General features: G+C 38.2%; 1 protein-coding gene across 6 annotated transcripts; it reads right to left on the reverse strand.

Moving 5' to 3' along the window:
• Positions 1 to 56,780: 56,780 nt before the first annotated feature.
• Positions 56,781 to 208,717, reverse strand: ENAH (ENAH actin regulator). 6 transcript variants are annotated; one of them, XM_036754704.1, is made up of 16 exons: positions 208,057 to 208,589; positions 137,380 to 137,545; positions 131,280 to 131,457; positions 103,291 to 103,375; positions 82,864 to 83,129; positions 81,254 to 81,469; positions 80,660 to 80,770; positions 77,608 to 77,915; positions 77,210 to 77,355; positions 76,987 to 77,044; positions 76,234 to 76,282; positions 70,181 to 70,247; positions 66,325 to 66,387; positions 62,329 to 62,407; positions 60,989 to 61,046; positions 56,781 to 60,382 (listed from the first exon to the last, which is right to left on the reverse strand). In XM_036754704.1, exons 1-16 carry the CDS (start codon positions 208,059 to 208,061, stop codon positions 60,345 to 60,347), a joined length of 1,893 nt encoding a protein of 630 aa, XP_036610599.1. In that variant the 5' UTR covers positions 208,062 to 208,589; the 3' UTR covers positions 56,781 to 60,344. The 6 variants fall into 6 exon arrangements, with proteins under 6 accessions (XP_036610599.1, XP_036610595.1, XP_036610600.1 ...); XM_036754700.1 differs by having other exon boundaries at positions 80,660 to 81,469; positions 208,057 to 208,684; XM_036754705.1 differs by lacking the exon at positions 81,254 to 81,469 and having other exon boundaries at positions 208,057 to 208,600.
• Between the last annotated feature and the right edge of the window lie 79,641 nt (positions 208,718 to 288,358).

The raw sequence follows: 288,358 nt of genomic DNA on the forward strand, positions 1-288,358 counted from the left end.
AAAGCAGCTGAGTCATGATGTCAAAAGCACTAGAATACTATAAAAGTGGAAGACAAGATGGAGCCATTTCCTTGTTTTCCCATGAAAATGGGCAAGAACTACCTTGGAAGCCCACTGACTTTGGTTCAGTGGGAGGGATAAGAAAGGCTGGCAGCTCTGAAATAGAGAGGAAGTGAGGACTTGGCCCAGAAATCAAGGATGTTGTCCACTTGGCCCAGCATCTAGCTAGATGAGAACAGGGCTACTTAGCCCAGCAAGCTGTGCCAGCCATAAGGTGACCAAGTTATGTTAACATGGCACCTCTCTACCATTTATTTTCATTTTTACTTTTTCCCCATTGTTACTAGTCCTTTTTGAAAACCTCAACCTTTGTGAACTAAAGTAAATGTTTTAAAAAATGCCCATAATTGAGGCTGACATGAACCTCAATAATAATCAGACTCCTAGGGTCAGGGCCGCTGAAAAGAAATAGAAGCGTCCAGCACCCCACGAGATACTGGGGAAGGGAAGGGAATAAACATTTATTTAGCATCTGCGATGTGCCAGGTACTGTGCTAAGTGCTTTTTACAAATATTATCTCGCTTGATTCCCCCAACAATCCTTCATACTAGGTTCTATTTATTATCTCCTTTCTACAGGTTGAAGACACTGAGGGAAATAGAGGTTGACTTGACCAAGGTCACGCTGCTACGAAGTATCTGAAGCCTGATTTGAACTCGTTATCCTCCTGACTCCAAGCCCAGCCCTCTGAGGCTTGAGGTTTTTTGTTTATTTTTTTTAAGTGGGAAAAAAAAGAAAAGAAAACATGTCAGGTAGGCCTGTCTTTGCGGCATGACCCTAAAAGCTTCCTCCCCGGGTTCATTGCCCTTCCAGCTCTGACTTCTGTTTGACTCAGCATAGAAACCAAGTATGTTGAGAAAGAAAGTGTATTGCAACAGACTTCCGGCCTCCTTGCCTGGTTGAGGCCAACCTGACACAAAGCCTTGGAACTGAGGCAAGTTGCCGGCTGGCAAGCTCCTCATTATGGTGGGGTCTTCCAGTTTACTAACAACCTTCATGGTGAAAAGCCTAAAACCCAATGTAGCTTCTTGGAGCTGAAAAAAGGAAATGCAGCAGACCTCCCTTCTTCCCTCTCTTCCCTGTGAGACCCCCACAGGGGGTGTTTTCAGCTGAAAAGGCATACCTCTCTAGAACCACCCCCTCCTTCTCTCAGTCAGTGGGTTCTATTGACATTGGAAAGTACCCCTTCCTAATTGAAGCCCCTCCTTTTTTTTTGCTCCCTTCTTATGTATAGCTGGCAGTAGGACTGTTGAATTTTCTCCAGTTGGGCAGAATTCCTTTGCTGGAGTTGCCAGACACTTCCACTTTCTGAGGAGTGTCAGTCTTTGTCTGTTGGAGCTGTGTCCGGCAGATTGCTTCTGCAACTAGGAACTTCTCCGACCCTTGCCTGCCTCTCAGGACCCATTTAGATCAATTTGGACAGATCTGCTGCTTCTGGTCTGGAAATGAACAAGAATTAAAGTAATTTTGGTTCTGCATTTGACATGGCTATAGGAGTTCCATGGCTGATATGTGTCAAGGGACCCAAGGGCCCTTTCCCTGACATTATCACAAAACTGAATTGATCTTAAGAAGTTAATTTGAGGGTACTTCTCATTTTATGTTGCCGGCCTCGACATGGTATTGGCTAGTTATGGCTCTGCCATTGACATTGCATAGTCATGCCCTTGGCTCCCAACGACTGGGTTTCCACTCAGGTTAGCTCTACTGGGACATTGTTCTTGTTCAGTCATTCAGTTGTGTCCAACTCTTTGTGACCCCCTGGATCACATTGTCCATGGGGTTTCTTGGCAAAGATACTGGAGTGGTTTGCCGTTTACTTCTCCAGCTCATTTTACAGATGAGGAAACTGAGGCAAACAGGATTAAAATGACTTGCCCAGGGCCCCACAGCTAGTAAATGTCTGAGGCTGGATTTGAACTCAGATCTTCCTGATTTCAGACCCAGCGTGCAATGCCTCCCAACTCTATCCATTGAGCCACTTAGCTTGCCCTCATTGGGATATAGAATCATACATTTAAAACTGGAAGGGATTCTTGAGGTCACCTAGTTCAACCTCCTCATTTTATAAAGACAAAGATCCTCAGAACAGCCTTATGAAGTAGGTGCCATTATTATCTCCAGTTTACAGTTATAGGAGACTGAGGCAAACAGACGTTAAGTGACTTGCCTAGGGTTACAGAGATAGTGTCTGAGGCAGGATTTGAACTCAGATCTGACTCCAGACCCAGCACTCTATCCACTACACCATCAGCTTGTCATAGTTATATAGCTCATGCAAAGTAAGGGCTTCATTCACATTTAGCAGGAATCAAGGAAGCTCTTGCCCTTTGCCAGTTATCGTACAGATGAGTAAATGCTGATAGCAAGAGGAGACAGGACAGGAGAATTTGGGTGATTGAGTTTAAAACATCTCCACTAGTTATGAACTGGTCCTAGCATTCTGGAGATCAATTTGGAACTGTGCCCAAAGGGCTAGAAAACCATGCATAGCCTTGGACCCAGCAATGCCACTTCTGGGGCTGGATCCCAAAGAGATCACAGGAAAAGGAAAAGGACCTGTTTATACAAAAATCTTTATAGCAGCTCTTTTTGTGATGACAAAGAATTGGAAGTTGAGGGGGATATACATTAATCAGGGAATGGCTAAACAAGTTGTGGTAGTGTTCATCCTTCATTTTTTGAAGAGGACCAATGGCATCATAGGGTGATGTCTTGACTTACATGTGAATTAGATTTAAGTGAGGCAGAGCCGTGCAAAGTTGTGGGCTTCACGCTCTTTTCCAGAGTCATCAAAGTTCAAGACAAAAAAGCAAGACAAAAGTCAGAGTGAGCAGCGGTGGCTGGGGATGCAATGGATAACTTTGGCATCTTTGATGTCTGACCAAGCTCTATGTGCTCCACGGTGCCTATTTCAGCTACTGTTGTGGCCATTGGAACAAATTGTTCTGCCAAGGCAGTTTACTGGGTGTGGCCACTGCATATGCTGCAGTTTCTTGAAGCCACAGGTGAGAGTTGGGTGAGAGGTGGACGCCAAAGGTGGATGAGCGGCCCTGAAAAGGGCTCGCCAAACCTTCACACCAAAAGTGCTTGTCCTTCCTGAACACCCCATACACTATGATTACAATGGAACACTATTGTGCTATCATAAATGACAAGCAGCATGATCTCAGAAAAACCTGGGAAGATTTACGTGAACTGATACAGAGTGAAGTGAGCAGAACCAGATCATTGTACACAGTAACAGCAAAATTATAATGACGATCAACTGTGAAAGACTTAGCTACTCTGATCAAGACAATGATCCAAGATAGTTCTGAAAAATTCATAATGAAAAATACTGTCCACCTCCAGAGAGATAACTGATGAGCTCTCAGTGCAAATTGAAGATAATTTTTTCGCTTTGTTTATTTTTCTTGCTTTTTTTTTTTTTTTACAAAATGGCTAACATGGAAATTTTTTTGCATGATTTCATGGGTTTGTTGTTGTTGAGTCGTTTTTCAGTTGTGTCCAACTCTCTGTGACCCCATTTGGGCTTTTCTTGGCAAAGATATCACAAGAGTTTGCCATTTCCTTCTCCAGCTCATTTTACAGATGAGGAAACTGAGGCAAACAGGGTTAAGTGACTTGCCAAGGGTCACACAGCTAGTGTCTGAGGTCGTATTTGAGCTTTCCTGACTCCAGGCCCTGGCACTGAGCCACCTATCAAATGAGATATTGAATATAAAAAGTACTGTACTATGTGACTGCAAAATAATATGTGAATTTAAGACAATATAATGAATGTGACGCTATAGCCAAATGACTAGCAGAAATAGATGAAGATTTTGACCACTTCACACACGATGTCTTTGAACCTGGAAGGGATAGCCTGAGAGGTCACAGAGTCAATCCTTTTCTATCCAGGCAGAACCCTCTCCGGATGGTTTTGATTTGTTAGATAATTTATCTAGATTTCATCAAAGCATTGAAACCTTTTATGCTGTTCTCTCAGATAAGCTAAAAAGATGTGGAACTAGAATGCAGAGCAGTGACAGTGGGTTTGGATCTGGCTGAGTGGCCACATCCAAAAAGGAGTCCTTAAGGCATCCATCCGAGGTTGGAAGGCAGTCTCTAGTGGAGTGCCCCAGGTAGGTGTCTGGGCTTGGCCCTATGCAGCTTAACATTTTTATCTCCAATTTGGATGAAGATACAGACAGCATTGCTTATCAAACTTGACAACACACAAAGCTAGGAGATATATTTAAAATGTTGGATAGCAAAGTCAGGTTCCAAAAAGACCTCAACAGACTAGAATGGAAGAAAGGGTTGAATGTCGGGATTTGGGATGGTATGAGTTAGAAGGACTTGGGTTCAAAGCCCACCACAGATTGACTAGCTATGTGACCATGGACAAGTCTTATAACTTCTCTGGGATGTAGTTTCCCCATCTATAAAATGAGAGGTTCAACTCATTGACCTACAACATTTCCTTCCAGCTCAAAATCTATGGTCTTATGATTTGTCCCCAACTAGGAAACCTGATAGGTCTAAAGGGAACCCAGAGATGAATGTAGCAGAGGGCCCACCCAAATGGACCCCCATGTGTCAGGACAGGGGACAAAGTTTGGCAGTTGCATTCATTCATTCGAATAGATTTCTGGAGGGCCTATCTATGGAACAGTAACAGCTCACATATATATTTGCAAAGCCCTTTATATAAATTATCTAATTTGGTCCTCACAACAACCCTATTAGGTTGGTGCTACTATTATCCCCGTTTTGCAGATGAGGAAACTGAGCAGAGCCTTTAAATGACTTTTCCAAGGTCACACAGCAAATTAAGTGTCTACATCAGGTTTTGAATCCAAGCCTCTCTGACCCCAAGTCTACACATAAGCTCATCCCTTTTACACCATTCCTTGTTCCTCAGCCAGCCAAGATGCGGAGACTGAGGGACAGGGCAGAGCAGGGCGGAGGAGGGGAAGGAAGGGAAGGTCGGTTCAAGGGCAAGTTTTCACTGCTTCAGTGGCTCGGAAACAAGAAACAAGATCTGCAGAGCCTGCCAGGACCCGCCCAGGTTTGTGGCTTGGACATCTGAGATCATTTCCTCTGTTGGCTCCCTCCCTTCAGTGATGCTGCGGGTAGGAGGAGCAAAGGGACTTGTGTGCAAGTTTCCAGCTCAGCTACAGAGGCATCTCGGGGAGGTGGATACCTTGGAGAGCAGCAGGGAAGATGAGAAGGGAACGGGTAGGGTTGATAGGACCAAGGTTTTCTTGGAAACACTCCGTAAATTCTTCAGAGAACCCCAGGGATGAATCCTCCCGTTGCACGTCCAGAATGTGGAGATTCTGGGTGGGTGATATCAGAGCCTGCCAACTTTGAGGTTTGGAGGGACTTGTGTCTATCTTCTATCAATGGTGCATTTCCCTTTTGCCTCAGGTCACTGATGTCCCTGGTGGTTCTGAAAGATAAAAAGAGGGTTCTGCCTCCTACCCTGGGGGAGGGGGACAGGGGGGGGAGAAGGGAGGGGAAGAAAAAGAGGAAGTATGAGACTGAGGAAGAAGGGGGAGAGCAAGAAGATAGTAAATCATAGTTGATCAGGCGACAAGCATTTATTAGATGCCTCCAGTGTGCAGGATATTCTTCTAAGAGCTGGCAAAGAAAGGCAAATCTAGAGCTGGACAACAGCCCAGAGGTCATCCAATCCAACGCTCCCATTTTGCAGATTAGGAAATTGAGGTTTGCAAAAGTGAAATGGATCATGGGATTTGGAACTACCCTAGCTAATGTTTTTCACTGCTGCTAGGTGGTACAGTGGATAACGCACTGAGCCTGGAGACAGGAAGATTCCTCTCCATGATTTCAAATCTGACCTCAGACACTTACTAGCTGTATGACCCTGGATAAGTCACCACCCTATTTGCCTCAGTTTCCTCATCTGTAAAATGAGATGTAGAAGGAAATGGTAAGCCACTCCAGAGTCTTTGCCAGAAAACCCAAACGGCATCACAAAGAGCTGTCTCCATATAAACTCTACTATAGGAAAAAAAATATTGATATAGGGTTGGAAGGGGATGTTAGTTTTGGAGGAAAAGATCAGAGCAGGGTCAGAGCCAGAATTACCTCGGCAGCAAATGGGGAACATGGGTCAGATCAGCCTGGGCAGAGAGTCTTAACAAAGTTACTGTGAGCTCTCATCATACTATGTATAATACACATTTGTAGTGGGCACAAGCCTAGGACTTCATTTCCCACAATGCTTAGGGCCAAGAAAGCATCAGTCACTAGGAGAAATTCTCTAGACAACACTTCCCAGGTAACTGTGCACCCAGTTTGTCCTTTACTCTCCATGCAGATACTGCCTTGCCTTCAGGAACGCTGCTAGGGCACCCGTTGGAAGATGGGAAGTTCAGAGTCCTCCAGACCCCTCAAAACTCGAACGGTCACTCTCCAACCAAGAGACAGGGGAGGGGACCTAACCCAAGGCCAAAGCATTTTCCTCAACACTCCCCTAAGAGATTCCTTCTCAGGGGTGGCTATCTCTCCTTTCTGACACCAGACACTTGAACTTCTTGGGTTGTAGACCAGTGCCCTAGTTTTATAGCAGTTCCAATGGGCATTACCAAATCTCTCAACCAGTCAGAACAGACTAGTTAAAATATCTTTGATTAAAAAAGGTGTCCAAGCCTAGTTCTGATTGATTAATTCAATTAAGAAGTAAGTATTCCCAACTAACAAAGTGAATTACTTTTAAGTGCAGTGGGTAATGAAAACATGAAAACACATGTAAATGGTAACTATATACCAAGCATTGTGCTAAATGCTGAGGAAATAAATATAAAAAGAGATAGTTCTTATCCTCAGGATGATCACATACTAGGGGAGAGGTGGCCAGGGAAGGCTGAAATCACAGGGTTGGTGAGCATAGGCATCAGGCAATCATATGATGTACCTTTCCCAGGAGCAATGGTATCATTGATTTGATTGTTCCCAGACCAAGAGGGGGAAAGGGGGGCAGGTGGAAGGGTGGGATGAGACTAGGGGTATGTAGGATATATTATGGTAGGAAGATGGAGTGGCTGGGTGGTTGGTCCAGTTAGATGTAGGAAATTCTTACCAATCAGCAATGCCCAAGGGTGGAGAAAGAGACCCATTTGGGAGGATACATGACAGGAATGGAGGCAGCAGCAGCAGGAATGCATGGCTGGCGGCAAAGTATGTAAAACTTGGAAGTAGTGAGGGGCACACTCTATGTCAGATGACCTTGTTAGGGCAATGTTATGTGGATTATGAGTTATTCAGAGGACTGTTGCTCTCACTTCATTCCATGCCAACAAACAGGAGACGGCAAAGGTGCTTTCTCTTTTCAGAAACTTAAACAATAAATCAAATAGACCCACGTCTCCTCTTAATTCATGGGAGTCTGGAGTATGCTCAGAGTGCCTCAGATGACTTCTCCATGTAGATGATGCTAAGAAGCTATTTCTGGAAGAAGAGTGCTGTTTATTGGTTCTAGTTGTCCAACCACAGAGGCTCTCTGGTTTTGGAGGCATTCAAAGATACCTGTCCTTTTGGCTTCTTCCTCTTTGACATTCCTTGCCTCTTTGTCTTCAGCTGTACTCTGGTGATGTGATGGGCATCTAGTGGTCCAATGAGACACTACAGGATGGACTTCTTGCCCACAACCATTGGCTGAGGCTATATGTGCCCCTGAAAAAAAAAACATGGTCTACTTGGTCTTTTCCTCTTTTCTTTTCCATTTTAGGTGAAGAAAGTCTAGTCTCCAAACCTGGCTTGTTGTAAGAGACATGGGAATCTGGGAGTCAGAATCCAGGGTTTGGAAGCCTGCTGAGCTTTGATGCCCTAGAAAGCAAGAAGCAAGGTGGAATCTTCGATCTCCTCTGGAGCAACTAGTCCTTTTTTTAAAAAAAAATCAAGTAGGGGGGCAGCTAGGTGGCACAGTGACTAGAGCACTGGCCCTGGAATCAGGAGGACTTGAGTTCAAATCCGGCCTCAGACACTTGACACATGTACTAGCTGTGTGACCTTGGGCAAGTCACTTAACCCCAATTGCCCTACCAAAAAACAAACAAACAAAAAAATCAAGTAGGGAGTTCTTTCCAAGTACTTCATAATTTCTGGTTCATCAAACCATGTGTTATTGAGTGGCATTGTTTCTAATTCTCTCTTGTCTATTCCATCACTGAGCCCTCTTCTGTTCTGTCTCTACACTCTCTTTCTCAAAGATCTCATCATTTTCAATCATCATCTCTTTACAAATGACTTCCAGATCTCTGTTTTTTAACCCTTATCTTTCCTGAAATCTAGTCCAGCATTTCTAGCTGCCTTCTGTTGAACATCTTCACTTGGATCTCCTTCTGGAATCTCAAACTCAATATGGCAGAGATTTAATTCATCATATTCTCCCCAATCCCAACCCACGCCCAAACTTTCACTTCTGCTGAGGACACTGAAAGCCTAAAGGGGGAAAAAAATAGCATAGTAAAGTAAGTTGCATGAAAGATTCTCTCTCATACGTATGAGAGTACACTCTCCCAGAGGAGGGGGAGGGGACACAGGCAGAGGAAAAAAATGTGGCCAGGACAAATTGTACCTTCTATGCTTCAGAATTGTTGATGTCCTTCCAATCAGGCACTGCATTCTGCCTGGCATCTCTACTAAGGTGATTTCTGCTGCCATCTGCTGGTCTTTAATTCTAATGCAGCTTCTTTGACAACAGCTGTGGTCCCCGTTCTATAAAGCTCATAACCTTGGGCTATTTGGCTTCTTCCAGACATATGCCTCAGCCAACCAAGCTGAGCTGCCTTTTCCTTTATGAACTTGGAAGTCTGTCAAGTGAAAAACTTGTTTTCAACTCCCTTCCAGCCCTATGATGCCAACTGTGGTCCATAAAAAGCCCAAAGTCAAATTGGAGAAGGTTGAAAGGGGCTAGTGTCAAAGAAAAATATTAGTATTGTATTCTGCATTTAGATACGAATCTGCCAAAATCAATTTAACTAATCATTAATCAATATCCAAGCCATTTCTCTCTGTTGTTGAGTCATGGCTGACTCTTCGAGAGCCTGTATGGGGTTTTCTTGGGAAAGATACTGGAGTGGTTTGTCACTTCCTTCTCCAGTACATGAAGGCAAACAGAGGTTAAGTGACTTGCCCAGGATCACAAAGTTAGTAAGTATCTGAGCCTAAATTTGAACTCAGGATTTCCTGACTCCAGGCCCAGCGCTTTATCCACTGAGCCACCTAAGCTACCAGCTGCCTCCGTAAATACCCCATTTGTATCTGAAACTGCTTCCAGCTAAACTCTCCAAGTGAAAATCAGTTCCTCAGCTCAGGAATTCTTTCCATATGGGGAAAGTGCAAAATAAGTAGCTCACATCTTTATGGTGCTTTAAGGACAGCCTGGCATAATAGATATAGTGCTGGCCTTGAAGCCAGGAAACCTTGATTTGAATCTTGTCCCAGATACTTTCTAGCTATGTGACCCTGGGCAAATCCCTCAACCAATATGAACCTCAGCTTCTCCATCTATCAAAGGTGGTTTACAGCACAGCTCATTGGGAGGAAAGTTTTTTGTAAACCTTAAAGGGTCGTAGAAATGTTGCACCTCTAGCTCTAAAAATTCTGTGATCCTGACTTGCCCATGGTCCCATGTAATCAGATTCAAGACTCAGATACCAGTCTCCCGATTCTAAGTCCAGTCACCCCTGAATTTACTACAGAGCAGTTAATATCAGGTGAATTAGAATCCCAGAGGCAGGGCAGCACAGCTTCAAGTCTTTCTTTTCTCCCTCCAAAGCTGCAAATGCAACTCCGCCCCAGGTTCCCGCCTCTCCACCCCCACCCCCCACCCTCACATACACACCCTTCCTGTAGCTTGTTCTGGAGATGTTTTGCAATGACCAAAAAGGGAAGAGGGGCCCTTTGTGAAACTCATAGGAGCCCAAACTTCCTGCTTCTCCAGGCATAAAACACTCCACAATTTGATTCCTATCTTTCCAGTCCTATTTCACAGCCTGATTTTCCAGCCTGATTCCCCTCCAGGCACTCTATTTTTTTTTTGCACTATATATTTTTTTTAAGCCAAACTGGACCACTCACTGTGTCCTGAACCCCACAAGCCATTTCCCAGCACTATGCATTAATACAGATTCTCCCCCATGCTTGGAAGGTCCCTCCTCTTCCCCTCCTCCATGCTACTTTTCAGAATTCTTATCCTCCTTCAGGGGCCACCTTCTCTGTGATACCTTCTCAGCTCTCCATGCTCTTGTTTCTTGCTGGCATGGACATTTCCATGTTTGTCTTTGCATTCCCCAGAGCCTTGGGCAGTGCCCTCCATGAAGCAGGTGCTTGAAAAATGTTTGTGAAATTTAGTATCCTTCCTTATTCCTGTAAGAGCTGTTTACTAGTTATGTGGTGTACCAATGTTACTAGCAGCTGCTGTGGAGGTGTAAGACCAACAACATCAGCACACAGGAGGGCTGCTAGCACAGGTTCTTTGATCTGCTTTTCTGAAGGAAAGAAACAAAGGGGCTTACAACCTCACTTTAATTAAACATACATATATCATTCACTTATTTCAGGGGAAAAAGTCAGTACCCTGAATGTCAGAGAAAATACAAACAGAAATTACAAGCAGAAATTATATAAAGAGAGCAAATAACAGAAATCATCAGATAGGGCTTTTGTCTGTCCATAGCAATACATACATAGTTACCAGAGAGAGAAGCACCAACATCTGGTTTTCAAAGCTAGGGCACTCTTTAACAGCTACCCAGAGTCTCATCTGGCCAAATCACAGGAACACTCTACCCCAAAGCAAAATGCTAACCTCAGAGTATACATACACTTCTTCAGGGTCAGCCCACAGAGGGTGTCACAACCATGTGATTCAAACTCATATGACTTAGGCTTTCTTGTGATTTAAGCAGGTCATCAAAGACTCTTGATTCAATCAAAAACCCTTGATTCAAACAAAGGCAAGACTCAATCAAAGGTACTTGATTGCCTTAGTGCTGAGAAGCATTCCAAAAGAAAAAAAAAACAGCAAAAAGTCCCACTTTCCTTGCCATTACATATGGCAGCAGAAGTCAACAGCAGTCTATTGCCTCACCAGAGGAGATAGTTAAGCTCTTGAGAAGTCAGGAAGCCAGGGAGAGATTTTCCTATATTCCATCCCCTGCACAATTATCAGAAATGCCAACAGTAGGAAAGTGAGCAGTGAACTCTCCTTGATTGACTCAGCATGATGTATTGAGTGTCCGGAGTACAAGGTCCTATAACAGGCAAAAGATTGGGGAGAAGGGTAGCCCAGACATGCCCTTCAAGGGGATGGGCCCACAGAAAGAAAACAGGATTGAGTTGTGGATTGCTCTACACCTGTCCCCAGGTGCTAGATATCCCCAAGTGTAATTCTGAAAGTTTTGCATTGTACAAAACTATTTACTCACAGTGATCCTATGAAATAGATACATCTCTAGAACTTATTTGACTCCATCTTTAATTGCTCATGAGCTCCCATTTTCTTTGTGAATATTGACCAGCCAGAATCTCATCACAATATAGTGATACAAAACAATATTTACTTAAAACAGAAATGCAAAGTAAGCAAAAAGAAAATTACAATAATCGGCAATTACTCTTACCACCCATTTTCACAAGGAAATTTTTTCTCCTCAACATTTAGGGATAAAAGATTACAAATCCAGTACATTCTCATTCTGAACCACTAAATCATTGCTCAGTTTAGGGGAGCAATAAAAGGCCTGTTAGCACCTTGCCCGTGAGATGAACACTGAAAGCACTGCGTCTCTTTGCCTAGAACTGGGTCCCATGCATTGGTCAATGAATCCTCAGGATTCTGTGGCTTGTTTCCCAGCATGGAAGGGAAAGCGCTTCATTTAACACATTGCCAAAGTGTTAATGTGCTAAAGTCTGAAAATGTAGGGTTGGCATGAATGGGGGTGGGAAGTGGGAGGAAGGCGATGGCTACAACATTTCGATGGGCTGCCAAAGTGTTGTAGCATCAGTGTCTCAGGTCTGGCACTAACATGAAGGAACACCTCAGTGTCTTCCAGGCAGAAATCAAGGCTGGAGGAGGTGCCAGCCAGGGACAGCCCCTTGCTCGGTGGCCATTGATTTTTCTTCTCTCCACCTCCTGCAGTTTGCACCTACTCAGGTCTCTCCAGAATCTTTGCATCTTGTATGCTAAGCTCCCTCCTGACTTCCTGGTTAACATCACCTACTGAACTCTGGTATGGAATTCTAGACGAAGGTTGTACCAAAGAGACCAGCCCCTACCTCCCCGAACATATTTTATTATCCTTATTTGATACATGAAGAAACAAAAGAGAAGTCAAATGATATGAACATAGTCACCTAGCTATTAAATGTTAGATTCAGAACTCAAATTCAATTTTTCTTAATAAAAGACATGATCCTCTTTACTATTTTGTTGTTGTTTGGTCATTTCAGTCATATCCCACTCTATGTGACCCCATTTGGGGTTTTTTGGGCAAAGATACTGGAGTGGTTTGACATTTCCTTCTCCAGTTCATTCTGCAGATGAAGAAACTGAGGCAAACGAGATTAAGTGACTTGCCCAGGGTCACACAGCTAGTAAGTACCTGAGGCTAGATTTGAACTCGGGTCTTCCTGACTCTAGGCCTGGCACTGTATCTACTCCACCACCTACCTGCCCCTCTCTCTACTATGCCTAATTAGCTATACTCCAACTAGCTGTGGCAGGTTACAAGGTAAGCTTCTCACTGGGGACTCACCCCATTATCGAGTTGACATTAAGCCCTGAAAAGACGTTTTTCTCATATGGCTCAGGGGATCTCGGCTGTTCTTCCACAGGTTTGGCACGTTTATCTTTATCTCCGCAAGTGATTTGGATCTTGAAATCCACTCTGGGCAAACTAGGTCATTTGTTTGTCTTGTGCCCAACCTAACTGTGAGTCAGGAAGGGAGGTAACCGGGTAGATAGGGCACTGGACTTGGAGTCAAGAAGACCCATGTTCAAACCCTACCTCCTGCCCCTCGCGAGCTGTGAGAACACAGGCAAGTTGTTTCACTCCCCGACGATAGCCACAGCCTTCACACCACGGAGCTGTCCTGAGTCTCAAACAAGATAATGTACAGAAAGTGCTTGGCAAACCTGAAGGGGTCTTATCGATGTCAGTTATTTCTAGGACCATGGGGACAGGTATAGAGAGCACACCAAACGGATCCCTCCTATATAACAAACATACAACGTATTCGAAAAGTCTCAGTGAAATATTAAATTATTAAAGCTAAAAACTGGACACCCTGCGTAGTACTCATACCATATTACACATATATACATATATATATATATATATGCACATACACATTTACATACATATGTACACATATAACATAGTGTGTTTACTATGCTATACGGGGAAAGGAGAAAGGATTGAGCATTTATGTAGTGCCTACTGTATGCCAGGAACTGCACTAAGAGCTTTTTTTTTTTTAACAAATTTTAACTCATTCAACCCTCATAACAACTCTATGAGGTGCTGCTATTATCATTCCCATTTTACAGTTAAGGAAACTGAGGCAGTCAGTGGTTAAGTGACTATATATTATATAATTATATAATATAATAATGAATATGTATATATGCATATGTAAGGGAATAAGGGGCTTGGCATCCCACATATCACATGAATAATGGGAAAGATCAATACATTAGGCTCCCCCTTTCTCCCTCGGATACGCTCTGCCCAGACTGCTCTTGGGAAATAGCTTCTCCTTGTAATATAAAATACCAGTGATGGGCGGAGGTGTTGAGCGAGGGGACGGAGGAAAATCTCTCACTCTGAAGATATCTTTATCCATCATAGGAGGTAAAGCCAAGTGTGCATGGTTAAATGATGTCCAAAATAATTCTTCTCTCCCGCTTTGTCCTAGGTGGGCTTCCAAAAATTCATTGAGATTTTTTATTTAATTCAGGCTAAAAGTCTCTCTGTTTACTGGAGCAGCTCGGTGGCACAGTGGATAGAGTGCCAGGCCTGGAATCATAAAGACTCGAGTTCAAATCCAGCCCCGGACACTTACTGTGTGACCCTGGGCAAGTAACTTCACTTCTGTTTGCCTCAGTTTCCTCATCTGAAAGATGGGGATAATCATAGCACCTACCTCCCAAGATTATTGCAAAGATCAGCTGAGATAATGATTGTAAAATGCTCAGCCTAGTGCCTGGCACACAGTAAATCCTATATAAATGTTAGCTATTATTATCATTTCTGCTGATCACCTCCAGCTGGCTAAGAAATACTACAATAGAGTAACTTAAAAGGGGATAGGAATAGCAGAGGCTTGACAGTAAGAGGAACTCAATGAAAATATCTAAAATGTCTAAAACAAGGTGGGTTTTTTAACCTGGGAATCTGTGGAAAGATTTCAGGTCGTAAGTGAAATTAGATTGGGGGGAAATTATGTTTTCATTTTCACTGACTTCTAACTGAAATTTGTCATTTCCTTCAGTTATTTAAAAACATTATTCTGAGAAGGGTCTATAGGTTTAACCAGGCTGCCAAAGGGGTCCATGAAACAAAAAAGGTCGAGAACCCCTGTCTCAATGAATGAACCAGTCAGGGAGAACTCAAGGAGCAGGGCTTACCAGCATTCTGAGTTTTAACGTTCTCATACCCTAGAATAGCCCCAGATTTCTCACGCAGAGACACAGTTTCCAAACTGACCTCATTCTCAGATAACCCTCCTTGAAGACTGAAACCAAAGGAACAGAGTAAACATTAGTACAAGTTATCAAACAATCTGGGCTGACCTTCAAAGTCCCTTGTAGAGGGGAACCAGCTGGCTTAGAGATGAGACTGAAAGGTCACTAGAGAATGCCAAAATTTTCCAATCATGAGTGATAGAATCCAAGAAGATGCTCCAGGGCAGGCAAACCCCAGCATCAATGCCTGCTACCTGAAATTTTTCAGTGGTTTAAAAAAGATTAGGAGAGAGAATGCCCCAATTCATGGAGCCTTGGATAGAGGGCAAGCCTAGGACACAGGATGACCTGGGTTCCTGACCTCCTTCTGACGTATACTAGTTGTGTATACAGAGGCAGCTGGTGGCACAGTGGATAGAACACTGGGCCTAGAGTCAGGAAGATGTGACCTTGGACAGGTTACTTAACATCTGTTTGCCTCAAATGTAAAAGGAGATATTAATGGCACCTATCTTGCAGGGTTGTTATGAGGATCACATGAGATAATACAGTGCCTAGCACACAGTAGAGGTTATATAAACACTTGTTCCCTCCCACCGCCCCCAAGCAAGCCACCTAACTTCTCAGGTCCCCAGACAACCCTGAGACAGATGAGTTACTGGGATGCATCCATCAGTGGAAAAAGTTTCCAGCCAGGAATTTCCCTACACTGAAGAAAATCACAGGTAAAGTGGGGGAAAAAAACCCAACCCAAGAGTGAGAGAGTGTCCCTGCACCTAAAATATACACACAGGGCTGAGTTCAAACCAGCTTCAAATATCCAATGGTTCAAGTTTTTTTTTTTGGCAGGGGGGATGGCGGGGCAATCTGGGGTTAAGCGACTTGCCCAAGGTCACACAGCTAGTAAGTGCATCAAATGTCTGAGTCCAGATTTGAACTCAGGCCCTCCTGACTCCAGGGCCGGTGCTCTACTCACTGTGCCACCCAGCTGCCCGCAATGGTTCAGTTTTCAGCGTGAGGATTTACACTTCAGAAACTGGAAAATGCTACAAATCAGGGCTTGATTATTGTGGTGTTGATAGTTTAGGCTTAAGAAAGTGGTTGAGAAAATGTTAAAAATTCAGATTACATTTAAAAGTCTGCTGTGGATATGTGACTTACATTGGCCAGCACAACCCTGCGTATGTAACCCTCAAGTCCAACGGGGGCAGGAGGAAAAGAAAATACTAACATTGGGATTGGTCTTAGATTAATCCTGACGTGGATTTTAAATTCCTCGAGGACAAGGACCGTCTTTTGTCTCTTTTTGTGTCCTCGGCGCTTAGCTCAGTGCCTGGCACATAGCAAGCAATTACAAATTTAAAAGTGTTTATTGATGAATTGAGCCTGATCAACGCCAAGGCAGACAGGCCGTGCAGAAGCCTTATGACAACACCGTTCTTTGCAGCAGAACTGGACGCTTCTGGGTCTATACCCAGAATCTCCAGGGCCCCAGGCTCTTTCCTTCCTCACAGAAAAAGGCCTTGTCCTTCCACCCCAGCCTGGACTAAACGGTGCTCCAGACCTCAAAAGTTCATAGAATTCAGAGCTAAAGGGACCTTAGAGGCCTTCTGGTCCAACCTGCTCCTCTTAGAGAAGGGGAAAATGAGGTGCAGAGAAGTGGTGATTTAATAATAACAGCATAACTTTTATATAGAGCTTACTATGTACCAAGCTCTGTTCCTATTGCATTACAAATATTTTCTCATTTGGTCCTTACAATCCTGCAACGTAGGTACTACTATTATCCCCATTTTACACCTGAAGAAACTGAGGTGACTCGCCCAGGGTCACTCAACTGGCAAGTGTCTGAAGGCAGATTTGAACTCAGGTCTTCTTGATTCCAGGCAAAGCACTCTAACCACTGTGCCATCTGGCTGCCTCAAAGGAAGAACTGAGCTCCAGTGCTGCCTCAGAAAACATGCCAACTACGTGACCCTGGACAAGTCACTTAACTTCTCTCAGCCTAGGTTCTTTCATTTTTAAAATAGGAATAATAGCACCCACCTCAAAGAGTTGTTATGATCATCAAATGAAATAATATTTATAAAGCGTAACATATTTAAAAGATAACCTATAAAGGTTCTTTGCAAACCTTAAAGCGCTATTATTATTAAATTAGCCATTTATTGTTTTTTATTTCATCTGCACTAGTTCATTCCATTCTTCTCATGCTTCTTTGAATTTATTGCTTGTCATTTCTTACAGTGCAATGCAATTCCATTACAGCCATGCATTTGTTCAGCCTTCTCCCTGGTGAATGGGCACCCACTTTGTTCCCAGTTTTTGGCTAGCCCCAGAGGGCCACCATGAATGGTTTGGTGTTTATTCTGTCTTTGACCACAAGATGAACCATTTTTTCAAGAGGGTTAATGGGATTCACAACCCATGGGCAGCAGAAGTAACAAGCACGTTAAAGAGAAAAATAGACTGAATGGAACAGTCAGGCTCATCATGGACTCAGCCTGTTTCACCCAGACCAGGGGTAAGGAGCCTGCAGCTTCAAGGCCTCAAAGGGCCACACTTGAGGACCTAGAGGGCCACATGTGGCCTCGAGGCTGCAGGTTTCTCACCCCTGAGTCCCAGACCGTCGATTTCCAACAAGATTGAGGATAAGATAGAAGCACAGACAGTTGTGAAGCAAAGGATGTGTCTGGCTCTTGGTCTGAGCCTCCTCACTGACTGGTAGCCTGAGGTCAATCTCATTCCTTGGTCTCCATGCCAGAAAAATAGGGATATTTGGGTCCAAGGGACTAGAATTGGAAGAGATCCTGGTATTGTAGACGGAAAGCTGGGGGGACCTTAGCCATCATCTAGCCCAACGCCCTCCATTTACGGATGAGGAAACATTCTGAGGGGTCATGATTTACTGGAGATCACACAGCAAGGAAATGGCAAAGCCAGGATCCACACTCACTTCCTCCACCTCTAAAGCCATAACTCTCTTCTCTATCTCTTGATTCCTTTTTTCTTCCGGGTCTTCTAGCCCAACCCCTTGATTCTGTGGAGAAGGAAACCAAGGCCTAGAGTGGCTAAATGACTTGTCCACAATCATGCAGGTGATAGGTCTGAGAGGCCAGATTTGAGACCAAGTTAAATCTGGTGCCCTTGTCCTTATTCCATGACCGCCTCCCCACATCCAAGGGGGTGATGCCTTTTAAGTCCTTAATAATTGAAATGAGGTTGAAGATGAGGAGGATGTAGAGGAAGGCTTCTCCCAGCATTTTCTTCCCATTCCCTTCAGCATTTGGGCTAAATAAAAAGAAGTGGAGGGAGCTTTCCAGTTTGGTGTCAACCAAGAATACCATGGGAGGTGGGGGTCAGGGTGGATGGGGGCTTAGAGACTTCTGGGAAGAAGGAGAAGGCTGAGTCACTGTTAAGAAAAATAGAAACTAATATTGCCTTTCTCATCCCTAAACCAAACAAGGCACCCTTCTAAGAAAGCCTAAAAAGGAACCAATGTGACCTAGTAAAAATACTTTACAAGTGACTCACAACGTCCTTACAATACACGAAAGAATGCTATTTTCCTGGCCTGTTTGGCCTTTTCTCACGACTGATATGGGTGCTATGGAATGGGGCTGGGAGACACACTTAGTGAACTGTGTTGTGCCATTCTCTACTTCTGACACCATCCACTCTTCAGGGCAAGACTGGTTGGATCCAACTTATTAAATGAACTTCTATAAATTTTTTATTTTTGATTTATGGCATAAAACAAATATGAACTTATTTAAATGAATCAAAGCCTTGTGGTCTCAAGCCCCACATTCAGGCAAGGTTACTCTCCCAAGAAAAAGCAACTAGCCTCACCAGCCCACCCCAACCTAGGTTATTCTTCCTTGCTGGTCTATAGTGGTCTCAGTATGTATTAGTTAGTTAATAAGTATATGTGTTACCCAGGCTTCTTTGGGCAGGCCTATTCTAACATGGAGACACCATTGAGGGGCCTTTTGGGCCTACTCAGTTTGCCTAACATGGAGTCCACTGTGTCTACTACCACATAGATGAGGGAAGCCTCCTCTGGTAGGCAGCCTGCATCTTTAAAACAGGTGAGATCAAGCTGGTCCTTCTCTTTTCTACATTTTCTGCTGTGCTCTTTTCAGCATCTCTTATCTTCTGAGTCCAGAGGTTGAAGGAAGACCCCAGTTCACACTCAGCGAAGATGCCATGAATTAAACCAGTGAAAGGGAAAGGTCTTGCCTTCCACTATTCCCTTTTTTTAACTCCCTTGGAGGAATGAGCCAAGGGGTATTTGTTTCTTTTCTGTGTTGTTTTTCCTCCTCGGTTTTAGCTGCTTGAAGTTTTATCCCCATGGACCAGGAATTCAAGCCGTGGTGACCTTGGATCCCGGAGCGCAGGCCAGTGGTGATGCAGCCAGCTGGGCAGGAAAGCCCTGAGAAACTCAGATGCCTGGACCTCAGCTCAAGGGTTGTTTGGGACCTGGAATGGAGAATGTGCTCTATAAGAACCACTCAAAGATATAAACCTAATCCCTTTCTCCTCCCTAGAGACTGTGACAATGCAAAGGGAAGAGGGGAATGATGCCTCCCACGTGTAGGAAGAGTATGTTTGTTTATTTATGATTATGCCTTCTGAAGCAAATATTTCTGTATAAAAGCTGATCTGACTGTTACTAGCTAAATGGAACTGGGGCACAGGGGGACACTCCCTATAATTGAGGGAACATCAGTGGGGGTTTTCTCCCTTTGCAGAGAGCCTAGTCACCCCCTCCCCTAAAGCCTTGTAAAAGTACCAGAGAAATCTGGGGAGAAATCGTGAACTCTAACCCACCTGGCCTTCAAGCAGTGGGAGTCACGCTGGTCTGTGTTACGTAGATGACAGGCAGCACGATTTAGTGCGCATGGGGCCAGACTTGGAGTCAGCTTCTGATGCACGCTTGCTGGGGGAATCTGGGCAAGTTATTTGTCTTCCCAATGCCCCAAGCACCTACCTGAGACCACAAGATATGCCCATATGCATTGGTGGAAAGTTCCCTGGTGCGAATAAAATAAAAGGACTAGACCCCAAAAAATGTGAACAGGAAAATCAATAAAATCGAATGAATTTTCCTTTTTCGTAGATATTATTTACTTGTGATACCCACATTGCTACCTCTCATCATACTATGTTCAGATTCTCAGAGGTTGAGGTGAGGAGGGAAAGCATTCCAGGCATGGGGGTCAGCCTATGCAAAGGCCCAGAGATGGGAGATGGAATGTCATCTATGAAGTGCTGCAAGGAAGCCAGTTTGGTTGGACCAGAAACAGAGCAATACGGAACAAGTATAGAAAGTAGTCTGGAGGCAGATTGTGAACGGCTTTAAATGCCAAACATAGGAGAATACAAGCATCTTGAAGGCAAGAACTATTTTTTTTACATTTATGTACCCCAATTAGGGGAAGCTAGGAAGTGCAGTGGATAGAGCACCAGGCCTGGAATCAGGAAGACCTGAGTTCAAATGTAGCCTCAGATACTTACTAGCTGTGTGACCCTGGGCAAGTCATTTAACCCTGTTTGCCTCAGTTTCCTTATCTGTAAAATAAGCTGGAGAAGGACATAGCAAACCACTAGTATCTTTGCCAAGAAAACCCCAAATGGAGTCTTGAAGAGTTAGACACGACTGAAACCACAACAATCCCAATTAGATCAAACATTCTACAACATACAGAATCTCACTTCACTTCCCTACTTCATTACTTCAAAGGCTCTACTGTAAGCATCTTTGTATACACATGCAGCCTCTCCTGCTTCCTTTAACCTCCTTAGGTACCTATTAGCACCTATTAGTGCTTTTGATGGCTCAGAGGGCACATGCAGCCTAGTAATTCCTTTAGAATAACTCTAAGTTATTTTCTAGAACACTGGGACTGATTCACAGCTCCACCAACAGGTTTAGCATACCTATGTTTCCATGGTTCAGCCAGCATTCACTTTTTTTTCATCTTTGCTGACCTGATGAGTATGAGGCTAGGACCCTGAACTTCAAATAAATGTTTAGAATGCCCATGAGGACCAAACAGAGGGAAGCAATGATCTTTGAAAATACTCAGAACCCTCCTCTCCTATCTTGACTCTGTACTCGGTTAAGTTCAACACAACCTTGCTTCACGTATTTTGAATTTCTTTTCCAAGGTTGGAGATCAGCTGGATTTTAATGTGCTCTTGACTTAGGTGTAGGTGCACCTTATACTGCCATTCATCTGTAGTCTGTCTTTGAGAGAGGCGCCTCTCCAGAATGAATTCAGCTAGTCCCTCCATGACAGACACACAGTCTATCCAATGGGTACATTCTTACTCAAAGCCTTTCCAGCCTTGTAAAGTTGACAGGAGCTTCCACTCTTTGCTGTTATAGACTTCAAGAAGCCAAGGTCACCCTCACTTGACTCTGAGGTACTAAAGGAGGACTTAGTGGAGCTCTTAACATTTAGAGAATAGTCCTGTTTTCACCAGTTTACTATTTCCTCCCTTTACTTAAAGACCAAACCATGGACTCCTCCATTAGTGCATTTAAGCAGCGCCCAAAGAGGTCACTTGAAAGTCTGAGACAGGAAAAAATAAAAAGGAAAAGTAGGAGGGAAACCGAACTGCATCAAAGCTACATGAGTGGCTTTCAATGGGCAGGTTTTGCATTTCACCACCCTTTCTGAGGTATCTGCTCATGGCAGCTGGGTTGTGACCAAGCTGAAATCCTTCCAGGTTTTAGCAAGCAGGATTTGGGCCTCCACTGGGACCATCCTGAAATGGATAAAAAATGATCAAAGGGATTTGAAATAGATACTACAAAGGAAGGTCAAAAGAATTGGGTTTCATGCTTCTGGAGAAGAAACGGCTGATTGACTTGCCTTTTTTTTTATTTTGTCATTCAATATGGAGAGGGTTTTACGAAGAGGGCCCTGATCAGCTGTTCTCTGTATCAAAGTAAGTTAGGCTAGAAGAAATGAACAACTGCAAGGGAGAGAATTCCTTGGTCCTCAGAGTGATAAGGCATAAAGAGGCTATATTCTCTTTAGGCATACGAAACAAGAGGGTGACAAAAGAAATAAACTAGAATTAACTAAATTCAAATACACTATAACACTGCCCCACCCCACCCCACAAAAAGTCAGTACTCTGGCTCTGGTCTTGCTCCATTTCCCAGGTTCAATGTGGCTGTTTTGAATAATCAGTTTTGCAAATCAAGGCCTAAACCTCCTCTCCCAACACTGAGCCATAAAGCCACAAATTAAATTTTGAAGAAAAAAAAATCTTGGTGGAGTCAAGATGGCAGAGGAGAGGTCATCATCCTGCTTAACTCTCCCAATATTCCCCTCCAAACAACTTTAAAATAATGCCTCAAAATGAATTTTGGAGGACCCAAACCAACAAAAGATCAAGGTGAGACACTTTTCCAGCCTGAGACAACTTAGGAGGTCAGAAGGAGAGGTCTGTGATTCCCAGGTGAGGACCAGCCCTGAGCATACAAGCTGCAACACCAGCAGCAGAAGCTTCACAAGCTCTCAGCTCCAGAGATGGTAAGGGAGTCAGACACCTGGTCAGAAGGAGATTACAGGGGCAGCTAGGTGGCACAGTGAGTAGAGCACTGGCCCTGGAGTCAGGAGGACCTGAGTTCAAATCCAGCCTCAGACAATTGACATTTACTAGCAATGTGATCTTGGGCAAGTCATTTAATCTCAATTGCCCTGCCTTCCCCACTCAAAAACAAAAACAAAATAGAAGGAGATTACAGAGGACTCTTTGCTAGCACTGTGTGCAGCTGCCAGATTGGCACCTCTCTTGCTATATGCAGTTCTGGGTCACAGTTCCAGAGCCAAGAGAAGTGCTAGGACTTGCAGTGCAGGGGAGCAGGAGCCCTTTCTGAATAGAGACTACAGTGCAGGGCAGGAGAACATTGACTATAGCTCTCTACAGATCATACCACCTTAGAAGTACCAAAAACTTGCAGACCCCCAGAACTAGCTCTGAAAACAGCAGCACACAAAAGCCTGAAGCTTGAGGCAGTACCTCCCCACTGCCAGGTGAGCAGAGATCAACTTGAACATAAAGTTCAAAGATATAAGCTGGAAAAATGAACAAACAACAACAACAAAAGAGAACATGACCATAAAAAGCTACTATGGTGGCAGAGAAGACCAAGACGACAAGAATTCCAGGAAGAGTTAAAGAAAGAGATAAGAGTGGTAGAGGAAAAAACTGGGGGGAAATGAAAGTGGTGCAAGAAAGTTATGAAAAGAGAATTAATAGCTTGGTAAAAGAAAAGCACAAAAATACTGAAGAAAATAAGACCTTAGAAAACAGAATTGACTTAGTAAAAGAGGCACAAAAGTTCGCTGAAGAAAAGAACTCTCTAAAAAGCAAAATTGGTCAAATGGAAAAAGAGGTACAAAAATTTGCTGAAAATTAGAATTAAACAACTGGAATCTAATGACTCCATGAGACATCAAGAAATAATAAAACAAAGTCAAAAGAATGAAAAAATGGAAGAAAATATGAAATATCTCATTCAAAAAACATTTGACCTGAAAAATAGATCAAGGAGAGATAATTTAAGAATGATTAGACTACCTGAAAGCTATAATATTTTAAAAAGAGCCTAAACATACTTCTAGAAATTATAAAGGAAAACTGCCCCAAAATCTTAGATCTGGAGGGTAAAGTAGAAATTGAAAGAACAATCTATGAACCACTTTCTGAAAGACATCCCAAAATGAAAACTCCCAATTGATAAATTATCAAAAGATATGCTCAGTTTTCAGATGAAGTAATCAAAGCTATCTATAGCTATATGAAAAAATATTCTAACTCACTATTGATTAAAGAAATGCAAATTAAAGCAATTCTGAGGTCCTACCTCATACTTATTAGATTGGCTAATAGGACAGAAAAGGCAAATGACAAATGCTGGAGGGCATTGGGAAAAAATGAGACTTCAACGAACTGTTGGTGGAATTGTTTGGAACTATGCCCAAAGAGCTATAAAACCATGCATACTCTTTGAGCTAGCAATACCACTACTAGGTCTATATTCCAAAAGAGATTAAAAAACAAAAAGGAAAAGGATTTATATGTACAAAAATATTTATAGCAGCTCTTTTCTGGGGGCAAAGAATTGGAAGTTGAGGGGATGCCCATCATTTGGGGAATGGCTGAACAAGTTATGGTATGTGATTATGATGGAATACTATTGTACTATAAGAAATGATGAGCAGGATGCTCTCAGAAAGGCCTAGAGGAACTTAGATGGGCTGATGCAAAGTGAAATGTACTCTGTACAAAGTAACAGCAATATTGTAAGATGATCAGCTGTGAATGCCTTACCTATTCTCAGCAATGCAATGATCCAAGACAGCTCTGAAGGACTTATGATGAAAAATGTTATCCATCTCCAGACAAAGAATTGATGGTGTCTGGATACAGTTTGAAGCATATTTTTTAAAAAATCTCTTTATTTTTCTTGAGGTGCTTTTTGTCTGTTTTCTTTCACAACATGACTTTTATGAAAGTGTTTCACATGACTACATATGTATAACCTATACCGAATTGCTTGCCTTCTCACAGGAGGCAGTGAGGTGGTGGTGGAGAAGGGAAGGGAGAGAATTTGGAACGCAAAGTTTTAAAAATGAATGTTAAAAATTGATTTTACATGTGACTGGGGAAAAATAAATACTAAATAAATGTAAAAATTTTTTTAAAATTCCCAAGAATATTATAGCCAAATTATAGAGCTCCAGGTCAAAGAGAAAATATCGCAAACAGCCAAAAAGAAACAAGTCAAATATCATGTTGCCACAGTCAGGATCACACAAGATTTGACATCTTCCACATTAAAGCAGAAGGTGTACAATATGATAGTGAGAAGGTAAAGGTGCTAGGATTACAATCAAGAATAACTTACTCATTAAAACTGAGTATAATCCTTCAAGAGGAAAAAATGGATATATAATGAAATAGAAGACTTTCAAGCATTCCCAATGAAAAGACCAGAGCTGAATAGAAAATGTGACATTCAAATATAAGACTCAAGAGAAGTTTAAAAGGTAAACATGACAGAGAAATCATAAGAGATTCAATAAAGTCAAACTGTTTTACATTATTATATGTGAAGATAACAAATGTAACTCCTAAGAACTTTGTCATTATTAGGATAGTTAGAAGCATTCTACATAGAGGGCAAAAGCATAAGTCGATTATGTTGGGATGATCTCAAAAAAATGTAGGGATGAAAAAGAAGGATTCATTGGGTGAAGGGGGAAGGGAGAGGTAAAATGGGAAAAATTTTCTCATATAAAAGAGCTGTACAAGGAAGAGCCTTTATAGTGGAGGAGAAAATGGAGGGTGGGGTGGCAGGCAATGCTTGAACCTCACTCTCATTGGAATTGGTTACCCAATAGGGAAATAGGAAGGGAAGGGTATAAGAGAAAGGAGAGATGATAAAAAGGAGATTAAGGGAGGCAATGGTCAGAAGCAAAACAGACTTTTGAGGAGGGACAGGATAAAAAGAGAGAGAAAAGGATAAACAGAAGAAAATGGGATGGAGGGAAATACACAGTTAGTAATCATAACTGTGAATATGAATGGGATGAGCTCACCCATAAAATGGAAGTGGATGGAAGAATAAATTAGAAACCTGAATCCAACAACATGTTATTTATAAGAGACATACTTGAAACAGGAAGATAGACACAGAGTTAAAATTAAGAGATGAAGCAGAGTATATTATGCTTCAGCTGAAGTAAAAAGGGCAGGGGTAGAAATAATGATCTCAGACAAAGCAAAAGCAGAAATAGACCGAATTAAAAAAGATAATCAGGGAAACGACATTCTGCTAAAAGGCACCACAGTTAATGAAATAGTATCAAAAAATTTCACAGCAAGTTTTTCCGACAAATGCCTCTTTTCTCAAATATATAGGGAGCTAAGTCAAATTTATAAAAATAAGAGCCATTCCCCGACTGATCAATTGTCAAGGGATACGAACAGGCAGTTTTCAGAAGAAATTGAAGCTATCTACGGTCATATGAAAAATGCTCTAAATCACTGATGATTGGAGAAATACATATTAAAACAACACTTCATACCTATCAGAAATGACAAATGCTAACTGGAAGGAATGAGGGAAAATAGATACATTAATGAATTTTTGGTGGAATTGCGAACTAGTCTAACCATTCTAGAGAACATTTTGGAACTATGCTTAAAGGGCTATAAGATTGTGCATACCCTTTGACCCAGTAATACTGCTACTAGGTCTGTAGCCCAATGAGGTCAAAGGAAAAGGAAAATACATATATGTACAAAAATATTTATAGCAACTCTTTTTATGGTGACAAAGAATTAGAAACTGAGAGGATGCCCATTGATTGAGGAATGACTGAAAAAAATTGTGGCATATGATTATGATGGAATCCTATCGTGCTATAAGAAATGACACGATAAGGGACATACTTTCAAAAAAACTGAGAAACCTATATCAACTGATGCAGAGTACAGTGAGCAGAACCAGGAGATCATCGTACACAGTAATAGCAATATCATAACGATGATCAACTGTGAAAGACTCAGCTACTTTGATCAATACAATGATCCAAGAAAATTCCAAAAGACTCACAACGAAAAGTGTTAGCCACCTCCAGAGAAAGAACAGATGAACTCTTAGTGCAAATTGAAATATAGTTTTCTCACTTTATTTTTCTTGCTTTTTTTGCATGATATAGCTAATATGGAAATACATTTTATATGATTTCACATGTATAATTAACATTATATTGCTTACCTTTTCAGTAGGTGGGTAAGGGACTGGAGGGAGGAAGAGAATTTGGAACTCAAAATTTTATAAAAGATTTAAAATAAATAATAAATATTAAAAAGCAAAAGCAAAAATCATTAAATTTTGACATTAAAGTACCTAAATTTTAGTTTTTTAAGGTTTGTAAAGCACTGCACACACATCTTCTTTGATTTGCAACAACCTCACAATAATTCTGTAAGTTAGGTAGCATTATTACTCCCCATTTTTCAGATGAACAAACTGAGGTTGAAAGGTTAAATGACTTGTCTAAGATCACATGTCTTGTAAATGTCTGAAGGAAGATTAGGACTCTGGGTCTTTCTGGTCCCAGCTCCAGCATCCTGTCTACCCCACCCCACCTACCTTTCACAGACGTGAAAACAATTAGAATATGATGAAACCTCAAGTAGTGAAATTCTTCTCTGCCCCATTAAAAAATGAGTGCCATATGTCACACTTCCAAGGGTAAGAGATGGAGAAGAGAGCTCTCCAGGAAGGGTGGGGGCAAGAATATTCTGATTAATGTTTAACAACCTGCTCTCCCATCAGAAAACAAAATGTACTACAACACACTTTTAAGTTTGACCTGCATTAATAACATTTTCTCCATTACTCTCTTGTCTGGATAATTAATAAAACAATAAATCAAGCCCAGATTTGTAGTGTTTGCCAATTACAAGGTGTAAATGTTCACAATGAAAATTTCACGGAGTCCCTCCCTGGCTTGTCAGAGCTGGCTCCAGTATGCCCCTAGGTGGGGGGAATTATTCTTCTGGGTGTAGGCAGATGAGGTGAAGAAACAGTTGTTTCCTTATCTTTTCTAAGCACGCTGTCCCTGGCCTGCTTGGGAATCCAGCCTGGGGGCAGGATTCTTCTGGCCTCTGTGCTGCCAGCCTCCCCTTCTCTGGTCCTTGTTTTGGATGCCCAAGTCTTCAGTCTCTTAAAAACCCCTGATTTGATCCTTCCACCCCCACTAACTTCCACCCTGTATCTCTTTTGCCCTTTGTAGCTAAACTCCTTGAGAAGACGTCTATAATACGTGACTCCAGTTTCTTTCCTCTCACTCTCTTCTTAATCCTTTACAATGTGGTTTCCAACCACATCATTCCACTGACACTGCTCTCTCCAAAATTACCAATGATCTATCTCTTAATTGCCTAACCCAATGACTTCGTCTCAGTTCTCATTCTCCTTGACCTTTCTGCAGTCTCTGACACTTTTGATCCTTCTCTCCTCCTTGATACTCTCTTCTCTCTAGGTTTTCAGGTTACCAATCTCTCCTGGTTTTCCTCTTACCTGTTGGACAGTTCCTTCTCCGTCTCCTTTACTGGGTCCTCATTGAGACCACACCCTCTAACCATAGGTGTCCCTCAGGATTCTGTTCTGGGCTCTCTTTTCTTCTCCCTCTATGCTACTTCAGTACTTTATCAGCTCCTGTGAATTTAATGAGCATTTCTATGCTCATGATTCTCTAATCTACCTATCCTGCCCAAACCTCTCTGCTGCTGTTAGTAAACGAGCAAGCACTTCTTACATGTCTACTAAGAAAGGCAAAAAATAGTCCCTGCTCTCAAAGACCTTACATTCTAATGGGAGAGACAACACCTTCATGGTACTTACAAAGCAGATGAAGGTAATCTGAAAGGGAAGCCATTAGCTAGTGGAGGCACTGGGAAAGGTCTCTTGGAGAAGGTGAGATTTGAATGATCTTTTTTTTGGAGGGGGGAAGTCAAGACAATTGAGGTTAAGTGACTTGCCCACGGTCACACAGCTAGTAAGTGTCAAATGTCTGAGGCCAACTTTGAGTTCAAGTCCTGCTGACTCCAGGGCTAGTGCCTTATTCACTGCACCACCTAGCTGCCTCAATCTTAACTTGGATGTCCAATAGACATCCTAAACTCAATATGTTTAAAACAGAACTCTTCCCTAAATGCTTCCCTGCCTTTTACCTTCCCTACCACTGTAGAGGGCAACACCCTCCTTCCAATCCCTCGGGCTCACAACCTAGGAGTCATCCTACACTCCACACTGTGCCTCATCTTCCACATCCAAGCTGATGCCAAATCTCTCCATTTCACCTGTGCACCGTCTCTCAGGTAAGCCCCCTTTTCTCAAACACCACCACTACCCAGGTGCAGGCCCTTTTGGACTCACAGCTGAACTATTGCATCTCCTGGGGGATCTGCCTGCTCAAGCCTCTCCCAACTCCAATCTATCCTCCATTCAGCCACTAAAGTGTCACTTCTTCCCTTCCCCCCATCACACACACACACACACACACACACACACTTTATAAACTCTAGTGGCTTCCTCTTACTTCCGGGATCATATACAAAATCCTCTGTTTGGCTTTCAGAGCCCTTTATAACCTAACCTTTTCAGTGTTCTTACACCTTACATCAAACTCCTCCACCCACCACGTACTCTTCCCAGTGACACTGGCCTCCTTTGGTCTTCCCTAATCAAAACACCCTGGAGATTTTTCCTGGCTGTTCCCCATGCCTGGAATGCTCTCCCTTCTCATTGCCACCCACTTCTCTAGCTTCCTTTAATTACTAGCTGAAATCCCATCTTGTACAGGAAGCCTTTCCTAACCCCTCTTAATACTAATGCCTTCTCTCTTAAAATTGGTTTCCTCTGTATCCTGTATATAACTTGTTTGAAGGTAATTGTTTGCTTACCGTCTTCCTCATTAGAGTGTGAATTCCTCAAGGAAAAGTACTGTCTTTTGCCTCTTTTTGAATCCAAGTGCTTATACATAGATGCTTCATAAATGTTAATTGACTATTGACTGACTGACTTATTAAGAGGTGCAGCTAGGTAGCACGGTGGATGGAGTGCCAACCCTGGAGACCTCAGACATTTACTAGCTGTGCAACCCCAGGTGAGTCACTTAACCCTGTCTGCCTCAGTCCCTCACCTGTAAAAATGAACTGGAGAAGGGAATGGCAAACCATTCCAGGATATTTGCCAAGAAAACCCCAAATGGGGTCACAGAGAGTAGGATGGGACTGAAACAATTCCACAACAAAACAACTCATTAGGTGGTTGTGATACCTCACATGGCCACAAGATGGAACCCTAATTCCATAATAAAAAAAAATCTACCATAACAGGCATACGGTTGGAAATAAGTTAGTAAACTAACAAGCGCTTCTTAAATGTCTACTCTAGGGATATGAAGAAAGGCAAAAAAAAAAAAATAGTCCCTGCTCTCAAAGACCTTACATTAATGGGAGAGACAACACCTCCATGGTACCTGCAAAGCCGATGAAGGTCATCTGAAAGGGGAAGCCATTAGCTACTGGAGGCACTAGGAAAGGTCTCCCGGAGAAGGTGAGATTTGAATGAATTTTTTTTTTTGGACGGGGAAGGCAATTGAGGCTAAGTGACTTGTCCAAGGTCACACAGCTAGTAAGTGTGTCAGGTGTCTGAGGTCAAATTTGACCTCAGGTCCTCCTGGCTCCAGGGCTGGTGCTTTCTTCACTGTGCCACCTAGCTGCCCAAATTTGAGTGATCTTGAAGGAAGCCAAGAAAACTCAGAAGGAGCTTGGGAGGGAGAGCTTTCCAGGTACGGGGAAACAGCCAGGGCAAAAGTAAGGCAATGGGAGATGAAGTATCCCGTTTAGAGAATCACAAATAGGGCAAGGTAGCTGGACCTGAGAGTGCATAGAGGGGGAGTAAAGTTAGCCAGTCAAGAAACATCTATTAAGCACCTGCTCTGTGCCGGGCACTGAGTGAAGTGTAAGAAGGCTGGAAATCCAGGAAAGGGCCAGGTTAGAGAGTTGGAAATGCTAAAAGGGAGTTTTCATTTGATCCTGGAGATGACAGAGGGACACCAGAGGAGACAAAGAGAGGACTGGACTGAAGAGCAAGCAGGTCAGCGTGGCTGAAGCATGGAGGGTCTGGATGGGACGATGTGGAGAAAGACTGGAAAGGTTGTTAGAAGCCAGAAGAGCTTTAGACATCAAACAGAGAAATGTATATATTTGATCCTCGAACTAATAGGAATTTATTGGAATTTATTGAGTTGGTAGGGCAACGTGATTGGGCACTTTAGGAAAATCATTTTGTTGGCTACGGGGATGGGCTTGAGGCAGGGAGACCAAATAAGAAGCGGTTACAATAGCCCAGTGAGAGATGATGAGGGCCTGAATGAGTCTGGGAGCTGTGGAGGAGAATATATGCAGAGATACTTCAGAGATAAAAATGATAGGATTTGGCAGCTGATTTCACTGGGGTTGGTGAGAGTTAAGGAGTTAAGGATGACACTGGGTTGGGCACCTGGGTGACTGGAGGATAGTGGTGCCCTTCATGAGGCAGTTAAAACTGGGTACGTGTAGGCAGCTAAGTGGTGCAGTGGAGAGAATGCTAGGTCTAGAGTCAGGAAGATCCAAATTCAAATCCAGCCTCAGATACTTATTCAGCTGTGCCACTTTGGACAAGTCAATTAATCTCTATTTGCCTCAGTTTCCTCAACTGTAAAAATGGGGATAATAATAGCACCTAGCTTGCAGGGTTGTTGTGAAGATCAAACGAAATAACAATAAAGTAGGACAGTGCCTGACACATAATAGGTGTTATAGAAAAGCTTACTCCCTTCCCCATCAACATCAGCAGAGAAATTTGAAGAAGGGAGGAAAAAGTTCTGGTTTTAGACATATTGAGTCTAAGATGTCTCCAAGCAAGGATCCAATAAATACTTTGTGACGCAGAACTGAAGCTCAGTAGAGAGACTAGGGATGGACATATAGATCTAAGAGTCCTATGCATAGTTATCATTAAATTCATGGGAACTGATGAGGCAAACTAGTGAGAGTATAAAGAAAAAGAGAAGAGGATCCAAGACAGAGCCTTGGGATACACTCACAGTTAGTGGGCATGACAGTAGTCAGACATGTAGGAGGAGAACCAAGAGAGAGAAGTGACACAAAAATCCAGAGAGGAGAGAGTTGGAGGAGAAAGATGTCAACAGTGTGGAAGCCTGAAGACAGGTCAAGACAGGTAAGGACTGAGAAAATTAGGTTTGGCAATTAAGAGATCATTGCTGATGTTGGAGGATATTCATTCCACATACCAGTTTGTTCATCCATTCTTCAATTAATGGGCACCCACTCACCTTTTAGGTCTTTTCTACTCCAAAAAAATACTCCTATAATTAGGAAAATAACTTTTCTAACTTTAGAAAATAACTTTTCTAAAACAAAAAATGTTTAGTAAGAAGAGAGGAATTGTTTTACATATTTGTTGGTAATATGTAATCTTATTTATGTCTGGCTTAATAGAAGCCAGCTGGATTCTCATATCCTGTTCTGCATTCATTCTGTTTTGTGACTGTGGTTTTGGTTAAGGTATATGAAGAAAATCCATCCTCACACAGATTATAGTTGGAAAGGAAAGGGGTATTTTAATAAGCAAGTAACATCTTAGTACGATTATGAAAATAGTTTGAACCTTGCAAACACCCTGAAAAGGTCTTAGGCAGAGGTCCTCTGCCCACCTTTTGAGAACCGCTGGTCTACCTTGTTTTCCTGACTCTGCTTCCATCACTCTGTAGTTCAGGTAGGACTCTTGATTTATCTTTTTTAGCATATTCTTCATTTTAAAGCAGAGTAATGATCCTTTACATTCACATACCAAGATTTGTTTTGCTATTCCCCAATCAATGAGCAGCTACTTGGTTTGCTATTCTTTGCTACCACAAAAAGTATTACTATAGAGAGCTTGGTGTATATGTTCTTATCCATGGCTTCCTTGGGAGTACATACCTACTAGTGGAATACATGCGAAGGGCATGTGATCACTTCATTTGCATAATTCCAAATTGCTTTCCAGAATGGTTCTACTGATTTACGGGTCACTTTCAAAACTGATGATTCCCATTTTTTACATCTTTGCCCATTTCCTAAGTTTGAGGTGAAACCTCAGGGTTGTTTTGATTTGGGTTTCTCTTATTAGTGATTTTGGAGCATTTTAAAATATTTTTATTAATCATAATTCTTTTGAGAATTGTTTATAACTTTTGATGCTTATCTCTTGGGGAATGACTTTTGGCTTTTTCTATCTGCTATTTGTCTATATATCCTGGATATTAAACTTTTATCTGAAAATTTTGATAAAGATTTTTGTTTCCCATTTGACTGTTACTCATCTTAGCCTAGCTGCATTAGTCTTGTTTTTCAATTTCATGTAGTTAAAAAGATCTATTTTATGTTTTGTAATTACCTCTTTCACTTGTTTGGTTAAGAACATATGTCCTAATTCAAAAAAAAATTTTAAATGAATGTTAAAAAAATTTTTTACACATAATTGGAGAAAAAATGAAATATTAAATTTTTAAAAAGAATATATGCCTTACTCATAGCTGTGAAAGGTGATCCTCTTCTCTTTTAATTGTCTTAACAGTATGATCTTTAATGTGAAAGTTATATATTCATTTTAAATTTATTATGAAATACAAAGTGAGATATTTGTCTAAGCCTAACTTCTGATGAGGGCAGGTAGGTGGTGCATTGGATAGAGTACCATGTCTGGAGTCAGGAAGATCTGAGTCCAAATAGGCCTCAGATACTTACTAGCTGTGTGACCCTGGGCAAGTCATTTAACCCCTGTTTGCCTCAGCTCCCTATCTTTAAAATGCAGACACACTGGGGAAAGAAACAGCAAACCTCTCTCCAGTATCTTTGCCAATTAAAACTCCACAGACAAGTCCATGGAGTCACAAAGAGTGAAATACAACTGACTGATAAACTTGTTTCTAGTTTTGATAAACTTCTTTCTAGTTTTCCCAGAAGTTTCTTTTCTTTTTTTTTTTAATCAAATGGGGAGTTCTTTCCTAAGTAATTCATGTTTTCTGGTTTATTTTTTTCTTGGAGGGGGGAAGGCAGAGTGATTGGGATTAAGTGACTTGCCCAAGGTCACACAGCTAGTAAATGTGTTAAGTGTCTGAGGCCCGATTTGAACTCAGGTCCTCCTGACTCCAGGGCCGGTGCTCTACTCACTGCGCCACCTAGCTGCCCCTGTTTTCTGGGTTTATTGAACACTGGATCATTAAGTTCCATTGTTTCTGATTCTCCTTTGTCTAGTCTGTTCTACTGTTCTACTTCTCTAGCTTTTAACTAATAAAAAAAAAATTGGTTTTGATGACTGCTATTTTATAATATAGTCTGAGGTATGGAAGTGCTATTTTCCCTTCATTCCTATGTTTTTTCACTATTTTCCCAATGTTGAATCATTCTTGCCCCCCTGGAATAAATCTGACTTGCTCATAAGAAATCACTTCCTAGATCAATTGCTTGACAAGATACTATTTTAAAATTTTGAAACAACAATCATTACCTATTTTATTTATTTGTTTATTTATTGCTTAGTTCTCTATGCCTTATCCTTCCTTGATTTAGGTATTAGGATGATATTTGGCTCATAAAAGAAATCTTATGTAGTGCATTCTTTCTCAGTTTTTGAGAAAATTTTGTGAAGTTGTAGTATTCATTGTTCTTTAAAAGTCTGATAGACTCTGAGCTACCACTCCACGCCGATCAAATTGGCTAATATCACAGAAAAGGAAAATGACGAATGTTGGAGGAGATGTGGGAAAATTAAGGTACTAACGCACTGTTGGTAAAGTTGTATACTGGTTCAACCATTCTGTAGAGCAATTTATGTGCCCAAAGGGCTATAAAACCATTCTTACCCTTTGGCTGAGGTCTATAATCCTAGACTACTAGGTTTATATCCCAAAGATAAAAAAGAAAAGGACCTATATGTATGAAAATATTTACAGCAGCTCTTTTAGTGGTGGCAAAGAATTGGAAATTGAGGGGATGTCCATCAACTGGGGAATGGCTGAACAACTCATACATTATTATGATGGAATACTATTGTGCTCTAAGAAATGATGAGCGAGGTGTTCTCAGAAAAACCTGGAAAGATTTACATGAACTGATGCAAAGTGAAATGAGCAGAACCAGGAGAACATCATATACAGTAACAGCAATATTGTACAACAATCAGTTGTGAATAACTTAGCTATTCTCAGCAACACAAGACAATTCTAAAGGACTTAGGATGAAAACTGCTACCCATCTCCAGAGAAAGAACTGATGGAGTCTGAATGCAGATCAAAGCATACTTTTTCATCACTTTATTTTTCTTGAGGGCTTTTTTGTTTATATTTTATTTCACAACATGACTAACACGGAAATGTATTTTTCATGGCTGCACATGTATAACCTATATCAAATTGCTTGCCTTCTCAATAAGAGGGAAAGGGAGGAAGGAAGAGAAAGAATTTGGAACTCAAAATTTTTAAAAGAATGTTAAAAATTGTTCTTACATGTAATTGGAGGGAAAATAAAAAATTAAATCACAAAAAAGTTTGATAGATCTCTACCATGAATCTATTAGGATCAGGAGTTTTGTTTTGTTTCGTTTTGTATTTCCTTTATGGCAAGTTCTATTTCCTTTACTGAGATAAGATTATTTAAGACCTCCATTTTGGTGTTCTGTCAGTTTGAGTGTTTTATATTTTGAAGGTATTCCTTTATTTCTTTTCAGTTCTTAGTTTTCTTAGTGTATAACTTTGGCATAAAAGATCTGATAATTCTTTTGATTTCTTCCAGTTTTGTTGTGATTTCACATAGTTCATTTACTATTTTTTTTTGCTTATGGTTCTGATGCTCTTTCCTCTTCTTTTTAATTAAATTTGCTAAAGATTTATAAATCTTATAATCTTTTTGAAGAACCAGCTTTTAGCTTTATCATCAATACAATGTTTTTGGTTTGCAATTTATCCATTTCTCTGTTAGTTTTCTTTTTTTAAATTAATTTATTTATATTTAGTTTTCAGCATTCACTTTGAGTTCTAAATTTTCCGCCCTCCCTCCCCACTCCTCCCCCCCCCCAAGATGGCATGCAATCTGATATAGGCTATACAGGTACAATTGTATTAAACATATTTCCATATTAGTCATGTTGCGAAAGAAGAATCCAAACCAAAGGGGAAAACCATGAGAAAGAAAAAACAAAAAACAAAATCTGTCTGTCCCCACTCTAATCAATTCTTTGCTCAGCTGCCAAAATGATTTTTTAAAAAGGGCAGGTCTGACCATGACACTCCACCCAATAATATCCAAACATTCCCTTTACCTCCAGGATCAAATATGCTTTCTCTCTTTATCTCTAACTTCTGGTTTCTTTCAAGACTAGACTGAAATCACACCTTCTGAAAGAGATTTGTCCTACTACTATCCCCTCAGCCTCCATCCCTCAATGCCTGCTTTTTAAGATCACATCCTATTTACTCTGTATTATCTTGTCTGTATATATAGTTGCCCCATTGGATTGCGAACTCCTTGAGGGTTGTTGTTTCTGCTGTTCACTTGTGTGAACGTGGGGTTTTCTTGGCAAAGATGCTGGAGTGATTTGCCATTTCCTTCTTGAGCGTGTTCCCATTTACAATAGAGGAACTGAGGCAATTATGGGTTAAATGACTTGCTCAGGGTCACACAGCTAATAAGTGTCTGAGGCTGGATTTGAACTCCTGACTCCAATCCCAGGACTCTTATCCACTACACCCCCTCACTGCCCTCCTTGAGGGTAGGAGCTGTTTTTGCCTTTCTTTCTGTCCCCACTGCTTAGCACAGTGTCTGGCACATGTTGTTGTTGTAATCATTTCAGTCATGTCCAACCCCATTTGGGGTTTTCTTGACAAAGATACTGGAGTAGTTTACCATTTCCTCCTCCAGCTCGTTTTACAAATAAGGAAACTGAGGCAAAAGGGGTAATCGACTTGCTCGGAGTCACACAGCTAGTCAGTGTCTGAGGCCAGATTGGAACTCAGGTTTTCCAGACTTCACTTCCAGACTATCCACTGTGCCACCTAGCTGCCTGTCCTGGCACATAGTAAGTACTTATTAATCACTTGTTAACTGTTTATAATTTTTTTAAAAATGCATACTTAGTTCATTAATACTTTTTCTACTTTGTTAATATATGTTTTTAGGGATAAAATTTTCCCCTGAGGTTTGCTTTAGCTGCATCCCAGAAATTTTATGTTGTTTAATCATTGTAATTTTCTTTCACATAATTATTAATTGTTTCTATGTTCATTCTTTGACACTCATTATTTATAATTTCTTTGTTAAATCTCAGTTTAGGTCTGTGTCTTTTGTTTGTGCTCACTGAACTAATTATTGATTTTATCACATTATAATCTATAAAGGATGTGTTTATTAATTCTGCCTTTTTCACTTAGTTCTAATATCTCTGTGAACTAATATGAGGTCAGTTTCTGCAAAAGTTCTATATGGTACTGAGAAATACTTATCTTCTTTAGCAGTTCCATTTAGAAGATGCCATAAATCTCTTAGCTCTAGTTTCTCCAGAAATTTGTACAATTCTAGACTTTCTCTTTTGTTTATCTTTCTGTTACATTTATCCAGAACTGAGAGAAGAACATTAAAGTCTCCTACCATTACTAAGTCACTGTCTATTTTCACATAATTTGGTTAATTTTTCCTTTAAAATTGAGACGCTAAAGGGAATATAAATTTATATATTTGGAGAATACAGATTTAAAATTGGTATTTGTTCATTGTCTATATAAATGCTTTCAATATAATATAATTTCCTTGTTTATATTGTGAATGTTTTTGTTCTGATAGCACGATAGCTTTTGCTTGTTTTGAGTCACGTGCTGCAAAGTAAATTTTATTTTAGCCTCTTATTTATATTCTCTGTATGTCTTTGCTTTTTATTTGTGTTCCTTGTAAGCAAAAGATTGAGGGGTTTTATTTTCTTATTCAATCTGTCATTCTGTTTCTTTGAACTGTTTAATCCATTCACATTTAAAATTACGAGAGTTGTTTGTACTTCCATTTGTCTCTAATATTACTTTTTCTGAATTAGGATTTTTATTTTGTTCCTTCTATTCTTTAAAGGCAGTGCTTTTCCCTTTGGTTATTTTTGCTTAATCTACTTTAAGGCAACCCAGTCTCTCCTCCCATGATCCTTAAGCTACCACTTGTCACCACTTTGTCTAACTTTGGAGTTTTACTTAGTATTTTTTCTTTCTTCTTTTTATCTAGTTATCTAATTCTTCTTCTTTCAGTTAATTAAAATCCACTTCCTCTCTTCCCCTTCAATTTCACTTGTTTTTAGTTTTTTTTAGTTTCTATAAAAGATCTCTTTACCTCCTTCTCTGTACTATTCTCTCAGAGGTAACGCTCTTTCTGAGTGTTAACACCTTGCACATTGCATTCATCGTAATGTCCCCATTTCCCATTACAGAATATATGTCTCCCACATGAAAGTGCCCTCAGAGGGACCTCCACTCACCACTGATTTGAGATTTAACTTCTTTTGTTCCTATTTCTTTGTCTTTTGCCAGCTTACCTATTCTCCTGTAACCCTTCTTCTTCTTAGAGAATATGGGAGTTTTTTTCTCTTCATTGTTTACCGTTGATTTGATTAGGGTACATCACAGACACCCCTCTTTTTCCTACCTCCCTTTTGGTTGTTGTTGTTCATTCTCTTCTTTTTAAGTTTCTTTTTCACCCTTGTCTCCTTATGTACTTTTAGAAAGAAATCTCTTAAGTTTCCTGTTGTTATTTTCTTGATATTACTGTTTTTTAAACCCAATAGGTGTCTTTCTCTTTCTTTTAATAGTCGCTAGAGATGGAGTAATTTATTTTGCTATTTGTGCTTTCCTTAGTAGTTGTGCTTATCTTTGTTGTGTTTCTGTTGTTTGAGGTGTCTATAAAATGAATAAATTGAATTTGTTCACTTCTGTTGTTTTGGTAGGAATCCCTCAAATGTCTCTATTTTATTGAATTCCTGATTGATGATTAGGCATGGGTTGGTATGTTATTTTGGGTTGTGTCTTGATTTCTTTTCCTTTTTGAAGTATGTAATTCTATTTCTTTCTGTATTTTCTGATGGTACAGAATAGCCTTGTAATTACTCAAATTTCCTTTCCTTTATATTTCAAGTTCTTTCTCCTGGTCACTTAGAATTTGTTGTCATTTGAATTGTTAAATTTAACCATAATATGTCTTGGGGTTTGCACCATAGTGTTTTTGTTTAGAGATGATATGCAGAGTCTTTCTGTTGGTACTTTTTTTATTTAAGCATTCTAGGCAGTTTTATTATGTCTTGCATTATGGAGTTTAATTTTTTTGACTTGGCATGTTTTTCTGGGGAGACACATGAAAATGACATTGTCTCTGTACCTCCTGTCTTAGAGATCAATGTTTTCTTTGCATAGAGATCATGTATTCTTCTAATGTTATTCCTTTTTGCTCTTCTTCCAGATTGTTCTTCCACTTAAGTAATTTTGTAACCCCAATCAGTTTTCCTTTTGCTTTGCTGGAGAGACACTACCATGGGTTCAAGTTTCTTCTATTCTGCCAATTATTTCTGCTTTGCAGGCCACAAATTCTGCTTTCACAATCATTATTTTTCTCTCAAACTATTCAGGAACATCCTGTTGTGGTCCCATGTTCTCTTGAGAATCCACAGGGTCCTGTGCTTCTTCAGGTGTTGGTTCAATTTCTTTTGTCTTTCTGTACTTATTTAGAGATGTATAGACTTATTTAGATGCCCTGCTGGCCATCACCCTTCTGTTTTAATGTCTTCCCTATCAGTTTATCAAGCTTTTTAGTTGTTTTCTTCTTCCTGAGATCTTCGGTAATTTCAGCCTTTTTTTCTTTAATCGATCAATTAATTAACATTTATTAAGTGACTACTATGTACCAGGCACTGTGCTAAGCACTTTATATTCCCTATCACTGATTTTCTGATTCTTCTTTTGATGGTGGATCTCCCAAGGGCTAGACTTCAAAGTTGTCTCAGCCTCCTCCCATGACAGAAATTCACTTTTCACTGGCCTCAGTTCCCACCCCCAGTAACTTCTGGGGACTGGGGGACAAGAACTGACCAAATCTGAATGCTAGTCTCCTTTGGTTCAGTCCTAGTGTAGCCTAAGCTTAATTGGCTAATTGAATGTTACCACACACACACACACACACACACACACACACACACACACACACACTGATGCCTTACCTCCCTAATTGCAATTCTTTAGTCATTGAGTTCTGCTGTAGCTTACTGTTTCCCCAGGCTTTCCTATTATACCCCCAGCTCTTCTTAGGGCTGGTGGAGGAGGTAGAGTTGTGATCTTTTGCTTCTTGGCACAAAATGTGGAATGAAGGCAGGAGGCAGGGTGCTGGCAGATGCTGCAGGGGCAGCAAGGAAATTGTTGACTGGATCCCAGCGTATAATCTTGCGCCATTCTGCCAAAGTGGGGGGCTGATAGGAGAGGGGGTTTTGAGAGAGCCCATTAGGGACTAGGGTTTAGCCTTTTCTGCTGTTAATTAATTCATCAGGTTATTACCTCATAGACTTTTTGGTGTCTTGACTTGTGGAGATAGCTACAATTACTTTATCTCTTGTACATAATTCTTATTTGGGAGAGTTTTGAGAGTTTTCAAGAACTGGAGAAAATGTCTCATCCTCCTTCTTGTTGGTCACATGGCCTATATCTTCCCCCATTTAATAAACCATTAGCCAACTTTTGGAGAGAGTCAGGTAGACTTCTCGGTCTAAACCATTGAAATCTACGCCAGATCAAGAGGTGGTGGGACTGCAGATTAAAAACCCTTGGTCTAAAGAATGTCATCAAACATATTCCCCATCTTGGGATATCAAACCCTAATTCTATTTGGGCTGGGATTCCTTATCTAGATGTAAGATCAAAGAATCCTAGATATAGAAAAACTTTGTTGTCGTTGCTGTTCGGTTCTTCTTTCAGTCCTGTCCCACTCCTTGTGGCCCCATTGTGAATTTTCTTGGCAAAGATACTGGAATGGCTTGCCATTTCCTTCTCCAGTTCATTTTACAGATAAGGAAACTGAGGCAAACAGGGTTACCATATTTCATCACATAATTGTTGCACCCTCTTTTTTGTTTTTTCAGTCCGAAAATTGGTTTATAACCTTTCATTGCATAACTGTCACATGGTGTAATTCTGTCCATCACACTGCTTAAAGGGTAAATAGAGTAGCAATGTATTCACCAGTGGCACATGGATAGGCTTTTATCTCTCGCTCATTGTGAGCTGTGAGCCTAGAATTCTCAGCACACGCACATTGTCAGTTTTCAATATTAACGTATATTCACAAGTATTCCCTGCATCCTAATCTCGTGCCAAAGACAGTTCAGTAATAAATAATTTTTAAGTAATACCAGAACAGTTTTTTTTAACGCTTCAAATAATGGTTGCCCCCCCCACCCTTTTCTGCAAAAAAAATTTGACATAAAATCTGCAGTGAAATACAGTAATTGACTTGCCAAGGGTCACACAGCTAGTAAGCGTCTGAGGCTAGATTTGAGCTCATGAAGATGAATCTTCCTCATTCCTCACCCAGTGCTCTCTCCACTGTGCTACTTAGTTGCCAGAAAGAGCTTAGAGTGGATCTAGTCCAGCTCTTTCAGTGCAGTCCGCTAAGACTTGCAGAAGCTTTTCACATGAACTTCAGTGAACCACAAACCCAACTGAGTCACTAGTCTGACACAGCAGCTGTTAGAAATACGCTTGACACTGAAATTCAGGTATCAAGGGCAATTTATTATTATTGAGGAATTCAAAGGAATTGGTAAACATTCCTGGCCAGGAGCGGGCTCCGACCTTCTTTAGGAAGAGGAGTGGAGAGTACAGGAGTGAGACCAACTTTATTCTGTTAGACTGACACAGATTGATGCACCATCAGCTCAGTACCTCCCTTCAGAGAACGGTTGGTCCGCTCCCTTCTAGGTCACAATCTTCCCTATACATCCCCAACATGAAACTCCTTGGCATGTTCCCCCTTCCTCTACATACATCCTATATTCAAAAATGGTGGAAAACTCCTTCTTGCGTGTATGTATGTGTGTGTGTGTGTGTGTGTGTGTGTGTGTGTGTGTGTGAGGTAATATTCAATTAGCCAATTAAGCACGTGTGGTAGCCATTTGACCCAGTTTTCTCTTCAACCCTGACCATTATCTGGCCAGTTTAGACCAGTTTTCCTAACATCCTGAAACTGCAGTTTCTACAAAACCACAAACTCCATTCCCATTGGCTGGGGACCCTCATCCTGGTTCATTTTTACTCCTTCTTTGTTCAAACTGACAATTAATTGTTCTGTGGAACTCAATTAACTCTTCTGTGGAAACCTAACCTTCCCTAACTTTTACCCATCTCTCAGAGCAGCCAAAAAAAAAAAAGCTGTCATCCTGTGTATCTCCTGCCATTCACCGCCAAACTCCTGGAAAGAGCTATCTCCAATCTACATATCCCCACCTCTGCTTCCATACACCCACTTACTTCTCAATACCCTGTGGTCTAGCCTGTGCCCTGATCATCTAACTGAAACCAAAGCTAAGGTCACCTCAGATCTCTTAATTGCTGATCTAATGACCTTTCCTCAATCTTCATGCCTCTTAAATTCTCTGAAGTCTCTAGTACTGTTGGCTACTCCCTTCCTCCTGGATGCACTCTCCACCCTTGGGCTTTTTTGCCACTGCTGTATTCTGTTCTATTTTCTGCTATGCTCTAGTATCTGTTTACTTCCTAACAACCTGACCTCTTCTTCAGTCTCCTTACCCATTTAACATCTCTCTCTTCTGGGGCTTTATCCCTTAACTCCACAACCACCCTTGAAAATCTCACCAGTTTCCACAGGTCCACATATCTTCTCTTTGGATAAAACTCTTTAGTTTATATACTCATTTCTATTTTCTCTCCTGTTTTCTAGTCATTCACAGCAGTCATCTGCCTGCTGGACTTCTCCTGAATGCTTCATAGACGTGTCAAACTCAACACGCCCTGAACAGAACTCATTATCTCTGTCCCTTCCTCACAAAACAAAAATTTCCCCTCCTTCAAGCTTCTCTCCACTCAGCTTTCAAAATGATCTTCCTAACCTGCATTTCTCCCTGACTATACTCCAACCAATAAACTCCCACGGGTTCTAATCACTTTCAGGATAAAATATGAAATTCTCTGTTTGGCACTCAAGGACCTTTATAACAGGCTACCCCACCCCCCTTCAAGCTTCTCACACCAACCCTCCCCCTCCCCCCAATGACCCTGGCCTTCTTGTTATTCTTCCCACTCGAGACTCCATCTCCTGACTCGAGAGTTTTGCACGGTCTGTCCCCCATATAGGGAATACTTTCCGTCCTCATTGCTACCTCCTGACTTTATGTCCCAGCTAAAATCCCAATCCTTCTAAATCCCCTCTGTTGATTATTTCTAATTTATCTTGTGCATAGCTTATTTGTACATAACTGTTTGCATTTTTTCCCTTCATTAGAGCTCCTCAAGGCTAAGAGAGCATCTTTTATCTTTTTTGGTATCCTCAGTGCTTAGCATAGTGTCTAGCACATAGTAGGCACTTGATAAATGTTTATTGACTGTTTCCACTGAAGGTGCTGTCATCCAGTCACCTAGATTCATAACTCTGAAGTCATCCTCCATTCTTCCTTCTCCTTCATTCCCAGTACACTCAGTTATCAAGTCTTATCTATTCTGCCTCTAGCTCCAGCATCTTCCCCCCTTTCTCCATTTACACAATCATTGCCCAAGTACCCTCCTAATTATGTTCCGTCCAGTTTCTCCCCCCTAAAATCAATCCTCCATGCAGCTGCCAAAATAATCTTCCTAAGGCATAGGTCTGAGCGTAGAAGATATAATGGAGGGTCCAGGTAGAGGGGTTGACCTTGGCAGGATGAAGGGTCACTTCTGCCTTAGAAGACGGGCTCAAATCCCAAATCTTCCACTTACTATTTCTGCAACTCTGGAGAAATCGCTTAAACTGTCTGAGCCTCAATTTCCTCATCTGTAAGATGAGGGGGTTGGACTCTATGACCCCTAAGGTCCCTTCCAGCTTGAAATCTATGATCCCGTGATTCCAGCTGAAACTGCTTATACCCATCTCTTCAAGGAATAAGAGAAGTTTAAAAGAAAAAAAAAGAGGTCTGCTCTTGTCCCAGCTTCTCCCTGTGTCTGCCCAGTAAGAGATATTCTAATGTAATTTGTTTGCTTCTTTGACCTAAATGTTTCCTGTATATTGATTTTTATTCAGACCTAAAGGTGTGGGTGGGTAGCATCCTCCCCATGACTGGAATTCTTTCCCTCACCTAGGTCTCCTGCCCTCCCTGACTTCCTTCAAGTCCCAGTGCCTTCCCCCAGATAATTATGTCCAATTTGTGCTGTGTATATTTTGTTTTTATATTGTATCTCCCTTTAGAATGAGCTTATTGAGAACAGGGACTATTTTCTTCTTGCTTTTCTATCCCTAGAATTTAGCGCATGGTGACTGGCAGAGTAGGTGATCTCTGACTAAAATAAAATTGTTAATTAGGGCAGAGAACTACGTGGAGCCGAGGGTCCTTACATATTGCCTCTCAGCTAAAAAATGAGCTATTTGTTATGTCGGGGTGGGAAGGATTAAATCTCCAGAGAAAAAAAGGAGGCGTGGGAAGTAGAGGAGAGTGACCAGTATAGGTCATACCCTACTACTCAAGAGGGAGGAACAGGAAGGATGAGCAACTTTACCTTCCATAGCAAATGCCCATGGTGTTGCAAAAGTAGGTCCATCTACTGCTTTAAAAGAAAAAAAAAACTGCTGAATACATACAGCTTTTTAATAGCAACATAAATAACAACTTGCAATGGTTATGATGTGTTTTGAGGAATGTAAAAGCCCTCTTTTTTTCACAGAACAAGGCAAATTTAGTCGGGAGGTTTCATAAGTGTAAGCAAAGTGGATTTTTGTTAGTATTTTTTTTGAGTTTCGTTTTCCAGGATCCAGGGCCATAACAATCTCTCATTCCCAGGTGTTAGGTATGAGTTCTATGGTTCAAAACATCTCCATTGCGACCCACGTAGGTTGTAAGGGCCAGTTGTCACCTGTTTAGATTGTAAAGATCGGGACCCTGGAGGGGTGGAGTGTAAGTATAAAGCAGGTGGGCACTGGTGAGTGGGGAACCTTTAGGGTTGAAAAGCACAAGTTAGGGTGCTGGATGTACCTTGATTGGCCCCCATCAAGGCTTGGGGGGAATCTGTGTTTGCCTCAGCTAGCCCCCATTGAGGCTTGAGGGGATTTAGAGGAATGCACAAGTTGTGCCTGTCTTGATTGGCCCCATCTAGACATAGGGTCCCCCCTTCTTACTGGCCCCTGCGAGAAGGGTGATTAGGGAATGCTGTTGGAGTTGGTGCTCAGCCATCCTTGTGAGAAGGTTAGATAGAATAAAGTCTGCTTTGTTTAAATGTTAACCCTCTTGAAGCTGTCTTTCCTTTTTATAAAAGCAAATCAAAGAACCCGTACTAGCAGGCCAGCCTGGGTGTGCTAGTGTGCTTGCTGAGACAGGTTTCTAACTTGGTGAACTAACTTCATGTCTAAAAACAGTGAGTCCTTGGACTGAGAATGTGAAACTCCCTAAAGCAGGGCACCACCCACCCCGGAAAATCTCCATGCAAAAAACTCACCCATTTCCAGGGAAGATGGGCTATTGCTTCTCCCTCTTCCCCTCTCCTGCACCTATCTGAAAAAAGTTATGCAAAATGCTTTAAGAGGCTTCTTCTCAACTCCAATTTCTTGCCAAAGTGCACACTTTAAGAGTTTAGAAGGGTAAGCTAACATAACTTGGAAAAAGGCTTAAAACAAAGATAAGTGTCAAGATGTGTATTTAAATTTTTTTGTTGTTGTTCAGCCAGGTCCAACTCTTTATGACCCGGTGGACCATAGAGTGCATGAGGTTTTCTTGGCAAAGATATTTAATGGTTTGCTATTTCATCTTCCAGTGGATTAAGGCAAACTTAGGTTAAGTGACTTGCCTAGGGTCATACAGCTAGTAAGTGTCCAAGGTCAAATTTGAACTTGGGAATTCCTGACTCCAGGCCCAGCATTCTATCCACTGAGTCACCTAGTTGTCTTCTTTAAAAAAAAAAATAAAAATAAAAACACAGTTCTGATTAGCCATAGCTACATATATAGAAATCAAGAGTACTAAAATGTAGGATCACAAGGTTTAGTGCTCAAACAGACCTTAGAAATAACCTAATCCACCCCTCCTGGACAGAGGAACCCAATGCAAGCATTAAAAAACTGAGTTACAAAAGTGATCAATATCTGAACCAAGATTTGAACCTGTGGCTTTCGAGTTCAAAGAGACAGTTCTTTCCACAGATCTTCAGTGTGTGGGAACAAGAAGAAAGAGGGAGTTTTATTTCAAAATTCTAGTCTATCTCTGATAAGATAAATGGTCTTCTGGGAGTTGAGCCTCTGTTGAAAACCCCATCCTGGCTGAGCAGAGCCTTCAGACCAGTAACAGTGCACAGGGACAGTCAGGACACCATGTGCGTGACTGGAGTTCTCGGTTTCCCTTACTGTAGTTACAAATGGGCCAAGAAAGTGAACTGGAGAATCCCAGCCGAAAAGACACTTGTGCTCAGGCTCTGACAGTGAGACCAGCTGGGACCACAGACATGTGAATGGCTCAGGCTTCTGCTCCAGGAGGCTTCCTTCATCCCTGAAAATATTTTTTCCTTGAGTCAGCGCCAGGAATCCATGCTGTGAAGGTTTAATAACTGTAAATGAGAACGGCAAGCAGGGAAGGGCAGTCACTCCATTCCAACCTTGGTATTGGCAATCACTCGCCTCTTAAAACAGAAAAACTCCCAAGCCTCCCAGGCATTTGCACATACATACGGTGCCCTAACTGGTCAACCTGGTCACAGAGGCCTTGGCACTAAAAGCTACCGTTCTGGATATTTTTATAGTCCTTAGATCTAGCTTGTTCTTCTTTGTGTAAGGAGGTAGTTTGGGAGAGAGAGTAGCGGGGAAAAACAACTGGACGAGGAGTTTGGAGACCTGAGTTTGCATCCTGGTGTAATGGACTTTTCTGATCATATCTCATCTGTAAAAATGGGAGAATACTTAGCCCTGCCTTACATCCCAAGGCTGTTATAAGGATCAAGTCAAAATGTCTATAAAGCTCCCTATAAAAACTTAAGTTGTTAATACCAGTGACAAATCCCTAAGACCACTTTCTTCAGAGAAATTTCATTGTGGAAATTCCTCCTCAGTTCTTTCTTCCTTGACCCCTCCTTCTTTCCTCCCCACCAAATTTCATTTTTCCAGAGTAAGGGGGAAAAGACGGAATGTTCTGGATTTGTTGGGAGCAGGGACTATTATTCACTCATTCATCCATTTGTGCTTCTGATAGAAGTAAAAAGGCCTTGCTTTGAAACCAGGAAGACCTGGGTCCAAGTTCTATCTCTTGGGCACATTCTGGTAGTGTGACTCTGGACATATCACGAAACTGAGGTACTCTAGGCCAGTGGTGTCAAAGAGAAATGGAAGCAACTGAGCTGTGCCTAAGGATCCCTGTAGGAAGCCACATGTTAATACTATCTGTGTTTTATTATTGAGGGATATGGCAAACCACTCCAGTGTTTTCAACAAGAAAACTCCAAATGGGGTCAGAGAGAGATGGATATGACTGAAATGACTGAACAATGTTTTTATCACATTTGTATTTTGAATTTTATTTCTCAATTATATTTTAATCCGATTCAGCCTGCCCTCAGGAATGCTGTGGGCCTCAAGCTGCTGGTGTTTGACCCTTCTCTGCTCTAAGGAACTCAGTCATGGTCAAGGGAGTTCCCTCACATGATCCTAATAAAATCACAGGGGTAGTTCCTAACCCTAAAAGAGAGGCAGTATGGTGTCGTGGGTAGAGGGCCAACCTTAGAGTCAAGATCTGGGTTCAAATTGGCCCCTGACAAGCAGTAGCTTTGTGACTATGGGCTAATTTCTCCATTAGAAGCTTTCCACATAAATGACAACACTCTGGACTGCAACTTCTCCCCCCAAGCCAACCTATCAGTGACTTAATTTCATGTTTAGTGGTGGATTAATTCATCGTCCCTTCCCAAGGGCAGTTATTGCTATGTATGTTTATGTGCCTGAGAAGAAACACAACTGACTGGTAGTTCCTTTCATGGTGTCTGAGGCTTTGGAGGGTCCCTCTCCGTCCGTTCCACCATGTTTCCCCTTTGCTTACCCCAGACCAGGGGGCTGAGCCTCCCTAGCCATTCAAAACCATCTATAGCGCATCATTCAGAAATTTAAAATCACAGGCTGTTCTAATGGAAGAGACCATGCAGAAAATATTATTCCAGTCCCTTCATCTTACAGGAGAGCACAGTTGAAGTCCAGAGAAGATAACATCTTGTCCTTATGGAGTGTCTGTCAGAACCCAGGCCTCCTGACACCATGAGAGCCATTTCTCATCATTAGACGCTTCTGTTTTCTGCTTGGGCTTGTGTTCTTTTGTCTATCTTGTCAGGTCCTGCCCCCACTCCAGAAGGTACTTGTTATATCAACCATGTAGAAAATTAAGAGTATTTGCCTAGTACTTTAGAACTTACGAAGTGTTTTCACTTCATTCAATTTTCATAAAACTCTGTAAAGTAGGTACAACAGCTATATTATCTTTAAAGTGAAAGAAAAAAGGATAAGAAAGGTTGTGACTTAACCAAAGTCATATAGCTAGCAAACGTAGATCCAGTATTTGAACCAAGGTCTTCTAATTACTAATTCAATAGTCTTTCTGTCACATTGCTCTAAAGCGATCAAATCCCATGGAGAGAGCTTATTTCATACTGGTGGCATTAAACATCATTTAAAAATTTGGGTCACCAAGTAGGCCTTATAGATTACTTATTATTATTATTACTTATAGATTTCAACTTTTTGATGAGAGGCAGCTTGGCTTAGTGTATGGAGTACTAGGCTTGGAGTCTGAAGACCTGAGTTTGAATCCTGCCTCAGACACTTATTGCTGTGCAACCCTGAGCAAACCTAATCTCTATCGGCCTGTTTCCTCATCTATAAGACGGGGATCTTAAATAGTCTCTCTCTTAAAAGATACTCAAAGCATTTCACAACAACGTCAAAAAAACAGGAACAAATTTATTTATAAATGCTACCAGCATTAAAGAGGAGGGTACAGTCAGCTCGAATTCAGTGTAACTATGACAAAGTTATGATCAAGCACTACCCTTTTCTCATCACATTGGACAGTGTCATAATTTCTCCCAATACTGACTTAACATCGCACACAAAAGATAGTAAAAAAAAAAAATTTATCCTAAGGTTCCTATTTATTGCATCACTCTGCAGATTCCTGCCCTCCGTGATATTCCAAAGCGAAAAGGGGAATTTGAAATAGAGAAAGGCTGAGAGTAATATTCCTTCCTTCAGGCCTGTAACTGCAAGTGTTTCATGGCATGTCCACAAAGTGGGATTGCACCAGTGCAACCTCTGTACGTCAAGAACCAATAACAACATGTAACCAGTACTTAACATGTATGTGCATGTATCACTTTGAGGTTTGCAAAGCACTTCACAAATATCTTTTTATCCTCATAACAAACAGTAACAAGACAGGTGCTATTATTCTCATCTTACAGACGATGAAATGGAAAAAGACAAAGGCTGACTTGCCCAGCCCAGGGTCACACAAGTAGTAACTGTCCGAGACTGGATTTAAACTTTTTACTCTAGGCCCAGTACTCTATCTGCCGTTCCACCTATCTTCCTCAACTAAATATATCCGATATTCAAGAACACCTGTGTGATCTGTTGTTTTCAAAAGAAAAGGTTTCTGAAAAGGCAATTTACTATGCAGTTGAAATTCTCTGCAAATCTGAATATATTCTTCCCTGCAGACACTAATATGGTTGAATCTGCAAGTCCAGGACCACCCTTAAGATTAGCTAACCCTCCTGTTTTGTGCTAATAGCATTAAATGAGAGCAGAAGATTACTACAAGTCTTTTGGTAAAGATATTCTCCTCAATGTTTGGGTTTGAAATTGCCTTCTGGAGTAACTAAGGATGTTACAAAGTTACAAAGTAGCAAATATTTTTTCACAAGTCTCATTCTTTTAGTTAGAAGAGCTTAATTGGTGAAATAAATACAAATCTCATTAGTCTTAAGTATTTCATCTTTTATTTGAAAAGATACCAAGAAGCAGAAGAATGAAGCAATTAAAACCAGCAAAGCTGCAAAGTGGGAAAAGGAGAAGGTGAGAACAGAAAGCATTAGTTCAGTTATGATGTTGTTTAATGCAAACGTAGAGGGTTCTGACGCTGCAAACCTTAAGTCACATTAGTTCAAATGACTTCAGTGGGTTTGCTGATGCATCAAAATGGAAGGGCTGAGCACTACACATTCTAATGTCATGCGCATACAAGTTACACTGTTTACATGAAATTGCATGCAATTTACACACAGAATCATTTTGAAGGCACTGTTTTGTGCAGCAAGAGCTGCCACTTTCTGGCAAGTCATGTCATAGGTTGCTTGCAAGTGGTCCTCATTTTCATTTAATTCATTCTTATTTGAAACTTTGGTGAAAAAACAGGTACCAACTAATCCCATTCTTGCAACTGATTTGGTTTTACTCCCTCTTCATCCCAATCACTTTTAGATGCTAAGCTTAGATGATAGTACAGTTAAGAGAATGTGTCTGGACAAGAAAGTCCCACTTTATTTACATTTTCAAACTATTTAAAATAGGCAGCAATTTACAATCTGTAGTTTTAATTTAAAATAAGTAGTTCCAAAGGGTCAACTCAACTACTGTTGAATTTAATAAAGATTTAATGGTAATTTATCAAACTTACCATAGAAAAAAATGAAGTTTCATGCTAAAACTAAATTCCTAATAATTAAAATATAACCTTGTAGTAGTATCAGTTTAATTTATTTCACTTTAAAACTGTGATCCCATTAAAGGTCCTCAAAGGTTAACCTATAAGATTTTTAAAGGCTGTAATTGACTGTACTGCATGTGTTTTGTGGATTTTTAGCACAGAAATCATCGGTCACACATGCATGGTTACAGTAATATAGGAAGCAAAAAGGCAAGATCACATGAGATTCCAATTCTGAGCAATGGCAGTAGACCATGAGAAGACACAAGCCACTGCTGACTATTCGGTGGGCCACAGGATCATCCTTAAGTTACAATATTAGTCTACCCCTTTAGACAGCATTATCCTTTAGCAAACCTAAAAGAAAAAAACCTTGGCCTTCTAAAATCTGATAGGGTTGTGAGTACAAAAGAATTACTTTGGCCCACAAGGCTTAATTATTGAGTTCTCCTAAAGCTCTGAGTGGCTTATTTAGATAGGATATAGGACAGATACAATCAAACTAGCTAGTTGAAACTAAGGAACAGAGACAATGAGAGTTCTTAAGAGATAGTAGATATGAGAAGAGTTTAAACCAATGCATATGGAAGAGAAACACCTAAAATCTTGCTTTGCTTTCTATACAATTCTGACCCCTACTATGGGCATTTTCTTTCACACAGCATACCAATAAGGTAGAGATTGGAGGCTTACCACACATTCCTATAATTATAGATTACAAAAAGCTTTCTCAGTGTTGAAAATTGTAGAAACTTTTGGATTAAAGACATCTCAAAAGATGAGACATTTGTATTTGCTATGGACAAAAACCTCTCATAAAACATAATGTTTGAGGTAAAAGACATAAATCCATTACTTGTGAGGCACCAATAAAATGGTTTTAACAAACAAATCTTGCATATAGCAGTTGCCTAACATTTGCTGAACTGTACAGAATTAGACAAAACAGGATCTAATCTTCCTAAGACCAAAATCTATCATGCCATACTCTAATTTCTTCTGTTATCTCCATCTTAAAAAAAAAAAAAAACAAACTTGGGGATTAAGACATTTGAGTGGCATACTAACTAAAAAATATGGAACAGCAGAAATCTTGCAACACATTCCAGAAGATAAAAGAAAGGTAAGGGTCTTCTGAGGTAGAAAGCAACACCCCACCCCACCTTCTTTTCCTTTGTCGGAAAGAAAGAACATTAGAATTGGAGTCTATGGGTAAAGTCTGGCTTCAAATCCTGTTTCTGCTACTTAGGACCCATATGACCTTAGGTTAAGTCAATTTCTTTGCGCCTCACAATCTGTAAAATAAGATTAGATCATCTCTAGGGTTTCTTCCAGTTCTAAATGCTATGATCATGCACTCCTACATGGTCTCATAAGGATGTATGGCATGACAAATGGCCCAGAGAAAAGAATAGAAAAGTTAATTCTTCATTAACAAAAGATATGTGTAAGAGGAAAACGTGGCAACTTGGATACATAGAATTCTAAGGTTTTTAAGAGCCTCCAAGATGAATGGAAGCAACTCTAATTGATATGGTGAGAGACTCAACAAAGTCAACTATTTTCAACCCTCTGCTAGGCCTGAAATGCAGCATTATATAGCTAAAGGGAATGTTAATGAGTATACTTACATCCAAATTATTTAAGGTATCTATCCAATATAGAGAACCTATAGCCATTCTTGGTAACAGACTAGTGGTTTCATAACCTTTATTCAATAGAATCTCATTATAATATTGCCTGTTCTAGATTCAAATATAACCACGGGGCAAATCACACCCATTAAAAATCACAATAACATATACACACGCAGGTTAGTTCCTCTTAACACCCAACACAATTTTATTGAAGGCAGCTTTTTCTGGGCAGGCTACACACTTACTATGATACAACATACCAACTTGCACCATGGATAAACATCCTATCTCGTCTAAGCTTATTCTCTTTAACTCTGGAGCTAAGCAGGAAAACTGAAAAACGTCTGAATGTCGGATAAACGGAATATAATTTACAATGAAGGCTGGCATTGGGATGGAGAAGAGTTTTACTATGGATTATAAAGAGGAACAAACGGAGCTCCTTGTCTGGGATATACAACTTTATGCCCTCCTCTCCCCTCTTCTGCACCACTGCTCCAATAGCTCCTTTGCCAGGTATGGTAGCAAAATGAACTCCAGTCAGTGAAAAGGCCAAAAGTGTAACACGAGTCTTTCTAGTTTTTTTTATTAAACACTCTCAATACGGCCTTAAAATTAAAAGTGAGCGAATAAGTGAATGTGAGGGAAAAAGTGAGTAAGGTTCTGAGTAACAAAGGCTAGTTTTAGGTAAATGGGTGGTAGACAGGTAGAGTTGTCAAGGGGCTATTTTGAAATCTACCCTACATGGAAAGTTCTACGCCAAAGTTTTGTCATCATTTGAAAATAATCAGGTTTTCAAAGAAGCATGCACCAAGAGCACACAAGCAGGGTCTGGTAAATCTTGACAGGTTGGAAAGGCAACTTTGGTCTGTCAACCAAAGACCAGACCAAATATGCAGAGGCTACCACGTAACTGGTATTTTTGGTCATCATAATATATGAAACAGAGGGCTAGCAATGTATGACGATGGAGTTCACACACCAATGGATGCATATTTCAAAATATGTATGTGAATGTATATATATATATACAACTAAAAATTAAGGGAAAAAATCTGTGACAAATTGCATGAAAACATGTTTTCTGTGATGTATTTATATTACTACAGATTTTTTTTCTCTTATCACTGGACTAACATTCAAATTTTTTTCTTACCGACCACGCCCTTCTGTGAATGTTTAAATTTTTAAAACCTCAAAGATGTGGAACACATAAAATTAACAACAAAACATGGAGCTCAAATTTACCAGATTAACACACAGCAAATTCTGTTGTATGAAAAAAATTCTTAGAAAATTAGAATTGAAAGGGCCCCAAGAAGTCATCTGGTCCAATCCTCTTATTTTTTAAACTGGGAAAATTGTGGCTTGAGGAAAAACAGACTTGTCCAAAATCATACCAATTATGGGGTAACTAGTAATAGAAGTTAGCTCTCAAGACTCACAGCTCTTTTCAGTAGGGGATAGAGGGTAAAAAGGAGCTAGACTTGGGATTTCATTGGAAGAGGGAACTCCCAGGAATGGAAATTGTTACCAATACAGGTTAACATCTTTAAAGATTTGCCTAGAGCTCGGGGAAGTTGAGTTGTCTCAGGTCACACAGTCAGGATGTTATCGGAGGCAGATTCTGAACCCAGTCGAAAGGGAAGTTTTTCATCCATTTGCTGCCTTTTTCCCCACTAACCCACAATAAAATTAGAGAAAATAACAAGATTAGGGAGTAGATATCATAAAGACAGCAGAACTGATGACAACCCCCTCAAAAAAAATCTAATTAAAGTTGCCAGAACTAAAAAAAAGCCTCTTTAATTAGCATAAGCACTATGGTCTCTTTTTAGGGGGAGAACTGTGAACATAAGAATATACTTTCCTTAGCATTATGTTATCTTAATCCAACCTCTAACGTTGGTCTTAGGAAGTCCTAGATGGCCACCTTGCTTCGGAATAAACATGGAATAATTGCTTATGCAAAAACAGAAAAAGGGAAAAACTTTTTCAACATTTAATCCCAGTGTTAAGCGTGACAGGACTCACATTTACTATTCTTAAAACATTCTGTGTTAACCCTCTTTTTTCCAGTTAAATGTTGTTAAATGTTTGTTATTTCCACTACCCACTAAAGTATCAAAATTCCTTACCTTTTACGGGGGAAAAACCACCTACAGTAAGGCAACACTGTAACACCACTCAACTGGGGCAGTTATTTAGATATAGTTTCCTCCTTTACTCCCTGATAATATTAGATTTAAAAAAAAAATGAAAAGAAATTTTTAATTCCCAAAATTCATTTTACACATATTCTTTGCTTTATGGAATGAATATTGTTCAACGAAGTTGGCTGTAAAAAGAAATACTCATTTTCAGTGAGTTCCATTATAAAATTAAAAATCTGTTTCCAGGATTAAGGGCATGGAAGGAGAACCACTCAAGAGTTGAAGGCACTTATATAGTTGTCAACTCCGTGTTATCTTAAGCATCACAGTACACAAACAATATTTAAATGTTGGGAATAGGTTATCCTGTGATTTCTTTCCTTTGCTAACATTTTCTTCAATCTGGAATTACTTGTTCACAATTGGCCAAAACAGTGATGTCCCTGGACTTTTCCCTTAACTTCATTTATTCTTTTAAATGTTTATTCCCTACTATTTGCAGAGCCCTAGGAGTGCTGGGAGGAAACACAAAATTTAGATGAGACAATGTCCCTGCCCTCAGGCTTAGACTAGCAAAAACATTCATTTATCTTAACTTTGCTTCTCCCTTTTTCTGTCTTAACAGGCTTAGATTGCAAATGCACATTTTACCAATGAATGTGACATATCCCTCAAAACCTCTAATATTGAAAGGTTTATATGTAATTAATTTCCAAGCTATTATATTCTGTAGTTTGGCATTTATTGAGCACTTGTTATTTGGTACACTGTAGAGAGAAAAGGCTATACAGTCAAGAGGAACTGAGCTCAAATCCCACTTCTGATACTTCCATGTAACCTTGGGCAAATTATTCAACATCCCTGGGTTTCCAAGGTCCTCCCTGCTCAGCTTTTGTGATAGGTACTTAAAAATTCAGTTTATAGAATTTACTTAAAATAAGTGACCACTATAAACTTTAAGGAAAGAAGTTGATATTTTCATTTTTCCATCTTCATCTATTTTCCATTCTCTTTTTCAAAAAGGGGGTTAAAAAAATACTTAGCAGTGGGTAGAATTGGGTTCAAGTCTCACTTGGTAGCGTTATTTGGCTGTGTTCCTATAGGCAAATCACTAAGCCTCTCAGTAACCCAACTAATTCTCAAGGATCACAAAGTACTTAACAACTAGCTGGTGATAATCTACACTGGTTACCTATGCCTACACAGCCTACACAGCTACCTATGCCAATGAAGACATAAAAGCCCCTTCTCCCCTCCAAAAAAATATTTCAAAAGAAATGGGCAATTTTCTCAAGGTCTTTATTACTTTAACATGGAAAATGCTTGGAAAAAATAGAAATAACTTTTAAGCAACTTATATTTTTATTCATGTTAGAATTACCACCAGTTTCACCTACTTTACCTATTATGAAACCAAATTTTCTTCTTGCCTGGCTTGACCCTTAACATTTATATTTATAAAGGATTTAATCTCTTTTAGCTCAAACAATTTGACTAAATTTGATGCTTAATTGTGCCTTTTCTATTAATTCTAAATTTGATTTATATTCCTGGTTTTGTTTCTTCTTATCACATATGAGATTATGACAATTTTACTCTTATTCATTAATATAGTCAAAAAATTTCCCAGATGACCAAAAATGACAGAATCAATATGGACAGAGAGAGAAGTCACTCCACAGGTTAATAAACCCACAAGAGTAATTTTAACTCTCCTAATTAACCCACGATACTACAGATTTCCTACCTTGGAAGTTATACTGCATAACTCCAGCATTACATATGGCTCATGTGAATAAACAATCTTTCCTGAGAAGTTATTAAAATAGCAGCTTTTCTATTATAGTCCAATTTATTCAGACTCATATGACAAAGAATATCCTTAAAACACTAACTTAAGAGCATTCATTTCTAAATTCTTTGGGTAGCCAATAGTGGAGAAAGTAACTGTGTTCACTGGATTTTTAATCCACAACCTTGGTTAATGAAAAGTCTATCTTGCAAGTATCAGTCCACCTTTTTTTTTTTTTTAAGTCAATCTCTGAGATCATGTCAGGAGTCAACCATCAATAAAATTATTCAACTTTTAATTTCCTTCCATATTCTGTGAGACGGGCAGATACTACAAGTCCATACATTAAAAACAAAAACTGGATCTCTTTCAGAAACAACCGTGTGAATACTGCTGAGTAAGTATCTTTAAGAAAGTGGAGTCATAAGGGCTATTTAAGGGATTCTGTGATACTTATAATGCCTTTGCACATTGTGCTTTCAAAACCAAATTTTACAAATTTACAAATACTGTAATTTCAGGGGTTACACTTCTTGTACAAAGTGTTTTTTGAGGAAGCTTTAAAGCTTGATGGTAAATTTACCTAAGCTCACATTTGGAAAGCAAAAGGTATTTTGTTTATGGATTCAATTTATCTATAGAGGCAGACATTTAAGACAAGACTGATTCGTCAGTAAGTCTTATTCTTTAGGATGGTAGCAGACTCATTTATTACTAATGTTACTGAGCTTCAAACAGTCAGAATGGAATTGTACAGACTTGCCCTCCTGTAAAAAATGGATGTGAACAAAATTAAAGAAGCAAAAAATATGGGTCTGACAAAAGGAAATGTACACATAATATATAATTATATTTCTAACAGAATTCATTAGGTACAAATGGAAGAAATTAAAAAATAACAATGAAACCCCACAGTGACACTCTCCAAAGGCCTGAGAAAAGTGAAAGCAAAAATATTAAATGTTAGATTTTTAAAGAATAAGCATATTGAATGGGAAAACTTTATATATACAGGTTTCACTAGAATATTACTTAAATGTTCCTTCTATGAAACTTATTTTTCCCTTTGAACTTGAAAATGTAAATTTGTTTGTGGCCATAATTGAGTTTTAGAAGTTTATAAATATACATAAGTAAAAAAAAAATCTAGCATAAAATGAGGATAAATTAAAATTAATAGTATATATGCACAAATCTTTAGGCTGTTTGAGTAAAAAACTGTGAAAGGAAAGGCCAGACAAGTATAGACATTCACATCTGATTCAAAAGCAGTTGTTAGTTTTCATGTTAAATATTCCCTTCATTTAGAGTCCTGGTATTTACTATAACTTTACCTTCAAAGAGTAAGGACAACAATATGTAAACCATCAACTAGTGAAATCATGGGACTTCAAAGGTATTTCACATTCTCTAGAGCTTATTTTAAAATTAATGGATTAATCCAGGTCATCTAAGGGTCACAAACAAGTGATTGCAACATGTATATATTGCAATTTTATTTTAATCGCACAAATGAAAAGTTAGCATGTAGGAAATTTAAATGACACAGTATGGTAAAAATAGCAGAGAACAAACTGAAAAATAAAATCTAAAAAGGAGGTACACCTAAAGCATGAAAATTCAACATTCATTAGTGTTTCATCTTCAGTTTTGATTGACACTTGATGTGGAAAAAAAATTTTTTTTAAAACAACAAACTTTTAAATCATGATGACTCTTCTGAAGAGATTTCAGCACCAGCACTAAGATTTGTACATTCAGTTTGTTTGCGATTGACTTGTTAGCCATTTACAGAGTGTATAGTACAGATTTGTCACAGATCAGATCACAGTGTTGAGAAAGCAGTACCTTCCTGGAATTAGAAAGGATCCCCTAAACTGTACTCAGCTTAAGACATCCAATTTACAAAAGCACAAAAACTGTAATATTCTGTTTTTAAGGACATTAGTTTATAACAACAAGGAAAATAACCTTAGCTTCTATTTCTCATTTTAATTACTGAAATCTCTGGCAATGACATAACTGTCAGTATGACAGGAAATGTTTACAGTAAACCTTAATTCAATCAAATTTCCTTTAAAGAACAAATTCAGCAATCTGGGATAACATAAAATATAGATGAAAAGTAGCATGAATAAACATTGGTTTTTTTTTTCTTTTATACAGAAATCATGTTAATTTTTGACCAAGGCACAAAACGTTTAGTGCATAAACCAGTTTCTTTCAGGATTCAGTATTTTAGTCTCTTGGACCACTTGTACCCAATATACGATTCCACCAGGCTATTGAACTTTTCTAACAAAATCAAACATGATTTCTGACCAGATTGGTGGGGGTGTAAACAATCTCAATGATAAAATGTGTGCTTAAAAAAAATTATGTGAACAAAGATGAAATGCCTCCTATTACTTTTTATAGAGAACAGTACTTTAAAAGCTTGCTTTTTATCTTTAATGCCTTCGCTATCACATGCAGAACAATGAACAGTCACTGGAAAGAAGAATTGGATACTATTATGATTAAATTCCATCACAGTCTAGTCTTTAAAAATGGAATCACTACAGAAGCAAGAAACTTTTTAAAGGGGTTAGGGAAGGGGGGGAAGGGGCGAACATCCCTTATCAACCTTCCTTGAAGTGTAAGTGCTGTGAATTTGCTTTGGTTAATCATAGGGGAATATGCTATTTAAAAGCCTTCTGTCCTATAAATTGAGACCCAAAGAATCTAAAAGGCAAATTAAAATGTGAGTATTTTTCCAAATCCTAGTAAAATTTCTCATCCCTACAAACCTGAAAACAAATATGGCACTAAAATTACTTAGCATAAATCAAGATATAGAGGGTGGGTGGTGAGCATAGTGGAATTTGACTTACTAAAACTTCCCAAGAACTATTTATATTGGTAGCAATTCACAGGAATCTTTTCCCACTTAATCTTACCAGCTTCAAATTAAAAAGGCAAGAGAAAGAAGGCAGATTTTTACACACACACACAGAGTAATCATTTCTTCTTTCCACCAGCAAAATCTCACTTCATTCCCGAAAGAAAATGATGTAGAATTCTTCCTTGTTTTCCCTATTCCCAGTATTTTTGTGAACCTTGTATTCCCATAATTCTTTTCCTTGTTAATTTATCAAAGCAAATTTCAAAAGTAGCCTCAAAGAGAGAGCCAGGAATATGTACCTGGGCATTTGTACTCTGTATTACTGCAGGGACATGGATGCAATGACTCCCAAATTCAGTGATCGAACTTTTTGAGTTCCACAGGGATAGGTAGGTGATGTGAAACTCAGACCCATGAAGTTACCTAAAATACAAGTAACTATAAAGAAAGATTAAGTACCTGGTTCTATTAACATGGTTACTGATTAAAGTCACAAAATATTCCTCATTATTATTCATGCACAAAACGTCTGAGAAAAAAATATATCGCAGAAAAAATTAATTTTAAATGAAAAATAATTCCCCCCCTTTCCTCCCACAAATACATTTTTTTTTCCTGGGGTTAGGCCTGGAAAGGCTACTTAATGCTTGTGATGTGCATTGATTTGTGTAACAAAAAGAAAACAAATTTTGTGGTGGTTGTTACATGTCCACATGCATAAATCTAAAAAAAAAAAAGCCTGGAAACCTACAGTAAATCTATAACATACTATTTTTAACATTTGACCACTGATTGTATCATATAGATTTGGTAAAGCATTTTAACAATTTAGGAAGGCATCTACATTTTTAAATTTTGGACTGTACTTTTTGTTTTTAATCTACAAAACTGCATGAAGGCTAACTAGAGAGGCTTCCTATCATTCTAGAATTCTCCAAACTGGACAAGTCATGTTTAGGTCACTTTCTTACAAATAACCCCTTTTCATAAACACATACATTTCCATTTGTTCCATGTTTAATGATCTGAACCTATACATGTAATAATTCATGGAATATCCAATGTGATAGGAAGACAAAACCTGAGAAACATTTGCAGTACAACAAAATAACTTGCTAAATCCTTCATTAACACTGAAAACCTCTCTGAAAAGCCTTCTTGAACTTTTCTCCTTTGTTTTAACAATGAATTCTGAAAAATGTGCAATTTTATCTTGACATGAGAATATTTCAATGCACTGTGATCTTGCCTGACAGGTATAGTATTTTCTGCATAATCATTACAGTAATTCTTAGACTCTTTTCCATCCTGTTGTAAAGGGCAGAAAAAAGCAGCAAACTGAGAGGGAAATAATAGCAGGTCATCGTAGATGTGTGACAGCTTTTATAATATGTTGATTTTCCCTCATTCCCGAGTGTCTGTTTCCATTTTCTTCTAACAGCCCACAAAATGCAGTTACTTTATGTTTTCTGGTCAAAGTCTTATCGCCTTAGTTTGTTGTTTTTTTTTTTCTATGCAGTATTTGATTTGCTGAGTTCCTGTCTGATTGCTGATTAGAAAAAGAAAAAAAAAAAGTAAATCCATTAGTGATCATCCCAAATCAAATGATGCCTTTTACAACTATAGACAATGATTAATTTATCTCAACCCATCTTATTAAAAGAAAAGACAATAAAAAGACGATCGTGGTTTTTTTTTATGAACACTAGGTTTCCAGGTAGAGAATTTCATTTCAAACTAAAAACATTACTATTAATTTAATTTTTGTGTGAACATGTAGATGAAAAAATCCATGTGAAGGCTTAACTTGAAAGGAATAAGAATGAAGAATGGCATCATCTTTGAGAAGCTCTTACTCATTTGATTTTCTCCTTACTCTACTATGTATATTACTAATTACACACACACACACACACACACATATATATATATATATATATATATATATATATATAAATAAATAAAATAAAAAGTTCCTCTCTTTGGTACATAAGCCTCTGCCTCCAAGCTTAGCCTGGGTCTACAGATGAAGGAGGGTCCAACTTTGAATTGAAGTACTCAAGTAGTATTTAAATAGTTCTACACTTACTCATTCATTTAAAAAAATTGTTTTCTTTTAACTTCTTAAGTGTAGCATACATATTTAGAAACTTACCATCAATGAGTTCTTCTTTCAGTTTTGTTAATTCTTTTCTCATTTCATCTAAAATATCCTAAGCAGAGAAAAAAGAAGAAAAGGAAAATAAATCACCACCAAAGGTACTTTAATAAATAAATAAACAGAATCTTTGCTATTAGAATGTAGCATGAAGTGGAAGACGTGATATTTTAAACTAAAACAATTACTTTCTTGCCCCAAGGAAGGTATGAATCAACAGATTTCTGGAAAGAGTCTAACTCTTCTGCTAGTTCACTGAATTAATTAAAAAAGCAATGGGAAGGAGGAAATGCCCAAGTAAAGAAGCAAGGTAGGACAGCTAAACAGTTGGATCTTAAGAATATTTAGCTGGAAATATTCACAGCATTAAATCTCCAAGGTTCTTCAAGGTCAAGTAGAAATGTCTGAATAACTGACTCCACTCCATCATTACCATTAATTAAGAGATTACTATATCAGGTGTCCCAAAAGTCTTAGTACAGTTTTAAGACTTTGGGGAAACTCTGTATTTTGAAATGAAGAGGATCCAAGGTATGAGACTTGGAAACTTAGGGAGTGATTATTATCATCACAAAATAATCCTCTTTACAAAATGATTCACTACCAGGTTGTCTCAAATAATAACTTCCCTAAGACATTTGAATAACTAAATTTATTACAGGATATAGAAATGGGGAAGTGAAGAAGTGCATAGCTAAATTTTCTTTGAAATTCTAGTCTCAAAATAAGTGAGCAAATGATAAAAATCATCTCAGAAATAAAGTAAATCAGGTTAAGTGGGAAAATGGAATTCAATTAGAAAAAATCCACAATTTACAAAACTTTCAGCATCAAATGTACTGTGAAAAATTGAATAACCTCATTCTCAATATTATCTATACTTTCAACCCTTTAAAAAAACTACATTATGGCTGCATTTTTAGAAACCTGGTTTCTCTGTTTAACTTAATATAGATGTTGATTTTTTTTCCCTGAACATACGTTAAATGAATGAATGAATGAAACTTTACTGTAGGCTTCATATAAATATAAAACTTTTTGATAATCAAAAAAGAAAAAACACTTCACTTGCTCAAAATGGGTAATTCATTTATTTTAACATCTATGCTGTACCATTAAACAACAGTAAAAGAGAAATGGCAAAAACCTCTTTTTTGTTCATCATATGAAAATGAATTTGCAAAGACTTATTTCATTGTTTAGTCAAACACAACTTTTAACTTTGCTTATTTTCACATACACATTTACCCCAGAAGCTATTCTAGTATAAAGTACAATTGATATCAGAAGTAGAAACAGATGCAAATTATGAATAACTGCCAGTAAATACATTATACCTGCTTCAACCTGTCATAGTCTAGCCCTTCTGACTGCACTCCATTGGCACTGGGTTGCACAGATGGCGTAGATTTTGGTCTACAGAAAGGAAATTTTGGGAAAAAAATGAAGGTGAATTTTGATTAGACTTTAAATGTTCAACAACAACTGAATTATTTAAAACCAAACACTGAATTTAAATTACAGTTTTAAAAAAAGAAAATAGATCTGGTTAAAAAAATAGCCACCAAAAATAAGAAAACTGATTTTTTTAAAAAAAGTTCTTCCCTTTTTTCTGCCTCAGGATTACCTGTTATTTGCTAACGGACTAGAAAATAACAACAAATGGGGAGGAAAAAGAAGAGTAGAAAGTAGTTCTTCCAGAATACAACAAGGAAAAGAAAGTACAGCATGCCAACAAGACAAACATCCCTAATAGGGCCATTTAAATCAATAGAGCGGCCCATATGGCAGCTTCATTACAACAGGTTCTTGTTTTCATCTCTAACAGGTGTGTGGAAAAGTAACAGAACATACAGCATGACTTTGAGTGAGAACCTAACATTTTTCTTCCAACATGAGTAATTCACAAAATCCATGTCCCACAAAAATGGAACATAAAAAGATAGCTTTCAAAATAAATGCTTACTGATTGATTCAAAAAGTACTGACAATACTAGACGCTGAATTCTGAGAAGCAAAGACAGGCACTTAGGTTCAGGTATATTTGTGGGTAATTATCAAACTTCTTCCACACAAAATTTTTTCAGAAAACTCACCTGATAAAAGAGTTTAATACTTCACAAAATCTATGATTTCAATGATGTGGGTGTTTACATTTGTGGACAGGATCCAATGTGACCCAACGCTCACCACCTGGTGGGGGCTGTTTCAAGTGACAAGGTTTTTTGTACTTAATTAGTCTCATCTCTGGATAACGGCCTGTCACCTGACAATGGCACATACCTGAAGCCTCTCCAGTTTGGCAGACTCTACAGAGCTTGTGATTCACTAGCATAACCTGAAAACCTAGGTTCAGTGCCATGCCACAGTGAAACACCAGATTAGAATTCCAGTGGAGAACTGACAAAATAAGCTTATGAAACTGCATTTCTCTTATAATAAACCACGCTTGTAAATTAAAATATCATTTCTTAACAAAGAATATTGGTAAATTAATAACCTTTGTGCATGGTGCAGATATTACTTGAATTGCACTTTAACTCTGGGACATAGAAACAAGCTTAGAAAACATGTCCTCTAGCTTTGTTTAGGCTAACTTTTGTTAGGCTAGCCACTCTACAAGTATTCACTTTTTTAAAAAAATTCACTTTAAAATATTTTGGTTTAAAAAAAAAAAGATATGGCACGCATTTCTTACTGTTAACACCTTACTTTGTTTAAAATACAGAATCTATTGATAAATATATGGACATATCCTCTGGCGATTAGGTACATCTTAAGCCAATCTACTCTAAAACAAATTACTTTGCCTCTTTCCAAATCTGGCAAGAAGATAAAATCCTCACTACAAAATTCAATTGTATTAGGTAACATCTATTTTAAAAGTTAAATAGTAATTAACTTAGGAGTTCCACATATAAAAAACAAATGAAATAAAAAGATAAGTCATACACTTTTAATTTAACAAGGCATTAAAATGATGTTAGAAACTCTGTCAACCATAAGGTCTATTCAGTAAAAATAACTTTTCATAGAGTTTTATTAAGCTTTGAATCTTTTGGTATAATTAGATGATACTTATTTCAGTTTAAAGTTTTATGACATCAAATCAGCCAAAGTTTGCTCCCTTACATACCTGCCAATGCAGGCTGGAATGAAATTCAAGAAAAGAAAGAAGTATGATTCTTTTGGATAAGAAAATACATTTTTGTTCTTTCTGATGAGAGGTTTTGTCCCTCTATTCCCAGTGTTTGTGCCATAGACAAACAGGCTCATAGCCTGAGATTTGGAAAGACATCTAATCCAAACCCCTCATTTCACAGCTGAAGAAATGGAGGAAGGCCCAGCATGGTTACATGACTTACCATGGTCAGAGAGGTAGGAAGTGGTAAAGCTGGGATTTGAACCCAGGTGCACCAACTCCAAATTCAACCCTCTGTTTACTATACCATTATATATTTACTGGGCTGCCTTTGGTATGCAGAACACTGTAATGTGCATATATGGGAATTCATTCACCTCTGCTATTTCTGGTGTCTACAATTAATACAAAATAATTAGCAACGACTGTATTTTTAAAAGTTATCTTATTTGTGTTTGTAGCATGTCTCCATCTACCAGGGTTAGGTCATCATTTTTTCTCACCTAACTTCCAAAATTAATACCTGAATTAATTTTACCAAACAGACAACATCCTGGTGTAATAAGGAGTATAAAACAGACCACAGATTTATCTATTGAACAACAGATCAATTTTATTGTTATACAGTAAACTATGGTTGAAACATGCAGTTTTAAAAGACTTAACTCATGCTAACATGCAATCCACCACCAGCACCACCAGGATAATTAGCTAAAGGGGGGAACTTTTCATACTGAAGGAAAGAAGTAATCACCACTTTTTGGAAAAAAAGTTTCAACCAAAGCATCAAACAATTTTTTCAGGGAAATGAGCTAGTGAAGAATGTAGTGAATGTTTATTTACCTAACAATGACTAAATGCCACATGTCACTTTACTATGCATATTTAAAATTCCATTTGAAGCTAGCAAATTAGACTTAATCAGGACTAAGTTCAGAAATTACAAATTAAAGCATATTGCTCAACAAGAAAAAACTACCACTGGTCTTTGTTATCAAAAATTATTAGAAAATCATTTTAACAGCATCACAAAATGTGTGAATTTGATTACAGAACACCTTAAACGCCACCTAATGCCTAAAGGTTTAAAATATCTGTTCTCAATAGCTTTGGTAAATATTTTAAACAAAAAAAAATATGTCTAATGACGTGCCTAGATTAGCAGTTCTCAGCTGCTGGATTCTTACCTTCACTTGCATAAGGGCAAAGGAAAAATAATTGTTAGGTTTCGGGGATTACTCCCATCTCATGGGAAGGGAAGAGGTGTGCCAGGGTAGTTTCCCATAAGCTACTTACACTATTACTCCTAGGAGAAGTGCAGTCTATTATTAGAATCGGTTAAAAGAGATAAAGTTATCTTTCAAAGCTCAATGATCTCTGTGAGCCATTATAAGCAATATAATTCATCATCAAAAGGCAACACTTGAGATAAATCAATTCAGAATTCAGTGTGTAATGCTAGCTGCTAAATTAAGACATGGTATTTACCACTGAGCAACTCAGAAACTGAGATTCTCATCAAAAAGTAAATGTATCCAATATTGGTCTGCATTCAACTTCTGAAGTTATTTTTTAAATGTAGTAATCCATTTCGATTAATACAACAAAGTAAATAAACTTGATAGCCCTCCTTTTAAGATTTCTGGCTTTACTTCTCATGTAAATGATGTCCATTATAAAAAGAACAGCTTCAGATAAGTATTGCTTGGGACAAAACTTTATGGAAGGCTGTCGTAAGAAACGCCTCATTGCTTGAAAGAAGGGCTAGGAGCACTGAGTTATCTGATTCATAAGGCTTTGGTTCTACTGACTGAGTTCCTATGGAGCTACTCTCAAACTAGGGTATTGGCTACTAGAAAGATAGTGGGCCAAAATATACATTTCTAAATAATTCTTCCAGAATTATAAGCAGTATGAGGTATGAATACAGATGACCATTGAAATCACAACACAATGGACATCAGCTTATTCACCAGCTAGGTAACTACAGGGGAAGAAATACAATTAAAAGTTTTTAATGAAGCTTCTGAGCTCTACCACTCTTAAAAATGAATTTTTTAAAAAGTTATGAAGTCAAACTTTATAAAATTTTTTTTGTGGTGATTACCAATCCACGTAAAAAAAGCTCAGCCCTATCCTGAATACATGTTATTAATGGATCTCAAATCACAAAGTCACAGCAGGATGATACCTGTGTAATGAATCATAGGACCTGTTGTCAAAAACAATCTGATTTTTCCTTGGAGAATCCCGTCTATGAAGGGGGAAAAACCATTTAAAAGGGTGTACAAGAGTATGTTCTGAAAGCTTTTGTTACGGTACTGTTTTACAGGCCTTACTCTTTGCAAGTTATACCAAATAAGGTTAAGGAGTAACAGAAGGCAATAATTTTAATACTGCCTTTCAACAAAAAATGAGAACTTAAAAATTTTTTATAAACATTGAAGAAACTCTACTTACTTTTCAATTTTAGTAGTAATTTCAATTTAGTAAGGCAAAAAACCCTGATGTAGAGATTATCTTTTTGGCAAATTGCCTTAAGAAAGCAACCTAACACCACCATAGATTAACCAAAATAAAAGCTTTTATGGATAGACTTTTCCAAATAATTAAGTATAAAGCTCTACACTTTAAAATACCAGTCAAGAATCTTTTAAACATGCATTCGATCAGGCAAAATTAGCTTTAACAAAAAGTACAGGTCCCATTTTCATCACATTTTGAACATACCACTCAGCAAAACACTTGATAAAAATCAAGTGAATGACTATGCATCAAAGAACCTTAAAGTTGTTTTAGGGACCTTAAACTCAAGTCAACAAAGTAAAAGTTGTTTTATCCTAAAGCATTTTTTTTCCCCTTCAATTTTTACTGTTGTTGGTTGACATTAAGTAGGGACTTGGGTAACATGTTAAATCACCACACACACACACACAAAAGGTCACTATATCCCTGTACTTCAAAAAGATGAGATACAATTTTACGTGTGTGTGTGTGTGTGTGTGTGTGTGTGTGTGTGTAATATCTGACATTCACACAGTTCTTTCAGGTTTACACAGCACTTTACCTACATTTTTTTATTTGATCCTCAGATATTAAGTATAATGAAACAGCATCATGAGTGCATGAACTCCTTTGTGAAGGGGTGGGAAGGGAAGGGGGAATGGAGTGGGGGAAGAGAGGGAAAGAAAGGAAGGTGGGAGAGAGAGAAGGTAGGGAGAGTCATGGGTGGGAGAGAGAATAGCAACAATAGACCAGGGAATCAGTCTATTCAATAAGCGTGTGCTCCAAAGTGAATGTGAAATGAATGTTTGCTTAACCCTCAGTCAGTGTCAGTTGTCCTGTTTCGCTCCTACTGTTCTTTGCTGTATGGGGTACAACTCTAGACCCCTCTCTTCATCACTGCCATGAAAAGTCTTTTCAGACTAGTTGTGCTAATGAGAGGAGAAACCAAAGCTGGCCTTCCTAATGACTCTGGCCAGCTAAAAAGCCCTTGCTATGTTCCTGAAGAAGAATTATGAGGCAGTTAACATCCTTGGCTAGAATCAAATTTATGCATAAATCCATTCCTCAAGTCTTTTAACTACTTTTGGTTTTGTTTATAAGTAGAAGTCCTGGTTCTAGATTGTTGCCAGATGGACTTTATGGGTAAGTCAAAGTCATTTCAAAGGTAACTCTGACTAGCCTTATATGCTTACTTTTTAGAACTTGATTCCCCTCCCCCCCTTTACACTACTGTGTTATAGGGGTGTGTGTGTGTGTGTGTGTGTGTGTGTGTGTGTGTGTGTGTGTGTAGCTATATATATATATGATTAGGAGGAAATATAGGTTAGCAGACTGGTCTGAAAGTGATGGGCCTATAGCCAGAGACAGAACCTGAACTTGGTCTTCTCCTGACTCCCAGATGTAGCACATTTTTCTACTATGGCAGGTAAAAAAAATCCTGATTTTCCAAAGGAAAATTTAAGAAAAATATGTAGGTCCCAAATCTATTAACAGTCTAAAACATTCTTTTAATTAAATCTTTTACCTATCAGGACACCTCTTAGGTCAGTAGTACAATTTTAAAACAACAAACCAAACAAAACAAAATATAACCCTAGTTCTATGATTCTGGTGGCAGGGGACTTTTCTCAGCCTCAGTTTCCTAGTCCATAAAATGAGGCATATATGTACTACCCACCTCACGGGGGTTCTGCGAAAAAACATAAGCTGTCATTGTATTAGTGGACAGGAAGGATTTTTTACTACTACATACATGTAAATGTACACACAACTGCATATGTGTGTGTATATACACACACACATACATTAAACGAAAAGGAAAAAGGAAAAATCTAATTCAATACAAAACATATTTGCAAAGTGCCTACTTTTTGCATGGTACACAGCTAAAATTCACTTCTGGATCATGTCTCACATGTTAACACATCTAATGAAAAAACTATAATAACACTTCTCTAAATGGTGAATTTTTAAAGCCCCTATCAAGAAACAGTCTAAATACTCTTAGAAATGCATGAAAATACATTTTTCTTTCGCTTAATGAAGCTAGTTACGCCACTCAATGAAACCAGAGGGGCATCTTTCAATGCCCCTCCTAAATTCCACAAGACTCAAATGATGCTCAATTTCAAGCAAAATAGCTATCCTAATAATGTCCTTCAACCATATTTGTCAATCCTAGCACTTTACAGAGAAGAATTATGTAAAAATAACTAGGCTTCCTGGGGGGAAAGACTCAGCTATGCACACAAGGCCCTGCGCTACCTATGAAAATCAGGAAGACAGGCTGCCTGGAAACCTTCAGTCCCACACATGGGGAGAGAGGACCTCACCCACATGAGATGAATCCTCAGAAGGTAATCCTCTACTGACTAAGGGCAGCCCATTCTCTAGCATGCAATCTAGCAACACGGATCTCATACTTTCAGACCAACAATCGACACTGTGTGACTAGTGATAGCCTTTCGGCATTATCTTTTAAAAGACCACTTCATTTTCTTGAAATCAAGAAAATCTCATTGGCCTCATACATTGTTACAAAAAGCATATAAACCATCTAGAAGGCACTTTAATAAGACACCTGGAAAACAGGTAGAACAGTCTTTAGCACTGGGTAGGAATATTGTAACACCTGATCTTTTAGTTACTATACTTAAATATACTTAAATGCAGGCACCTTATAATATCTCAGAAAATACAAATGTACTAAAAGATTGTGTAACAGATTTGCTACATGATACAGAACCAGATCTTGATATTCTTGATAAAATAAGGATACCATCTGACGGTCATACAAATACAATAAATATGCTGATTAATTACATTTTGGAGACTTAAAACAGAAAAAAAAAATTTGGTCAAAAGCATTTTACTCACAATTGAAAGGGTTCTGGGAACTTCAACAATTGTGTCAGACAATAGTATCAACCTGCCTCTTGCAAAAGAAACCACTCACAAAGAAAAGCCTAAAAAATCTGGGTCCAGGCTTAACATGTACCTGATTCATGAAGATTTCAAGATATATGTCTTATGCTTTCCTCTAGCCTAGATTTCTAAAATCAGAAGTTGTGTGTCTCACCTGGAGTAAAATTAGGCAAAAAGCTCAAGAGTTTCCCTTCAGAAAGGCCACAACAAAGTATTTTGTGAAAGAATAATATCTTTCAAGGAATTCTGTTTTCTGACAGAGGTAAAAGAACGAGAATTCTATCACAGCCAAGGGAATTTCATTCTTTCAGGATGAAAGCTACAATATGCTACTAAATAGAATTCCACAGAAAAAGAATGCTATTTTTTAGGAGGGGGGGAAGGAGGAGGAAATGATGAAAACAAACACTTGTGTGGTATACATGAAGTAGCACACCAACTTCTGCTAATAAGTATCAATTGATTGCTTTCTCTCCCTCATTATCCACATCACTAAATCTATTTAATCTAAAAGACTTTCCTATTTTAAACAGAAGTTTTTTACAAAACTACTTTTAAAGTTTCTCAGGCAGTATGACACACCATTTTAAAACTGTTACTTATACAAACAATAGTACCTGGAGATAACAGGTGACTTGCTGCCGTTCATTGTATTAGTTCTTTCCCAAGGTTTTCTTGTTGGTTCTTTAAAAAGGAGACACACACACAACCAAAACATAAAACACAAGTTTTCAGAAACATTTTAAAATTTAAAATACAAATTACTTACCATATTTATACAAAAATGAAAACAACCATGTTTTAATTTGACATAAGTCAAAGGCAAGATTTCCATTCTGATTAAGACTTATAATAAAATTTTCATATCTGTAAAATCAAGAGCTGGAGATCCTTTCATAAAGTTCCTCTAGCTCTAAATCCTATGATCCTATTGATTACTTTGCTGTTCCCACTTAAGACTAGAACTTGGAATAAACTAAGTATAACAATGGATACAGGATAAACTAGATATAAAATACATGTTAAAATTTTAAAAGTTATTTTTACTGGTTTTACCATAGGCAGCTAGAATTCTCTTTAATCTTTTCCATTATGCAGATGGTCCTAATTATTTTTTATCAGAACAGTATTTAAACAAAATACAATAAGAGGGGCTGTCATCCCACTAAAGGAGAATATTGATGCCTGCTATAATGTTGTGCTCCTGCTGATGCAGACATCAAATTAATTAAGCTCTAATTAAGTTACTCAATTCAAAAACTGATACTTATCTCAATTTTAAAATATTTTATGCCATCAATGACTTAGGCTAACTGACCCAAAATGTACATTGCCAAAGAGTAACACTAAAAAAATTAATCCAAGTTAAAATTAATGATGTAGAACAAAAATCAGATTTAGAGTAGGAGTTCTTAATTTTGGGGTCATAGATCCCCTCTCAGAATAAAATGTTTTAAAATTATGTGTGTGCGTGCGTGTGTGCGTGTGTGTGTGTGTGTGTGTGTACACATAATTACAAAGGAAACCAATTATACTGAAATACAGTTATTAAAATGTATTGTCCTATCGGTATAGCAGTTTGATGTCATTCCTGAAGATGAACAAAAAAGGTTTCCTCAAGACTAAGAATTACAAATATCCTGTGAAAATACCCTGCTTCTGACTCTTAAACATGCAATTAAGAAACTATTAGCAGGACAATGTCTATCTTAAATTGATTCTAAGCTCTTCACTAGAAAAATGCAGTTTCTGAGAAGGATAAGGATATATCATTTCCATTATTGTACAAGGAAGAAACTTCTAAAATAAGGAAAAGGGCAAGAGAAAATGACTTGTGTATGGAAACCAGGTACCGTAGAGAGCATCAAGTACAACAAAGAAATTGGAAGAGAAAAGAGGACTGACAACATAAGGACAGTAACGACCCAATAATGAAATCTATAGCATCATCTAGCAATACACAAATACACAAAGTATGGGCAAAAAATAAAGTGAATTAGAAAACCTATTACAAGAAGGCAAGGGTGATCTGACAGCTATCACTGAGACTTGTTAGCCTGAGACACGACTGGAATATAGCTCTGGAAGAATACGTGGATGGCAGCTGGGTGTCCTTAAAAGATATAGGCAAAGGAGGGAACCTTGACATCCAAGCAGAGCTTGGAGTAAGGAGGAACAGCAACAATACTATTATAGCGTTATATACTACAGACTATCTAGACAAAAAGAGGAATTCGGGGAGGTGTTTGGGAAACCCATCACAAACCATATGTTGGGGAGGACTTCCATTATCTGAAAATCTTATTAGAGACCTTCCTCTGCCAAAGGCAGAGCAGCTAACAATTTTTTAAATTCGCTTTACCAATAATTTCAACCTTCAAAAGGCGGAGGAAGTGACTAAGGACACTATGGTATGCTGAGCTGGACCTGACTCTGGACAATACAGATCGATCACTCACATTCATTAAATGCTTGGTCGGTTAGTTCCGAGTACTGTGTTAGAAGCTGAAGAAACAAAGAAAGGCAAAAACAGTCACCGGCCCCTAGAAGCTCATGTACTGATGGGAAAGACAACATGCAAATAAATAAATAGGTGCATTCAAGACAACGTAGATGAAAGATAAGGCTCAAGGGGATGGAGGCATAGGGAAAAATCTGCAGCTTTGTGGTATCTGAACTGAGTCTTGAAAGAGAACAATCTAGGCCTGAGAGTATGGTCAAGGGAAACGTGCAAAGACAGGGAAAAACGTTTGAGGAAGAGCAAGTAGGACAGTGTCATTATTCAAGAGTGGAGGGAAGTAAAGTGTGAGAACACCAGAAAAGAAGGAAAAGCCAGGTTGTGAAGATCCTTAAATGTCAACAGAGAACTTTCTAATGGTCCCAGAGGTAGTAGGGAGTCATTAGAATTTACTGAGCTGAGGTGGGGTGGGGGTAGAGGGAACACGGTCAGACCAACACTTTGGCAGCCCTGTGGAGGATAGATAAAATGATGAGGCAAGGAGATCAATCTATTGGAGTAGTCCAGGCCACAGGTTATGAGGACAGAAATTGGAGTAATGGGAATGTAAATGGAGAGAAGGAGGTGTGAGCAACGCTGTAGAGAAAGAGAACCAGGACCAAACAGACTTAGGCATCATATGAATAGAGATTAGAAGTGAATCCACGGGAGTTAGATTCACCAAGAGAGATAATATGAAGAGGAAAAAACAAAACAAAACAAAACAAGGAGCTAGAACCAAGCCTTGGGAGATATCCTCATGTGGGAATTATGACAAGGATGAAGATCCAGAAAAGGAGACTAAGAAGGTGCAAGGAGATGATCCAGAAGGTGAAGGTAATCAACAGTATCAACTGCTATAAAGAACTGGTAAAGGGTGAAGATTAAGAAAAGTCTCAGACTGAGCAATTCAGATCATTAGTTATGTTGGAGAGAGCAATTCAAGTTGAAAGTTAAATTTGAAAGCTATATTGCAAAAGGTTTAGAAGAAAGTGGAGAACAAGTAAAGATGAGTTTTTCAAATAAGTTAGCAGAAAAGTCAAGGAGAGGCAGAATAGGGGGAGAAAACAAATAAGCCACATGCAAGATTAATAGAAAATAGTCAAAAGAGGAAGGACAGAAGTGGAAAAGGATGGCCTCAAATTTCCACACCCTCTCACCCCACCAACCTTGGTGAAGTATGAAGTAAGGTCCTAAGTGAGAGGGTAGGAGTAAGGAGTATCATGGGAGGCCCAAGAGATGAGAATGTGTGGAACAGCCACTGTGGAAGGTGAGATGAATCAATTAGGGGGAAGTGAAGGATTGTCTTGCTGTAATGAGGGTCCAGCTAAGATTAAAGAACAAAATTTATAGTGGACCTAATTAGCACAATTTTATGACTTCCTCATCTCCATTTAGTAGCATGTATATTGAAGTAAAGGAAGTAGATGCTGAAAGTAATTCAGAGTTGACGTTTAAGAAATTATGATTGGTGACTAGATATGGGGGGGGGGAGGTGATTTAAGAGCAGGGAATGGTACAGAGTTGAACAGATTCACCATTGGGTTAAAATTGGGACCAGAGAAGAGAACAGCCCATTATAATGAGGGGTTTGCCAGGTATAGGGAAAGACAGAATGATAAAAGATTATGATGAGAACAGAATTTCAGAATTCATGAACATAGAAGTGGAAGGAGATGACAAAATCAAGGTTATGATCATTTCTTTGTGCAGCTGAGGTGGAAAAGAACAACTAATGGAAATTCAGTAGATTAGGAACTAGGAAATAAGATAATTTGAGGGAAAATATATATATATGTAAGTTGAAGAACCCTAATATGAAAGCAGGAGTCAGAGTAGAGAGAAAGGCAGGTAGCTAGCAACTGAATTCAGTGAGAAAGAAGTGAGAATGACTTGGGACATGATAGATAATGGGTAGCACGGTCTAGACATTTAGACATTCTTAGAAGAGGAGAAGCTGCTAAAAGTTATTAGGAGACTCTGAAAGTATCAATTGTGAGCAAGGAATACTGCAACTCCCCCAATATGGCCAGTGAAGTTGGGGGTGGAAAGGTGAGGATGAGAGAAAATGAAGCTTGTGCTGGAAAGGTAAACAACGTTGCCAGGTGGAGGGCAGATCTCAGTGAGTCCCAGAAGTTGGGAGAAATGTGAAAAGTAAGTGTTTAAGATGAAAGAAAGGAAAGTTTTTGTTAACTATGGAACAGGCATTCCACAGGGCACAGTGGAAGGAATGGACAGATGTGGAGGATACTGGAAAAGTAGGGTTGAGGGGCTTAGAAATTAGGGAACTGAACTCAAGTAATATGTTTAGAAAAGTCAGGAACGCTAGGGTAAGTAATCATTGTATTGAAGAATGTGATAGAAGAAAGGAGAACCAGATATAATCTTATATGTCTTAGATTTCTAAGAGAAGATTTCATGGAGGAGTCTGTTAAAAAGGAAGCAAAAAAGCTATGTGGCACAGTGAGTAGAGCATCAGCCCTGGAGTCAGGAGGACCTGAGTTCAAATCTGGTCTCAGACACTTGACACACTTACTAGCTGTGTGACCCTGAGCGAGTCACTTAACCCCAATTGCCCTCCCTTGCTCCCTCCAAAAAAAAAAAAAAGAATAAAATTCTGAACAAACAAGGAGAAATTATTTTAATGAAAAAGGTGTCACTGCTAATATGGATATACAGAAAATTCATCAGGCATTCAGATTTTTTTTTAAATGGTATTAGATGGAAGGACATTTAATGAGGATGAAGACAAAAAGATAAGAGATTGTGGGAAGAAGTATGCCAGAAGTACTAAGAGCTAGAATGAAGTGAGACTGGCAATAAATGCCAGAAAAAAAACCACCAAAAATAATTTTAAAAATTGCTTTTATACGTATATGGGAGTTGGCAAGAGAAGAATCAAAGAAAGGACAGAAATAATGCTGAATAGGGGGGCACAGTAACGAACAAGAATGGTGGCATTGCTCAACAATTACTCTGTTTCTGTTTTCTAAGGAAAATGATCCATGGACTAGGAAGGACAGATCACAAAATGGGTTAGCAGGGAATGGAAACTCAAGATGAGTGAAGAGACAGTATCTCATTGCCCTCAATAAGCTCAACTCATTAGACCCAGAAAAACTACATTTAAGATACTGAAAGAACTGGTAGATGTGATTAGAGTCACTGTTGACAATCTTCAAATGACCTTGGAGAATGAGACAGGTGATGACACAGAGCTAGAGAAGAGGAAATGTCCCAATTTTCAAAAGGGAAAAAGGTGGAGTTTGAAAAGTATAAGCCAGTTTACTTGATTTGTATTCCTGGCAAAATTTTACGACACAGTATTAAAGGGATGCTTTGTGAGCAATTAGAAAGGGAGGTAATGATCACTAAAAGCCAGCATGACTTCATTACATACAAGTAATACCAGACTTCATTTCACAGCATCATATATTTAGAGAGAAAAAGAAAATAAGATTATTTTAACATAAACTCTCAAGCATAATTCTCAGCTTTCTTCATTTTATGGGGGTGGGAGACAGAAGTCATTTGACCATACTCACAAAGGTAGCAAGTAGCAGAGGAAGAATTTGAATCCAGGTTCTCTGACTCTAAACTCAATGTTCTCATCATCACAAAAAAATTTCCTTTTTTTGGTAGGGTGAGATGAGTGGGATATTAGAGACATATTATACTATGGCCAAGCGTAAAGAAAATTGGAAAAACGGGGCAGGGGTGGGGGGAAGATGGAGAATGCTTCAAAGGAGGTAAAACTTCAATGGGGTCTTGAAGTATAGGTAGAATCTGAATAAGTGGTAAAGACAGAGTGCTGGATTGGAAGGGAGAAATGATAAAGGCCAATCTTCAATCCAAACCTAAATATTCAGACTAATGTTTACCTGCATAGTCAATTCTTTATTAACCACTTTACTGATAACTAGATAGATGAAAAGGAATTGAAAACCCCTGTTAAGGTAAATTTTTAGTCTCAAGTTCAAAAGATTATTTCTATAGTTTCTATTTGTAGTGAAGTGAACAGATATAAATCACAACTGTCTTTTTCTTTTGAGGAGGTTTTAATTTGGAAATCTTTGTCACCTTGTCCCATCCCCAACCAGTCAACATGTCAGCTGCATATGGCTTCGAAGATTTAAAAGAAGATATAGTGATATCAGTTTGACTGGCACTTACCAGGTGTGCTTGTTGAAGAGGTCTTAGAACCTGAAGGTTCTGTATCTTCCTGAATAAAATGGAAAGCGTGTATCACTCATCAAATCTACTGAAAACGTAGCCTTTAAAAGTCCTCTGATTACACTTAACTCTCTTCTCACTTGTCTCTTTTCATCTCATCTTTCCTGTCTTATTTTTGTTGAGCCTTACTATCTCTTAGTCCCATTTCTACATTCTTTCTCTTCTCTTCCCATGTGTTCTCATGGCTTTGATTTGGATCTAATTTCTGAGTTCAATGGTGGCAAAGTCAAATACAACAGGCAAGGCTAAGGTAGTTTTAGCATTAATGCCCCCAGTCACAAAATGCTAGCATAGTCACAAAATATTAGGGCTGAAAGTAATCTTCAATGTCATCTAAGTTCATCTCATCTCATTTTATAGATAAAGAGACTGAAACAGAGGAAGGTTAAATTACTTGCCCACCATTGCTAAACAATAGCAGAACTCAAGTTTTGAGGCTCAATCTTCTGTTTTTATATCATACTGACAATTAACAGCAGACAGCCGACAATTCACTTCATAACAAATTTAACAAGAACTGAGAAATAATATCCAACATTTTAAACAATATTGACATACTGCACGGACAAATAGAATCTGATAAAATCCATTCCTAACTGACTCACATTTAAATGATCTTTATATGACTCCTTTAATAACCATATTTTCTGACTTCAGGTATTAAAACAAAGTGTATCATGTTGACCAACTTACAGTTTTATCCTCCTTCGGTTCTGTTTCTATTGTTGATCCCTTTTCAGCAATTCTTCTTCTAGAATGAACCAAAACCAAACAAAATCATCTATCTCTTAATATAAAGAACATTCTCAAATAAAGGAGGTTCTAGCTAGTAAAAAAAAATAGTAATTGTAACAAATCTCATTTTCAAATGGTCTCTTCTAGACACTGGTATTAAATAATCAAGTTCTCAACTTACCTCCTGGCCAGCAGGGCACTCATTTCTTCCATTAAGCCACTACCACCTAAAGGAAGTGGTCCATTTCCACGACTTGTGTCTGTTTTAGCTGAAGTCGAGTTCGCTCCTATAGCACTTCCTCCACTTGGACTAGAGGAGTCCTCAACCTTAATGAAGATATATACATATAGGTATATAACAAATTTCTAAGTGCTACATTTGTTCATAATCTAGTTCCAAAACAGAACAACTGACATTTCACAACAGCACATGAGAATCAAGTGTATTCTGGACACTGTTTAACAAGCAGAGCGAGGCATCAGTGACTCTTATTGACTACTGGAATCATTCTTTATACAACAAATTCACTGAATAACAGTATTTGATAATAAAGAAGAAAAAAATGGAGATGTATTTACCCGTGAAACTTTCCTAAGTTTGGCTCCAGCAATTGCAGCTGCAAGTCCAGTTAAAGGGCGATTGTCTTCTGATATGTATGCCACAGAAAATCCTGAGGCAGGAAGTGGAGGAGCAGGGGGTGGTAGAGGAACAGGAAGGGGCACTTGATTAGGAAGGGGTGGTGGAGGTGGTGGAGGAGGTGGCCCAGAAGATGGAAGTGGGGGTGGGGGAGGTGGACCAGGGGGAGGTGGGAGTGCCCCTGAAGTCTGGGCTGGACCAGGAGGAAGTGGTGGAGGGGGAGGTGGTGCAGGTGGTCCCAGGACAACACCTAATAAAAAGAAGTATTACAAAGCATATAAGCAAGATGGCTAATAAGAAATGTTATTTGCAAGTGTCTGGAATGTAATAAAAACTGAAATAACACAAATTAAATTATCATACATATGTGTTCAATGTTATGATTAGGAAAGGCCTTTACAAGTGGTTGAAAATTTCTATTCCATAAAGCAGACTCCCAATAATACTAATACAACAGAAGAAGTTATCTAAATAAACATTTTGTGAATGGGAAAAAGACATGTCCACCTGATGTCAAAAAGAAAAACCACCAGTTACTTATAGGAAGTAGCGTCTAAACTCAAATGATCTATCGAAACGTCCAAAATGATTTTTTTTTTAGCCAGTCAGTTTTCATACTGAAGGGAAGAGTTTCATACAGATAGCCAAAATGACCTGATTGAAGTCACATGTAAGGCAAACAGGGGTTGTCATGTCATTGCTTTGGCAGTGTTCTTACAAAAATATGGTCAAGAGGACTTAGGTTCAAACCTCAGGAGTGAAGTCATGACCAAGACCAGTTGCAGCAGAGTATCCTTTACTTAATTCTGCACAAACTTGATACAGCTATTTATTTACTTAAATGTGGGTCAATGAGAATTTACTAGTGATATAATGGGATGAACAGTGCTTTAAAAGCCACTTGCTACAACCTTACTTACAAAAGACTGCTACTTGAAGTCTTGTTCTTAAGACATAAACTTCCCCATATCCCTTCCAGCCTAACTATATGCACATCTAGGGTGAAAACCATAGTGGACACCTAAAGCAGAATATAGAATGCCCTAGCAACTAATTTTTGACTACCCAAAGGGTTATCTGGCCTCAAATACTTCCTGCTTCTTTTCAATGCTCCATAAGAAAACTAAAAGCAGAACAAAGAAAAACAACATTTTGGAACCAAATGAAACATTATGGCTGTCTCATATAGCCATAATCTAAATGTCTGAAATGAGCAATAAGAATCATCTGAATCTGCAAAGAAATCTGCTAATGGTTATTTAACACCAATATAAAACAACAACAAAGAAATTAGCCAAAGGGATGAGTGTAAAAATTAATTTTTTAAAAAAAGACTTTTCTGTCTGAAAGAACAGGATGAAAATGACATTTTAAGTTTATAAAATCATGAAGCATATTGGCAGGGCACCCAGGCATATAATCCTAGAACACAAGATTATAATAATGCCCCTTCAGATCTAAAGAGGTGTATTTTAAGATAATTGACAAATTATATTTTATACAATGATAAATTTGTTGATATCATTGCTTCCAAGTTATATGTGATGAAAATAGCAATTGGTTTAATGAAATGTAAGATAAATTCATGGGTCAATACACAACATATTGTGGAAATTAGCTAAGTCTGGGGCAGATCCCTAACTTTCTGAGGCTGACCTGGAGAGCAAATGTACCATCATTCAAAGCACGCTTTTGGCGATGGGACAAATATTCCTGCCTGTGACGAGACAGAGGATTGATCAGGCTGACTGTATAGCACTGCCTATGTGTTTTAAAGACATTAATGAATAAACTAATCAAAATAAAAACATGCATGTCACAAAAGATATAGGAAGGTAGCCAAGTCGCTTGCTTTTCATACACATTTTTAAATTCATGCTATGAAGCTGAATTTACTGTAAGCACCTTCACTGCAAACCTACTAAACAGCTTAGGTCAACAAACACTTTGAATTTCCTTAATATACTTCACAGGGACAGAGACAGACATCCATAATGGATCTCTGCTTTCACTGGTAGAGGGAAGCTGCTGCTGAGGGAATTCCTGCTACCACTTCTATTTGAGCACTTTATGTACAGCCTGTAGTCAGAGTGGGGAGAGGCGGAGGAATTTGTCCAAGGTTAAACAGCCATGAGAAGTCAGAAGCAGAATGCGAATTCAGGTTGTTCTGGGTCTGAAGTCAGCTCTTGAACCACGATGTCATGCTGCCTTTTTGACATACTTCATAACTAAAAATATTCTAATCTATGAAAGCTTTATTTTTGTATCTGATGGACATATCCATAATTTTTCTCATAAAAACTATCAGGAGCAAGTTTTATAGTTTATAACTTTATATAGTACTTTAAAAATATAAGCAAATATATTAAAAATGAAAATGTAGAGGCAGGCAATGGCACTTCAGTGGTATAACTAAAGTCTGGATTTACTCAGTCATAGAAACCCATAAAAGCCTCCCTTCACATTACAGGTTATTTTTATAATATATAAGACCTCCAAAATGTATTTTAATATGCATAGACAACTTGGGAATTAAGTACTAAAAATTAACATGAAAATTAACAACGGCATTAAGAATAACCTGCTATTTCAACATTGAGGTATCAGTACTACATTCACAACATGCAAAAAAAATCTCCTAATTCACATTTACATCTTATATTTAAATGAAACATTATTATTACTGCTACCAGCTCATTGTAGTATATTTTTACAATGGAGCATAGTGGATACAACACTGGGATAGGAATCTCGATATCTGTGTACCAGGCCTGCCACTTATTTGCTTGTGTCTTAAGGCAAGCCAAGTTTGCTCATTTGTAAACCAGTGGGGTAACATGAAGTGGTAGTGATAGAGGTTGACTAGATAATCTCTTTAACATTCCATAAAGCTATAACATTTTAAGAAAGCATTTTCCTCATCCTTCAAGGCAATTATTAAACTTGTCGATATCCAGTGATTAGTTAATTAGCAGCAAAAAAAGAAAGCCTTACCCTGCTGGGTCGGAGTTTCGATCGGCTGAGAGGCTGCCTGCAAGGCTGGCTCAGAAGCAGAGGAGTCTCCCAGCACAGAGTTTAGAGAAGTCTCAACAGAGGCAGGGGCAGCTGCAGAGGGAGAAGGGAGAACACTAGGCTTGGATGAGGGAGTTGAGGCAATAGGGGTGCTTGGAGGAGGAGAAGCTTGAGGTCCAGAGTGGGACAGTGGCGGAAGGGAAGGCAGTGGAGGTGCTGGAGGTGGTGGTGGCGGAGGTGGAGCTGCTGGACCTGAGGTAGACGGTGAAGGTGCTGGATATATTACAGAATCAGGAAGCCCATCGGGTGCAGTAGGTGACGGAGGCATTTGGGGCAACGGATTAGAAACACAAACAGGGAGAACGGGCCTTGGACCAGTGGCTTTGCCTGGAGGGCTGCTAATCATAACTGGAGGCGATGGAGGGAGGGGTGCAAAGTTTGAAGCAGACCAGGCAAAAGGCTTCGTAGCTGGAGGCTGAGAAGGGGGTGCATTCACAGGAGAAGAAGGTCGAGAGTTTTTGTTCAGAGGACGAGGAACTGTAGCATAATGGGGCAGAACAGGGTGGAAGGCTGAACCTAAAGAGGTTGCAAAACGTGTCGCTGAGTGTCGTAGTGGTGGTGTAGGGGGTGTGGAAGTAGGTGGTATAGAGGTCACTACAGCATAATCAGGAGTGGCATCTGACACTGGAGCTGAGATGACTTTAGCATATGATGGAGGAGGTGCTGAAGGAGGCTGGCAACTGGAATATTCAGGAAGTGGAGCACTATACAGGGAGTTGTCGAAAGATGGAGCTGGACAGAAGATGGAAAGCAGCAGCAAAAGACAGGATAAAAAAGAGAAAGAGAGAAAAAGGGAGCTAATGAAGCAACAAAACCAGCATTCAAACAAAACGTATAAATGTAGACTACAGTTAGTACCAGAGGATTAGGCATATGTGAAAGTTATTATTAGAAAAGTTTGTCAATAGCTACTTTTACTTTTAGCCATTTTCAGTATTTTATTTTATAAATAAATCTTGAAATCTGGAGCAGAACAAACTTTTTGTTTTATGTTTCTCAACAATGAAGCTAAATGATTATATATATATATATATATATATATATATATATATATATATATATATATATATAATAAGACCTTTTTTTCTTTTTTAGTTAAAAATTCTGAACCTGCCATTATGAAGTCTACCAAAAGGATAGAAAAATTATATAAGTAAAAATAAGCTTTCTCAAACAAAAACAAAAAACCCCAGTAAATTGGCAGAAATTTGCACAAAGAGAAACTTTCTTCTCAATGTTTATGTATAACTCCTTAGCTGTCTAAGCTATTCATTGTTGATAGAGCAAAACTGACAGTATTAAGAAACAAAATATCTCTGAATACAATTTTTAAAATTAATTTTGTGAAACCTTGTTAAATCTATAATACGACTGTTTCAAAATGCCCTGCATTCTGAATTTTAAATGATTTCAACACATTACTATTTTTAATCAGGAAGTACTGAGAACTGTAATGAATTCGAAGAATTTTTACTAGATATGTATGGGGGGGCACACCCACAAAAGTCTTCGGTGGTTTAAAATTGTACTAAGACTTTTGGGAAACCTGGCATTTACCTATATCCATATGTTTTAAACTTGAGTTAGCTGCAACAACTTTGGATTTACAAGATGACAAGCTTATTTTTTACTAAAAACACAATCCTGGAAAATATTTAGGGAGCTATATCCATAATCATTAATGTAGTAAATATATTCTCACTCATAAGTTAAGGTAACCTTCATAGATACCAGGGTACAATCTAGCAAACTACATTCTCCGTCACACTTCACTCTGCTATCACAGTGTCCAAGAAGATCTAGTACAATTTCACAGACTGGGAATTCATGACCAGCTTAACCAATCCAAAACATTGTTCCGTAACACAATAACACCCTATATCCAAATCAGGAATCCAAATTAGGACAACACCAGACTAAAACTTTCTATATTGCTTATCCCAGTCTCCCAACAATATAAAAAGCATAGAAAAGAAAAAAATCTGATGCTTACACTTACAACTTACATTTCTAACAAACTCTCTGCTTCATGGTATTTATTCCCAAATTCATTTCAATGGCCAGAAGCCAAATACTCCAACCAAATCTCAGGTGCCAAAGAACAGACTCATGCATAGACTTCTTACCAGCGTTGGACACTCTTCTCTCTCTCTCCCACTCCAGCTGCTCCCTTTCTAACTGCTCTTGCCGCTCTCTGTCGTGTCTCTCCCGTTCAAGCCTTTCTCGTTCCAGGCGTTCTTGCCGCTCTCTTTCAAGCTGTTCTTGCTCCATCCTCTCCCTTTCGAGTCTCTCCCTCTCTAGCCTCTCTCTCTCCAACCTCTCTCGCTCGATTCTTTCGCGCTCCAGCCTCTCCCGCTCCATCTCCTTCTGACGCTGCTGTTCTTGTAGTTGCCTGGAAGAAAAAGAAAAACAGAAAAAACTGAAAACAGGGATCCACCAACTAAAGCTGATGATCAGTTACAAGGTGTTGAGGCTGAACTACCTGGTGACAGATTGGAGAGGGAGAAGATGAAAGAAAAGAAGAGAGGACAATAGTCGCACAGAGGTGCCCCATTAGAAACACACAATCTCCCACCATATGGGCTAGGAAATTGTTCTGTGAACTAGTTCCAGACAGAGGAGGTGAGTAAGGAGGGAAGGGAGGGAGAGAAGGAAGCGCCTCACAAATATGTCAACTAAGCCTTGCAACAATCCTTGGAGGCAAATGCTATTACAATCCACATTTTGAGGCAGATACAGGTAAAATGACCTGCCCAGAATCATACAGCTAGTAAGTGTCTGAAGCCACACTGGAATTCAGGTCTTTTAAGTCTCCGAAATTCAAAACTATAATAATCAGGGAAACAGATTACCGAACTCAAGACTTTGAAGATGTAGCACGCATATGATGTATTATTCACAAAAGTGTCCCCCCCCAAAACACTATACGAATTCTCCCCTCTTTCCCTGTTCCCCACCCCCACCCCAAGCAGCAAGAGAATCACTATGTAGTAGCATTTTCCATCATTATTCACTCAGATCAGTTTCAATCTATAGGCTAAGGGTCAGGGACTAGAACTGTGATCTTAAAAGTACCTCCTCTTCCAAATCTCCTTGGTGAAGAAGCACCTTCTAACAATGTAAGTCACTACCTTCTCTCAAACTTAAGAGTCTTACAGAGTTGCTTAGAACACTTAAGGACTAAGTTATCTGCCTGGTAATACACAGCCAGTATGTATGTATCATAAGTAGGCCTTTCAATTTATCAGAAAAGTAAACTGCTTTAAAATTCAACATAATTCACATTTTTCACTGGACCAATTTTTGAAAAATTTCCTTAAAGTTATATGACCTCAGGATGGAATTAAAATGGAGAATGAGATACATTTTTAAATATGGTCAATCTGGAAATTTGTTTGCTGTATTACACATATTGTGAGACCTTTTATAGTCTCTTATTGTTCAGTTGAAGATACGAGTGGGATAAAATAAATGTGTGAATGAATAAATAGATGATAAACATAGAGAAGGGTGATGGAGAGATCTTTGTTGGTAAGCTGTATTCATTTTTATCTTGTGAATAGGATTTCTGAAGACAATTTACTTAATACTGTGAGAGAATCTGGATAGTCTAACATGGAGTTTTCACAAATGGAAAAGTAAACCTACGACATAGTGAGGTTTTTAAGTGATTTTGGCTGTGACTGTTTGCAAAGTGAAAATATGGTAAGAAATTATGTCATGTTACCAATACATTTGTTAATTAATTTTACATATTTATTAAAATAAAACAAGTTATATTACTTCAGCAGAGTAGAGGGACACAAAGATAACTATTACTCATCATAATTTTAGACTCAAAAGTAGGCCTTTTAGATAGTTGATTTTGGCTGAGGACCTAGAGAGGCCTAAAATATATGCTTACTTGGGTGATTTATGCAACTAGTATAAGCCAGTATTTAAGATTTATCTATCATTTTTCTTCCTTGCCCAAGAAATAGCCTTTCTCTGAACTCAAACTGATCTATGACCCCAGGATTGTGGAAGTTCCCACCAATAATGCAGACCACAACTCAATATACACCAGAAATTCACCACGGGAGGTGTGGGGTATTTGGGGTATAGGTAGAATCAAATGTGCTAGAGGACTTCCTTACTTTCCCTTGATATGGCAAGGGTATTTGCATACCCAGTGAAGCACTCTGGCTGCCAATGATTATCCCTTGTCCCAATCACATGAACAATCCATCTTTCTTTAATGACTTTTTTCTATTTATACTCAGTAATTCACCTCATATTATTCACATCTGGAATGCATACCCTTCCTAGGTGGCACAAGCAATACAGTGCTGGACCTGGAATCAGGAAGACTGGAAGAGTTCAAATTCAACTTCAGACACACTTACTAGCTATGTGGAGCCTGAACAAGTTACTTAACCTTTCTTCGCCTCAGTTTCCTGATTTGTAAAATGGGTGTGATAATAATAGCACTTAACTCCCAGGGTTGTAGCAGATGAAATGAGGTATTTGTGAAACACTTTGCAAACCTTTTAAGTATTATATAAATGCTAATTATTATTTTTATCTCACAGAATGTCATACTTTTTTCAACAAAGAAGTGAAATCTTATTACCTTCTATATGAAGACTATTCTGATTCCCCCACTCTCTTGTGCTTTTCCACACTAAATAAGTACTTCCTATTTCCTCTAATAAAATGTAAGTTTGAGAGCAGAAGCTGCATAATTTTTGGTTTTCATATTCCCAGAAGATAACTGGACCATAGTAGGTACTTTATAAATGCTTGTTGGTTTATCATGACATGATTAGAATGAATTTAGCACCCAGAAGGTAAGATTAATGATCAGATGAAAATTTTAATGTCTATGTATGTATTTTAGTGATATAACTTAAATGCCTGTCAGACAGGCACTGGGAATATATAAACAAAGAATGAATGAAACAATCCCAACTCAACATGGAATTTATCATACACCATTCCTTCTTTTGCTCTTGTTCTTCCTAGAAGAATTTTATTGATTATACCTAACAGCCTTCTTTCCTTTCTATGGTGTGTTACTAATTTTTAAGTGCTATATACCAATAACAATACAATGTTAGTATTTCTAAAAGTGAGAATTTGCAGACATGGGAAGCTTAGGGTTATGAAATAACTTTGTAATTAATATGCAGCAAGGAATCATACTACTGTATTTTGTAGTAATGAAGAAATAATTCACTACACAAAATGAAGAATTTCATCAGTATACCTCATAAAAGCCTATCAAGAAAATTTGAGAATCTTGAGATCACTCTGATTGTTCATTTCTTCTAAGATTTAAAATGTTAATTACTGGTATTTTCCCCCTGGGAGAGAGTCAATTTAACTTGTGACACAGATTTTTAACATAGGTTACTTCTGACACATATTTCAATGTATTAATGCAAAAGTAGCAAAATGTATATGAAACACATATTAGGGTTTAAACTTACATTTAAAAAAATCTAACATACTAGTTTTCTTTTAAAAAACAAAACCAAATTAACCCTCAAACCTTTCCCATCTTGGAAGCAAACTTGGGTCTTTGGTAAGTAAGAGAGGAATTCTATTGGTAATACAATGAGTTTTCTGGAAGGCCCCAGAAAGTAATTATTTCTTAGGATATATAATAAAACTTTATCTGTTTTAATTCATTTAAGAAAATTTTATTTAATGACATTAAAGCCTGTGGATGTGATGAAATCCTCATGAAATGCGATTAGGTTTAGCCTCAGTATATTAGAGAAAGGGTGGTAATGGGGAATGAGAACTGGTATATACACATATAATCATTCTCCCATTAACCTGGATTTGAATTCTGTTCAAATCTTTCTCCCAATGCACTGTAGTCTAACATTGTTATTTGGATCCTATTCCATTTATGTACCAAACCACTTAAACTCATTGTAAAAATCAGAAACACTAGATTTGTTACTCCAAATCTAGGGTTTGTGTCCCATTAAAGGGGGAAGGAGAGGAAAAAGGAAGGAAAGAAAATAAGCATTACAGAGCACCCAACATGTGCTGAGAGCATTACAAATATTTTTGAGACAACTGGAAGTATTTGTGTAGATGACAGTAATGAGGACAAGACTAAGAAGACAAAAGGGAGAGCATGAAAGGCTGTTGTTTGATAAAAGAAAGCATAAACACGAGAATGATGATAATATACAACAAATCTGATTACTGAAATTTCCAAGGTCAACTTTGCCATTCTCGAAGAACTTTCAAAAACTGACCATACTATGAAAGAAGTTGGGAACAAAAAAAAGTTCAGATAAGATATATAAACAATAAATACAACGATCAGAGGCAATGATAGCAAAAACCTGTATCCTCTAGAATCTTAATATTTCAGTAAAATTTAAAAGTAAATTTTGGCAAGGTTAAGAGAAATCAATCACTCTCTAATTTTATATGAATGAATAGAACAAGTGCTTATTGAGTACTCACTGTGCACACGACCTCTATTAAGTCTTGGAGATGACTTTTTTTTTTAATGGAAGAACAAAAAATCAAATTAGATATCATAACTGACCTGGACTGAGTTCTAACAACAGACTTAATAATGGTATAATGAATGAACTCCATTTTTAAATTGGGCATGGTTAAAATGGCATTTAAAGTGATAAACAAGATGAAAAGCTAGACACTTTCTCTGATCCTCAAGGGGATCAATCTCTCAAAACTCTGCAAAATCAGAATTATGTTCAAGAGATAAAATAATTTCAGCTGTCTCCATGATCTAAAACACCAAAAACCCTAAAAAAGTTGTCAGTAAAAAAAAGCAGATCCCTTCTTATAGCAATCAAGCTCTAGGAGCAAAGCTCAATTACTTTTACTCATGGATTTGCAACAAAATTCAATTCTACTGCTTCTGTGGAGAGGGACACAGGGAGGGAGGGAGCGGGGGAAGAGGGATGGAGAGAGAAGGAGAGCATAGAATGAATGTGTAGTGTAGTGATATGAATGGCTGGTTCCACACTACCATTTTACTGAAACTCTTTTCTCAAAGGTTATAAAGCCTATGCACCTGACACTAGAGAACACATTACGTCTCTTAACTGCTCCTTTTGTTTATTCTTCTCACCTGCCTCCCTCAAAGCCCTGTCCTCAGCCTTTCCCCCTTTCTTTACATACTTTCCTCAGAGCTCTTATTTACCTTCATACCTTTAACAATGATTTCTATGCAAATTACTTCCTAATTTTTACCTCTCTCACGAGTAATACTAACTAGCTATATGACAATGGGCAAGTCAGAAGCTACGTGAGTCTCATTTTTATCATAAAATGGGAATAATGCTTGTTCTACCCTTACAAAAATTTTGTGAGGAAAATACTTTGCAAACCAGAATAAAAATTACAGATGAGTCAAAGGAATCCTCATGGTGGGTGTTAAGTAGGCTGAAACATATTACCAACGATGATTTTGATTCAAGAAGCAGCATTAAAAAAAAAAAAAAAACAACAAGCAGTTCTCCACGCAAGAAAATCCGCATTATCTACACAAACATTCTTTAATATGCTCCAAATCTCTAATATTTAAAGAAATGCAAGTCAAAGCCAACTCTGAGGTACCATCCCATAGCCATCACAGTGGCAAAGCTGAGAAAAGAAGAAAAGTGACAAATTTTGGAGGGGCTAAGAGAAAGGAAGTATATTTATCTACTGTTGGTGGAGTTGTGAATTTGGTCCATCTATTTTGTTAAGTAATTTGGAACTATGATCAAAACATTACTAAATTGAGCATACCTTTTGACTGGTAAAAGGGTAGCATCACAGATAGAAACAGGGAAGTTATGAAGAAGGGAGGCTAGGGGACAAAGGGCTCAGTTTTGGACATGTTATGCTTAAGATACCTACAGAACATCTAGTTTGAAAAGTCCAACAAGCAAAGATTTTTGGTATGGATTATGAGGCAGCAGAAGATACTGGTGTGCATACTCTCTCCAATGTTACAAGGAGTTTCAAACCTAGTGGCAAAAATCAGATTTTTAGAACATCTACTAATTTACTTTATTCAGCATTTGCTAATGTAATTCATTTAGCTAGTCCAAAGAAATAAAATTTTGCCTAAAACAGTAACCACCTGCCTACTTCAAAGGGAAGCACCAAAAATTAAGATTTTTATAACTCTTTTACAGTAATTTAGTAAATTGAAACCTTAAATCATTGGTCCTACAAATAATAACTAACCTATTGAGAGGTATGTCTTTGTCCTTGACATTTTAGTCCTATGGTAAAAAGGGCAGCTAGGTGGCGCAGTGGATAGAGCACTGGGCATGGAGTCAGGAAGACTCATCTTCCTGAGTTCAAATCTGGCTTCAGACCCTAGTTGGCAAGTCATTTAGCCTTTTTTGCTTCAGTTTTTTCATCTGTAAAGGAGCTAGAGAAGGAAATGGCAACTCACTCTAGTATCTTTGCCAAGAAAATTCCAAATGGGGTCACAGAGTCAGACACAACTAAAATAACTGAACAACAACAACAAAAAAGCAAAATTAAGAGAGGCAGTTTGTAGTTCCTACTCAAATAAAATTGAAGTTTATATTCTATTTCCTGGAGTAACTTAAGGAAAAAAAAGCCTGAAGTAAGAATCTTCCATTAAAATTATACCTTGGGTTCTCCCCGCCCCCTTCCACTTTTTAGTAACACTGTCAACTTAAGAATTGAAATCCTTTACATTAAAAGCATCCCAGTCAGTCACTCAGTCACCTAGAATTTATGAAGCACCAAGCACCATGTGCCAAGCATTGTGCTAAGGTCTGTGGATAAAAAAAAAAAAAAAGGCAAAAGATAGCCTCTGCCCTCAAGGAACTCAGAATTTAACGGAGGAGAAATTTAAACAGATAAGGACAAATGAGCTATGTCACAGGATTAATTAGAAATAAACAACAGAGAGAAAGCACTAGAATAAAAAGAGGTTGAGGAAAGATTTCTGTAGAAGGTAAGAATTTATCTGGGTCTCGAAGGAAGCCAGGGAAGCTAAGAAGCAGAGAAGAGGAGGGAGAGCAATGCAGGTATGGGGGACTATCAGTGAAAATGGCCAAAGTCAGGAGATAGTGTGTCTTGTTTGAGGAACATCAAAGAGGCCAGCATCACTGGATCACAGAGCACATGGTAAAAGTAAGATGTAAAAAGACTGGAAATGTAGGAAGGAGCTAAGTTACAATATACTTTGAACATTAACAGAGGATTTCATATTTGATCCTGGAGGTATTAGGAAGCCACCAGAACCTACTGAATGGGGGTTTGGGGGAGAAAGAGGATGGTATGGTCAGATGAGCAATTTAGCTAGATCAATTTGATAGCAGCATAGAGGACAGAAAGGAATGAGGAGAGACCTGAGGCAAGGAAATAAAAAATTACAATATTACTATAGACCATTTCAATAGAGTGTTTGGTTGCAAAAACACCTGTATCAGGTTGGTAAAAGAGTCAAAGAAAAGGAAAAGTCTATGTAAGGGTGAGAGTGAAGAGTCAAGGATGACCCACAGTTGCCCAAATATTATTCATAAGAAACAAGTCTTTCTAAGTTACTTGTTCTAAGGAAAGCATTTTGAAAAATTTCCAGCACTACATAAATATGAATTCTACTAAAGAACAATGCCAACAACAAAAAACTTTCCCAAATATAACCCTTGCTAGTGTTACAGATATCCTTAAAAAGCCAAATTTCTTATAAAATCAAAGAAGATGCCAATATTGAATTTAAAGAGATTAGCAATGAAAATCTGGTATCTTCAAATGTTTAATTCAAATACAGCAACAACAATGTTGTCATTTTAGGGGTAGAAATCAAATATGTAGTGCTAAATCCTACGAAATGCTTAGAATAGGTAGTAATGAATACTCTTTTTAGTCTGAACCAATTATGTATTATTGTTAAATACTCTGCGAAAACCAAAAATTACCTTATTGCCTCTAGAATTAGGATTTTATATATTTCAAATATTAAAAAAGAAAGCAAGATATAAATTCTAAATACTTAAATGAATGGCTGACTGAATAAATATATCAGCCCTTTAACCGTGAATACTTCCTCATCTGTAAAAGAAAATCACTACTCTTGGTCAAATTATTTAAAGATGATAATTTTATGTATTAAGTGTCCTATCTCCTGGAGGTTAAACAAATTTAGTTAAAAACATGAGCTAAAAAATTTGTGGATTCATTTGGAAAGCCATTACTGATTTTTTTTTAAAACCCCTCAGAATAACCATCTGAATACTAAGAGATGGCATTTTACATTTGTAAAATAAAAGCAGATCTCTATTATTCTTTAGTGGGGTAACACTAGTCTTCATACCTTTAAATTAAAATATACAAAATTATAAAAAATGTTAAGTTTTAACACAGTAACATTTATTGTTTCGCTATCAAGAGACATAGTACTCACGAAAGAAGACGGTCAACCTTTGGTCCATTGTACCTCTGAAGGATAAGCGGAGGGCTACAGACTTTCATTGTTCCAACTCTCCTTAACTTTCTTCCTATGTCTGAGATAAGTATTTCCCTTTTATAACTCTCATACACAGTGATGGTGATTTATAAACTATTTATAGATATTTACTAAGCTCTTTGCTCACACTGACATAATATCCTAGTTAACAGGAGTTGACTCACATTCTTAGGATACATCACAAGCAGGAAAGAAAGCAGCCTTAACAACATGAACAGAACACTAAAGACTGACATTAACTGTTATATTGGAAATACAAAAACAAAATCACAGTCACTGTAAGAATGTATTACATGACTATCAATCTGTCAATAAATTACACGACTATCATTGTCAAAAAGATTCATTAAAAGGTATGAGACATTAAAAATTAGAGATCCACTAGAAACCAAAAATATTATAGAAATGAAAAATAAAAGCAAAATCTGGTCCACTGGAAAAAAAAAAAAACCAACCTGATTAACTAGAAAAGAAAAATCAAATCAACAAAATAGCAAGTAAACAAGATGAAATCACAAAAAGGGAAAAAAATTATCTGAACTTATTAGGCAGGTAAATGCTGACAAAGTTAAAAACACAAAAGAAATAGAGGAACACCTTCAAAAATATAAACAAATGACAAGAGAGCAAACAGAGATCTTCAATAAAAATCTAATATCAGACTAAGAAACAGAACCAGCTAAAAAGGAATCACCAAACCAGGGCAGGGGGAAGGATGACAAACTCCTAGTCTCAACAAAGAGACAGAATTGTATTAAAGTTGTAAAGAACAAATAGTATCAATGCCATACAAATTAGTTTCAAAAACTGAGAAAGAACATACTAACACATTCTTTTTGAGATAAAATCGTATTAATACCTAAAACAGGAAAGGAAAAAGCACAAGAGAACCAAAGACCAATATAAATTAATGTACTTGAACTTAAAAATGTTTAAATCTGGTCAGACCACACAAATATACTGAAATAGCATTATGATCATATTGGATTTAGGCCAAGGAGACAAAGGTATTTTAACATTAGAAAAATTATTAGTATCATTAACTGTATTAAAACCCAGAAATTTCTGAAACAACACAATTATGTATAGATAAAGAACCTTTGATAAAGTACAATCTTAAAGCCTATAGTATTAGTGTGAAAGGAACTTTTTTTAATGTTATAAAAAATACTACCTAAAACCAAAAGTAAGTATCATATACACTGGAGATACACTGTAAGTTTTCTCAACAAATACAGAGCAAAACAAAGGGGATGCCCACTCTACCCAATAAGCAATAGCATTAAGACAAGAAAAAAGAAATAATAGGTGTAAAAAGAGAAGAAAATTTATTTGAAGAAACAAAAGACCTAGAATTTCAAGGGAATCAATGAAAAGTAGGGATTTAAAGAGAGAAAAGAATTTATTTTTTACTATAAAACAGCAGTCATCAAAAGCATAAGGTATTCGTTATAAAAAAAGAGGTAAATCAAACAGATTGGATAAAGGAAGAATCAGAAACAACGGAACTCAATAGTTCAGTGATGGACAAACTAGAAAACATAATTAGAAAAAAACTCTGGCTTAGGCCTTTATCTTATGTCATATTGCACGATAAATTGAAAATGGATATGTGACCTTAATATTAAAGATCATATAATGAAAAAACCTTTAGAAGAACAAATCACATACCTTTCACAGCTATGGGTAAGAAATGTAGTCTTAACCAAATACATAATAGGGACAACTTCAAGAAATACAATGAATAATTCTGAATACACAAAAATTAAAAAGCTATTGCACAAACAAAATTAATGCATCTAGAATAAGGAGAGAAGCAGTGGAATGAGAAAACACTTCTATCAAATTCCATGGAAAAAGGTTTGTTATCCAAGATATAGAGATAACTAACATAAATACATAAGACCAAAAGTGATTTTGTTTAAATAGGTTAATGGTCAAATTATTAACAATCTCATGAAAGAGCACTCCAAATCATTAATAATAAAAAATGCAAATCAAAAGAGCTTTGAAGGTTTTAACTTCATATCTACAATTTACTAAGAGGGAAAAGATGGAAATAGTTAATGCTAGAGGGGTTGTGGGGAGACAAACACACTAGTATATTGTTAGTAGAACTGTCAATCAGTATAACCATTTTGGAAAACAATCAGAATTATGTAACATTTAGAAACAAAGTGAATGCCAACTGAAGGGGGATGGCTAAACAACAATTGTAGTACATGAACATAAGCAGTATCAATATGCTCCAAGTAGAAAACGTGAATATGAAGACTGCAAAGAGTGGAAAGATTTATCCAATCAGATACAGAGTGAACTAAGTAGATCAAGAAAACAATATATAAACTGACAACAACGTAAACTGAAAAGTATAACTACAAAAGAATACAAAGTGAAAGTTGTAAAATTACGAAGAACAAAAATGACCCCAAAGAATGCCAAAGAGGATTTTATATTTGATCCTAGAGGTGACAGGGAGCCATAAGAATTTATTTTAAAAGTTATCAGTGGAACACAAGTTCTGACCAACCTAGAAAGGTTTTGAACATAGACCTAGTAATAGCACATGCCTGTCTCTTGAAAACAATTATAACAATTTTAAATATTTAATAATTTAAAATTAAGATAATTTTAGAGAGGTTGGTCAATGAATGATGATCAATTTTTTGAGGGTTGGGATCACGTTAAAGGAGTATCCACAAGGATGAACTTGTGAAATTCTAGAGCACTGAAAGATTTATACATGTATATATAACATTTTAATGTATGTATTTATAATATTTTATAAATGGTGGCGTGCATAGCAAATTTGCCATATTTATACCCCAAGCCACCATCTCATATATCTAACACTTTCTCTCAATTCATATAGCTGATACCTTAGTTTGGGCCCTAATAACCTTTATTCTAGATTACTACAATAGCCTCCTCATTGGTCTTGTTACCTCAGGTATCCATCTCTCCATTTGAGTATCTGACCATATCATTCCCTATTCAACTGACTCTAGTAGTATCACATTAGGACAGCACCAGGCCTCACAGCTGATATTCATACAGCATCAAGTCAAAAATGGCTTTTACTTTTTAAAATAAAGTTTTGTTGTATTTAAAAATTTTTTAAAAATCATGCTTAGTTCCCAGGGTCCTACAAAAACAGGCTACAATCTGATTTAGCTCTCAGGCCTGAGTTCGTCAACCCAGGTGTGTTACCTCTAAAATATGAATTCTTCTATTTAGTTTTTAAAACCCTTGTCAACTTTTTCTCAACCTATCTTTCCAGGCTCATTGTGCATTACTCCTACTATATAGGCTACCATCCAAGCAACTGAATCTTCTCTCTGTTCCTCACATACCAGCTCCCATTTATCATACCTGTAATGTACTCTCTCTTCACCTCTACATCAAAGAATTCCTTTCTTCTTTTAAGAAGTAACCACCCTGGAATAGGCAGGTGGGCAAATTTGTTAAATGCCTACTACATACCAGGCATTATGCTATAAATGCATAAAAATATGCATTTAATGCATAAAAATAGCATTTAAAATATTACATTTAACTTACATAAGGGCTTCCTTGATCCCTCAACCACTAATGTCCTATCTTTTAAATTATCTTGTTTGTAGTCATTCTATACTTATAGTTATTCTCTTTACTTTCATTCTGAACATACTTCTATTCAGAGGGGATGTTCTTCAGTTGTTCAGTTATGTCCGACTCTTTGTGACCCCATGGACCATAGCACGCCAATACTGTCCACTGGGTTTTCTTGACAAAGATACTGGAGTGGTTTGCTATTTCCTTCTCCAGTGGATTAAGGCAAATGAGGTTAGTTCACAGAGCTAGTAAGTGTCTGAATCCAGATCTGAACTCAGGTTTTCCTGACTCCATGCCCAATGCTCTATGCACTGAATCACATGGCTGCCTATTCAGAGGGGTAGCATGGCATAAACGCTAGAAAGCTGGTTTGAGAGGCAGGAAGACCTGGCTTTAAGTGTTGCTGTGACATATACTGACTGTGTGACCTTGGGCAAGGCACATAACTTCTGGGTGCACTAGGAAAATCTAAGAATGTAAGTTGCAGAGAAGGTAGAAACAAGCAATGGTAGATGGAGTTTCCTCACAAAAGAGTTCTCTATACTAATGAAATCACAGGTTTTGTCCTTGGCCACACACTTCTGTCTTTGTTATCTTTCCTAATTCCTAAAAGTATAAGAGAACAGTCACCCATTAGATTATTACTCTTTGAGTTCATTTATTTCTTATATGTATTAAGACAGGACGAACAAAGTTATTTTGTAGTCAGAAATATAATTCTGATGTTTTCATATAGTTATAAAATCATGTTTAATTATACATTTTACCTCAGTTGTATAGAAAATAAAGAGGTAGTATAAAAGAAACTTACAAAAACCAGTTTCTGTTGAAAAATTATATTATACTACATAAACAATGTATCTCTTCAAAAGAATTTTTAAGCACTATAGAGAGTATTTGCTCAGGCATTCGTCCCCCTTTCTCTCTCCATTTCCCTTAGCAACATCTCACCCCTCTCTACTGCCACCCCATAAAAAAAATAATTTTAAAAATTTATTTCTATTCAAGTCTCCATCTCCTTCTAGCTTCCTCTTCACACGATCAGATTTTAGAATGCTGTCCAACTTCAAAGCTGAGTAAGCTCAAGGTTAAGTTCATTTGGAGTCTGGTATCCTGGCTCCAACAGTTTTTTAGAATGGCCTTTCTCTAGGTCTCTCTTTGCTCAACAATAAGAGTTGGCCTACATAATGTCCAATGTAAGGCTCTAATATTATATGACAGTGAGTCAATGCCTCATGGCTATAATATCCAAGGGGATGGGAGGGAAAAGTACTTATTAAGCACCTACTCTATGCTAAGCAAGCACTTTACAAATACTATCTCACTTGGTCCTCAATCAGTGCTTCTTAAACTGTGGGTCCAGGTGACCCACAGTTTAAGAAGCACTGAAGGGGTCTTGAGTGGAAAAAGTTTAAGCAGCTCTGTTCAAAACAATCCTGGAAGGTGAATGCTATTATGATAAGGAAACTACAGTTGAGGAAATTGAGGCAGGCAGAGGTTAATTATCTAGGGTCACACAGCCAGCTTCTGGGGACAGATCTGATTTCAGATCTTCCTGAATCCAAGCCCAGCCCACTAGCCACTGTAGCACTTAGATGGTTACAGGCCTACAGATTTTTGAAAACTGCAAAAAATAGATCCAATGGAAACCTTGGAGCATGTCAGGGCTAAAATTACCAATTGTTTTATAAACAGTTCAGGAAAACACATGCTTTGCAGAAGATTGTTTTAGTTAGACTGAGAAGTCAGCCACATTTGTAAAGCATCTACTACATGCCAGGTACTGTGCTAAGCACTGAGGACACAAAGAAAGACAAAAGACAGTCCCTGCCTTCAAGGAAGTCACAGTCTAGTGGGGGAGACAATATGCAAACTATAAAAATATGTTACAGAATAAACTGGAAATAATCAACAGCAAGAAAGTACTAAAATGAAGAGTAACAGGGAAAGGATTCCTTCAGAAAATGGGATTTTAGTTGAAACTTGAAGGAAGCCAGAAAAGCTAGGAGGCATAGATGAAGAGGGAGAGCATTCCGGGCATGTGGAACTTAGTGCAAACACCCAGAGTCACAGGATGCAGTGGAACAGCAAGGAAGTCAGTATCATTCAATCACAGAGTATGTGACCAGAGTAAGGTAGAAGAAGACTGGAAAGGTAGGAAAGGGCCAGGTTATAGAGGGCATTGTGTTTCCCCAATGTTTTTGTTCCATGAAACTTTTCAACAACAAAAAGTATGTTGTGAACTAGCGTAATTTAATATATTATTCCTAATATGTTTTTAGATTTATTCACTAAATGCTAATAACTACAGCAACTTTTGCCCCTAAAGTTCCAAATTAAAATGTACATTAACTACAAAGTATAAAATTTTTTCTTAGTATAAAATTTGAAAAGTACAAATATTCTGAACATTCTCTAAGAATTAAAGAGATTATTCAGCAGGATCACAAATGCTTACTACCTGCAAGGCTTCATATTAAATTTCTTATTTTACAAGTTTTGTTAAACATAAATAACATTTTTAATGAAAAAAGTTACAACCTGAAGATGTTTAACATAACAATAATCATACAGAAGCTTAATTTCCATATTGGACTTTTTTATTCAAGCAAAGTTTTGCCAACATTTTGCTCAACACCAAACACAGTTTTAAATGTTTCTCCATCATGTTTATTTCTGTATTTTTATTTCAAAAAACAATAAAACGAAAATACTCATTCACACAAATCTGTGGTTGAAAATGGTAGAATGTTACAAACTCTTAAAAAGAGACAAAAATTTATTTTTTTATTTTTAACCACCTAACCAATCAACAAAAGTGAATAGCATGTTATAAGATATTTAATGCTAGCTAATGACAATACTGTATTAAATTATAAATGCACTTTGGGTGCAATTACATATAGTGCTCCATTTTAAACAATGTTTATACATAAACCAATGTTTTTAATGTCTATTCAGACATTACTTTCTGACTTTACTCTCTTCTACCACTGGTACCCCAATTACAACTTTGCAGAAACTCTACTGAATGCAACTTACCAGAGATAACCAATAATCAGAAAACCTTCTGATTAAAATAGTAACATAAGCAAAAAACAGGGTTAATACTCAACAAGAGGCAATATAAGGTTTGTTTCTCCAGAACATTTCTGATGGTATAGGATATGTGTCAAGATGGCTTGTAATGCATGTAATGTGAAAGCCAATCGATCACAGTTTTCAAAAATCCAGACATTTGCAATGCAAGAACAAAAAAAAATGTTCCTAATATCCTGATCATTACCAGACAACAGAGAGATAAGAGAATACTACACTGAAACAGCATAAAGGACATAAATAAGGGTACATGCATGCATCTGATTACCCACTGGAAATCAGTTTGGGTTCAAATATTGATTCCTGATGGCAATTTGTAAATAATCTGATCAGGGTGAGAAATTTCAAGAACATGCTTTGCTTAGTCAGAAGCAGAAATTTGATGTGATTGGTACATGAACACTAAAATCACTGTGTGCATGATCATGACAGTTTCAAATAGCTGCATAAAGAAACCTAGAATGCTTCAAATATTCACATACTTGTTGCTGTCAGAGGGAAATTTTATTTGTAACATAATTGGGCAATTATTTACTGCTTGAGGTACCATTAAAGAATTGGACCCAAATGGGAACCATTGCCTCCAGACAAAAGAAATCTATTTAATGCTAAAAAGTCTCTGCTTATCACCCGAAAATTTATCAATCCTGCCCTCAAATATTTTAATATCTGGTTGAGGGGAGCAAGATTAATAAGCAGGAAAGCAATTATAAAAAAATACAAATAAGTTCACAATGAAGTATTACACAAAGCTGAATGATTTCTTTTGAGTCCAGAAAGAAGAAAAGATTAATAAACCTAGAGAAGTTGGGAAAAAATTAATGGAGAATAAGGGTGAGAGCCAGTCTGAATTGCAAATAGGATCCTTATGGATAGAGAGAAAGTAGGTAGAGAATTCTGTAAGGAGGCAAATGATAGAAACTAGTAGCGTCAAACTCAATTAGAAAATTGCCAACTGCATGCTGACTTAGAAAACCACAAATTACCATTCCAATACCATCTTCATCTGGTTCAGGTGTGGCCTGACAGTTCATAAATCTGGTACTACAAACTAACTGAGCTACTTGCTATATTCAATTAAGTTCCTCAATGACTAGAAACTGCTAATGCAGTTTCCCCAAGGCTGAATTCCTACCTCCCTCACCCAAAGTTTCTTCTATTCAATTTTTACCCAACCTTTGAGCTAATAGGCGGCCATTTATACAGGGCTTTAAGACTGACAAAGGATTTTACAACATTATTTCATCTGAGCCTTACAATAACCTTGAGGGATAAGTATGATTATTATCCCCATTTTATAGTTGAGAAAACTGAAGTACAAAGAAGTTAATTTACTTGACCAGGTAAGAGCTTGTAAGTATATATATGAGGCCAAACTTGAACAGGTCTTCGTAACTGAGTCCAGAGCTCTATTCACAGCACCACCTAGCTCATATATATGTGTGTGTACACACACACACACACACACACAATTTCTTTCATATAACTGTGGCTTTGATACACGCCTCCCCCCCCCAACCCCCACCCCCACCACAAGTAATCGCTTTCTCTCTCTCTGGCACTTTCATATTCTACTCCGCATCATTGTTAAGTCTGAAAAAGACCCCTAGAGATTGCTTACTCCTACTTCATATTAGAGACGAGGACTTTGAGACCACATAAGGTTAAATGGCTTGGGTCAAGGTCACTGACCTAATCAGTAGCAGAACCAAGACTAGAATTTAAGTCTTTTGGTCAAAGTCACCCAGTGTATACTCAGACATCACCACTGTTGCCTTGCCACTAGACTTAGATGACTCTGGAGAACAGAGTAAGGCTGATGACTTTGCACAGAGCTACCCCACTCATATCCAATTCATGCACAAATCAAAATATCACCCTTGTGATGTCATTCATCCTCTTTGAGAACAAAGTATGAACAACAACCCAACATTTTTAAAACGGAGATACCTTTGCTTGCTAAACAAATGAACAAAATAAATCAGATGACCAAAAGAGAAGTATACAGTTAAGAAAAATCATTCTCATCCCTTATGGTATCATTCCCTAGTGGAGAAAACAGAAACCACAGTCCAGAGAAGTTAAGTCTCTAGTCCAAAGTCATTAGATGTAAGAGGTAAGATGTGAGCCCCGTTATTCTTGCATGACAATCCTATTTACTATGCCTCTATTAGCTAACAACTTATAAAACAAGATCAAATTGTAATGACTGTAAAATCTAAGTATAATATCTAAAATAAAAATAACTCTTTTGTAGTAGCCAAGAACTGGAAACAAAACAGCTGCCCACCAACTACCAACTGAGGAATGGATAAAAAGGTTGCAGTAAGTGAGTAAAATGGAATGATACTATGGTGTAAGAAATGATGAATCTGGAAAAGCACGGGAAGGCATATGAACTGATTCAAAGTGAAGCAGAACAAAGAAAACAACATATACCCAACTGAAACAATGTAAACAGAAAGAATAAAATAATCAAAACCAAATGTCATAAAATTATAATGATCAACCAATACTGGCTCCAAGGATATATGAGAAGGTATCTCTCAATCTTGTTGGGGGGGAGGGGAGAAATGGGGGACAGGGGACAATGACAACAACAACTACAGGTATAAAATACTGCACGTAATGTCAGATATTTTAATGAGCCGGTTCATTTTGTTGAACTGTGTTTTTACCCTTCCTCTTTATTCTTTGCTGTAGGGCTGCCTCTCTTGGAAGTGGTGGGGGAATGATACACTCAGAAGTGTAGATGGTGTAAAAACAAAATAGGTCAATAAAAAGTTATTTTAAAAACAACAACAATCTCTAGTAAGTATCTGGAAGTGTTGAATCTTCCCTTAATTCATCATTAATATTTCTTCTATTCACCAAAGCCAATGTTCAATCTTACTGGTACAGTTTGCAATGTAACAAAGATAAATAAGGCAAGGATTTTTCAAAGGTAAAAGATGATAGTATTATCAATTTACCAAATAACTGATTTTTAGAAATTACAAGAAAATCCCAACTCTCAGCAAATAAGGAGGGTATGATACACTAATAGGACCTATGTACAAGTAAACCATCATTCTGAATTCTTGGCTTCCTGACAAGAATTACACCAACATTGTTTAAAAAAACAAAAAACACTACTTCCTGAAGTTTATGATATACTTTGCTGATTATACTATTTTTCTAACTTGACTCTCTTTTTTCATTGTTAATTGTAGATGTTTCCAGAAATTCAGCCTTTGCCTCATGTTCTCTTTATTATATATATTTTACTCAGAGATGTTGTTACCTTATAGCCTCAACTACTTCAACTTAGACTATTTGCAAACCTATATCTCTTGCTCTGCTCTCACCTTGTCTCGAAATATATTGTTATTTCCAATTAATTATCCTGGTGAAACCTTAAACCCAGTGTGTTAAAAACCACAACTTCAACCATTCCTCAAAACAAGCCTCTTCTTCATACTTTGTTTTTTTGGTCAATGAAACACTGTCGTTCTTCTAAACACCATCTTCTTTCTTTCCCTCTTTCCTCTCTCTCTTTTTTCTTCCCCTTTCTCTTTCCTCCCTCTCCTCCTTCCTCCAACTACTTTGTTACCAACATAAATCTGTGAAGGGGAGAAATTAGGTAAGAAAATGTTTACAGTTAGGGATCCCTGGCTGACTTTCAAATTTCTATTAAAATTGCCAGGAAAAAAAGGACAGAATTTTCCCTTACCATGATTTAAACTCCTTGATATCTCTTTCACTATACAGGAGCTACTTTAGCAAACCAACTTCCCTAGAACGTGAGTTGAAGGAATATTATGATTCTAAATTCGGGATTTTTTTGTTTTATTTTGTTTTGACTTCTTACCCCTAAAAATAATCAGTCATTAAGTTTTGACTTGTCTTCTGATATATCTGTTGCAGTGCATCCTTCCTTTCTATTTTTTCTCGCTCAAGCCTTTATGGCAAAATCAGGCCTGTATTAACACATCCTAATCAGTGATCCTATCTTGATTCTCTTTTCCCTCCAACACATCCCATAAAACCCTATCTATGCTGATACTCCGAAAATAATTTCTTGCACATAGGAGCTTGATAAATAATTTTGTCAAACTGACATGTCCTATAGGCATTAGGGAGCTATTAAAAACTTCTGACCAATGGAACAGCACAAGATTAATCTGGCCATGGTACATATGTATAGGAGGAAAAAGAACTGTGATTTCTACACAGGAGCCTAGTCCACTGCCTATGATACAATTATTTCATAGAAGTACCTGCTGAGCTCTGTTATCCTCTAAAGAGCAGCACACATTTGCCACTTCTTATATGAACACACAGAGAGGACTGTTTAAAACAAATGCAAGAGAAAGATTAACATCATCCTAGGATTACTGGTCATATCTTTGTTGCTACGTCACATCCTGAGAGGCTTTTTCCGGTTTCCTATCTCACCTACTCCCTCATATCCAGTCTCAAAAGTCTTCTTGTAAGCTCTTTTCCTGTCCGAATTTCTAAACAATAATTCCCTAACACTTACTTAAATTTTGAATTTGATTTCTTCCTGGCTTATTTGGCCCAACACTTAAGTCTATGACCTCAACTTTGGTCTCTGGACTCACACTATCTGCATATTCCTTATTTTGATGGTAACTGACTGATTTCCGAGTTCCTGTCAGTATTGTGAACTACGGAGCATGTCATTTTAGGCTTGTCTGTCCTTTTAACTAACTGCTAGCCAAAACTCACCTGACAAGGGTAGAAGGGAATTTGGGGAATAACGAGTTTGACTATATATTCAAATCCAAAATCCTTAGCTAGATATTGAAACTCTCCACAGTCTTGCCACTGGGTACCATTCCAGCTACACCTTCCAACATTCTCTTACTACTAATTATTATAAGGACTTAACCAATCCCTTCTAAGACCATGATGCCAGTTTCCACACTGGTATCTACGATGTTCTTCTTCCTTGCTACCAAAAAACTCCTCTATATGTAGGTCAAGCTCTATCTGTTCTTACTGAAATCTTTTCTGACCAGCTCAACTTGCTATATTTCCCTTCTCTGAATTTTCATAACATTTACTATTTTTACTACTGACTAGTTAATACTAGTTAATTTTTCATGTATGTGCTCTACCATCTAAAACAGATAAAATCATTGAGATTTTAGACCATGTCTTGTGGTTCTTTCTATAGTTCACTTTAGTACCTTACACATACTAGAGAGTTAAAATATATGTGATGATTACATACAAGTTAATACCAAACTTTTTGGTAATAAGAAAAAATTTTTTTCAAAGAAAAATTGACAAGGCAAATTGCACCTATCACTTCTCTATATTACAATTCTTCAGTGGTAGTAAGACAGAAAATTACAAATTCCCAATGTGAATTTACCTTCTTTGAATTTCCAATTCTTCTTGTGATGGACCATTCTGCAATTGGGAAGGCAGTTGCGAATTTTGTCTAGGTAATGTAGGACCTATGAAAGGGAAAAACAAGATTATAAATGAGTATTACTTTTAGATTAAAGTTGACAAAATATATAAAATAAGGAAAATAATACAAAATCATCACAAATATTTACAAATGTATCTTCCTTTTGTAGCAAAACAAAACATAAGCTTCGTAACACACAGCAAATGAAAGAAGACTGCAACAAAATACTGTCATTATTTCCAGAAGACTTACTTGAAACAAATGGAAAAACTTCAGGAATAAAGAAAAAATAAAAATTTATACATGAAGAGCATAAGAGTAAAACAAGTATTCAATGAGAATCTGAAGAGGCACCTGAACTTGACATTCTTTAAGACAATGAAGAAACATTATCTTTGAAGTAATTACTCATGGTTGAAGAGGGAGAGGGGGGAGGGATGAAAAGGGTGTAAAGAGACTCAAAAGAAGAATTAGAATTGAAAACTCACCTAAATAGAACACTGGAAATGAAAAACAGGAGAGAAAGAGCATGAGAACCTTGTTACTAATACTGATTTATGATGTTACTGCAAATTTAAGGACGCATTATAAATTTGTTGGCCAATTGAAAAATGATTTTTTTGTTCAATGGCTCAGCATTTCTGGCACTGAACAGGATACTAAATTTAACCATTATTAATTAACCTACCTAACTGAATTTTTAACATAGGTAATCTTCCAAGACTTTTGGTTATAAAGCATCCTCCACAGGTACCAATAATGCTTTTTTGTAGGTTCATGTCTCTCACTATATATTCTAATGCTCAAGACTACCTATATTTAATCAACCATCATCCCAGCAATTATTGGGGCAGTTTCTTCTGCCAGCTATAGAACTGCTCCCCAAATAAGTGGCAATGACAATAGTAAGATTAATGAGATCAATAAATATTGGAACTATTCCTACATACCATATTTAGAAGCCACAATATTTAAATCTTAAAACCTAAGTTTTAAAAAAGGAAAAGAAATAATGGTCACCTTCTATTCTTGTATACAAAAACTGAAACTTAATATGCCAAAACTTGTCAAAAGAGTAAGATATTCACCAATAAAAATGGTAAGATGTTTACCAATAAAGGTATTTTTTGAGATCTTCTGAAAAGCCATTAGACCACTAATATACAAAAATAAATAGTTTATTCTATAAAGGATCAAGTTCATTAGAATTCTGAGCTAATAGATCCAGCACTGAAGGATCATGATTATTTACCAGAATTCTATTTTCTGTCTCATATAGCACTTTCAGTAATTATTTGCTATAAAATAATTTGCATTTTCCTGTAAATTACAGAGTAATCAGCTAACATAAATTTAGTAGTACATTTCTTTAAATTTCAAAAAGTAATCCATTTTGAGCCTTCAACAACACAACATTTAAAATCTACTATTCTCTATTTTTAAAAAATCTATTATTCTCACCTAAGCAGTACACTACAAATAGCTGAACAATTTTGCAGGCTGGAATGTGTATCATTCAGACACAGTGGAAGTATCTTAAAATATATCAACTACACACACACACACACACACACACACATGCACACACGCACGCACGCGCGCGTGCCCAAACCGTAATAAAAGTACAAATGTTGTCTGTAACTATCATGTTAAGATCTTGTATTGGGGGAAGAATAAGTATAACAGGTGGTTGTTGGACTTTCTTAGAAAAGCAGATACAAGTGCATGGATAAATTTAAGAAACAATGAAAAAAAAGTCTGCAGTAAAGGTGGTGCATATACAGGCCACTCTTATCTAGCTATTTCAAATAGGCAATTAGCTGTAGTAACTGACATCATCACTGTAATTAACCTATTTCCAAGAATGTCTAAGAACCATTTTTATCTAGTGTAAATTAAATATGAAAATCCATACTGTTACAAGTTTTATACAGTGGTCATCTTTTATAGGTTAAATAGTTTGAGGTAACATTCGTTTACAATATCTGGTATATTTTTAATTTTAAATGCAAAACCATTTACTAGTCCATCAGAAAGATTTTTTTAAAGATAGCCAAGCTTTCTGATAGGTTGGCTGTAAAGTTCTTAAGAGGATATAAGGAAGAAATTTTGCTCCAATATTGATTCAAAATACGTACAAAATACAATAAAATGTCTGCAGATGAAATCTTAAGTAACTGAAACAGTTAAAAGAAAAAAATTCAATCTCAGGTAGAACATTGGGCTAGGGAATTAGGAGACCTGGATCCTAGTCCTAACTCTCAAAGTTTTATGACTCTTGGGAATGTCACTTAATGCTTCTGGGCTCAGGTTCCTCATCTGTAAAAAGAAGTGTTGAACTAGATGATCTCGAATTCTTTTTCCAGTTCCAAAATGTAATGATTTGATGATTCCAGTAATAATAATATTAAATCATGTTTCTATAGCACTTAAAGTTCACACAGTGCTTTATTTACTATCTCTGTGAATTCAGTAGTGCCATATTATGAGCCATGGTTGCACAGAAATCACACTGGAACCCAGGTCTCCAGTGTAAGTTGAGTGTTTTCTCATTACATCACTTATCAAGGAACATGTTAAAAGCTAAAGACTTAAAAAACTTTCTCAAAGTGAATACTAAATCCTAAATTCTTAATGCCAAAAACCATTTGGATAATCTGGGTAAACACTTTATAATCTCGCTTAAGGTTGTGAACTTGTAAGGCCACTAAACCGTGAATAATTATTTGGTGATGGTTATTGTTTTTACAGAGTACTTTAACATGAGAGTCCAAAAGCTTATTAAGTTGCAGTCTATTAAATATAGGTTGGCTATAATAACTCAACATTAACCTAAAATTATGTACTTTTTCAAGAAAAAATAACTTGCTATGTTTGAAATAAATAGCTCAGGAAGACTGATGTTATAATGCTAATTCTTTCTAGCTAAAAACCTCAAAATATTGCAAAACTGTTTTTCAGAAATCTAATTTCATGAGTTTAGGTTTTAAGTGCTAAAAAATTCTAACCAGTCCTATAAATTTTAACAACCCTACAAAGTTTTCACATAACTCTTTCTACATTCACAAAGTCAAAGCAATGATGTATCTACTGAAAATAGGAATCAATCTCAGTTAAGTTTTCTAATAAAAATAAATCTGTAACATCCTAATATGATTAAATTCTTATTTCTTTCCATCATTATTTGGTTTCTTACACTAATAAATTCATGCATACCAGGTCACTTGATATCAGAAAAAGCATAAGAAAAACTGTAAGACTAAACGATCTTCACTAAACTTTTGTTTCCTTTCATCCATTCAACAATTATTTAGTTCTTCAACAACCGAACTATCCGAATTATACAGAGTTCTTTTTAAAATGAGCAAAAACTAAAAATGTGAATTTTAAAGACACTGTCTACAAAATGATTGTGAACACTTAGGCCTGTCAATTGAGTACCACATACTGAATACAACCTGAAAAAAGAAAATGTGAAAGGTGGGAGTTTGTGATTTTATTTATCACTCCATTCCAAAGAAACATGCTCCTTTTCTATGTGTCCACATCAGGACTGTCCTAAACTTTTAAAGCTATATTAATTTACATTTCCTATATAGAAATCATATTATCAATTTACTATGTTTGCTACTTAGTTATTAAAACAATCGATTTTAAGGCAAATGTAACAGACCAAGACAGAGCCTGCAAAGACTGGATTCAATCTTAGAATTTTTATTCAATAATTTTGGAAGGGAAGCAAAAATAAAGTCTCTCCTACTTTCAAGCAAGACGTTTTTATTTTAAAAAGCAAAACTAAGTAAAAACCATAGGATTGAATTTTAAGAAAAGCAAAGAGAAAAATGTGTTTTAATTAAGGAAAGTCAAAACGGACATGAAAAATTATCTTTGGGGAAAATAAAAGAAGAAATAGCTTCTGATTCTACAAAGTACAGCAGAACCTTGTGAAGGATTTCATCTGTGTTAAAAACTAAGTTTACTATATTTTATACAAGAAACCTTGAAAGGATAGGAATCATTTCAAAGTCCTTTTAAAACAATGAAGATTGTGGAAAAACAAATAGCTCTCATGACTCTGTTCTGAGAAGCAGTCTTTTTTTTCCCTCTATAAGCAGACTTTTATTTTTTTAAAAATCATTCAATGGCTTGTAGAGCTATAATCTAGAAAATCTATCAATTACCTGAATGCTGTTCACTCTAAGTCTTGGAATTTAGGGGAAAAAACTACATTTAGTCTGCGTAGAGTTTTTTTTTTTTTTAAGCTACCAGATGATGGCTTGCTGCCAAATTTTAAATAGTGAGAGCACAAAGCATTTTGTATGCATTGTCTATTGTAATATAAGCATTGTGAAAGGATTAAAAGAGCAGGACTGAAAAGGATGAACATATTGAAGGAAAATGATCAAAATATGGTCAGATAATTGTCCTTTTTTATGAGACTATTCATTGGTTTAGAAGAATTGTAATTAGGCTTCTGCTCAACTCAAAATCAATCTGAGGACCTAAAACATGAGGTATAGTTATGGCTATGCATGCTCAACCATCATTACTTTTCCTAAAATATCATTATGAACTCAAATAAGGGAGAGGGGAAGAGATTATAGGGAAGGCAATTACATGTCTCAGAATATTTAAAGTATTTAAAAATTTAAAAAGCAAAGCAGTGTCATCAAATCTCTTAAACAGCAGGGAAATAATCACTGGAACTTTGGCTTTGCCTATCAACATATATTTTAAAAGGTAGCAATAGTTATATATCCTCTCATAATGAGATTTACAATTTTCTTTTTTAAAGAACCTAAGTCCTTTATTAGTAGGATCTGACAAAGGGAATTAATGAGGAAAAGAGATTAATGAAGGAGCACTCTTTATTTTTAGTATTAAATGAATTGTCTTGTTCTTTTGTTTTTACCTTCCCACAGAATTCTGTTACAGATGTGTTTAGCAGATGTTAACCTATTCTGACTGGTGATGGCTGAAGAGAATGTATAAGAGAGGGGATTATCAACAACTCCTTACTATTCTTTACCATTTACTATTACAGAAAATCTCCTTTGAATATTTGTCTTTTAATTGTCAAGCTGCCAAAAACCATTCTCTTTTTAACATCACATATCTATTACACTAATAATATTGTTTTCATTCTCTTGATACAAGACAAATTAAATTATTTAACCATACATTTAAAAAGAGTATATGTTTTATTCAAAGAATATATATATTTTCTTCACTTAAATATGCGACATTACTTCAAGTTTCTGTGACTTCATTGGTATGGGTACTCCTTCCACTTACATATTTTGAAATTTTCTATAATTTGGCAGAGCTTCTGACTAAAAAAATCTGGCTGCCTCTATGGCCGAATCTGATGAGAAACCTCTCTAAAATTAGCTAGGTTGGACCTTAAATGACAGGCATCAAGTCCATCACTTGGGGATGAAACAATTTTAAACTTGATAGGCTGTGACACAGGTTATGCTCAGCTGGCACAGCCATGAAATTAGGGTCACCTCCACATTATCATATGGTAATTAGATAGGACATTAATGGAGAATTTCACACACACACAAATAATCAAGCTAATAAAATTTTCTCCAAAAAAGAGAACTGTCATCTCACTGACAAATATTACAATCTCTCTACAACTTAGAAGGTTTCTTAAGTGCCTACAGCCAAAAAGACTCATCACTCCTGAAAGCTAACTTAGCTGGGTTGGCCACCGGACAAGAAACACAAAATTCATTATCAGGCTATCACTCAAACCTTTCTACTCCTTTCCTCCTACTTCACGCTCAATTGGCAAACTCTTCAAAGAAGCCAAGGTCATCTCTATTTCATGAGAACTAGCTGGTAAGGAAGGTAATAAATGTTACACTTTTTCCTCTCAGTGGAAGCTCTGAGTATTCATTTCAAGGCTGAATTCAGGAGACTCAAAAAAGGGTAGTTTTTATTTTAATCAAAAGCTGGTTTGTTTTTTTCCACTTCACTGTCAACTTTTTATAGAATTACTTTGATTGACTGAGGCTGAATTAGTCTTTCTGCAGGCATTAAAGCCCTTCTTAATTTATGGAAGAGCTGGCCAATTTGCAAGCACTATTTTCTGTTACTAGGTCTTAATATAAAAGAAAAACAGCAATGTGCCAAAAATGCAAGAAATTTTCAAAGGAAACAAAAATTACAATGCCCTTAAAATAGGCAAAAACATAGTGGTTTACAATTTAAGAGAGAGAATATTAACCTAAGACTGGCTCAAAAGACAACAAAGATGACTTCTATAGGGAAGAAAATCAGAAATATATGTGCAACAGTCTGAAACTAAAGCATAACATTCTAAGGACATTTTCCTCCATTTGTTAAATGCTGATGATGGATAACCTGATTCAGCTATCATGTCTCAATCACTACACGAAAATCTGTAAACAAATTTAACTACTATGCGAATATTACAACAATTACATGCTAATGTTCTAGTTTAATTTTTATTTTGGAAGAATACAATAAATAATTTCTTGCTAATTACAGACAAGCAAGAATATTCACAAATTTAAAATAATTTTCCTTTATCCTTAATCTCCTTTTACTAAATTAACAATATTAATATTTAAAGTGCTATGCTCTGATTGTCTTGGATACAAAGCAGCAAAAGTTGAAATATTCCGAAATAATAATAGTAATGAATACAACATTAAGTAAAGTTATGCTGTTAGTATAAAATTTGTAATATTTCTTTTTTTCTTATTAAATAACCAACTTTTCCAAATTACTTAGTACTCTAAAAACTGTCAAATTAAAGCTGCTTTTTTAGAGTTTAGTTTCAAAACTTAGTACTTTAGAATAAAAGTAAATAAAAGGAAACCAAAATTAGAAAGCCTAACTAAATACCAAAGATAGAATGACCAGTCTTTCACTTGGATGTTTTTATTTTTTCATAATCTGTCTTATTAGGGCACCAAAATGAAGTGGGCTCATATGTGCATTCTCTAAAAGCCTAAGTTTACTTAGGCCAAGCCACAATTACTTGAGCTTTTCTTTTTTAAATAGTGTACCCAGGACACCATCCTGTTGATCTTGAAACATAGCTTCTATTGCCTTCACAGCCATCCAGTAACCAGAGGTAATGCAATCTAGATAAAAAGTAGTCTAAGAGGAGACATTTTTTAGGTCCCAGTATACCTTAGGAGTTATATCACTAAAAGAATTTCTAATGAGAAAAGGCAGTTTTCTCCTAAACATAGCTTTTTTAAAAATTTAAAAAGTATTATCTATGTAAGTACAAAGAATTGATCATGACCAGGATTATAGTGATTCCGTACCCTAAGGAGCAGGTTCAAAAGCTATCAAAGTAATATATACATTTAAAAAAACATTGATCACAATATAAAAACAGTAGCTTATAATACATCCAATTACCAAAAATTAGACCATGGCCTAGGGTTAATAAGACTTATGAAAAGTGCAAGCAGTATGTACCACAGCTTGAAAAAAATAATGTAAACGTAATGTTGCTTACCACAGAAAATACATCGCAAATTAGTGCTGTCCTGGGTAGCAGTAACCTTGCTCTGGGCTGCAACAGACACCTTGGTGTTAGAAGCTTCAAAGGACAAAGGGGCCATCTGTAAATGATTAGTCCAGGGACTTCATAGTAGACTAAAAGGTGGTTTTAAATGCTTAGTGTGTACTTATACATATTTCTTGGTTATTCCTCTTTTCCCTACAAGTTCTATCAAGAATTTGATACTCTTTAAGATATATATGTATATATTTTTATAACCAAATATTTTTCCCTATGATCTCATCTATGGGAAGAAAAAAAAACTCATAATAAAACCTATCTGATGAGAAAGTAACATTCATTTCACAAATAAGAACATAATGCACTTCTGGTTCCTAAGTTTAAACAGAGATATGAAATCTAAGAGTTCAATTTATGGTATATACCCTAATGAACTTGTGCCCTATTCTGTTTGAGATAATGTTCACTTGAAAATACTCGGGATGATATTTGATAAGAACATTTAAAATGTTTTTTTTCTGATTTCTATTTGTCAAAAGGATCCCATCAACATAAAAAAAGCCTATAGCAATTAAGTTTTATATTATAACATGAAATTAACATATTTCATTTGTTCTGAAACAGAAAATGATGGTAACATATTGTCTCTGAGTTTCCCATTCTGTTATTTCTTTCTTCCCTTCCCCTTAAAACCATTTGTGAAAGTTAATCAATATATGTTTATGTGCCAAATAGAGGAAGTAAAAAAATTAATTGAAACACTGAATATTCATGAAATGAATTTATGTACATTACCAAATACATTAAAATTATTATGTAGAACTTTTTGAAGACCAAGTCTCACTGATTATACCGCAGAAAAATATGAAAATTTGGAGGGCTAACAAAGACTATGTGCAACACTCAAAATTAGGTAAAAGTGGTGGGGGAGTCTATCTCTATATATACATATATCTTTATTTACTACATCAACATAATCTGTACAAGATCTAAAGTTCTAGGGAGATGTTCTCTGTTCTCATTTGTAGTAACCAAGAAACATTTTTAGTGAGTTAAAAATAAACTGGTTTAAATATTGCCCAAAGTAAAAGAATAACTTTTAAAGCAACCACTACCAAAATCAAGACAATTTTAAAAAAGTGTGATACTTTAGAGTACAGCTTGTACTACCTAAAAATGTTGTTTCCTAAAAACAGAATAAAACCAACTTATATTTAGCACAAGAGTACAAATCTAAAAGTGTTTAAATCATAGTATAATACAAAATATTCTAGATCATTTTTAGAAGGCTTAATTTAAAATAACTCAATTTTATACATATCTTGTTTCTTTAAGCAGTAATATTTCTGACATTTCTATTTTTAAGGAGATCCTATTAAACCATTTTAACACTCAAAACACAACATTCAAAAAAAATTGAGAAAAGAAAGCCAAGGGTGTCAATACTACAAGGCTCTCAAAAATATGATTAAACATATAGTGATGACATTTACAATAACGTTACAAATTATATACATTATCATATAAAAGTAAAAATCTCTATCAAACTAATTCTAAGATTAGACTGTATATAAAGAAATTTACAGAGTAATTTTTTAATTAAAATGATAAATCTCAATTTATTTTGGAATAGTACTTGACAATTTTTTAAACTGCTCTTAATAGAGTCCAGATTAAATTAAAATGGACTAAGGGCTGAGGTTTTAGCCATCTTTTTCCTAAACAATTTGCATGTAAAGAAGCATAAGAAAAATAAACACTTACAAGAAAAACTTGAGAAATTATCCCGCTTCTGACAGCACAGAAACTGCCAAATCCTGTTACCAACCATACTGGCAAGGAGAGTTGCCAATTACCTCCTGAGAATTGTCAGAATGCAGGTAAGCCATGATTTCTCTTACGCAGTCTTACTGTTTTTAGACCAAAAAAAAAAAAAATCTGGATCCATATTACAATTTAAACTGCCATATAATATTCCTGCAATGAACAGTATAAACCTTCCTTTTCTGATAAGAATTTTCCCTTCAAGCTGTCAAGCAAAATATTGCTTACTACTCTGATAAAGGTTGCTTGAATTCTTACTGCAGTTTGCATTTCCCGAAGATACTAAATTATTCATTCCATCATATGCATAAGGATAACAGCATTTCCTGCTTAACATCCTTGATGCTATTAACTCCTTCTTTGCTAGAAAAGATTAAAAATACAGAAGTACAAGGAAAAAAAAAAAACACTAAAAGATGACAAATTTCAATAGAATTCGTCTTATAGTAACATCTAACCTAGAAGACAAATTTCTAGTCATTTGATGATAATTTTTATACCAAGCATTAATTCAGTAAAAAAAAATTAAGAAAAAATGTTTGAAATATTCCCTTAACAATACTAAGATTTGATGAGTCTATGCAACATAAATGAGCTAATAAATACTGAAATGCAGTTAGAAGCAGATTAGAGCTCCTCTAAAAGGCTACAAAATAATCACAGCATGTTTGTATGGCACTTTAATATTTTTGAATCTTTCTCATTTGTTATCTCATTTGATTATCACAAGACAGCTGTCTGATAGACAAGGAACCTATTTTACTCATTTTCACATCAGGAAACTAAGTTTCCGAGTGGCTAAATCATTTGCCAAAGATTACATAGGTTGAGACAAGACTAGAACTCCAGTTGTCTAACTGTTCATTCAGAATACAAGGTGCTGGAATTAAAAATGGTAATTTGGGGCCCTATGCTCAATTTAGGTAAGAATATCAGCAGTCTCCCCCTCACATTTTTGTGGTTAATATTCTTGCTAGACCTTTTAAATTTTCTCACTAGAATAAGATCTGGCTCTACTATTCAAGGGTTTTATACTTTTCCCTTAATGGCTTTTTCTTAATCCTAATTGTTCCTGACCCCTCTGTATCATCATCTCATACTACTGACCTGGGGTTTTGTGACACAGTTCTCTGGGTCCTCCTCCCACCTTCCAGATTACTCCTACTCAATCTTCTTTGTTTGATCAACATGCATGTCTCACCCCCTGTACTAGGTAAATCCTATGCCACTTTCTCTTTCTACGGATTCTTTTTTTGACAATATCACCAGCTTCCATGAATTTAAGGTATTATTTCTACGAAGGTGGCCTCCCAACACTACAAATCTAGCCCTCAGCTCTCTCTTGAGCTCCAGGCCTACATCAACACCTGCCTACTAGACATCTCCATCTGGATTTCCCACAGGCATCTCAAATTCAACATGCTTGTTTTAACAAATGAATGCACAAAATAGAATTTTATCTTTCCCCCATTAGCCTACCATTCTTCCTAATTTCCTTATTTCTGCTGAGGACATTACCATATTTTCAATGACCCAGGTTTACAACCTCAAAGTGATACTCAAATCTTGACTTTCCTTCACATATCCTATCTCAATTCTACCTCCACCCTAGCATTACAACCCCTCTTCCTCATTTATGTAGACATCTCCCTAATTCAGCCTCCATCACTACTGCAATAGCTTCCCAATTAATTGGTGGCTCCCCTCACCCACATATCCTTCATCCTTTAAGATATTCCTAAAACATGAGTCCAATTCTTCTCAAGAAGTTTCAGTGGTTCCTTCTTTCCTCCAGGATAAAATACATATGCCTGTGTTTAATTTAAATGCCTGGGATTAAAGTTCTTCACAACCTGCTTCTAGAATATCCTTCAAGATTGACTACTCTCTCTCACAATTCTACATTCTAGCCAAACTAGCCAAATTGCAGTCCTCCAATTCCTTTGCTGTCCCACATTCCTGGAACACTCCCCGCTCCCTCCTCTTGGAATTCCTAGCTCCTCTCAAGGCTCGGTTAAATTGTCATCTCCTACACCAAACTCTTCCTGACGCCCTCCCCCACCCCACCCCCACCTAGTCACATTATTTTGTCTTTATGTCATTTATATTTTGCATTCACTTATCTGTGCACATTGCGTATCCTCTTAAGTAGAATGGAAGGTCTATGGAGGCACGGTCTGTTTTATTTTATCACTGTACTCCAATGCCATACAATGTGCCTGGCATGTAGTGGGCACTAAATGAAATGTTTATCGAATTGAATTGAATTCTTAAAGAAATATATAGGGGGTCAATGTCACTATAACACTTAAGAAAACAGACCAATTAAGAGAGATTAAGAATCTCTAAGTTAGTGTAAAAATTTCATTAAGATTCTAGACCTCAGAATCTGACAGAAAAATATGTATTTGCATACATATACATACATACACAATACACACTGTACAAATCCTACTAGAAAAGCACCTAATACTGTCAAAAGTTAGTATAGCATTAGTTTGAAAATCCACAGTATCACAGGTTATGTGTGAATTTTTATTAATTGTAGATTTTAGTTATATTTAGGTAGGCAAGGAAACAAGAGGATACCAACCCACACTCACTTCCTCTCTCAAATGCATACCGCTTTAAAATATTAACTTTAGACAAGGAGCATAGGAAAATAGCCAGAAGCCTAGTTTTGCCACCCCAGGCAAACCCTGACTTAAAATCAAACTTTAAGAAGGGATACCCCAGGAAGATTCATCTCCAGTAAACTACATGCTGCTGCTTTGGAATTCCTTCTCCTCATTCCCATTTTCCTGTTTCAAATCATCATGTTGCCAAAATTGGCCCACTACAGTTTCAACCCCCAACAATTTTATTTAATCCAATTCAACAAACATTTATTCAGTTTCTACTACATACAAAAATGTGTTAAGTTGCTAGAAGCAGCTAACTGTGTAGTGAAGAACTGGGCCTGGAGTCAGGATGATCTAGTTTGAGTATTGCCTCAGACACTCAGATACTAGGTATGTGACCCTAAGCATGTCACCTAACCTTTGTCTCAGTTTCCTGATCTGCAAAATAGGGATAATAGTACCTACTGTACAAGGTTATTGTAAAGACAAAATGAGACATCTGTAAAGCACTTTGCAAACCCTGAAGTGCTATATAAATGGTGGTTTTATTCTAATAATAATTATTATCATTAAGCATTGAGTATACAACGATGGGATGTCCCAGCTTTCAGGATTAAAATCTAGTAAGGATAGAACAAATACTTAACTCTGATATGAGGAAGAAAGTAACAAGTATGACAAGAACAAAGCAGACATCTATAGATAATGTTCTTTAAGAAATGTGGCATAAGTAGAGGGAGAGAGATTACTTGAACTGTATCTTAAAGGACAAGAAGAATTCTAATAGGCAAATGAGGACATAGTATATTGTAAGAAAGATGACTTCCATGAACATATAGAGAAAGCCAAGAAAAAGCAAGAGGAGACAAGAAATAGGTTCAGTTGGTAAAGTACAGTGGAATAGGATCAAATAATACTAGGAAGGTAAAATGGAGCCTGACTGAATGCCTTATATGCCTGACTGAGTTACCTTTTAGCCTAAAGACACTAAGGAACCACTGAAGCTATTCAATAAGGGGAATGATACAGTTCCTCAAACCTTCCATGGCTTCCCCTTCCCCAAATCAGTCAGCTGAGCACTGTGCCCCATATTTCCCTGAAAAAAAATTGAGGCTGTTCTCTAAGCACCTCTTTTTCTTCCCTCCTTTACCCCAGTCTAATATGAAGAGATGGACTTCCTTCCTGCCAAGGCTAATCCCAGTACCTGCACAAATGATCAGGATTCAATCTTGGCTTCTCCAATGGATTGCCCCCAGTCCTCCCCACTCTCTCACTTCTCTCCCATCTCTCCCTGTATACTGGCTATTTCTCTAACTGCTTACAAACACACCCACACCTCCCACATCCTCGAAAAGCTCTCGCTAACTAGGGTGCCATCTCTTTTCCCTTTTGTGACTTAACCGTTTGAAAAGGCTATCTATAATCAATGCTTCTACTTTCCTTTCCTCTCATTCTCTTCTCAACTCTCTATAGCCTGGTTTCTAACCAAATCATTTCACAGAAACTGATCTCCAAAGCTGCCAAATCTAAAGGCCTTTTTGGCCTTCTGCAGCCTTTGAGAGCATTGATTACCTTCTTCCTTTTGATGCTCTCCTCTCGAACTGGATGCTCCATAGACACAGACACATCCAAATAGAAATCTTAAATTCCACATGTTCAAAACCAAATTCTTTAGTTTTCACTCTAACCCCCTTCTCTTCCAAACTTTCCTATTACTGAAGAGGGTACTACCAATCTTACAGTCATCCAGGCTCACAATCCAGGTATCATCCTTGATTTCTCATTTACACACTCCCCATATCGAATCAGTTGCCAAATCTTGTCACTCTGACATGAGTAACATCTCTCACATACTTCCCTTCAAATTCAGCCTCAGACATTTACTACCTATGTGATACTGGCCAAGTCACCTACCCCTGTTGGCCTCAATTCCCATCTCTATAAAATTAGCATAATAATAGCACCTACCTACTAAAGAGGATCAAATGAGATAGTAATTTTGAAGTGTTTGCTTAGCACATGCCATGCTGGCACACAGCAAACACTACATAAATGTTAGCTATTATTGTACTACCTCCATATTCCACTGATACCTTCACCCCACTCCACCCCTATTTCCAAAGCTGAAATCACAGTCTTCCTCACTAAACCTTCCACTCTTCCTGGCTTCTCTAGTTTTGTAGAGGGTCATAACAACCTCTGGGTCATTCAGTCTTGAAACCTTGCCACCAGTGTCAACTCTTCCAACTCTCTTCTGACTCCATATCGTTTCAACTATTATATCCTAAAAATTCAACCTCTGTAAAGTGCATTGAATCTGTCCCCTTCCATTGAATCATGTCCCCCCCAAAGCCATTATCCTAACTTAAGTCCTCATTGTGTCAGTAATTAAGGTGGGACTTTTGTTCTACTGTTTTCTCTTTTAGCACTTATCTAATTAAGTGCCCTAGAAGAGTCTGACCTTTGCTTCTTTGATTAGATCTGCAGTCTTTGATGACTTGCTTGCCTCAAGAGAAAGCCTAGTTTACATGGGTTTGAGTCGCATGACCCTGAACAGGATATATAAACTCAAAGGCTGGCATTTTTTCCTTGGGCCTCTCACTCACTGGAAGTGTTGGTGTGGGGACTCTGGGTAGCCACTGTTAGGAGCTCCCTGGCTTTGAAGAAACCCAGATGTTTTGTTGAGGGCTCTCACTCACTGGAAGACTGCTGCATGACTCTGGGCAAGCCCTTGTAACTGCCCCCCAGCTCTGCTAACCCAGATGTTGGTTTGTATTTGGTCTGTTTATAATGTATGTTTATAATTTGTTTGTATTTGCTCTGAAGTTCAGGTTGCTGGCTTTTCCTCCTGAACTGAGTTACATTTGTATAAGTGATTAAAGTGAGATTATTAACCCCTTAAAGTTACTTTCCTTAGTAAAGCAGATCAAAAGAACCTGTGCTAGCAGCTCTTGTTGCTGGTCTTGTTGGGTCTTACACCCCACAACAGCTGCTGCTAGCCAAATTGTTGCTACAAGTGCCTTGAATCTGTAATGCCATTATCCTAACTTAAGTCCTCATTATCTCCAGCTCCAACTATTCTAACAACCCACAGTTTATTTCAATTCCCATTCCTCCTTCCTTCATAGTGTTCCATGTAATCTCCTTCATTTACCATGCTAATTTCATTGGTCTCTGGCTCTACGTGGTCAGTGTTTTGCCACTGCCGAAAATAAGACATGCCCTTCACTTTACTATTTTGATGGACTTGTGACCTCACTGGAGTGGTTCTCAGAATGAAAGCTACACATGCCCTTTCTTCTGAACTGGTGAGATTCTCACCCCCTTGTGTTTCAATAAATCCTCCATACAGTATTCCAAAAGGCCACAGCCTAGCATTAAGGCCCTTTTCAATAAAGCTCCAATGTAGCTTTCCAGATTTATTTTACATTATACTTCCTTTCATGTAATTTACATTTTAACTAAACTGCAGTGTCAAACTCAAACAGAAACAGACTGTGCAGGCCTTGGGGTAACTGAGTCAGCAGTGGCAACTCTGGAGCTCTCAGCCCTCCAGGGACAACCGGTCAGAAAGAGATCAGAGGCATACTTTGCTGGCACTGGGTTGGGGATTCTTGTCGCATTGCCCAAACAGTTATCTGAGTCACAGACCCAGATCACAGTCCCAGGAGGAGGAGGAATACTAGCACACTAGAGCATGCAGCCATAAGGGAGCAGGTGCCCTGGTAACTGGTCCAGAGCAGGAGAGAGTGCTTTTGGTTAACAGACCAGAGCCAGGCTTAGCAGAGCAGTGACCACATCTCTCCTTAGATCATATCACCTTGCAATAACTGAAAACTTTACAGATTCCCAAAATTACATCGGAAAACAGCTATATGAAAAATCTGAAGCCTGGGACAGTGCCCATTCCATCCCAGGAGCAGAGCCTAACTTTAACATAAAGTAAAAAGTCAAGAAATAGGCTCAAAAAATGAGCAAGCAGGGGCAGCTAGGTGGTGCAGTGAGTAGAGCACCAGTCCTGGAGTCAGGAGGACCTAAGTTCAAATCCAACCTTAGACACTTGACACACTTACTAGCTGTCTGACCTTGGGCAAGTCACTTAACCCCAGTTGCCCTGCCCTCCCCCCTCAAAACAAACAAACAAACAAACAAAAAGAAATGGATGTCCTTTAAGGGCAGCTAGGGGGTGCAGTGAGTAGAGCACTGGCCCTGGAGTCAGGAGGACCTGAGTTCAAATCCGGCCTCAGACACTTGACACACTTAGTTAGCTGTGTGACCCTGGGCAAGTCACTTAACTCCACTTGCCCTGCCTTCCCCCCTCAAAAAATAAAAAAAAAGGGGGAAAAAATGAGCAAGCAACAAAAAAGGAATCTGTCCACAGAAAGTTACTATGACAGAGAAGATAAAAACACAAACTCAGAAGATAACATTGTCAAAAAGGCTACACGTGAAGCTAAAAGAAAAATATAAATTGCTGTCAGGCCCCAAAAGAACTCCTGGAAGAGCTCAAAAAGATAAATAAGATAGCTAGAATAAAAATTGGGAAAAGAAATTAGAGGGATACAAGAAAATCATGAAAAAAGAGTCAACTGCTTGGTAAAGGGAACATCAAAAAATGGAAAAAGATATACAAAAATTGACTGAAGAAAATAATTCCTTAAAAAATAGAACTGGCCAAATAGAAAAGGAGGTACAAAAGCTCACTGAAGAAAATAATTTCTTAAAAATTAGAATTGGGCAAGTAGAAGCTAAGGATTATGAGAGACATAAAGAAAAAATAAAATGAAATTAAAAGAATGGAAAAAAGAGAAGAAAATGCAACTGACAGGAAAATAGATAAAGGAGAAATAATTTAAGAATTGCTAAAAACTACCTAACAGCCATGATCAAAAAAGCATAGACATATTTCCAAAAATTATAAAGGAAAACTTCCCTGATATCTTAGATTCAGAGGGTAAAATAGAAACTAAAAGAATCCACTGATCAACTCCTAAAAAAGATCCCAAAATGAAAACCCAGAGGAATATTACAGCTAAAATTCTAGAGCTCCCAGGCCAAGTAGAAAATACTGGAAGCAACCAGAAAGAAACAATTCAAACATCACCGAGCCACAGTCAAGATAATACAAAACTTAGCAGCTCCTACATTAAAGGATCAGAGGACTTGGAGTAGGATATTTCAGAAGGCAAAGGAGCTAGGATTACAACCAAAAATCACCAACCCAGAGAAACTAAGTATAATCCTTCAGGAGGGAGAAGAGATACAAGATAGCTAGTAGAGAGGATCACTTTGACAGGATGAGGTTGTAATCTGCCATAGAAGGGCTATCTATGGGGATGAAATCATAACTCACTAAAGTATTATACACTTATTTAAAGATAATGTCTTGTACAGGTAAGATCTGATCTTTGAATTTTTATTGAACTTCAAATTATACTGTGATTCATTATGTGCTGTATCTCAGCTGTTTGAATAAAAGCCATTAAAATGGAGACTACTGGTCTAGTGTGGAAGAAAATTTCACACTGTATTTTTAATTGATTTACATAAAATAAATGTTTGATGCACAGAAATGTTTTTATTAATGAACAAAATGAGTTCTTAGGACAGAGTGTTCTTTGTGAGAAGCTTCGTTGTCAGAGATAGAGGTAAAAATAAAATAGGATGACAAAAACATCTGAAAAAATTACAGTATATTACAGTATGGGGTAGTTAGATGGCGCAGTGGATAGAATGGCAGACTTGGAGCCAGGAAGACCTGAGTTCAAAATGACCTGAGATACTTACTAGTTGTATGACCTTGGGCAAGTCACTTCACCTTGTCTGCTTTAATATCTTCATCTGTAAAATGAGTTGGAGAGGAAATGGCAAACCACCAAAGTATCTTTGCCCAGAAAACCCCCAAAACTAAATCAAATGGGGTCACGAAGAGTTGGACACAATTGATCAACCCCACCCCCAAAAAATTACAGTACAAAAATTGCATCAAATGCTAACTAGATTGATTGGACCTGTGTCTGAAATCACAAAGTATGAGGCTTTTTGTTTGGACAAAGGTAGAGGGGAGACCTCATCACATGGGGTAAAGAAAGAGGCCTAACCTTTCTTCATGATGGCAGAAGAGGAAGCAGGGAGAAATAACTGAAACAAAAGTAGCTTCCAGGTAGAACTCTGTGGGTACTAAATCCTAGAAGCAGTCAGTGGCAAAGGAATATAAACTTTCACTCCAATGACTTTCCTGAAATAGAAAACTTCTGGTACAGGTTTCACCAGAAATAGAAAGAAAGTAAGGTAGAAAGAAGACGACTACCCATTATAAGATTTTATGAACAGATCTATGTAATGGCAAGTAAAGTGGGACTTTTTGTTGTTTTTTGTTTTGGAGTGCTTTTCAGCACTAAGGCAATCAAGCGCTTTTGAGTCTTGCCTTTGTTTCAATCAAGAGTCTTTGACTGAATCAGGAGTCTTTGAAGACCTAAGTCACAGGAAGGCTTAAGTCACATGGGTTTAAGTAGCATGGCTGTGAAGCCCTCTGACCCTGAAGAAGTGTACATATCCTCTGAGGTTAGCATTTTGCTTGGAGCTCACTCACTGTTAATAGTGGCTTGTGATTTGACCAGACGAGACTCTGGGAAGCCGTTGGAGCGTTGTCGCCGCCTCCCCCCCACCACTTTGAAAAATTCAGATGTTGGTTCGTCTCCTTCTGGTGACTATATATGTAATGTCTTGGACAGAGAGCTAGAAGCCTGTCTGCTGATTTGTGTTATTTTGCTCTGCTGATAAAATTTCTGCTTGTAATTTCTGTTTACATTTTCTCTGAAGTTGCGGTTGCTGACTTTTCCCCCGTACTAAGTGAATGATATATGTATATTTAATTAAAGTGAGATTGTAAACCCTTTAAAGTTGCCTTCCTTAGAAAAGCAGATCAAAGAACTTGTGCTAGCAGCCCTCCTGTGTGTTGGTGTTATTGGTCTTACACAGCCACAGTAGTGGTAGGTAGCATTGTTGCTACAATCTAGTATGATTTTTCAAGACCTGACAGACCAAATTTCTAGTGTTTGTTGATTTCTATAATTGCTTTAACAGGTGGCAGAGCTGTTTCAGTGTACATCTAGAGATGAAATGTTATGTGAAACACTGATAAGCTCACACATAAATCATCCAATAAGCGTAATAACAATATTTCCTGTGTCAATAAAAGGAATGTGACCAGGACTCAGGTCAATTTAACAAACATTTATTGAAGACTTATGATACGCAAAAGAAAACAATCTCTGTCAGAGAGATTACTTGGTTCCAAGAAAGGTGAGGAGTGGCTGATGAAGGATGAAAGGGATACAAGAAAGGATAACAAGAGATAAAGAAAACCTGGAAGTATTAAATGTTGTCCAAATTGACACTATCCATCTTCAACTGGGCAGGAACTGAAGGCATAAAGAGATACTTTTGTAATACTATTTTACGTCACATAATTTACGAAAAATATTTTATAACCCTCAAGATAAAAAGGGAAAAGAAACTGATGCAAATGTAAAGAGAACTCACTAACCAATTAGAATTTAAAATATAAATCAGAATTTATAATTTAAAAGCATATATAAGATGGAACAGTAAAGTATGGTATGGTTTTATAAGAATGTTAGGAGTGCCAAAGCTGAGATTAGTACACAGCAACAGATAAAAAAAAATAGGTGTCATTGCTTTTAGCCATTTGAGAAAAGGAGGAAAATCACAAAAGGACCAGATCACTCCTTAGGGTAGACTGTCATGATTATTACCAACTAGAAAGAGAAGGCAGAGCTGTTAACTCTCATATTATTCTTTCTGCTGAGAAAAATAATCTCTAACGGGAAGACAGAACAAAAATGGCTAATGTGGATTTGGTACCCAAATTAAGGAGATGGAGAAGTCATCTGGCCCAGATAAACAATTCAGGGAATTAAAAGAATCACAGGATGTGATTGCTGAGCCATTGTTAATAATCTTTTAATCCTTACCTCAGAATTGGAGAGTGGCATCTAATTTTCAACACAGGAAAAAGAATGGCGTCTAAAAACTATAAGCCAAAGTACTTAAATCTGATTTCTGACAAAATCATAAAATCCATTATTAAGGGAGAGTTCGGGATAATCTACAAAAGGAAATGGTGAACACAGACAGCAAGGCTTTGTCAATCAAACAAGAAATATTCATCAAGTGCCTACTATGTGTCAGGCACTGTGGGAGTTGCTGAACAGTTCCTACTGAACATGCACACATAAATATGTACAAAATGAACACAAGGTAAGGGAGAGTGGGTAGCAGCATTAACACCTAAGAAAGTGAGAAAGGCCAATTAACAGATCATGTTGGAATAATTTCATTTCCTTTTCAGACAGAGTTACAAGACTGGCAAATCAGAGAATTACAGAATACTGTAATTATTGTTTACCTAAATATTATCAAAGCATCTGACAAATTTCCTCATGATATCTTTGTGGAAAAGATGAGCAAGGTGAAGCAGGTGACAACACAATTAAGTAGATTCCAAATTGGTTCAAAAGCTAGAGCCAAAGGAGAGTCCTGAATCTGAGGAATCTCTACTTGGCCTTTGTGTTGCTTTACATTTTTATCAATGATTTAAGATAAAGGCATAGAGAGAGCAAAAACAAAGAGGGAGAGGGAGGAGCTCAGCTAACACATTGGACCAAGTCTAATAAAATGAAATTAAGTTGGGATAAATGTAGTCTTATACTTAGTTAAAACATCAACTTCACTAGAACAAAATGGAAATGTGGATGGATGGCAGATCATCTGCAAAAGGCAGTTTTGTTGAACAGTAACATCAAGAAAAGTGATACACAGCAGTCAGGAATGCTTATGCTTCTTGAAGATGAGATTCTATCTAGAGTTGAAGGAGCCAGAAGGTGAAGATGGGGAGAGAATGAATTCCAGGAACTGGAGGACAACCAATGAAAATTCGAGGAGTCTAGAGATGGGGAGTACATTGTGCTAGGAACATCAAGAGGGCATGGAAGCAAGTAAGGTTGTAAGAAGGCTGGAAAGGTAGGAAAAGGACAGTTTTAAAAAGCAATGTATATTTAATCCTGAAGGTAATAAATAGCTACTGAATGGGGGAGTTGGCGGAAGCAAAGGGGGAAATATGATCAAAGCTGTGCTGTTTAGGAAGACCAATACGACAGAAAAGAGGGAGATGGAGAGACTTAAAACAAGGAGACCAACCATCAGGCTAATACAACAGTCCATATATGAGTTGATAAGGGTCTATACCAAGGTGGTGGCAGTGTTAGGGGGCATACACAAGAAATATTAGGATTTGTCAACTGATTGAATATGGGGGGGTGGGATGGAGGATGACACCCAGGTTGTTATCCCAAGTGATTGGAAGAACGATAGTATAAGATACAAGAATGACAGTTATAAGGTAGGAAGGAGGAACAGTTTGGGGGAGGAGAGGGGAGAGATAATAAATTCTATTTTGAGCATGATGAGTTTAAGCTGTCTTTGAGACATCCAGTTTAAGTTATCCAATAGGTATTGGGAGATGCAAAACTGGAGTTCAGAAGAGACTTTAAAGAAGGACAAGTAGATTTGAGAATCATCAGCATAGAGATAATAATTGAACCCATAGGAGCTGATGAGATCATTAAGTGAAATATAGAAGGAGAAGAAAAGGGGGCCCATGACATAGCTTTGAGGGATCCTCCCTTCCTAGCACATGAGATCCAACATAAACACCTAGAGAAGAGAATATAAAAGAAAAGCAAGTGTCTGAGTTTTGGTCAAATCCTGAAAAAGAAGTCAAGGGTAAGGACTGAGTAAAGACCATTAGTTTTGGTAATTAACTGATCACCGGTAACTTTGGAAACACCAGTTTCAGTTGAAAGGAACCAATAATAATAAGGAACTAACACAAATACACAACACAGAAGACATTATCCAACATGTACATAATCAAAAAATATAAACAAACAGTTCTCAAAAAAACTGTGAGCTTAATCATAGGAAAGATTGCTCCAAATCCCTAATAGTAAAAAAATACAAAGCAAAACAATTCTGAGGTTTTGCTTCATACCCAGCAAATTTGTAAAGATGACCAAAAAATGAGAACATGCATTGTTGTAGGAACTGTGAATTGATCCAAACATTTTGGAAAGACTAAAACATTTTGTAATTATGCTAAGAAATTGAGAAATTTGGCCCAGAGCTCCTTCAGCTACTTATATAGCCCCAAAGTGGTCAAATACTCACGGTAGCGTTTCCCATAGTAGTAAAGAATTGGGGGGAAAGTAGATAACCATCAGCTGTTTAATTGATAAACAAGTTGTAGTACATAAATATATCGGAATATTAATTGGTTGCCAAATCTTATTGTTTCTATCAAGACAGTATGTCTCAAGGACATTCCCTTCTTCTCCCATGCACAGCTACCACACTAGTTCAAACCCTAGTCACCTCTCACCTGGGCATATGAGAAGCGTAAGAGAGAGTTCCTTACCTACTTCTTTTATATACTTCCCCCTAATTACTGGTCTGCCTGAAATAATTTCTGACATATAAGTAAATTTTTGGATATCCTACCAGCTACTAATAAACATAAAAAATGTAAGGCTTCCACAATAGGGATAATGACAATGATAATAACTCACCCTTATTTTATTTAGTGCTATATGGTTTACAAAGAACTGTCCTCACAACAACAGTGCAAGCATTATTTATTACAGACATTTGCATATGCCAATCAAAGAGTGTAAGTAACTGGCTTAAAATAACACTGACTGTAAATGGCAGCACCATTTCTAGATCATTCTAACTCTATTAAGCCACAGAGCACATGCGACATCTGTCAGCATCTCCCTTATCATTCCCTTATCACATTAGTCTGGGAAACAACTTTAAGAAATTCTGGTGTCCACTGTGCGTAAACTGTCAGGGAAAATAACCAACTGTTGCTCTGAGTCAGTTCCAGCCTTATAACTAGGAGAAGTAAAAAAAAGTTGTAAGTTCTGTTCTTACTAATGCACAATTCACAAAAGCAAGGGCTCCTAGCTTGGGGCCCATGAACTTTTTCTTTTTGTTTTTTTGTTTTGATAACTTTATTTCAACATAATTAGTTTACTTTGTAATCCTATGTATTTTATGAAGCCAAAAATATTCTTATACATGATTTCACCAGAGTGCCAAAGGTGATCATTTCACACACACAAATAAAAGATGACTTGCCTTAAAGAAAAATAAGCATACTGTCATCTGCTTACTTCTCTGTTAATAGATTTGTTTCACATGTCTTCTGTAATTGGGATTTTGGAGTTATGATTGGGCTTCTGATTCAGGGTCTCCTTTTATTGGCAAAAAGTTTTAATGAATTGGCATCTGCTTTTCTGTCTTCTTCCAGTAAGCCCTGCTCGTGTTCCAAAACTATAAGCCGTTCATTAGGATCCTTCCTATACCTCTAAATTTGAAATCAAGTATTTTCTTGTTCATTTAGGTTAAGATGTGCTATTCAACATCACAAATTGAGTTAATCAAGTATCATGAAAGAAAAGCCTTTTCAAGTTTATAGACTAACATCAAGTAACTAAAACACCAAAGATGTAAGGGTTGGGGGATATCTCTGGACTCTGTAATTCTAACTTTGAGTAAGTCAATGTAACTTGGTTTCCTCATATGTAAAATGGGGTTATGATATCATAGTACTGTGTTTTGAGAAATGAGATAACATATGAAAATGTTTCAAACAATAAAAAGTGCTACACAAACCTGTTGTTGTATATGCATATTTTGTCTTACTCTTAGAAACAAATTGCCCCCACCATGGGTAATTTGTTAAAATGAAAGAGAAAATCATCAAAATTAACATGGGATGTTTATAGATGTTTTTTTCAGATTACTCACTAGCGAAGAATTGTTTCCTTCATCTCTTACTTCTTCCTTAAACTACCTCTTCCCAAAAAAAGGTATCTGAAACTACAAAGTCCTAAAATATGATTTATGCAAAATATGTGAATGATAAATCATTCAGATTATACTTTTTAGGTAACAAAAATGATAAAAATATAGGGTCTATGCCTTTTAACCACAAATATCACCTACTATATTTAGCACCTTCGGTGCATCCCAGAATATACTACATGGACTTATACGCCAAGTTCAAAACGATAAAGAAAATACTCCTTGCTACCTATCTTTCAAGAACAAAATGAAAAATTTTTAAAATTATAAAATGTGACCCTTTCAAATCAGTTTTCTTTTTAAGAGTGGTAAAACATTTTTTTTTTATGGGCTCTAACTTAAAATTCTTTTTTGATTTGTCTCTTTCTTTGCGGGGTAGTGGTGGCAAAGGTTCTATCATGTGTTCATATCTGTGTCTAGATTGAATACCAGCATGAGTTCACTTTATACCTCGGTAATATAGTTAGCCCAAAAGGTAGGGAGAGCTAAGGCTCAATCTAAGAAAGCAGAAGAGTTGAGATAATTCCAAGTTTAACAAAGAAGACACACAAACACGCAACATTTTCACTAACACCATGAAAAAAAAATTACCAATAGTAAAAATTAGTAACTAATGTAGTAATTCCTGTGTGTTAATTCTCTCTGGTAATTTCTGGGCAATTTTTTGTTTGGTGGGTAGAGAGAAAAAGTCAGAAATTGGAAAACATGTTAAACTTTTTCAAATCAGTTTCGGGAGGCTATCACTGAATGGTTAATTAGCAAGAAACTGGTAATGGTCTCAAAGCATATAATACAGTAGACATTTCTAACAATGGAGCAAAGTAAATTCTTGGGAATAGGAAAAAAAAAGAGAATGTAACTCCCTTGCCTGTGCAAGAAACTTCAACCTATTCTTTTTCCTCATTTTCACTGTGGAAGACATCATCTACATCTTAAATTCTGGTCCAAATTTTTCCAGGTCTAAGTTTGACCTATGCTCTAGTTTGCTACATAACCTGTTTCTACCACAACTTACACTTGAGGACAATTAGAAGTGGAATTAATTTTTGTAATTTATCTATAAATGTATTCTCCATCCCCAATTTAAATATCTAGAATTATGGTTGCCACATTCGCAATTCTGAAGACTGAAATTTTCTAGCATGAGATAATATCAAGACTTTGTTGAGGAATGTGTCTATAGTGTCAGGAAGTAAGGTATGATGCCTGTCCCCATCTATAATAATCTCCACTGTTCTCATTACTGTTCCTTCATCACACTCATCTAGAAAGCAGCTTTAAGAAATGTTGGTGTGTGAAAATAGCAAACTGGAATCTTAAAACATGTTCTTATTAAGAATCAGTCCTACGTTTATGATTGAGATGTAAACAGAAAATTTTTTAATTATATTCTCACTAATGCACCTTTTACAAAAGCAAGGTCAATGAAATTTTTTTTAAAGTGTTTTGATGGTTATTTCACTATAACTGGCTTCCTTTGTAATCCTAAATATTTTATGTAGTCAAAAACATTTTAAGAAGAAGTCTATACTTTACCAGACTACCAAAGGAGCTCAATTCATTAAAAAAAAAAAAAAAAGGTTACCACTTGCCCTAAAGGAAAATAAATATAACAAAAATTTCTGACAATGAGTACGTTAGAATCAGGATCTTTGGTAATCAGATCTAATCAGGATAGAAAGAATAATTTAATATTGCTGTATATCCCACTACATATCCCAAAGTGGCAAAGTAAAGCAGAGAAGATAGTTGACCAGATTTACAATCAAGAAAACCTGGGTTCAAATCCTGCCTCTGAGAAATATATAGGCGCTGTGTGACTACTGGCAAGTCACTTAACTTCTGAGTCCCCTGGCAGCTATCTCTCAGATTATAAATCACAGAGGAGTTGATCTATATGGTGAAAACTTTCTAGACACTGATGAAATTATAAATCCAGATTAAAAAAAATTTTTATAAGAAATAGTTACTATTTTGTTGCCTTAAGGGAAAGCTGAAATGAAGAATACTTTAAAATAGCTAGGGGAAAATAGTTTCAATACAGTTTCTTCAATAAAAATCTTCTATCTGTTGATGTGAATCTGGAACAGAAATTTCATAGTTAACTAGCACTTCTGCTTATTAAAAAAAAAAAACTACCCAATTACTAAAATAGCAATGAAGTATTTTTTCCTCAGTTGTTTATTACCATAAGTAAAGTGAATTAGTCTCAATGGTACTGAGAATTTTTTGATTTAACACAGTTTTTCCTTTGTTACTGAATTGTGCCTTATTTTCAGAGTTATTCAACTATATTTTTATGTATTTTTGTTACGAAACTGTTATGAAAAAATGCTATTACTCAAAGATTTTCCTCCCAGACCTGGCAGAAATTTAGGGGGAAAGGAGGGTGTTAATATATACCTTGAATATAAGCCTCTAAAAGCTCACTAATATATCTAGAAATTTTATAAATCATGTTAATAGATAGTACAATACACTGGAAAGTAGACCAGACTTAAGAACAAAAAGGGCTGGGTCCAATTTCTAATTGACATATAATAGCTACGACCATGGGCAAATTATTTAATATCTCATTCCCATCTCTAAAATAGGGATGATAATAATATTGTAATAACTAATAATTGTGAGGGACGCATTATGTAAATCTTAAAGTGCTATATAAATGAGCCCTTGCATGAAGACACACACAGTATCATATTCTCTTCCTATAGTGATAACATAGTACCAACAAAAGAAAATATCTGTGACCACAAAAGGCTATTACATATGACAAGACAAAACTTCCTTAGCTAAGGAAATACTGAATCTACTGAGGGGGAAAGCTTATTTAGATTTTAATGTACTCTAAAAATATAAAAGGTCAAGGATACTTTGCTTCTCACTTTAGTTACTGGTATCTTGGTCAAACAATTAATTTGTTCTCAAAATGAAGTGAATGATAATTATTTATTGTTCTAGTAAAGATGTCTATTGTACTTAGCTCTTCATTTGTCAAAAGACATGTACAAAACATTTATGGCCAAGAGTTTAATATATTTTATGAAGATTTTTTTTCAAGCAGGGTCACATTTAAGGTTTAAAGTTATGGTATAGAAAAGTAATCGAAGTAAGACTATTCTTTCTAAAAATAAGTTCATTAAGGATTTTTAGTGAAAATATATGACCACATGGAGTCCATGATACAATTTAATTACCTGTGACTTATATGAATTACAAAACTTTTATTAAATCAGACGGAACATAATGGAGGACCACACAGCGGTGCTAGGTACAAAGACACACAAATGAATTTCTCAAAATTTGTTTTAAGATTTCATGGTATTCATGAACTATTAAAAATAAGACCCGGTAATGATTATTTCATTCTCTAGCCTCTCTCTGGCAAATCTGTAACATTAAGGTTACAGCCTAATTTTAAATATATAACAGATATAGAAGTAATCATATACGGTGTCTTTTTTATAATATCCTTTATAGTTAACTTCCAAAAAAAATGGACATAAAGCACTGTATGAACCAGATGATTTTACTCCCATTGCCTTTGTAAGGAATGTGTCCTATATATAAGAAATTTTTAAGTTTCCTACCATATGAAAGTAGCGGATTAGATTTATTCTGTGGTTCATACATTTTATTCCACAAAGCATCTCTTGAAGAAAGTGTAAGTAAAGAAACCTGCTTAGTTTTTATTTATTCTTTGGCCCCCAGGTCCCACACCAATATTGTAATAAAAGGCTAAAGTCCTGAAACATTAAAACATACTCTAAATGATTTAAACAACAGGAACAAATGACCCATATGCTATATATCCATTAACACAAGTTCATATTTCTCTAGAATCAATTAGCAGATGAAAGTTTATCTAACTATAAACAAGTAATCAAAACAATTTATCAAAATAAAATTTTCACTATCAAAAATAAAGCTGTTTTAAAAATCCTAGTTCATTGTTTGTAGGGATAGTTTAATGTAAATTTCACCTTCTATATTGAGCCTAGCTACAAGCATGAAAAACCACTTAGAAACTTTACCTGCTTCCTGGGAATTTAACACTTCTAAGGCATGCATCATGGCACTTGCGAAGACGTTGGCATCCTCTTTACTGCCAAAGTTGAGACCATACACCTGTCTAGCATCTCGCCATTGGTGGAAGGTCTGTGTAGCTTGATTGTACTTCAGTCCTTTAGGAATGGCACAATTTATCACGACCTAAAAAAAATAATTGGCACAGTCAATTCAATGTAATTTAGCAAGAATTTAAATGTGCCTACTATGTAAAAAACACTATTCCAAATAGAGGGGATAAAAAGACAGAGGCCAAATAGACCCTAGCTCCAATGACTTTACATTCTTAAGGGGGAATGAAAATCATTCACAGATATGTAAATAGGAATAAGGAAAAGAGAAACAGGGGGAGAAACAGGAAGCACTGTCACGTAGAGGAAATCAAGCAAGATCTCAGGTAGCAGTTAGAAACTGAGCTAAGCCTGGAATGTAGGCAGGGATTCCAAGAGGTAGAGGTAAGCTAAAAGTGCATTTCAGCCACTGGCTGAGGACAAAATGAGCCAAAGCATAGATGGGAAATACAACATGTGTGCAAAGACGGAAGGAGGTAAATATGTATTTATCACCAACTTGTACTACATGCCAGAAAACAAAAGCAAAGAGCAAAAACAGTTCCCACCCTTAAGCAGGTGACATCCTAATAGAGTAGGATCCAAAAGAGTAAGCTCAATGGATCTTACTACTATTTGCAAGGCTCTATAACATTGCTTACTTCCTTGATTTACTATATAAGTTTGCTCAAGCATTGCATTTCAATGCAAACATTTATTAAATGCTTGCTATGAACAACAAAGGGTTGTATTGGGAACTGGAAATACAAAGATAAAAATGAAATTTATACAGGTGATATGATGAGAGATACATAGAAAAGTATAATATAAGGTAGACTATATTAGGGAGAAAGAAATACTGGTCGTTCTGGGAAATTCAAAGAACAGAGATTATCAAATAATTTTGATTAAATAAAATTTAAAACCTTTTCACAAATAAAGAGAAATAGTAGAGTTGAGAAAACTATTTGTATCAATTATTGACAATAAAAGCCTGATAGTCAAGAGTACTAGATAGTGTACTAGAACAAATAACATCAAGAGATATTTTCCAGTAAACAAGCATTCAAAGGTTCCAAACAATATTTCAAAGGAAGGGGACTAGTATCTAAGAGGTACAGGGAACTGATTTAAATTTATAAAAACAAGATCCATTCCTCAACAGATAATACTCAGAGGTAGATCTCAGGGGAAGAAATCAAAGATGTCAACAACCATATGAAAAAATGCTTCAAATCACTAATAACAATGGAAATGAATTAAAACAACTCTGTTTAAACCTCATACCTATGAGATGGAAAAGATGATGAAAAAGGAAAATGGTAATTGTTCATACTAATGTACTATTGGAGTGGTGTAATATTCCAACCACTGTGGAAAGCAATTTGGAACTACACCCCAAAAGTCACTCAGCTGGGACACACTTAGGCCTATACCCAAAGACATCAAAAAAAGAAGAAAAACACTCATAGCTGCCAATTATTGTAATAGTAAAAAACTAGAAACAAAGTGAATAGCCATCAACTAGAGAATGGCAGAACAAATTCTGGTATTATGACAGTAAAGGAATGTTACTATGCAATGAGAAAAGGAACAGATGCAGAGAAACCTGTGAAGACATGTATGGACTAATACAAAGTAAAAGTGAGCAGAACCAGAAGAAAAAATATATACAATGAACACAACTTTTGTAAAGGAAAACAACTTTGAAAGACTTAAGAACAGTGATCAATGTATGACCTCAGAAGGTTGATGATAGAAGCATGACTTCCACCCCTTGGTGATCTATAGCTGCAGAATTAGATTTACATTTTGAGTGGGTTTTCTTCACTATCTACTTTTCAAACTAAAGGTTAGGGTAAATTTCTAGGGTATAAAGTTAAGTTTCTCTTCTCATCCCCCTTCCAAAATGTCTTTTTTTTATTCTTTGATACTGTTCTGAAGCAGCCGCACCACCTCCATCAACAATTCCTACATCAATACTCAATAAATATTTACTAAACAACCTACTATGTGGCAGACACCGTGCTAATCTCTGAAAGACAGCCCTTACCACCCTCAAGGTGTTTACAATCTAATGGAGGAATACACACAAAAAGATGATGAAGAGGATGGTAGTACCAGGCACCAGGGCCTGTTAGAGAAGTCAGATACGTCCCAAAGTAGTGCAGCCAAATGGGAAACGGACACAACTCCTCCAGATGGTCATCTGCAAACCTCAAGGTAATTTCTAATGACTTGTCAACATAAGTGTTCATACCTAAAGTGTATAATTTATTCTAGATCAATATTAAGCTACATAATACAAAGAACATGAGCTAAATTTTATCAAATTTAAAACATCATTTCTATGGAATTAAATCCTATGTAACATTGTTTCACCTAAAGTCAGTCAATAAATATTTGTTAGGCATCTATGTTTCCAGGCACTGTGCTAATAATAATAAGCACAAGAGACCCAATGAAAGGAAAAATAGCCCCTATCTCAGGGGCTAGAATCTAAGGGTAGAAACAACATACAGATAACTATGAACATATTAGCTATAAGCAGGATAAGTAAGACATAATCAGCAGAAAGAAGGCACCAGAATTAAGAGGCACCAGGAAAGACTTCCTATAGAAAGTGGAATGTTAGCTGTAAATTAAAGGAAGGCAGAAAAGGCAGGAAGCAGAAATGAGGAAGGAGAGCATTCCATGCATGGGGGACAGTCAGTGAAAATACAATTGAGGGAGTTTAGAACATAGAACGTCTTGTTCGAAAATATGACCTAAAGTCTTTTCCAGGAATGGCAATGATTTTCAATGGGTTGGTAAAGGAAGTAAGGGAAAAAAATCACTGAGTAACTAAGATAACCTTTCAAAATATGATTTTACTACTTATAACAAGCAAGCCATTCATTTCTGTACTAAGATCATACCTTCAAGGTTTCTAGATAAATTTTTTTTATATTTTTAAGATTCTTCATGAATTTGAACATAAAAATTCTTAGATACCAAATGATATACCTAAGGACCCTTCTAGTTCTAAGAAACTCTCCCTGATAGACATACATTCAAGAATATAGCAGTTCTCCTAGACATCAATCTTAGAACATTACTAATAAACACTAGTTTCCTATAAATGCTGCATAGATCTGTCATACATTACTTTATGAAAAACCTTTTTGAAAGGCTAACATTTTTATACTGAATTTAACTCTTGGTAGTTTTTATGTCACAGTCATTACAAACTTCCCCTCCATACTCCATACTCATAAGTAAAATATCCAATACAGAGACCATATCTGTATTGTAAATATGTATAATCCCAGTAGTTCCCCTCATTTATACTGGGGGGGGGGGAGACTGATTATGAATTTACTTAGCCCTTCACTAGTTAATTAATTACTCCAATTTCCTTTTAGATATCTGTTCATTTTTATTGTTGTAATCATTTCAAATACACTGTTATCCTGATTCTGCTTATTTTGCTCACCAACAGTATTTAAAATATTATTAAATTCTGGAAAAATCATCCCTGAATTCCTTACTGTTGTCATTTTTTTTATTATACAATAATATTCCAATATATTCACATGCCACGATTTTTTTGTACTCCCCAGTCAATGGAGACACACTTAATTTCTTCAAATACCTGACTGTCATTCTCTACCACTACATCTTCTCTTTTTCCATCTAAACATCAATAATCCTTTCAATAAATCCTCACATCGAGAAGCAGAGGCTCTAAAAGTTTATTTATAAGCTTGTCATCTATTCCTTCATCCAAAATACTGAAGAAAATGTTAGAAAGACAAGGCCAGGACACCTCCTTGGAGGCATTCTAGATTTAAATTAATCCATTAATGACTAGTCTTTGGATCCAACCATTCAACCAGTACTGAATCCAGATTCTAATAGTGGCAAGTGCATATCTCCCAACTACATCTCCATAATTATAGAATAAGGTCCTTAAAAAATAGGATGAAATTTCTCCATCTTGCCAAGGCTAGCAGTACAGACTAACTACTCCCAAGCCTCATCATATGGGGCACTGGAGTTTTGACCTTTTTTTCTGATGTAGGCAGGTTTGTCCCTCCTTAGGTCTCCCAATCCCATGGGGCTCACCAAATTAGCAAAAATATGCAGACTTAATGCAGATACACTCAGCTTAACCCACTGCAACTAAGAACTCCCAAGTTCAAGAAATCCTCCTACCTCATAGCCTCTTCAGAATGAGAAGGGCTTATAAATTCATGTCACCCTGCTCTGCCATAAAAGTCTTTTGGAGATGCTTGACTGAAATCTGGGTAAATATTTCCTTCATCTACCAGTTTAATTAGTAGAGCATGACTTGTTCATGACAAAAGGGCCTTGCCATTTATTTAAAAAACAAACCTTTATATAATTGTCAGAAATCTAAGTCAAGACACTGAAAATGAGTACAGATAGCATTTACCTTTCTCCAATACTGAAGGACTTCACATTTTCTCAAATATTTAATAAAACAAAGACAGTGGCTAAGCAAACATCTGCCAAAATGCTAGGGTGTTTTTCATCTGGACCTGATGAATGAACCCATCAAAGATAGTTAATTAATCTCTAATTATCTCTTTACTTATTTGCCCATAGAATGGAAAATAGAAGCAAAATAACTGAATAGAACTTCCTTTTTTTCCTTTATGAAGTACCATAATTCTGTCCCCTCCCCCTTTCTCTAATAACTTTTTTCCCACCATGGTTTCAAATAAACCTTCTTACAGGACGACCATGTGTTTGTATTTATTCTGTTACCTGCCCTTCCTTCACATACTTTTTCAAAATTTTCTCTTTTCTTAATGGAAACAATTCCCATAGACTCTTCAGAATTTTAGGCTTGAAAGTTTGCATTCCTCCCAGGCTGATTTCCCCTAAATAATTTTAGGCCATAGGATCCTATTTATTCCATCTCTAGACCTTTGAAATTTGTTCTCCTAAAATCGAGGGTGCAAGACAGACTATAGCCAACTGCCAACTCCTTTATTATGAAAATTAACATCAACAATCACTTTCCTACCTCAAGGAAGGAATATCATTTCTACTATAGCAACTGGTTCCTCCTCTCTGATATCCTCTAACTTTTAAAAAACCAAATTATTATTAAGGCAGTCCAAGAAATTATTAGCTGCTGTATTTCTAGGAGGGAACACTTCATATAAAAATGTTTTTCCAGGGAAGCCTGTGATCTGTTTCTCAAATTATGGGAAATAAGGATTTAAGACGTATGGAGAACAGTAGTGATGCCAAAAAAAGAAAGAAAGAGATCTTTGATTTTTTTTTAAATGTATAGAACAGAAAAGGAGGAGGGGTGCAGACAAGCAGGATGGCTTTGAAAGTAACCTGATGATTTTGTTACATGTTTCTGGGAAAAAAGCAAGCTGTTTATAGAATGGAGAGAAATAATTTCATGCACAGTTCTCTTTTTGTGTTCTACTTCATATACTAAAATACTTGAGTTTTTTAGTAATTAAGTTCAGAATTTTTAAAATGGAATAATTTTTTTAAAGGTGTGCAATTTTATTCATGCAGCCAATGGGTGGCTTGGTTAGATCTAGAAGAATGGCAATAATAGTGTAATTTGTGTAAGGTACTATGGTTAATTTTTTACTTAAAAACACAGAACGTATTTACAGCACTAAGTACAGCCCTGTAGCCAAAATTAATTTAGGGCAACGGCCTTCAAAGTGTGGTGTAAGTACTCCTTGACGTTCCAAAGATCCTTTTGGGGCATCTACAAGGTCAAAACTATTTTCATGATAATTAAACATGTTTCAATTTTGAATAGGTTAAATATCAACAGATATAACCCACATAAACAAAAACTATGGAAGGTCTTCAATAATTTTTAATTTTAATAATTTTAAGAGTGTAATGAGAACTACTGATTTAGAGTACAGGTTACTACTTCAATTAGAACCTTTACATGTACATAAAATAATTAAGTAATTTCAACATCAACTAAGAGATGAAGGCGTTTATTTTTTTTAAAGGTCCTTACCTGGTGGTCCTGAATCTTCCTTCCCACAACTCGAAAAGTGTTATTACCCGTATGGTGATATATATGAACTCTGCTGAACCCAGTTGAGCCACCAGCCGGCACCCATTTCTTATTGGCATCATCATAAACCATCACTGCAGCTCTTGCTTGGCAGATACTCTGTTCACTGGAAGAACAAAATTCAGATATTTAAGATTTATAAAAGAGATGACACAAAGTTACAGGAAAGGGTGGACAGGGTTGTGAACCTGATCAAGGAAGGAACCCAGGGGCAACGAGGTGGCACAGTGAGTTAGAGCACCAGCCCTAGAATTAGGAGGACCTGAGTTCAAATCTGCCCTCAGACACCTGACACACTTACTAGCTGTGACCTTGGGCAAGTCTCTTAACCCCAATTGCCTTGCCTTCCCCCCTCCAAAAAAAAAAAAAAAGGAAGCAACCCAGATTTTATCAAGGTCACCGATGAAAGCTGAAAATGATTTTTCTACAAAATTTAAATATCCAATTAATTTACCAAACTCAATGACTTTGTTTTTATTTATACATGTATTTAACTGTACGTGAAAACTAACGTTACTTTTATAAATCTGTTTTACTGCATACTGTTTTCTTCCTTTCATACTTAATGGCACATGAAGTGCTTAAAAGTTGACGAACCTGGAACAAGCCATCAAGGTAACAAAAGACAAAAGCTAGTCATGTGAAACAGATTGTATAACTGAAATAAGTATTCGCTGTGATATACTACTAAGTTAACATGACTAGTTCAAATCTATGAATCACCTCAAATTGCACTTTAGACACGAGGGCAGTAATTTTAGGCAAGCAAATTACTTACATCTTCAGTTATAGAGGTTAACTGAGGTTATATCACTTCATTTAAATTTTATTCCTTCCTAGAGTGGAATCCCAAGTCTCCTAAGATTTAAGTCAATTTTTTTATTGTTATTCACTGACTTTTACCCATGTAGCATCACTAGAAGAACACTGTTGTTTTAAGAAAAAGATCTATGCTTTGGGAAATAGTTCAGGGTCTTGAGAAGCACTAAATAATTTCCCAAAGGAAATCAAGCCAGTTCTCCTTGTCCTATTCAATTCTTTTAACTAACAAATATTTTTGAAGCATTTATTATGTACGAGGCACTGTCCTAGGCCCTGAGAATACAATGACAAAAAAGAAATTAGTCCCTGACTATATGTGCTATGGTAAAGTCAACATGCAAAATCTGAATAATCAATTTACCAATTATAGTCACAGTAATAACAGCTAGCATTAAGCATGCAGCACTTTAAGGTTGTTAACTCCTTTCATCAGAAAGAAATTAACTTGGTTGTGAGTGATTACAAACAGCCCCCACAACACATAAACACCAAAGCAAGGATGAGAGTAACAGAGCTGAGTAAAGACACCAAAAAAAGAATTAGAAAAACAGACTGAAGGAAAATAAACATTAGACATACAAAGGTATATACAGATACAAAGATATACCTAAAAGCGTTACAAAGAGACCAGCCAAAACAGTGGAATGGAAAAAATTAGTACAACCAACTCTCATAAATCTTCCACAAATATCTAGAAGAACAAGTCCTCAGTCTTGGTCAGAAAATCCAAGAAAAAAATCACAATGAGTCATTCTTCCAGCCTAGCTCAGCAAAAGTACAAGAGTAGAGAGGTCTTTGAACACTGAGTCTACTCAGAATCAAACACAGACTCTTCCAATGGAAGGAAGAATCAAGGTCTGCCCGAAGCTTTGCATCAAGGCAAAAAGGGTCTGGCATGGAGTGGCCTGATCTTGTTCAGAAAGCAAAAACTGGTAGCAACCGGCAGCACTATAACCAAAGCAGGAATCCCAGGTCAAAGACGAACCTGCTGATCAGTCACTATGAACTTGCAAAGCTTTCTAGCTAGTCTAGCAAGTAGTCAACTGAAGGTACAACCAGTGGCAGATCCACAGATGCTTGGTTTCAAACCCCTGTCAGAAACTTGCCTAGCTAAGACCAAGAGATTAGACCTCCTGGATCAAACTGTGGGTACACTAAAAGTGTCCAAGTTCCTAATGTGAGCTATCTCTGAGGTTCTGGAATAACACACTACTCAACTTTTGATAAAGCAGCAGCAAGAAAAAAAATGACACAAAATATGACCAAGCATGGCCTAGATATTCCCTCCAGAAGTGAATTGAGACTGGCCATAAAGTCCAAGGTCAAGAAGTAAAAATGGAAGAATGAGCCAAAAAAAAAAAAAAAAAAAAGAATCCAATCATAAAGCAGCAGCACATTATCAAGGACAATAAAGAGGCAGACACAGAAGAAGAAAATAATTCCAAAACATCTACAAGAAAAGCTTCAAAGAAAAGCACAGCTTAGACACAAGTTAAAATTTAACTCCCAGAATAAAAGCTAGAATTTAATGAGCTAAGAAATGACTGCATATTATGAGAATGCAAGGGGGAAAAGTCAGACCAGAAATGAGAGCTATAGGATAAAAATTCAGAAAGAAAATAAAGGCTTGGCAAAAAAGAATAAAACTCAAACTAAAACTAAACTAAACTAAAACTAAAACAAAACTAAAAGCAGCTAGAAAATTCAAGGATCAAAGAGCAAAAGTCAAGACTGCACAGGATATAGCAGCCACCACTATAGAAGATGTCTGAGAGCCTGGACTATGATACTCCACAAAGCAAGATATGTAAGCTTAAAACCCTATGGGGTGGGGATATGAAGAGGACATTTTATATTTTAATCAAATGAAGGCCTTCCAAGTATTTCTGATTTCAAAAAAAAAAAATGAGGAGGAATAGAAACTTTGAAATACAACACAAGAGTCAAAAAAAAATTAAGTTAAATATGAGAGAGCAATTATTAGGGACTAAACAAGGATGAAGTGTACACATTCTAATATAAAGAGATCAAAGGTCAAAGAGACCGACTATTAAGACAGAGAGTAAAAATGTTTAATTTGGTTTTTTTAATGCATTAATGATTTTTTTTAATAGAAAAGAAAACTTACTGGTTAAATGAAAAGAAGGGTAGGGTAAATTAATCTCAGGTAATTTGGGTGAGGAAAGCAAGTGATACTTGAAACCCACTGTAATCCAAACTGGTGAAAGGATGGAACAATACACACGGTTGGATGCACTTCACCCAAATGGGGTGGGAGAAGGGAGCAGAATTAGGCCTAAGGAAAAACTCTAACCACTGAGAGTAGATCACAAAGGGTGATTTAAAAGGCTTCCAGTAAGGGGTGGGATTTTAGCTGAAATTTTAAAAAGCCAGAAAAGCCAAGAGGGGGAAATGATCTATGATGAAAAACCATTTACAAAGCATGACACTGAAAAAAGGATTCTTATTGGCTTTTTCAGAGAAATCAGTGCTGGTTAATGGTATCAGCGCACATTTACACTGCATCTGTTTTTTACATATGAAGAAACAGTATCAGAGAGGTTAAATTATTTGCTCACACACCTATAGAGAGTCAGGACAAATTCTTGGACATTTAGTCTAATTCTGGCCATGCTTTAAAAAAAAAAGTGTGGTTTTTAAACTACTTGCCAAATGAAACTCTAGGGAGATGTCAGTGCCATGCCTCCACCTTTTCCCCAAGATAAGGAAAATACAGACAGGGAGACTCTTTATTGTGCTATTCCTCAAGGTTTCCATAAATATATTTTGATAACTAGAAAATTTGCTTACATTAACTTACTGTTTCCTTAGCACAACCTAACAAATGATTAGAATTTTTTTTCCCTGAATTGGTTCTATAACATTCTTGTACCCACAGTGAAAATATCGAACACTGAAAAAAAAACAGAGGAAAGAGAACTGTCACCTGCTAACATTTTCCTGCTAGGAAAGACACTAATCTACCCTAGGGACCTTTTCATTATTAAAAATAAAGAAAGCTACTAAGGATGATATTTATTGAATTTTTTTAAAAAAACTGATCACATGGACATCATAAATTTCAATTTTCCTAATAATTTTAAATATGAAATTACTTTACATGAAAAGTTAAAATTTAATCCTTTAAGAGGGAAATGCAAAGTTAAATGCAAAAAAAATCAAAGTTAATTGAGGGTAAGAAATAAGACAATAGTTTGCAGAGTTACAAATCACGGCAAGAGAAGATTTAATTTTAGGATGACAAGACTTGACTGTTTTTAAGAGCAAAGAGACACTGAAGATACACAAGAGAGGATGACAGAAAAAATGAGGTCACACAGGAAATAGGAGGGCATTGAATGAATGGCACAGGTGGAAAGGTTAGCTTTAACAAGGGAGAAAGCTGAGCCTGAAAGAGAAACTGAATGAGGGCAGTGAAGATCAGAGGAATGGAAATGAAGCAGGATATGGATCTTAGATTAAGAGCTGAAAGGGAATTCAAAGATCGTAACTTTCCTAGTCAATAAACATTTTCTAAGCATCTACTAAGTAAGTGCCAGGTGCACTGCACTAGCAATACAAAACGAGGCAAAATTCTTGCCCTCAAGGAATTCACAATTGAATTGGCGAAACCATAAGCAAATAAGTATGTACAAACAAGCTGCAATACAGGATAAAGAAATAATTAAAAGGAAAGGTACGATAATTAAGAGGATTTGGGAAAGACTTCCTATAAAAGATGGGATTTTAGTTGGAACTTAAAAAGAAGTCAGGGAAGGCAGCAGGCATAGTTGGAAAAGGGGAGCATTTCAGGCATGGAGGACAGCCAAAGAAAATTTCCAGAGCCAAGAGATGGAGACTTTCATTCAAGAAACAAAACAGTGATAACACTGCGTCAAGAAATAAAGTGTAAGAAGAGTGGAAAGGTAGGAGGGAACCAGGTTATAAAGGCCTCTGAATCCTACAGGATTTTGTATTTGATCCTAGAGGCAATAGGAAGCCACTGGAGTTTAGGTTGGGTTGTTTTTGTTTTTGTTTTTTTTTGGGGGGGGGGTTGATGTGGTCAGACTGGTACTTTGGTGCTTTAGGAAAATCATTTTGGGGGCTGAATGGAGGACTGACTGGAGTGAAGAGAGATCTGAGGCAAGGAGAACCAGCACCAGCCTACTGCAACAGTCTAGGCATGAAGTGATAAAGGCTTGCACCACAGGGGTGACAGGGTCAGAGGAGAGAATGGGATGTATTCCAGAGATGTTGCACACATGAAGTTGGCAGGCCTTCGCAACAGATTGGATATGGAGGGTGAGAGATAGGAGGCAGTTGAGGATGACACTTAGGTTGCAAGCCTGAGGGAATGAAATGATGTTGCCCTAGGCAGGGAAGCTGAGGAGGAAGGATGACAATTTGGGGGTAAAGATACTGAGTTGTTTTGGACATGATGAGTTTAAGATATCTAGTGGATACCCAATTCCAAATATGATGCTAGAATGGAGATCAGCAGAAAGGTTAGGGGAGGATAAGGAGATGTGAGAATCATTAGTAAAGAGACAGTAATTAAGTCCACCAGAGCTGATGTTATCACCAAATGAGGTAGTAGAGAGGGAGAAGAGAAGAGGGCCCAGGACAGAGCATTATGAGATACCTACAGTAGTTAGGGGGTGTCATCTGGAAGAGGATCAAGCAAAGGAGAATGAGAAGTGGTCAGATAGGAAAGAAAAAAACCAGAAGAGACAAAGACAAAATTTGATTATCAGGGAGAAGGGGGTGACCAACAGTGTCATAGACTTCAGAGAGGTCAAGGAAAATGAAGGATGAGCTTAAATGGCTTATCACAAGTCACATAGCTAGTGTCAGAGGTAAGATGAAGAATTTAACAATGCAAGGTATTCTCAAGGGCAAAGAAGGAGACCGCAGGTGAGAAAGAAAAGGAAATTGGGAAAGAACAGAGAATTGTGCCAGGTAGTGTATCTAGAGGTAGAGTGAAGACAATAGAATAAGGGAAGATTCCAGTATGGAGAGGCTTATGCCTAGGGCATTGAGTCTGAAAGATGATGATTAGGGGGGCAAAGGAAATTGTCCCATTGGGAGGCGACCTGAAGGAATGTTACCTTTAGCGAAGGGGAATAAAAAGCAAGTAGATATGTATGAACAGTGAAGGCGCTCATATTATGAACTACAACAAAGGCCACATTAAAAATGTGGGTATCCCCACAATCTAATTATAGGCTCACAATATCAAAGCTGGAAGGAATTTTTGGAATTATCTGTTTCAACTCCTTTAGTTGACAGATGAGGCCCAGGGAGATTAAAGGCCTTTGCTGAGGTCACATACATAGCATGTGGCAGAGGAATAATTCGAACTCCCATCCTATGACTCCCAAGTTCAAAATGTGTTATACTGCTCCGCACTGCTTCCTACCCCTTCTTGAGGAGAAATGTTCTTCCTTGATTTCCTGGGTGGTTTCTCTGTTCTGCATAGTGAAGTAAAGGTGGAAACAAGTGGAATGAAAGCCTCATAAATCTAGTCCTTCCTCAAATTTAATTCTCCCCTTGATCTGCCATCCGCTTGAAGGCATTAAAAGGAGAACTACATAAAAGCAGAACAAGTGTGGCATTTCCAGGATACAAAGGAAGCTGGGATTAAAGTAGAGTCCATGTTAAGAAAACACTGGCATATTGTGGAAGGGTTTTACGTAATGATACGCATGTGGCCTATGTTGAATTGCTTGCCTTCTTACGGAGGGTGGGTGGGGAGGGAAGAGGGGAGAAAATTTGGAACTCAAAGTTTTAAAAACAGATGTTCAAAAACAATAACAACAAAAAAAGTTTTTGCATGCAACTAGGAAATAGGATACACAGGCAATGGGGCATAGACATTTATCTTGCCCTACAAGAGAAGAAGGAAAGGGGGATGGGAGGGGAGTGGGGTGACAGAAAGGAGGGCTGACTGGGGAACGGGGGAACCAGAATATACACCATCTTGGAGTGGGGGGAGGGTAGAAATGGGGAAAAAATGTGTAATTCAAACTGAAACTGCTGAAAACTAAATATATTAAATAAATTTTAAAAAAAACACTGGCAGTATAAGGAGGAGTCAGATTATAAAGGACTTGGAAGGTCAGGGCTTTCAATTTGGTATGATTATGAGTATGACTGTAAACAGTGCAGAGGATGGACTGAAGCAGGGAGAACCTTGAACCAAAAAGACCAATTAAGATGCCATTATAATAATCTAGGCAAAAACAGAAGGGGTGAGCTGAGTGACAGGGATGAGGTGTCAGGTGGAAGAAACAATGTGGACATGTAAACAAATATATCTAACAGTTCACCGGATATGTGGGGTGAAGGAGACTAAACAGTCAAGGCCACTAAGGCCACCCACCTAGAAGCCCAGGAAGGTAGTGCCTTTAACAGAAAAAAGTTTGCAAGAGGTGTAGGGCTGACTGAAAATGAACATGTTTAAAACAGAATTTGTTAAGATATCTCTAGGATAAACAGTTTGGAATATCAAATGGACAACTGGAGGGCAGCTAGGTAGTGCAGTGAGTAGGCCCTGGAGTCAGGAGGACCTGAGTTCAAATTTGGCCTCAGACACTTGACACACGTACTAGCTGTGTGACCTTGGGCAAGTTACTTAACCCCAATTGCCCTGCCAAAAACAAAAAACAAAACAAAATAAAGGCAACTGCTGATGTATAACTGAAGATCAGGGAGAGACTGATGTTGGATACAGATCTAAGAATGATTAGCATAGAGGTGCAGTTAAACCCATAAGCTAGTAAGGTCACCCCAAAGGGGTATATGGAGAGAAGAGTAGGGAGTCTAATATAAAGCCTTGAAACAACCAACAACTAGGGGTGTGTGATATGGATGATGCACCAACATGATGAAACAGCCAAAGAAAAGCAGAAGGAGAGATTAGACAAGTAGGAAGGAGGACAAGAAGGAGAAACTAGTTCCCAACAAGCCCAGAGGAAAAGAGAGTATATAAAAGAGGGTGACAAACTGCCAAATGCAACAGATAGGTTAAAAACAAGCTCAGCAAATTTGGCCAACCAGAAATCAGTGGTAACTTTAGGGAAAGCAACTGCAGTTCAGTGATGAGGTCAGAGGTCAGATTGCCAAGGGTCAAGGGTCACACGAGAGGAGACAAAGTAGGAGCAACAAGTGTAGGCAGCGTTTTGAAGTTTGATTTGACTTTTGAGTATGTTGAGAGAAGAAATTTAGATGATAGCTAGAGAGGATGCTACAGATGAGTTAAGATTTTTCAAAGATGGTGAAACTTGGGTATATATGAAGACAAGAGAGGAAGAACCATTAGACGGAATCAAGGGCACATGTACAGGGGTTGGCCTTGGCTACCTAGAAGATGAGCCACTTCACTGTCAGAGACTGGTACTAAGTAAGACTGGAGGAATGATACCGAGGGAAGAGGGAGTTCATACTAAATAGCCTATTTTCTAAGTAAAGTGGCATGGTCCTGAGCTAAAGAAATAGCTTGAGAATAGAAAAGAATGTTTTTTAAACAAGGTTTTGTGGGGAGTGAGGTTGGAATTCAATTAGGGAAAATAAAAGAACTGCCATGCTGCAGTCAGGATCCAGTTGAAGTTGGATAATGTGAAATTATAACGTACCTAGTTCAGGACAGTTGTGTAACATCCACTAGCTCCAAAAAGTAGCAGGTAAGAAATGGAAAAAGCAGAAGAAAGGAATAATCTTCACTAAGGTTTCATAAGAGTTGAGTAGCAGGAGGCAGAGCCAAGATGGCGGCTAGAAAGCAGGGATTTGTGTGAGCTCCCCACCAAGCCCCTCCAAACACCTGTAAAAAATGGCTCTGAACAAATTCTAGAACTGCAGAACCCATGAAATAGCAGAGGGAAGCAGGGCTCCAGCCTGGATGGTCACTGGGTAAGGTCTATTGCATGGAACTGGGAGCAGCGCTGAGCAGAGCCCAACATGAGCCGCACCCAGACCAACCGGACCAGGAGCCAGGTGGAAGAGGCCCTAGCACCCTGAATCAGTGAGCTGTGGCAGTTATCACACTTCTCAACCCACAAACACCAAAGACAACCAAGAAGGTTAGTGGGAAAAGCTTCTGGGACAGAGTGAAAGGAGTTTGTGGTTAGGCCACCCCCCCCCCACCCCCGGCGGGGGGGGGGGGGGGGGGGGGGGGGGCCCCGGCAGCTGAGGTGATGCAACTCTGAGGCTGCTTACAGAGCTACAGCTGCAGCTGCTTCCAGCCCCAGGCCTACCTGGTGGGAGGAATTAAGTGGCGGATCAGAGCAGGAGTGCAGAACCTGCTGAAGATCTGAGTGCAGTCTGGGTTGGGGGTTCTTGGGGAAGGAGGAGTGCTGGTGTGTCAGAGCTGGATGTACAGAAATAGCTCTGAAAACAACAGTGCATCCCTGCAAGCTTGGAACAAAGTCCTCTTTACTCTACAAACAGCCATACCCCAACAAAAAACTCAAGAGTCAAATAAGTTGGCTGGGAACATGGCCAGGCAGCGAAAACAGACTCAGATTCAAACTCAAACTTTGGAATCTTTCTTTGGTGACAAAGATGACTAAAACGTACAGCCAGAAGAAGTCAACAAAGTCAAAGGGCCTACATCAAAAGCCTCCAAGAAAAACATGACCTGGTTTCAGGCTATGAAAGAGCTCAAAAAGGAGTTGGAAAAGCAAGTAAGAGAAGTAGAGGAAAAACTGGGAAGAGAAATGAGAGTGATGCAAGAAAACCATGAAAAACAAGTCAATGACTTGCTAAAGGAGACCCAAAAAAATACTGAAGAAAATAACACCTTAAAAAATAGACTAACTCAAATGGCAAAAGAGCTCCAAAAAGCCAATGAGGAGAAGAATGCCTTGAAAGGCAGAATTAGCCAAATGGAAAAGGAGGCCCAAAAGACCACTGAAGAAAATACTACCTTCAAAACTAGATTGGAGCAAGTGGAAGCTAGTGACTTGATAAGAAATCAAGATATTATAAAACAGAGCCAAAGGAATGAAAAAATGGCAGACAATGTCAAACACCTCATTGGAAAACCACTGACCTGGAAAATAGATCCAGGAGAAATAATTTAAAAATTATTGGATTACCTGAAAGCCATGTTCAAAAAAGGAGTCTAGATATCATCTTTCAAGAAATTATCAAGGAAAATTGCCCTGATATTCTAGAGCCAGAGGGTAAAATAGAAATTGAAAGAATCCACTGATTGCCTCCTGAAAAAAGACCCCCAAAAGAAAACTCCTAGGAATATTGTTGCCAAATTCCAGAGCTCCCAGATCAAGGAGAAAATACTGCAAGCAGCCAGAAAGAAAAAATTTGAGTATTGTGGAAACACAATCAGGAGAAAACAAGATCTAGCAGCTTCTACATTAAGGGATCAAAGGGCTTGGAATATGATATTCCGGAGGTCAGTGGAGCTAGGATTAAAACCAAGAATCAGCTACTCAGCAAAACTGAGTATCATGCTCCAAGACAAAATATGGACTTTCAATAAAATAGAGGACTTTCAAGCTTTCTCAGTGAAAAGACCAGAGCTGAATAGAAAATTTGACTTCAAACACAAGAATCAAGAGAAGCCTGAAAAGGTAAACAAGAGAAAGAAATCACAAGGGACTTACTAAAATGGAACTGTTTTGTTTACATTCCTTGATGTATATAATTCATGAGACCTCAGTATTAGGGTAGCTGAAGGGAATACACACACACACACACACACACACACACACAGAGGGCACAGGGTAAGTTGAATATGAAGGGATGATATCTAAAAAAAAAAAATCAAATTAAGGGATGAGAGAGGAATATATTGAGAGAGGGAGAAAGGGAGAGATAGAATGGGGTTAATTATCTCACTAAAAAGTGGCAAGAAAAAGCAGTTCTGTAAGAAGGGAAGGCAGGTGAGGGGGAATGAGTGAATCTTGCTCTCATCAATTTGACCTGAGGAGGGAATAACATACACACTCAATTGGGTATCTTACCCCACAGGAAAGAAGGAAGGAGATTTAAAAGGGGGGGGCGGCGCAATAGAAGGGAGGGCAGATAAGGGGAGGAGGTAATCAAAAGCAAACACTTTTGAAAAGGGACAGGATCAAGGGAGAAAATTGGATAAAGGGGGATAGGATAGGAAGGAGCAAAATATAGTTAGTCTTTCGCAACATGAGTATTGTGGAAGGGTTTTACGTAATGACACGCATGTGGCCTATGCTGAATTGCTTGCCTTCTTAGGGAGGATGGGTAGGGAGGGAAGAGGGGAGAGAATCTGGAACTCAAAGTTTTAAAAACAGATGTTCAAAAAAAAAGTTTTTGCATGCAGCTAGGAAATAAGATATACAGGCAATGGGGCATAGAAATTTATCTTGCCCTACAAGAAACTAAGGGAAAAGGGGATGGGGAGGGTGGGAGTGGGGTGACAGAAGGGAGGGCTGACTGGGGAATGGGGCAACCAGAATATATGCCATCTTGGAATGGGGGGGAGGGTAGAAATGGGGAGAAAATTCAAACTCTTTTGAAAATCAATGCTGAAAACTAAAAATACTAAATAAATTTTTAAAAAATGAGTTGAATAGCAATACAACAAGGGATAAGGGTTTCTAGAGTTGAAAACAGTGTAGAGCTGAACTAACAGTCGTAACAGAGTCATGACTGAAGAACGACAAACGTGAAGTCAAAGCAGAAGTAATCAACGGTCTAAGAAAATACTGAGGAACTGAGGTACTAGAGGTCTCAGTGAGAGCTAAGAATGGGTTGAGGAGGAGTGATGCATAAGTTCTAAGAAAATACTGAGGGATTGAGGTACTAGAGGTCTCAGTGAGAACTAAGAATGGGTTGAGGAGGAGTGATGCATAAGGAGAGATGGAATAAGGTGATACATAGATAAGTTATAGTAAAATATAAGAATTTATTATTAGGGAAATGGAACACTTATGAGTAGAGGGGAGGTCCAAAGTGTGTCAATCCCTACATGAGGTGAGGTGGAATGAAGATCATAAGATTTTAAAAGAATGAGGAATTGTTAGGTTATCAAGAGCAAGAGATGTTGAAATGTATGCTGAAAGTACAAGGGCAGGAGTTGGAGAGGAAAGGAAGAAATGACTAAGGATCAGTATACAATAGCCATCATAATCGGGATTTAATAATCAGGTCCTCATCACTTAAAATCTGGACCACTGGAATAGCCCAATGGTTTGTCTGCCTGCAACAGGTTTTCACTTCAGTCCATCCTCTACATAACTGCCAATATAATCTTCCTAAAGCACAGGTCCAACCATGTCACGTCACCCCACCCCCCACTCAATAAACTCTAATGGCTCCCTAATGTAACCATTATCAAATACCAAAGTCCTTTATAACCTAGCCCCACCCCTCCAACCTTTACAACCTTCTTACACCTTATGCCCCCTAATCTCCATTATCATTTTTAAATCCAGTGACACTGGCCTCCTTGCTGTTCCTCAAACAAGATACTCTCTCTCTTAGGCATGGCACTTTCGCTGGCTGTCTCCTTCCTCATCTTTATCTACTGCCTGAAAGCTGGATAAAGGTGGACACCAAAGGTGGATGAGGACTCATACCAGAGGTGTTAGTCCTCTCTGAACACCCCATACATCCCAAGCTCCAAGAAGCTGTACCATGTGCACAGGATATACCCTGGTAAACTATCTTAGCAAATGGGCTAAACCAGGTTGAAAGTAACCAACAGGCCTCAGATCCATCAGTTGAGAGTGGAGTAGAGGGGGGTGTCTACCCCACACATGTGAAGCCTTCCCCCCACCCCATACACTCCCTCCCACCCCCGGCAGAATAGGTGGTTGAGAACAATTTAATCCAATGGCTATGAAGGTGGCTAAAGCAGGTGCTGTGGAGCTCTTAAGAGCTTGGTCAAGAATCGAAGACAACAAGGTCCTCCACTGCATCCGTCCTTTGCCAACGGTCTTGCCTTTTGTCCTCCCACTGGACTTCAACCACTCAGCAAAAAAAGAGTGAGGCTGACAACTTTGTTCAGTTCTGCCTCACTTGAATACAATTCACATGCAAGTCAAGACATCACCCTGTGGTTAGTCTTCTTCACAAAAAGAAGTCCCTAGTACTTAGCATAAAGGCTGACATAATAGGTATTTAATAAATGCTTATTAACAAGTTCTACATTATTTCTTTCATAACTATTTTCATAACAGTTTTAGACCCCATTCTTTATTAGATTAAAAAGTTTACTAAAACAGTTGCATACACAATAGTTCCATCACCTTATACAAATTATACACTTAATAAACGTGAGTTGAATTGTATGATCCAAGAGGCACACTATGTGTGTGTGTGTGTGTGTAATTTTTTTCCAATGGCTTTGTGACAGCCATTTTTACTAGTTTGGGGAGGAGAGGCGGGGGAGTCAGGACTAGTGGCAGTTAAAGAAGTGCAACAGGGAGCCCCTATAAAGAAACTCCATTTCACTGAAGCTCAGTCTTGGGCCATCAAATCCATTTTCACAAAAACCAATGTTATAAACTCTTGTCTCAATGTACTTGAATCCTGATAATCTTTGAAGACCCAAATAAAATTCCACTTCCTCTCAAAAGCTTTCCTTTCATAGTCCTAAACAATGATCTCCCAATATCTTGACTTACTACTTCTTTCTGTACCAAACAACTCAGCATTTAAATATTCCTTCTACCTCCCCAACCTCTTTCCCCTCTGGACCTCATAATCATCCCTTACTCTTTTAGTTTCAGAGTTAAAGCTATTTATTGATTACTGACTGGTTGCTGAGGGTGATACACTTTTAAAGAGAAGGCATTCTTTGAAGGAAAGTTATTTGTGACACTCTGGTTATTAAAACCGGCATAATGTTTCTGTAATCATAAGCAAACTAGAAAGCACATGCAAATGAGGATGCTCAGTTTGCAGGGGAATTAAAAAGATGATTCATATTTTGAAATTCAAAATTCAAAGGGAAGCTGCTTTGAGATTTTGGGAAAGGAGAGTCAACTTCAATACTTTTCCCTCCCACCTTCCTTGGCTTGCTTTAAGTTTCAGCTAAAATCTCAGCCTTGCCTTTCCTTCTGAAAGTTATCTTCGGCTTTCCCTCTATACATCCAGTTTGTACACAGATATTTTTTTTTTGTTTTGCCTTTATTTCCTCAGCATTTTGCACAGGGCCAGGCACACAGGAGATAAATAATAGAAGCCTGTTGACTGACAACTATTTGTTCATATTGGGGACTTCATGTGTGGATATGAATGGATACAAAATCCTTCCAGAGAAATCTGATATAAGTTAGACTGAGTTCTTTGATAAGAAGACTTTTTTTTTTTTTTTTTTGCCTTTCTTTGCACCTCCAACCTTTAGCATTGTGCCTGGCACATAGCAGATGCTTAATAGGTGATATCTGACAAGGACATGACAAACAATTTTTCCTATTAGCACCACATCCTTTTTATCCTAGATGCACCAATTTTGTTTTTGCAGAAACTTTTCAGTTTCATGTACCGTATTTCCCCATGTATAAGATGCACCCCTTTTCCGAAAAAATTTAGGATCTAAAAACTGGGTGCACCCTATATAGTGGTTGCAGATTTTTTTACTTGCATTTCCCACTTTTTCACGCTTGTCGTCTTTGTGCTCATTGTTTTGCATATGTTACTGGTATACTAGGTTACGTTTTGCCACATTTTGCCCAGAAATGGTTCAGAAAAAATTTTTGTACAGTGCTGAATTCAAGTTAAAAGTGATCCAGTTTGCAAAAGTGAATGGAAATAGCGCTGCTGAAAGTAAGTTTGGTCCTCCTCCAACTGAGAAAACAATCCAAGACTGGTTATGGGAAGAAGAAATCCTACTGAAAACGCCGCGGCAGAAGAAGGCCATGAGAGGCAAGTCAGCAAAATGGCATGATTTAGAAAGGGAATTGAAGATATGGATTGAAGAGCAAAGAGCAATTGGACTTCCTGTGTCCACAAAGATGGTTCAGCATGAGGGAAGAAGAATTGCTTACGAAAAAGAAGTTACTGATTTCAAAGGGGGACACAATTGTTGCTTCAGGTTCATGAAATGGAATGGACTAAGCACGCATACGTATACGCACCAGACTTCCCCAAAAGACGCCTGAAAGCTATGAGCAGATGAGTAAAACTTGAGTTCAATAACTTTATGTAATACATTTTTTTTCAAGTTTCGGGCCCCAAAATTAAGGTGCATCTTATACATGGGAGCATCTTATCCGTGGGGAAGTACGGTAATCCAAGTTACCGATTTTATCTTCTGTAGCTACCTCTGTCCCTTGTTTGGTAAATAGTATCTCTCCTACCCATAGCTGTGACAGGTATGATCTGTTCCTAATTTTTTTAACAGTATTATCTTTGTATTATTTCCCCTTCATCGCTACCTCTTTTCATTAATTCCTTTTGTAGTCTCGGAAAAAATTCATTTTCTTTTTACAAATAAATTCTATAATTATTTATAAAGAGTTCTGTTAAGTATCCCCTGATAATTTGATTAGTGTAACATTAAAACTCTAAATTAGCTTGAGTAGTGTTGTCATTTTTATTATATTGGTATGGCCCAGATACAAGCACTGAATATTCTTCGAGTTATTTAACTTGTTCTTTATTTCTGGAAGGAGCAAATTATTCAATTTATATCTTTTATGTGCTTTGATGACCTGATGCCCGGATATTTTATAATTTTGTAGTTTTTTGGAATGTGATTTCCTGTCCTATCATTGCCTTTTGGATTTTGTTACTGTCATATAGATGCCACTGATTTTTGAGAGTTTGAAGCTACTCTGTTAGAAAATCCTAGGGAATCAGTAAAAACACTAAGCATTTTCTAAGCAATTAGAAATAGTTTTGACCCCTCTTTGTGTAGCCTTCTAAAATGGCTTTTAATTTTCTCTAATTTCTTTTTATTTTAAAGCTACTAGCAATATTTCCAAAAACATCAAATAACAAGGAAAGTTACTTAAGTTACTTAAAGTAAGTTACCTTACTTTACTCCTATATTTGCTGGGAAAGGTTCTAGTGTATCTTCAGTGTATACATTGCTAGCTTTTTAATTTTAGTGAGATTTTTTTATGTTAAAAATGGCTAAAAACTATGCCTGTAAGTTTGCAGGAAATTTTTTTTTTAGCATAAATTGAGTGTTGCATATTATCAAAGGCCTTTCCCACATCTACTGACATAATCACGTGTATTAGGAGCTGCTCTGTCGCACTTTGGCACATGAGTGATCAAAGGAGATAATCTTGTGGCTTAGTGGCATGGTGGCACAGCTCAGTGGCCCTAAATTTACAATCAGGAAAAACTGAGTTCTCTGTAACTCAAAAGCTGTCTAACTGTCAGCAAGTCATATAACCTCTGTCTCAGTTTCCTCATCTGTAAAATGTGAATCATCATAATAATAATACCTATCTCCCAGGATTGTTATGAGAATAAAAATGAGATACTTGTGAAGCTCTTTGCAAACCATAAAGCACAACATACTATTATTATTAGCTACTGTTTTGATTGCTGTTTTTAAAGTAATTAATCTTATAATATAATACAGTTATTCCTCCACATTGCAGGGGTTAGGAGAGTGACACCTCTGCAATCTGGAAAGTCCATGTAAATTTTTTGGCCTTCCCTTCTTACCAGGGAAGAAGTCTGAATTATTATGGTATTAAAAGATAAAATGTTGATAAAGTATTGTACAGTATCAACATATTTTTAATGCAACATATATTTTATGCATTTCTGAATTTCTAAGCTTTCTATGTGTCATCTGCTGCTTCCATAAAACTCCCCCAAAACTTCCATTTAATTTCTTTTTTTAATTTTATTTTTCGTTTATAATACTCAGTTCCACAAGTTTTTGAGTTCCAAATTTTTTCCCTCACCCTCTCCTCTCCTTCCTCCCTCCCATCAATTTCTTTTGCCAACCTGTGATATAGTATAACTGTGATAGGGAAAGTGGCAATGTAGAAGGGATAACTGTAATCAATGATAATTAATATGATTGATAATTATGTCAGTTGTCTTGCTAATGTTGACTCAAGCCTGAATCCCTGGTATAAATCCAACTTTGTCATAATGAATGACTTCTTGGATAAATTTCTGCAGTCTGATAGGGTTCTATTTAAAGTTTCTGCATATTCATTCATAATATTAGTCAATGGTTCTCTTGGCTCTCCATCTATGCTTTATTCTTCCCTAGTTTGGGTACTAGGACTATATATGTAAAAGTTATCTACTAATATGCTTTTTCAATTTAAAAAAAATGATGTGTATTATTTGACAGAACTTGGTCCTATCAATCCATCAAAAATAAAAGTTTTTTCTTTAGTAGCTCATTTACAGCTACTTCTGAGACTGGGTTATTGACGATTCCTATTTGGTGTTGAGTTAGTCTGGACACTTAATGTTTTAAAACATACTCTTCTGTGTCTTTTCTAGTTTCAGGTTTATTAGTACATAGCAAGTTTTTTTTATTTGTTCTGATTTCATTTACTAGTTCAAATATTTTATTTTTCTGCCCTCTTTTTCATTGGATTAGTAAAAAATTTTACTAGTCTTTTCAAATAAGTGGCTTATCATTCCTATAATTGTTTTTTGTTTTAGTTTATCTATTCTTCCTCTAGTTTGTAGTATTTCTTCTTTTGTGCTTACTGACTTTCTAATTTTTAAAAATGCACATTAAATTCATTGTTTTTCTATTTTGTCAATGTAGATACAATGTATAGATATGATTTTCCACTCTAGAAATGCTTTAGCAGCATGCCATAAATTTTAGTATGGTTTTAATCATTATCATTTTCTTTCACCTAATTCTTAATTGTTTCTCTGATTTGTTCTTTGATTAGAGTTTCACTGTTAAGTCTCCATTTGGGTCTGTGGGGTTTTCCCCCCTAAGATGATTAGTATTTTTGTTGCATAACAATCTGTAAAGAATGTATTTAATGGCTCTTTTTACATTTGTTTGCAAAGTCTCTGTGTACTGATACATAGTCAATACATTATGAGATCATTTATTATATCTCTTTATGAAAATTCTTTTCAGGACAAGTAGTAAAGTGATATCAGAATCTGTTTGGAACACAAATGATAGATTTACAAATGGCAACATTATGTCAACATGAGGCCATTAAAGACACCATATGACTGAAGGAGAGAGAGATGAAATTGATCAGTGGAGGAATTCCATCAGAATGGAGCTTGAGTGTGGTAATGAGGTTCCATGTGGTGCCGAGGGCACACTGATGCTTTAGTAATCCTATTTAAAGGATGTTAATCGGGCCTTTTAACTCTAGTTTCTCCAGCAATTTGTTCAGTTCTTTTTTTTCCCCTTTTGTTTAGATTTGTCACTTACTAAGAAAGGAACACTGCAATCTTCTGCCACTATTATCTTAATGTCTATGTCTTCCTGGGTTCAATGAATTTCTACTTTATGAATTTAGATGCTAAAGTATTTATTTGTAACATATAAGTTAAGTATTCATAATGGTTTGTTGAACATGGTTCCTTTCAGCAATCTGATATCCTAGTTTATCCTTTTTATGTTGTGAATGTTTATTTTTGCTCTGATAGCATAATTCTAACTATTGTTTCTTTTGTTTTTTTTTTTAATTCCAGTGCCTTTAGGTATGTTTCTTATAAGAAATAGATCAAAGGGCTTTATTTTCTTATCCAATGTAAACTTCCATTTTTTGGACTGTTTAATCCATTCACAATTAAAGTTATAAAAAGTTCAGTTTGCTTTCCTCCATGTCTCTAATAGAGTTTTCCCATGTATTAGTATTTCCCCCTTCTTTTTTTCTATTAACACAGTACTTTGTCTCTTCAGTTATTTTAATCTACTTTAAGGCAACATAATTCCAGCAACTCTTTCTTTCACCCTAAAAAACCCTAATACTTCCTTTTCCCTGTTTTTAATATTTTTCCTTACTTCTAAGTTCATTTTCCATTCTTTCTTTAACCTAATTATTTAACTTTCCTTTTTCTTCAATTAGTCAAGAAAAATTCCCCTTTTAACTTACCCTTGTTCATCAGGTTTTAGAATTTCATTTTCTGCAAACTTTTTTTATTACTCAACTACAAAGAAAACTATATTTACTAAGTAGAACTAAGTTGACAGCTACTGTTAGTAGAATTCCTAGAGGAAATTGTTTTAATGAACAAAAAAATGAATATTTGTTAAGGGCTAATGAGCATGCCAACTGTAAGTAGTCAAGACCTAAAATATTTGAGGGTACTAGAAAATGATTAGTTTTAAAGATTCTGTAATCTTGCTTATACTATTAATTACATTTAATTAGTCCTCTTGCATAGACAGAATATAAAGGTCAATTTTAGTCCAAACTATCACAAATACCAAATAAAATAAAACATATACAGCATATACAAAAATACAACAAGCAGGTATTTGGCACCCTCAGTGTCAGAAACAATTCCAAACCTAGAAGAAAACAAAAGGTCTATGGCAAAAGAAACACTGAGTAAGGAAGGCAATGAGGCAACCAGTTAAGGAAAAATAAGAACTGAGTATTTTACTGTCATGTTTGACTCAGAAGGAAAGATTAGTCGTAAAACGCAAAAAGGCACGAAAGAATCAGGATGAGGGTGGTAGATATCAAAAACAAGAACAAGAATTAGGAGGAGCAGTCATTTGGGGAAAGGAAGATGAACAGGAATAGTGGAATGCTAACAAGACTCCCTGATAGGAGAAAACAAGAAAGCTGACAATAAAGGGACTCTACTGTATGTGGAGCATTTAGGAGATACAAAGATCATAAAAAATATAGTCTGTCCCTACCCTCCAGGAGTAGGTGAGTTAAGAGACAGATAACTACAAAATAGAATACTACATAACAAATGCAATACCTTTACAAAGCAAAGTACCATGAGGCCTGAGAAGGAAGAACATTACTGACACTAAGCACATGGGGACATAGGAGAGTAGACTCACTAGAAGGCTTCCAAGAGGAAGTAGGCTTTAAAATTCATGTAGGAATTTAGTAAGCAAAGCCTTTTCTTTTTTAAATCAAAGAGACTGTACCAAGCACAGAGAACAGCTTGAGCAAACGTATGGAGGCCAGAGCATAATCTTTGTTCAGAGACAGAAAAGTTATTCAGTTATTCAAGATGAAACTGACACAACAAAAGATAAGGTTGGAAAGATAAAGTGACACCAGTTTATGAAAGGACTTAAATGGCAGGCATTAGGAGTCTGAATTTCGCTCAAGAGGCAAATGGAAGTCCCTGGAGAACTCTTGAGCATGAAAACTGCTAAAGGACTTTAACAATAAAGGCTAATGTAAAAATGTAGAAAATATGATTCTAAAGTTAAAAGGGTCCTAAAAGAGTACAATCAATGCCTAAGAATCCCCTGTACAACACATCCAAAAAATGGTCTTCCAACCTCAAGATGTCCAATGAGGTGGAATCTACCACCTCCCCAAACTGTGTATTATACACATTTAAATAACTCTAAGAGTCTTCTCCCTGAGTTTCAAATCTGTAACAACAATGCTACTTGCAGCTGCTGTGGGGGTGTAAGACCAGTAACACCAGCACACAGGAGAGCTACCAGCACAGGTTCTTTGATCTGCTTTTCTAAAGGAAAGCAACTTTAAAGGGGTCAACAATCTTACTTTAATCAAATATATAAATAAAAAATCATTTACTTAGTTTGGGGGAAAAGACAGCACCCTGAAATTCAGAGAAAATACAAACAGAAATTACAAGCAGAAATTATATCAACAGAGCAAATACAAACAACAAAGATCAACAGACAGGACTTCCAACTGTCTGACCAAAAGCAATACATACATAGTTACCAGAGAGAGAAGCACCAACATCTGAGTTTTTCAAAGCCGGGGGAACTCCTTAACTGCTACCCAGAGTCTCATCTGGCTATATCAAATGAACACTTCCCATGAGTGAGCCCCAAAGCAAAATGCTAACTTCAGAGTTTATATACACTTCTTCAGGGTCAAAGGGCATCACAACCCTTGTGACCCAGGCTCCTGTGATTCAAATTCATGTGACTCAGGCTTCCATGTGACTTAAGCAGGTCACATGGGCCTATTAATGGATGGGAAGATCTTCCCATTAAGCAAAAATACATTAGCAATACAGACACTTACTAGCTGTGTGACCCTATAACTTAACCCCATCTACCACAGTTTCCTAATCTGTAAAATGAACTGGAGAAGGAAATGGCAAACCACTCTGGTATCTTTGCCAAGAAAGCCCCAAAAGTCAGACACGACTGAGAAACACCTAAACAACAAAAATTGTTAGGAAATTCTTCCACACGTGAAGATGAGAGCGGCTCTCTGCAACTTCTCCCTATCGTTCCCAGTTTCCTCTTGAGGGACAAGGATAAGTGACAGAATCATAAAGCTGAAAGGGACCTCAAAAGGCCATCTCGTCCAAATCCCTCATATTACAGATGAGGAACTATAGCCTAAAGGGCCAGCCAAGGACTCTAGACTAGACTGTTGCCTAAACAGAGCCAGGATTTAAACCCAAATTCTTTGATTTCCTCTCTGAATCCTCTGTTCTGTCTACTGTATTATGCTACCTAATTCCTTTTACCTGACAACTCATCAAATATTTGAAGACAGTTAATTCATCCCCCTAAGTCCTCTCTTCTCTAGATTCAACATCAACAATTTTTCCAAATGAAGTTTTCATAGGATGACGCTGATATCCATCAGCCTGATCACCTTGCTCTGGTCACTGCTCAGTTTAGCACTGTTCTTCCTACAGTACGACATCCAAAAGTCAACAAAATACTCCATGTGATGTGGTCTAGCCAGGACAAAATATATCAGGACTACCACATCCCTAATCGTTTACTCTTTACTTTTTAATGCAGCCTGAAATTATATGAGCTTTTTTTGGCTACCATCTCACACTGTTGACTCATAAGGAGGTGCAATCTACTACAGCCCCGTTTGTAATTCAAAACAGTTATCGTCCCTCGAATCATTTGAAGCTGATGAGAGCCACAAAGGATACAAAGTTCAAGAGAAAACTTCGTTAGGTTCAAGGAAGTCCCTGAATATGATTGCTATAGAAGGGACAAAGACAGTGGCAAAGGGGCAATTTAAAAGCATGAGAGAAAAGATCAAGGTCCTAAAGAAGTCCAAATACATACTAGAAGAATTAGCCCTGGCAAGTACCTAAAATACTTCCTTTTTAAGAGGATAAAGTGGCCATGTTAGCTGCCAGGCTCCTTCCCTCAAGCTCCATGGCGTACAGTACAGCTTCCCACATACCCGCATTGCCCTGTTTCTTCTGTTTCTCAGTTCTCCAGTCCAGTGGCAGAGAGTTGTTATGCTGCTATTGCAGCCTGAGCAAATTTCTGCCATTTGGAGCTGAGAGTGAGGAGAGATCCTGACGGACCTCTATTACAAGTCAAGACACATCCCCTGCCCCGTTCCCTCAGTTCCTCACCTCTGTCCTCGAAGTGAACACGGCCTTGTGACTATCGGAGCCTAAACGAATTTCTGCTGTTTATAGAGTCTGGGTGTCTGCAACACCATTAAGAAGCGGGGTGGGAGGTGAGGAGGGAGGATGTGATTGTAATGTGGAATGTGCTGCAAGCCTATGGATCTGCTCAAGCAGTCTTACTGCCTGAATGCGGTGAGTGGTGGGTGAAGGCGTGCAGTAAGCACTTTTTAGGTGTTGGGGAATATTGGCTGCATCTGGTTCATTGAGGTTTTCCCTTGTTTGGGTTCTTGATATCCTTCGTAGACAATGCAGACAGATGAAATTGCTATATCTCTAGTATATAATTTCTATTTTGGAGAGGTCTGAGAAGTCATGAGGAGCAGAGAAAATGTCTAGTCTGCTATCTTCTTGTGCACATGACAAGGAAGTCTAATATTATCAGCAAAGATCCGAAGAACCTTACTGCATATAAATATGATGGGACTAGACAATGGCAAAATTAATCCTATTTTCAAAGAAAGACTTGGTTGTAGTCTATTCACACCTGAGTACCAATATACCTCTCCACTGCCTTTAGTGTGCCCACAACTTTATTTCCTTGGAGACTGTGGTATTCCACAACTTGCAGCCATATATCCTTGGAAGAACGTTGTTGTTAAAAAGATAGGTCATTATTTCAAGAAGCCTGAGGTCATTAAAAGCACTGCAACACTTCCAAAAGGCAATCCAGACTGCTCCCTCTTTGGTCCAGGTCATTATTTTAACCACATGTCTGTTTAAGATCTATGAGACGATGAGCCTGCTTGTTGCACAAACTTCATATCATGCTCTATAATAAGCATTTTCCATCTACTTGTTTTTTTGCTGCATGAAGTTAGGCCAAACCGTGATTATAGTCTCACATGGAGGGCTCAGCAATTTTCTTAGCTTGATGTAGTTGATACAACGTTATCTACAAAGAAAAGCAAATGTTTGGACCTCAAGAAATGGAAAGTCGACCTTCAATTTATACTCCGCTGGACATCTTCCATGATAATGGCAAACACTATAAGCAAGTATATCTCTCATTAATGTCTCCTTGAATATCAGTAACTTGATAAACATTTATTAAGCACCTACTACGTGCCATGCACTGTGCTAAGTGCTAGGGATTCAAAAAAAAGGGCAAAAGCAAAGACTGTCCCCACTCTTCAAGGAACAGTTTAACGGGGGAAACTATACACAAAAAGATACAAAGCATGCTTCACATAGGATAAACAGAAAATAATTAACAGAGGAAAGGTAATGGAATTAAGAGAAGTTGAGAAAGAATTACTGCACAAGGTGGGATTTTAGATGAGTCTTAAAAGAAGTTAGGGAAGTCAGTATTCAGAGCAGAGGAAAATGGAGCATTCAGGGAATTAGGGATAGCCAGAGAAAATGCCCAGAGCTCAGAGATGTAGCATCTTATTCTTGAAACAGAGCCAAGATGCCAGTCACTGATTCAAAGAGTAGCTGACAGGGAGTACAGTGTAAGAAAACTAGAAAGGTAGACAGTGACTATGTTATAAAGAGCTCTGAATGCCAAAACAAGCATTTTATGTTTGCTTCTAGAGGCAACAGTAAGTCCCTGGAGTATGAGTATGACTAGATCTTAGATCTGTACTTTAGACTACAGAATAATTTTTATTTGATTTTTAAAAGTTTTTATTGACATGCCTTGTTTTTGTATCACATTCATTTTGTCCCCCTCTTCAATGAGCCATCTCTTGTAATGAAGAATTTTTTTAAAGAGACAGAAAGAAGAGGCAAAAAACAATTCAGTAAAGCTAACTAACCCATCAATGGAGTCTCACAACATATTACTAAATCGCTTCAGTCACATCTAGCTCTTCATGACCCCATTTGGGATTTTCCTGATAAAGATACTAGATTGGTTTGTCATTTCCTTTTCCATAGAAGGAAACTAAAGCAAACAGGAGTAAGTGAATTGGCCAGGATCACACAGCTAAGTGTCGTCTGAAGCTGGATTTGAACTCAGATCTTCCTGACTTCTAGGTCCAGCGCAGGCAATATTCCATATCCACAGTCCTCCATCTCTTTCTTGTATTTTCTGTTGGACGATTTGTTCAGTTCTGGGGTTCTTTGTGGAAATGTTTCAAAAGCCTCTTTTAGAAATTAAATTTCCATTTTTCTTCATTAGATTAGGCTTAAGCTTATAGGGTTTCATCTTGAGCCTCTTTTTCTTTGAAATGCATTATTCCTTCCTGTGGCTTCTGATGGGTGCAGAAAAGTCTTCAGACCTGTACTTTAGGAAAATCATTTTAGTGAATGAACAGAGGACAAACTGGAATGTGGAGACAAGGCAGGCAGACCCACCAGAAGGCTACTGTAATAATCTAGGTATGAAGTGATGAGGGCATGCACTACAGTGAGGGCAGTGTTAGAGAAGGCAGCAGATTTGAGAGATACTGAGAGGCCTTGGCAACAGACTGGACATAGGGGTGGAGAAAAAATGAAGAATGCCGGCTGATGCCAAGGTGGTCAATCTGAGGGATTGGGAACATGGTGATATCCTTGAAAATAATAGAGAAAGTAAGAGGAAGGGAAGTTTATAGGAGGAAAGATAGTGGGTTCTGTTTTAGACATATTGGGTTGCAGATGTCTACTGAACGGACTATTCAAGATGTCAGAAAGGCAATAGGAAATGTGAGATTGAAGGTGAAAAGTTAGATTTGAAAATCATCAGCATAGACTTTGATAGCTCTTCTCAGCAATGCAAGGACCTAAGACAACTCCCAAAGACTCATGATGGAAAACGCCATCCACATTCAGAAAATTCTAAATGCAGATCAAAGCATACTATTTTTTTTGTTGTTTTTTTCTTTCTTGTGTTTCCTCCCATTCGCTCTAATTCTTCTATACAACATGACTAATATGAAAATATGTTTATGTTTATGTAGTAGAGCCAATATGAGATTGCATGCCATCTTGGGGAGAGGGGAGGAGAGGGAGGCAGAGGAAATTTAAAGCTTATGGAATTGAATGTTGAAAACTAAAAATAAATAATTTAAAAAAAAAAAAAAAAAGGAAAATCATCAGCATAGAGATAGTAATTTAATCCATGGCAGCCAATGAGAACATCAAGTCAAACTGCACAGTGGGAGAAGAGAATAAGGCCCAGGACAAAACCCTGAGGGGTACCTACGGAGAGTGTGATCTAGAAAAGGATCCAGCAAAGAAGATGTTTAAGAAGTCATGAGGTCAACGAGATAGGAGGAAAACCAGAAGAAGGTGGTGTACACCAAAAACTGAGAGAGAAGAGAATGAGATAGTGATAAGAGGGGTATAGTAAGATTGCCTGGCAGAAGTGGGAAGCCAACTGCAGTTATGTAATTTGCATAAATTTGCAGTGGAATAAGTCAAAACGGTAGAGTGATGTTCTCCACGTTCATTCAGTAGCACTTGTGTAGAAGGGAAGGAAACAAATGGTGGGAGTGATTCAAGGCTGAGGGCTTGGTTAGGCAAAATTGGAACTTGATTCATACCAAGTTGCTCCTGTTATTACATCATTCAAGAAATCTTAGATGATTTTGACAAAACCATTAGATACCTTTTTGGAGGTTAGAATCTTTAACAAGGCATTTTGCTTTAGCAAATTAACAGGATATTTTTTTTTAAAAGTCTAACCCCAGAAGAGTGGAGTCTGATATTGCCTATAACTTTTTAAAAATAATTATTTCCCTAATTACCTCTAAAGACAATTTCTAACATTTGGGGTTTTTTGGTAAAGTTTTGAATTCTGAATTCTCTCCTTCCCTCCCTGAGACGGTAAGCAATCTGCTATAGGTTATACATGTGCAATCATGTAAAACATTTTCATATGAGAGAGAGAGAGAAAGGAAAGAAGCTATATTCAGATGCCATCAGTTCTTTAGTTCTTTCTCTGAAGGCAGATAGCATTTTTCATCATGTCATTGGGGGATTGTCTTGGATCACCTACTGCTGAAAATAACTAAGTCATTCAACATGTTCTCCCAGTTCTGCTCATTTCAGTCTGTATCAGTTTATGTAAGTCTTTCCAGGTTTTTCTGACATCATCCTGCTCCTCAATTCTTATAACACAACAGTATTCCATTATAATCATATAGTATAACTTGTTCAGCCATTCCCCAATTGATGGACATCCCCTCAATTTCTAATTCTTATCCACGACAAAAAGGGCCTCTACAAATATTTTTGTATTCTGATTCCTTCCATTTCTTTTTTGCTATTGCTACGATTTCCAAATATATTGAATAATATTGATGACAGTGGGCACCTTTTTTTTCACACCTAATCTTACAAATAGGTTCACTTTCCCCTTTTTTATTTTGGATCACTTTGGGATATAGATAGACCTAGTAGTAGTACTGCTGAATCACACTGTCTATAACTTTCAATCAATTGTGTTACTATAAAAGTCTGTTACAAGGTATTATTTGGAAAATCTTCTTTTTCTTATTCATTCTTTCTTCAAGGATAACCTTCAATGTATGAGAACATTATTCTCAAAGATTCTGTGGAGAAGGGAAAGTAGGAACAGTACTCTTATTTTCTCAGTTGCTCTTTTTTTAAGCATTTGATATCATATCCTCTTTCAAATATCTTCAGAATAAAACCCTGAACGCCATTAAAATTGCATATGGTTCTTGCCTTTTGCTAAGAGCACTTTGCTCTTCCCGTTTTTATTTTCTTTAGAGCCATTTCTACTTCATACAGTATTTCAGGAGCTATGAATTCATTGTACTGAAGGGGGAAAAAAAGGGAGAAAAAAAAGCATTGCTTGTAACAGGCAGTCCAAAATGCAGCCCACAGGCACAAGTATAGAAATTTACATAAATGTTTTAGTAAAAGAAGCCCAGCCACCGCAGAGCTCTCACTAAAACGGCAAAATATATTGTCTATTGTTTCAATAAAAACCTAAGGTTGGACAGCCCTGGCTCTTAACATGGTGGGTGGGATAATCCTATGTAATCTGCCCTGGTCAGACCACATCTGTAGTAGGGTGTTCAAATCAGGACACCTCATTTTACAGAGATACTAAGTACAGAAGAGGATTAAACGAGGAGTAAGAGGCCAAAAGAAAAGAAATCAAGAGATTTGGGTTCAAAATCTGCTCTGTAAAATGGCTATGGGAAAATGGGTAAACCACTTTCTCTGAGCCTTGATTTTATTCACTGAGAAAATGATGATGATAATATCTGGGAAACAAACCTTATTGGGTGGCTCTGAAAACCAGATAACTCTGCAAACTTTAAAATGCAAATATGTAAACTGTTCATATCATTACTATTGTTATTGTACAATAATTATTATAATATATTGTATTGATATATATAACACATATCATGTATACATTATAATTATTACATTATTATCATTGTCATCACAACTATCATTATTATATTGACCATGGCTCCAAATAAGCCTGGAGAAGACCTATATGGGAAATAATTGCTGTTTTCAGGAATTTAAAATGTTTATGTGAGAGAAGGATTAGCCTTTTAGCTTGACCCCAGAGGGCAGGACTAGGGTATTGAGTGTAAAGTGCAAAGACTTGCGAGTTATGGAGTTCCTGAGCCAATGGAGGTCTTCGTGCAAAGGCAGTATGAACAGTTCATCAGAGATTCCTGTTCAGGAATAAATTAAAACTGCTAGATTACCGTCAGGGCCACTTATAAATCTGAGGCAGGTAATACAAATATTATCACTATAAGCCAGCTCCCACCCAAGCACAGTGGAGGAAAGGCACGCCTATGCTGGTGCTGCAAACAGAGGAAGAAGTGACTATTCCTAAGAACATAGTTCTGTCAAGGAAGACAAGTAAGATAGAATATACTCTAGGGTGGTGGACTAGAAAAATCAAAACAGCAGGCATGCAAGGGAAGCCCACTCAATTATATCTCTGGAGTCTGCTAGAGTAGTCTAGAAATTACTGGAATGAACCTTCTCTTTTAAGAGTGTTGTTTCTCATTCATGTAACATTTTTGTAGATTAATGAAACTGTTGATTACTAAGGAACACAGGCAACAATTTTCATCCAAACAATGTCATACAATTTACAAGCTTTATTTCTCATATAATAGGCACAGAGGAAATTTTTTTTTAATCAACAGAAAAAACCAAAGTACTAATTCCTAAAAGACAACTCTCTGCACTGTAATAAGCCCAAAATTTAAGAACAATTCAAATAACTGTTGTACTTGCCTTATACAAAAGCAATGACTTAATATCATATCATGGTTTACACTAAAGTGACTATATTTCTACCATTTGATATTCTATAGAATAGTTTTAAGGTATTCTTAGATAACTAGCAATTATACACAAATAATTTTTTGGCAAAAGAGCATAATACGAATGATTAGATTCATATGTAAGCTTAAGACCAACTTAAAAGAGATCTTTGAACTCTAGAGACTGGATCTACATCAGACACAAAGACTCTTCCAATGGAAGGAATGAACCAAGGTCTGCCCAAAGCCATGCATCAAGGCAAAAAGGGATACCAGGCCTGGCAGAGAGAGGCCTGATCTTATGCAGAGAACAAGAATAAGCAGCAAATGGCCACTCCATCACTAAACCACTTGTGGGTCACAGTCCCAGTAGGGACTGAAGGAGGGAAACTAGGGGTGACACATCCAGGAAAAGGAACAGTGGCCTACCACAGATTGTATACTAAGTAAGGAGTAAGCACAGAAGCAACAGCTATGTAGTTCTGACCCTGGAAACGTAAGAGGGTTTTAGCAGCATTATAACCAAGGCAGAAACACCAGATCAAAGAGAAACCAGCAGTTGGTCATTGTGAACCTGTTATTTGTTTTGATGTTGTAGTGATCTTTTTTTTTTCATTTAACTATTTTTTTTCTCAATTACATGTAAACAAAACGTTTTAACATTCATTTTTAAAATGAATTCCAAATTCTCTCTCTCCCTTGAGAGGGAAAGCAATTTGATATAGATTACACATATGCAGTCACACAAAATATATCCATATTAGCCACATTGCAAAAGAAAACAGACTAAAAAAAAATAGAAAATTTTAAAAGTATGCTTCAACCTGCATTCATACATCACTGGTTCTTTATCTGGATCTGTGTATTGCTAAGTCATTCATAGTTGATCATCACACTCACACAATATTGCTGTTACCGTATACCATGTTCTCCTAATTCTGCTCGCTTCACTTTGTATCAGTTCATGTAAGTCTTCCCAGATTTTTCCGAAAGTTATCCCGTTTGTCATTTCCTATAGAACGATAGTTTCCCATTGTGATGATCATTTTAAAAAATGGAAAGGAAAGGAAAAAGAAAAGAAAAACACTAGTGGGAAAAAGGAAAAGGATATGAAAAATTATACACAATCAAAAGAAAGAAAAGGCAGCTTGATGGCATAGAGTCTGGAAGAACTGAGGTCAAATCCAGCCTCAGACACCTACTAGGTGTGTGACCACGGTCAAGTCACTTAACCCTGTTTCTTCATCTGTAAAATGAGCTGGAGAAAGAAATGGCAAACTACTCCAGTATCTTTGCCAAGAAAATATCAAATGAAGTCTGAAATGACTTTATAACAACAGCAATGGAAAGACAATAAAAAACAAGGGAAAAGTGAGGAAAACAGGGGACTCGAGCTTCAATGTCATCTGAATTGGTCAAAGGAGAGAACACAGCTGTATGTATAAGAGGGAAAGTGGGAAGTGGGCAGGGGAGTAAGAAAGAGGGTAGATCAAGGGAAGGATGAGGCCTAAGGAAAAACTCTAACAAAACACTTAAGAACCTGTGATTGGGCTCTGGGTGAGAAAAAGAAAAAAGGGACCAGGATCAGAAATAGGCTGCATCAAGCCTAGAGCACGGTGCTAAAGCAGCCTCCTTCCTTCTTTCTCACCACAAGCTTCTTTATAAAGCAGAGGTAGGCAACTAATCAGAAGACTCCTACCCTCCAGACAGAGAGATGATATACTCGGTAGAAAATGAGGTTTTTTTTTTTTAAAAATCAACAAAATTCTGCCTTCTCTTCCTCCCCTCCTACCCTCTCATTTGAGAAGGAAAGAAAAACAAAATCCCTGAAGAAAACATGTATAATCAAGCAAAATAAATTCACATATATTTTTGGATATGGCCAATGAAAGAATTTGTTTTGACTATTCATGTGTTGCAAGGGTTTTGTTTTTCTTTCAATAGAGGAAGGGGAGTGGGAGGAAGAATTTTCATTAATTGAAAAAATAAAGTTTAGAAAAAGGAAGGTTAAATTGAATGCAGTTAAGATTAGAAGGAAAAGAGTAACTGGAAAAAGTCTTTGTAACAAATATCTGATAGAAGTCTGATCTCCAAGATGTGTAAGGAAGTAATTCAAATTTACATAAAGAAGAGTCATTATTGGTAAGTTGTCAAAGGAGGCAGTTTTCAAAGGAAGAAACTGAATCTACCAATAAGCCATGTGGGGGAAAAAAGTGCTCTACACAGCACTAACAATTACAGAAATGCAAATTAAAGCAAACCTAGGTTATTTACCTCATACCTCTCAGATTGGCAAAGTTGGCAAAAAAAGGAAAGTAAAAAATGTCAAGAGGAGTTATTGGAAATAACGCACATTAAGGCATTGCTGGTAGAGCTGTGAATTGGTCCAGTCATTCTGGAAAGCAATTTGGAACTATGCACAAACTAGTCTACTTCTCTTTAAGGTAGCAAAGAACTGGAAACTTAAAGGAGAAATTTCCCGTATGGCAAATGGGGAATGACTGAACAAATTGTGTTATATAAATATAATGGAACATCATTACAACATACATTATGAAAAAATGATATTTTCAGAGTAACTTTAGAAGATTTGTATGACCGAATCCAGAGTAAAGTGAGACTAATCAGCAGAAAAATTTTTACAAAAACATTGTAAAGACAAACAACTCTGAAAGACTTAAGAACTCTGATCTATGCAATGACAAAACAGAAAACTGATGATGAAAAATGCTATCTACCCCTTCGGAGTAGTGATGAAATAAAGACACAGAATGAAACAATGAAACAACTCCACGGTCAACGTGTGAATTTTTTTTTGCTTGCCTATGCATAATTCTTACACAGGTTTAGTTTGTTTTTTCCCTCAATAGGGTAGAAAAAATATTAACTGAAAAAAAAATTTAGGATTTTTTTAAAGTAACATACTAAAAGATATTTAATCAAACACAAAAATAAAATAAACTACATGTGAATGAGTTCTTAATCAACCTGAAAGGATTCTAGCTCCTCTGGCTCACTGGATAAAATGCCACTCAACAAATGTCTTAACGATTGGCTGAAAAAAATAACACATTTCAGAGCCTACATATAACACAGCAAGACCTTTCAAAATTGTCCATTCTAACAGCAGTTATGGTTGAAGCCAAAGATGAAGGATTCCTAAGAAGGAACTAAAAGGCGTCAGAAAGAGAAATGAGCATCCCTCCTCTTCAACAACCTCCTCACCCACCTCATCCTCAAGACCTGTGTTATTAGAGATCCATCAGAACCATTAGATTAGACAATGGGAGTCCAGTAAGAATGACAGTGAGGGCTCAAAGGCACAGGAAATAACAATACATCGAGGAAAAGCAACAAGGGGACAAGTAGAGCCCAGAAGAGAGCTACACAAGGGCATGAGAACTCTACAAATGGGGGAGGAAAGCTATGATCCCACAATCACAGGAGATCTTGTGTAATTCCAATATTTATTACAAAAGGGCAAAATCTGTCCCCCATTTAGGTGGTTTTTTCTGTAATAACTATCCTAGCTAAACCTAGTAAACACTTTCTAAAAGCTGATTAAGTCTGGCTGATCATCACTGGGAAGCACACCAGTAGGAGCCTTTCTTAACTATATTTTTTCTGTTAATTTACAGAAGTACAAAACGTTATTCACAAAGTGAATATCATGCGTAGTATTTGCATCTGTATTGAACCCACATACAAAATCTAAAGTGTACTTAAGAGAAAGAATAATGAAATGGATAAGAATCAGACGTAACAATGTTGAGAAGAACTATAAATTCAATCTGAAACGTGGAGCAGGGAAGAGGAGCAGGAGAACGATACAAACCTGAAAGAGAAAGACACGTGCTTATCAAAGTTAAAGATCTGCAGCTTCCATAGTTCTATTAGTGCCTCTAAAACTTAACCCAGCAACTCAATCAAATCCAACAGGTAGCAATTTAACTACTAGAATTTACTAGCCTCAACCCAAAAATGTGTGATTGTAGTGAGAAAGCAAATTGCACCTATCCCACTATATTTCACTTTACTTATTACAGGCCTCAGTTTGCTTATTTTGAAAATAAGTAGCTTGGTCCAGATTGGTTTTGGAGTCCCTTCCAGCTCTAGAAACAATTATCAAAGTTTATTTGAATTCTGTACATACATCTGTCAAACTAAGAGGCAAGGTAATATGGAGAGTCTTCTTCCAAGCTCCATTTAAACTACTATTGGGTTGTACTAGCTGCAAAGAACCCAAAGCTAAAGCCAAATTTATCAAAAAACAGAACCTAGGATTCAAAATCTATCCATGCAACAGGCACCGAAAACCAGTACCTAGGGTTCAGAATCTATCCATGTAGATATAACAGGCTAGTGGCCACTCAGCTCTAGAAAGTACATTTTTAGTCTCAGCATCTGACTCATTCAGAGAATAGCTTCCCAGCATTATAAAGACACCAGCTTGCAGCAAGCAACTAGAACACACTAGGACAAAGAGCTCCATCTAGAACTGAGTTGAGGAATAATCCTGGACCAACTGATTCAGGCTCTTCTCACACACCACCTGTTTGACAGACCAGATGACTTATAAATGCAACTTCTACAAACTGTACTGAACTAAACCAACTGCTTCCAAAGAAAATTCTCAACTAATAAAATTGAACTGATTTGAATAATTGTAATTCCAACATTGATTATTAATGATCTTGTTGGAATGGCATTATTTAACCAACTAGGAGAATAACTAAGAAGTTTCCCAGGGAAAATTCACATGAGAATAGCAAAATAAGTAAATACATGGCTATAAATTCTTTAAATCCAATGTTCTGCAGCTACACAGATCTAAAGAGACTAAATTAGAACGCTCCTTTGCTAAATAGATCTTGAATCAACAGCAGTTTTTAAAATCCACACATTTTCACTAAAATGTAGTTGCCAACAATCCCCAGGTTTAAAACAATGATCAAGTTCAGAGAAAAGAGCTCTTTTTAATAACCTAGTAATAACTGTCATATATCCTTTTAAAGAAACCCTCTTTGGGGGGTGGAGCCAAGATGGTGGCTGGAAAGCAGGGACTTCCTTAAGCTTCCCCATCCGCAGGTCCCTCCAAACACCTATAAAAAAAGTCTCTGAACAAATTCTTGAGCTGCAGAACCCACGAAAGAGCAAAAGGAAGCAGGGCTCCAGGCCAGGACAGCCTGGATGGTCACTGGGAAGGGTCTATCTCGGGGAGCTGGGAGCGGAACAGAGCACAGCCCAGCTTGGGCCATGCCAGGACCAACCAGACCAGGAGCCGGGTGGAACAGGCCCTAGCACCCTGAATCAGTGAGCTGTGGCAGTTACCACACTTCTCAACCCACAAACACCAAAGGCAACAGAGAAGATCAGTGGTAAAAACTTCTGGGACAGAGTGAAAGGAGTTCCAGGTTGACATCCACCCTGGGGGCAGCAGAGGTAGTGCTGCACTGAGGCTGCTTCCAGAGCTACAGCTGCAGTTGCTTCCAGCCCCAGGCCCACCTGCTGGGAGGAATTAAGTGGGAGATTAGAGCAGGAGTGCAAAGCTTGCTTTGCCCTGCCTGGATCTGGGCCAGAATCCTGGTTGGCAGTTCTTGGGGAGAAGGAGCACTGGTGTGGCAGAGCTTGCTGTGTAGAAGTAGATCTGAAAATAGCAGCACAGCCCCTCAAGCTTGGGACAAAGTACTCTCTACTCTACAAGCAGTCTTCCCCTGACATAAAGCTCAAGGGTCAAGTAGTTGGCAGAGAATATGAACAGGCAGCAAAAACCCTCTCAGATTCAGACTCAAACTTCGGGATCTTTTTTTGGTGACAAAGAAGACCAAAACATACAGCCAGAAGTCAAGAAAGTCAAAGAGCCTACATTAAAAGCCTCCAAGAAAAATATGAATTGGTCTCAGGCCATGGAAGAGCTCAAAAAGGAGTTGGAAAAGCAAGTAAGAGAAGTAGAGGAAAAACTGGGAAGAGAAATGAGAGTGATGCAAGAAAGCCATGAAAAACAAGTCAGTGACTTGCTAAAGGAGACCCAAAAAAATACTGAAGAAAGACACCTTAAAAAATAGACTAACTCAAATGACAAAAGAGCTCCAAAAAGCCAATGAGGAGAAGAATGCCTTGAAAGGCAGAATTAGCCAAATGGAAAAGGAGGCCCAAAAGACCACTGAAGAAAATACTACCTTAAAAATTAGACTGGAGCAAGTGGAAGCTAGTGACTTGATGAGAAATCAAGATATTATAAAACAGAACCAAAGGAATGAAAAGATGGAAGACAATGTCAAACACCTCACTGGAAAAACCACTGACCTGGAAAATAGATCCAGGAGAGATAATTTAAAAATTATTGGATTACCTGAAAGCCATGTTCAAAAAAAGAGTCTAGGTCAATGGAGCTAGGATTAAAACCAAGAATCAGCTACTCAGCAAAACTGAGTATCATGCTCCAAGACAAAATATAGACTTTCAATAAAATAAAGGACTTTCAAGCTTTCTCAGTGAAAAGACCAGAGCTGAATAGAAAATTTGACTTTCAAACACAAAAATCAAGAGAAGCATGAAAAGGTAAACAAGAGAAAGAAATCACAAGGGACTTACTAAAATGGAACTGTTTTGTTTACATTCCTACATGGAAAGATGATGTGTATAATTCATGAGACCTCAGTATTAGGGTAGCTGAAGGGAATACACACACGCGCACACACACACACACACACACAGAGGGCACAGGGTGACTTGAATACGAAGGGATGGTATCTAAAAAAATAAAATCAAATTAAGGGATGAGAGAGGAATATACTGAGAAAGGGAGAAATAGAATGGGGTTAATTATCTCGCATAAAAGTGGCAAGAAAAAGCAGTTCTGTAAGAAGGGAAGAGGGGGCAGGTGAGGGGGAATGAGTGAATCTTGCTCTCATCAATTGGACCTGAGGAGGGAATAACATACACACTCAATTGGGCATCTTACCCCACAGGAAAGAAGGAGGAAGGAGATTACAAATGGGGGATGACAGAAGGGAGGACAAATAGGGGGAGGAAAAAAGCAAACATTTTCAAAAAGGGACAGGTTCAAGGGAGAAAACTGAATAAAGAGGGACAGGATAGGAGGGAACACAACATGAGTATTGTGGAAGAATTTTACATAATGAAACACGTGTGGCCTATGTTGAATTGCTTGCCTTCTTAGGGAGAGTGGGTGGGGAAGGAAGAGGGGAGAGAATTTGGAACTAAAGTTTTAAAAGCAAATGCTTCTGCATGCAACTAGGAAATAAGATATACAGGCAATGAGGTATAGAAATCCATCTTGCCCTACGTAAAGTAAGGGAAAAGGGGATGGGGCAGAGTGGGGTGACAGAAGGGAGGGCTGACTGGGGAACGGGGCAATCAAAATATATGCCATCTTGGAGTGGGGGGGAGGGTAGAAATGGGGAGAAAACTTGTAAACCAAAATCTTGTGGAAAGAAACCCTCTTTAAGAGCTAAATAGACTGAATGAATGGACCTATATGGAGCAGTAAAGCATTCACTTCAAATGCTGGAGGAATACAATTTCAGGAAGTAGTAGAAAGAATTCAGTTACATGCCAGTTTACATCTAATTCCCAAATACAATGTTCAGCAGCTGTTAAATTTGCAATCAAAGTCTCCATCTTCACTCATATGTGCCCCTGGAAGAAAATGACAACCTTCCAAAATAACCAAATTTAAGAATAACTATCCAGGAGATAATCCAATAGTATCTTAAAATTAAGACTAAAAATACTGTCATATTATTGAACGAGAGGGATATAACTTGTGAAGACTTCACTGGGTAAGAATATAGGGGCTACTCTCTTCTCATATTTCTGGAATGAGTAATGTCTGAGGGAGTAGGAGAGGCTTGGAATTTAACCTTGTAGTGACTTACCTAACTTCTGGAAAGTCAGGGTCGGAAGCTGTAGGTGCCCCTCCCTTCCCCCTCTCTTGGTGCTAGCACAAGAATTTTACCAAATGAGGAGATAACAGACTACCTGTGAGCTGTTTGTTCTCTGCTCCAGGAAGGTCCCCCTCTCCTTCCTCATTCTTTCTCTTTTACCTTAGCCATATCGTCGCCACATTAGTAGCTAAATAAGGAAAGTATGTTTGGATTGGCTCTGTCTGATTTCCTGGTTCCTTGTCTAGATTTCTGAGTCTAGACTGTAAACCCGCTTCCCAGCCCATGGCGAGAAGGGATAGATATGGTGGGCGGGAATCTTTGCATTAAGGGTGTATCTATTGGTGCATTTTCTTTGTACCTTGCCTCCCTTCACTAGTTCCTCCTAGTGGAGGTGACGCCCAAATCCTGCAAGGTTTGTAATATAAATTCACTTTGCCTTTGCCTAAAGACACCTGTCATTATTTGACCTTTTGTACCACATGTTTATCTTCCTATTTTTCTCTCTAAATGTTTCTTCAGTGTCTCCTTTTATTAGTTCCTCTGTTTTGCTACATTACACACTGTAGTGGGAAGAGTCACTGAGATGATTGTGGGTCTGAGAACCAGATTTCAAGTATTTTCTGACAAGCTGATTTTTTTTTACAATATCATAATATATCTAATTCTAAGGTGATAGTATGTAATATACAACAAAAAACATACAAAGCTTTGACATACACATCACTCAAAGCAGAGGTTTTTAACATTTTTTGTGTCATGGACCCCACAGTAGAATCTAATTTAATCTATGAATTTCTTCTCAGAATGTTTGAGTAAGTATAATAAAGTACACAGAATTACAAAATAATTTTAAAAATAAATTTTTAGAAACCAGATTAGGAATCCCTGATTTTAAAAATATCTTCATTTGATTCTGGTCACTACAGAAGATCTTCATATGTTAATTTTTATATATTTTTCAAACAAAATGTCATTTTTGGAGTACATGGGTATTTGGCAATATCACTCACCAATATCAAAACCAATAGTTTTTTTTTTCTGTTTTTACAACTTCCTTAATTACCATAATCTCCTTCAACTTCTTCATTTTTATTTTGCTATTTAATAAATTTTATCAGAAATTAGACTTTCTCCTTAAAATGTGAAATTCTATTAATGAGATGTCCAGGGAGGCTGCATGTAACCCCACTTTTTTTTTTTACATAAGAGTATTGTGTGTCCTTCACACATGAAAAGAAAGGCAATGAAACCATGTAACTATGACCAGTTACCAATAACAGAAAACTTAAAATGTATATTTTAAAGTAAAATTTAAAATGGATACTTCAAACCACTTCTCTTAGAATATTAAAGAATATGAGGATAAAGGGTACCAAGCATACCAATTTACTATACCCAGTGCCAAGTGACAATGCCTGTTGCATAGCAACAAGGATCTGCTTCCTGAAAACAGTACACAATGCCTTTTCTCAATTTGCCAAGAAACAATTAACCCCATCAGGCTCACAAAATGCATAATATCTACAAGTGCACAGACCCCTGACACTGGAAATCTTTCTAATTCTAAATATCCTAAACCTACAAACTAGGAGACATAATTTCAGCCTGTTTATATTTTCCAAGTCTCTGAAATACTTCATTGCTTTTAAACAAATTAATATAGAACTCCTAGAATTTCTATTATCACAGCATCATGTACAATTAGGAATTTAATAAAAGCTCTGCTTGATAACATTCAATTCTCATTCTCTCTCTCTCTCTCTGCTGCATCATCCATTCATTATACCTGCACATCTTTTTTATAACCAAAAATAATTACTTTGGCACAGTTGTTTTGGGGAGTTTTCTTTTAAATCATAATATAGTACATCTTTGGGGGGAAAAGCATAATCAGCAAGTAATTACCAAGACAGGGACTTGACCTATGATTGAACTAATTGAACAGCCTCCCAGGCTGAAATTCGCTCTACCAAAGTCAGGACCTCTTCTGAAACATACATTCTAAGGAAGTTGTCTAGAACACAGAGAGGTTAAACAGCACATCCTTGCCTGGTTATTCAAGGCTGGTTCTCTATCAACCGAGCCATGATTCTTTTCACAACTGGCTATATACTTTTAAAACTTATTTATAACTTTACCCTATATTTCGAAATAAGACTGAATTATCTATACAACTGACAATGACTGTAGGTTAAAAAACTCTGTTCCCAACTATCTACAATTTTATTCTTCGTAGATTTCCACATGTACATTTCTACAAAGTTTTTTTCTTTTTCATTAAGGTTTACAAATTTATATAGTTCATTTTTTAATATAAAGGAATGGTATTTATTTTGTATTGAACTCTTTCAGCGGTATTCTTTTCTTTATTATTATTTGTCATGATCAGTGATCTTGTTTTTAAACTAGATTATAATCTTCTGTAGGATAGGAATCATGTCTACTTTTTATAACACAAGAAGACTTACAGTTTATAAAAAGGATATCATTAAAAATTTTCTGAATGAATAAATGAGGCCAAAGCATTGAATTATTCATTACAGTAGTCACTGTATTAATTATCATGAAATTGAATTAATTATAAAGTCTGTCATTAAAAATATTTACATTTCTTGGTATATACAGGAACACATTGAGTAAGCTAACACAGGTACATTAATACTTCAAAGAAAAAAGTAACCATATCTTCTCTTTAATGTGACCAGGTGACAATATATAGTGCATAATGTCAAAATGTTTGAATGTGTACACATATGCACAAGGCAAACACATGAAATGTGCAGTTCTATTTATTTACATTTACAATGTCTCAAAATTTGGAACTCAAAGTTTTAAAAAGCAAATGTTAAAAATTGTTTTTACATGCAACTGGGAAATAATATATACAGGCAACAGGGTATAGAAATTTATCTTGCCCTACAAGAAAGTAAGGAGGAAGGGGATAGGGGAGGGTGAGAGAAGGGAGGGCAGACTAGGGAAGGGGGGGGAAGGGAGAGATGGGGAGAAAATTTGTAACTCAAAATCTTGTGGCAATGAATGTTGAAAACTAAAAATAAATAAATTGATTTTAAAAAAGCAAGCATGATAGAAAATAAAAGACAACAATAAAAAAACTTTGAAACTTGCTTAAAAAAAGATTACCCTATTCCCCCTGGCTCTCTTCACCTCACCCTCAGTCCTTCCCTCCTCCATTTGCCACTTTTCCCCCTTGTTTTGTAATTTTCCTTAATTTATTAATTACTTTCTTTTTATCTAGTTATCTAGTTGTCCTTCTTTTGCTTTTTCAGTTAAATATCAAAGCAAAAACCTCCTTTCTCTCTTCCCTTTTAACTTTTGCTCTCTTTTAAAATTTTTGGTGCTTTTTTCTTAAAAGGTTTTATTCGCTAAATTACTTCTCTTCCCTTTCTGTCTATTCCAGACTTTGATTCTTTGATTCATGGTTCTTGTGCCTATTTGTTACTTCTTTAGTGTCTCTATTCCTCATTGAAATAAAGCTAAGATAACCTATTTTGAATTCTTTCTTTAAAATAGCTTCTATGTTATTGTCTTCTGTTGTGCCTCATTTAGAAGTGTCACTTCCTACAGGATATAGAAAGAACAGAAGTATTGCTTCACAATAGAAAATTTCCTTTTCCCATGATTGCATGATCTTTTGTCTACCCCCTGGCCTCCTCATGATTACTTCTTTGCCATTTGCCATGAAATCTCTCTGGGTCCATGCTGTCTCAACCTTTTAGATGTTATTTACCCCCAAGGAGTGCAGATTCCCTCTCTCCTGGAGGCACCACACTTTTAGCGGTAGTGATGTCTCTGAGTATCAGTAATCCCTGCAAACTGTACCTGTTTTTACATCCCCATCTTCCATTACAGATTTCCTCTATGGGAGTGCTCTATAGTGGTATACCCCTACTGAACTGAGATTTCCTCTTCTTTTCTATTTCAATCCTTCTCTTTGCCACCTTACCAGTTCTCCTATAACTCCTCTTCCTGAAAGACTACAGGAATTATTTTCCCTTTACTCTTAATTATTGATTTAATTAAAGCACACTGAACATTCCCCTCTGTCTTCTTCTGTACTTTTCTTCTCTTTAATCCATCTCTTCTCATTCTTTAGTGTGTGCACATGCACATGCACGTACTCACACACACAGAGGTTCACTCACAGGCAGGGTGGTCTTGTGAGGTTTAGTCTGTAATGTTTCAGGCCTATTCCTCCACCATCATTTCTTCTATTGAATCTCTGCTTTCACCCTTGTCAAACTGTATACTTTCAGCAGGGAATCTCTTACTGGTCACTGTTGTTATTCTGGTCGTTTTTAACTCTATGGGTGTCCTTCTATTTTCCCCCTCTTTTTTTCTGGGGTAATTTCTTTCTTTCTTGCGCCTTCCTTGGTTGCTGTATTTATTTTGTTTTTCTGTTGTCTGGGGTGTCCGCAAAAACAAATAACGTATACACTTAACAGTTTTTTGTAGGAAGGTTTCCAATGGCTCTTACTGAATGTCCATCATTTTGCACTGTTGAGTAGACTCATGCTTGCAGATTATGTCACCTTAGGTTGCATTTTGAGCTTCTTTGATTTTCATAACACATTCTATACCTTCTTTGGGTTTTGGTGCGTGCAAAATAGTCTTCTGTTTATTTCTTAAGTGCTTATTCCTGGGTACTTATAGAATTATTATGGAATTGTTACTGGAATTGTTAAATTCAACTACTATAGCTCTTGGGAGTAGTCAGTATAAGTTTTTTTTCTTGGAGGCAGTCTGGTTTCTTTCCTGTGTTTTCTGTGTTCAGAAGCTCTGGCCAGGTTGGTTTTTTTTTTTTAATTTATCATGGTTTACAGAGTTTGGGATTTTGGTTGTTCTGTCAGTCAGTCAATAAACATTTATTAAGAGTCTACTATGTACCAGGAACCATGTTAAGAACTGGGGATGCAAAAAGAGGCAAAAAAAAGTCTATGCTCAGAAGAACTCACAAGAAGGGATTTTGGAATTCTTTAACATGGAGGTGGTATATTTGTGGGTGATGACAGATATTTTTGTTGTTGTTTGTCCTTCCCTCTTGAAGAGGACCATGACATCAGGAAGGTGATGTCATGACTTGCAAGTGAATTGGATTTAAGTGAGGCAGGGCTGGGCAAGGTCACCAGCCTCACTCTCTCCCTCCAGAGCCATCTGGGTCCAGTGGCAAGATATAGATCAGGATGACTGGAGATGGTCCTGGATGCAGTAGGTAAACCAAGCCTGGCTTTTCTAAGCTAAGGTCTTTCCCAGGTTTCAGTTTGTTTGAGGCAATGCCCATTCAGTGATTAAGGCTAGATAAGAAGAGAGGCTAAGAAAGGCCTCTATTACCTAGTCCAAAAAAAAAAAATCCATCTGGGAGGAGAAAAGACAACACATAGAAGGTAAAAGTCCTACAACTGGGGAGGGACAGGGGGACAGGTGAATATCCAAGTGCTCCACTGGTACCCATAAAATGTCAAGGGAAAGCAAGGATGGCCTGTAACACATTTGGGTGGACCCCCTGTGGTGAACCCTCAGGAGAAAAATGATAACAGTCACATACAGGACGTGTAGTGATAGGTGAATTTTGATTGATATCGTTAGAGGGAATGACTGAGTCAATAACATTATAGATCCATTTGAGTATTTCAGAACATACTTATGTATGATCTGTACATGTTGGCTCATTCAATGGAATGTTAAGTTCATGAAGAAATAGGACTTTTGTCCATTTTGTTTGTTTTTTCACCTCCATCACCTATGGTACAGTACCTGATGCATAGTAAGTGCTTAATAAATGCATACTGAACCACTACTAGGTCTAGATCCCAAAAAAGGAGAAAGGATCTACATGTACAAAAATATTTACAGAAGCTCTTTTCGTGGTGGCTAAGAATTGGAAATCGAAGAGATGCCCATCAAATGGGAAATGGCTAAACAAGTTGTGGTATGTGACTGTAATGGAGTATTATTGCAGTATAACAAATGACAAGCAGGATGATTTCAGAAAACTCTCTTAAGACTTACATGAACTGATCCATAGTAAACAGAACCAGAACACTGTATATGGCTTTTGTTCAATAAACAAATTGTTCAATGAAGAACTGTGAATGACTTAGCTATTCTCAGCAATACAATGATGCAAGACAATTCCAAAGGAAGAATGATGAAGTATACTATCTGCCTCCAGAGAAAGAACTGATATTAACTGATTACAGATTGAAGCATGCTATTTTTACTTTCTTTCATTTTTTTTCTTTTATTCAAGTCTTCTTGTTCAAAATGACTAATATGAAAATGTTTTACATAATTGCACATGTATAATCTATATCTGATTGCTTACCCTCTGGGAAAGATTTTAGAACTCAAAATTTTAAATACAAATGTTAAAAATTGGAACAATAATAATAAACCTTATAAATTTGCTACATAAAAAAATAACAAAAGGGAAAAATGTATATTGAACGAACATATAAGCCAAGATCTAGATAAAAATTCCATTCTCAGGCATCAGTTTCTTAACCAGCTGTTCACTTTGCACATTTGCACATCTCTTCTGAAGACCTTGCCTTCAACAGGTATATACCCACACCTTCAGGTCCTCAGTTTCTTGCACATACCATTCATTAATGCTTTCTGTCTTCCTTCTATATTAGTAGTATCATTTGTCCCCATGTGAATGATCTGAGGTAGATAGTAATCAATGGATCAGTCTTTGAAGGCTATCTCTTACATTATGAATAATAATAGCTGACAACTGTCTGCTTTAAGAATTGCAGAGTATGGAGGGGGGGGGGGGGGCGGAGCCAAGATGGCGGCTGGAAAGCAGTGAGCTCCCTGCCGAGTCCCTCCAAAAACCTAGAAAAAATGGCTCTGAACCAATTCTGGAACTGCAGAACCCACAAAACAGCAGAGAGAAGCAGGGCTCCAGCCCAGGACAGCCTGGATGGTCTCTGGGTGAGGTCTATCCCACACGGAGCTGGGAGCTGGGAGCGGAGCAGAGCCCAGCATGAGCTGCTCGGACCAACCAGACCAGGAGCTGGGCAGAGTGTGCCCTAGTGCCCTGAATCAGTGAACTGCAGCAGCTACCAGACTTCTCAACCCACAAACACCAAAGACAGCAGAGAAGGTTAGTGGGAAAAGCTGCAGGAGTGGAAGGAGTTCACAGTTCGGCCACCACCCCCAGGGCAGTGGAGGTGGGGCAGCTACAGCTGCCCTTGCTTCTGGCCCCAGGCCCACCTGGTGGGAGGAATTAAGTGGCAGATCAGAGCAAGAGTGCACAGCCTGCTAAAGATCTAAGCCCAGTCCGGGTTGGGGGTTCTTGGGGAAGGAGGAGTGCTGCTGTAGCAGAGCTGATGCATCCCCCCCAAACGTGGAACATAGAACTCTTTAGTCTACAGCTGAAAAGCTCAAGGGTCAAGTTAGCTGGTTGGGAATATAGCCAGGCAGCGAAAATACACCCAAATTCAGTCTCAGACTTTGGATTCTTTCTCTGGTGACAAAGAAGACCAAAACATATAGCCTAAAGAAGTCAACAAAGTGGAAGAGCCTACACCAAAAGCCTCCAAGAAAAACATGAACTGGTCCCAGGCCATGGAAGACCTCAAAAAGGATTTGGAAAAGCAAGTTAGAGAAGTAGAGGAAAAATTGGGAAGAGAAATGAGAAGGATGCGAGAAAACCATGAAAAACAAGTCAATGACTTGCTAAAGGAGACCCAAAAAAATACTGAAAAATACACTGAAGAAAACAACACCTTAAAAAATAGACTAACTCAAATGGCAAAAGAGCTCCAAAAAGCCAATGAGGAGAAGAATGCCTTGAATGGCAGAATTAGCCAAATGGAAAAGGAGGTCCAACGGACCACTGAAGAAAATACTACCTTAAAAATTAGATTGAAGCAAGTGGAAGCTAGTGACTTTATGGGAAATCAAGATATTATAAAACAGAACCAAAGGAATGAAAAAATGGAAGACAATGTGAAATATCTCATTAGAAAAACCACTAACCTGGAAAATAGATGCAGGAGAGATAATTTAAAAATTATTGGACTACCTGAAAGCCATGATCAAAAAAAGAGCCTAGATATCATCTTTCAAGAAATTATCAAGGAGAACTACCCTGATATTCTAGAGCCACAGCGCAAAATAGAAATTGAAAGAATCCACCGATCGCCTCCTCAAATAGATCCCAAAAAGAAGTCTCCTAGGAATATTGTCGCCAAGTTCCAGAGCTCCCAGATCAAGGAGAAAATACTGCAAGCAGCCAGAAACGATTTGAGTATTGTGGAAACAAAATCAGAATAACCCAAGATCTAACAGCTTCTACATTAAGAGATCGAAGGGCTTCGAATACGATATTCCGGAGGTCAATGGAGCTAGGAATAAAACCTAGAATCACCTACCCAGCAAAACTGAGTATCATGCTCCAAGGTAAAATATGGACTTTCAATAAAATAGAGGACTTTCAAGCTTTCTCAGTGAAAAGACCAGAGCTGAATAGAAAATTTGACTTTGAAACACAAGAATCAAGAGAAGCATGAAAAGGTAAACAAGAAAGAGAATCATAAGGGACTTGCTAAAGTTGAACTGTTTTGTTTACATTCCTACATAGAAAGATGATGTGTATGATTCATGAGACCTCAATATCATAGTAGCTGAAAGGAATATGCATATATATATATGTTTATGTATGTGTGTGTGTGTGTATGTGTGTGTATATATATATATAAGTGAATGTGCAAGTATGTATATATGTATGTGTGTGTGTGTGTACATATATATATATATATATAAACATAAAGAGAGAGAGAGAGCGGACACAGGGTGAGTAGAAAATGAAGGGAAGATATCTAAAAGAAATAAAATCAAATTAAGGGATGAGAGAGGAATATATTGAGTGAGGGAGATAGGGAGAGATAGAATGGGGTGGATTATCTCGCATAAAGGTGGCAAGAGGAAGCAGTTCTGTGGGAGGAGAGGAGAGGGCAGGTGAGGGGGGAATGAGTGAATATTGCTCTCATCAAATTTGGCCTGAGGAGGGAATACCATACATACTCAATTGGGTATCTTACCCCACAGGAAAGATGAGGGAGGAAGATAAAAAAAAATAAAAGAGGGGGGGATGATGGAGGGGAGGGCAGATGGGGGTGGAGGTAATCAAAAACAAACACTTTGGAAAGCGGACAGGGTCAAGGGAGAAAATTCAATAAAGGGGGATGGGTTGGGAAGGAGCAAAATATAGTTAGTCTTTCACAACATGAGTATTGTGGAAGGGTCATACATAATGATACACATGTGGCCTATGTTGAATTGCTTGACTTCTTAGGGAGGGTGGGTGGGAAGGGAAGAGGGGAGAGAATTTGGAACTCAAAGTTTTAAAAACAGATGTTCAAAAACAAAAAAAAAAAAGTTTTTGCATGCAACTAGAAAATAAGATACACAGGCAATGGGGCATAGAAATTTATCTTGCCCTACAAGAAAGGAAGGGAAAAGGGGATGGGAGGGGAGTGGGGTGACAGAAGGGAGGGCTGAATGGGGAACAGGGCAACCAGAATATACATCATCTTGGAGTGGGGGTGAGGGCAGAAATGGGGAGAAAATTTGTAATTCAAACTCTTGTGAAAATCAATGCTGAAAACTAAATATGTTAAATAAATTAATTAAAAAAAGAAAAAAAAGAAAACATTTAAAGCAAAAAAAAAAAAAAAGAATTGCAAAGTTTTCTTTGCATGGTTTTCTTTACTTGAGCCTCACAATAATCTTTAAAGTTAAATACTGTAAATATTATCATTCCTATTTCACAGATAAAGAAACTGGGACTCTTGAGAGATTAAGTGACTTGCTATTTATGACCATGAAATCATATATAGCTAATGAGAGGTAAGGTTAGAACCCAGGCTTTTCTGACTCTAAGTCCAGTGCTTTACTATACCACACTGCCTAAGCAACAGCACCAGACAGAAAAAGCAGACTTTTCATTCAGTAGCATGTTCCAGCAAACTATATTTGCTATGTTTGTTTTTACTAACATTGTCATTTCCAGTAATTGGACATTCACTAAAAAGATTGTTCATTTATACCTATGCTTATATGCATGGTTTGGGAAGTGGTGGAAATTCTTGAGTGAAAAACAAGGTTTTCTATAATGGAAAGAAATAAAACAAATTAAGATTGTTTTAAATTTTAGTTGATCTTTCTTAATAATAAAGGAAGAATTATTAGCTTTCACTTTGACAAAGTTTCTGGCAAAGAGCAACAACTGCAACTGCTTAATCAATGAAATTTTTCAAAACTTACAAATTGATTCAACCATCACTTACTGAAGCCTATTATCTGCTTAACACAATGAAGGACACAAAATAAGTCACAAGTCTTAGGTGAAATACAAAAAAAATTTAAGATACAGCTCCTTCCCCAGCCTAGATGGGAGAATAAAGCCTTTCAAACAGCAAGATACTACAATTTTAAAAAGGGAAATCACTGCCTGTGATGAGTTTATGACACTCAGTGGATGGTATGGAACTTGGAACTTAAGTTGGTCTTTGAAGGATTAGACAAATAGAGGTTAGGCAAAGTTACAATGAGACCACTATGCAAGCCAAATAATAAATTGTATTGACCTACACGTTTTACTTGCAAGCTTTCTACACCAAAAGTTACAAAATAGCAGTTATTATGGAATGTTTTTGGTGTTTATTACCATTGTCCATCAAATTTAGAAATTTCTTAATAAAATCCATCTGGACCATATTTATTTCAATTTTTTAGTCTCAAATAGCCTGACTTAACATCAAAATTATAGACTTAATCTGATAGCATCTTATATTCTTCTCAACAATGGAACAAATATTTTTCAAACTAAAGGCAGCTTGGCATACTGGAAAGAGGGTTGGGCTTGAAGTCAAGGAGATCTGGGTTCAAACCTACCTGTGACACCAGCTGTGTAACCAAACAAATCACTTAGCCTATATGTGTCAGGCACCTAATTAGAAGCTAGCTATTAAATCAAAGACCGGTTAAAATCATTCTTTGGGAGTTCCCCACACTAAAGAAATTACAGATTTTTCACTTGTTTGCTTATTTTCCAAACATTAACATAATTTTTTTAATTCATTTCACAAATATTTTTCATCCTGAAATTTTAATTTCATAATTCCACAAAGAATTTTGCTCCATATTTTTAGGAAGCTTCCACATTAAAGAGCCTAAATAATACTATAAAACAAAAAAACAAATACATATTAAAAATGACTAAGAAAAAAGATTGATAAACTGAATATGCATCTTAAAAAATTAGAAAAAAAAACAAATCTAAAATATAAACACAGAAGAGGAGATATTAAAAATTAGAGAGGAAATAGATAAACTGGGGAAAAACACAGAAATGATGAATAAAAGTAAAATAAAAGTTGGTTCTTTGAAAATAATAAAATTGATAAAACCACAGCCAAAGCAGAATAAAAAGAATAATCAAAACAGATTATTCTCAGTCATCTGCCAAAAGAAAAACAGGATTATCTTCAAAAATACAAAATACTCAAACTATCAGGAAAAGAAGAGATTTTAAATAACTCAATTTCAGAAAAGAAAATATATCTACCTGGAAAAGAACTGACAAAGAAAAAGAAACCCTGAAAACTTCTAAAACTTTTCAAGTGTGAGTACTCATGCTTTACAAATTATTTTTATTGAGAAAGAAAATATCACAACAGAATCCTTTCATGAGACAATTTTAGTCCTAATATCTAAACCAGGGAAAGATAAAACACTTAAAACAATAGACCTATATCATTAATGAACATTGACTCAAAAATTTAAGACAATCCTATCACACTACCAATGATTTGGCCAAGAAATCATTCGTTATGATTAAGTGGGATTTATATCAGTGATGAAAAGATAGCTGAACATTAGGAAAACAATCAACATTAATCATATTAAATCACCTCAATAGATGCAGAAAAGGTCTTTAACCAAGTACAACACTCCTTTATGCTAAAAATCATACCAAGTACAGGCACTGAGGGACCTTTCTTTAATATCATAAAAAATCTATCTAAAACCAAAAGCAAGCATCATCATGAGATGGGATACACTAGAACCTTCTCCAGTAAATAAGTACCATATTTCACCATGTATAAGACATTCCCATGTATAAGATGCACCTTAATTTTGGGGCCCAAAATTTGAAAAAAAAAATATTACATAAAGTTATTGAACTCAAGTTTTATTCATCATAAAATTCATAGAACTCCTCATCACTGTCAAAACTCCCATCCATTAGTTTGTCCTCATCTGTGTTTGATGACGAATCACTGTCTTCACATATTGCCTCATCCTCAGTTCCATCTGTGGCATTTGCAAAGCCACACTTCTTAAATGACTTGACAACAATCTCAATCTTGTTATTATCCCAGGATCTTTTCTCCCAGGTACAAACTTCTCCCATAGTTGGTTTCTTCACTCTTGCCTCTCATGGCCTTCTTCTGCCGTGGCGTTTTCAGTAGGATTTCTTCTTCCTGTAGCCAGTCTTGGATTGTTTTCTCAGCTGAAAGAGGACCAAACTTACGTTCAGCAGCACAATTTCCATTCACTTTTGCAAACTGGATCACTTTTAACTTGAATTCAGCACTGTACGAAAATCTTTTCTGAGCCATTTCTGGGCAGAACGTGGCAAAACATAACCTACTATACTGGCAACAAATGCAAAACAATGAGTGCAAAGACAACAAGCCTGAAAAAGGCAGAAAATGCAAGTAAAAAAATTACAACAACGAGCGCAAAAACAAGCGCAAAAAAAAACAGGAAATGCAAGTAAAAAAATCTACAACCACTGTATAAGACGCACCCAGTTTTTAGACCCCAAATTTTTTGTAAAGGGTGTGTCTTATACATGGGGAAATATGATAAGTGAAGAAAGGATGTCCACTCTCCCCACTATTATTTGATATGATTCTGGAAAAGCTAGCAATAGCAATAAGGCATAAGAGATAATAGCTTCAGCAAAGTTACATGCTATAAAATAAATCCTCAAAAATCAACACCATTTTTATAATTTACCTAACAAAACAGAAGAACCAATAATAGAATGGGAAACCACATTCCAAATAATTACAAAATGCATAAAATACCTGGAGATCAACCTCCTGAAACACCCAAAAGACTTGGTAGAGATCCAATTACAAAGCACCCCTTGAAGAAATTTTTCCTAAAAAACCTAAAAAGCTAAAGAAATATTCAGCCATCCAGGCTAAGTAGTGCCAATAGAATAAAAATGACAATACCATCAAAATTAATTTATACTTTTAAAGCTATACCAATCAAATTATACAGAGCTTGATAAAATAATAACAAAATTCACTTGAAAAAACAAAAGATCTAGACTAGCAAGGGAAAAGATGAAAAGAAGTAAGGACTAAGAGAGAATAGTACTTCTGGACCTCAAACTATATTATAAAGCAGCAGTCATTCAAAACCTTTTGGTGCTGGTTAAAGAACAGAAAAATAGATCAATGGAACAAAATATATGAGGGAGAATCAGTAACAGAACTCAACAACCCAGTGCTTGATATAGTGGAAAACATAAATTACCTAGAGAAAAACTCCCTATTTGATAAAAACTGATGGGTAAACTGTAAAGCACTCTGGCAGAAATTATGTTTAGACCAGTAAATTACACCACATTCCACAATTTTAAAGGCATACGCAACCTTAATATTAAAGATCATACCATAAAAAATTATTAAAGAAACAGATATGTCTCTCACAGCTATAGAAATGAAGTATATTCTTAAACAAAATATGGAGGCAATTACAAAAGATAAAATAGATAACTTTGATACTTGAAAATGAAAAGCTTCTACACAGAAAACATAAATGAATCCAGGATAAGAAGGGAATTGGTTGAATGGGAGAAAAAATATTTACATACAATTTCTCTGATAATGATTTGCTATCTAAAATAAATAAATAATTGATCAACATATGTAAGACTAACAGCCATTCCCCAATAGATAATTGATGAAAGGACATGAAAAAATAATTCTTAAAGGAACTGAAAAGCATTCAAAATCACATGGAAAAAATGCTCTAAATCATGCATAAGAAAAATACAAACTGAAACAACCTTGAATCTTTGCCTCACTCCCTGCAAATTGGCAAAAAGACAAAAAATGGCAATAGTCAATGTTGGAGGGCTTCTGGGCAGACAGGCACACTAATACATTACTGGGAGAGCTGTGAAGTAGTACAAACATTTTGGAAAGCAATTTGGAATTATACAAATGAAGTGACCAAAGTATCCACACCCTTACTGGGCAATTCCATTACTGGGCTTCCCCAAGGAAGCCAGTTTTTATAATAGTTAAATACTCATCAATTGAGGAATGGCTAAACAAATTGTGGTACGTGAATGTAATAGAACCCTACTATGCTGCAAGAAATGATTTATGATGAATACAGAGAAGCGTGGAATTGATACAGAAGGAAGTAAGCAGAGTCAAAGAAACAAACACAGTAACACAACAATGGAAATGGAAAGAACATCACACCACATCAAAAGAAAATTAAAATTATAAAGATCAAGTGGGACTTGAACAAAAATATATAAGACACTACCAAGTGGGAAGTCCACAAGTGTTACACATTGCACGTGTTTTCATACTTTTTCAACATATTGATCAATTATTCTATTTTTCCTCTCAAAAAAAAAATACTATTTTTCATACAATATGGCTCTGAGAAAAGGGAGAGAGAGAGGGAATACATGGGACACTAAGGTGATGTAAGAAACAGAAATTATCAATAAAAACTTATCTTAAATTATTATGAGATTGCTAGGAACATATCCAAGTGAGTTCCAGGGTGCAAACTGAATTATCTCTTAGGCATCAGAACTTGGATTTAGTGATCCATTATGGCAATTCTATTTCATATAAAAGTCATGTTTTGTTAAAACGAAGATTTGGCAATATATGTCAGAACTAATTCAGTTCAGTAAGCGTTAATGAATGCCTACTATGTACAAGATCCTGGGGATACAAAGATAAAGTCAATCAGTAAACATTTATTAACTGCCTACTGCGATGTGCTAAGCACTGCCCTCAAGGAGTTTATATTTTCCTGGGTTTGAGGGAGAACAGCTGTATGTACACAATTTTATAGAAAATAATATACAGTTTGTTTTTTAAAAGGGTGGGTGGGGTATGGGATGGGGTCAGTCCAGAGAGCACAATGGAAGAGTATGGACGAGTTGATTAGGGACATCAAATGGTTGAGACTTACTTGGATAAATGTTAGGGTGAACAGCAGGTTTTAGTAAAGGGAGCTTTGGCCTATGCTGCCTACAATTTGGAAGATTCTAAGTGGAATCATAGGGCAGTAAATTGTATTAAGTCCTTCCTAGTAGTAAAGGTAATTAAATTACCAATTTCCAAAAGAGGTTGGGGAAGGAGAGTGGTACAAGGTGGGAAAGGATAATGCAGCAGGACAGATATTCTGTCTTCATCCTACCTGATAGGTCAAGATAGGGTGTTACAAGAAGGATCACTGAATAGAGTTCCGGGCCAGGCTTTAACCAGGTCACCAGGACTCCACTACTTATGTTGAGAAGATAACCTCCTAATGTTTATCAAGTTTCAAAATCATTTGTAATATAACCTTTGCCCATTAGTAACATCCAAAATTTCTATTATCTAATTCTACTACTTAACTATTTTTAGTTATGTTGATAATTTGATTATTTCTTTCTATTTCATTAACTAATATCAATACTTACTATAAGTATTACTGCACTCAGAGCACTGTGCTATGCATCCAGGTTAACAAACAAAACATGGTCTGCAACTGCTCTTTTAATTATGCAAAACTTCTGGTTTTGGCCCACCTTTGAATACTAATATTCTCCTGGTGATATTCTTTGTAAAGAGGCAAATTTAGGTTTGACATAAGGAAAACCTTCAAATTAGAGCTATTCCTAAGTAGAATGGGCAGTCTTAGGGGGCAGGGGGTTTACTTACTCTCACTGGAGGTCTTCAAACAAAGTACAGAAGACAACTTTCCCAGCAGCACTTCCATTCCAGGGTTGTTGTAAGAATAAAATGAGATAATATCTGTAAAACATTTTGCAAACCTTAAAGTACTATATAAATGTTAGCTAGCTAGCTGCTAGTAGTAGTAGTAGTGGTAGTGGTGGTGGTGGTGGTGGTATACCACTGGCGTAAATAGCAATTTTTTTTGGAATGGGTTGGAATAGATGGCCTCTACTTAGATTCTATGCCTGTGGGGTACCAGTGTTGCAATATTTGGAAAATGCTTCATTAAGACGGAGGGACTTGAGTTGTGCTTTAAATTATAAGTAGAATATAGGTAAAGGAAAAATTAGAGCATACTAGGCAATAATTATAGCCACCATTTACGTGGCAATTCAAGTTTTGCAAAACACTCCACATTCTCATCTATTATTTAACATAGCCTAACAATGTCTTTATCTACTGTGTCAAGGTCTATAGGAAAGCTGTATTAATTATTTATTCCTCCCAATGATGTACAATCTGCAGATCTGATAAACCTGCCATCTATGACTTATCCAAGACGCTGGATTTAAATGTTACAGTCTGAGTCACTCCATTGGGGATATGCTTTCAAGTAGACACTGAACCAACTATACTTTGTTTCTGCCCATCCAACCAGCTCCAAATTCATCAAAGTGCACTATTACCTAAGCTAATCTCTGCATCTTTGTAGCAAGGAGAGCAAAAAAGAAGAGTAGGCATGTTGTGCATACCTGTAATCCCTGCTACTGGCAAGGGGAAAGTTGATGGATCACTTGAGTTACAAGAGTTCTAAACCGCAGTAGCAAGACTAAAACCGATCAGGTGTTCTTATTAAGTCCAGTACCAATGTGTATGTGGGTGGGTGTGGGTGGGCATGGATGCTAGGCTACCTATGGAGAAGCAAAATTTCCATACCAAGCAACAATGGAATCAGACCTGGGAGTGAGCTGCATTTCCAACCTAAGTACGACAGGAAGACCCAGTCTCTGCCTCCTCCCACAGCAAGACTTTGTGAAATGCTTTGCTAAAATCTAGGTAAAATTATATCTACGGTCTTCTCCTAATCCATGAGTCTAGTAAGTAACCCTGTCAAAAAAATAAATAAGACTAGTCAAGCAAGTCCTGCTCTTGAAGCTATGCTGGCTCTGATCACGCCTATACAGGACAAATTTTGTTCTTCCTTGCTTTTCAAAGAGTACCAAAGACATCACGGGGTGATGTCTTGACTTGCTCATGAATTGGATTTAGGTGAAGCAAGAGTTGTGCAAAGCCATCAACCTCATTCTCACTTCAAGAGTCATCCAAATCCAGTGGTCCAGGACTGTTAATGACCTTGTCTTCTTCTATGTCTGACAAAGCTCTAAGCACTCCACAGCACCTGCTTCAGCCACCTTCATGGCCTTTGAAAAAAAATTGTTGTCATCTGCCCATTCCACCAGGGCAAGTCTTCATATGCTTGGCATAGACATCCTCCTAACTCACTGATGGGTTTCAGACCTCAGTAAATCATAAAATCACAAAATTTCCAAGTTACAGGGAACCCCAATGGCTATATCCTCATCCTATTCTAATGTCAGTGGTCATCTAGACACTCTGAACAGAACAGTTCCTCTTCAACACAGCTAGAGAACTCACTACTTCCTGAGGAAGCTCCTAAGCCTAAATTTGCCACCTGCAACTTCTACCTACTGCTTCTGGTTCTGGCCTCTGGAACCAAACAGAACAAACTTAGCTCATTTTCAAATATCTGAATATAGCTATTATGTATCCCAAATCTTTTCTTCTCCCCAGTTCCTTCAACTGATCGTTACATGACATGGATTCAAGGTCCTTCACGATCCTGGTTGCTGTCCTCCACTGACTATTAATATTCCTTCATAAACTATGGGGCCTCAAACTAAACAACACTCCAGATGTGGTGTGAGCAGGATAGAATACAGAGGGATTGATGACTTTCTTAAAGTAGCCCAAGCTACAACCTCTCTTAAGGTAGCCCAAAATAATGTTTGGCTTTTGGGCTGCTAAAATGCTAACTCATACTGAACTTGAAGCCCACTAACACTCCAAGATTTTTTGAAAACTGCTATCTAAGTCTCTTCTCATCATAGATTGATGAAATTAATTTTATGAATTTAATTTTTTTAAATCAAGTCTAAGATTTCATATTTATTCCACTTGAATTTTATCTTATTAGGTTCAATGCAATGTACTAGCCCATAGAAATCTTACTGAATATTGTATCATTCAGTTCTTTGGCTATCCCTCCCAGCTTTGTGTCATCTGAAAATTTCACATGCCTTTATCCATGCCATTGATAAAAATGTTAAATAGCGTAGAGCCAAGTACAGATCCCTGGGGCACTCCAATAGAGACCTCTTGGCAATTTTACACTAAACTAATATTCTACGAGTCTGTCCTTTCTTATCGGTTCCAAATCCACCTAGTTCTAATTTCTCTATCTTTTCCACAAGAATGCTTTCCTAAAATCTAGACAAAGTATGTATACAGCATTCCCTTGACCAACCAATTTAATATCCCTTTCAAAAAAAGAAAAGATGAGTCTGGCATTGTCAGTCCTTGAAGCCATGGAGACCATTTATAATTAGTGATTCCTTTCTTAGAAGTGGCCTATGAGGTCCTTTATATCTGTAATATCTATGTTCTTATTATACCACCATCTCCTTAATATTCATACAAGAATCTTCCCAGTATTCAAAGTCAAGCTCACTGGCCTATCATTTTTAGACTCAAAACTCTTCCATTTTCTATGATACAAAACATAAATATGTATCATTTACTTATTGGGGTTTTTTTGAGTGCCAATCCTACTTTCCACAAGATTAGTTTCTTGAAGATAGGGACTAAATCACTCTTATATTCCTGAGTGACAGTGTATGGTAACAGAAAAAAAACACTGAACTTTTAAGTCACAGAGTCAAAACATCTCAAAGTTGGAAGGGACTTACTTCAGAAGTCATCTAGTCCAACCCATACCTGAGACAAAAGATCTGTTACTTCGGACAAGTGAGTTCCCTTCTGGGCTTATTTCACAGCGTTATTATGAGGATCAAATATATTAACATGTGAAAGCTACAATATAAAATGCTATAAAAAGGTTTGTCTCAGACAACCATGTCACACAAAGCCCACTTCAAATGTTAACTCTTCCGTGGGCTATGCTCACAGTGGTAGAAAATTACTAAATGACTAAGAAGAATCATTTTGTCATGAGATCAGTCCCTAATTTCAGTGGGTCATGATTTTCTCCAAATGACTTCCACTCACCCAATGGAACATACATATATACACACACACGCACCCACACACACACACACACACAGAGTATGTGTGTATGTATATAGATATATGTGCATGCATACACATACATATACACACATACATTTTGGCGAGGCAGTTGGGATTAAATGACTTTCCCAGGGTCACACAGCTAATACGTAAGTGTCAAGTGTCTAAGGCTGAATTTGAACTGAGGACCTCCTGACTCCAGAGCTGGTGCTCTATTCAATTAATATCTGAATACCTGTAAACAATCTTATATTCTATGCAACTTGTGCCTTCTTCAAAACCTATAATTACTGTAAGACTTTATCAAACTATCTATGGAAGAAATAGGGCATCATTAACCTAGACAGACTATTAGGGGAATATGATAGTTCTCTTCAAATATCAGCAGGGCAGCCAATCATGTGAATGAAGTAGAGATTATAATTTTCTGTTTGGCCCCAGAGGGCAGAACCAAGAGCAACTAATTGGCAGAAGTTACAAAGAGGCTAACTTAGGCTTGATGTCAGGAAAAAACTTCCTAATAATTAAACATGTCCAAACATGTAACATGATGCCCTGCGAAGTGTTAGTTTCCCCTCACTGGAGGTCTTCAGGCAGAGGCTGTAGTTGTGGAATACAGTGGGGATACTTTCTGTATACGGATTATACTAGATAACCACTGAGGGTTTCAAATTCAAATTTCAAATCTTTCAAATTCTTTAATTCTGTGATTATGAATATTCAAGAATCTTAAGAGTCACATGGTTATCCTGGTTAAAAGTCACTGAAAATGTGGGTACAAAATTGAATACTATTCTCCCTAATGTATAGGGTTTATCTGATAAACACTTAAGCACCTACTATGTCCAAAGCACCATTTGAGGCACTGTGGGAGATGCGAAATAGCAACAAATATAATCAAATCATTTACAACTAACAGGAAAATAACATACCTAACACAAAAAAATATAGTAGATACGGATATGTTTGGAGTAATTTTAACATAACTAATATGTTCTCATAACGTATTATCACCAAATCCTATGTCACAGCTTTATTAAATTATTCAGTCACCCATTTTCAAAATTAGAACTATCCAAGTGCCAAAGATGTACTACAAGCAATAGGCACCATCACAGAATTGAAAGGGACCTCAGCCATCATTTAGTACACCTGTGTCTGAACAAGTACCCACTCTATAAAATGCTAACCCCTGCTTGAAAGGCAACCAGATAAGGATTCCCACTATTTCCATAAGCAATACATTCTACTTATCAGTAGTAATTGTTAGTAGCTTTTTTTATCTATGCGAAATCTGCCTCTCTGTAACTTCCAACAACTGCTAATTGTTCTGCCCTTTAAAGCCAAGGAGAAAAAAATTTAATCCCTCTTCAACACGACAATCTTTGAAATACCTGGAGACAGCTAATATGCCCTCCCTGCCCCCCCCAAAAAATATTTAAGCTAAATATATCCTCAGTTCCTTCACCCAATGTTCATATAGCATAATTGCAATGCCCTTTCTGGTGTCTTCCTTATTAGATATTCTCCCCCATTTATCAATAGCTATCCTAAAATGTAGTGCCCAACAAAATTATTTAAATATCTGGAAACTGACAAAGTCACACAGGAATTATACAAATGTAACTAAAAAATTATTTTTACAGAAATAAACTAAGAACTAATAAATAAGTATTCATATTTATGGCTGAGCTGCACAAATATAGTAGTGGGAGCCATCTCTAGTCATCCTGATCTGTATCTTGCCACTGGACCCAGATGGCTCTGAATGAGAAAGTGAGGCTGGTGACTTGGCACAGCCCTCCCTCACTTAAATCCAATTTACATGCTAGTCCTGGCATCGCTTTCCTGATACCATGGTCCTCTTCCAGAACTAAGGACAAAGAGCAACAGCACAAATATAGTAAAAATCATTGTACTATAAAAGTTTAGACACACACCAATCTATTTTTTTAAATCAAGAACTGTAATTTCATTAGAGTAAGTAACTCCCAGAAAGGCAACTTCTTTTCCCAATGAATATATAGTAACTGCTCTACAAGTTATATAGTCCTAGAAAGTTGCCAGAAATACATCCATCAACCCTGCCATATCAGTACTACACACACTTCCCCAAAAAGGTAAAAAACACAGGGAAAGGATCTCTAAGTACCAAACATATTTACAACACTGTCAATTGGAGAGTAGATGAATAATACTGATACGTAGATGGAATGGAATGTTATTGACATAAATAATAAAATGGACTCAGAGAAGCCTGGGAAGACATGTATGAACTGATATTGAGTGAAGTGAGCAGAACCAAGAGAACACCTTGCACAATGACCATAGTGACTTAAGGTAAAGCAACTTTGAAAGATATCAGACCTCTGATCATAGAAGTTAACCAAAAGGTGAGCCATTAGAGCAGGAGTCTGTAAACCACAACCCCAGGTTGGGAGACTGACTACAGACAGCTACAGGCGTGAACCTAGCTAAGAATGGTTTTTAAACTTTTAAAAACAATACAACTTTATTTTAAAATGTTATTAGCTCAAACGAACAAAAATCACATCTTCAGACATATTCATTGTGTCTATTATTTTTTTTACTTGACTATACCTATTTGTTACAATGGAGTACTTATATTTGGGGAAGACACAGTGAGAATAATGCAAAAGAAAAAAAAAAGAGCATCAATGAAATTTTTTAAATACACCAAAGAGAATAGAAGGAAGTTTAGAAGGGCATATGTACAAGTAGGGTGCTTTGTCACCAGCACTGCATTAAATTCAATAAAGATTTTAAAAAAGATCTATATACATAAAAGAAGTCCCATACAATCCCCTCTTCTGTTCATGCTTAAATGTTCATTTGTTAAATTCATAATTTTTAAAAGTGAACTTAACCTGAGAGGTTAAGTCACTTGGGCCAGTGTCACAAAATCAACATGTGTCATAGTAGGACCTGAGCTTAGATCCACTTAACTCATAGGCTTTATTCATCATGCTATGGCGCTTTTCACCAAAAAAAAATCACCAAAGGGATAGTTCATAGAATCAGACAAAATAATATTCAGAGGAGTATGTCTAGGACATCCTAGAAAGAATGAAAGGACACAATACAGTAATTAACAAAACGATCTGATAATAGATAAAAAGCAGAAAAGTGGATCAGTGAAACATACTAGAAAAGACTGAGAATAAACAAATGCACAGTAATCTAGTATGTGATAAACTCAAGAACACAAACTATTAGGAAAAGGCCTCCTTAAGAGGAGGATACAGTGGAAAAAATAGTGGAAGAGTCAGTATCACTGAGAATATAAGGTTATAAGCTTTCCAAGAATCCATAACCAGAAAAGGAGTAGATCAAGGTGGGAGGGAACTTAGAGATCATTGAGTTCTACCCTCTCATTTTACTGATAAGGAAACAAAGTCCAGAGAGGTTAAATGATGGTCAAGGCTCACAAAATAGTAATTACCCAAGGCAGAATACAAATTTAGGTCTTCCTAACTCATAGACCAGAATACTATCCTCTACACCAGCAGAATCAAACTCCAATAGAAAGGAACCCTGGAAGAGGCAATATTAACTTAAAAAATCACAATTTATCATTAACTATGTTGTATTATATTTTTATTAATTTGTGTTAAACATTTCCCTAGTACATTTTAATCTGGTTCAGCTGTACTTTGGGAGTGTGCAGTGAGTGTGACACCTCAGCTCCGCACCACAATATTTCTCACAAAAAACAAAAAAGGCAATTCCAAATATAGGTGAATCCAAAGACCACACCTGTGATTTTCACTGATATGGGGGAAGCCCAGGGAATATCTCAGGGGAAAAGGCTCCCTCTACTAATGAAGGTCAATAGCTTCTTTTTTTTTTTTTGGAGGGGGGAAGGCAGGGCAATTGGGGTTAAGTGATTTGCCCAAGGTCACACAGCTAGTAAACGTGTCAAGTGTCGGAAGCAGTAATTCTTAAACTTTTTGGTCTCAGAACTCCTTTACACTCTCAAAAATGCTGAGGAGCCCAAAGGGGTTTTATGAGTTATACTTATTAATATTTAACAGAAATTAAAACTGATTAAAATTGCAAAATATTTCTTAATTTGTAAAAATAATAAACATCTACTATGCTAACATTAATAACATTTTTATGAAAAATAATTTTCCCAAAATTAGCAAGAAAGTGGCATTCTTTTGCATTTTTGTAAATCTCTTTAATATCTGGCTTAGCAGAGAAAATAGCTGGATTCTCTCATCTGCTTCTGCATTCAATCTGTTTCAATGTTGTTTTTGTTGAAGTATATAGTATATGATGAAAATCTAGCCTCACACAGTTATGTGGTTGAAGATGGGAAGAGTATTTTTGTGGTTCTTTCAGTACAGTCCTTGGCAAAGATACTGGAGTGGTTCGCAAACCTACATAAATGCTATCTAGTTTTATTTTGTCATTGTTATTCAGCCACTTACATAAATGCTAACTAGCTATATTTTGTTATTATTCAGTCATTTCAGTCATGTCCAACTCTTTACGACCCCACTTGGGGTTTTCTTGGCAAAGATAGTGAAATGGTTTGCCATTTCCTTCTGTAGCTCATTTTACAGATAAGGAAAGTGACGCAGAGTTAAGTGAATTGTCCAGGGTCACACCACTAGTAAGAGTATGAGGTCAAATTAGAACTCACAAAAATGAGTGTTTGACTTCTAGCCTGGAACACCACTGCATCATCTAGCTGCCCAGACATATTTTAATGGCCTTTAGTTGTGGATATTCTTCTTTGATACTACTCCAAAACTTGACAAGTGGAAGTTTTTTTCAACAACAGCTTAGTTGAAATGCAGGATATAAAACCTCATCAATGAACTTTTTATACTCTTCCTAAAACCCACTGGTCTAGCTTACATTTTGAATGGATCTTTTTACTCATGTGTGATTTTGTAACATAATGCATTGGTCATTTGTAGAATATTGATTCACTAAATTATGAAAATCTTCCAAATGTTGACACATTATGATAAAACACCGCCCCCCCCAATCACATTCATTAATATCACCTCTGATCTCATCAGAAAAATCCTTAAGTATCACTCAGGTATCAAACTCAGAGGAGGCATATATAAGTTTCTCAAAATTCTGAGTTTCCCTTGAAAGTTCAAATTTTATCATTGGCAACAAACTGTCAGTTATTTTCCATGAAGTGACAGGCTTACTTCTTTCATTTTTGAGAAAATATCTGTCAAATACCAAATCTGAATAACCCTAGTTTGTCTGTCAGTCATTCTTTCAAGCAAAAACGGTCATTCCTGAAAACAACAGCCAGATCAGCTTGCAACTCAATAGCATCAGTGCTTTTCCTCAAGAGAAGCGCAGTACACTTTTATATGCAGAAGCCTTGAATGTGTACTTCCCATTTCACCACACAGAAAATTTTTAAAATGTGTACTCAAAGGGCAAGATTTAATAAAACTAAATAACTGCATTGCTTCATCAAGGACACCAGGTGAAATTAGTGGGGGTTTTTAAGCTACAGGTGAACGGCAGTGAAGAATTCAATGACTAGTGGTGCAGCTTAGGGCTAGTGTGGCAGCAGTTTTACCTACCATCTGTTCCAGGGAAAAACATGAAATTCAAAAAAGTTATTCAAAGTTTTGAATACTTCAACACCACTGGTGTTTGCAACCAAGAATTCACATAAAGTGAGGTCTTCAAAGATTAGTTGCTTCTGATACAAGACAAATACAAGCAAAACAGCAAGATTCATCCATTTGAAAGCAAAAGTACAATTCTGTAGAAGAGATATTAAAGCGGGGTTCATGTTTGCATCTAAATCTTTCATTCACAGGTCATATAACCTCTGGAAAACTCCACTGTACATTCATGAATAAGAGTGAGGAGCACTTCTCTATAATAATAATCTCCATTAATATAAAATTTAAAGCTTTTATGAAAACAAAATCAATGCAGCTGAAATTTTTAAAAATTATACTCATTGGGAAAGAAATCTTTGCATTAAATATTTCTGACCGAAGACTAATATTCAAAATCTATAGGGAATAAACACAAATATAAGCTTACTAGCCATTTACCAAGAGGCAAGTGTTCACCTATTGATAAGATTAACGAATATCCTGAGATGGAAGCATTTTTCAAATTCATACTGTACGCTTCCACTGGGCTAGAATGAATTCCATGTTCTACAAAATTACAACTTTAAATAGTTCAAGTTCAAATACACGTGATCATTTCAAGGGATTAATTATTTGCACTAATCAGGACTTAGGTGTGCAAAATATTGATAACCACCTGAAAAAATATGCCTCATCTCACACCAATGCAATTAATAAAGATGCTAAAAGATGGGAAAGTTTGCTGTAAAACGTGCTATGGAAATACAAGAACACTCATTCACTGCTGAAGCAACTATGAACTGGTTCAATTGTTTTAGTGAACAAGTTGAAATTATTTAAGAAAAGTAACTAAACTGTTTGGAACCTTTTAATCCCAAGATCACCACTTCTGTCACTATATCCTAGAGAGATCACTGACAGCAAGAAACGACTGATACGCACAAAAAAGTTCACATTAATATTGTAAAAACAGTCAACAAAACCTATGCCCAATGAGAGGTCTTAGACCAAGCCAGGAGACTACATGCCTTTCCAGTATGAGCAGACTAGATGACCACTGAGGCTCCTTCAGACTGGAAAGAAAAAGACACTTCACAAAATTGTATGAATACCTGGGGAGGGGAGAGCCTTAACAAACTTAGTGTATGAATGACAATTCGGAAAAACACGGGAAACTGGCATGAAGGGATAAGCAAGGAAAGCAAAGCCCAAAAAGCATGATTCACAATGAGTGCCCAATGGAAATAAAACAGCAACAAAACATAGATCAAATGATCTTTGCCCCATCCTGCCAACGCTGGTCGGTCAATCTTTGTAACCGTACTGCCTACGTTAATGAGTATAACTCTCCTCTCTGTTCGTACCCAGACTATTTTATCAGGGAACATACTTCATAGACGGGTTTGTTTGGATGTTTCTAGAAAATATCTTCTGTGTCAAAAGCAAAATTTACCAATAAATTTAATTTAAAAAAAAAAGTCCTTCTTAGAGCAGCAGCCCTAAATTCTGAAGGACCTTCAAATTTGAAGTTCAAATTGAGCCTCAGAGACTTACTAGCTGTGTGACCCTAGGCAAGTCACTTAACCCCATTGCCTCAACAACAACAACAAAAAGCCACTCTCAATAGAGAAGTACTCCAAGGATGTCAATGATTATAAAAAGATGAATTGAAAATTCAAAAAAAATGGATGACTCCAAATCAAACAACTCAGATCATTCCCCTTACATACAGAAAACAATAACAAGAGATGGTAAGGGACAATGGGAGGACAAGCACACTAATAAAAACGCCATTGGTAGATCTGTGAATTGATCTAACCAGTCTATAAAATACTTTGAAATTGTGTTTTTAAAAAGGAGGACTAAAACACTGCACTTATACTGCAACCCAAAGATGTGACCACTAAACTTCTATATGAAGGACAAAAACAGAAAAGTTCAATATATGCCAAAATATACGCTGCAGTACTTTTTGAGGCAAAAAAAGAATTGAAAGTAAAAGAGGTATCTACATGGGAGAAGGCTAAACAAACTGTGACACATAAATGTAAGAGCATAATACTGTGGCATAAGAAACAATGAATATATGAAGAATTCAGAAAAACATGGGACTCAAAAAGTATCAGACACTGTACTAAGTACTAAGGATACGAAAGAGCAAAAGAAAGCTTCTGTCTTCAAGGCACTTACATTCTAATGAGAGGCAATTTGGACATAAATAGGTATGTACAAGTATATGCTACTCTCCATGTATAGGACGCAACTTTATAGAACTGATGCAGTGAAGTTAGCAGAATCTGGAATAATGTACACACATCTCTTCATTGCAGATACAGATGTGATTATAGCAAAAAACAGCACCTGCTCTCAAGGAGCACTCACAGGCAAATCAGGGAGACAATCACATACAAAAAAGAAATATAAAAGATAAACTGGAGATAATCACAGAGGGAAGGCACTAGCCCCAAGAAGGCAGAGCTTCACATAAGGCTAAGTAGTGTGACATCTTATATAAATTAATTCAGAAACCAGATTTAGCACCAATCAGATTAAAAGGACCATGAGCCTCCAGTCTAAAACAATATTTCTCAGGCCTCAAAAACTGGCTTTTGTTAGGAGGAGGAAAAATTATACAGATTAAGTACAAAGCTTATTTATAGTAGAATAATATTTTAAAGACTAGTCAGGCCAATAAATATTCATATTCCCATTTTGAAAATGAGAATGAGATGAGATTTGCCTGAAATTCTACAGGGCTACAAACAAAGTGGTAAAAGGAAAGGGGCAATTGTTATAGAACTACAAAAATCAATTTAAATGGTAACAATGTTTTTATAAGCAAGTCAAGAGTGCTGCTCACCAGAATTTAATTTTAACAAGTAAGTGTACGTTTAAAAATTCCTATTCATAGTTGATAACAGGTTGCAACACATCCCCTAACCAAGTACCACCATTAAGGGTAGGGAAGTCAATGGTTATCACTGGAGTAGACCTTATGCATGGGCAATAAGGAAAAAGAAAAGAATTTAAAAACTGTAAAAACAGCAGAGAGAAAGCTAAAAAGGAGAGAACAGTGTGCTACCAACTCACAGAGTAAAAATTAAGCCAGACTGCCTAGCTCAGGCCTAGAGTCTGAACTATGCTGTTACTGTTTTAAAGAGCCTCCCCTTTTTTTTTAATTTAAATTTAACATATTTAGTTTTCAGCATTGATTTTCATAAGAGTTTGAATTACAAATTTTCTCCCCATTTCTACCCTCCCCCCCACTCCAAGATGGCGTATATTCTGGTTGCCCTGTTCCCCAGTCAGCCCTTCCCTCTGTCACCCCACTCCCCTCCCATCCCCTTTTGCTTTCTTGTAGGGCAAGATAAATTTCTACGCCCCATTACCTGTGTATCTTATTTTCTAGTTGCAAGAGCCTCCCCCTTTTTGAGATGAACTTTCCCCAAATGTATTCAGTAGTCTGCTAGACATTGTAATACAGAAATTAGATTGGACCCTTGCTTTTTAATAGTATAACTCCTAAATAACATAAGTTGTTCACAAATATAAAGAAACAAGATACTTTAACCAAATTACTCTAAGACAAAACTGGCTCTGATATTCAAACCAGGAAGATAATGCAAAGAAAACTATAAACCCATATCACTAATTAATACAGATGAAAGCATAAAATATTAGTGATGAAGCTACAGCAATGTTTATAAAAATTATCCAGTGATTCTGGAGGTTTATGAATAAACAAACATATTAAACACCTAGAAATGTAAGGAGAGTTCAATAATTAAGGACCAATAAATGTAATAAATCATATTGGTAACAAAATTAAAAAATCACAACTTTCAAGAGATGTGGAAAATACCTTAAACAAAAGAGTACAATTTATACTAAAAACACTGTGTCATTTATGGTCTTTAACCTAAAGAACCCTCTACTTGGTATATATTCTATGTAGGTCAGTGACAGAAACATCTCATATATACCAAAATGTTTTTCTTTATATTCCAACTTAGCATACCCTAAGAGAAAGTAGTTAATAAATATGTATTGAGTAATTTAAAATTTAAGAAGTCACAAAATTTGATGGTGGGGAAGATGAATAGTAATTCTATTATAAAGTCTTGTTGATTTTATCTTCACATCTTTCCTATCTGTCGCTTGTCTCCGCTTACATGGCCAGTATCCTAGTCCAGGCCCCCATCCAGGTTCAAGCCCTGCTTACCTCACAGGCTGAACTGTTTTAATAGCCTCCTAATTGGTTTCTCTTTCTCCATCTCTTCCCTCTCCCATCCATCTTCTCCACTCAGTTGCCAAGGTGATAATCCTAAAACACAGGTCTGACCATGCCACTCTTGCTCAATAAACTCAAGTAGCTCACTACTACTTCTAGACTCCAGTACAAACACCTCTGGCATTTAAAGCCCTTCACAAGACAGCTCCAACCTACCTTTACAAAGTTCTTATATATATGACTCCCCTTCCTATACTCTTCAATATAGTCAAAATGGCCGTTACCTAGTATGTATTTTGTAGACATTTTTATTTGTACATGACATTTCCCCCAACAGAATTTAAGCTCCTTGAAGGAAGAAACTTTTTCATATTTGTTTTGCATCATTTTAACTATTTTAGTCACATCAGCAGTTGGCACAGTGCCTGGCATATGGGGGAAAGAGAAGGAAAGCACTGATATAGTACCTACCAAGTGTCAGGCACTGTGCTAAACACTACAAATATTTTATTTAATCTTCACAACAACCTTTTCAAGGTAGGTGTAGTTATTATCCCCATTCTACAGTTGAGAAAATTGAGGCAAACAGAAGCTAAATGACTTGTCTTGACTTTAGGCCCAGTGTCCTATCCACTGTACCACTTACTTGATTTGAAACAGGAGGCACCAAATAAGTGCTTACTGACTTACTGACGTTTCCTAGCATAGTATTTGGGACATCAGCACTTAGTAAATGATTTTAGAACTTTATAGTATATGCTTTTTATTTTTTTTAATACTGAGAAAAAAGAAAGAGCAAAATTGTGTTCTAATAAATATACCAGAATACTGTCACTATTCTCTCAAATTACCCATTCATTACAATACAGATGCTTTTGTTGTTGTTTAGTCATTTTTTTTCAGTTGTGTCAGACTCTTCATGACCTTATTTGGGGTTTTTCTTGGCAGAGGTACTGGAATGCTTTGCCATTTCTTTCTCCAGCTCACTTTACAGATGAGAACTGAGGCAAACAGGGCTAAGTGACTTGCCCAGGTTCACATAGCTAGTGTGTGAGGCCGGATTTGAACTTATGAACATGGGCCTTCCTGATTCTATGCCCAGCGCTCTAGTCACTGCACCACCTAGCTAGAGAGACCCTATCCAGGCAAAGGACTCAGGTTTTATGTTTCTAGCTTTCTTTTGAACTGCTAGGTGTTAAACAAAAAATAATTTATCTTCCTCCTTTATTGAGCAATTTTATTTTCCCAACCTTTTACCACTCTATTTTCTAATTCTAATACATTTGTAATGTAACACTGGGATATCTGAGTTATTGTCTTTGTCCCCTACTGAACTGTAAACTCCTTTAAGACAGGTGTTTATTGCTATTTGAATTGAAAGGGCTAGCCTTTGAGGTCATCTTTCCAAATCCCTCATTTTTCAGATGAAGAAATAAGCTCTGAGGGAAGTGACTTTAAGATCACACACTGCTAGTTTGTGTCAGAGCCAAGACCTGCATCCATGTCCTCTAATTCCAAATCCAGGACTTAAACTTAACTCCTATACAAGTGCCTAACTCAGAATTCTGTATACCATAGGTGCTAGTAAATGTTTGTTGCATTCGTATGTCCAACATATTACAATACATGCTCTTTGTAAAGAATTAAAACAAATTCCTTTGTAACTTGCCACAGCCACTAGCACGGGAGTTTGTCAAATGTTAGCTATTTTGTTATATACTATCCAGATCTCACCTGTAATCTCTAGGACTCAAAAAATTTTGCTACTATTGCCTAGACTTTCCCTTCCTCTCCCTTCCATACAATGACAAAACAAAATTCTGGCCAGTTTTAAGCACATGGTGTCAATATATCCATCCCTTAAGAGTTTTGTCTGAATCTACACTGCTACTGATATTTAGCTATTTAGCTTTTTCAGGAAACATTTTCAATAATTAAACAACAAATTCATGATTAAAACCTTAATTAAAAGAATAATCAACTGATAGAATTTGGTGCTTCATTTTCCTCACCTGTGAAAATGGAAAATAGATTAAAGGACTTTAGTATCCTCTATATGTTACAAAGCTTACACACATAAAATGGTATATAAATACAAAACAACAGAACCAAAAATGACAATAATATAGTTAAGTTTCAGAATCAAGCAGCTATTCCAAATGACATGGATTAGAACGAACCCTATAGCCTTAATTTTTTTTTATCCAGTTTTATCACTTTAAGAGCAAAACTTAAGATAGCAACTTCAAAAAATGAAGTGTTACTTAACAATTCTATGTACGGGATTTTACATTTACAAAGCAGTTTTCTGATCATTTCAGTATATGTAAACCATTACACAATGCTTTTCCACATAAAGATAACACTGGTTATGGTACTTCTCAAATGGAAGCCATCCAATATATCACGTCATAAATGCTTAAACCACAAACAGATTTACAGTATCATCTCTTCAGAGTTCCAACTGATGTAAATGGAACTCCCTGGTCAAGTACACCTATTTCTGGACACACTTTTGAACATTAGCACAATCCCACAACACCACTATTTTGAAAATACACTTAACTACTCTGATACAGTAATAGTTGCATTATCAGCTATTCACAGGCTGAAAAGCATGCCATGTAGTACTACAGTACTTAAGCAGCATTTTGAAACAAAGTCAAATGTTGGCATAACTGTCACTCACAGTAGGATCAAATCCACCCAAAGCCTCCCGCAATGCATTCATTATTAAGGTTCAACACATATTCAGTTCCAAAGTTTCATTGGTATATAAGAAAATGCACTCAGATGTACACCCAACTTGTAAAGGACTAGCAATCAAATAGTCCTCTTTCAAATGGTTCAAAGAAAAAAGCTGGAACTCATTTTTATTCCATTTCTTAAATTACTAAAAGGCACCTATTTAAAAATAAGTCTATCCAAACTGACTTGAGATTGACAGAATTTTCATTACCCTTTGTACTATTCACCTGACATGCAAAGCATCAAGGCAACTGCTGGCTCCCTCCAAATGAAAGATGAAGTGAAAAATTAGAGCTTGGAAGTTAAGTTCCTTTTTTATTACAAGGGATACTTTTGAAGTAAGCAGAAAAATTTATCCACACAAGAATGAAAACTATATAGTGAGACAGTCTTTCTTCATTGCATTAAAAAAACAGTATTTCTATTCAAAAAAATTATGTTTTTTCCACTGTTACTGGATTTTAAATAGGTTAATAACTATTTAATAAAATAGTTAATAAAATTTTAATAGATTCACTTCCAGTTTAAAACAAACTGAACTGTCCCTCCCTCTCAATATTGTTTATAGTATTTTAGCATGATTGCAGAAACCAATAATAGGTATGTTATTTCATTATAAAGAAGGTTGAGTGTTCACACAAGGACACCTATAAGCTGATGATCACTCACTGACAAATGTCAAGATTTTCAACAAAACTAGTATTTCTCAAAATAAAGCATGGATATTGGTATGTCACACTATAGCAATTGGAAATTAAAAGGGAAGATAGGCAAGGAATTTGTTAGTAAAGATGTTGTCAATTACAAGGATATAACTGGGAACTTTGAAAAAAACTCCTAAAGCAGAAATAACTGCAGATTGACTACTCAAAGGCAACACAAGGAAATGAATGTGAAAAAAATACAAGTCAAGAAGTATCCTTGAGAAAAGAAAAAAAAAAAACTTAAGTTTAAACTGGACATTACCTAAATTTAAGAATAAATCCAGTGACTAAACAATTTTTGCAGAAGGAAAGGAATTTTTAGATTATATCATGTGAATCTCATTGTATTGCATTTAAAGGTCTTGGCAAATGTTAGCCATTAATCTTTAACACAAAGGATATTCAAATCCAACCAAATGTAATACAATCTCTTCCATGGGGAAGGAAAGGAGTAATTTACTTTATCCCCAATTATTTAACTGAAAGGCCAATGAGGATGATAACGCAGAATAGGTCAGCATTCCAGCTATCATGCCACATTTCTCACGAAGTCTTGCACCAATCCAGAAAAAAGGTGGCTATGGACACAAAACAGGCTTAGAAATGGCTTTTAAAAGAATCTCCTCCAATGAATGAGACCCCACATCATGGTTTATTCTCCTACACAATTGGAGAAATAGAAAGAGAAAACACCACCCCGTCATGCTTCATTTTTTTGTCACTGACGACTTAAATACTAAAAAACCGTCTATTAATTTAATTCCTTCCATTGGCTGTGGAGGGATAATTTGGCTTCTATTTTATTGATTACACATAAGGAAGAAAGGGGGGGAAAAGCAGCTGCTGCAATGCAACACTAGCTGACACAGAGAAAAGGCAGAAAACCGGTTTGGGAAACAAACCGATACATACCATCCTAAGTCTCCCTCAAACATAGCGGCGATTTCAGCAGTGTATTGATTTTAAAAGGGGGGAGGGGGTAGAGGGGATTCAAAAGAAAAAATAACTATTCTCCCCCTCCCCCAATTTTGCAATTTCACCTTTGGATTTTATACTTTTATACCTCTATATATACATTTATACCCCCTTTGTACCCCAAATCTTTGGATTTCATATCTTTTCAAACTTAACAATAATAATAACACATGTCTTTTAAACCAAAAGTGCATGTACACACGGGAAAAAATAACCACAAAACTGTCTTCTCTCCCACCGACCACGTAGATCACCACAGACTACTCTCTCCCTCCCCATCCCACACCTCCCCCCGCCTCGGTTTAGGGGATAAAGGAAAAGGAGGGGAGGGGGATAAGAAGGGAAAAGCCGGAGGTGCATAAAGAAAAATGGGGGGAGGGGGATGGAAAGGATCGGGAAAAGGCGGCCGAGGGGGAAAGGCCGGAGAAAGAAACGTGGAGAGCAGGGGAAGCCCCTTGGGGGAAGGGGCGGGGGATGAAGGCAGGAGGACCCGGGGAGCAGCCCGGGCGGGGGAGATGACGGCGCACGGCGCGAGGCCCCCCCGACCCCCCGGGGCTCCCCTCACCTCATGGTGCCGGGCGCTGCGGAGGCTTCCCCGGCCGGAGGAGGAGGAGGGAGGGCGAGGACGGAGCGGGGTGGGGCGGGAGCCGGGCTCCGGAGACGAGACACCGGCAGCGTCCGGGATCGGCGGGGCTCTGGCGCTGCGGGGGAAGCTACACCATCCTCTCTCGGTGCACAAAGCCAAGGCGCCAGCCGGCCGGCCGGGAGTGTGAGTGTGAGTGCGCGTGTGTGTCCGAGTGAATGTGCGCGCGTGTGCGTGTGTGTGTGAGAGAGAGAGAGAAAGAGAGGCTAGGGAAGTGGGAGGGCGGAGAAGCGGACGGGGGGCGCCGGTGCCCCCGGCGGCGACCGCCGCCTCCCTCCTCCTCCTCCTTCTTCCCCTCCTCTGGGACTCCTCTTCCTCCTCCGACTCGGCGCGGGGGACCCTGGAGCCCGCCGGCCTCGCGCCGCCGCTGGAGAAGCCGGTGTGAGGACGACGACGCCGCAGGCAGGCAGACTCGCGCGCAGCTCCCGCTCTCGCGCCCGCCGCCGCCGCCACCGAGGCCGTGTGCAACCGGCAGCAGCAGCAGCAGCAGCAGGAGGAGGAGGAGGAGGAGGAGGAGGAGGAGGATCAGGATAGCCGCCGCGAGGAGCCCGGGGAGGGGGCGGGGCGCGAGGCGAAGGAGCACGCACGCGCCAGCCCAACCCGGGGGAGGAGGGCTAGCGCCGAGAGGCGGCTGGGGGGGGGGGGGTGGGTAGGGGGGAGGCGGGGAAGGGCAAGGGCTGGTGGGAGAGTGTCGTTCCCCGCCCCTCCCCCTCCTCCCCCCCGCCCGAGCCGGCCCAGCCTTTCCCTTCCCTCCACTCCTCTCCCCTGCAGCGAGAGTGGGGAGGGGCATTGGGACTTGGAGAAAGGGAAAAGGCTGAGCTGGATTATTAAAGACTCTTTGTTGCTATCCTAACCCCATCCCGGTGGGATTCCACCCTCCTTCTCTTCGACGTCGCCTTTATTTTTTTTTGAGGGGGGGGCGCGCTAGCCTTTGAGGTTGCCCTGCCCAAGAAACCTCTGCCTCCTTTGCGGGAGGCCCCGGCCGAACCGTTCGGCAGGAGGAGGGAGACTCTTAGTCTAACCTCAGTCCGAGGGCCTCCCCGAAATGAAAACATGAAAAGAGAGATTTCCCCCCCATATCCCACCGCACTCCACCCCCAGCTGGTCCTGCCCCTGGGGAGAAACCCCAGGAGCTGCTGGCCAGGGAGATTTCATGGCAAAATTTTAGCTAAAAACCGCCCTTCTCTCCCCGCGACCTTGATGGAGCTGGTGTAATTAAAGCATCTGGGAATTTGTTCCCTGTTGTCACCGGGGGCCAGGCACAGGGGATTCCCTGTGTGATGCTCTCCTGGAAGGAGCAGCGGCCCTTTAAAACCATTTTGTGAAGGCTGTTCTCTCTGTGCTTATGCTCCGAGTTATCTCCTGTTGCTACCCTATTAGCAGGCGAGAGACACAAATTGACATACTGCTCCAGCCCTCCGTCTGGACACCACGGTGCATGTTACTTTCCTCTAGGATGAAAGCAATAAATAAATGCGAAGTGTGGCAATCCCGGTTTGCTGGGGTCCTTTCAGTCCTGAAGAATCCCTGAGTGGTTTACCAGTTTAACAAGCTGATATGCAAACTATGTATAGAGATGACTTCATCCACGTGAAAGGCAGCCAACTCCGGGTAAACCACGGTAGCTTTGTAACAAATCCCAGAAACACTATAGAACCGTTTAGGGCAAGAATCGAAGAATAAGAATAATGCAGCCAATTGAAATTCCATTATCTCACCATTGTACTGAAGGGTTTTTTTTCCTAACAGCGTGTTCATATGAAACTTAAAATCTCAGTCATTCCAATTCTCTCGGCCTGAAATCAATGCCATATAAAGATAGGTGAAGACTACTGGAGGAAGCAAACAGCACTCGTTAACTTAGTTGGGGGGGAGGAGGACGTAAAGAAGTGGGGGAACGGGTCACCTGGAAGACTTGGGCTCGTCTTTGTGTTTTAAAGTGTACAAAAGCAAATACAATTATGCAAATGAATGGTAACCCAAGACAAATTATAGCCCTCATAAGGTCTAAAAAAGCTTTTTTAAAATAAAAGATGTGATAGAAAATGCTAGTTGCTGCTAGATTCATCTTGTTAAGGGCAGTAACATGATTTCTATAGAGTCTTAGCTCAGACGTGTGGAATTTTTGTCAGAGAACAGGGTGATAGTTAAGAGTTAGCAGAATTTAGGTTCACAAATGGCTAGCCCACGGGTCACATGCAGTCAGTCTTGGGTGGCTCTTCTTTGTGGATAATAGAAAGGTGTAACACATGAACTGTTTCAAACCTCGACACAGAGTACTGGGTGGGACCTGTCCTTTCCCATCAACAGTCCTCTAAGTCAAGGTGCCCAGTAGCTCTTGGCAAAGGGCCAATGTCTCAGTCCCTAGTTTGGGTGCCTTGAGTATTATATACCCACTAACACAATAAAATCTCCTATGTACATAGTGGTTTACATATTATTTTCCTCATTAGAATATGAGTTCCTTGAGGGCAAGGACCTGGTTTTACCTTTCTTTATGTGCCCTGTGCTTACCTCAGTGCCTGGCACATAGTGATAACTATAAATGCCTGTTGGCTTTTGACTTAAATTATAGCAATTCCCACCCCCAAATCCTCCCTAATACCTTTTATCAAGGGATATGAAAATACTTGAGATATTATTAATTTTTTTTGAGGGTCACAGGGTTAGTGTCTGAGGCCACATTTGAACTCAGGTTCTCTTGACTCCTGGGCCACTGCTCTATCCACTTGGCCTCCTAGCTGCCCTTTATTAATCTCTACAACACAGTTCCTGACACATAGTGAGTGCTGAATAAATGCTTTTTCACTTACTCATTTATAAAAGCCTTTTGAATCACAAATCCTGATCCACCACCCAGTAGCTAGTCATTCCCCAAAAAAATCACTTTGTATTTACTTTGTGTATTTTTTGAATGTACTTATCTGTGAACATGCAGTTTCCTGTAATAGAATGTAAACACCTAGAGGGCAAGGACTTTCATGCTGTCTCCCCCAGCATTTAGCTCCCCACCTGGCACCAGTAGGCAATTGATAAATGCTAGTTGAACCAATGAAATAAATGTCATTGTTATTATAATGGTAATGCTAAAGTACAATGGTAATAACAGGCTGGGTTAGTGGAAGAGGCCTGATTAAAAATCACAACTGCTAATATGGGTCTGTATATTATTCTGCATAATGTAAAAAGCATTTCATATGGGTTAGCCCTCACTAGACGTCTCCAAGCAAAGTCAGCATGACTTCTTTGGGTGTATGTTGTAGCAAGAATTGTTATTCTAAGGGCTCTCAGCCCCTCCCTCTCTTTTAAAGATGAGGACACTGAGATGAGATGATGAGCCTGAAGTCACATAGATATCTGAGCATCAGAAGCAGGATTTGAATGCGGCTCTTCTCTATATAGTTTGTGTTTTTGTTAGCCAGACCTGAGGGAATCATAAAGAAGTCACAGGTGCCTGACTTAAGTCCACTCATATCAATGGAAGGAAAACTTCAGAGTTCAAGTTCAAAAGGACATCAGTACAGAGGGCCAAAAGAGATGGTAATTTTCAGAATAGTGACTCACTTTCTGCCAAGGCCAAGAGACAAGGGCAAAATTCTTCTCATGAGACTGTCTAACTTATTTCTTGTTTAAGAAAATTAACCGGAGTTAGATGAGTGAGTATTCAAAATGTTAATGGCTATCCTTAATTCTTAAAATTACTATAAATGTAATAGCCAAAATTTTTGGCTACTCACAACTAAATCCATCTTTTTGGATAGCATCATGCTTGCCAAGTCATGGTCATGCCATGGCTGGATATAAATATGCTATAATAGATGGTCTGGCATGCTGAAGTCACTAAGACCTAAGTTCAAATCCAGCCTCAGACAACACTTATTTTTACTAGCTGTGTGACCCTGGGTAAATCACTTAACCTCTGTTTGCCTCAGTTCACTCAACTGTAAAATTGGGAAAATAACAGCACTACCTCACTGGGTCATTGTGAGGATAAGATAAAATAATGTTTGTAAAATACAAACGATGTACTCTGCATAAATAAATGCTAGCTATCATCATTGTTGTTTATGGTAAAGCAATTGTCTTAAATATACTTTTCTTATTTGCATCATTCATTATCAGTTAATTAAAAAGCCTTTATTAAGCACTTACTATATGTAAAGCATTGTGCTGAAGTATACCTTTCTTATTTTTTTATCACATCCCATTCATATTAGGTGTTAACCAAAGAAAAAGGGAAAGGTGGGGAAATCCAGAGAACACCTTTGATCATAAAGGGCATGTCCTAAGAATGTACTACCTTTTCATGTTACAAGTATGAGTGATGAAATAGCAAAATCAAAGATGTTCTCTGACTAAGAATTAGTTCTGACACTGTGAATCAGATATGATCTAAGATCAGTACTCTTTTAGCTATTGAAAGAAGCATCACACCCTAATGTTTTGTCTCTTCCAAACCTTAGTTCCCATGATCTGTAAGCAATCCTCAACGTTTTCTACCACTAATATGCAGATGCATTGAGTTCTCTCTCCTTTTATGACCTTGGTGTATACAGTCATCAGGAACCAGTCTACAAATGTCTGTTAGCAGTGTGCAGCCAGGTATAAAATGAAACAAACTGTGCTTCTGTTTAAGATCGATTAGCTGCAGAAGTGTTGTCAGTCTGGCTCTGAGGTTTCTCTCTGAATATACCCTGTTTGAGTCAGTCTGATATCATCAGTGTCGGCCTTCCTCCATTTATGGGCATGAGGAGGATGCATGACTAATGCTACTCAGCAGTCTGGAAATCAGTTCTGAGCATAGCTGGGAGAGTCTCCCTTCTCACCTAAAGAAGGTTTTCCCTTTAAAAGTTAGGGTTTACATGAGTAGGAGTGAGGAGCAGGGGGAGGTGGGGTGTTTGGGGTTGAATGGGATTGCTCTGTCTGCTACTAGTACTTTCTGTGCTCTGTTTCCTCTTATTACTATTGCCTCATTGTAATGTTTGCCTATATTCCCAAGAATGGAAAAAAAGCATATATGTGAAACTTAATACAGCGGGATTCAAGAAGGTACAATTTTGTCATCCCTTTTCAACCTTAGCTGTATATATAAATATATACATACATGTCTCTTGTCTGGATTTTCCTTCAGTTTTGTTATTTTTCTTTCTTACGGATTATGGTCTATTTGGTTAACTTAATTTCTCCTCTAGTTTCTCTTTCTTTCCTTAGCTCTTAGCTGATCGAAACTGTAAGACAAGAGAAATCTCTGAACAATGTTGGACTGGTATCATTGGCCTTATACATGCACCATAATGTCAGACAAAAATAAATACTGTTTCCCATTTAAAGACCATGCATTCATTCAACAATCCATAAATATTACGCATATGCAAAGCACTAAAAATTTGGCCATTTCTGAAGAACCGTCAAAGCACTGTTTACCTTTGGCCACACTGTCTATTAATCCCCTTCCTGCACTCTTCAGTCCAGTCAAACTGGTCTTCTTAATGTTCTTCAGCCAAGGCACTACACTTCCTGTCTCCCCCATCCCTTCAGCTCCCAACTCTATCACGCTCTTACACAGACTGGCTGTCCCTCAAGCCTGGAATTCACTTGCTCTACATCTCAGAATCCCTAGTTTCCCTTCAGAGCACAGTTCTGTTGCCACCTCCTACATAAGGTCTTTCCTAACCTCTCCTGGCTAGCGCTTCTCTTCCAAATTACCTTATATTTATTGTATCTATATTTTGTATATACTTACATTGTATATCTTTACATTTATACATGTTATCTCCCACTATAGAACGTAAGCTCCTTGAGGGAAGGACTATTCTTTGTATCTCCAGTGCCTAACAATGCCTAGAACATCGGTATTCATGGGTGTTTAATAAATGCTTAGTGGTTGATTAGGAACTAGACGGAGAGGCAATTTGGATATAAGCTTTAAGGTCCCTTCCAACTCTAAAATATAAGCATTCTAATTCAGGACATTTTATAAGATCTAGCCTTTAGCTTATCTTCTTTCATGCATTGAATTCTTTTACTGTAAACACAGTGAAGAATTATCAATCAATATCAAGATAGACATTGTGGTTTCAATAATGCCCTTGAAGCATTTTCCTAGAGGAGAATGGGAGGGTGAGAGAAAAGAAACTTTTTCTGACAGACCACAATGAAGGAGAAAGGTGACATCACTGACCATTAGTGTACCTAAGTTACAAACATTTTACCCAAGATGTACCTAAAATATATACTTCTTAGGTAAGTTGACTATGACTGCCAAATTTATTCAGACACTATTTTCATAGCTTTTTAAGCTGCTATCTTTCATTTCAAGTGAATTTCAAAACTAAGATTCTGATAGGTGGTATTCCTTTAATATGGTCATGTTACTTCTGTGCGAGAATATCTATTAATTGTGGTGAGCTGGACAAGTTTTAACTCATGTCTTCTTCATATATTTATTCTATTGTATGGTTATTAAATGTCAAAATTCAACTTCTAGTAATGTAGCCCTGAGGCTAATAGGAAAGATAATCAATAATTATTCAAACAATCAAACCAGGCTACATCATTAATCATAATATTTTCATTTGGTTTCAGAGCGTATGATTGTCCTTAATTCACCAAGCACCCGTGCTTTCTTTTAAGGAGGGCAGCTGTGGATCCTAGGCAAGTTATTTATCATCTCTGGCTGCCTCAGTTTCCTTATCTGTAAAGTAGCGATAATAATAGCACCTACCTCCCAGGGCTGATGTGAGGATAAAATGAAATAATATTTGTAAAACGTTTACAATCCACAAAATGCTACATAAACATCAGCTATCATCATTACTCATTTTATATGTGAAGAAGTTGACTATATTGCAAGTACTTCAGCACAGTAAGTAGAAAAAGAAACTTTTTTTGATATTTTGGGATATCACTGAACTTTTTAGAATCAATCAATTAACAAGTATTTATTAAGTATTTGCTATGAATTAGGCATTGTTAAACAGTCTCTACCCCCAAGAGGTTTACAGTCTAATGGGGGAGACAACATGCACATATATAATGCAATATAAATATACAATATAAATAAAAGGTAGTTCGGGGAAGGAGTATCCTAGCCCCTGGGCAATTAATAAAGAAGGTGGTGCTTAGTTGTATTTTAAAGGAAACCAGAGATTGCAAGAGGCAGAAGTGAGGAGGGAGAACATTCCAGATATGGAAGAGGCACCCAGTGTAAAGACTCAGAGATTGGAGATGAAAGAGGGGTCAGATGGGAAACAGGCAGAGAAGCACAACAAGTAGGTCTCAATAGTGAGTACAAGCGGGGGGAGTAAAATGTAAGAAGATTAGAAAGGAAGGACAAGAGCAATCATTTCTCTTTGTGCTTATGAGATTTTTTTTAGTATCACAATGCTGGTGCCTACAAACTTATTACTTGTGCAAATATAGCATGTCTTTCTTTTCTTAGAAACTGTCAAAGTGCTTTGCAACATAAATGAAACTGGTATATACAACACAACACTCCCCAGTGCATGAACCAGATTGAAATGTAATTGGGAAATATTTAACAAAATAAATGAAAATACAATAGGACATAGATAATGCTAACATGTGATTTTCTAAGTCACTCTGATGCCCACAGAGATCCTTATGTACAGTTTAGTGGCCACCTGTTTCTATTTGAGTTTGACACTCCTCTGCTATAGAACAACACTAGATTTGGACTCAACAGACCTGGGTTCAAGTACAAGCTTTGCCATTCACTCTCTGTGTAAACAAGCAATTCCTTTAGCCTCTTTAAGGTTCTTTATCTGTGAAATGAGATGATAATACTATTTGCACTACCTACTTCATCGTGTTGCTGTGAATATTATGTGAGATTATGTATGTAAACGGCTTTATAAACCCAAGGACAAGATAGAAGTGTAATGACCATGATTTCCCCCAATAACTTTGTGTCAGAGTTGTCTATGCCACTAAGTATAGAAGTTATATTTTGAGAGGCTTTTACACATTATTTACCTTGCACCTTAACCCAGAAAATTTGGGGAAATCTTTTTTTCTACTAGACAGTCCATCAAGCAGGCACCAACTCCCACTTATAAGCACACTTTGAAAAGTGTGTGATGACATCAACGTGGATACTCCTTCCAGTGGTACAAATTGCAGTACAGCCAATCTCTTTTATCTGTCTTCTTAGCCAAGTCTTTCTGCTAATCCTCTATGGGAGTTCCAACCAGCATGCTGAGAGAGGAGTTCCTCTCAGAACCATAATTAGGGCAAGATAACCAAGATCTTCCTCCCAGGGCACCATTATTTAGAAGGTGCTGACAGCCTAGTTGGCAAGAATAATTAGTTAAAAGAGGAGGCTTCTAGGAGGACTACCATCCCATCCTTCTTTCGTAAGGAAGAGCTTCCTGCTCAGCTGGGTCCCACTCTGCTTCCTCACTCAGCAGCTTCAGTACTTGCTGTATCTTCATAATCTGGGGTCTTCACGCACAAGGGGCTGGTGTCCCAAAATGTCTTTCTCTTCACCATAGGGCAATACATGGCCCTAAGATTTCTCCCTTTATTGGTTCCTACGTCACTGGGCCTTCCTTTCCTAAAATGAACTTGTCTTAAAAAGTTTATTTAAGGGCACATTTTGTGAAGCCTGCCCTGGATACCTGCCTTTGCCTGATTTTCTGAAATTACTAGTTACAGCTCTGCTTCCTCTAGATTTCTTGGCATTATATGGATGCCAAGAGAGCCTGCCAGCTGCCCATTGGTTATTCCTCACGCTCCCTGCAAGACCAGCCCACCTTCTTTTCTATTCACACATCTCTCTGATGATATTCTTTTCATGGCTTATCTGATACAGTTCTTTGTTAGTAATATGCCACAGAGTCCATGACTTGGAAAAATGCTAGAATTATACAGCAAAAGGAAGTTTTATTAAAAGAAAAAAAAGAATTATAGAATTCCAGCTTGTGCCTGACTCCCCCACAATCCTTCCAACATTTACAATTTCTGCCTTTTGTCATCTTTCTTAATTTTATGGGTATGAGGTAAAACCTCACCACTGTTTTAATTTGCAATTCTCTTATTCAGGATATGAAATGTTTTTCTTATGACTATTGATAGTTTGCAATTCTTTTCAAATTGTTCATATCTTTTGCCCAGGTTTTTGTTGAAAAATGGGTTTGGGATATATAAAAATCTATCACTTATATTCTATGCTGCTGGACTTAAAACTCAGTTATTCAATTTGGCCAATAGGAGAATTATAACTTTGCATTCTGTCTCTGCCTTCTGTTATCTGTGTGACCTTAGATAAGTCATTCAACCTCTGTGTGCCTCAGTTTCCTCATAATAACTAACACTTATTATAGGACTTACTATGTGCCAGGCATTGTGCTAAGCACTTTATAATTACCATCTCATTTGACCATCATAACAACCCTGGAAGGTGTTATTATCCCCATTTTACAGATGAGGAAACTGAGGCAAACAGCAGTTAAGTGACTTGCCCTGAGTCACATAGCTAGTAATATCTGAGGCTGAATTTGAACTCAGGTCTTCCTGACTCCAGGCCCAGTACACTAACCACTGTACCACCTAGATTAAATGACCTCTCCCGTCCCTTCCAACTCTAAGTCTATGATTCTATGAAGGACCTTCAGCATGTATCCAATCCATCTCATATGGAAAAAGAATTCCCTCCACAACCTATCTAATAAGTGGTCATCAGCCCTTTCTTGAAAACCTCCAACGTGATAACTTCCAAGATAGGTTGCATGCTTGTATACCTCTAATTGATTAGGAAGTTGTCCTTACAGCAAGCTTAAATTTCCCCCTTTGCTGCTTCCTCCCATCACTTCTGTCTCTACCTTCTGGGGACAAAGAGAAGTCTAATGCTATCATATACTCCACAAGTGAATTGTGGCCCAAATTCCACAAGATCCCACACTGGGAATCCCCCAGTATTGCTCACAGCCTTAGCACATAAGTCTCTTCATCCCAAGGTTTCCTTATTCTGAGATCCTCCATTAGTCTGCATTACATAGGTTGCTGTCACAATCTTTTCGTTTTTCCTGACACTGTTAATACAACCAGAAGGAGAAGGCAGATAATCTTTAGGGCCAGAAAGGCAGCAGATGCTTTCATTAGCCCTAACAAGGGTACCAATTTCTCTCTTACTCTAAGGCAACCAGGATATAAAAGCCTGAGGCTTCCCTACTTATAAAAGCAAGGAGAGTCAGTTGGTCACTCAACAAGCGTCTCCAGACCTGTGTTTAGGCTAGTCCATCATATTGCAGTGGTAGAGCTCCAATATTTGAAGGGCACGTTTTGTGAACCTTGCCCTGAACTTGAAGGAAAGAGAACAAGAGAACTAGGCAGCTAGCTGGAACTGAGTTCAGAATGCTGGTGTTTTCAAGTAACATGTCTGTGCTTTACTGCTGTGTGGTATATGTTGCTTGGGAAATCTTATGTGCAAGGCTGTGCTTCAAATTTTACAGGATCTTAGGCACAGAAAATTCAGAAAGATCAGACATGATGATCCAACCACAAATGGGTGAACAAGCATTTATCAGGTGCCTCCTGTGTGTCAGACACTGTGATAGATGCCAAAGAGACAAAGCCCTAGAGAAGCTTACATCCTAGGGAAATGAAGGGGGGGAGCATTTAGATAAATAAGTATGCAGATATCACCCACAAGCCAAGGGGAACCCCTGGGTTCAATCCTTAAGGGTTGGTTTTTAGTTAATTTAATATCATTTATTAAGTACCTACTATGTGCCAGGCACAGTGCTAAATGAGACATTATTTTCTTATTTCTTAGAGACAATGTCTAAGAAAGACAAAGAAAGACTTTCCTTGCCCTCAAGGAGTTTACAATCTAAAGAGGAAGACAACACACAAAATGAAGCTGAAAAGAGGGATGTGCCACTAGGGAATGGAGAGGGGGGGAGGGGGAGAAATGCTCTTTGGAAGGCTTTGGAAGGAACTTAGTGCTCCATCCTCCAGTTCTTCAATCAGAGGGGAGAGGAGTTAAAAAGATGTAAGAGGCTAAAATCAGCCAATCAGCATAAAAATGAGATTTCAGGTGATCAGCTTATCCTGTTCTCTAGAGTCCAAACCAAGCAAAGCTATTGATGGAAATGAAGAGTTGCCTTTTTAGAAATGGGGCCAGTTGGCCAGGAGGAGTCAGTCATCTTTGACATCAGCCTACTTTAGAGTAAAACTCTAGAGTAATCTCTAAAAGAGAGCTTAGTTATGTCCTCACATGTTAACAGAAAGTTCCTCCTCTCACAACTGTATTTAATGTACTGTATGAGTGTATGGTGTGGCCAGAGACAGACAATAGTAATAACAAGGGCACTTTAAGGTGTGCAAAGCACTTTACAAATATCTCAACTTAACCTCTTAGCAGTTCCGGGTGGTAGGTGCTTCCATCCACATTTTGCGGATGAGGATTGGCAACTAAAAGTCAGAGTCACATTTGAACTCAGGTTTTCCTGCCTCAAGCTACAGCACCACCTACCTCCCTAAGACCTAAAGGACTCACAACTGTCATGAACAAGCATAGGAAAAATAAAACACTTAGATAGCCTATTACATTTATTATATTGCCCCAGAAGATAAAGAGCTTTTATCAGACCGCTAAACAGATCATTTCCACTCACCTGGAACCTGCACTGGCTGAGCATGTCACAGCATTTATCATGAAGGATTGCCAAGGTCCAGATCCCTAGCCCAGCCTCAGCACAGCTGGGTCCACCAGCTTGAGGATCCTCCTATCGAAAGTTGTCGTGTCCTCTGAGAAGTGTTGAAGAAACCTCCCTCTAGTCAGCTAGTAGTGCCAAACTCAGGGTTATTCAAGAGGTAAGCTCCAATACTGGAAACATCCATTTCTCAGGATTGATGGTTGCTAAACTGTGCTCAGAAAATGAAATATAAGAGCAAAAGAAGGCATCCAAGAACTGGGAAGTCCAAGAACTCTTGTCTCAGGATCAAGGAATGCCCCATTTCCCACATTCACACTTAGTACGTTCCAGTTTGGAAACCCTGAGAAGACCAGTGGTAAAAATGGATCAGGCCATGGACAACTCACTCTTAATGGAGGAAAATAGTTCCTCCAAAGAGTCTGTCCTAGGACGACTCTTAGTTGCCAATCATCTTTAAGGAAGCCCCAGTAATGGGGAACTAATTAAGGATGTTCAATATATTTTCCTTTCAAGCCAAAATACTTGTTTCTCAGCAAGTGGCCTGGTTACATGTTTAGCTCCCTGGAAGGTGTCCCCTTTTAATAAAGGTCTATATTTTATAATATCATCTATTTGATTAAAGGCCCCATCAGAGTTCTCCTGATCACCCCTGCTACGCAAAAGGTATACAAAGAATAAAATGGTAGGGGCTTGAGAGCTGACTGGCACTTTGAGATTTGTAATTCAGAGAGACAAGCATTCCCCTCTCAGCCATGAAAGCAATTTGGGACTATCTGGATTTTGGAATAGAGAGGAGAAATCAAGTCACTCCCAGCAGTTCTTAAAATGACATAAGTTTTTGAGAGGACTGAAAGGAAAGGGCGAACTTCAAGGGCTGAGCAGCAGCAACAATAGGGTTAAATTCCCTGGCTCCACACATGACTTCAAGATCCAAACTGGAAAGAATGGATGGTACAAGAGCAATGAGTGAAAGAGGAGAGAAAAGTAGGGCAGAAGAGATCAAGAAGGGCCATTATTCTTACAGGCATCTCAGAGCAGAAGACTCAAGCTAAAGCTACCTTTTCTAAGACTGAGGGAAGTCCCAAGAGATCCGTTGTCTCCCCAGTTTCCTCTCTCTGTCTGTTTATAGACACTGAAAGGTATTCTGCTGTCTTCTTTACTAAAATATTCCTGATAGTCCAAATTTTGCCCCTACCATAAAGAGGCCAAGACAGTTGAACTAACATTCACCATAAATATAAATTAGTTTAGAGAATCAGACCTTTACTTAAATGTTAGGACCTTTCCTAACTAAGGACTCTGAGCTATTATAATTGTATTCTTTAACTTTTTGTTTAATATAAACTCCATAAAGCAGCAGAGGGGACCAAGGCAAACCTCAGGGGCCATTACACAGCATGTCCCAAAAATCTTGGTGCAGTTAAGCTACTACCATGAAGGCTTTGGAGCCTTCTATATTGTTCCTAGGCTTAAAAAAAAATGAGCTAATTGTTATAACAGGGTATCTCCAGGTAAAACAGGCAAATCTCCAAAGATTGATTATTGGGGTGGGGAGGAGGTAACAAGAATATGTTGCCTAACTACACATTTCACAATGATACCCACAACCCCTGGTGTTACAAAGGTCAGAAGCACAAGCAGCAAAGGGGATTAGGAAAGGCTTCATATATGTAGGAGGTGGTGATTCTAGCTAAACTTTGAAAGAAACTATGGATTCTAAGATAGGCAGCTAGGTGTCATAGTGGATAAAGTGTTGAGTTTATGAAGTCAGGAAGACTGGACTTCCTGGCTTCAAATCTGGCCTCAGACACATGACCCTGGACAAGTCACTTAACCCTGTTTGCGTCAAGTTTTCTCACGTGTAAAATGAGCTGGAGAAGTAAATGGTGAACCACTGCAGCATCTTTGCCAAGAAAACCCCCAATGGGGTCGTAAAGAGTTGGCCACAACTGAAAACAACTAAACAACAGCAGCGTATTCGTTAGGAAAACTCCTCTACTCTCTTGAGGTACCCTTTGTGTTGATGGGGGAGCCTAAGAATTCATCTGGTCTGATGGTGGGTTTTGGATTTACCAGACAATATTCATAGCTCTAGCAATCAGGCTCCAGACTGAGGGTTTCCCCCTTGTTGGAGGTTATTATTTCCATATGTAGATTCACCCTGTTGGCCCAGTAGGGAATGCAACGTAGTGGAATATTTACTGCAATATTTATTGCCTAGGATGTGCACAGTAATGATGAAAATATAAATCTTTCTGTTATGTCTGCCCATGCTGAAGTTGTATATAGATAGCATATTTAAGTGAGAGAGGCAATGTGACTTATGATCACAGAATCTCCACAAACAGAAGGGACCTTGAAGGCCATTTAATTACACCAAAGCAGGAGTGTACTGGTAAATGTTTAACAACCAGCTCTTTGGAAGAGAGAGGGGATGTTTACATGATGTACTTTTAAGCTTGATCTTCAGTAACAAAACAATTAATCAAACCCTGATTTGAGATATTTATGGATTTTCAAGGTTTAAAGGGGTAGCTAGGTGGTACAATCGATAGAGTGGCCAGCCTGGAGACAGGAACTCAGGTAGCTAGTTCAAATCTGGCCTCAGACATTTACTAGCTGTATGACCCTGGGCAATCCTGTTTGCCTCAGTTTCCCCATCTGTAAATGAGCCGGAGAAGGAAATGGCAAACTACTCCAATATCTCTGCCAAGAAATGGGGTCACAAAGAGTTAGACATGACTGAAACAGCTGAACAACCACAATATGTAAACGCTTACACCGAAAATTCAACAATCTCTCCACCAGTCATTTAGAGTTAGCCCTTGATCTCTCTATGACATCCTTGACCTTGGTCATCCAGCCTCTTCTAAGAGATCCCTTCTATATGGCGCTGTTGATGATTAAACTGTTCCCTTTATGCTTCTCTCAATAGAGGGATAGAATGCAAGGAAGAGTCAAGTGAGATCTTTGGGGGAAGAAAGCACCTCAGCGTATCTGCTGCTCCAGGTGCTCAGAAACATTGTCTCCCATGTATGAGTTTTTGTGCTAGACTGTGAACTCTTCCTATTTCTAAAGCATCTTGATGTTTAACCCTGTGGGGGGGGTGACCCTTGATGTGCATATGCATTTAAGTCTCATCAGTGCTTTCTGAGGATTTAATTCCGAGGGAGTGACCCATTGGACGTAAGCTGTCAGGCTCCCTTCAATCTCTGCATAAACACAAACTTACTTGGAAGTAGTCTTTGGGCTAACTTCCAGAATGATACACTCTCCTCTGATTTTACTTTTTCTTGCAGAGGCCACATGGTATTGTGGATACGGCACTGAACTGTCTCTTGGTAACCTGTTTTATCTCTATGTTTTGATTTCTCCATCTGCAATATGTGGCATGGTGGATAGAGCTCCAGGCCCGGATCCAGGAAGAGACTCCCCTTCTTGAGTTCAAATCTAGCCCTAGACACTTACTAGCTGTGTGACCTCAGGGAAAATCACTTAACCCTGTTTGCCTCAGTTTCCTCATTTGTAAAATGAGCCAGAGAAGGAAATGGCAAACTACTCCATTGGTGCCAAGAAAACCCCGGATGGGATCACAAAGAGTCAGAGAGTCAAACACAAATGAACAACAAAAAAATATAGAGAGGGGTGGGGAGTGGTGCATGGGATGGCCTCTGAGATGCCTTCTAGCTCTAAATCTATGATCCTATTAACCTCCTTCCACTCTGCTCCCAGGTCCCAAGTACAAATTTGCACTGGGCTTAGGCATTTCTCCCCCAAGAGACAGATTCCTCAGTAACCCCCAAGTGCTCCCCAAATTAATCTCAATTTCCAAATGCCTCCTTCAAGGTGTGACCTGGGGCAAGTCTCATAACCTCCTCGGGTTAAACGTAAAATGTAAAATGAGGAGACTGGACTAGATGGCTTCAGAGGTTCCATCCAGCTCTAAATCTAAGATCCTATGATCCCAAGACCATTCAAATGACACAGGATGGGGTCCTGTCTCTCAGCACCAAATACAGTATGAATTTACATCCTAACAATGATAGCTAATATTTCTATAATACTTATTATGTGCTTTACCATTATTATCTCATTTGATCGTCACAACCCTTGGAGGTAGGTGCTATTATCATCCCCTGTTTTGCAGCTGAGGAAACTGAGGCAAATAATAATAGAGAGCCTTTATATAGTACTCACTTTGTGCCAGGTGCTATGCTTTATAATCATTATCTCATTTGGTCCTCGCCGCTGTGGGAGGTAGGCACTTACTGTCATCATTTCTCATTTTACAGTATAGGAAACTGAGGTTCAGTTGCTTGCCCAGGATCACACAGCCAGCAATTGACTGAGGTCAGCTTTGAAATCAAGTCTTTCTGACTCCAGGCCCAGCAGTCTCTCAATCCACTGCACCACCTAGCTGCCCATCAGAAATGTAAACTCATCGAAAGTGTAATTTGTTTCATTCTTCATCTCTGTATCCCCAGAGCCTGGTGAAGTGTCCGGCACATAGTAGGTACTGAACAAATGCTTGTGGTAATGATGCTCCCCTCTGGTCACTTCTAATTCAGTTTTTGGGAAAGGGGTTGGTCGTTCTATGCTTGTGAGCTATATGCTCATTGGATGAAAAAATAAAACTGGAAGTAAACAGAATACAGGTGTCATGTCTAAGGTCACCCAGAAAATCGGTGACAGACCCACGATGGAGCTCAAGCATCCCTGCTTCCCATCCGATGTCTTCTTTTCCAAATCAGGCTCCATTGCCGACTTGTCATCTTGGAACGATTTTGGCTTTGGGCAGCCTCTATTTGCTTTTGATGCTGCTCTCACTCAGTATCTTGTTCTATTTGTATTTTATTCAGTGTCTCTCTCGTGCAAATAATATTTCCTTTCTAAAGTCCACAGTCTGGTCTTTTCCTTCTGATTTTTCTACTTTAATTTTCTCTCCTAATGCTAATAAGATGGTAATTTCTGATTTATTTTATAATCACTTTATGTCTCCAGTCCTCTGTTTAATACCAAGTCTGATTTAGCTTCTTCCCCTACTGGGCAATGCCCAAATTAAGTTAGGAAACAATTCTGCAGGAAACCAGCCTGGGATTCTTCATCTCATTCTGGTATCTCAGGCATGTGGCAAGTCTGTTTAACGGAGCGAGGTCCTAACAATCATTCCGTACTTGGGGGTTCTCTCAGAAGTGGATGTCGCTGTACTGGGTAACTTCAATGTTTATGTCAGGTTTGACTCCATGTATACTTCTTTAAGGAGCTCTGCAGTGAGACTAGGTGGGACAATGAGAGGAAGGGGATTCTGAGAATGAGTATGAGAGGACTAGGGAGCATTATTAAGTGCCTATCATGTGCCAGTTTCTATTCAAAGAACAGGGAATACAAAGACAAAAATAAAACCAGTCCTGCCCTAAGGGCTTACATTCTATCAGAAAAGATGGCTTGTTAAAAGGCTGTTAGATGGCACAGAGCCTGAAATGCTGGGCCTGGAATCAAGAAGACCTGAGTTCAAATCCTGCCTCCAATCGTTATTTAGCTGAGTGATCCTGGGTGAGTCACCTAACCTCTTTCTGATTTGGTTTCCTCATCTGTCAAATAAAGATAAAAATAGCACCTATTTCTCAGGTGAGGTTATGAGGATAAAATGAGATAATACTTGCAGTGTTTAACAAACCTTAAAGTGCTATTCAAATTCTCTCCTTCTCCACACATATACCATGCACACATTAAGTACTCAATATTTTTCATTTGAAAGCAATCCTTCTACCCAACTCTAACTCCCTGTTTCTAGGACCACCATGCAGGTTGGGTTAGTAGAAAGGGATGGATTTGGAGTCAGGTTCCATTATTTTCTATCTCTGTGACCTTGGACAAGCAGCTTAATCTCAATGGTCTTCAGTTTCTAACTCGGTAAAGTGGTTGGATTTGATAGCCCCGGAGTCCCTACTGGCTCTAAATCTGTGATCCCTGCTTTTTATGAGCACGAAAGCCCTATAGAGAGTATTTCACAAAAACAACCGTTCTTTTCTGATCCTACAAGAAATTCTCTTCCCTTTCTGACCTTTTTCTTTAGACATGCAGTGGTTCTTGAGGGGTCCATCACTTTGTCCTGAAGCCTGACATAGACAGGTGAAGATCTCCCCGAGACATAGACAGGTAAGGCGAAGTGGCCAGGTAGATTTACTTTTGCCCTTCCTGGTCTATACTCACCGGCCATGAAGGACAGGCTTCTCAGTGGGTGGTTCCAACACTACCATGTTATATTAGTGCAGGACTGGGACCAGAACCAGAGCCTTTGCTCTCTCAGTTTGAGAACCATAGCATTATAATGAAAGTTTGTTCTCAAACTTGGGAGGAGAGGGAGAGAAAATGAGAAAGCAACAATAACCCCACACATCTTAGAATAGCATTTCAGAGCCTGACTTTCAGCAGTGGTTATTCAGGGTGGCAAAAGAAACCGCAATAAGTGGGTGGGGAAGACCTACCTCCACAGGCCTCAGTTTTGTCATCTGCAAAATGAAAGAGTAGGACTGGATGAGGTCTAAGTCCCTTTCCAGATATAATAGTCTGTAAGTGGGCTGAAGGGATAGAGCATAAGTTTGAGAAGAAGCTGATAGATCAGAAATCTGTTTTGAGAGTGAATAGAATGTTTTGATAGCTTTCTTTCCAGTGAAAGAGTGGGGGGTGGGGAGAGGATGAGGAGTAGTATGAGGAGTTTATCTTTTCTGTATTTGTAAACTATTAGGATAAGAATAATAATGGAGGAAATGAAGAAAAAGTTTAATTTCCACTTTTAAAAGATACTTATTTTATTAAGTCTAAATACAAGAAAAGGAATAAATTTATTTATACCTCACAGAGAAATTCCAGGGAAGCACCACCTGTGGAGAAGGAGCAGGCCATCCCCACCAACTGCCAATCAACTGCCAATCACAGAGCAAGCAAGGCAGCCTAACTGAAGCCCCAGGGCACCCTGAAGAGAGACAGGAGGCAGAACAAATTGAACCACCACCACCACCACCTTGACTACCATCTCCCTTCAGGCTCTGATGGAACCAACCTAGGACCCTGAAACTAAGAGCCTTGGGAAAAGCAGTGTCCCCCCACCAGACCTGTTTCTTGCCGTCTCTGCGTCCCAGTGACATCCATCACTGAGGGGAGAAATCACTGTGGAGAAGAGGCCCAAAGTATCACCACCAGCAACCATTCTCAACCAGCTGTCACCAATAGGCAGATGCAGAATGGCACAAGATCTTTGGGAGTGTTAGCACCTTCTAGACCACTGGTCCTACTCCCACATGACCCTTACAATCACATCCAGAGAGGAAATTCTTGTGGAGAAGGGGCCAGTTGTCTCCACCAACTGCCAACCAATTGCCACACACAGGGCAGGCAAGGCAGCCTAAATGAAGCATCGGGGAACTCTGAAGAGAGAAAGAAGGCAATGTATGTCAAACAGGTCAAACCACCACTATCACCTTGACCACCATCTCCCCTCACACTCTGATGGAGACAACCCAGCATCCTGAATCCAAGAGCCCTTGGAGTAGCCATGCTTCCAGCCCAGTGACTACTACATCCAATATCCTGGGAAACAACCCGGCAAATGTTACTGCATGTGCCATGGCTACTGAAGATCTGAAAAAGAAAGTCCTGCCAATAAAATCCTTGGCACTATCAAATGGTTCAAAATCAGAAACTTAACAATTTTTTCAGTGGAAACGACATTAAAAGAAGAGACATTATCATCTGCTTCGCTGATGCGCCTTAAGGACCATGGGGCCTTTCTGTCTGATTTGCAGCTGAAACCATCTGCCTGTTGTCTTGCCCGTTAGGATATGAGCAACTTGAGAGCAAGGATGTCTTACTTTTTTCCATTTGTATTTCCGGCACTTAGCACAATGATTTGCTCGTAGTAAGCCCTTAATAAATGCTTCATTCATTTATCCAACTATAAAAATGTCTTCAAATGAATGAAAAATAGTGCATTAAGTACCTAGGATAAATTATTTCCAATTCCATTAGTGCTTTCTAGTATAATATGATTAGGTTTCTTTTTATAACTCATACAATAGCATCTTACACATAGTAGGCACTCAATATATGTTAGAATAGCTTTTCTAAATGAATGAATAAATGAATAAGGATATATTATATTGCTCTATTGAATTTTACATTGTATAAATTCTCTCCTCTAGAACAGTTGGTTAGCAGGTAGAGAATGCCATCTATATTGTTTTCTGTCTGTGTCCATTTGTGATCTTATTAAGACATTGATTATTGACAAAATAGAGCAAAGAAAAACCAGTTTTTCCAAAACATATCTATTATTGTGTTTTCTGTTTTATTTTATTTTATTCAGTTCAATTTATCTTGAAATTGTGTTAACTTTGACTCTGACCCAAGAAAGGTTTAAATATTTTTTTTAAAGTATGTTATTCTCTTGGATTTTGTCTAAACAAGCAAAAAAAAGGAAAAATTTGAAGCCATTTTCCAGTTGATTAAATACAAAATGGCACTGAAGATAGGGTGAGCAATTTGGTGTGGATTATCCTTATTCATTTCATTCTTCTTCCCTTACCTCCCCCCACCCCAAAATGTATTCCATAACTAACACATGAGTACTCTGCTGGAGGTCGTACTAAGATGTAAAAGATATGATCCCTGACATCAAAGGGCTCATAGTTTAGTAGAGAAGGTAACCCACATGCAGAAATAGCTATAAAACAAGACAGAGTAGATGCTTTAAAGGCAGTAGAACCAAAGGGATTATTGGCATTCAGAAGAAATGATATCAAATTTTATATCAGATACCTGCCCTTTCCAAACCCACCAGGTAATTGCCTAACTTGATCAGTTAATTAGGTTAATTAACACCTGTTTCCTTCTCCTTTGATGTCAAGCCTATGGGTTCAATTTCTACATGGACCAGTTAGCTATATAGTAGTCACTGATCACAAAAGGAATGACTGAAAAAATACTAACGGGTTGTGATAATCCTTCATCACTATGAGAAAAGAGACACAGAACACCGGACCTGCTTCCGATTAATAGCATCACCTCTGAAAACAAGGGACAGATCATCCATTAAATACTTTCTGCTTGATATTTCTTTTGAGTGGGAATAAGCCAAGAGAGTTAGTTTAGATTATTGCTATGTTATTGAAATGTTTTCCTGTGGTTGGATCCATTATTATTCTATGGTATATTGAGAAATGGGGTTCAAAGTTTCTCCAAAAAGTTAGCTTCTCATTATTTTCATATGAACCAAATTAGGTTCTTAAAAGTCACTTTCCCCCAAATTCTTCTGATATGCTTATTTAATTTTAGGAATCAAGGAACATAATCAACGTCTTCATCTTCCCCATATTGGCATTTATCATGTCTTCTTGGTTTTATCATTTAAAGCAAATTTTATATTTATATTTCTTTCATAACTATTTTATTCAAGTAACATACATATAACATCACTAATTTTTCCCTAAATTAATGTACTAATGTAATTTTTTTCTCATAAAACTTTTGCTTTGCTCTATTGTTTGATACTGATCTGAGAACTAAGAATTTAAGGTAACTTTTTACAGTATTGTCCTAAGACTTAAAGAAATTCTGTTATTCAGCAGTGATTTGCGCATATTTTTAATATATTATTATTACTATATGTGATATGGGGAAAGTTAGTTAGCCTCTCTAAGCCTCAGTTTCTTCATCTATAAAATGGGGAGGGGGGATGGGTAGGAATAGCTTCTACCTCATAGGGTTGTTGTGAAGATCAAATCTGATAATACATGTGGAATTCTTGGCTCCTGGGCTTTTGCCCAGACAGTGTTGCCATAGAGATGTCACTCTGTAAATGGATATTACAAGCAGATTCTTTCCCAGAATTCACCAGTTTTGGTGATGTGGAACTTGTCATTGTGGGAGGGAATCCTTGGAGGAAGAAAGAAAAGAGAATTCCTCCATCTTAGTGCCATAGGGAAGGAAGAATAGGTAGGGTGGAACAGGGACGTCAGAACTCTGGACGTCTGCTCTCCTGACCCATTCCCTTCCAGACTTTGGTGGGCTATTGTTATGAGACAGAAGAGAGAGAGGTGTGATCTTCCAGTATACTAGGCAAAGCAACCAGTGCTCATCTATGTTATTTCTTCTTCAATCACATCCCTCTTTGGGTTATCGTATGTGTCCCGTGTCTGATTATAAACAAAAAGCTGATGACCACCTGCACCCTTGTTATGTGCACATGTAGATACCACTCAGTAAACATTTTTAAGCACCTACTATATTCCAGGCACTATGCTAAGAATTAGGGATACAAAAAGAAGCAAAAGACAGTCCCTGGCCCCAGGGAGTTTGGAATCCAATGGGGGAGATTTGAAAATCCTCAGCCTAGGGATGGTAATTAAATCCATGGGAGCTGATGAGATCACCAAGTGAAGCAGCATAGAGGGAGAAGAGAAGCAGTCTGAGAGAATCCTGAGGTACACACACCTTACAGGGCACGACCTAGAAGAAGCTCCAGTAAAGAACACAGAGAAGGAGCAGTCAGATAGGGAAGAGGAGAAGCAGGAGAGAAAGTATCAAGGAGGAGAGTGTGATCAATAGCATCAAAGGACTGCAGAAAGGCCAAGGAGAATGAGGACTGAGAAAAGGCCACTGGATTTGGCTACCAAGTTTCAGCTGAATAAATTCAGAAACCAGATTGTAAGCGGTTAAGAAGAGAATGAGAGGAGAGTTGGGAGGATGTTTAGATCCCTTTAGAGAGGAAAGAGACATTGTCGTTGCTTCTCTGGGTGCTCTGGTGCACTGGGTGGACACTGACCTTCTTTGGATTTCCCACAAACAAGAGAGATGTCCTGTAATCACACCCCTAGGCAGGTGCAAGTTTTTTCATAAATAAGAGAGTCCATATAAGCATATACCATTGTAGTGAGTATGCTCTGGCTTACTCATCCAGAACCAAGCCTTCCACCAGGATGGGTACCCTGAGAGGTTTGGAGGTGTCTCTTTTCAAATGCCATTGGCTTTATCTACCACTCATTGTGTTCCCCTCAATTTTAGTGCCAATGATTAGCTAGCACCCCCATTCCGTTTAGTCACTTAACATCAATTAAATTTTAGAAAGGGATATTTACTTCAAAGTCACAGCAGTAACAAAAGTACAAATGTTTTCTCCAACTCCTTGGGGCACTCTCTCCCCTATACCTCCTCAGTCTCTGGAGAGAGTTTACTTATTCTTGGCACAGTTCCCACCATAGAATTAATCCCACCAAGTTCATGTCCAGATGAGGTATGACTTCTAGATGAGTCTCCATCTCCACTCTACTAGTGACCAAAGGTCATTCCTGAAGGTTACTACTTGTTCCCCAGGGTATCGATGTTCATTTGGCAACAAAACCTAACCATTGGGATACAGGGACACTAGGAATCTTGAATACCCAGGGACTCAGTCTCCTGGTCTTTGGAAACTCATAAGGTCAGAATCTTTCAGAGCATCTACTCCCTGCAGCTAAAATGGAGCAGAACAAACTCAGAGGCAAAAGGCCTCATTTCATGGGGCCATGTGTCTGCCTTAGAGGGTACAAGGCTCAAGACCTTTTCCCTCATAAGGTTATCTCTCACTGGACATCAGAGGAATCAAACTAGGAGAGAACAATTGAAGACAAAATTGCCAGGGGCCCTGGTTGCTAGTGGCTTTTTGATGGTAGCCAGAGTTCTAGCTATGCAGCCACTCCTCTCCACCTTGGCAGACCAAAACCATTTACAGAATATCTACGAATGCTTAAGTCTCTCCAAGACATTTCTATTATTCTTCATGACAATTCTGAAAGCCTGCTGGAAAGCCTTGGGAGGCACTGTCAGAAGCATTCTGCATGTGTGCCAGTTCCTGTTATACAATAATTTAAATATTCCTCTAGATCTAACACAGATAAGCCCTCGAGGCATTGGAGAACCCAGCCAGGATAAACCTCACAAAGTAAACATTTTGAGCTAAACTTCTCTTTGGAAACTTCTGGTGTGGTCGGATTGGGGGATAAGGGAGTTTCACCTCCTGAGAACGCCTTCTTCATCTTTGATCCCTCAGTCATGATTATTGATATTAGACAAACTCTGTGGCACACTTGTTGACATTACATGAGACTATCTACCTATTATCTATTGCCTCTGCATCAGAAGTTCCCTCCATATCTATTACAAGTGAGACAGCATGTTCTCTTATATATCTCTATTGCACTCAGAGCTGGAGCACCTACTACCCCTCGATTACTACTGACACAGTTGTTAAAAGTGGTGTGCCCCTTTATCCTTTACACATGTAAAGTGCTTGGCAAACCTTAAAGTGATACAAAGTGTGAACTATTTTATTGGCTCTAGAAAAATACAGCCCTGATATTCAAAGCTCTTTACATTCTGACTTTCCAGAATGATCACACATCATTCCCACTCATGTACTCTATGTTCCAGCTAAATGATACTACTTGTCGTTCCTGGTTCACAATATTCTAGTTCATCTTACTGTCACTAAATATTTGAGCCAAACTGCTGTACTAGTTATTTTCCAAGCTTGACATGTTACCTCCCACTTCTGTGATTTTGCACAAGCTCAGCCCCATACCTGGAATGCCCTCCCTCTTCAACACTTTGTAGAATCCCTAGCTTCCTTCAAAACACAGCTGGGTTGGCAACGGCTCCAGGAGGTCTATGCTAATCTCCCCAGTTGCTAATGTTCTTTGCCCTTCTGCACCCCTTACTCAAGAAATTGCCTTGCAATTATTCTACATATTTTTTGGTATATTTAAATGTATACATATTGTTATCTCCAATAGAGGGCAAGGGATTGTTTTGTTTTTATTGTTTCATCCGTAGTGCCTAGTACCTGCCACACAGGAGGCACTCAATAAATGCCTGTTGAATTGAACCAGGCATAATTCTTCCACTAAAGACCTATTCCAATGCTTCCTCATATCTTGGAAATGATCCTGGTTTTTTGAAGGTAGTACCAGTGAAACACAAATTCTGGCAGGTTCTTATAAGCTACAGAGGCTTCATGTATGGGCCCTTGATGAATTCTTTGTCTGTCATCCAATGGCCAGTTTAGCTAGATTCAAAGAGGTTCGTCACCATGTTGGCTTCAGACTGATGAATTTTTTCAACCACAGCAACTCTCTTCAAACGATCTCCTAAGTCACAGAGGGGCTATGATCCGTGTCAGTAGAGGGAGGACACCCCTCAACAACATCACAAATTCTTGAAGTATTGATAATTTAGAAATAATTAAAATTTATGAAGCTAACATAGAATGCAGAAGATATTCAATATATTTGACCTTATCTTTGCTAAAACTTGGTTATAGATATCTCTGATAGTGAACACTAGATGAAATTCTTTTCATAATTGACTCTTTAAGGACCAGATTTCTTGTATAAAGGAGGAAAATGACTTATCTTGATCTTTCCTCTCAAATATGTTCCTCCCTTCAATTTTCCTAGGAGAAGTGGGGAGAATTAGGCCATTTTAATGCACATCCACAAGGACCCAAAACATAGGAGCAAGTTCTCCTCTAAATTCTTTCACAAGTAATACATCTTTTCTTTCACTCTACCCTTTTCCTATCTCTATGTGTGTGTGTATATTCTTTAATTCAGCTCAATTCAATAAACATTTTATTAACTGCCTACCATCAACAAAGAAGGCTCTGTGCTAGGTTTGGGGGATTCAGAGACAAAAATGAAACGGGAACTTACATTCTACCGGAGGATGGGACACAAGAGATACACAGAGCAGTCAATATGAAGTAATATCATCCAGGAGGGAGTACTAACAACCATAGAGCACAGGAAAGATAACTTACAAGATGTCATTCCTGAACTGAGCCGAGAAGGAAAGCAATGATTCCAAGGACTGTGTAAAGAAGGGAGTGCCTTCTAGGTGCTGGGGACTGCCTGTACAAAAAAAGCACAGGGAGGGAAGCAGAAGGTGTGTCAAGCTTGAAGAACAGCTTATAGGCCAATTTGGTTTGAATGTATACAGCATAAAGGGAAATAAGATGAATTGGATATTTTTTTAAAAGGAAAAAGAATGGAAGCACTTAGGAAAATTTATTTCTACTGTTTGGCTAAGTAGTCACAATTGAGATAGTCTGGTAACTACTTAAGTTGTAACTTGTATTTATAATCTAGAAGAAGAAAAAAAACAGTTCAGTTTACTCAAGCATGTTAAGTTATAAATATAGGATGAAGAATTTTTTCCATGTGGGAAATGACAGAAATTGTTTCAACTAACGCAAATGATTAGTCTGTATCATATTCTCTGGTCTGGAAATCTAGGAGTTTCTTTTCCATATGATCAGACTGGATAAAGTTAGAAATTGAAGCAGACCATGATAGCTTCTTAACTTCTTTCCAATATTATACCATTTGTTAGCTGGCAACAACCACAGCCAAATCCACAAGTTGGATTTCAGATTTAGTAAATGGTAAATCATTCCTAAGACCCAAAATACACAAAGCTGCAGTAGCAGCAATCTCCTTCCTAAGCATTTTAGAAAGATCGCAAGTGCTGCCAAAATTAATTAATTGCTCTACAAAAAGGCACATGTGAAGGCTTGAGTCCCAAAAGATCTGAAAAAACCGGCACACCACTAGAATTACCATTAGCCGTCAATTAACACTGGAGTGATAGATGCCGAGCATGGCACGGTGGATAGAGAGCTGGAATTGGTGTCAAGAGATTCCAGAGTTTGAATCCTGACTCTGACTCTTACTAGCTATGCTACTCCAGGGAACTCATTCCACATTCCTCAGCCTTAGTTTCCCCATGGGCAAAATGGGGATAGTAGTAACATTCATTTCCTAGGGTCGTTGTGATGATCAAATGAAGCATAGGAAAAGTGCTACATAAATGTCAGGTACTATGAAATTATCAGCTCACAGTTATATGGTGCTTTGTAATCTACAAAGCACTTCATTCACGGCATCCTCGAAAAGCAGGCCCCACGAGTATTATTACCTCCATTTTAGACATGAGAAAGCTGTGTCTCAAAGACTCGTCTAAGATATTAGAATTCCTTTGTGTCGTGTTGGTAATAAATGTCAAAGCCAGGCTAATAACCTAACAAGACCCTCACCTAGGTCTTCTGACTCCAAGTCCAGCATAGCACAATGGAAAGCCCTTTTCATCACTAACAACAACAGCTAACATTCATCTGGCATGTACTGTGGATGAAGCACTTTACGATCCTCACAACAACCCTGGGAGGTAGAGGCTATTGTTATCTCTGTTTTACAAGTTGGGAAACTGAGGTAGACAGAGGTTAAGTGACTTGCCCAGGGTTGCACAGCTAGTGTCTGAAGCTGGATTTGAACTCGGATCGTCCTGACTTGACTGCAGGTCAACCACTCTATCATGTATAAAATAAATAGGTTAGACTTGATGATCTCTAAGGTCTTTTCCAGCCCAAATGCTATGATGTTTTATTTTCATTTTTCAAATTGTACACTTTCTTGAAAAAGGAAGGGATTTTAAAAGGCTTTTTTTGTGTGTTTTGCTCTACAAGGCATATGTGTATCATTTTTGTGTATCATTTTAGCATATAAGTAAATTGGTAGCTATAAATAACATCATGATATTATCAGTATGGTTAGGAATCAAGAGATTACATTGTTTTTCTCATTCTATCTGTCATTCACTACGTCAGCTTAAGGAAAACACTTAACATCTCTCACTTTTTTCTCTAGCTCTAAAATTGGCATAGTCTGTACCACCTGTTTACCTCTCAGGAATTTCGTAAGGATAAGTTCAATTTCTTAAAGAAAAAAAAGAAAGAAACTGTAATTAAGAAAATTAAGCACATGGCTCCCTTCCCCAGCTCACATTCCTACTGGCAAGTCTGGTCCCCAGAAAGACAATTTCTATCTTGGGTTCTAGGTGACTATTCTGACAATTGAAGTCTTTCCTGCTTATTAGGATGTGCTGGAGATTTCTCTTCACTGATATAACTAACTTCACATCCATCTGCTTCCTACTAACAATGTGAATCAATTCACTCTTTTAAAATATTTACTCAACCTTGGTAGTACTCTCCCACAAAGACACAGAGAGTTGGGGAGTGGGTGCAGGCTTAAAGTACAATGATAGTGAGATACATGTGCAGGAATGCGTGTGGCCGAGGCAATTCTCAACTCTGGCAAGGCCTTAATATCCTTCCTTTCCCAGAGGGATCTCATGAAATTCACTGTGGGGTGGGACATCAGTGTTGGGTGATGGAGAAGTCACTCTGAGGCTAGGCTGGCTAGACTGGCCCCCTACAGAGCATGGTGTCTCAACTAGACAAGTGGTTCAGCTGGGCTTGCTCCTTGCAAAGTCTTACATCCGTGCTGGACAGACTCATCTGCTTCTGGTGTGGGCTGAGCTTGTAGGTCTGCTGCTAGGCTGGCTCTTCTCAGGATACAATTGCTGCTGAATATGCTAGGCTAGTTCCCCAAAGGACATGATTGCTGTTGGGCTGGACCAAACGGGTCACGCAGGCTTTCGGCTGGCTCCTCATGGGGGCACACAGTGTTAGAGATATTGATCAATCCACCAGATTCCCTGGGCTCACTCTTTGATAGGCAGTTACATTCTCTGCTCCTCCAATTTTAGGCTTGACTGGGCGTTTCTGTGCTTTTTCAGCTGGGGTTTAACAGTGCTTTGTTCAACAGGAGTGCTACTACACTCTTTCAAAAAGGTAGAGAACCTGTATGTACAAAAATATTCTAGAAGCTTTTTTGAGGAAGCTATGTGGTACAGTGGATAGAGTGCTGGGCCTAGAGTCAGGAAGACCTGAGTGTCCAGCCAAGGATACTGTCTAGCTGTGTGACCCTGGGCAAGTCACTTAACGTCTCCCTCTGGTTCCTCAACCATAAAATGGAGATAAGAACGCCTACCTACCAGAATTGTTGTGAGGATCAAGTAAGATAATATTTCTAAAGCATTTGGTTAGCACAGTACCTGGCACACAGGAGGGCCTTAATAAATACTTACTCTTTTCCTTTGTAGTGGCAAAGAATTGGAAGCTAAGGAAGTACTCATCAAGTAGGGGGAAGGGCTGAACAAAATACGGCATATGAATATAACAGCATGGTACTATTACGTCTTAAGAAATGGTACAAGGGATGGTTTTGGAGAAACCTAGGAAGGTGAACCACTGTAGAATTAAACGAACAGAAGCAGGAGGACAATTTATATAACAACGAAATTGTAAAGACAGTCAACTGTCAATTGAACTGAACCGGCCTCTAACCTGTGGATTGCCAGAGCTGAACAGAGCAGGCTCTGACAGGAGTGTCAGGAATCAAACAGAAGTTTAATTTCAAAGTGAGGGAAATGGCCTGTGAGCAAGGACACGTTGCGGAGGACCCACCCCTAGCGGGGGGAGCTGAGGCAGTGTCACACCAATGCACAGTCCTGACAATGAGGGGTAACAGCAACAGTGTGACAAGTTTGATTCATAAGGGGCCTTCAAGGCCAGAACTTGTCTGAACTCAGAGAGAACACCTGGTGCTGGTCAAAGCAATACAATAGTTATGTGATTTTGCCAGAGGGTGCGATCTTCTGAGCACAAAGGATTACTGTCATGCCAAGCTCACTAGAGGCACAGTTTGCTGGGTCTTACCTCTGGAAAACACGGTCTCTCCTAAAATCTTGACACAACTTTGAAAGATTTAAGAACTCTGATCAATGCGATAACCAACAATGATTCCAGAAGACCAGTGATAAAACTAGGCCATTTATCTCTGGACAGAGAAATGATAGATTCAAAATTCAAAATGAGATACACATTTTTGGAAGTTGACAATACGGAGATTTGTTTTGCTTGACTGTGGATATTTGTTACGAGGGTTTTCTTTTTCTATTTTAAATTTTCAATGGGAAGGGGAGTTAGGTTTCCTAGGACCTTCAACTTTATTGAAATCCAAACTGAGCATACCTTGACATTTATAAACCCTGAATTCACCACATTCATTAAGTATTTATTGAATTGAAATGAATTAGGAATGATTATTTCACAAAATTATTCTTCATTTTATCAAAGGATTCATCATGGGTTTTTTTTTTCAAGCAATCCTGGTGCTTTCAAATATGATTCTATTTACATAAAAATAAGAGGAAGATACAGCAGGCAATGATAATGGGTCCAACTTGATCCTACTCAAAAAAATGTAATGTTAAAAAGAAGGGAAAATGAATAAAAGAAAAAAACATCAACAGGGCCTATCATAATTTCCTATGAAGTTTAATTGGTAAAGCAAACCCACAATGAAAATTCCAAAAGAGCCCAGCCATTCTCTCAGCCTGCAAACTCTTGACCTCCTTGCCCTGGACATTCTCTCTGGCTGTCCCTCATGTCTGGAATGCTCTCCCTCAACCACTCCAACTACTGATCTCCAATGGCTTTAAGTCCCAACTAAAATCCCCCCTTCTATAGGAAGCCTCTGCCAAGCTCTCTTAATTCTAGTGCCTTCCCCTCTGTTGATTATTTCCTATTTACCCTGAATACAGCTTGCTTTGTACATATTTGTTTGCATGTTATCTCCCCCATTAGATTGTAAATTCCTTGAGGGTAGGGACTGTTTTTTTGCCTCTTTTTGTATCTTTGGCACTAAGCACAGTGCGTGGCACATAGGAGGCACTTAATAAGTGTTTATTGGATGATTTATTGATTGCAAAGCAAAGAGACATGGAAACCAAGGGTGGTGACACTGCTATAAATCATAAACTCATTTTTAAAACCTTATGGAAAATAATGGTAGAAGATTATGAATGGCCTTGCCTCTTCAAGCATAGTCAAGTGGTAAAGGGTAAAACAAGTCTGCACAAAGCTTGAGACCCAGTTAAACCAGGTCATTCTAAGAACATTTAAAGTTGAAACTAAAAGTTACGTAACAAACATACCATAAATGTAACATTCATCAGAATTTCTATAACAAACTATTCTCATCATTGATGGCAATGGAACATTTAGATTCTAACATCTTAGAACGATATTGCTATATCACTAGTTAGAGGAATATGAACATGGGAAGAGTGGCTGAACCAAATAAATGTATGTTGTAACAAAAATGTTAACTTGCAGCTGCTGTGGGGGTATAAGACCAATAACACCAGCACCCAGGAGGGCTGCTAGCACAGGTTCTTTGATCTGCTTTTCTAAAGGAAAACAATTTAAAAGGGGTCAACAATCTTACTTTAATCAAACATATATATATACACATACATACATATATAAAAACTCATTCACTTAGTTCAGGGGAAAAGTCAGCACCCCCAACTTCGGAGAAAATACAAACAGAAATTACAAGCAGAAATTATATAAACAGAACAAATAGAAACAGCAAAGACCAACAGACAGGGCTTCCAACTGTCTGACCAAAAGCAATATAAACATAGTTACCAGAGAGAGAAGCACCAACACCTGGATTTTTCAGAGCCGGGGGGCTCTTTAACAGCTACCCAGAGTCTCATCTGACTACATCACATGAACACTCTTCCCATGAGTTAGCCCCAAGGCAAAATCCTAACCTCAGAGTATATATACTCTTCTTCAGGGTCAGAGGATATCATAACCCTTGTGACCCAGGCTCATGTGACTGAACTCATGTGACTTAGGCTTCCATGTGACTTAAGCAGGTCACGTGGGCCTATTAATGGATGGGAAAGATCTTCCCATTAAGCAAAAACACGTTAACAGTACATATGTATGTTTATGTATGGGTACATTGTATATGTGTAATAAAATATGTATGGATTCCATGCTACAAATAACATAATTTTGAAAGCATTGAGAGATCAATTCTCAAGATCTATTAAAGATGGAAAGGCACCAAAAGGTCAAAAAAAATCACAGATGATAAGATTACTGAGAAAGGTCATCAAGAGGGTAACAATGACTCTTGACTATTTACATACAGTTTTCATGAGAGTGATCTACATGTGTACTGAGGACATCCTTGGTGAAAATACGAGAAAGAGAAGGTAGCATTTGTAAATATATAAATATATAATATATACATACATATAAGTATGCATACATATATGTTCATTTGCATGTGTGTGTATGTACATGTACATACAGAAAGATATTGATATATCAATAGATGGATAGATAGTACAACAGATCACATCTTCATAGTTGTACAATTGACTAAGGGTACAGGAATACAACACTAGAACATGTTTATTGTTTGCTGATTTACAAAAGCAATTAATTCCGCAGAACAAAATAAAGCCTTAAAGGTTCTCTTTGAATGTGGTGCTTCCATTGCATATGTTAAAATAATAAACATGCCGATCGACATGCCATATTTGCTGATAAATGCAACAGAAATAACTTTGTGCAAAAATCTTGTTAATCAAGATACAAAACAGAGAGCTATGTGTTCATCTATTGTGTTGGTCAATGTCACCAAACAGTGACGGAGTGGAAAGAATCCTGAGCCTGGAACCAGGATAGAGGTAGGTTTCAATCCTGCCTCATGCACTTACTAGCTCTGTAAACATAGTCCATTCTCTAAACCCCAGTTTCTATATATGTAGAATGGGGAGAATAATACTTCTAGCACTAAACTCACAGGATTGTTGTAAAGATAAAATGAGGTAACATACTTAAAGTGCTTTGCAAACCTTAATAATAATCACAGCTGACATTTATGTAATGCTTTCTTATGTCTAGCACAGTACAAATGGGAAAGGATTCCCCAGAGTGGCTGATACTCCATTTTAAAGATGACTTTGCTGATTCCCATATGTCTCAGAATTCTCCAGAATCTTATTAATGATTTCTGCCTAAGAATACACTCAGGAAAAACCAAGCGGATAGAAAATGCCTATTATTCCAAATATAAGCTATAGTTGGGCAGACAGCCCATTGACTTAACCAATGGTCATATTTATCTGAGACAGAAACCACAGAGAGACAAAGAGTTGACCTCAGAATTGAATAGGAATAAAAGAGAAGACTAAACTGCATTTGAGAAATCATGCCCATTAGATTGTGAACACCATAAGGGCAAGGACTGTCTTTTGAATTTTTGAATCCCCAGCTTCAGCACAGTGACTGGCATATAGCAAGCACTTAATAAATGTTTATTGATTGACTTACTGACTCTTAATGATCCAAAGCTGTTCCCTAAAACAAAAAATCCATCTTTTAAAAATCAATCTGTCCACAAAAACTGGAACAATACACAATCTCTCTAGAGGGAATTGTTAGTGATCTGAAGGACAAGGGAAAGATGTCTGGTTGGGCATGAATAGATGGTTGTATACTATCAGTGATGACTTTATGCATTAGAACTGATGCAAAAAATATTCCCCATGAAACAGATACTCAGAAAAAGAAGTGGAATCTTCCAGAAGCAAGAATGGTAAAGAGGGGGAAAAAATCCTCTTAGCTCAAGTGCTGCACTCATATCTGAGTAATGTGATGGACTGCAATCTCTAGTTTTGGAAGAAACACCTACATTGACGAAATTGCAAATCCACTGAAATATCTTTATAAAAATGCAATTTTCATACTTTTCAGGAACATGCCCATTGTCTATAAGGAGACATGCTAATAAAATTTATTGTACAGTAATACCTCCCTTGTCTACTTGTCAATAACCTGGTAACCCTGTTATCTAGAATACAGACACAAATCAGGAAGTTAACTGAAAAAGGCCTCTGAGCAGTGAAAATCAATGTCACAGACTACTAAAGCTCATCCTTTATACATCAGAGGATGTAATGTATCCTCTTCCTCAGAACCTATCTTCTCTTAATTTAGATACGATTCTAAAGGGGTATTATTAGATTAGAAACACCAAATTGGGAGGGAGTAAAGTGGAGGTGCCTTCTGAAGGCAGACACACTGAAATTAGCTAGAAGTGACAGCCTCCTGGATAGGGAAGGAAAACAGAAAAATTATGAAAAGTAGACACAAGGGCTCAGCCTAAAAGTCTGGGGCCATTCAAGTCAGAAGTAAAGATCCCTACCCACCTAAACAGCTCCTGAATACAATGATTAATTTTTATAATGATGACATTGAGTCATCAGGAAAACCTACAGGTAAACTCTGAATATACTATTGAAACAGGCAAGGAAATATGCCTTTGAGGAAGTTCCATTAAAAATTATTAAACTTTTTGAAATTTTGGCACTTGATTCAACCCAACAAACACACTACTTAAAAGGAATAAGTTTCAGTTATCTGGAAATTCACTTCAATGGAATGTCTCATTCTCCTATAATCCTGAATATGTGAAGTATTATTGGAAACGTGTTTATGATATCGAGTAATCACTTAAATTCAGGCCTTACAAGCTTGCACGATTTTTCTCAACTAGTATCATCACCTTGGTTACGGTCTCTCAGGCAAAGGTTCATTCATTTAAGTTTATGATGCAACGTTTTCTCTGCGGGCATATGCTTCCAGCTCTCCAGATTTCTGGTTGGCTTCTTACAGAGATGTACACAGACACTTCTTTGTAACAACTGATCCTCTCTGAAGGGCTGGACATTGCAGCTGCCCCTGAGTGTGATATTCCCTTTGGAATCAATGAGCGTTCCTTGCTGAGCAGCTGCAGAATTGGGTCCTGAAGGAGGAAAATTCATGCGCGTGTGAATAAGCCTCACAACATTTTTTAACCATCATTCTAATCTTTTCCTCTGATATAGTATTCCTTAATCTCATTTCTTTCCACCTCTGCCTCTGCTTAGAAATATAGAAATCTGCAAAACAACAATCTATATAATATGTGGCATCATTAAAAAGCAGGAGTTTTGGCAAGCATTTTAGGTCTAAATTATCACAACAATCGATTGGAGAAGCTGTAAAATAGGGAGTTTGGAGTAGATAGGATTTAATATCCCTTTCAGACCTAAGAAGCTATGTCCCTCTGTCAAAATTTAATTCAACATGCTTTGTGAGCATTTAAGAAGGGAAGGAATGAGTAGCAGGAGTAGCAAGTATTTATTAAGTGCCTGCTATAAGCCAGGTATTGATCTTAACACTGGTGATATAAAGACATAAATTAAATAATCTCTGCCTCCAAAGAATCTACTGGGAACCTTCCATGCTGGAAGCTTCTACCTCCCAAATAACCTTGCTGACTGGCACCTCACTCTCTATGACCTCGGAGGTGGGAATCCCAACAAAAGAACCTGAGTGAGACCCTATCTTTCCCTATGAAGCTCTTATTCCCCTTTAGCACTCTTCAACTGTCCTGATAGATGGAGCACAAGAGACTCCAGAGTCTTATCCACGGAGGGCAGTGGGGAAGAGCTTGTGTAAGATGCATCAAGTCCTGTGAGATCTGAAAGGGTCTGCCTTGGACTCCACACTGCAAAGTCCTGAAGACAAAGAGAACCAAGACTTTGGCAACATCCCTATCTTTCCTTTTCATGTTTTAGAGGAGTCTGTTGCTGCCTTAGTTGGAGGGGAATGCTACCCTAGTGTCCTTCCACTGTTTCTCCCACAGTCCCTCCATGTTCCCATCCTCGGAGGTCTCCACATGGCCTTCAGTACAACACACAAATTCATGGCACCATAAGATCACAGATTTAGAGCTGAAAGGGATCTCAGAGATCATCTAGTTGAACCCCCAAATTTTTTAGATGAGGAAAGTGAGGCTTGGGAGAGTGGTGGGAAGTGACTGACTACAAGGCACACAAGAAAAAACAGTAGAGTTGGATTTCAAGCTCAGCTCTTCTGACCCCAAACCCAGTAATTTTTCAGGGTTGGATGCAACAAAGAGATCAAGAAAATTGACCCTAGGTATGACACTATTGTATGTGGAATAACTTGCTTTACCTTATGTAAGGTGAAGCACCTTTCAATCCACTTTATGAATTGAAAAAAAAATAAAGGGAAAGTATAATGGCAGAAATTAAGGCCAGCTAAAGTTTAAGACACATCTAGAGTAATCAGCAACTATCCTGTTTTTAAAAACATAAAGAATCCAAGATGTTTTTAGTATGGGTATAACCTCCTCAGACTAAAACTGAGCTTATTATTATCTTTCTCTACAAACCCTCTGCTTCCTAATTTCTCTATTACTGTTGACCATACATCCATCCTCCCAGTCACCCAGACTCACATCCTCAGCATCATCTTCACTCCCTCCTGTTCCCAATATCCAGTCATTTTTCAGGTCTTGTCCTTTCTACCTTCATAACCCCTCTAGCACACACCCACTTTTCTCCTCTGACTCTGCTGCCACCCACTGCAGGCCCTCATCACTTTAGGCTTGCTGTTGGGTCTCCCTGCCACAAGTCTCTCCCCAGTCCAATCCATCCTTCACTCAACTGTCAAACTGATCTTCCTTAAAGCACAGGTCTAATGATGAGACTTGAACCCAGGTTTTGAACCCAATCTTCCTGACTCCAGCTTCAGTCCTCCATCCCTTACAATACACTGCCTTCTATGCTATTTTATAACCAGGGAATGGGATATATTATCCTTAACTGGGAAATCAAATAATCAGGAAAGCTAAAAAAAAAAGTCTTCTATTTTTCTACATTACATACAGCCCCTGGCATTTTGCAAATTATAATTTTGTGGAATTTTTGTGTGGCTTATAAAGCTAATATAAACATAACATTGTAATGGAAACTCTATTCTTCATGGTAACTTTGTACCTATCATAAGTTGATGAATCATCCACAGAATTTGTCTGGTCAAACAGCAGACGAGATTAAGATAAAGCGGAGAGTGGTATTTTCTTTTCCCCATCACCAACCCTCCCCCCAGCACATCCACAATTTATATCATTTGTTTTTAAAGTGATCTAAGAAATATCATGATAAATGTGTATAAATATGAGAAAAAATATCATTTTTATTTAGAGCATGCTTGTTGTTCAAGCTCTGAGTGGGCCAAACACTATGAAATTCCTTCTGTGCCCTTTTACAGACAGAGTATGTGACAATATCCTATTTCACAGTTAAATAAAGGAATCAAGAAATCTGAAGGAATTTGCCAGAATCAGAGGCAAAAGTAGGATTGGACCAGACATTTACTGACTCCCTATCTGGACTAGACGAAGCTGGTCATACTGCTTCTCCTAATTCTACTAAAGACTGTTCTGGAAGTTATTTGTGAGAAATTATTGGTGGTTACAGCTGGTTTCTCTGATAAAGGCCTGATTTCTAAACTATATAGAGAACTGAGAAAATTCATAAGAATATAAGTCATTCCCCAATTGATAAATGGTCAAAGGATATGAACAGACAGTATTCAGAGGAAGAAATTAAAGCTATTTATAGTCATATGAGAAAATGCTCTAAATCACTTCTGATTAGAGAAATGCAAATCAAAACAACTCTAAGGTACCACATCACACCTATTAGATTGGCTAACATGACAAAACAGGAAAATGATAAATGTTGGAGATGTGGGAAAATTGGAACACTAATGCTTTGCTGGTGGAGCTGTGAACCATTCTGAGATCAATTTGGAACTATGCCCAAAGAGCCATAAAACTGTGCCTACCCTTTGATCTAGTGTACCACTTCTAGGTCTATATCCCAAAGAGAGCATACAAACGGGAAAAGGACCCACGTGTACAAAAATATTTATAGCACCTCTTTTTGTGGTGGCAAAGAATTGGAAATTGAGGGGATGCCCATCAATTGGGGAAAGGCTGAACAAGCTGTGGTATATGAATGTAATGGAATACTATTGTGCAATAAGAAATGATGAGCAGGCAGATTTCAGAAAAACCTGGAAAGACTAATATGAACTGATGCTGAGTGAAGTGAACACAGCCAGAAGAACATTGTACACAGTAACAGCAACATTGTATGATGACCAACTTTTAAAGACTTAGCTCTTCTCAGCAATACAGTGATCTAAGACAACTCCAAAAGACTCATGATGGAAAATGCTATCCATATCCAGAGAACTTTGGAATGTGAATGCAGATGGAAGCACACTATTTGCTCTCCTTTTCTTTTGCTGTTTTGTTTCTTCTTTCTTGTGGTTCCTCCCATTGGTTCTAATTCTTCTTTATATCATGACTAATGTAAAAACATGTTTAATTGAATGTATAAGTAGAGCCTACATCAGATTGCACACCATTTTGGGGAGGGAGGGAGAGGGAGAAAATTTAAAACCCAAAATCTTATGGAAGTGAATGTTGAAAACTAAAAATTGATTAATTAATTAATTACTTTTTAAAAACAAAGAAAAAAAAGAAAAATTATTAGTGGGAATGAAGGTGTAATCCACTAGTATTTAACCAGCTAATTAAAATCTACCAGTTTATCACCAAGTTGGTTGCCATTGTCACAACCCCTGTCTCCACAGGTGACTGGCATTTGCCAGTGGTGCCCACTCCCTTCCTCTGCTCAGGTATTCTATAGTTAGTTTTGACAGGGCTGTGCTGGAACCTGCTCATACTGGCTCTAAAGAGCTATTGTCAAATTTGAGCATTTACACCAAGGAAGTTGGCAAATGCTACAAATAAGAACTTGGTTTTATTGTTTTGTTGATTTTTTAGATTTAAGAAAATGATGGAGAAAAATGTTAATAATGTAGATTAAACTTGAAAGCATGTCCTGAGTACATCTCCCTCTCCCCCAGAGCTGGTCATTAAGCATTTACCAAGATCTTTGCCTACCCTCTGCAATAAATATTTGTTGGATTCATTTGTTGAATTGAATTGCAAGGGTTCAGATAATCAAAATATTGCTCAGCTTCACAAAAAGTTTGGGGATTCCTGGTATAATTTTTTAAAGAACTGATTTCCTATCAGAATAAGTTCTAAATCAGAGTGTTTGAAATTAAAGATAGGGTTTAATCACATTACTTCAACTATTTCCTCCTGACCCTCCAAGATCTGGTGCCACCCTCCTTTTCCAATTCTGTATCATAATATGGTCCTGCATTTGTCTTGTATACTGTAGCCATACTGAATGACTCACTGCTCCCTATGCCCCCTTATGCTTTTCCAACTTTGTTAGTATGGTTTTGCTAGTATGGTTTCCTATGAATGAAATGCCCTCCCTCACCCTCAATGCCTATTGAATCCCCACTCATCCTTGAAAACGCAATCCAAATACCACCATGATCCTCCCTGATGCTCACTGTCACCAATGACCTTTCCCACTGAGAACTTGAGGTGCATCTTTCTAATACATTATAAAAATAGGCATTGTAAGAGATGGCACATGGCAGAATGGATAGAGTGGCCTTGGAATAAAGGAGACAAGTTCAAATCTTGCCTTATACTCTTACTAGTTGCACAATGATTGGAAACTTATTAACCCTGTAGAACCTCAGTTTCTTCATCTGTAAAATGGGCACAATGCTTGTATTATCTACCTCAGAGGGTTGTTGTAGTTGTGAGGAATGTATTATATTAGTGTGAGTTACTATTGCTGTGTTTTGTGTGTGTGTGTGTGTGTGTGTGTGTGTGCGTGCGCGCGTGCGTGTAGTCTACTGGACCTACTGGACCATAATCTCAGTAGGGCCAAGGATTGAGTTTTACCTAAATCTTATATTTTCTCTAGTTCCTAGCATCAAGCCCTACACACAGTAAAAACAAAAAATGTTTATTGAACTGGAATTATGCGTATACCCTGAATAATAACCAGCTTTGTTCTCATCCCAGGATCTGGTTATCCCATCGGTTACTCCTGTATCTCAAAAACTCAAATTAAAAGGAGTTGCAAGTGAATATCTTCAAATATCTGATAGTAGAATTTGGCTCATGATCCATAATGCAATTATCCTGGTAACCTAAACTCTAGCTAATTTAATCTTAGCTACTAATTCACATTACAAGGCTGTTTCTTTTTCCCTAGTAATTTTCAAAAGTCTCAATTTCCTTAAACTCTTTCAAAATATGAAGGTAGTATTATTTGAATTTACATTTATATATTAGTCTATAGTAAAATACAAATACCATTGATGCCCTCCCCCCCAAAAAAGTTTTGTAATTGATAACACAGGTATACACACACACACACACACACACACACCCCAAGGAGATAACACTAACAATCGCTTTCCTTGATTATAATGATTGTCCAAAATCTCCTAATCTTATTTGAAGGAGATGTTGACTCATGTGGTGAAATGATTCCTGGAACAAGGAGCCATTCATTTGCTGCAATTGTACCAACAGGAGTGAATTACCATGCCTTTAAAGCACCTTTTCAAAACAAGAAATTAACCCTAAAATACACACATGCAGCCAAAGAGTGGGGTAATGGGATCTAGATAGTTTTTTTCTTTTACTCTTGTTCTGTAGTTCCAATTTGACCTAGCGCCACATTATGTCTGAAAGCAGATACCAAGTGGAAGTTTTCTGGCTGAGTTCTAAGTTTACAGCCTCAACCCAGTTCCTCATAGAAAGGAATCCACATTATTTTAACAAGCAATTGATACTCTTACTTAATAATCTCAGCGAAAGGTCAAAAGCTAAATCATCCATGGAGATCACGGAGATTGCTGCCTTCTCAGACGTGCTGAAGGAATAATGAAGGAAGATGAGAGAACCTACCATAGCCAGGACGCCTATGATCATTTAGGCCTTATTCTTTACCTGGAGCTTTCCTGAAAACTCATGAAATGGGGTACTGACCAAAAGGGGCCCAGTCCTTCAATCATGCACTATCTTGCCACATGGCAATCCATGTGGATGCTTGGGGAGCCTGCTTCTAGAAAAGCAGAAATGATTTCTTTAGAATTGTCTAGCTAGAAAATCATAACAGGGTTGAATTCATGTAAAAACCAAAGAACTTTGCTGAGGCTGGTCTTATAAGAATCTGAGAGCCAGTAAAATTTTATAGTTATAGTCACCAGTTTGACAGATAGGAGAAAAGAAACTCTTCCAGGCATTGCTATCATTTAGTTGAGTAAGTCTTGACTCTCAGTAGAAAAGCATAAATGGAAAGTGAGAAGTCCAGCATGGCATACCAAAGAGAATGAGCAGTGTCTGTAATTCAAGCACTTGATAGACATCTTCCATTAGTCTTCACAACACATCAGAAGGCGAAATGATTAGAATTAGCTTCACTTTATCCACAAGGAGTCTGAACCTCAATAAGAAGGAAGTAAGGTACAATCCATGTAAATTTTCTCTAAGGTTACCTCCTACCTTCTCTTGTATCTTATAGCTACCTATAGAATCTCCCTCTTTGAAATTTATGTTACTCTATGCTTAAAGGACTATAAAACTGTGCTTACCCTTTGACCCGGCAATACCACTACTAGGTCTATGCTCCAAGAAGATCCAAAAAAAAAAGCTCTTTTTGTGGTAGCAAAGCATTGGAAACTGAGGGGGTGCTCATCAATTGGGAAATGGCTGAACAAATTACGATATGTGAACGTGATGGAATACTGTTATGCCGTAAGTAATGATAAGGGAATGAGTTCAGAAAAATCTGGGAAGAACTGTATGAACTGAAACAAAGTGAAGTGGGCCAAGAGAACAATCTATACAGTAACATCAATATTGTAAGGAAAATCAACTGTGAAAAACTTAGTTGTTATTCAGTCATTTCAGTCCTGTTTGACTCTTCATGACCCCATTTGGGGTTTTCTTGGCAAAAATGCAGGAGTGTTTTACGATTTCCTTCTCCAGCTCACTTTATGAAGAGGAAACTGAGGCAAATAGGGTTATATGACTTGCCCAGGGTCATACAGCTCATAAGTGTCTGAGGCCAGATTTGAACTCAAGAAGATGAGTCTTCCTGACTCCAGGCCCAGCATTCTATCTACTATACTACTTAACTCTAATAAATATAATGATCCACTACAACTTCAAAGAACTCATGATATAAAATGCTAACCACTTCCAGATAGAAAACTGATGGACTCAGAGTACACATTGAAGAATTTTTTTCCCTTTATTTTTCTTGCTTTATTTTTTTTTAGAACATGGCTAATATGGAAATGGTTTGTATGACCTCATATGCATAAAGGGTATCATATTTCTTGCCTTCTCGATGGATGGGGGAGGGGTGGAGGGAGAAAATTTGGAACTGAAAACAAAAATAAAATTTTAAGAAAACCACTGGTTCAGAAAAATAAATAACAATGGGATATGAGGGGAGGGGGAGAATTTTTTTTTTTTGGCTTTTGCCTATATCCCTAGTTCTTAGCACAGTGCTTCGCACGTAATGAACAATTAATGCTAGTTGATTGATTGCAGTGGACTTTGGGACCATTTTCTAGCCTTGCATCTGCCATAAGCTCACTCTATGTTGCTGGCTGGGTAAGTCACTTTTCTCTCTTCAAGTCTCAGTTTCTTTCTCTATGAAATACAGGTTTGGGTAAGAATAGATAATCTTTATGGTCTTTTACAATCCTAATAATCTATGGTCCTATGATTTCTATTGTGGGCCGAGTCATACCCTGGAGTCATTGTCTAAAAAGGGATCCCTTCCTTCTCCAGAAACAGCTATAACACTTGGTCAGAGACCCTCGAGTAGATTGACTCTCCCTGCCAGGTCTGATTTAGAGACAGACTCACTTACCTGTAATCAATTGAAAACAAAAGGAAAGGAAGTTCTTGCTTCTCAAGCTGATAATCTCTTGTAATTTTTCACAAAACCATCCTTCTTTAACTTTGCGTTCTCTTGAGAAACAAGGGAGAATAATTTTTCCCTCTTAGTATGCATGACTTGGACTCTACCCAAAGCCTCAGACTATCTCAATCTAGTGCTCTATCAGGAGCAACTCCTCAATTAATGCGTTTATCTATTCATAATCACTTTCCACGTGGCCATCTTTCCTCACAACAAAGGTTCAAGTCCCTGGGCAGAGGACTCTTCATTTTTTTATAAAAGACCATCTCTATCTCTAATGCATCATAACATTGCAACATTATGGTGCACTCCATTACTTACAATACAAAACTTCACTGTACAGTTCTTACTGTCTTTTGTAAGATTTTAATTTTAGCTACATTTTGCCAGAGCAACAGAGTTCAGGCTTCTTCAACTCTGAAATCAGAATAGAGCCCAAATCAATCTTAATTGTTCAGTGTTTGCATTTCATGAAGGTCATTCCACCCACATTGATAGACACGTGTACATGCTCCCTAACTCTCCTGTCTCTGTCACTGTCACCAGTAACTGTCTCTTGTAATCTGGCTGTTTTTTTCCACTGACTGGTAAAATTAGGGTACATGACTACAAGATGCATAGCTATATTTTCCAGGGAAAAGCTCACCTGTTGGTTTCCAGACCAATTAAAAATAATCCATCAAAACAAATTGGCTTTTATCTGAAAGAAAAGGAGATTATCCCAATGGAACATTAGAGATCATCTGGTCTAATAACTCTCAACCGACAGAAGAGGAAATTGAACCCCAGAAAGGTAAATGACTTGCTCAAAGTTATGCAGTTAACTTTCACACCCAGGCACTGTGACTAAAAATCAACTACTCTATTCCCTTTGCAATGCTGTCTTTTTATATAATGTACTTAGATCAGATGTCCAGAAAATGTTTAAAAATTGTCTCAGGGGCAGCTAGGTGGTGCAGTGAGTAGAGCACCGGCCCTAGAGTCAGGAGGACCTGAGTTCACATCTAGCCTCAGACACTTAACACATGTACCAGCTGTGTGACCTTGGGCAAGTCACTTAACCCCAATTGCCCTGCCTTCCCTTCTCCAAAAAAATTGTCTCACATCCATATATATTTTATGTATATGGGATGAGGAAGAAATGAAAAATAAAGCTAAATTATTGAACAGGGAAATATGTCCCAGTGCAAAACAATGTTAAATGCCTATGAAGGTCTATCCAACTCTGAAGTCTCTGTGGGAATGTCCCAAATTAAAGGTTATAGAGGGTTCTGTAAGTATGAGTCATTCTACTCACTCTGATAAGCATGCGTACATACCCCTAGGATTCTTCTGTCTGTCAGAATCACGGATATTCATTTGAAGCTTGGGGTTTTTTTATTTGTTTGTTTTTAGGGACTAATATAACTAGAGCACAGATATATTACCTTCATAGCTATATGCTATAGTAGGCAGCACATCACTTGGCACATAGTTGGCACTTAAATGGTTTTTCATTCACTTGTTCCTTAAACATATTGAAAATATAATCAAAACATTGACCACTGAAAGAGGAAATGAAAAACTCTGTTAAGGCTTATAACACGAAAGATATGACACCATTTCCCACTTGGCTGTACTCCTTTAGACTCCATCATGCCTCCAGGAACTTTGTCATCAGGAAACTCACCATCCTTGGAGGTAGCATCATCGTGTAACTTTTCTCTCCGCCCTCACCTTTTCAGTTTCCTCTTGTGTGTTATCTTCCTCCACAGATTGTAAACTCCTTGAGGGCAGGGACTCTCTTTCTTTTCCATATTTATATCCCCAGTCCCTTAGCACAATGCCTGCCACCTGGTAGGCACTTAATAAAATTTGTTGACTGATTAAAAAGTGTTGCTGACAGGTTTTCCTGTATAACAAATTCATTTTCAAAAACTTGGTTCCATCAAGTCTTTAGGGTTTTTGGTTTGTTTTGTTTTTTTCTTAAATGTTAGGTTTTGGGGCAGAGCCAAGATGGTGGCTGGAAAGCAGGGACTTCCTTAAGCTCTCCCCCAGCTCCCTCCAAACACCTGTAAAAAATGGCTTTGAACAAATTCTAGAGCTGCAGACACCACAAAATAGCAGAGGGAAGCAGGGCTCCAGCCCAGGACAGCCTGGATGGTCGCTGGGAAGGGTCTATCTCATGGAGCTGGGAGCAGAACGGAGCACAGCCCAGCTTGGACCATGCCAGGACCAACCAGACCAGGAGCTGGGCAGAACAGGCCGTAGGGCCCTGAATCATTGAGCTATGACACTTACCAGACTTCTAAAACCACAAACACCAAAGACAAGAGAGAAGGTTAGTGGGAAAAGCTGCTGGGACAGAGTGAAAGGAGTTCGAATTCGGCCACCGCCCTGGGGGTGGCGGAGGTGGTGCAGCTCTGAGGCTGCTTCCAGAGCTACAGCTGCAGTTGCTTCCAGCCCCAGGCCCACCTGGTGGGAGGACTTAAGTGGGAGATTAGAGCAGGAGCGCAAAGCCTGCTTTGCCCTGCCTGGATCTGAGTCACAATCCTGGTTGGTGGTTCTTGGGAGAGAAGAAGCACTGGTGTGGCAGAACTTGCTGTGTAGAAGTAGCTCTGAAAACAGCAGTGCAGCCCCTCAAGCTTGGGACAAAGTACTCTCTACTCTACAAGCAGTCATACCCTGACAAAAAGCTCAAGGGTCAAGTAGTTGGCTGGGAACATGAACAGGCAGTGAAAACGCTCTCAGATTCAGACTCGGACTTTGGAATCTTTTTTTGGTGACAAAGAAGACCAAAACGTTCAGCCAGAAGAAGTCAACAAAGTCAAAGAGCCCACATCAAAAGCCTCCAAGAAAAATATGAATTGGTCTCAGGCCACGGAAGAGCTCAAAAAGGATTTGGAAAAGCAAGTAAGAGAAGTAGAGGAAAAATTGGGAAGAGAAATGAGAGTGACGTGAGAAAACCATGAAAAACAAGTCAATGACTTGCTAAAGGAGACCCCCCCCCAAAAAAAACTGAAGAAAATAACACCTTAAAAAATAGACTAACTCAAATGACAAAAAAGTTCCAAAAAGTCAATGAGGAGAAGGATGCCTTGAAAGGTATAATTAGCCAAATGGAAAAGGAGGTCCAAAAGACCACTGAAGAAAATACTACCTTAAAAATTAGACTGGAGCAAGTAGAAGCTAGTGATTTTATGAGAAATCAAGATATTATAAAACAGAACCAAAGGAATGAAAAAATGGAAGACAATGTGAAATATCTCATTAGAAAAACCACTGACTTGGAGAATAGATCCAGGAGAGATAAGTCAAAAATTATTGGACTACCTGGAAGCCATGTTCAAAAAAAGAGTCTAGACAACATCTTTCAAGAAATTATCAAGGAAAACTGCCCTGATATTCTAGAGCCAGAGGGTAAAATAGAAATTGAAAGAATCCACCGATCGCCTCCTCAAAAAGATCCCAAAAAGAAAACTCCTAGGAATATTGTCGCCAAACTCCAGAGCTCCCAGATCAAGGAGAAAATACTGTAAGCAGCCAGAAAGAAACAATTTGAGTGTTGTGGAAACACAATCAGGATAATCCAAGATCTGGCAGCTTCTATATTAAGGGATCAAAGGGTTTGGAATACGATATTCCGGAGGTCAATGGAGCTAGGATTAAAACCAAGAATCAGCTACTCAGCAAAACTGAGTATCATGCTCCAAGGCGAAATATGGATTTTCAATAAAATAGAGGACATTCAAGCTTTCTCAGTGAAAAGACCAGAGATGAATAGAAAATTTGACTTTCCAACGCAAGAATCAAGAGAAGCATGAAAAGGTAAACAACAAAGTGAAATTATAAGGGACTTACTAAAGTTGAATTGTTCTGTTTACATTCCTACATGGAAAGATGATGTGTGTAATTCATGAGACCTCAGTATTAGGGTAGCTGAAGGGAATATACATATATATGTGTATGTATATATATATACACACACACACACACACACATACACATATATATGCATATATACATACATATATATATACATATATATGCATATATATACATATATATAAACATATATATATTAGGAGGGAGGGAGGGAGAGAGAGAGAGAGAGAGAGAGAGAGAGAGAGAGAGAGGAGAGAGAGAGAAGGCCCAAGGTGAGTTGAATATGAAGGGATGATATCTAAAAAAAATCAAATTAAGGGATGAGAGAGGAATATATTGAGAAAGGTAGAGATAGAATGGGGTAAATTATCTCACATAAAAGTGTCAAGAAAAAACAGTTTGTTGGAAGGGAAGAGGGGGCAGGTGAGGGGGAATGAATGAATCTTGCTCTCATAGGATTTGACTTGAGGAGGGAATAATATATACACTCAATTGGGTATCTTACTGCACGGGAAAGAAGGAGGAAGGGGATAAAGCATGAGGGATGATAGAAGGGAAGGCAGATAGGGGAAGGAGGTAATCAAAAGCAGACACTTTCAAAAAGGGACAGGGTCAAGGGAGAAAATTGAATAAAGGGGGACATGATAGGAGGAAGCAAAATATAGTTAGTCTTTCACAACACGAGTATTGTAGAAGGCTTTTGCATAATGATACACATGTGACCTGTGTTGAATTGCTTGCCTTCTTAGGGAGGGTGGGTGGGAAGGGAAGACGGGAGAGAATTTGGAACTCAAAGTTTTGAAAGCAGATGTTCAAAAAATAAAAGTTATTTTTGCATGCAACTGGGAAATAAGATATACAGGCAATGGGGCATAAAAATCTATCTTGCCCTACAAGAAAGTAAGGGAAAAGGGGATGGGGGAGGAGTGGGCTGAGAGAAGGGAGGGCTGACTAGGGAACGGGGCAATCAGAGTATATGCCATCTTGGAGTGGGGGGGAGTGTAGAAGTGGGGAGAAAATTTATAATTCAAAATCTTGTGAAAATCAATGCTGAAAATTAAAAATATTAAATAAATAATAAAATATTTTTTAAAATGCTAGGTTTCTAAATAGTAATTTTTGTTGACTATAGCTCTTGTATCATGATCATGCAATCATGACCAATTTGAAATTTGTCTACAAATCATTTATCTAATATGGGATAATTTTTATTCCATGCCACAGAAAGTTGAGAAAGTACAAAAGACTCAGAATCCCATTAACAAATGCAGAAAATACATTGTGGACGTATATCTCATAAGCAATCCACAAAACTAGCTGCCATCAGTGAAACCCAGCCTCTGGAAGATTCCAAAATGTGTATTTATGACCTCTCTATAGGAAGATACAATGAAAACCCCATGCAAAAGTTCATCACCATGTAAATTTATTAATTGTGGGATGAGGAAGGAAGAAAACTCCTTTGGTTTATCCCCTACACCTAAATTCTTTAAGAATTGTAGGTTGTTTTTTTTTTTAAATTCTAAAGTTCATTGCTAACAAAACGAATATTTAAATACATGAACAAGAAAAAAGAGGAACTTTAGAGGGATGTGGTCTAACACATACTTGAATAAGAATGCCTTCTCTGATATGCCTGACAAGTGGTTTCACCCAGCCTTTGTCTGAAGACCTCCATTGAGGGAGAGACCACAGCTCCCCAAGGCATCCCATTTCACTCTGAGGTAGAACTAATTGTGAGAAAGTTTTCCTTATACCCAGGCCCTTTCCAATTATACTTGGGGCCAGGTGAAACATATCCTTCTTCTACAAAAAGGGTCTTCAAGGACGTGTAAATAGCTTTCAAGATCTTTCTAGGTCTTCTCTCCAAGCTAAACCAGCTCTTCCAACCAATGCCTATGTGCTATGATCTCAAGGTCTTTTACCATCCTGTTTTCTCTCCTCTGGATGGCAGATTAACTCTAACAAGGCAATAACAACAATCTCTTTTTGGTGCCATGTCCCTTCGTGAACTCTTGTTTATTGGTGTCTTATTATTAATAATGATAATAGGTAACATTTATATAGTACTTACCATGAGCAGTATTCAATACCTCATTTGTGGAATACTATTGTGCACTCAGGAACAGCAGTGTTGTATCGTAATCAACTGTGAATGACTTAGCTATTCTCAGCAACACAATGACCCAAGACAATTCTGAAGGACTCATGATGAAAAATGCCATCCACCTCCAGAGGAAGAACTGATGGAGTCTGAATGCAGACTGAAGCAGACTTTTTCATTACTTTATTTTTCTTGTTGTTTTGTTGTTGTTGTCTGTGTTTTCTTTCACAACGTGAGCATGGAAATACGTTTTTACATGATTGAACATGTATAATCTGTATCTTGTTTTCTCAGTGTGGGGGGCTAGAGGGAGTGGGGAGAAAGGGAAGGAGAGAATTTTGAAGCCAAAAGTTTAAAAAACAAATGTTAAAAATTGTTTTTACGTGTAATTGGGGAAAGAATAAAATATTTTTTTAAAAATTTTAAAGTTATCACCTCATTTGACCCTCACAACAACCCTGGAAAGCAGGGGCTATTATTATCCCCATTTTACAGATAAGGAAACAGAGGCAAAGAGAACGTTAAAGGGCTTGCCCAAGGCCACTGTATGTAAGGAGGATTTATTATCCTTTTAGATTTCAGTTTCTCAGTATCCATGGCCATGGTAATGTGTAGTCTCCAGGTGTTAGATAATAACTCCTAGAATAGCCCCAAAGATCCTAAACGGTAATTCCCAGAATCAGTGATAGGCAGTCCTACGGAGGCTGCACCATGAGATATGGGGGTGCTCATTATCAGCAACCTTCCGAGAAGACTGGACTAGAGTAAGATCATTAACCCCTATGAAGCTGTCTGCCTGTCTGACCAGATCCAGAGTGAGACTGTTAGAGGCTGGAGTTCGAAACCTTCAGTGCCTCCTGTATGTTCCCTATGAAACAATCACACAACAACTAAGTATCTGAGGCTGCATTTGAACTCAGGTCTTCCTGACTCCAGGTCCAGTGCTCTAACTGCTGAACCACCTAGCTTCCCCAATTATTATTATTAATCTAATAATATTAAATGTTTTTATACATTTGTCATGGATGCATATATTTTTCTGACTCTGCTTTCTTCACACTTCACTGGCTACATGTGTCTTCCTGCATTTCTTTGTATCTTTTGACTGTTACAATAGCCTCTGACTTGGTTTTCCTACCTCCTGTATTTCTGCTCTCCTGTCCGCCTTACTCAGCAGTCAGAGTGATATTCCTAAAACACAAATCTCATCATGTCACTCCGCTACTCTGGCTTGTACAATGAAATGCAAATTACTCTGTTTAGTATTTCTAGCCCCTCACCAGCTGGTTCCCACCTGCCTTTCCAGGTTTGTTGCCAGTTGTTCTCCTTTGTGCACATTAACCTTCCTGCCAGACTGACCTACTTGTTCTCTATAGATTAACATCCCATCTCCCATTGGTGAACCTTGGCCTGGGCTGTTCCCCACACCTAAAATGCTCTCCCAGTTAATCCTAACTCTAGCCTCTTCCTCCCACCCCAGTTTCCTACAGGGTCTTCCTTCTGGGTCTCACTGCAAGTACCACCTCTTTCCTATACAGGTTCTATCCTGATACCCACAGTGCCTGGTGATTTTGGCTGCCACCCCCACATAAGTGCATATTAATTTTGTATTACTTTGTGCTTATTTATCTGGATACATGTTGTTTCCCTCCAATCAAACTGAAGTTCTTTGAAGATGGCAATTGTTTCCCTTTTATCTTTATATCCTCAACACCTAGCAGGGTGCCCCCTTCAACATGGTTGAGATTCAGTAAATGTTGAATAAATTCATATTTATCATTTTATGATACAAAAATATTCTGCCTTATTCATATGCCACAATTTATTCATCCGTTCACCAAATAGAAGTGATTTTGAGTTTTTTACTGTTACAAATAGTGCTGTTAAGAATGTCTTTACATTTTTTTTCCCTGATGGTAGAGTCTTAGTAATGAGATCATTAGGTTAAAGGGCATGAACAGTTTTGTGGTTCTTAATGTATACTCCTGAATTGCTTTCCAAAAGAAATTAAACCAAATTACAGATCCACCTGTAGAAGTGTGCTTCCATAGTCCTGCCAACATTGAATTCTATCATTTTTAAACTTATTTTGCCAGTTTTTCTGATGGTTATTGATAATCTGTTTGCCTTTTTGAAAACTGCCTGTTCACTTCCTTTGACCCCTTATCTGTTAGATGAATGGATCTTATTCTTAAGAATTTGTGCCAATTCCTTATGGAGTCCAGATATTAGATTATCAGAGGTATTTATGGCAAATATTTTTTCCCCAATCTGTTTCTTCCTTTCTTAGTCTGGACATGTTGTTTTTTGTTATGTAAAAACCCCTTATCTCTATACAATCAAATCTATTTTGTCTTTCATTAGCTATTCTCCTATTGGATAGATTAGACATTTTCTCCTTTCTGCACTGGGTATATTATTTTATTTTCTTCTAATTGCTTGTAATTTTTTTTTAAATTACATCTATTGTAATTTGTTGTAATCTATGGTGTGAGATGTGGACCTAGTTCTTTTTTGCCACATTGCTATCCAATTTTCTGAATGATTCTCATTGAGTTCTCTTTCCCAGTGTTCTGGGATCTAGGATTTAGCAAACACTGGTCTATTATATTCCTTTAATTCTAATTCTGGATTACCTACTCTGTTCCATTGATCTCATTTTCTATTTTTTTTAAATCTAAGAACAGATAATTATTACTTTATAGAGTAATTCAAAATCTCTAAGTACAAGCCCCCATTTCTCCTTTTCTTTCCCATATTCTTGTCTATTTTTCCATTTTATGCTTTGTTATCACTTTATCTAATTGAAAGAATTATCCTGTTATTATTATTTTGATTAGTATTATATTAAATGTATAAATTAATTCAGGTACTATTACTATCTATATAGTATTAGCTCAACCTAACCAAATACATTTATCTTTATGGATTGTGGAGCTTGATTCTCAAAGCAAAAATCATACCTAGATCTCACAGTTTGTGTTAGCTCAAAGGGAAGTAACAAATTTCAATATTTTAACTGTGAGAGCAATAAATGAAAGGTGTTATATTAGGAAGGCAGAATTTATGATTTCAAAGAGAATTTCATATGTGCCTGAAAGGTTTGGAACCGCAGGATATAAGGAATTCTCTAGGCAGAAGGCAGGAGAACTAAAGCATGTATTTACACTCCATAGTAACAGGCCCACAAACCAGCATCCCCATTTTGATATTTTGATCAAAAGCTTCCAGGCCCAATAAGTCCGCCTCACAAGAGTAACCAGGAGGCCACAGAGAAGCGAGATGGCATAAGGCAAAATCATATACATGCTTCCCCTCTATGGTAAGAAGATTACCCACTGGCCTCCAGTCCTTGCTCAGCACTCCTCGCTCCACGTGGGTCAGCTCTGCTACCAGCAGCTCAGCTTCGGCTGTAGGCGTCTCTGGCTCCAACCGGAAAAGGAAAAAAGAATCTTCAAGCTGTCCTCTCCCCTCTTATAGAGTTTTGATATCCTCAAGCACTGCCTGAATGACCAGGGCCCATTGGTTCTTGAGTTGGCCCCTCCCCCTAGCATAGACCAGGTTAACACTCAATAGGGTGTGGCTCTGGAGTTAACACCTCCCCTCAGCCAGCCCCATGACTCATCACACAGGAAGTTCTCCGCTTCCCGGAAGAGAAGCAGCAGCAACCAGCAAGGCTCAATGAGGTAAGCTGAGTCACTCAAGGAAAACAAAGGCCACTCTGGCCGCAGGTGTTTACTGATAAAAGTCATAGCCTATCCTTATCTCAATCTACTGCAGCTACTTATAAAACTTAGACACTTTCAAAGAATAGACTAGTCAGGAGCACTCAGAATAAGCCTTTATTACAAGTTCATTTTAACTAACACAAAGGAAAAGTGTGGGGGAAAGAAAGAGAAGGGACCCTGGGAACAGAGTATATCACTGGAGAAACAAGGGTACAATTAGATCTGTCATTGGAGGGCAGAAGGTTATTGCTAGCATGGCTGAGGAACCTGTGACCTTGAGACCACATGTGGCCCTCTAGGTCCTCAAGTGTGGCTCTTCTGCACTTGAGGACCTAGAGGGCCTCATGTGGTCTCTAGGCCACAGGTTCCCCAGCCCTGTAGCTAGGCTTTACATGGGATGATCAGCAGGCCATAGTAGGAAGATGGGGGTTAATTGTCTTGTAAGAGTCTGCTCCTTAGACTTGGCACATTCAGGTTATGTCAAGCTCTTGTAATCATTCCTATATCCATATGGCGACATCTGGGTTCCATCATCCACACAAAAGGAGCTCAGTGGTACAGATGAGAGCTTGGAGTTTTATAGGGAAGGTTGGAGTTCCTAGTAAGTGCATCTAATTAGCTTTCTATCTCTAATGTCATAAGCATGGAGACATAAAGCTTTGGTTAATAAGGCCCAGTTGGGTACTATACCATGGACCTGGAAATTTCTAACATGGAAGATTCTAGACATGGAAGATTCCAGAAAAGTGGAAGGATATGGATGCCATGGAGGTGTAGAGGGTAGGTCTAGACTCTAGAGCAGAAATAATTTGTCAAAAAAAAAAAAAGGGCTGGGCCCAGTAAACTGGAAAATATTCTGTACTCTCACAATCCATAAGTAAAAATGAGAATCTTTTGCGAAAATAGATTCAGGCAAAGTAATCCATTTTAAAGTGAGTAGGGATGACTGACAAAAGTAGAGGAGAACAAAATCAGCTAATAAGCATCTGTGGATAAACTCTGGAACTGCATTGAGTACTAGGGGATGGGAGCTGGCCTCTAATGAGAATGGGACTAAGCTTTATGTTTTTACACTCACCTCTACCCTAGTAGCACAAAGACAAATTTTCATGGAGTTTAGGCTGTGGTTCATACTACAATTTCCCCAGAAAAAGGGAACAAAAAAGCATTTATTGTACAATATGAATCAGATTCAGGAGGATGTGTATTCCTACACATGAAGGAAATTAGAATAAAATATTCAAAGAATTCATTAATAGAACTTAAAAGGACTCAGTAATAATTATAACTACTATTACAATCTTCTAGGAGGATTGATACTCATCAGACCATAATGATTTCATGATGATCTCATCAGAACATAAAGCAGTGTATAGTACTGCTAATCTGGCATTTTACATTTCACTTTGGCTATGCACTGTCCAAATAGCTAGTGGCATGTATCTTCTGGTTAAAAGGTTAGACTTAAGACAGTTCTCTTCTTGGTAGCCATTCTTTCTAAGAATTCAGGAGTAGTTTCCAGGGATTGCTCTCCTGCTATCATTTAGCTTCAGCTCAATGGGATACAACATCTCCTGACTTTTTGACCTCACAAGGTCACCTCTAAGCCTAAACATCCATCTTGGGATCAATAACTGTAAGAAATGGGAGGAGGAGTTTTGTTTCCACAGAACTAAAGGTGTATTTCTTCCCCGCTCCTCCCCCCAGCTTTAGCAGAAACTAGACCTCAAGGTTGGTCAGGTGAGAGGTCAGAGGCTTGTAAGCATGCACATGCTTTTTTAGAAGGCAGTCAGGGGAATTAGAGAGGCCAAACAGCTTGAACCAGTTCAAGCTTATCTAGGGTCTGGTCTTGGTCAAGAATCCAGGCCTACTGATTTGCATAATTTGCATATGTTAAAGAGGGAAAGTAGGGGAAGTAAAATAATGTAGTTTAGTCCTAAACTAAGACAAGGAAAATCCAACTAACTTCACTTTCCCTTCTGTATCCTTATTATCCTACCTATATAAACTGTATAACCTAGGAGAACTATGTAAAAAAATAAAGACTGTAAACTAACCATAACTCTAGCAGGAGTGGAAGGAATGTTACCCCTGCTCCTGCAGCTGTATCAGTGTGAGTGTTCTAGCGAGTACTCCACCTGTTCTCTTGAGGAGCGTAATAAAATGCCTTCCTCTGCCTACTCTGGTCCTGAGTTGGGGGAAGGAATGCAATGAGCAGGGGAAGCTTGCCTCTGGACCTTGCCTTGGGGGACCCTGTGTTCTGCACAGCCTTCTTAAGGGGACATCACTTGGGTCTTCTGGCCCTGTCTCGGGAGCCTTGTGATCTTACTGCCGTTCTAAGGGGCCATCACTTGGGTCCTCCTTAGGGTCTAACCCTGGGATCCCCACCGATTAAGGGGGGGGGTGGGGCCACCACTTGGTCTTCCTCTGGGAGTCCTGTGGTCTGCACAGCCTTCCTTAGGGATTATCACAGGGTTCTTCCTCAGGACTTTGGCCCTGCCTAAGAAGTCCAGTTGGGGAAGTCCAGTGATCCCCAACATCACGTTTCTCACAATAACTAAGCTTAAGCTTCCCTAGACAGGGCATTGACTTTTTTTTTTTTTAATACTGCATAACTTCAATTGCCAAACTTGTTCCCAGAGAAGAGTTGAGAAAATGAACCTCCTTCCCCTCTCTGTAGATGTAGAGGAAGATTATGAGTGTCAAATTTGCCATATACTATTTTTAAAATTTTATTTTATTTTCAATTTTGAATTCTCTCCTTTTCTCTGCTCCCTGCCCCACCCCCCAAGGCAAAAGATCCAAATTCCATTACAAATGTGTATAGACATGCAAAACAAATCTTCACATTAGGAGAAGGGAATATACACACATATAATTTACTATGTACCTGTCCCCTCCCACCCTCCACTCTCTCTCATATATATATAAACCTACTATGTGTCAGGAATAGTACTAAATGCTTTACAAATATTAACCATCCTGGATGGTACGTGCTGTTATTTTCCCCATTTTGCAGCTGAGGAACCTGAGGCAAAGGATAAGTGACTTGCCCAGGGGGCAAGGTCGGATTTACACTCAGGTCTTCCTGACTCCAGGCCCAGCACTGTGCTACCTAGCTGTGTGAGCAACGAAGGATCCATGCTTAAGATGGACACATAAAGGCCAGAATAAGGGTTAGGGCAAGCCACTCCTTCCCCCAATGCTCTCTCAGGAAGCATTTTAAAACAACGCAGACCCATTTCACTGCTGGAAAGGAAGGGAATGTTGCTTCTTTTTATATTTCTATTGAATCATCAGCTCTTCTGGCTCTGTAGCCAATAAGGGGTTCATTCTCTCAAAGTGCAAACCCTTTACCCCTAAGTTACTGGTGGCTGGAAGCAGTGCCCCAAACTCCCACGTGACTGACCAAAATCAGGAATGACAACCCTGTGCGCTTGGCAAAGATACAGGAGTGGTTTGCCATTTCCTTCTCCAGTTCATTTAAAAGAAGAAGGAACTGAAACAAACAGGGTTAAGGGACTTGCCCAGGGTCACACAGCTAGGAAGTGCCTGAGGCCAGATACGAACTCAGGAAGATGAGTTCCTGACTCTCGGCTGTGCCAGCACTCTATCCACTGTGCTACCTCCTGGCCCTATATTTAAGCCTCCCCTAAATGGGGTTCAGCTGCTACACGCCCTTTAAGGAAATGGCCATTCACTAAAGCAACAGTCTGTAGACATTTAGGCAGATTCAGAGAATGGAATTCTCTCTATTCAAACATAATGACCTTACCTGAGAGTTATGCGAGTAAGAAAGGGATCTTTATTTCACCTAAGACTTCTTCTATAGGATTTTAATCCATGGGTCCTGCCTAACATTCCTCTGAGTCTTTTGAAAGCTGCTCTCCTAGAACCTAAGATTACATGGCCAGCTCCCTCCATATGAGGGAGTGGTTACTTCCATCCCAGGTTCCCATAATTTCCACCTCAGCAACCAAATACTTCCTGTTAATGGAAATCAGATGTGGAATAGAATTCTCTCAAGTTAGTTCCTCCATGCAGAGGGAATTTGGGCAGGCTCCTGGGGCTATTGCAGTGGTTGGGGCTTCAGCCAGTTCTAGGCCTTGTGCATTGGCAGTTCGAATTATAAAAGAACTGGCCTGGGGTCAAGGAAGGTTGTCTGATATACCCCCTCAACCACCTTCTCCCTCAGTCCCCCAGTTTGAATTGCCTGCAGGGTACTTCCTTCCTTCTGGACTGTTGATTGGGAGTTGTGTTTTAAATCTTTTTATTTCTTGTACAATGTTTTTAAACTAGTTATTTAAGTGGTCTTAATTGGATTGCACTTTAAACAAATTTTAAAAAACCCCTAGAACCTGAAGGACTGAGTCAAATTTAAGTTTAGCCCACAATACTCCATCTTTGAAGGATGGAATTGTTATTATGGCAAATCAAGAAGTTAATGAGATCATAGATCTAAAATGAGAAGGGACCTGAGACTCCCTCTCCAATCCAAGCACTTCTTTTTCAGATGAGAAAACTAGTCCCAGGGAAGTTAAATGACTTATTCTAGGTCACGTAGCTAGTAAGCATTAGTGGCTGGATTTTTAACTCAGGTCCTAACTCCAGAACCCCTTGGTAGCTTCTCTGTTTTTAGCATAGAGATGGAGTTTCAGCAGATGTTTGGATAACTGAAGTTCCACCCCTCACTCTCTGCTCCCCGCTCCCAACTAAATCATTCTTTTGTATCAGGCAAATGTATTTCAATGTTATTGGTTTCCTTTTTAATCCTATGTGTTTTTATTTTATGCATTTATAAACATTTTGAGAAAGAGTTCATAGATATCACATGCCTGCCAAAGTAGTTGATAAGACACAAAAATATGTTAACCCCTATCCTAAAGGGTTTGGGTGAGAAAGTCTCAGTCCTAAGTCCCCTGTCCTTCCCATTATTCAGTGATATCTACCTACTGACCTGACAGGAGACAGATGAAACAGAGGACGCAGAACAGTCTGTTCTACCTACGGGTAGCAAGTGGGATGGTGAAGCCCTCTCATGGAATTTGGATCTCGGCCTTTCTGTGAGTTGAGTGGGATGAATGGGGGTGGGGATTTTTCAGCGTGGCTCAGGGCTTCTGATTGTCAGCTAGGCCTAAGTTTCGAATCACCTGACCCGTAGGAATCAGAAACTTAGAGCAGCCTGAACACTGCCCCCCACCCCCAACCCAGCACGAACCTCACCAAATAAGGATAAAAGTGTTTTTAAGAGTTTAGCATTGGCTAAATTGTACCTGAGGTAGTAGATTTCTGCATTTAGAATATGTCCCTGAACTCCACCAATGAGAGTAAAAGGTCAGTGGTGGGGTAGGGTTGTTTGCGTTAGGATATAAAGCTAAGTTCTGCCCTCTGTGCATCGCCTCTCCCTACCGATTTGTCTATTGGTTTGGAGACTGCCCTTTCCCACAGGATCATAATAAAATACATTTCTACTTTCTACTTGAGAAGACTCTGAGTTTAATTTTGAGTGAAGTTGCTGTCCCACACAGTAGCAAGAAAGAGACAGAGGACCGACCTTGGTGTTCTGGTTACTAGAGGTAGAGGCAACTCCTGACAATCTTAAACTATACTAACTAGACTTTTGTTTGATAGTAGGAGTATGACTCTCCTTATTTCTTTTTCTCTTTCTAAAATATTTTTTACTTATTTTAAAAATATTTCCCAACTACAAGAAAAAAATTTAAACTTTCATTTTTTAAAAATTTGAGTTCCTTGATAGGTTTCTCTAGAGCAAGAAGAGACTTTAAAACATTTTTTTTGAATTTTTGTGCTGGGATAACCCATTAAGAAAAAAACACAACCAAAGAATTGAAAATCAAAGGGATGAAAATCAATTGAGGAATGGCTAAACAAGCTGTTTTATATGATTATAATGGAATATTATTGTACTACAAGAAATGACGAGCAGGATGGTTTCAGAAAACCCTGGAAAGAATTATATGAACTGATGCATAGTGAAGTGAACAGAACCAGGAGAACATTGTACACAGTAACAGCAATATTGTATGATGCAGAGTTGTGAATGGTTTAGCTATTCTCAGCAATACAATGATGCAAGACAATCCCAAAGGACTAATAATAAAGCATACTATCCACCTCCAGAGAAAGAGCTGATATTGTCTGAACACAAACTGAAGTATGCTATTTTTCACTTTCTTTCATTCTTTTTAAAAAATTCATCTTCTTGTACAAAATGACTAATACGGAAATGTTTTACATGATTGCATATGTATAACCTATATCTGATTGTTTACCGTCTCACAGAAGGGGGAGGAAATGAAGGAGAGATAGAATTTGGAACTCAAAACTTAAAAAAAAAAACCCAAAGGTTAAAAAAATCATTTTAGCATGTAATTAGGGGAAAAGAAAATATTATTTTAATATAAAAAAGAATGAGAAAAAAAGAAGCCATAAGAACCATCTGAATATTTTAAGCCTTCATGAAGGATTTTAGTTGTGAGCAGAAGTCTCTCCATCTATTTCTCTATTTTTCTTTGCTTTTCACTTGTCCCTCACTACTGTCCCTCCCAAACAATTAGGTTAGACTTAAAGGGGAAAATAAGTCACAAAAGGAAAACATGAGGGAGGTATGGGAAAGGCAGGAAGAACTGATACCTAAGTTACATTGGTGTAAGGTGATTTATGGGTAGATTGTATGAATAAGTCTCCAAGCTCTTTTAGCACTAACTATTGATGTCACATCCTTCACTCTGCTCCTGTCACATACCTGAGCCACTGGCTCATAGCAGTGTAAGGCTCTGAATTTATTTGTTCAGACACATTTGATGTTATTGGTGGAAACTGTTGAATGAGTGTATAAAGCATCAAGTTAGTAGAAAATCAAAATAAGAATCTTACTGGTCAAGTAAGGTTTTGCCTCAGTCTCCTTGTTTCTGTCACATTGTGAATGTTTTTCTTACTCATACTGTTCCATATTTTGTTCTGCCTCTGGATGCTGTATGATTCCTAGATTCTGACTTTGGGGGCATCTCAGACATTCTGCCTCATTTTTGATCACTGGTTTTTGTATCCTCTGAGGTTCCAGACTGTTTATGGGATCAAAAGATCATAAATATAGAGCAAGCTGGAACAGGCCTTAGAATACATGTGGTCCAACCCCCTCACTTTACAGATGAGGACCAAAGGCCCAGAAAAGATAAGAGACTTGCCCCACATCACACAAGTAGTATCCAAAGATAGCTCTCTTTCCCCTGTTTAGTTTGATCCTGCACTTCGCTTCCAATCTCTACTCTGCCTTTCCTGGACCTGGTCCTACATATCAGATTAACTACTGCATCCCTCCCCTCCCCCATCTATCATCCCCCAAAGCTCAGCCTGATATAGAGACCTTCAGGAATATTTGGGGTGGGTAATAATTGCCTCATCCCTTTCAGACTCCAGGAAACCTCAGAACGAAGTCACTGACGACCTACAAACTTTTCCTTTCCCTTTTCCCATGACATTTCTCATCGTCTGCCAAAAGGCTAATGTTTCTTCTTTCTCAGCTGATCTCCTTCAGTTCCTTCATGGTGGTTTTCCTAGCCTGTCCCTGTTCTTTGATCTCCATGGAATAACCATTCCCCGATCGACAGTCAACCATGACAGAATTGGCCTAGAACCATAACATTGAAAGGAATTATAGAATCATAGAACTGTTCATCTGGAAATGACCTTAGACAGTATCTAGTCCATAGTTCCCAAAACTATTTGTAAAGGAGATTCTTTTGTTTTTTCTGAAGCCTTAGGTTTTGGGTTTGTTTTTTTTTTTTTTTGAAGAAAAAAGGAAAGGAGAAGTTAGAAAGGGATGGGCATAAAGAAGGCCCTGAGAAGAGGAGAGGAGGGAGCACCATGACTGTATATGCTTTTCTCTCTCCTGGGAACTCCAGCAAACTGGAGAGAACATGTTATCACAGTAGAGGAGGCAGAACAGTCGGGCTGTGGGAGCAAGAAGCCAGGAGCTGCTGCCAATAGCCCTAACAAGGACATCAACATCAACACACTTTGAAACAGGTCTCATGAGAACATCAAAGTTGGATGACTAAAGCTGAGAAGAATATGACTAGAGGAAAAAAAATTTTCCCAGAGCTTTAAAAATCTAAGAGAATTCATAGCTATTTCAAAAATAAAATTTTATTTTACTCGTAAGAAGCTAGAGATGGCTTCTGCCAGTGCCTTCCCCACAATCACTTTGTTTCTATATTCCATATCCATATAGCACACATATACATGCACATCCATACATACACAATATGCACATGTGTATATGTATGCGTATATACTTGGTCTATCATATATACATGTATGTATATACATATACAGGTATACATACAAGTGCATATATAACTATATCTTCATCTACATCTATACCTATGCCCACAGTTATACCTATACCTATATCTAAATGTATACATACACATATACATATTCATATACAGTTATCCCTTTCACGTGGCAACTTTCCCCATTGTAGTTTCAATATATCACAGGCCAGCATAAGAAATTAAATGGGAATTTTGGGGGAGTTTTATGGAAGCAACAGATAACAAGTGAAGGCTAGCAGATAACACAAAGAAAGTTTAGAAACTCAGAAATGCACAAAATATATGTTGTTGCTGTGTTTGTCCTTCATTCTCAAAGAGGACCATGACATCAAGGAAATGATGACATGACTTTCAGTTGACTCTGATTTGAGTGAGGGAGGGCTGTGCAAGGTCATCAGCCTCACTTTCTCCTCCAGAGCCATCTGGGTGCAGTGGCCTGATATTAACCAGGGTGACTGGAGATGGCCCAGGATGCATTAGGAGACTCTGGCCCTTTTAGGCTAAGGTCAGCTCAGGTTCTCACTTTGAGTAAGGTAACAGCCATTCATTGAATAAGCCTCTTTAAGAAGTTAATCAAGGGATGGCCCTTTTAATCAAAACTCAAAAAGAAGAAAAATCGAACTGGGAGGGGAAGATCCTCAGGGTTCCTGGCCAAAAGAGAAACAGTTATTATTTAGTATTTATGTATGGTATTATATAATATCAACCCAAAATGTACAATAAGGTACTGTAAACACCCCACAAAAGAAAAAGAAAAAATTCAGACTTCCTCTGTGGTATGAAGGGAGGGCCAAAATTTTTACTAGGATTTTCCAGATCAAGGGGGCACTGCACCCCTAACCCCTGGATGTGGAGGGGATAAGTGTACATGTACATGTACATATACATATACATATATACATATGTGCTCTCCCCAACTAAGCTCCCAAGGAGCAGACTATTTAATTTCTTTCTTTGTATACCCAACGCCACATAGTAGGCACTTAATGAATACTTACTGATTCATTAACTGATCGATCAGCCTCTTTCCTACTCACAAGCTGTCTGTGGGCAATAAATAAAAGCAGAGAGACCCAGAACCTCTGGATTTATATTCCCCACACTGGCCCTTGTACTGTGGTTATGGAGCTAATTATATTGACAGAAGGTGAAGCCAGCTAAGAGTTCTTCATAAGAGAACAACGCAGGGCTTCAGGGGCCCTAGTTTTCCTTGGTGGCTTTCCCTTTGTGTTTTTGTTCCCCTGTAGTATATATAATATAAAGTTTTATGTACCAGGCTGTTCTGAGGTCTTGGGCACAAAATACTATAGAATTTAGGTGATGACTCTGTGTCCCAAGGTCAGCAACAGCTATGAACTTGACTACACTGTTGTGGACAAATTGTGTCCTTCCTTATTCTCTCAGGCAAACTTTTTTCAGAAGTCACATGGCATTGTAGTCAAACCCCCTACAGAGAGGGTCTTAGAGATGACAATAACCCCTAAAAAGATCTACAAGGTAAAGCTTTAAAACCTGCAGAGAGATGCTAATCTAATTAAGGACTCAATCTAAACCAATTCCTTTATTTGGTAGATAAGAAAACTGCAGCCCAAAGATATTAGAGGATTTGCCTAATAGCTTATAGTGGCAAAGCTAGGACTGGGCCAACTAAAGTCTCTTCCCTTCTAGGTCCAGTGATACCACACTACAGTGTAAGCTCCTTGAGGGCAGGGACTGTCTTTCGCCTCTTTTTATATCCCTAGCGATTAGTCCAGTGCACTGCATATGGTGGGTGCTTAATAAATGTTTCTTGATTGATTGATTGATTGATTTGTTCAAAGCTAATTAAACAGCACTCATGCAGTTGGACTGGTATTTCTGGATCTCTGCCACGCAGTCTGACTATATAAACAAGCCATGGTGAATTGCTTAATCAAATTTTGCAATTCAGCCATGTTCATATAGAAATAGTCTCCGTATCTGTTATTCTTTAGCCACCTGTTCGTTCTCAAGGCCCTGCTTTCCTTGCAAATCCTTCTTTTCCAGGGTCCAATTATTCTTTGATCTTTTACATTTTCCTTCTCCAATTCTTTTCTGACTTTCTCACTTTTTTTAAGCATGCCCAGTTTTCTTCCAATACCCTCGCTGTGACTCTCAAACACTGCTTACCTTGGCAGCTCCTAGAATTTCAGAATTATAAGAAACAGTCAAGAATTAAGGTATCAAACTTTAATATGCCAACAATGAGTCTGTCCACTCTTGTATTGTTGTTTGGTCATTATGTCCTACTCTTCGAGACCCCATTTGGGGTTTTCTTGATAGAGATACTGGAGGTTGATTTGCCATTTCCTTCTCCAGCTCATTTTCTAGATGAAGAAACTGAGGCAAATAGAGTTAAGTGACTTGCCCAGGGTCACACAGCTAATAAGTGTCTGGGGAGAGATCTGAACTCTGTAAGATGAGTCTTTCTGACTCCAGGCCCAGAACCCCATCCACTAGCTCACCGTCTACTTTTGTAGACTGTCAATTGTCAAGCCCAGCCTCTGCTCTTCTGACTCATGGGCTGGCTTGGGCTCCACTTCCTTCCTTACTCCTACCTCTTCTCAGATGCTCTCTCTTACTCCTCTTGATAATCTTATGAATGGGGAGGGGTGTGCAATTTTACAGATAAGGACAATGAGGCTGAAGGATGCTAGGTGATTCTCCCAAGAAGCAGAGCCAAGGCCCTGAACCTTGGTCTTCTAACTCCACTTCTAGGTTTCTTTCTACCACACCACGCTGTCTATCTTATTTGCCAAAGAAAAAAAGGCCAAAGTAATCAAGAGCACATCTTAGGATATCTAGGGACAAATGTGTAGCAAGCCATGGATGGGGTCAAGATCTGTGAGTATGGGAAACACTGTCTAGAAAATGAGATTTGTATGTTCAAATGAAAAGACCCCTGGTAGGGAAGGGCAGAGAATTTTCCTAAAAGGACATAGCCTGTTATATCATTCCACTTTTCTTGTCAGCACCTTATTGAAAAGAAATGAGAAAATTGCCTTATTGGGCTTCATTCCTGGGCTGTTTAGAACCATGCCATCAGTCACCTCACATTTTTTCAATGCTCAATGTTCCTTTTCTTTCGCTCCTTTCTTTCTTCTGCAAATACAGATTGGTTACTCAACAGGGGTCATGGCTGAAAATAAACTCCTTGCTTCAGAGAGCTAATTTGTGACCTATGACGCCATTTACTGCATTTTTGGGTCTTCAGGGTCAACACAAACACATGCACAAAATAAATAAATAAAACCTCAAGCTTGTAAACCGCAGCTGGGAGTTTGAGGTATTGCAGTGGCTTTCATCCCCGAATTTTGTTCCTTGGAGATTTACAGGGAAAAAAAAATTGCTTCTACACTAAGAGATCGCCTTTCATTTAGGGATCTTAACTAGCTTTGCAGACACATAGAAGAAGCCACAAACTCCCCAAAGAGGTAGGAGTTAGAACCCTTGTTTTTTTAAGTAGGAAACTGAGATGAAGAGAAAGGCTGGGACAGACTAAGTGACCCAGGGGCTTTTCACATTCAGCAGAATGCAGTCCTAAGACCTAAGGTTAAAAGAAGACATGAAAGGGAGAGAGAGCCCACTCTCACACAAACTTTCCAGCAAAGTTCTAAAACCAAAAAACAAAACCTACCAGAAGGAACAATGATAAAAAAAACTAAAGAGAAACAGCCGTAAGGCCTTTTCAGTCTAGGACTGCACAAGGTTACCTGAAGTCTGTAGATGCCCTAAGTAGAGACAAGCCAGGGAAGGCAGCAGTTAAAGGACCAGGAAGCCTACTCAAGAGATAGAGCAAGCCTAGCACTTTGGAGGCCTGGTTGTTTGTTGTCCTTTATTCTTGAAGAGGATCAAAATGACATCACTATGCTAGAGTCAAGACTCAATGTGTCCCACTGACTGATCAGGCTAATATGAGCTTGGAATGCTGTGCCACAGGTCGGGCACAAAGAGTCCACGTGAACATTTGGGATGGATACTTCAAACTTACGCATCCTGTGTTTCCTTTGAGCTGTTTCAATTCTGCTTTGCTCATAGAGCACAGCACCTTTTCTGATGTCTCCCATGTCTCACAATCAATTCCAAAGTTCTTGAGAGAGACCTTGAGAGTGTCCTTGTATCACTTCTTCTGACTATCATGTGAATGCTTGCCCTGTGTGAGTTCTCCATAAAATAGTCTTTTTGTCAAGCATTAGTTTTGCATTTGAATAACATGGACAGCCCATCAGAGCTGCACTCTCTGAAGCAGAGTTTGAATGCTTGGCATTTTAGTTTGAGTCTGGTACCTTATCCTGTCAGATGATCTTCAGAATCTTCCTAAGACAATTCAAATGGAAGCCATTCACTTTCCTGGCATGACGCTGGTAGACTGTTCAGGTTTCATAGGCATACAACAATGAGGCCAGCACAATGGCTCTGTAAATCTTCAGTTTGGTAGTCAGTCTAATACCTCTTCTCTCCCATACTTTTCTTCAGAGCCTCCCAAACGCTGAGCTAGCTCTGGCAATGCCTGCACCAACCTCATTATCAATGTGTACATCCCTGGAAAGTACACTGCCAAGGTAAATAAACTTAGCTGGAGACATAGGGGCACCTGAGCAGTACAAACCATGGGGGCCTTCAGAAGGTCTGCTACCAATACAATTGATGACATTGCACTGGGGCCTGGTCAGGGCCATCCCAAACAAGAGAAAATTCTCAGCTGGGAAGAGTACAAGAAGAACATAAAAAGACAAGACAGACATAACCCAAGCAGAACCACCAGGGGACTAAGCTAGAAGCCAGGGATTCCTTGAAAAGACAGGGCTTTTTCCTAGTCACTGGTTCCAGAAAGGCAGAGGTAGCAGCATCCAGGTTATATAGGGTACAGGACCAATCAGGAACTGACCACCCCATCTAAGAGGGTCAGAGAGCAGAATCTGGCCTAAGAATCAAGTCTCAATTCAGCAACTGAGGCTGAGATAGGTCTAAACAGAAGAAAATGCTGAATGCAATAAAGCAATATAACATTTATTGAGAGAAGCCCAAAAGAAGTAAAACCAGAAGAAAATTCAACAAATTCAAGTGGAGCCTCAGAGAATAGAATGGTTTGGCCGTGAGGACAATGAGAGTGGCTGAATGAAATGAAGCATCAAATTAAAAAAATGAAATGAGAATCAAAATAAGAACTCTGGAGAAAGAATTTGAAGGAGAATAGCCTAGAACAGAAGGTGGAAAACATCATTGAAATAGAAGATCCTTGGAAAATAGAATGAAGGAATCAAAATTCAGTAACTCTATGAGACAACAAGAAATATTAGAACAAAGTCAAAAGACCGAGAAACTACAAGCAAATGTAAGCAAAGTATCTATTATAAAACATAACCAACCTGGAAAAAAAAAGCAGAGGAAAAATAATTGAAGAATTTATCAGACTCTCTGAAAGCAAGACCCTGGATATTATATTTCAAGAAGTCACACACAAAAACTTGACCCAGATTTATTAAAACTAGAGGGCAAAGTGAAAAGAGAAAGAATGTACCAATCACCTCCTCTAAGAAACCCCAAACTGAAAATGGACAGGAATGTCATAGCCAAAATCCCAAACTCCCATGCCAAGTGACCCAGGGAGCTCTCAGCAGCCAAGATGGGGATGAATGATAATTGCTTGAAAGTCCAGCTCTGCATACTGATCCTTATCTTATCCCTACCAGATATTTTGGCAGTCATGGGGGTGCTGAGGGATAGGTTTTCTGAGGAAATGAATTCAGTGGTCTTGGCCCAGGGTACCATAATGGGGAACTAACAATACCAGAACAACACACTCCTCCAACCAAGCCTTACATCTTGGGTACGCTAGGAGGTTTTGGTTAACCAAAGCTAGAATTCCAGAACTCAAATTACAGAAGCAGAGAGGGTCAGGGGAATTTCTGTTGGCTGGATGAAAAATTTTCTATGACCAGCTCTGCTTTGATTTGTACTTGAAAAATTTCACTTGAAACATGAGAAACTGGCCTCCTCTCCTTGTGCTAATAAGAGTTTGAACAAGGAAAATGCCAAGTCATAAAGATCTTTTCAAGTCATGGGAACTTGGATATGCTTTCAAGATGTTTCCTGAATGTCATCCTCAGTACATATGGGAAATGAACTTCCAGTTATCATGTCTATGCTGATGATTCTCAGATCTACTTATTCAGCCCTAAACTGGATTAACAGTCAACCTCCAGTCTTGCATTTCTAACTGCCTACTAGACATCTTGAACTCTGCATGTCCAAAACTGAATTCATTATCCTTGCCACCACCCCAAACCCTTTTAAACTTCTCTATTATTGTTGAGAGTACCACCATCCGCACAGTCCTCCAGGTTCTCAATCCAGGTGTCAACTTTGATTCCTCATTCTTTCTCATCCATCATATTCAATCTATTGCCAAGGCCTGTTGATTTCACCTTTTCAACATTTCTTGAATAAGACCCTTTCTCTCCCCTGATACTGTCACTACCCTTGTACAGGCCCTCATCTCCTCATACCTGTACTATTTCAATAGCCTACTGGTTGGTCAAGGGCAAGCACTATCTTTTGCCTTTCTTTGTATCCCCAGTGTTTAGCATAGTGCCTGGCACATAGTAGATACTTTATATATGTTTATTGACTGATTCTTTTCTGTAAATTTTCTGTATATTGGTAAAAGGGAAAAAAAGGCACAGGAGACACCAAACACTGTAGGCTTAGAAAGATATATTTAGGACTGTTCTGGTAAATGTTTAACAACTGCCTCTCCAGGACAAAAAAAAAGGACATACAGCATACTTTTAAATTTAATCTGCAGTGTTAACATTTTCTCCATCACTTTCTTTAAATTTTTTTTTTATTTTTAGTTTACAACACTCAGTCCTACATAATTTTGAGTTCCAGATTTTCTTCCCCTCCCCGCCCCCTCTCTCCCCAAGATGGCATGGAATCTGATATATTTTCTACATATAACTTCACATTGAAGTTATTTACACAATAGTTAAGTTGTAAAGAAGAATTATGACCAATGGAATGAATCATGTCCATCACTTTCTTAAGTCTAGACAATCAACAAAGCAATAAATCAAGCCCTGATTTGTAGAATTTGCAGATTTCCAAGGTGTAAATGCCTCCACTGAAAACTTGACAATTGGCAAGAGCCAGTTTGAGCTAACTCCAGTATGATACCAGTTATTTATGTAACATTCATTTTGTGTATGTGTGTGTGTATAAGTACGTATGTATGTGTATATGTTTGCACACACATGTGTATATACATATATATGCCTTATATTGTTAGTTGTTCTCCCTTGTGCAGTGCCTGACACACAGTAGATGCTTAATGCTCTTCAACTAGATTTTTAAGTTCCTGGAGGTCCTAGACTGTATCTTATATTTATCTCACCTAGAGTAAGCTATATGGAGCACAACACAATAAATATTGATAGAAGTGAATGAATGAATGAAAAATTAACCTCATGAAAGAGAGTTTTAGTTTTGTCTCTACCACTATTTAGTTTGTGATCTTGGACAAGACATTTCCTTTCTCTATTCCTCATTTTACCCACCTACAAAAAAAAAAGGAGTTGGTCCCTTGGGTTCTTTTCAGATCTAAACAAGCCTGTGATTCTATGAATTGAGTGTAGCCGTGTCATAGAATATACTCGACAAATGTTTCCTGAGTGCCAAACATAGCTATGACACCCAGTGGAGGAGCTGCCTGGGCCAAATTTCTGGAGTTCCATGACACTACTCCACCCCTCTGAACACTTCCTAGACTGAGGAAGGTGCGAGCCCAGTGACAGGCTCTGCACTGCTCTTCCTCCCCCATCCCCTTTTAAAGGTACATGGGCATACCCCATTAGCATTACTCACTAGCTACCTGAAGACAGAACCATTAGCTAATGTTACAGGGAACAGTGAACTCCATAGGAACTAGACAGTTGATGAGCACTCAGCCACAGAGAGTTTAAAGAGAAGATCTGTGATTTTCTGATGGGGCCTCATTATAATAAAAATAATGATAACTGGCATTTACTGAGGGCTTTCAAGTCTAAAAAGCACTCTGCATACATCGCTTCATTTGAGCCTCCCAAGAACTCCACAAGGTAGATGCTACAGACAGTATTTTCCTTGTTTTATTAAAGGAAAAACAGGGAGATTAAGCAATTTGTTTGGGGTCATATAATTAGTAAGTAACAGACATGGGATTTGAACCAGCTCTTCTGACATAAAACCTAGCCTTCCCTCCACTGGGCTACACTGCCTATCTGACAGAGAATGTATTAATGATATTAATGGGAGGCAGCAGTGGTTACAGGTGACTTTATGCTATAGGTGACTGCTTAAGCACAACTTCATTTAGCCCTTCTACATCCGGGAGGCAAATCAATCAATCAATCAAGTAAGTAAACATTTATTATACATCTATATTGTTCTTAAACATTAAGCCCTTACTGTATTCCAGCCACTGTGCTAGGTGTTGGGAATGCAAAGACAAAAATGAAAATAGTCCCTGCTCCCAAGCAATTTATAATAAGTCCAACAGAAGACAACATGCATGTGCATATATTTATATGTGCAAACACATACATGTTTGTATATACATGGTTATATTATACACATCCACACATGTGTGTGCATATACACATGTCTATACACACATACAAATACCCACTATACATACACACATAGGTATATATACACATGCATACATCCACCCAGGCATCTATTTATACACACACATATATACATACTCACATGTGCATACACACATGTATATGCACACACACTCATGCACGTGCATCTATACAATATATATACACACCCACTATATATACATATACATACACCCCAACACACAATGTATATATATATACACATATACATACATATGTGCATACATGTACACCTACGCACATAGATATGTACACACATACATACACATACACATGCACAAAACAGATACAAGGTGATTTGGAGGGAAGGCACCAGAAGCTTGAAGATTAGGAAAGAACTCATGTAGAGGTCTGCACTTGAGCTAAGCCTTGAAGGAAATTAGGGTTTCTGAGAGGTAGAGGTGAAGAAGGAGGACATTCTATGTCCAAAGGTCATCCAGAATCACACCCACTGGGTCACTTTGGGCAAGTGACTTAACCTTTCTGTTTCTCAAACCCTCCCGGAGTGAGAAGGAAAAGATCACACTTGTCTCTGTGCACATGATTGGTGCAATGGTCTGTGTGTCAGAAAGTCAGCAGTATGCTTTAGGACCCTTACTTAAAAGGTCTCAAATGATACCGAATCCTGTGACTACATTGTTCCTTCAGGCTCTGTTACGATGTGCATTTAAAGCATGCTTATTTAAAAAGTCAAGGGCCGCTTTAAAGTGTGGACTGAAAAGTCAGAAAACCTGGATGTTGTTTCTGAATATATACAAGGCATGCCATTGTACCTCAGGCGAGTCATTAAACCACTTGTTTTCAAAGCTTACCTAGATACAGAATGAAGATAATATTCTAACAGTAATTGCCAATTGGCTAATAACTAAAATCCCTTAAGAAATGAAGACTTCTGAATATACCATTATTCCCTGGGAGTTTAATATATGATGCTGTGTGAGGCAGTTCTGTACTATTATTAGTACCACACAAGCAATGTTCTTCAATATTTCCAGTATTTGCCTGCATTATCTCCATCCTAGGGGAACAGAGAAGATTATGAGATAGCAGAGTGAGCCAGCAGGCCTGTCCCATTTGCCTTGAGCTATGGTTTTCATGCCTGTTCTCTTTGCTTTGTACCTTCAAATACAGAAAAATGACCATTTTTCTGATTTCAATCAAATCCCTGGCAAGGCAACAAAGAAGACTCAGTTTAATCCTGGTCCATGGATGGGGTAGGGGTTGGGGTTAGCACTTAAGAAAGGGCTGGAGAAGAGGGAAGCAGCTGTGGCAGGGAATTTCCCCCTCACACCCTCACCCTCACATACACACTCCTTCCCCATAAGTCAAGGAGAGGGTGCAGAAGAAAGAAAGGGCAGGAACAGATCCAAGCAGCTGTTTTCTCCCTGTCCCAAGTGTCTTTCAATGAATCAGGAGAGGACCTTCCTTACTCATTTTCCTTTCTTGACATGTATCTCTGGGGGTGGAGAGATGGGAGGCTTTTTGAAGGCTCTCTGCCAGAAGTTCACATTTCCAAAGGCATAGTGTCATGACTATGTCTGTCTACCCAATCAATCAACAAATATTTACAAAGGGGCTACAGTATACTAAGCAGTGCATTAGGCCCTGAGAATTAAAGAGTCTTTGCCTTCAGGGATCTTATATTCTACCCTTAAGGATGTGAATATCGGAGGGAGAAAAACCTATGGTCATTATGCGGAATTTCTTTCATTAACAGGTTGGTAACAAGCCAATGGCTTAGTACAGTGGTTTTAAAACTTGAAAGTAGCAAAGCTACCACACCCTTTTTACAATAAAATTATTAGGTTCCCATCCCACACTTTTGACAAAATAATCTTCACAAATAATTTTACCTTGTATTTTATTCATATGTAATTAAGAGTTTATTACAATTTGTAACCTCAACAAATCTCAAAAATAACACACAGACATTTGTTGATTGATAAAAATTCTTCAGATCATTTAATAAGAAATGTAATTTTATTTGCAATGGGTTGGCATTATACCTTAAGTGGATTAGCAAAAGAATTATAAAGTATGCATGATGTCTCCAAAGTGCTGTTTTAACACTTAATAGCTTAACCTGTATATACTTTAGGTTGTATTGAATAATCACTGAATTCCGTTGATTGTCTGTTGTAGTGAATTAGCAGGATAGTCCCACTTTTCTTCATTTTTATTTGAAATTTTTCTTTCATTGAAAAAAAGCAGATATACCAAAGTATGTTTGTACTCAACTTTATGTCTATATAAGAATATTCATGTAGGACTTGAAAATATCTTAGTATTCTGGGAACTGTTTTCTACTCCAGTGATCCCACTCTCATGATTTAAGGGCTTAAGGAGGGTGGGCCTCACAACTTGGAAAACTCTTTGATAAATCCTAGATAGTTATATGAGACCAGGGACCAAGTAGTTTGCCCAGAGACATACAGCTAGTAAGGCAGGGTTCTTCCTGATCTTCCTGCCTCCAAGCCTAGAACTGTATCCCCTGAGCTGGACTGCCTCCAGTCTCCCCGAAAATATCAGTTAAAAAAAGGCGCAACTCCTGGGTCTCACTTTCCTTCCCTATAATGTGGGGAACTGGATTAGATGATTCCTACGGTCTTTTCCAGCTCTTCATATGATTCTATTTCATTCCTAGGATATGTAGGTTTAGATGCATGGAATTGTAAATGTATATGTTAAAGGGTTAAGAAGGCTCTGTTAGGTAAATTCTTCATGCAAAGTGGTTAGCTGATTGAACTAATTTTCACCATGAGGAATAATGATTTGCATGCTTGTCTTTGAGCTAAAATGTCCAATGCAAACAACATACATTCTAATTCTGTAGGCTTAACACATTTGCATCAATGGCTGGTTTGGTTTTTTTTTTTAAGATATTGTACAATTGTTGAAAATCTCAGTTGGATTTTTGACACTGATATTAATAAACATTGCATAAAGAAACTCTCTCCCATTACGTAGCACAGCATTCAACATAGTAGGTGCTTAGCGTTTGTTAAAAGAAGGAATGGTTGAAGGAGTTAACCAAGGTTAAATATTTTTGCATCAGCTCTAAACAATCAACATGAATGCTACTAAGCATTACAACTCTGTATTTATTCATCTTACATGTGAACATATAATAAATAAGGGCTTCGTGTGTACATGAAATTTGAAATTCAAAGATGAGAAGTATTAATGATGCTATAGCTTATTTTAAGCTTCCTGCTGTTGGAAGGGCTTAGTTTCTGTTATTTATAAAGGTGATGGCTTACACTGCACTATCCACATTCTCTCCCATGTCCCAATGACCTGGTGGTATGCTGAGTAGGCCTGCTGGCAGTCATTAAGTGCAGCCTGAATATTTATATATAGAGACAAAGTTGAGCGCAAACATTTTTTGGTTCATTAAAAACCCAGTACAAAAATAGCAATAAAAAAATTTCATGATTAGAAAATAATCAGCTCCAAAGCACTTTGTTAGCTTCCGCTTTCTTAATTAGGAATGTGTTGAATTTTTTTTTTAATGTAGCATCAGGCACAGTGTCATGTTTGTTATGTTTATATAGCAATGGAAAACTCTGAATAAATATTTATGTGGTTACAAAACCTCTAACAAGCCAAAAATGCAGACTAATCTCAGAGAAAATAAACCACTCCATCTTCTGCAACCATAAATCTAGTTTTGTCAACGTGACTTCTACATGGGAGAGAAGGAAACCACCAGGAATGACTCCCAGATGGCTACAGTGAGCAGACTCTGGTAGGCAGAAAAACAGACTGAGAGTCAGGGGCTTTGCCATTGCTGGCTCAGGCCCCTCTGCCTCCCAATAGTTTGCTAACATACAGCAACAGCCACAGCAGCAGCAGCAGCAGCATCGGTGGCTGTGGCATTTTGCATTTGTCAGCTGTTACTTGGTGGATGTCTGCATGATAAATGAATAATAGGATCCACCGGGTTCTTCTTACACTAAAAAATTCAGAGCATATGGTTCTGGCCAATATTCTATCCCATCCTATTTTTTTTAAGCCTTGAAAGTACATTTGTTCCATGGGTCCCAAATGGTGTAGGGACAGAAAGCTCAGGATGGAAGTGGCTGGTGGTTCCTGACACAAAGGAAACATTTCAAAATCATGTTGCTTTCCTCAGCTATCGGGGACATCTTGGAAAAGCTGCTCTATAGAGCCAAGCAAGACCAACAAAAATAAAGAGCTAATACAAGAGTTTAAACAGGGCCAGGTGAGAAAGTCACATGAAGGTGATGTGAGGTAATGATACTTGGATTACCTCCTCTTTTTAGGTAATGGGAAGTAAAGTGTTTGGAAATCTTAACAGTGTCATAGAAATGGGAGCTATTTTTATATGAGATCAAATATTCCCATAATATGGAAAAGCAATATCCAGGCAGGTTCATTCATTCAACAAGCATTTATGAAATAAACACCTACTGTGTGTCAGGTACTATGCTAGGTGCCAGAGCTATAAAGACAAAATAAGAAACAGTGCCTGGCACATAGTAAGTGCTTACTAAAAAATTCCTGTGGAATCCAGGTTATCTGGGTGGTACAGAGGATAAAGAGCTGGACTTGGGGTCAGGAAGTATGCTTTACCTCTCTCAGCCTTGCTTTCCTCATCAGGTAAAATGAGAACATTGGACTTGATGGCCTTTATGGTCACTTCCAACTCTAAATCTGTGATCTTGTGAAATGTCTTCAGCATTTGCAAGTATCAGTGGTACAGGACAAGGGCAATGGCTTTGTAAGGGCAAATCCCAGCTCTGCTACTTACTTACCTGTGTGACATGGAAAAGATCTCTTCCCTTCTCCTGATCTGTTTCCTCCTTTGTAAAATGATTGGGTTAGCTAAGACCTCCTTCCATCTCTAAATCTATGATTCCATTAGGTTTCTAACATAGAATACCTTGCCCCTCCTACCCCAACCTTAACACCAGGCACACTTCTCCAGGACTTCTAGAAATACTGAACATACCCTATGGCTTCTGAGTGAATATTTTTATGGTGCCTATCCTCTGAAATCTAAGCCTTAGGAGCTTAGACAGTGTATCTCAACACAGGTGGAGAAATACTACCCCACTGTGCCTAAATTCAGTCAGCAAAGGACTATGTTGAGCCCAGAAATGGGGTGGGGGAGAAGAAGGGGGAGTCTCTAGCTACTTCTTAGTGCTTGGGCAGTTCAAAGTGTTCTTCAAAACTTGTGCTATTTTATGAAACCTGAAATAGCTTCCATCCAAGCTGATGACTAGCAGCTGTGACTATTGCAGCTGTTAACCCGACTCTGCCACCAGACTATGGATATGGGGTCCCAGGCAACTGGTCTTGAGACCCCAAATTCCTAATTGGCTGGGATGCTGGGGAGGAAGGGGCAGAAGCCTGGTGCCACTCTCTGGAAGTATCAGATAGTGATAAGAACCCAGTCCTATTTCCTCTCCTACCATTTATATACTATATAAACTCACGTTTTTATAGAATTTCACCAAATGTTTTCCTTGTTAGCAACCCTATGAACTAGGTGGCCCAAATAGTATTATCACTTCCATTTTACAGAGGAGAAAAGCGAAATTCATAGAAATGACTTGCACAAGGTCACATAGCTATTAAGAGCCAGAGTGCTTGAAGCCAGTTCAAGGCTGATTGATTTCCATTCCAGTCTTTCATCAGAGTCATAACTAGAGCCTGAGACAGAGCATAGCTGCCTGGGACAAACAGTATAAAACATACCCTCAAATCTACCTTTAAGATAAATTCATTTGATGTGTTGAGAGAGGCTGTGGGACATTGCTCCACGGTAAGGAGACAAGGAGGCTGCTCCACCTGGAAGTGGGCCAAGAACTGGTTAGAGGAGGGTGAAGGAGGAGATTGCCTGAAGAGGAAACATGACATCTAGTAACTTCCTATTTGAACTATTCTTGCTCACTAGGTGCCAAGCTCTGTTGTTTCTATGATATTAAAGTAAAGATGATGCCAGTGTCCTCTCAATTTCAGTGCCCTGGGACAAAATCCCTATGCCCCACTCTAGCAATAGCTCTCGTTAATACCAGGGCAAAATGAAGCTTTCCCCCTCCTACTGCTGGGCTATGCCATTCTTCCTTCTCACTTTTAAAATTCAGTTGAACAGAATAGAAACCTAATATGCATATTTTGGGGCGTTGTGTCTACTGATTATTGTTTGGACATCTAGTGAAGTTACTATGAGTTCAAGGAAAATATGCAAAGTCGGAGACTTAAAAAGTTAAAATATTTCCTTTCAAAACAGGAAGTGCATTTTGTTCAGAGTAAGTGGCCTTGGACATTTTAGGTTCAAGTATAGTTCAGAACATTGCTTGGTTTTGAAGAGGGTCTAAATTTGGCATAGTCCTTTCTCCTATTATCTACCGCTTACTGATATAGGCTTTCAATGCCCAGGCTCTTTGTCAATTTAGTTTTAGAAAGTTATGTTCCAGACCAAGGGGTTTAGTGGTTTGCCTAAGGTCACATAGCCAGTCTGTGTCAGAGATAGGTCTTGAACCTAGGTCTTCCTGGCTTTGAGGCAAGCTCACCATGCTGGCTCTAATAATAAATAAGCAATTCCTAAGTGTATTTACAGTAGCGATTCCAAGGTCACAGGGACACGAGTGTCACTCCTAACTCAGGATTGCAATCAGAGATCATCAATGGGCTTCCAGCCTCCTTATGAATGTTCTTATTCTGTACATCCCAGCATCTTACACTTTAATTTGGCAGCCCCAGTTATATGTGTATGACTTTAACACATTTATTTCCTTTGACAGATAAATAACCCTTCACGGGGGCCCCTTTGTTGGGCATGAGAGCTTATGGTCTGTTTTGATTCTAACTTTGTCCCTAAGATATCAGCTGGGGGCATTCTTCCCACTTTGTCTGATCTCATGGAATTATTTTTAGTAAGGACTGGTTTGCCTTGAAAGACAGCTTATAATCTTAAAAAGCCTTTCATATTGAAGTCATATGGGCTTCATGACAGCTTGTGTCTAGAATTACAATGTTTTCTCTGTCACAGAGAGTACCTTTGAATTCACCCTTTTTTATGTATCTGAAAAGAGAAATGATTGGGTGCTGAGCTGAATATAGTAACTGTAACATGTATCATTTTGGACAACGACTTCCTGAATCTCATCTGTGAATGCTGAAGATACTATTTTTATTGGTCTTCAACAATGTTAAAAAGTGCAAAAGAAAACAAGTATGTGACTTCAGTAGCAGCCAAATCATACCTTCCTGGTGGATTTTTCCAAGGGGTAACAACGCTGGCTTATTTGGTATTTTTACACAGACACTTAACAAATGGAATGCACGATCCATTTCGCTAAAGCCCCTTTGGATAAACATGGAAAAAATGCAAGGAGCCGTGTCACGAACCACAAGGGTTTCATGTCCTATGTAATTTGAAGACAGGATTCCTTTGCTATGTGTCACCTTCTATATTACCACTGTCGCCCAATATTTCGTAACCAAGCATTCTTTGCCAGTGCCCACATGCAAAGATAGGTTTGTATTAAAAAATAAATGAGAACAGCACATTCTGATGCAGTGTTGTATGTCCGTATTTTCCACAAGAAGCTTCATTGCTCGGCCTTTCCCTTTAGGGAAACAAAGGATACTTAGGTACTGCTTACTTATCCTATTACAGCTCCTTCCAGTGTGTGAGGTACAGAGATAGTAGAGCAGGAATTCGAAGGAAGAGCTCTTTCAAAATACCCAATTCCCCAAAGATAGGGAAAAGGCCAGAAGAAGCATCAAACTGCCCAGTCCTTCACTGGTCTGACTTTCCTGGCTATCTATTCCCAATTATACAACTCTATTCACTTTGGGAAAGGTTATAGGGCTGAATCAAACATATTTAAAACATAGTAGGTGGTAAACTAGGTTTCAAGGGGCTCTGCCTAAAAGAGATTCAAACAAACTACATGAACATGGAAGGTGGGATGATACAGGGCAAAGGGTTCTGGATTTGGACTTAGGACCAGGGTTAGAATTCTGGCTCTTACTATGTGTGTGACCTTGGGTGAGTCACTTAATCTCCTCATCTGCAAAATGAGGGGTTTGGACTCAATGACCTCTAAGGTCCCTTCTAGTTCTAAATCTATGATCCTATGGAAAGACTGGAAGTAGAAATATATTGCTCTTGGGGATGATAATCTGTGTAGAATTCCAATCAAGGCTAGGCCTAACTGTCATCAGGACTGGCTTGCTAAGTCCTTACTCCATGGTTGGAACCCAATGCCTATAAAATAACTGTTACCTGTTAAAATAGGAATTCCCTTGAGCTGGGTGGCCAGCTTTAAGCTATTTTCAGTCAGTAAATAGTAACTGTTTCTCTTTTGGCCAGGAACCCTGAGGGTCTTCCCCTCCCAGTTTGATATTTTTTTCTTTTTTGATTAAAGGTGCAATCCTTCTTATAGAGGCCTATTCACTGAATGAATGTTACCTCACTCAAAGTGAGAACCTGAGAGGACCTCAGCCTGAAAGGGCCAGGGTCTCCCAATGCATCCTGGGCCATCTCCAGTCCTCCTGGTGAATATCAGGCCACTGGACCCAGATGGCTCTGGAGGAGAAAATGAGGCTGGTGACCTTGCACAGCCCTCCCTCACTCAAATCAAAGTCAACTGCAAGTCATGTCATCATTTCGCTGATGTCATGGTCCTCTTTGAGAACAAAGTACAAACACAATTTTCAGCCATTTGCCCCTTACTGTGAGTAAAGGATCCCCAAATAGGTTTGAGAATGGAACATTCTCCCACAAATAAAACATGTTGCTATTCCTTATTCCCTCTGCTTATCCAAGTACTAACCATCCTTCCAGGTGCTGCTCAAGTCCTACATTGATTTTTACTCCTCTAAAAATCTACAGAACCTATAGTCTATAACTTTATAATTTAGCATTTTTTTATGTCCAGTTAGATATTGTTTAACTCTGAACAGTGCCTTATACATGGTAAGCGCTTAATAAATACTTTTTCATTCATTCATTCTATGCACTTAAGTATAAGAAACATTGTAGGGTCCAATGGGGGAGCTCTCCAGTGATGGGGTCCTCACTTCATTCTGAAGCAGCCCATTGCAATTTTGGATTTCACAACTCTCTCCAGCAGGTTTTGGAGTTTAGAGAGCAGGAGTGGAGGAAATGGTGACACAGGGTGCAGGAGTTGGCTTTTTATACATTTCTTCCTAGTTTCATCAATTGCAAACCTGAACTAATGTGAAATTTAGAGGTGGGAGCACCAGTTCAGCTCCAGAGAGGATGGAGGAAGAGCTGGTTTCCTGCCAGTGTGAGTACATGTTGGAATCACGATATTGCTGCATTCTGGAAAATTATGGAGCAACACAATGAAGTCTGTGGAACCCACAATATGATCATACCCACCATTTTTCATTGGTTTTAATAACAGTTTTGTTGCTAAGCCTATGTAATTTTATTTCCAACATCATATCAAACCTCAGGAGCACAGCAGTTTTTAATTCTGTACCATTTGAAGGATGCGTGTAGTTTAACTGACTCAAGTCCTCACTGGAGTTGAAAAGAATGACACACATATATTTTCTTTTCTTTTTTTTTCCCCCTACAACCTCCAGCCAGGGTAGATATGATATCTGATCTATGAAGCAGTGTGGCACAGTAGAAAGAAAAAAGGAAGGGAACAAGCATTTATTAAGCACCTACTATGCACCAGGCACCGTGCTTTACAAATATTATCTCATTTGATAATATTGATATTGAAAGGGCACTGGACTCGCTGTCAGAAGAAAGGGGTTGGATTCCAGGTTCTATTGCCGTGTAACTGTGGGCAAGTTGCTAATCCTTTCTGAGCCTCAGTTTCTTCATCTGTAAAATAGAATTAGTAATAGCAATACTTGTCATAATTCTTAAAGTGAGGGATAAATGTAAGGTTTAAATACATCAAATTGAAGGAACCTATTAAGAGTTGTCCTTTGTCTAGGAAAAAGAGAAAGTATTTCTTTACAGTTTTTACTATGATAATGGCTGGACTGACTGAGGATTAATACCAATGTGATCTTGAGATGGGAAGGACTGGCCTCTATGGTGTCCTGCTCTAGATATTCTAGGACCAAATCCTATAGTGATGATAATTGTAGCTCCTTTTTCTGCTTTTGAGTTTACAAAGTCTCCTTTGCTCATCATAACTTGAAAAGATACTTCATCTCCCCACTATCAGCTTTTGGACTGGGGGGAGGGTGGTTCTCTGTACCTGCAATACTCTCCTTCCTCCACATCTCGGAAGCCCTAAATTAAATTCCTTCAAAACATAGTTCAGACGCTTCTACCTACAGGCCCTTTCTTGATTAGTTCCAGCTGTAACTGTCCTGTACCCTTTGGAGTTCCTTTGTATATCATGTACTTCTCTTTGTGTAAGGTGTACCCTGCCCCCCAGAATGGAACCTCCCTGAGAGCAAAGACTGACTTGTTTTTGCTTTCTTTATTAGTCCCCTAGCACAGTCCCTTGAAATTAGTGGGTACTGAATAAAGAGGGTCAAACTGAATTGACCCACCATTCCCTGGGTGAGTTAGCCTGAAGTCAGCTTGAATTTGAAAAGAGAAATTGTCTAAATCCAACGAATAACAAAGGGATAAGACAGGCTACCACATTAGACGATCATTTGAACATATATAAAGTTAAACTCACTTTTTTTACAGATTAGGAAGCTGAGCCCGCAGAGTAGGGAAATGACTTATCCAAGGTGTCAGGTAGCAAGTGGCAGAGCCAGGGTTTAAATCAAGGTCCTTTTACTCGAAATCCAGCTTTCTTTCCAACTACCGACTCAGGTATTCTCATGAGAAAGATGGTACCAGCTACAGGGAGGATGTGTTTTGACTTGTAGTTTTACCCAACCTGATATAACAAGCTGTGTTATATTGTTGATTTGTTTTTAACTATTACTAAAAATGTTTCTTCTTTCCCTGGAAACAAGAAAAAGTTTTTAGTTTAATTTATCCCTTCTAAATCTGTAGAAAGTAATATTATAGAGCAGGGATCACAAAGAGGGGGCCTTAACCCCTGGGTGTCATGACCTCACCCCAACGGGAACAGGATGATTTTTTTTTCTGGCAAGGCAATCAGGATAAGTGACTTGCCCAGGGTCACACAGCTAGTAAACGTCAAGTGTCTGAAGCGAGATTTGAACTCCGGTCCTCCTGACTCCAAGGCTGTTGCTCTATCCACTGTACAACCTAGCTGCCTGTAGGATTATTCTTTCAGAGAACTGG

The sequence above is a fragment of the Trichosurus vulpecula genome, chromosome 4 (assembly GCF_011100635.1).
Source record: "Trichosurus vulpecula isolate mTriVul1 chromosome 4, mTriVul1.pri, whole genome shotgun sequence".
In the NCBI taxonomy this organism is placed as follows: domain Eukaryota; kingdom Metazoa; phylum Chordata; class Mammalia; order Diprotodontia; family Phalangeridae; genus Trichosurus; species Trichosurus vulpecula.

What these genes read in the sequence shown, in the direction of transcription:
- ENAH (XM_036754700.1), bottom strand. An exon ending in CTCTTCAACAAGCACACCTG is followed by an intron (nt 70,248 to 76,233) that starts GTAAGTGCCAGT and finishes TCCTTTTTAAAG; the next exon opens with AACCAACAAGAAAACCTTGG. An exon ending in TCCTATGATTCATTACACAG is followed by an intron (nt 62,408 to 66,324) that starts GTATCATCCTGC and finishes TCCTTTCTGTAG; the next exon opens with ACCAAAATCTACGCCATCTG.